The 247,028-nt window shown below is 45.4% G+C and overlaps 5 protein-coding genes and 2 long non-coding RNA genes across 17 annotated transcripts; 5 read left to right on the forward strand and 2 right to left on the reverse strand.

The window, feature by feature from the left end:
- Positions 1 to 14,504: 14,504 nt before the first annotated feature.
- On the reverse strand, positions 14,505 to 40,177 carry URB2 (URB2 ribosome biogenesis homolog). Of its 3 annotated transcripts, none has more exons than XM_014558409.2 (11): positions 40,038 to 40,177; positions 39,606 to 39,711; positions 38,069 to 38,207; positions 36,441 to 36,617; positions 31,348 to 34,657; positions 28,855 to 29,015; positions 26,711 to 26,821; positions 24,893 to 25,135; positions 22,224 to 22,311; positions 19,238 to 19,377; positions 14,505 to 15,820 (listed from the first exon to the last, which is right to left on the reverse strand). In XM_014558409.2, exons 3-11 carry the CDS (start codon positions 38,192 to 38,194, stop codon positions 15,623 to 15,625), a joined length of 4,554 nt encoding a protein of 1,517 aa, XP_014413895.1. In that variant the 5' UTR covers positions 38,195 to 38,207; positions 39,606 to 39,711; positions 40,038 to 40,177; the 3' UTR covers positions 14,505 to 15,622. The 3 variants fall into 3 exon arrangements, with proteins under 3 accessions (XP_014413895.1, XP_006183801.1, XP_032347744.1); XM_006183739.3 differs by having other exon boundaries at positions 39,979 to 40,124; XM_032491853.1 differs by lacking the exon at positions 14,505 to 15,820 and adding an exon at positions 20,745 to 20,977 and having other exon boundaries at positions 19,245 to 19,377; positions 39,979 to 40,124.
- A 210-nt stretch (positions 40,178 to 40,387) lies between these two features.
- TAF5L (TATA-box binding protein associated factor 5 like) lies at positions 40,388 to 72,366 on the forward strand. Of its 2 annotated transcripts, none has more exons than XM_032491854.1 (5): positions 40,388 to 40,552; positions 51,573 to 51,717; positions 54,859 to 54,963; positions 62,007 to 62,731; positions 69,076 to 72,366. In XM_032491854.1, exons 2-5 carry the CDS (start codon positions 51,576 to 51,578, stop codon positions 69,871 to 69,873), a joined length of 1,770 nt encoding a protein of 589 aa, XP_032347745.1. In that variant the 5' UTR covers positions 40,388 to 40,552; positions 51,573 to 51,575; the 3' UTR covers positions 69,874 to 72,366. The 2 variants fall into 2 exon arrangements, with proteins under 2 accessions (XP_032347745.1, XP_032347746.1); XM_032491855.1 differs by lacking the exon at positions 40,388 to 40,552 and adding an exon at positions 40,676 to 40,743.
- Positions 72,367 to 87,061: 14,695 nt separating this feature from the next.
- Positions 87,062 to 89,775, reverse strand: LOC116667273. The gene is made up of 2 exons (XR_004324102.1): positions 89,225 to 89,775; positions 87,062 to 88,811 (listed from the first exon to the last, which is right to left on the reverse strand). It is a non-coding gene; the product is annotated as an uncharacterized LOC116667273 (long non-coding RNA).
- Positions 89,776 to 89,927: 152 nt separating this feature from the next.
- ABCB10 (ATP binding cassette subfamily B member 10) lies at positions 89,928 to 123,871 on the forward strand. Of its 2 annotated transcripts, XM_032491857.1 has the most exons (13): positions 89,928 to 90,524; positions 98,208 to 98,408; positions 99,258 to 99,460; positions 102,736 to 102,870; positions 103,611 to 103,757; positions 104,731 to 104,866; positions 109,745 to 109,840; positions 111,044 to 111,253; positions 112,087 to 112,166; positions 116,753 to 116,933; positions 119,564 to 119,607; positions 121,468 to 121,502; positions 121,953 to 123,871. In XM_032491857.1, exons 1-13 carry the CDS (start codon positions 90,029 to 90,031, stop codon positions 122,182 to 122,184), a joined length of 2,196 nt encoding a protein of 731 aa, XP_032347748.1. In that variant the 5' UTR covers positions 89,928 to 90,028; the 3' UTR covers positions 122,185 to 123,871. The 2 variants fall into 2 exon arrangements, with proteins under 2 accessions (XP_032347748.1, XP_032347749.1); XM_032491858.1 differs by lacking the exons at positions 119,564 to 119,607; positions 121,468 to 121,502; positions 121,953 to 123,871 and adding an exon at positions 117,122 to 119,557.
- A 4,597-nt stretch (positions 123,872 to 128,468) lies between these two features.
- Positions 128,469 to 176,651, forward strand: NUP133 (nucleoporin 133). Its single transcript, XM_032491859.1, has 26 exons — positions 128,469 to 128,756; positions 130,564 to 130,682; positions 133,053 to 133,156; positions 134,689 to 134,796; positions 136,356 to 136,490; positions 137,113 to 137,283; positions 138,888 to 139,043; positions 139,364 to 139,434; positions 141,843 to 141,990; positions 143,272 to 143,419; positions 144,346 to 144,503; positions 146,049 to 146,140; positions 150,415 to 150,578; positions 151,665 to 151,759; positions 155,073 to 155,297; positions 159,137 to 159,259; positions 159,866 to 159,962; positions 160,523 to 160,774; positions 161,416 to 161,549; positions 163,319 to 163,477; positions 164,663 to 164,798; positions 167,860 to 167,978; positions 169,629 to 169,709; positions 170,387 to 170,451; positions 171,761 to 171,849; positions 175,593 to 176,651. The coding sequence occupies exons 1-26, from the start codon at positions 128,575 to 128,577 to the stop codon at positions 175,727 to 175,729; spliced, it is 3,468 nt and encodes a 1,155-aa protein (XP_032347750.1). The 5' UTR covers positions 128,469 to 128,574; the 3' UTR covers positions 175,730 to 176,651.
- Positions 176,652 to 182,297: 5,646 nt separating this feature from the next.
- On the forward strand, positions 182,298 to 185,159 carry ACTA1 (actin alpha 1, skeletal muscle). 2 transcript variants are annotated; one of them, XM_032491862.1, is made up of 7 exons: positions 182,298 to 182,441; positions 183,223 to 183,363; positions 183,468 to 183,792; positions 183,975 to 184,136; positions 184,223 to 184,414; positions 184,504 to 184,685; positions 184,764 to 185,159. In XM_032491862.1, the coding sequence occupies exons 2-7, from the start codon at positions 183,235 to 183,237 to the stop codon at positions 184,905 to 184,907; spliced, it is 1,134 nt and encodes a 377-aa protein (XP_032347753.1). In that variant the 5' UTR covers positions 182,298 to 182,441; positions 183,223 to 183,234; the 3' UTR covers positions 184,908 to 185,159. The 2 variants fall into 2 exon arrangements, with proteins under 2 accessions (XP_032347753.1, XP_032347752.1); XM_032491861.1 differs by having other exon boundaries at positions 182,300 to 182,459.
- Positions 185,160 to 196,864: 11,705 nt separating this feature from the next.
- LOC106729458 lies at positions 196,865 to 224,540 on the forward strand. Of its 6 annotated transcripts, XR_004324107.1 has the most exons (6): positions 196,865 to 199,047; positions 199,397 to 199,511; positions 199,636 to 199,910; positions 202,543 to 202,642; positions 218,288 to 218,503; positions 221,595 to 222,282. It is a non-coding gene; the product is annotated as an uncharacterized LOC106729458 (long non-coding RNA). The 6 variants fall into 6 exon arrangements; XR_004324103.1 differs by lacking the exon at positions 221,595 to 222,282 and adding an exon at positions 222,670 to 224,540 and having other exon boundaries at positions 196,867 to 199,511; XR_004324105.1 differs by lacking the exon at positions 221,595 to 222,282 and adding an exon at positions 224,270 to 224,540 and having other exon boundaries at positions 196,867 to 199,511.
- Positions 224,541 to 247,028: the final 22,488 nt, after the last annotated feature.

Consider the following 247,028-nt stretch of genomic DNA (forward strand, 5'->3'; position numbering starts at 1 on the left):
TGCAGTCAGGATTAGGCAAAAGAACGTGTAGGTTTAAGAAGTTCTATGTGAGGCCAAACCCATGCAGGTCCAATTCACAGTTCTCTGAAGAACTGATTTGAACCAGGGTGCGTTTGAGTGTGTGTGTCTGTGCGTCTGTGTGTGTGTACAGACTGCACTTCCTTCGGGGAAGCCCACATGCATACTTGAATAGGAGTCATACAGGGAGCCTTAGCTGGGATTTCTGGGATGAACTTGTAGCTGTAGACTACGCTGCTGATTAAAAACAGAACCCCGGAGAGAGATGGGGGTTAAAATAAAGGAACTAAGCGGGAGGGAGGGAATAGCTCAAGTGGTAGAGAGCATGCTTAGCATGCATGGCATCCTGCGTTCAATCCCCAGTACCTCCTGTAAAAATAAAGAAATTTAACTACCCCCCACAAAAAAACTAAGGAATTAAGAAAGGCTTACCCAGATGGATGGTCGCCTTATCTTTGACCAGTATCATTTTTAATATTATTTTAATATATCTCATAAATATTATTTTTAAATGTTAATAAGCAAAATTCTATGAAACTCTTATGAAAAGTATTTTAAGAACAATATGTGAAATACAAATTTATATGCCAATGCTATTTTGTGTTGTCTCAATTGTTTTGAAAATAAAACAGTGATTCTTACTGTTTAATTCTAAACAGAGAAGCATTTTAGTAATGTAATAAACAACAACCAGTGTGCGCAACTGGATTATAAATAGGAGCAAATAAGGCCGCTCCCTTTAAAGCATAGCTTTGCTCATGTGACAAAAACTTGTTTTAAAGATTTCCCTCTCTTCTTTATCATGGAAATAAAGTGCCTTATAAATGAAGTTTTTATTAAATATTGAAAGAAAGCAATGAGAGCAAAAGGAAGTTGGAATGAGGTGGAACTGGTGAGGAAGACATATTAGTAGAAAATACATCAAAATATATGAAGATGTCGAAGAAAATATTACTTGGAAGTTAGCAGGTAGTATTCAGCCAAAATACAGCCAAAATTGAAGACAAAATATTCTGATGTATCTATTTAAGCCAGGAATAAAATGCAAAACTAATATGCCTGTTGCCAAGAAGTGAACCATTCACAATTGGGCTCATCAAAAAGTATTCCTGGATTTCAACATAAAAGAAAACTATTAAATTCATTTGCGAATCATCTGCAATAGTTTTTGCTCATGAAATGGTTTTCATTACACAGACTGAATGTAATGGTGGCTAAGATCCAAGGGCTATGCAAAAAATGAATGTATATCTTAATGGGTCAATAAAGTATATATTAAAAAAAAATCTTAATGGGAAAAAAATGGGCTGATGTCTTTATGAAACTAATTGTGGAAACCAGAAAAAATTCACTAAGAAAACTGTGGACTAGAATCAGCCTTTCAAACATCTTTATTGCTATAACATACAATAAAGAAAGTATATAATGATGTTTGAGTTAGGATGCAGGTTTTAGGCAAATTCCTCAGTTATAGCTTTAAGTAGAATTAAAATAATTCGGTCATGATATTTTCTTTCTTGTATAGCATTATTTGCATATGACTTTGCAATCAGAGCTGAATGGTACATCACTGCCCACTGCCCATTACCCCACTGGAGCATAAGCTACGTGAGGGCAGACTTGTCTATGTGCTTCGTTTCTGTACCTCCAGCACCTGGAACAGTACAGTGCATAATTGCTGCTCAAGAAGTATTTGTTAGAAGAATGAATGCATTCTTTTGAAGGAATGAATGTCATTTAGGCACAGAAGTAAATGCCCCCCAAAACCTGGAAATAAGGTTTTGTTCTGGGAAAAAATTAATACTAAGATATACTAAAAGACCACAGCTGTAAAAATCACCCAAAAGGTTGCCTATACATGTAAGGATGAGGAGATTTGAGACTCTTAAGTAGAATCAAGATATGAGGTATATTAATGAAAAAAATATGAGAACAATTATATGTATGTATATGCATGACTGGGACACTGTGCTGTGCACCAGAGATTGACACATTGTAAGTAACGGCACTTCAATTTAAAAAAAAAGATATGGAGGATAGAACTGGGGAGTTGTGATATAATGTAATTGCAACCAAGAAAATAAGAGACTAATTTTTTATATGTTGCTGGAGAAAAACAGTGACAAGATGAGATCTAGGAAATAGAGGATCAATGATTAAGAATTTGGGGAGGAGCTGGGAGGGTAGTGCTCAGTGGTAGAGTGTATGCTTAGCATGCAGGAGGTCCTGGATTCAATCCCCAGTACTTCCATTAAAAAATATTTTATTAAAATTCAAACTTTTTAAAAGTAAATTTTTAAAAATTTAAGAATTGTTCATTTCTCTGACTCCCTTACTAGTGAGAAAGTAAGCTCCATGAGGGCAGAGACCTTTTTGGGGGGTTACATCTCCTTTATTGTCTTTCATTTCAACACAACTCTGAGTTAAGAGCAAGGTCCAGAGCTGCAGCTAACACACCAGGGTAAATGAGCATGGCTTTGGTGGACCCACGGACTTCACAGCAGGGGGAAGAGGAGGGAGAAGCACTCAGAACCACTCTGTAATCAGAGGAAGGAGAGTGCAGAGCCTGGGTTAGAAAGCCACGCGTGAGCACTGCCAGGGATCGGCATTGTCAGCATTGGAAGCTCAGAGGGATGATGTGGAAAGACCCGAGGGGAGCGTCTTCAGGACCTTGCAGCCCCCTTTACACAATCATCCTCACCAAGCAAAACCCCGATGAGAATCAGCTGCTCCAGGACTCTGGGACTGGGCGGGGCTCGGTGCCTTCGTTAACGGGTCAGACACGGAGTCATTGTCAATAGTCTTGTCCCCTGTAAGCCTCTTTCAAGTTTGGGGATCATAACATTGTGAGTTTGTTCTGAGAACTTCGCAGATGCTGGACTCACTGATACGGTGATTATTTCCCAACTAGTACGTGAATGCCGTCACCGGAACACAGGGGCCCTGGGTTAGCCGTCTCCCCCTCCGCGGGAGAGCCCTGCCCATACAGGGAGCCCACTAGGACTCCCGGGCATTTCTATCACCGCAGGTCTCCAGGCAACAGAAGTTAGCCCAACAGCCTCACGGCTTAAACATGCGCGTTTACACCAGAATGACCGCCTGCCAACTAGAGGGCGCAACAAGAGGGCAGAACCTGTCCCCATAGCCATCCAGATGGGACACAGATGCTCTGAGGTCACCAGGAATCACAGAAACTCTCCGGACAAAAAGGCACAGAAATCCTCAAATGCCATTTCCCTAGCACTGAAAAATTAGACCATTCTAGTATTTCTGATTTACCATCACTGATTTGGGATTCATCTATCATGGGAGAAAAAAAGGGGCACATCTCTTGCCAACAGCTACAATGGAAACAAAATAACAAAACTTTACAAAAAAGACAGAGAACACCCCAATCAGAAATACATTGTAAATATAATCTAAAATACACAGCGCCCTGCCTATCAGTTTGCTTAAGCGATCTTTTCATTTTCCGTGAAAATTATAGACATAGCTATTCTCGATAAATGTGTAATTTGGATGAAGAAAAGCCCAGAGCTAGCATAAAATTCATCTCAATCAGTTGGTGTTTAGCTGTTTCTAAAACGAAATAGAGCAGAAACAATTTCAAAGCTCCCAGAAAGTGAATTGGTCCAAAGAGGTAGCAAATGAAATGGCTGTGAAATCCACAACCTCCAGTCACCTCAGACGATATTCTGATTCCAGCAGGATGGTGTCCACATCAGGAACCCAAAATGTCTTTTCTCTTTCTGTGTCAAAATACGTTTCATTGCCTGGAACTAAGGATATCAATTTAAGTCTACGACCCAAGGGCGAGGACCATAAAGAGAATAATGGCTAAGAAGGTCAAGGATTGTTTTAAATTTCATTCTGTATTTTATTTTGCTGCTTCTGTAATAAACCCCAACTTCCATCTGATACTTTCGAGAGCAGTTTCAGCGTCCAAAACGAAACCCCACCAAACCCCAACTTCATGCAAGGTGATCTCTCAACATAAACTTCCTTTTCCTTGGGGCGCTATGTCCGAAAGGATGGAATGGATCTTGTCTGATCACCTAGAGTTTCTTCAACCTCAATCTTAAAATATTAGCACCTCAATCTCCAAAGGAAATCTCCACAAGAACCACATCTAATAAAAAAAAAAAACCCTTTTAAGGGACCTGAATTGTCCTCGCCAAATACAGAGCACGCCCTTCAACGTTTAGGTCTGGCTGATCTTTAATAATGACCATTTCTAAGAATGTCTCATGACTTTTTGTTTGGTGATGGGGGCGGGGCGCTGTTGGGTCACCTATGTTGGGGGATCCAATTCAGATTCAAGAATTCTTGTTTTATCTCCGTAGTGTCCTCACCTAGAACAAGTGATGTTAATGTTAATAACATACTTTATTTAACTCACTGTATCTAAAACTTATCATTTCAATACTTAATGTTTTAGTTATTAATGAAATATTTTATATTACTTCTTCAACCTCAGTCTTCAAAACTTGGAACATATTTTATATTACAGCACATCTCAAGCACTCACCAGCACCTATGACTGGCTAGTGGCTACCATATTGAACACTGCAGGTCTAAAGGCTTGATTAGGCTACAGGTGAGAATTTGGGCAGCTGTATCTCTCAGGTGCTGGTGTATAAGGAGTGTATGGTATATGCTATTATGTTAACAGGGCCAGATGTCTCTATGATAAAGATACCTTCCTCCTTCTTTGCACTTTACTCCTTTGTAATCCTTGGGTTGATAATGTGGCATCATCAAATACTCTTCTTGGGACAAATGGAAAAATTTAGCTATAGACTGGACAATAAAAGACTGTATGGAATTATTCTGAATTTTCTTAGATGTGATAAGGGCATTGTGTTTATGTAGGAGAATGTCATTATTGGAGCAGGATAAAGTTGTTAGCAGTGAAACATCATGATGTCAGCAACTTCCTTTTACACTATATTAGCAAAAATGTATAGTCAGTTTACACTGTTGTGTCAATTTCTGGTGTACAGCACATTGCTTCAGTCGTATGTGAATATACATATATTCATTTTCATATTCTTTTTCACCATAAGCTACGACAAGATATCGAATATAGTTCCCTGTGCTGTATGGTATAAACTTGTTTATCTACTTTGTACATACCAGTCAGTATCTGCAAATCTCAAACTCCCAATTTATCCCTTCTCCCACCCTTCCCCCCGGTTAACCATAAGTTTGTTTTCTATGTCTGTGAGTCTGTTTCTGTTTTATATATAAGTTCATTTGTCTGTTTTTTTAGATCCCACATATGAGTGATATCATATGATATTTTTCTTTCTCCTTCTGGCTTACTTCACTTAGAATGACATTCCTCAGGGCCATTCATGTTACTACAAATGGCATTGTTTTATTCTTTTTTATGGATGAGTAGTATTCCGCTGTATAAATATACCACATCTTCTTTATCCAGTCGTCTGTCGATGGACATTTAGGTTGTTTCCACGTCTTGGCTATTGTAAATAGTGCTACTATGAACATTGGGGTGAATATGTCTTTTTGAATTAAAGTTCCCTCTGGATATATGCCCAGGAGTGGGATTGCTGGATCATATGGTAAATCTATTTTTAGTCTTTTGAGGAATCTCCATGCTGTTTTCCATAATGGCTGCACCAAACTACATTCCCACCAACAGTGTAACAGGGTTCCCTTTTCTCCACACCCTCTCCAGCATTTATTGTTTGTGGACTTTTGAATGATGGCCATTCTGACTGGTGTGAGGTGATACCTCATTGTAGTTTTGATTTGCATTTCTCTGATAATTAGTGATAGCGAACATTTTTCTTATGCTTATTGGCCATTCCTATGGCTTCACTGGAGAATTGCTTGTATAGGCTTTCTGCCCATTTTTGGTTTGGGTTGTTCGTTTTTCTCTTATTAAGTTGTATGAGCTGTTTATATTTTCTGGAGATCAAGATCTTGTCAGTCTCATCTTTTGCAAGCATTTTCTCCCATTCAGTAGGTTGTCATTTTGTTTTGCTTATGGTTTCCTTTGATGTGCAAAAGCTTGTAAGTTTAATTAGGTCCCATTTGTTTATTTTTTATTAGCAAACATTTTATTTGTGTATATATATAGCTATAGATTGATATATTTATATAGAGAGAAAGCAAATATGTCAAAATACTTATACTTTTTTAATCCAGGTGCAGAGTATATGGGTATTCATTGTGCTATATTCTCAATCTTTCTATAATTTAAAAAGTTTTTACAATAAAAAGTCGAGGGCAAATTTTTTGAAATAGTAATAATGGCATTTATTCTCTTCCAGGAACTGTACTAAAATATACTAAAAGTCTTTCCTACATCATCACATTTAATCTCTGAAACAACTATACAAACACCTATGTGTGATCATTAACACACTTTTCTTCACAGAAAAACTATGGAACAGAGAGAGAAGTCAGGTGATGTGCACAAAGTCAAAACATTCAAAACAGGATCAAAGTTCAGAAAAGCCGTTTTATTCTAAAGACCCAGCAGCAGCGGGATATGAACTTAGAGAAACATCCAGAACCTTGATTCAGGACCCTGATGGTGACTGCAGTCAAGGAAGCTGATCTGCTCACAGGACCAGACCTGCTGGGTCCTCTTACAACAACAACAACAAAAATTTTAATGAGTGTTCTTTTTTTTTTTTTCTGAGGGAGGTAATTAGGTTTATTTATTTTTAATGGAGGTACTGGGAATTGAACCCAGGACCTTGTCCATGCTAAGCATGCACTCTACTGCTTGAGCTATACCCTCCCCTCTGAGTGTTCTTTTTTTTAATTGAATTATAGTTGGTTTACAATTTTGTGTTAATTTCTTTTGAGGGGGGAAGGGGAAGTAATTAGGTTTATTTGTTTATTTATTTGATGGAGGGACTGGGGATTGAACCCAGGACCTCATACATGCTAAGCACGCACTCTGCCACTGAGCTATCCCCTTCCCTCCTTGCATTTGCTTTTCTATTGTCTCCCATAACCCCGATGATTTTCTCCAGCCACCCACCAGCAAGGGCCAACACAAGTTATTTCAAAAACTGCTGGCTCTTAATCAAGGTTGGATTTCAACTCACTCCTCTCTCACTGGTCATAGAAGAACAAGGATTATGAGACACCACTGTTTGCACGAACACTGGTTCTGTGCCGGACACTCTTCTAAGTATTCTTCTTATGCGACCTAACTCAGTTCTCCCAACAACTCTGTGAGGTGCGTTCTAGAAGGAAAATGAGGCACAGGAGCCACGGGCAGTAAACAGAGCCTTGGAGCGTCATTCCACTGCAGGGCAGAGACGGAGGCACCATCCCCAGAGAGCTGGTTACATGGGAACAGGGGTGAAGGCAGGACTGGCCGTGAGCACCCTGCTGGGGGCCGCTCCACCATGTTGCCCTCGGGGAAAGAGAGGGAAGACTGGCAGGGGAAGAACGTTCACACCTGCTGAACACCTTCTCCAGCTGGTGCTGGGTGATGTCCTTTAAAATCCATTATCTTATTTAAGGTGCAGGACCACTCTAGGCTAAAAAATTATTATCTCCCTGTCACAGATGAGAAAACGGAACTCGGGAAATTGTCTCTTCCCCAGAAACTCACAACTGGGAAATGGTTCCTGCTGCAGAGTCAAAGTTAACACATATTTGCTGAATGAAAGCACAAATCTACAGTTTTGCAAGTTAGAAATAAAAATACAGAGGCTGTCATAGATTCCATAGGCCAGATGTCTTTGCCAGAGGAAGCCTATGGCCCAGTGCCCCAGGACCCTGACGCCAGGGCACACTGGCACAGCCTGGCGGAAGGAGGGTGTGTGAGCTGAGGGAGCCCACAGGAAGGGGAGGGAAGAAACCAAGGCCAAATCCTCACATGTGAGCAGGCACAGGAGACCCAAGGCAACAACATCTGCCTCCAAGAAACAGGCTCAGGTGGGGAGGGAGGAACCTCGTGAGCAGTGAGAGCAGAGTCTGCTCATGAGGAGGCATCTGCGCTTGGGCGGTGCACAAACTGTACAACCGTACATAGCAGCCCTGAAGTTAGTCAGGCAGTTGAAGAATCTGAATCAGACCCCTTCTTTGCTGCAATGCAGAGCCTCAGAACCCCAGACCCCGCCTGCCTCACGCTCCAGCTCTTTGTGGATTCTGAACTCCGGCCCCACTGCTTCCTTGATGGAGGCCTCCTGCCCATCATCCACCTGAAGCCTAAACAGTGCAGGAGCAGCCCGGGGGGCAGGGGCAGAACACACCCTCCTTTACAGGAGTGCTCTCTCCTCTGCATCACTGCCCCCGTCCCTCATGCCTGCTCCCGGGATCGTACCCCACAGGAAGATCTCACATGTCCTCTGTCTTTCTGGGGAGCCTGACTAAGGAAGAATACAGGGAAGCCCACTCTGCAGAAAAGAGCACATCCAGACATGCTGAGGCACGGAGTCTCCCCGGGTTTGATGCTCCCCCGGAGGCCAGTTTAAGATCCTCAGCCTTACAGAGATAGGTAGGACATTTGGTTTCAAAGTAGACACACCTTTTCTTTTTCTTATCCTGAACACACCCCCGCCACCCCCACCCCCTCCCCCTACCACCTGGGATTTGGGTGGGTTTCTGTAAGGCCCCCCAGATGCCCTTTTGGAGAACTTGAAAGGAAACTAGAAGGTTCTCCCTCGTCTCCTCTAGGGAGGGAAAGAGAGGCCCCCTGACTGCATGCCTGCATCTATGATGAACATGCATTTAAGGGGCTGGAGGAAACCATTAGCCATCGCTGAACACACAGCTAACGCACCGGCCGTGGACAAGCCCACTAATCACTTTGACAGCCCGTCAACTGAAAGCCAGCAGGGGCATCCAAATGCCACTCAGAGAACCCCCGAGAGGCAAGTGGGCATTTAGGTCTGCCGGGTGCCCCTACTCTGCACAAAGGTGCCTCAGACAGACAGACAGATGGGCTGGCTGCTTTTAACCCACTCCAGCTCCTCTGAATATTTTCTTCCCTTTTCACACCCTCATTGCAAAGGGAGCCACCGGTCCCTGCCTTTCCAGCACCGCGAGCCCTCAAGCCAGCCCCAGCAGCAGAACGTGTGGCCAGGAGCCTCATCAGAATTCAAATCCAGCAGAGCTGTCTTCTGCCTGGTCTGAACGGCAACCCAAACTAGGTGCCCGGTGAATGGGTTCCAAAAACGTCAGCCTCTGGGGCTGAAGGCACCCTCCCACCGTGTGCCAGATTAGAGATGATGGATCTGGAAATTGCGACAATCAGGAAGCTAACAGAATACAATGCTCGCTTCCCATTTCCAGCTTTTTCTGAAAGGTAAGCTGTGGGTGTTAAGTGGAAGGAGGCTGTATTTGCACAGTGCTGCAGTGACACACCCCTGCAGTAAATAGCCACTCCCTAGGTTCAGGCCACCGGGCTGCACGCCGGATGGAAAGCGTCACTGGCCCACTCAGTTGCTCTTTCAAATATTTATTCTACAAAGACATATTCACAAGTATGAACTGAGCGCCTACTGTGTGCAGGCGCTCTTCCTGGTGCTGAGACAGCACAACCCCGATTCGCGTGGAGTTTAACTTCTCCTGGGAGAGAGGACACCAAACAAAATTAATAAGTAAAATAAATACATATAAACTGAGAGTAATAAACCCCAAGGAAAAAGTAATAAAGCAGGGAAGAGGAGGGACCATCAGAGCAGGGAGGCTGTCTGGGTCTCTAGGGAAGGCTTCCTGGAGAAAGAAACTTTCAAGTAAAGCTCTGACAGAAAAAGAGACCCTGGTGGTCCAGCAGGGCAGGGAGGGAGGGGGCTGGGGGAAGGAGGCAGAGCTGCAGGAGGAGGGCAGAGACCAGAAGAAGCAGGGATGAGGAAGGGGAGGGAGGGCAGAGCAGGCTGTGACAGGTGACCAGATGTTTCAATTATGGTAGCCCTGTTTTCATCAGTTCTAACTCTTAATGTTCTATGTCAGATTTTGCTTTGGAATATCGTTCACTGTTAAAAGAGGGGGAGAAACACTTGAAAACAGCCAGTGTGGTGTGGAAAGTCAGTCATTCATGGCTTGAGTTTCCTGGAGCTCTGACTTACATCTGACCCCTCTCCACGTGCCCAGCACAAGGAGACTTGGAGAAACAGCATTTGCATAGAGTTTGCAACTTACCAGAGCTCAATGGATGCTTTCCCCATCCCTGCCTTTACCTACAGTGCCAGGATAAGGGGGTTGTTTTTAGAGGGGGAAAACGGGTCTTTGAAGGTTTTTAAAGTGAGGTACAACCATTAGGGCTATTTAGAAACAATATACGGGATGGTTGACCAGAGGCAGCAAGAAAAAGGAAGACAGGGGCTGGTGCAGGGACACAGATCCAGGTGATGGCCAACTGAGAAACCAGTCTTGTCCTCCCCAGGGGTCAACTCAAGAGACAAGGCAATTCAAGAAGAAATTGGGAAGCTTGACAGGGACTTGCTCAGAGGTAGCTGGTGACGTTGGAGGGGTGGAAGGGATGGAGAGGAGGCAGGTCGGGAGAGGACTGTCAGGAACCGACTCCTGGGGGCACTAGGGGCACCAGGGACACCTGGGACCCTGGTGCTAGAAGAGTCAGAAAAGCCAAAGGTACCTAGAGACGAGGAAGACCGTGGACAAACCCAACAGCTGTGAAGCTGGGTGGTCCACACTGACCCCAGGGTCTTTCTGAGGGCAGCTTGTTTGGGGAGGACACCAAGGTAAATGAGTGGCAAGTAGGAACAACGAACGTAGACAATGCCTTATATCTAGCTGGCAGTCAAGAGTCAGGCCTGGGGTAATTCAGGAGAATTACAGGATCAACATGCAAATTTTTTAGATTAACAGTGTTCTGTGTACGTCTGTAAACAGTAAGGGAAGTAATAGACTTGAAAGACAGAGGGATGTGATTTGAAAGTTGGGAAAAGGACTGTCTGTCTCATTTAATCTGGAATAGAGGCTCATAGGGTGGGGAAGACACCAGCACACGCTGCACGGCCAGGGACATCTGAGCCGAGTGCTACGGGCACCCACGTCTGCACACATAGGGGCCATCATCTCAGTCTTGAAAGTGGCCACTGTGGCCGCGTCCTGTGCGTTCACTTGCATGGCCTCCCTCTGTGTTTCCTCCCGGGCTCTTCACCTCTGTGGCATCTGGCCAGGCACTGTCTGCTGGGATCCTCGCGGTTCGGTTTTTTGAATGGGTTTCTCATCCCGGACACCCAGTGAGCCCGGTCCCGCTGCCTCTAGCACGGTCATGGGCTGAGTCACACCCCTTGGTCCTCCTTCGTAATAAGAACCCTTTCCCACTCACATCAGTTGGTACATGATGCAGCATTTTTCAAACCTCTTTTCTCTCATGCATAATCTTTATGTTCTACGATCGACCATAACCTCTCGCTTAAATCATTATAACACTCCAACTGTAACACACCACTAATCCGCTCCGGCTCAGAGCCTCGCTGCCTGCTGCGTGCTCCTTCCTCTGAGTTTCCTCCCAGTGGGTGGACCCAGCTGAGGAGAGAGGACAGGATTCTGTGGAGAATCATCGCCATGATTCTATTACTTTCTCCAGCAACAGAGCTGGCCCCTCCCTGGAGTCGGGGTCGGGGTAGGAGAGCCAAGAGTGTGACAAAGTGACAACAGCCAAAGGAGGGAGATGTTAGTGAGGGCCTGGTGGACGTGGTGGCAACAGGGAACAGGGTGGGTGGAGGGCTGAGGTTAGGCTGAGACCGGGCAGTGCGGAGGGACGGGGACCCTGGCGACAGGCTCCCTGGGGCACGGAGGCTCCGGTGGGAGGGCTAATTGTTAGCGGGTGGTGGCTATAACAGAGACGGAGGTCGCGGGAAGTGGGGCCAGGGCCTCGGGAGGATCCTCAGCGTGGATGCCGAGGGAAGGAACGCGGGCAGGAAACAGGAGAGGAGATGGACCCAGAGCCCAGGCAAGCAAGGCGGCCGGCCTTCGCCCTCGCAATGCCCGCACCTGTGCTCCATGCTTCCCGGCCCTTGCGCCAACCCTCTGGAAGGACCACGCTTCCCTGATGGCGGGCTCATGGTCAGTGTGCCCCGCCGGGAAGCAAACACCACGAGGACCAGCATCAGGCCCCACACGGAGGACACCGATGCCCACTTGTCAAAGGCATGAGCCGCGGGGGGGCTCCAGCACAGCGCGGGTGGGGCCCTGCAGGGGGAAAGGGGTCTCGCTCAGGCTCAGCCTCAGCCTCTCACCGACCGTCCCCTCCGTGAGACCCCACTCCGCCTGGGCCACCTCTCTCCTCGTGAGGTCTACTCTCCTAATAAAAATGCACACAGCCTAGTGTCCGTGATTACCACCAAGAAAGCTGTTTCCTCTTCCCTATTAACCACCAAACTAGAGTGGAAAATCATTCTTTCCTGAGGAAGGTTGAGAGTTCGAATAGAGATGACCGAGGAAACCAGGAGCGGGAACCGGGGAGACCACATCTGCCTGCGCAGAGTCCACAGCCTTCTTCCTAAGCAGACCGGCTCAGAGCAGCGCACGGCCGGGAGCTGCGGCCCTGCAGTGCCCCCGTCAGGACGGCCGAGGAACTGCTCCAGGTCTGCGCTCCGCGAACACTCCGAAAGCAGGCAACTCCGAGAACCCCTACCTTCCAGCCCTCCTGAACTCCTAGCAGAGAAAAAAATAAGTACAACTCCGTGAGGGCCTCCGTGATCAGTGGCCCTCCTGTCAGGACACCTGACCAAAAGGGTAAAGCCAAGAACATGGTTTTAAGTCCAGCTTTGTTTACAGCCTGCATCCTTGAAACGTCACCTGCTTCCTCCAGCACCCCGTCTCCAGATGTGAACAAGAACTAACATTCTCAACCTCTCCTAGAAGATGCCGCAGGGAACTGGGCACCGGGACAGGATTTGGTCACTGCGGAGCATTAAGTCAGGCCACTTGAATCATTCCAGAGTCTTAGGAAGCCTCTACACTCAAAACGTCTAGAAAGAGGGAAGGAAGGAGACGGATAAAACATGGAGTATGCAAAGCAGAACCACCTCCCAGACTCAGTCAAGCCAGTGCAAGGAACACAATCAAATCTGAAGCATGAAAAAATAGGATAGTTCCCTTAGGTAGCAAACAAAAGAAAACCACCCACACTTTATTTTGTCTGCTCCAATCACACTTGTTTAAAAAATAGGGTAAAAATGGGGGTGGGTAGTACGGCTCAGTGGTAGAGCACGTGCTTGGCATGCACGAGGCCCTGGGCTCAATCCCCAGTGCCTCTGTTAAGGGCAAAAAATAAAATTAATTTTTTAAAAAATAGGGGAAAAAAAAACACCTTTCGCTTAGGGATGATCCCTCAAATGATTAAGTCTATATTTTGACCGACTGTAAAAAGGGGTATCAGGAGAATTTCAACGCAGATTCCACAGAGACAATGAGTAAGAAAAAAGGCAAATATCCTGAGAAACAGGCTACTGGCACATAAATATAATTGCATAAACATAATTCATGTAAGAAATAAACTTGGAAATACAAAATATAGAAAATCTCCTAGTAATTAGAGAAATTCAAAACAAAATAACACTTCTCTATCAAAGGAGGGCTAAAACAAAGATCAATAATATTTAAGTCAATTCACTAGAAGGAAAATAAATTATATACTTTCTGGAGGGCAATTTGGCAATATTTACATAAATCCTTAAAAATCGATAGGATTTTTTGACAAATAACACAACTTACAGAAATTCACCTTATAAAAATAATTAAAGATAGAAGGAAAGAGTTGGCTGCAAGCATCATCCGTCAAAGGAAATTTGGAAAGAATCTGATATCTACCATGGGGAATTCATTAAATAAAATAGCTGTATCGATAATAAATGCTGGAGAGGATGTAGAGAAAAAGGAACCCTCCTAACACTGTTGGCAGGAATGTAAATTGGTACAGCTGCTATGGAGAACAGTATGGAGGTTCCTTAAGCAACTAAAAAAGAGACTTACCACGTGATCCAACAATCCCACTCCTGGGCATGTATCCGGAGGAAACTCTAATTCAAAAAGACACATGCACCCCAATATTCATAGCAGTACTATTTACAATAGCCAAGACATGGGAGAAACCTGAACCTCCATCAACAGACGACTGGATAAAGATGTGGTGTGCATATACACAATGGAATACTACTCAGCCATACAAAACAATGAAATAATGCCATTTACAACAACATAGATGAATCTAGAGATTATCATATTAAGTGAGGTAAGTCAGACAAAGACAAATACCATAATATCACTTATACATGGAATCTAAAAAAAAATGATATAAATTTTATTTACAAACCAAAAATAGACATAGAAAACAAACTACAGTTACCAAAGGGGCAAGGGGTTAAGGGAGGGATAAATTAGGAATTTGAGATTAACAGATATGCACTACTATATATAAAATAAGTAAATAACAAGGACCTACTGTAGAGCACAGGAAACTATATTCAACATCTGGAAATAACTTATAATGGAAAAAAATCTGAAAAATACATATATATATAACTGAGTTACTTGCTGTACACCTGAAATTAACACATTGTAAATCAGCCATACTTTAATAAAAATGTTAAAAAAAAAAAAGTTGCATCTACTCAGTGAACTACTATGCAGTCATTAAAAAGTATGTCTGTATAAACCCCAAGATATTATTGAAATATTTCACAGGAAAAAAAGTTTGGGTAAACAAACAAACAAAAATGTACTTATAATCCAATTTGGCAACTATACATTTACTTAAATATACCCATCTATCTATCTATCTGCAAAGGGAGAGAAACAAGGGACTCCCAAGATGACAGTGGCTGTCTGGGTAACAGCCTGGGAGTGTTTCCATTTCTTTCCCTTTTATTTTTATTTTCTGAGGTTGCTACAATGAAATATATTGCTTAGTTAATATGAAAAATATAATTAAGAGTATTTCTTAGACTGAAAAGTAAAACAAAATTCCCAAGGGAACTTCTGAGAGATGAAGCCAGAAGTGCAGGCAGGATCTGGCATCCCGAGCCCGGCACCTTCCCGCAGAGCAGCCCCCTGCACGACAGGGCACCACTCCCGCCCGGAGCAGGCACCTTGGCCAACACCAAGTCCCGACTTTGCCCGGCCCCATCAGGAGGTACACTCAGAGGAAAGACAGTAAACTGGCATGTCAAGGGCATTTCCCATGTTTCTTGAAGAATGTAAAAGGCAAAGATATTTAAATTGGACTTAATTACTTAGCCATGTACCTGGAGTTAAAAAAAAAAAAATCCCAAAACCCAGGTTCTGCATAGTTCCTAGTGGGTAGAGGGGACACCAAACCACTGGACCGAGACAAGAACCACATCTGGAATGGCCACAGGAGACATTCAGCAAGTTTTTATTGCATTCACCTCCTTCCAGAATCTGTTTTCAGGATTCTATTGCAATACTTACTGCATAAAAAGATACCTTAAAAAATATTCAGTGTGAAAAACAAAACTGTAAAATACAATGTATATTATATAATCCCAAAAGGATTTTCCACAAATTTCGACGCTGTGAACTAAAGCACCTGATGAAGTCTTTCATTCTCCGACTCTTTCAGACCCAGGGCCACAGCTGCTCTGTGGTACCAAAGCAGCACTTCTGTGACGCAGAGTCAGACGGTGTATCTTTTCTCGCCTTCGTGTTTCGCCTTGTGGTACTTCACGTAGTCACCATACAGCTCCTTAAAGACATCCTTCACTCCTGGTTGCAGCGAGACCCGCAGGAACTGGATGTCTGGCTCAATGCAGAGGTCCAGGATGAGGTAAATGCCCTCCTGCAGGAGGCCCTTCACCGCCGGGTACAAGGTGACCTGGCCAAGGGGGACAGACAGCTCTGTAAGAGCCAACAGGCAGACACCAAGCCCTCAATGGCCTGACAAGGAATTTCAACCCCCGCCACCAACTTAAGAAAAGACATTGCTTTTAAAATATCATTTTGCACATAACTTAAATAATTGAATATTCATATCTTGAAAGTTTATATTTGGGGAAATGGAGGCCAACTCAAGCCAACAAAAACTTAGAGTAAAACATCACAAAATCTCAGGAGTAGCTTTGCTATTCAGTAAATGATGCCTATGTGTTTACTGGGGGCATTTAAAAACCTGAATCTTTAAGTTTAAAAATCTTATAATAAGAGCCACCTGAACATTGCATCAGATTTCCTCCACATGGCCAATCACGTTGGAAGCTGCATTAATTGGGATAATGGCGGCAATGTATGTTCCAAGACCGGCCCACCTCCCTCCAGAGCAGGGCAGGTGGGCAGCCATCAGAGCACCCAGCATCAGATATGATTTATAATTACCACTTAATAGATATTTGTATTTCTGTCAACAATAGCACAAAAGGCCCTAAGTTCCTAAGTGCCCCAGGATGGATGAGTTGGTCCCTGTGCCCAAAGATGCACTTCTTCCTGAAAATCTGGGTTAACCAAAATCCGAGCACAGCAGGAGGAGCGGGCAGTCCAACTCCAGTTTGGCCGTATCAGCTACTGGGCATGAACTTTCAGATCAGAGATTCAGACTAGTATCTGAACAAAAAGGCCGAGAGAGCAGGATCTACTCGCCCTGGCCAGGGCTGTGCAAGCTTCAGCCGAACTAAGCAGTCTTGCACTGTGGCAGGTGAAACCAGAAAGCAGCAGGAAGGGTCCAGCTAACAGGCCTGGGATGTGGCTGGTTCTTCATTAATGTCCAGCTGACCTAAGAGTTCTTGCCTCTCTGCAAACACGGCTTCTAACGGGCACACATTTTAACCAGGAGAAGGTGTGATTCACCGAAGCAACCACTGAGGGGCATATTCCTAAAGAAGCAATTTGTTTCTGCCACTAAGATGATGCTACTCTTCAAAGTCACAGTTATTTTCACAGAATAGCTCGAAAACTTTTTTGACAGATCATCATCTTGGTTAAATTTGACTGTTTTATAGACAAGAATGCTCAAGGGCCAAAGACAGATGGCCTGTCTGTGACTCCACACTGAGTTATTAGGGACAGAAAGAAAACATAAAATGAAACAGAAAACAGAAGAAGTCCTTAATCTTACTAGCTGGGCGAGGATGTTGTAAATTGACTGCTCCTTCATTCACTGAATCATCACACTAAGCAAATAATTCCACTTCCAAAGGCAAAAAGAGGCTAAGTAATTTCCCCAGTGGCAGAAGTGAGATCTGAACTGGGCAGTCTGAGTCCAGACGTCACCATCCCTTCAGCTGGTCCCCTGAGTGAAGGCACAGCCCAGAGCACAGCGCTCTGGTGGGCAACACAAAGGCCAGGACTTTTAGGACAACATAGCCACTTCGCATCTTTATGTTACAGACCGCTTATTTAGAAAACAAGAAAAAAAAAGTCTATTTCTACAACACTAAGATCACTTAGTGGCCAACAAGTGGAAACACCACTGAGTAACTTAACAGGACCTTAAACAAGATGAGTTGTACAAACTGTTTACTCTAAGCCATCGATACAGAGGGACAGTTATAAATTTCTGGGAAAAAGAGAAGATTAAAGTGACCGTAATTTCCCTGACACATCTCCAGGGTGACACCTTACTGCAAAGTCTGCAGGAGCCGCAGCTTCCCCTGCTTGATGCGGCCCCACCGCCACCCACCCTCACCACCACCAGACCTTCACCAAGGCCGCCTGCCACTGACACACGAGGGGAATGCAAAGCGGTACTTGCTCTCCTGCATTTAATTAAACTTAAAAATGTCTTCCTGGTCTAGAAAGATCTATGGCTCTCTCAGTAGACCTCTAATGCATATGGAATAGTTTCTTCATTACTGATTTTAAAAACAAATTAAAGATAAAACATAGACCGCCCTGCCAATGGATTCTAGGAGGCAACAGCCTGAGAGAATTCCCAAGGCCTTTGGCTTTCAAGATTAAAATGAAAAAATAGCTGATAAGCATAAATTAGACATGCATAATGAGGCTGGAAAAACCTGAGACTTTTCACAAAGTAAATCTCAGAATATTAATCAGTGACTTCAGGGTTCAGATCAAGGCCTCCCCTCTTGGCCCTCAGTGAAGTGATATTGCTGCGTCTCATTTTGCTCTTCAGTGAAACAGAAAATAACGCCACTTCTCGCTCCAGCGCAAGCCTACGTGTTAATGACTTGAGTGCTTGGGAAATATCAGGGTTCTATCAAAATGCTAAACAGCTGCGAGGAAACCAAGCCCACCTCTCATTCAAAGGATGATCTGAAGGCACCCTCTCCTGCCGCCCCAGCTCTCACACTCGGTGCCTTGGGAGGACCCAACACACACCAGCACCCTGGCCAGCTGCCCACCACGTGACGGGCATCTCCACTGGCCAAGGGAGCCATCGTAGATTCACCCCGAAACGGGCTCAGGATGGAAGCTGAGGCCACAGCAGGCTTTCCGAGGAAGCCCGTTCAGACCAATGGAAACTCTCAGGCTTGAGAAACACTGACACCTCTAACATAACACGTTCGCCAGCGGCTCGCCAGAATTCTTGAGAGATTGACAGGGGGCGGGGGGCATTCTGCTGAGGGCAAGATAAATGATATAAATGTATATGGATATCTGCCCAAGTAGACAGATGTACACATGAACACACTGTACTTTCAGCCTCTGACACTCAATTTAAACAAATGAGACATCAAGTCTTGTAATGAACTTACTCCACAGGTCACACAGCGTCTTGGGGAATTTTGAAAATCGCACATTGACCTTCCAAAGTGAGATCACTGTTGAACAATGAATTAATTATCCAGAATATTGAGTCCAAAAGTCAAATTAATCAGGAAAGGAGTATTTAATCCAGGTGAACGCATCTACTGGTATCTCCCCCTGTGTCATCTATTTCGAGTGAGAGGAGCTGAGTCACACGCACCAGGGACTCGTGAACTCCCGCTGCTGAAGGACCCCAGGGCCCCTCTTCCCGGTCTCCATTCAGCCTGGTTCTGCGAGAGCTCCTGTTCTCGGACCTGGGGAACGTTTCATCTCCCTTATTACTCGAAAGACAGACCAGGACAGGCCCCGGGGGTTTGCGCTGGAGCGAGAAGAGAACTAACGGGTGACCGGGGGTCTTTCGTGAACCAACACGGCCAGCCCTCTGCACATGACTGCGCGGCCCCCACGATGACCCTGCAGGAGTGTGTCAACAAGTGTGACAGCCCACCCGCCACAGCGGAGGACGACCACCAGGCACCGAATGCCTCCTGCTGCGCTGGCGGAGAAGCCCTGGGGAGACAGCTCGACCCACCTTCTGCACCTCCGTCACGTACTGGGCCACCATGAAAGGGGAGAACACCCTGAACTCTTCGGCCCGAGCTGCGAGGTGGCTATACATCCTTTCCACAAGTCGGGCGCACTCGAGGACCACCGGCAGGTCATCTGGGCTTCCTACAGGAGCAAAGTGTTTCCAAGCCCGTTAGTTCAAAACTCCTACATTTTAACTCTTCTAATTTTGTACTTTCAACACAGGCCCAAAGTAGTCAAAACTCTCATTTTTTCCCAGACTCTTTAATTGGCTCGTTTTGAAGCCAGAATGAGGGAGACAATATGTCCAAATATTTAACCATCTTACAAAGGGAAGAACACTTAAAATACTCTAGAGTCCATGGTTTTTTTTTTTAAAGAATCTAACTAGAATAACCAAGATTTTTAGGATGAAATCTAGGACTGCAATCACATTAAAAAGGAGATGGATCTGTACAAGGAAAGCTCCAAATGGGGGAAAAAGAAAAATTATCTTTAAAAATGGCTTTTGACAACATATGATTTTGGGGGTTTTTTTTGTTGTTTTTTTTAAATTAAAGTCTAGTCGGTTCACAAGTCTGTGTTAATTTCTGGTGTACAGCATAGTGATTCAGTCACACATACATGTATTATTTTTCATATTCTTTTTCATTATAGGCCATTACAAGGTACTGAATACAGTTCCCTGTGCTACACAGGACCTTGTTGTTTACTTATTTTACATACAGTAGTCTGTATCTGCTAATCCCAAACTCTCAATTTATCCCTTCATCCCCACCCCCTGATTTGAGAGATAAGATGGCCTGATTATGTCTTGGCCCTGTTAAGTTTCAAACATTGTCTAGGATTTTTCTTTAATAGACAGACAGATATAAGACTCAATTATCATTACTGGGTATCCCCCCAGCTTCTCAGATTTATTTCTGATTCCTAGTTTTTCACACTCTGAGGTGCCAGGATCACCTCGGTCTTCTTAACAAATTCCTCCTGAGAATTTTAACAGCCTTGAACGTTCCCACGACCAGCGAGACTCCCGCTCGCCAGGCCTGCAGAGCCGAGCCCGCGGTGGGGACCTGGGTTCAGGCAGAGCAACTTCACTGGCTTTCAATCAGCATAGCAATATGCCCCCTGTTTTTTTTCTCCAAAATTCTAGAAAATGTAAACAGACCGACAGTGATAAAAAGCACATCAGTAGAAGCTGGGGCCAGGAATGGACCGCAAGGGGAGCTTTCGGGGGTGACGCAAATGCTCTGTTTTGACTGCGATGGAATTTACCTATCAAAACTCATCGAAGTACACACTTTAAACAGACGCACGCTGTTACACATAGTCTCAATAAACTTGAGTTTTAGAAGGTACGGTGTCTTTTTTTTAAGATCTTGAATACACAAATATGTTACATATATGAAATTTCTCTAGATCGGTGTTGCTTTGTGGAAGTGTGTAAGTTGTTAACACTCGCTGGACATTTCAACAGGCAACGTTCTTGAGGGAGGCACTTTCAGTCTCACCTACACCACGACTCCTCTCTCTTCCGGCTCCTGAAGACGCGCACGCGGTTCACACACGGACACCCGGCGCTTGCTACTTGAGCCCAGGTTCACCGCGTGGTCATGAAAGAGTACATTAGAGACCAACAAAAAGAGAGCAAATAATTGAAACTCTCCTCGGTTACGTGGCGAACGCATCAGAGAACCAAGGCTCGGCAGACGGGGTGGCTGAGCTCCGCCAGCGGGGACGCGCCCTGCGGTAGAGGATGTGTTTAAACACGCACACGCCACGCCCAGCGCACTGCCGCGCGCGCCAAGGACCCCTGGCAGCTAACTCCCAGCTCCTGCCCAGGCAGACGCCTACCCGGAACTGGGGTCTGGCTTGTCAATTCAGACACGATCCTCGTGGCCTCAGCACAGAGCTGCACGCAGCCGCTGCCACCTGCCCAAGGCCGGCGTGGGGGGACCTGTATCCCAGCTCCCAGCCCCCCGCCCGCCGCTTCACAGCATCACGTGACACCTGGTGTTCCTCCGCACCAGGCTGGTAAAAAGCCAAAGACCGAATTGTGCCACTGGCTGACCCCAAAACTAGGCGGAATGATTTGGGAATTATAGTCCAGTGTTAACTCTAACTTTTCTCTCTTCTCAAAAGTTACCTGGTTGAGTAGCTTAAATCTACACGTCTAAACCTGTTACCCTGATTCACGCCAGTGGGGAGGAGTTCTCGCCGCTCATACATTCCTAGTCAGTCCAGAACCACTGCCTCGGAGTCCTCCCTGACACCCTCCCAGCTGAGCTCTAAGCCCTCCTTTGTAGCCTGACCAGACCCCCTGCCCTCCCGCGGGACACATCAGGTGGCATGTTCCATGCTACACGAATTCGAAATAGCACAGTGTAGACAGTCTCTCTTTATATGCACACTTCTAATTAATGAGACTCTCCCCCAGATTAGACATTTAGCAAGAATCAGCAAACTTCAAGGCTGGAGAACGAGCTGCACACATAGCTTATATGACTGCCATATGGCAGTTTGCTTCACGGGTAAACAAACACAACCCTGCCAAGACGCATGCGGCTGGAATGGGGCGCTGCAGGAACTCCACCGTTTTATAAAACAGAGCGCGCTACAACTGACCGCTCCTTTTCCATCTCCCGGTTAACCACGGACTCCATCAGGGCAAGAATGGGACCCTAGTCGCTCTTATATCCCCTGCATAGGAGAGCAAATGTTTCCTGAATCTAGATTCTTTTTTTCTTCTAGAGAACAACTATTCCAATTAACAGATGTCAAATGCATTGTGTTGTGGATATAGTTTAAAAAAAAAAGTGACAGTTGGAAATTTCTTTAAAATTGTTCTGAGCATTCATTTGATGACCTGAATATTTCTCTTACTTAAACTCAACGGGGTGGTTTTATCTTCAGTAACATATGTGGCCAGAGACATCTGTAAAAATTAACACATTTGAAATTGTGTATCGGGTACCATTACTCTGCATTACCTTTGTCTTTCTGCCGTCCTTCCTGTATCACTGAAAACACCAGTCTATTAAAACAGTTTAGGAAAGAAGGGATGGCTTTCAGCATCACCTGTAATAGTAACAGACAAAAGAATATAAAAACATAGGAAACTGTATTTCAAGTTCTACTTTAAAGGAGCTCACATTTATTTCCTCCTTAATCTTGTCTATCAGGACACTCAAAACAGTTGGGGCAAATTCTTTTTTGCCAGGATCTTCTGGGGAAATTGCTCACCCTGCTTAACTCTTTAACATTCGTTTTAATGGTTTGGGGTAGGGCTTCCATGCTGCATAATGTTAGGAATCTGATAAAGTAATCCTAGCCTAGAATTTGCTGAATCTGTGTCTTTTACTCTAAGCTGTTACTAGTGCATCCTGGAAATGGGTAGAAGTAAATAATAAAAGGCACAATAACCAATGTATTCAAGTATAATTGGAACTAGAAAAAAGATTACATAAAGCAACTCCATTTAAAATGAGAAACAAAACTTCGCATTTTATAGTGATAAAAAGGTCTGCCTAGGGCTTTATCTCAAAAAATGATATGCAAGCTATGAAACATGCCTCTTTTATACTCAACTGTCCTTTGATCAGGACCAAAGCCATGCGCCGTCCAATAAAGCAGCCACGAGCCAATGTGGCTACTGAAGTTTAAATTAATGAAAATTAAATTTCAGTTCCTAGTCATATAATTCCTACACCACATTTCAAGTGGTCAAGACACGTGTGGCCAGCGGTTCCCGCACTGGACAAGGCAGAGAGAGAACACGCGCACCACCGCTGAGCGCTCCTGGACAGCGCTGCTCTGATGCTTAGAACGAACCAACAGCAGGTCAAGCGTGGGGATTCTTTTCTTTGGTGTAATTTATCGAACCAAATTCTGGAGAGCATAATGTCACATTCTTTGTGTCAAACGATCGACTTTAGCAACGTGTTGAGAAAGAGGTCATTTTGGCCAAAGTATCCCAGAGCTTCATCAGAGTTCCCAAGGACCCCTCTCAATTCTCTATCCCAGTGATTAAAAGCACACACACCCAGGGCCAGGCTCTCTGCGTTCACACCCTGGCTTAATGTGCGATCCTGGACGAACACTCAGCCTTTCTGTGCCCATTTGCTCATTTGCAAAATGGGGATGATAATAGGCTGTGCTGAGGATTAAATAAGTTAAAGCATGTAAAGAGCTTAGAGCAGCGCCAACTGCGACAGCTCCACTGTCTACTCTGGCGGGGCTCGTGTTGTGCTTGTCCCTTCAGGTTTACTCAAGCAGACTCCAGCCCGGTGCTTTTAGCAGCTCCCACCTACGATGCACACGGCCCAACACGTGGGGACCCGCTTGCCCCCCCCGCCCCACCCCACAGGCAGTGCGTGTCAGCTGCTATTCTTAGTCACGTCACTCCTCATTGCAATGCTGCGTCACTATCCTTGTCAATCCTCTCCCCTCGTTCAGTGGTCTCATTCTGCTACATGGTCATGTTACTGGTTTTGCAGGAGAGCCACACAGCTTTCCAACATTGCTTTCATCAACCGCATGAAATCCTGCATCTTCTGCAAGATCTGCAGTTTCGGGTTGTAATTGATTAGTATTGCATTTCTACTCTACAGTCAAAATCTCAGAATCAGCAGAGATCCCATAACAAAGATGCTGGCAGGATGGGCAGGGCTGGAGGCGACAGTTAGGAGGGGATGGCACTGGAGGAGCAACGCCGTGAGTATTTAGCTTACCAGAGAATACATTTTTTTAAAACTGCACTGTTGGCAGGTCTCCATCTTTAGAACATGAAAACACTTAAAAATATTTGAATGTGCCTAAGAATGTGTGTATCTATCCCATTTCTGAGTTCCCATGCATCCCACGTATAGCAGTGGCACAATGAAAAGAACACGGGCCAAAGAAATCCACGGTCTTGTTGCTAAGATTCAGACTCAGCTGGCTGACACTGCCGAATCATTTAGCAGCTCTGAGCATCAGTTTCTCTGCCAAGAAAACGGGGTCGCCAACTACTACACAGACTTGCTGCAGGGGTGAAACAGGACACACGGCAAATGTTCAATAAATGTTGGCTGAACCAGAATCTTTTCTACAGGGCACATGTTCCTAGTCTCAGTCTAATCTGGAAAGCAGCACCCCATAAAATGCAAGCTCAGGATGCCTCACTCCTTACATCCAAGTGAATTATAAGCCCAAGAAGAGATCTAAGCGAGTAACTGACATATAAATATATGCTCTGCGAAAGCAGACTGATTTCTTATGGGCTCCTGGAACACCTAGTACACAAGCATGTTCAGAGTGTCAGCTCCAACAAAGATGGACTCACGTAGCCTGATGCAGTCAGACATTTCCATGTCTGAGGAATCACTTTGGCTCTAGAAATCACTGGAAGCAAAAAGTCTGCTTCGTGAGTCATTAGTTTTATTATCCTGCTGCTTCTTTTTTTTTTAAGTTTTTTTGGGCAGTAATTAAGTTCATTTATTTATGATTGCTCCTATTTTTTAAGTGGAGATACCGGGGATTGAACCCAGGACCTTGTGCATGCTAAGCACTGCCCTCTACCGCTGAGCTGTACCCTCCCCACTCCCACTGCTCTTTTCTGAAGGCTGACTTTCCCTGTCCACACAGAGGAGGCTGCCTCACGCCCTGCTCCCCTCCTCACCTTCGGGTGACACTGCAGGACTGAGAAGAGCACGTTGTGCACCCTGGGGAAGATGCTCCGGTACTCAGGGGGCTTCAGGTGGTCCAAGGGGACCGTCAGCAGGACGCCGAAGGCCAGGCTGACGTGGTGCGGGTTGCTGATGGCCTCCTCCCCCTGCCGCAGCAGCGCAGCCAGGACGTCCAGGATGGGCCCAACCAGCGCCAGGGGCACGGGCTGCTCCTGACACGCCTCTCGGTTCTGCAGCTATGGGGCAGGGAACACAGGACAGAAAATGATGGTGATTCTCCAGAGAAACGGCACAGAAGTGGAAGTGACAGAGGTAAGAATGTCCAGCCTCCAGCATGAACTGAGGGGTCACTGGGCAGTTTGAAGAGACAAGGGGACCAGTGTCCAACCCCCGGGGCGGGGCAGGGCGGGGCGGGGTGGAGGGGCCTACTATGGGCTTGGACGTCCTGGTCCACACTTTCTGTGGGGCTCATCTACCACAAAGAGAAGTAATTTCTTATAAAAGAGTTGATTCATCCGATTTCTCAGAACAAGAAAACGTCACATCAGACACATATAACAATATTTTCCTCAAAAGATCATTAGCTTTACACGTCTGTAATTAAACTCCATTTGTTACATTTCTTAAAATTTGGCTCTAGTTAAAGATGTTCAATTATTATTCTAGAGAATAAAGTGACACAAGGTGAGGGGCTGCCTGAAGTCTTACCTAAGTGACCTGGGAGAGCCCACCTGTGACCATCCTCCGCACACGGCAGTTTGTAAACAGCACCGCGGGGAGACCTCCTGGGGCCTGTCTCCCCCAGTGCTCACCTCCTCCTGGGTGCCCTGGCTGTGCTGACTTCAAGCTATCGCCTCTAGAGGAACCTACGTGCTCTCCAGCCTGGTGTTTATATCAGCGTGGACCTAACAGGCACCCCACCCACACTGATCAGGCACCCCCTGGGCCCCCTTCCCTCCTCTACCCCCTCACACCCCTCCCACACACCGAAGTGCAAATGGGATTCGTCCACTAATGCAGGGGCCCAGGGAAACAACAAAGCAAGAAGACAGAAGAGCAGAAGAGAACGTTAATTCTACTCTTCAGGCCCTTTTGCCCTGAGAATATGCTAACCCAGGTGACTCTCTCAGGGAGCATGAGCTAGAATTAGGGCTGATCACGATGGTGAAAGACTGCTCTCTCCAGCCCAAGTGTAAGAACACTGACTGCAGACTCTTTAGAGGGCAGGAAGCAGAAGGCAACAGAAGACAGCCCCAGTCACAACCAGGCTTTTGTGCTAATGAAACAGAAAGTCAAGTGACTCCACCAGGTGCCACAATTTGACACTTGGGTAGAATTAACAAGAATCTACCTGCAACATTACTATCCTATTCTAAAGCCATTTTTTTCCTCACTAAACCATAACTTAAACACACGCACACACACACATGTGCACACACGCGTGCACACACACACACACACACACAGCTACAGATGAATGAATGCACTAAATAGACCACAAAATTCTGTGCGGACCAAGAAAGCCCCAGAACTTCTAGTCTCACCTAATTCAAACAACCCTGTCACCACACTCCTTCCGTTACACTCCTTCCTGGCTAATGCTTCCTGAAGCTCTCCTACTGGTGACATCACGTGTGCAGACAGACAGAAGCACTGCCGGGACACACAGACAGAAAAGTGCCATGCTTACAGCAGTCTCCAGGACACAGCCCCAGGAACACACACTCTGAGCCCAACAGAAGCAAAACCGCTGCCCCTGGTCTGCGGGTGACGAGCAGTGACAGATGGACACACACCCCAGGGGTACTCACAGTCAGGGCGGTGACAATCTGCGGGCACGCCCGCCAGAACAAACGCGCTTTCTCGCCGCCAAACGGGCACTGCAGTAGCAACTTGATCAACGTCACCGCCGCCAGAACAGCCTAGGGGCAAAGGGAGAGAGCTGAGCGGCGGGAAGGGCCGGCCCTCTCAGGAAGTCAGTCCGGGGAAGGAGCCGGTCACCGGCGCTGAGATCCAGCAGAGCCCGAGTCAGGGCCAGAACAGGTCCTGGGTGAGGCCCTTTACATCCCCAAGTGGTCAGGGGAAAACGGAGCAAGACAGCAGCACTGTGGCAAAGGAAGGGCCTTTCCCGTAGCGGCTCCCCAAACCAAACACGTAAACGTGCCAGGACAGTGAAACAGAAGGCCACACACGGGGACAGCGACCTCATCACGGAGCCCCTCTCGTCAAGGGGACCCGCTGTAACTTACCTGTGCGAGAACCACCTGTGCCTGCAGATGAAACGAGGGGCCGAATATGTATGTTCACGTATGACTGAAAAACTGTGCTGTACACCAGAAATTGACACATTGTGAACGGACTGTAACTCAATAAAAATAAATAAATAAATAAATAAAGGAGGGGCTGAGGGAAACACGGACAAGGTGAAATACTTAGATCAGGTGATGGCTTTAAAGGATGAGAAGGAAGGAAATAACTTTGGTGACCACACTGGGCATCTCACACCATCCATTTCAGCCCCACCCCAGCCCCTTCTTCCCCCCCCCCAACCCTGCAGACCCACCACCAAGAAATGCCTTCTGCCCTCTGCTCTCCCTCTCTCCCTCCCTTTGACCAGACACACCCCTCCCCCTCCCCTGCTGAGCTCCGGTCCCCTCTCCCACCCACCTGCAGGATATTTCTACCCCCCTGGCCCCCCCCTCACCATCTGCCTTCTCACACTCAAACACAATTGCTCACCACCCTCCTTCCTGTCTCCATACCAATGCCCCTGCCACAGCCCTATCCAAATCCTCTCCATCACTGAATGCTTAGCTCAGTCTCATGACTCTTCTCTATCTGACTGGTTTAAATAGAAGTTGATGGTTTGGTGGGGAGGGGCGGAGAGGATGTAGCTCAGCAGCAGAGCACATGCTCAGCATGCACAAGGTCCTGGGTTCAATCCCCAGTACCTCCTCTAAAACTAAATAAATAAACCTAATTACACCCCCCAAAAAAATTAAAAAAGAAAAAAGAAGTTGATGGTTTGTTTTTCCCTGGCTTGCTGAAAGGAAAGCCAGATGCCTTCTCAAAGCTGGGGCCTGATTTGCGCTGCAGACAATGAAAACTTCCAGAGAGGGGCGTACGTCACAGGTGATGAGACGGGGGTGGGGGTGGCACAGAGCCGGGCCCCCTGCTCACACACAGGAGATGTGAGTTCTCCCTGCTGCCCCTAATTTACCCTCTCCAGCTCTCCTTCCACCCAAACCAAAACCCATCTCCTGTGCTGATTATAACCAGAAGTCAAGAAGCCACTCGTGAGGCAGAGAAAGCTCAGAACCCAAAGGCCTGGGCTGCAACCCTGCCCCAGACAGCGAGCTCTCCGGCCTTCCTCCTCCTGTGTGAGCAGCGTCAGCATCTGGCCAGGCCAGTGCATGGGGCTGCTCAGAGGACCGGATTCCAGCACACTGGCTCCACGCAGTGGCCCCCAAAAGACACAACGCCAAGTGCAAGTGCAGGGCTTCATCAGCAACTACCAAGCCGCCTAAGATGCAAAGGACCGAAGGGCAGCCTGCCTCCCTGAGAGATTCTAAAGTGGCATCCGGGCTATGTGACCAAGCCAAGTAAAATTTCTTAAAGAGTATGATGCGAGAGATCTCAAGCAATGGATGAGCCGAACTTAACTTTTTTATGTGTCAATTTTATGAGTACGTAACACTTAGTGTTTCACACAATGAGAACACAGTTGTAATTTGAAAGAGGTCCCCTTTGGAAAACAAGGCCTCCATGCACTGAGGCCCCGGGCTTCCCCAGAGGGCATAGCTCCCTCCCAAACTCCTCCTGTGCCTACAGTCTCTAGCGGATGGATTTTGCATGTTTGTTTAGTCTGAGTGCTGACGCCGCATCTCAAATCCCTTGCCCCACGGAAGCCAGTATCACTTCTGCGCCCGCCGCGTGAGGGGGAGGAGCAGCCCACCTGCAGATCTGCTTTCCACACGTTGCTGACGTCGAGTCCCTGGAGAATACACTGCATTGCCATCCTAAAGTCCTCGGTCGCCCCAACCTCTAGCATTTGGGTGAACAAGGCTCCCAAGTGAGGCTCCATGTCCTGAACCACCTGGACTGGAACTGCAGGATCTGTGTGGAAAAGAAAATCTGCTGAAGGATGTGACCGGCAAGGGGCAGGTGAAATAAACCAGAGCGGCCGCACTGTGAAACAGTGTACGGCCCTTAAAAGCCAGCATCTCATGGAAGGGGAAACACTTGTGGTGCAGGCGAAAAAAGCACGGCACGCTCACAGCGTTGACATCAGCCTCTCACACACGTGGCACCTGTGCACTGAGCACAGCTCAGAGGAAAGCCTGAGAGGACAGAGATGTTTCGCGGGGCTTAGCTCTAGACGCCGGGAGACAGATGACTGGCACTTTCTCTAACCTCTTTCTAGTTTCCTTGTATTCTTTTATAAAGTCAGTAGGGGCCCGAGGGCAGAGTGGTCCTTTTAGACAGATGGGAACGTTGATGCAATGGAAAGAACCCCAAACTTTCAGGGACTGCCTGTTGCAGTCATCCAGCTGTTTCTGCTTAATGCAGGAAAGCCTCCTGAAGTCCCGAGTCCCAAGGTTTCATAACAGAGCCCACAGTTAGGACATTCAAGGCCCTTTACAATCTGACCCCAGCCGCATTTCAGCCATCAGACTATCCCACACGGCCGGAGTACCTTCCTGCGTCCCAGACTGCTTACTAGACAGCACTGGGGGTGGGCAGGACCAGGGCTTCGAGAGATAACATCTAGGTTCAAGTTTTCTACAAGCTTTAAGATCCTGGATCCACTACCCCTTTGAGCTTCAATTCCCTCATCTGTGAAATGGGCATAATGGCACCAACTCCCATGGTCAGCAGATAGGAGAGGCCCTGCAGAACCCTGTCACACAGAAGGCTCAGCGTCGGCACTCCCCCCACCCCACCTGCCCTCCCTCCAGCCACCTGCACTGGCGGAGGCTCTGCCTGCACTCACGCAGCCCAGTCCCACAGTTCTGGTTCACTTCACAGCACTTCGTCATCCTGTGACGTGTGTGAATGTCCGATTACTTAATTAGATAGGTCAAAATCAGCACTTCATTCATCTCTGGAGTAGGAGAGAGTTCCACATATATATGAACCTTTTTTTAAAGTAACGGTTTTCTGTATCTGAATTGAGGTGGTCTGTTCTACTGTCAGAAAGCACTCCTTACAAAAGCTCATTTTTCTGGGCTGAAACCTACCTGAATCATCCCTGGGGACACAAGTGGCCACTCTCTGGTTATCTGTAGCCACCTGAACACTCCCTCTCTCAGCCCAAAGCCTCGGGCCCCTCCTCAGCTGGTCTTTCCTCCAGAGCTCTCACCACTCTTGCCCCTTACTTAGACCGAGTCCAGCCGCTCAGGTGAGTGAGGCCTGGACCCGGCGGCAACACTGGGGCCTGTGGCCTGAAGGCACAGTGGGGTGGCTGTCCTTGACCCCAACGGTGGCTCCGCCCCTGAGGTCCAGAGACACACAGTTAGGACTCAGAGGCCACCTCGACTCACGAGGGCTGCAGGGATAAAGGAGGACACTGTATTCTGTTTAACAAAGGGACGAAGGGGCCAGCGCTTCACCACCGGCTGCCATTTTTTTTCGGACATTCATTTAGAATGCCAAAATAGAAGCATTCACAGAAGACTGAATTTTAGCCGCTGTTCAAAGGGTGAACGCCACTCCCTAAGAGAGGTGCTGACAGAGTGAGACAGAACACGTGAGACTAAAGCCCTCCAGTCAATCCACAGTCTAGGCAGACGAGGACCACACGGTAAGGAACACAGCAGAGCATCATTCAGGGCCCAGCACTCAGCCTCACCTTAGCCCTCCCGGACCAGCCGGCCCTTCTCTTACAAAGCCCAGGTTAACACTTCCCTACCTGAGCACGCCCACAGCTCCACGAGGGCTAGTACTGTTCTGAGAACCAGGGGAGGACATCCTGCCCTCCAGGAATTTTATGAGGTTCCCTATAAATTAAGTCACTTGCATTTTTTTTTTAAGTTGGCAGATTTTGTATCTTTCTTAAGTAAATGGGTGGCACTGACGATCTGATACAGAGGAGCCTACGAATAAGGATCAAACTGTCCATGTTGATCTCTGGGGCCAGGACACAAAAAGGCTAAAACAGAGAACGGTTCAAAACTATAAACTAGCACAATCTCCAAAATAAGTCAAAATAAAAGCGAAGTGTGAAGCAACACACCTGGAAAGCTGCTGCTTGTGTCAAAGCGGGGAACCAGCAGCGAGAGGAACTGCTTCCACGTGCAGGGGACACGGGCACCAGAAGTGAGCTCGTGGGAGGGAGTCACGTGCTACTTTTTGAAATGTACACCTGTTCCCACAGGCGGAGAGGCCGGTCGCTTCTCTCCACCCAAAGCTCTACAGTACAGGACCAGCCCAAGAGAAACCATCTTACCCGCAAGAACCTTTCTCACAGAGTGAAACACGGAGGTAAACACAGACTCCTCCTCAGGGTGTAGGTCTGGGGCCAGAAAGAACAGAGTTAAAAATCGCACGGCTGCCTGGAAAGACAGAGTGTCTCTGGCCAGAACCGGCAGCTCTGCCAGGATCTGAGAGTAAACGGTCTGGTAGAGGGCGGTCTGGGAGTGCAGCATTTTGTCCATCATTTGGGAAACCTCTGTCCTGCCTGGCCTGGACTGCCGGCCCACATCGGCTTCCAAGAGCGTGCTGACTGACGAGATGATGGCGGAGGGGAGGCGCTGGCCCTGGGCCCCGCGGGCCACGCAGAGGCGGAGCACGGCGCCTGCGTGGAGGACCGCCTGCTCCAACAGCTCGGGCAGGGCCTCCGGGGCCTCTTGCTGCTGCTTCTGCTCTTTGACTAAAGGCCCCAGGACTTGGCACAACTTGGTTATAGACACGAGAAGGAGCTGCTGGCCCAGAGGATTCCGATTTCCCAACTGCTTGCCTGAAGTCACTGCCGTGTACACTTTGCACCGTGAAAGGAACGTGACGATTTTCCCCAAATTGAGCACCGGGCTGAGCTTTCTCTGGATCAGCATCAGCAGCAGCTGTTCTAAGAATGTCCCCACCACGTGGAGGAATTCCAACCACGAGGGGTCATCCATAGCCGTAAGAAGCCTACTGCTGGCTTTGAACAAGGAGGTCAGTGTGATCTCAAAAATATCGCTAACGTACATGACCCTGAGCACGGAGTGGGCACTCTTCCCTCTTTGTAGGTAACCGAGAAGCTGGTAGCAAGTCATCCAAAACTTGAGGGTCAGTGCAGAAGGGCAAGAGCTCCCCAGCTTGGTGACGGCCACGGACAGTAACAGAAGAAAATAATGAATGTGACAGGGAGCCAGGAGGCTGTCCAGCTGCAGAGAAGAAATAACTTCCAAGAGCCCCAGGAGGCGCTCCAACTGCTCCCCCTTCAGCTGGATGGGGAAGCCACCCTTGACCAAGGATAGTATGTTTTGGGCAATTTCTCCTTTTGGTTCTACACCTTCAGACCCGACTTTGGAAAATCTGTTTTCCCAATGAGCCACAACCACGTGGTCCTTTTCAAAAAGCCAGGGCAGCTGCTGACTAAGAAGGGCCGGGTCCCCCTGGACACCGGAACGCAGAATGCTGCTACAGGAAGCAGTCAGGCTCAGTAAGAACGCACGATAAAGGGGTGGCATTTCTGGGAAGAGGGGGCTGTGAAGGACGGCCTGAGATATCTTTTCAAGTGTCAAGTCTGGCTCTTCCTCTGCCGAGCTTTCCTGGGCTCTGCTCACTGGTAAAGTTCTCAGCAGGACGCTGGCCAGGTACCTCATGTCATCGGGACTAAGATAGGACGTTAGAATTGTCAGGTTGGACACAATCAAGTGCCAGTGGGCAACGGGGTACGTGAGGGCACTCACTGTCCCGACCTGGCCGTCCCAGGAAGCGGTCATCCTCTGAGCCAGGCTGGCTCTCCCCGAGCCCAGGATGTAGGCAGCATCGTGCCTCAGAGCATCGAGGGCTTCTTCAGATTGGAAATTCGTTTGCATTAAAGTCCTTTTCATTTTCTGCAGGTAGAGCTGTTCTAAGCAAAACCTGCCAAGGGAGTCGAACTGAGCCGTAAACTCTTGTATCTGCTTCCAGTGCTGGGCTTCCACACCCGGGAGCAGCGGGGGGAGGCGCGGGGGCTCCGGGGCAGCCCCAGCCCTGGAGCGATACTGGCTGCAGGTCAGAGCCAGCATGGTGTCCACCTGCGCCCAGGTGTGGGAAAGCAGGAGCGCCGCGTCGCTGACCTTCTGTTGCCACGGCTCAGGTGCTGGGCACTGGGGGTCCCGGAGGAGGTCCAGCAGGGGCTTCACAAGGTCCCGCAGCATCTCGTCCATGGTGCGCTGCATCCGCCTAACCACGGGCAGAGGCGTGCCGCTGTCCAGGCTCCGCATGTGGAACATGACGCAGTGCAGCAGTGAGCTCAGGGACAGCGACTTGAGCGCCATGTCCCCGTCGCCCCGCAGATGAGGCAAGACCAGAGACTGGAACTTCTCCAGCATGAGGGCCCAGGCGTCCAAGATCTGGGTCGGGGGCAGCTCCAGGAGGCACTGGCGGAGCACAGCCGCAGGGCCCGCAGCCAGCACGGGCTGTCTCAGCGCCTCGGCGGCTGGACGACAGATCACCCCCAGCACCTCCTCAAACAGCCGAGGCACCTGTCGGAGTTTGGCGTACGTCTGGAAGAGCATGTGAATAAGAGCCTCCTGGGCTTTTTTGGTCCGAGACTCTGTTACTTCTGCATCAATCCAGGCTGAAGCCAACAGGTCGTCCAGGTCTGGTTCCAAAATCAAATGATTCAGAGACATCAAGACTTTGAGGCAGCGGAACCAGGCTGGTACAGGGGCTTGCGCGTGGTTTATCAGCAGCTCGGCCAAACGGCGGTAAAAGTGGAACTGAGCCTCTCCGTGCCGGATCCTGTCGGTGGCAATGTTGTAGATGTTATTACTGGCCACGGAGTTGAGCAGCTGTTCCAGGGCCAGGAGTTCTGTGGTCCAGTCGGATGTGGACAGGGCTTTTATCTGCTCCTCCGGCAGGCGTGAAATCCTTAAACAACCAAACAGCCGGGGGAGCACCTTGAAGCAGAGAAGCTGGTTCCCCTCCTTGAAGTAAGAGTCTATGAAGAGCTTATACAGCAAGGCCACGGAGTTGGCTACAACAGCCGCATGAAGGGAGGCCTCACAGTAGCCAGCATCGACCAGCTTGGCAACCACAGTGCCCAAGGGAGCTAGAAGATTCTTCATGGCCCCCATCTTCGTGTCACCCTGCTGCTGGTCCAAGAGCTCCTCTTTGTAGGAAGAGAGCAGGTCGGGCGGAAAAGCACCGCCTCGGAGCATGGCCTCAATCTGACTCCTGATGTCCCGGCCTAGCGCTGGCCGCAGCTGGCCCTGTGTCCACGTGCCCCCTGAGAGCAGGTGTCTCAGGACCAGGCAGGGCTGGAGCAGGTGCCCGGTCACCTCCCCAAAGGCACGTTTTGGGTTGACCTGCTGCTGCTGAATCGAGAGGTAATGGCCGAGGGCCAGGTGAATGACATCAAATAACTGGGGTATCGCAGCTCCTTCTGGCTGCCGACAGGCCGACCAGCATAGCTGGCCCAGCAGGTCAACTGTCAGCTCCTGTCTGGCTGTGTAGATGGCAGCAAGGGCGGGCGTCGAGAGCACACCCTGGCAGCAGCTCAGCACAGCACTGATGTTCCTCTGGGATCCCGAAAGAGAGAACTCGGCTATTATCTCATTTATGATCTGGGTGTAAAGAAAGAAAGAAAACTCATCACAGACCCTAAACCCACACGTACACACAAAAAAATACAACCGAATCAATGAACTCACTCCTTGCCCTCATCTTAATGAGAAAGAAATGCCCAGATCATCACATCTAAATGAACTTGACATCTGCACACCAAAGGCAGGCGGAGTACCTGTCAATTCCTTCACACACCCATCTCCTACCAATATAAAGTGGGGAAACGGATCAGTGCCTTTGTAAGTCTGGTCCCTCTTTAGAGAGCTGAGTTTTACAAGGCTTAATCTCCAAAGATTTCACTTTTTCTTAGATCCTAAACCTGCAATTCAACTTAGATGCTACAGGTACATGGACAAGTGGCCTTGGGTTATGATCCTGTGGTCCAAAATAAATTTTTTATGATCAGTTATACTATTTCTATTTTAAAAACCAAAGTAAAAAGGCATTCTTAAGAAAGGAAAGCAAATGTTGCCAGTTAACACTTATTATACAGCAAACCCACGGTCTACTGCTTCCAAAACGCTGAAATTCACAAACACCAGACATCATGAGGGCCAGGCAGATTCCAAAATTCACTCATCAGCCAAGTGACTTGCTCCCAGCCTTAGAGCATCCGAGAATCAAATTTATTCTAACTGCTAAGTTATCAGTAGCCCAATGACACAGGTGTGTTTATCTCTGTTCAAGTAACAGCTGGCTCTGGAAAAGCTGAAACAAAAATGTCTTAATGTACTTAAATGCCAGCACCCTGCTCCAGTAATCTCCAAATTCTTCTGATTACACAACTTACCTGTAAAAACTTTTTCCACAGTTATACCTAATCAGGTTATAAATCGCATACATGTACTATAATACTAATACATATAATATATAATTATAATGCATGTATAAAAACTAAAGAGACTTTTCTTTCAACATATAGAGATGTTGTAAGGTTTTCTCCCCACACTGCCAAAGGACCATTCAGAATAACCCACTGTGGTGATCGCTGGCCCATTATTTTTAAAAGTTACACAATTTAGAACGTAATTTCAAAAACCACTGAAGCCTGTGAACCATAAGGCAGCTCAACTATTTCATTCTTTTGTTAGCAGGCTCTACTGGTTTTCTCCGCAGACCTGCACACCCATGTGGGCAAGGTGCTGAGGGGGTGAAGAGCACAGGCTTTGCAACCAGACAGATGGAGGTTCAAATCCCAGCTCTGTCACCTACCAGCTGTGTGACTTTCAGCAAGTTACTTGGCCTCTCTGGGCCTGGCCCACACTGAGTGCTCATTATTAGTGCTTTTTATTGTCACTGGCTATTCGCACAATATTTCAAAATACTCAGTAATGATGATGAAGCTCATGATTCTGATCTGAGACTTCAGAATCACTTCAAGTTAAAAACCTCTGAGGAAATTCTCATCTAGATTTTGGCCTTTGATCTCCCTTCAGTCTAACAGAAAGGTGGAGGATAAAACATCATCAAGTAGCATCATTTGCTGGCTACCTTTTCCAATTGAAAAGGTAATTAACAACCAGTTTATGAAAACATTCTACACTTTTATTGATTGTTAAATAATATAAAGTGCTTAGCAAAATGTAGAGCATACAATATGTCTTTAATACGTATCAGTCATTATTATTACTCTAATAATATTATTTCTTTCTTCTCGCCTACCTTGACATTTCCTACACCTTCATATAATTAACCCCAAAACAAAGGAGCCTCCAGCATTAACAGGAAATCAGCAGAGATGTAGGTAAAACGTGCAGGATAACACAGGAAACTGTTAATTACCTTGATGAGGGAAATCTGAAGGTTAATTGTCTTTCCATTCTTGAGAAGACTCTGCAATTTTCTGCTATGTAGAATGTTATCTATATAGAGCCAAAGCCTTTCAACAACATCTTCCTTCAGTTCAAGTTTTTTCTTATAAAACGCAACCAGTGACTGTCTGGCCCAATCAAGTAATACCTGAATTTGGAAGAAAAATACTTTAAAAATAAATGAACTTCTTTACCAAGAAAAAACGACACTGGACATTTATAGAGACACCCCGTGTGTAACCAAAGACACTTGCCAGGGGGAAAACTCTTCTTTAAAATTTATCTTGGGGAATATTACAATACATAAATGTTTTGGTATCTTAAAATATTTATTAGTAAAGAATCAATTAAAAAAACTAATTTTGTCATCACCTGGAGGCAATAAGAAGTTTCAAGTGGGAGAGTTCCTTCTACTAGCTTCTCTTAAGTTACACTAAATTTTAAAAGTTAAAAGCACAACAATAATTGCTCAGCATTGCTACGAAATGAATCACACACAAAGGCAAAAATGCAGTCAGAAGACCGGGGTTAGTGTCCTGGCTTCCCATGTTACCTGCAGCTTCATCTGTAAGTCTATTTACCGCATTCAGAAGTCAGAGACAGACTTCGGTGAGATAACTCACAAGTGCTGTATTAGAAGGAGGGTTGGCCAAATACAGTTTCCATCACTGTGACATGTTTCCTTATTAGTAAACAGGAGGAAAGGAGGTGTGGCCTCAGCTCACAATACCAAAATTGTCAATAAGAGCATGAACAGTGACAAATGTTAAAAGGAAAACATTCTCCCGGGATAAGGATGGTGGAGACCTTGATCAGTTGCCTGCCAGGACCACCAGGTGACTGTCAATCTGCCAAAAGGAATCTCAGGTGCAGCCAGGTTTAGGAACTACTAGGTATGACGCTGCTCCACACATGGTAGCTCCCCATTTTAATGACATAACCCATCTTTGACACGTCTGTGCTGTCTTAATAGCAGCATACGAGTGTACGTTACCCAGTCTAGTGAGCTCATCATCCTGGTTGTCTCCATTGTATTTAACACTAATTTTTACTCAAATAAGCTTAAGAAATCTTAACAACAGCAATATGTTCCTTGGTTCCTAATCTGTTTCTAATCTGTTGGTTTCTAATCTAATCTAATCTAATCTAATCCCCTCAGCCTACTACAAATGCTAAAGCTTCTCTACTTTCCAACCTTCAGTTCATCAAATTGCAAAGACGTGTAACAAAGCACCAATGAGCAATTGCCTACAGAGTGGCACTTTGCTCTGCAACCAATGAAGATACCAGCAGACTCAGAACCTAACTTCTGTAACCTAAGTCCTAATTTGTTCACTGATGCACATACTTCGATCGGAATATAAGAGATATTCCCAAACAAAAGAAATGCTAACTGAGGTTTGGTAACAGAAAAACTTCTTTAATGAAATACGGGCTTACTGACTTTTTCTTACTGACACTACTTTTAACTTTCCGATCATGTTTCTTTCCCCAACCTTTTCCCTAATCTTTTAAAGTTTTAACTCAATGTCAATATGCAACTTACATACGTGATAATTAGCTTAAGTTGTAAAAATGTAACTTGCACATTAAACTTACTTGTTCTTTATTTGGAAGAACACACTGGTGGGAAATCCAAGCAAAGTGAGCTAGTTTTAGTTTATCTTCCCAAGAAGTTGTCTTGCTTTTAAGCTTCAGGGAAATGCCAGAATAAACAGCAGCCATTGTTGCACTTTATCTACAATTTAAAGCAAAGGAAAAAGTATTTATATTAAGGTCAAACTTAAGAGACATCAGAAAATGAACATCATGTATCTTACTGCCTACATAACACATATTCATTTAAAAAAAATTTTTTTTTAATGAATTAAAACACTGTTGGGCAAAGTCTATACATAAGATGCTCAAGTCCATGACTTTTCTGGGGGATATTCAGACAAAAGCAGGCAAGAGATGGATTACACACACACACACACACGCACAAGCATTCCTGCGGTAATCAAACATCACATCCTCAGAGGTCAGTGCACAGGAATTTAATTTAAAACCCTAAGTGTTCAAGTTACTTGTGAAAAGATTCATTTACACATGGTTCTAGATGGAAAAAGGTAAGTTTTGGCACAACTGTTCTGAAATATATATACTATGTAGTGTGTATTAGCTCTATTAAATAGTTTAAAGAGATAAATAAGCAGTGTTTGGCAATACTAATACTCCTCCAAAGTACAAAAGAAATATTGTATAAGCCCAGTCCCAATAAAAAAGACTTATTTCAGCTGCAACAGTAACTTCCCCACTACAGATTTATCCATTTATGTATAAATTTACAAACACACACTGCTTCTAAAGACACTGCAAAATATAGTTACACAATTAACACTAAGAAAAAAAAACACAGTATCATAAAATCATGAATACAGAAGGAACACAAACACAGCAACCACCTATAATCCTATAAAACTGAAGATTATATGCAGCTTTACATAAAAAGCTCTATATGTAGCTAACTGAGGTAAATGTAACTTCGAGTTTCCTAAAAGTCATAGCAAAAACGGGAAATATATCAAGTTAAGTCATTTCATTATATAAAAGTAAATAAGTCAGTTCCTCAAAGGAGAAAGTTTGTCGTGATACTTAATACTGAAATTACCATAAACAACAACAAAATAGGACCAAGTGGTAGGGGAGGGGGAGGGGAAGAAGGACCAGAAGGAGAAGAAAGAAAGAAAGAAAGAAAAGAAAAGAAAAGAGAATCTCAGTCCTATGATTCTAACTTAAATACTGGTAAACCAAAAGAATTTGCTATACTGAGAAGGATCACCGGATTTTTTAAATCTAAGGGGCCTGAAGTCCTACCTTCATAACTAATTCCCAACAGGTATATATTTACAGGGAATGAGCGAACACCGGATGAGGACACTTACTCAGCACGGTATTCTTCACTCTACAGAGAACAGAAGAGTGGAGTGCTGCCAGTCTTCCTATTTTGTCAAACGTCCAATATCCATTCAACAGCTACTTACTTAATGTCTGAATTCAACGTTAGACAGCCATCGCGACAGCTACAAAGTACTTAAAAAGTGTTTGCAGAACTGGCTACAAACACGCCCGAAACACTCTCCGGGAGTCTACCCACCTTCCGCTCTCGGCGCCCCGCAGTGATCTTTGACAGGCGGTGTGAAAAGCTCGGTGTGGACAGCAAAGCCCGTCAGTACTCAGGCGAAGACCGCTTAGGCACAGCCCTGCGGAACAGCAGGACACCAGGTAGCAAGAAACAGGAGCAGCCAGGAGCGATGCGAGAGACCACCTAAGGGGCGAACCCAGTGGGCTCTTGTCCAGCGCTTGCTGACCGGGGAAAGGCCGGGCCCGGGACGGAAAACCGTCCCCAGGTAAGGAGCTCACCTCGCGGCCGACTCTGGTTAGGGGTCGCGGGCGGGGAAGGAGGGCTGTCCCCAGGGAAGGAGGAGGGACTGGGCAGGGGCAGAGGCCCGGCCCGGGAGCGCGCTCACCTCGACGTCGGCCCCAGGTAAGGAGCCCACCTCTGGGTCTTCTCTGGGTTGGGGCTCACCTGCAGACCGTCCCCAGGTAAGACGCTCACGTCAGGCCCCGCCCGGTAGGGGCGGCGGGCGGGGACGGAGTGCAGTCCCCAGGTGAGGAGCTCTCCGGGAGGCCAGCCCCCGATGGGAACCACGCGGGGGTGCAAGGACGGCGGCGGCGGCTGGACCGGCTCGCGGGCGCCCACCACGTGGGGCCGGCCCCGCGCTCCTTCCGCCCGACGCCGGCGGCGCGGGGGCGGGGCGGCGCGCACGCCAGGCAGCGCCAGCCGAGCGCCGAGGCGCCTCGCCCATTGGCGGAGACGGTTGCGCGTCGGAGGCCGGAGCGGCCCAGCCCGCGGCGGCTCCGCGTCAGTCAGTCATGGGGCGGCCGCCCAGAGCCGCCGCGGGGGCGGCGGGGCGCGGGGCGCGGGGGCCCGGCTGAGCCGGCCGTCGGAGCGAGAGCCTGCCGCGGAGACGACGGAGGAGGAAGCAAGGCGATCCCGGAGGCGGCGGCGGCGGGAGCAGCGGGAGCCGCCTGGGATGTTCAGTGAGTGCGGGCGCGGCGGGGAGGCCGGGCGGGGCCGGGCGGGCGGGCCGGCCGGAGGGCGCGCGGGCGGGCGCGGCGAGGCCTAGGCGGCGGTGGGGGCGGGGCGCGCGCGGGCGGGGCCGGCCGGAGGGCGCGGGCGGCGTGGCCTGCGGTCGGCGGCGGCTGCACCGGGGGGCTCCGCGATCCTCTCGGTGCGTCCTGCGGGGCGGCTGCGGGCACCCGCCGGGGGTGGGGGGGCGGAGCGCGGGTCCTCGTCTCTTTCATTTAAGGAGAAGGGAAATGTCTTTTGGCCGAACTCAAGATTAAACTTCGCACATGGTGGGTGTGGGTGGACGGGGTTGCAGTCGACCTCTGCATGTGACACTGGAAAGCTAGAGTTGGGCGAGCTGTTGCTAGAGGATGCCCACCTGCGAGGTGGCCTCGGAGGTTGCTTAACTCATGACAGCGAGGTAAGGTGCGCGCGCCCCGGCGGCACTCGCGAAGCCCCGGGGCTTCTGAAAACGCCTTAGGTAAGGCGTTGGTCCGGAGGGAGCTGATGGTTAGAAATAGTGGTGTCATTTTAGACTTAGCGGAAGTGGAGTACAGGAAAGCTTCATGCAGTTCACCCATCAGTTGTGAAAGTGTCGTTACAATGCGGATCTCGCAGCTTGTAAGGTTCTGGATCCAAAGGTAAATCGGCCAGTCCCATGCGGCGTTCGTCTTGAATTACCTAAACTCTGACCTTGCAGATTGAAATCTTGGAATGGTAACTCCCGCTAGCAAGAATTGGGCGCCGCGTAGGGAGGAACGGTAAGGGCGGAGCTTGTCTTCTGTTAGGTGATACAAGTGTAGATATACCTGAGTGGTGGGGAGGACTCGGTGGCCGGTCCCCAGCCTTGGTCACAGCCCTGCTTCAAAGTGAGAATAGGAAGAGGAGTCAGTGCCTCATCTTTCAACTCGGAGAAGCTTAATGTAACGGATGGGGGCTTGGTGACTGCATTCATCTTAGGTGGAAACCATGTAACCATCTGTAACCTCTGTGAGCCTTAGTTTCCTCTTCTGTAAAATGAAGTAATGACTGATAACTTTAACGTGAGCCATTTAAAGGACATCAAAAAAAAAAAAAAAAAAGAATACTGTATATGAAAATGCCCGGCATTTAGAGAGCATTCTGGTGTTCTGTAAATACTAGTTATCGGCCATTGTAATTTCTCATTGGCAGAATACCTTCTGGGTCGTAGGCCTAATCTTTTGCATTAAGTGAAGCATGCTAACTTTTGATTTTCTTTATGAACTGTAAATTTTTCTTGTCTTGAAAATCAGTGTTAAATTAGAAAACCAAAATGTGGGCTAGCCTTGAGCATTTTTTGTTTGTCATCAGCAGTTAATCTGATTAGTGTGTTTTGGAGTAGTTTTGTTGCTTCTGCCTCTAAATGTGTAAGGTTTGTGTTTGGTTCTGTCCCTGTGAAGCTCCGTAAAGGCCTCCCTTAACTGTTCATTTGCTGTTTCTCAAATTTTATTTTTGCAAACAGATGTCCTTCCTAACACCTACGAAGGACACCTCTGGAGAGAGGGAAGGGGTTTTGATTTTGTTGGTTCGTTTAAGCTGGAAGGGAGCCCTGAGGGTGCTCTGCTAAGCCAGCATTGCACAGTGAACAGCACTAGAAGTCTCTCTAGAAGTTTCCAGCCTCTCTTCATGTGACAGACAGCTACTCAGGTAGGAACTGTTCTGATTATTCTCTCAGTAAGCGTTTGGTGAGTTTTCACTGCTGTGTTCCCCAAGAGGCTCCTGACCTAATGTAGAACCCACTGAGCAGCAGGACACCACAGAGGGGAAGAGCTCAGACCGGTTAGCCAGGCAGCCCATGTTCTCCTCCCAGTACTGCGGGCCCTTGGACACCTTGTCTGACTTCTTTGGGCCTCAGCTTTCTCGCCTAAAGAACGTTCCTTAGCTCTGAGGGTTGTTGCAAGGCCGTAAAGGAGATCATCGCTGTAAAGCACTGACAGGTGTTAGGTGTTAGTAGTGGTGGTGTAGGAGACAAACAGTATGGTGATTACTGTGCTCCAGGTTTGTTCCTGGGTTTGGTGGGTGGAAGAAATTACACTCGAGGAAAAGACGGCCCAGCTGAACTGTGAAGCCCGAGTGGAATTGAGCTAAATCAGGTTGGAGTGCCAGTGTGGAGGGTTCCTCCAGTTAATGGAGGAGCCTTGACCAAAGCCCCTGAGGTGAAAGGGTAGGGTGGCACCCACCTGTTTTGTACTCAAAGGCAGATCAGAGTAACCTCAAGATGACATGATGGAGATAGAATTTTTTTTATTCTCCACACTGGTGGAGGCAGGAAAAAGTTTTTAAGCTGAGCACAGATGGCATCAGATTAGCTCTGTGGAAAGACTGTGCCTGTGGTGGTGTGGGGTGGAAAGTCGGGAAGAGCCACCGCTTGTCCTGGCAGCTTTGTCAGCCTGTGACTCTGAAAGGAAGATGACTGCTTAGCAGAGACAAACGTTTTAGTCCAAATCTGGACACTTAGAGGCGTTCTGAGAAGAAAGGAGGATACCTGTAGCTCATTCCAGGCAACCTTCCCTCTTAGAAAGGATCTTCAAGGATGTACTGTGTGCGCTTGAGTACAAGGCAAGGTGCCCCCCAGAAGTATCCCTCTGAAAAGAGGGTGTGGCCACACATTTAAGTCTCTGCTGTTCCAGGGGCTGTCTCGGTTACTCTGCTGAACAGCAAGATGCCGTCTGGGAAATACATGTTGGACTGAAACTGTCTCAGCCAGTGCTAGTTTGGGATATTTATACAATCAATATAGTAAGTGATGAGTGAGAAACATTCTGCCACCTGAATGGGTATTGGCGGCTTGTGCTGAGATTTCCAGTGAGAGCAGCACGTGGATTCAAGAAGTGCCCTCTCACGGATGATTTAGTAGATGCGAAGGTGATGTCCTCTGGGAAGTGGAATTTGGTGATCCAGAGTGGCTTAAGTGACCACAGAGACCCTGATGGGTCTTTTTTTTTTTTTAAACTAAAATTTTTTCTTCTTAATTTTCTCATTTCAGAGGTAAGGTTGTCCCAGGTTTGAGCTTGCTTCTTATTTGGGTGTTTTACAGACATTGACTGCTGCTCTGTTTCTCTGCTGAAGCAGATTCCCCTTTCCCTTCTCATTTTTGTAAACTTTAAGAATTGGAGAATGTTGTGTGCTGGCAAATTTCAGGAAACATTGTAGAAAACTTCCACTCATAAATGTTTGTTTAGCAGTCAAATAAGACATCCTTCTGCTAAGATGTATTGAAACGTAGCTGTGTCTTAGTAACCTTACAGCATTGGATAATAATAAAAAAGTTAGCTCTGTTTTTACTAACAAAATGCTAACTTTTGGAGAGTTGGTAATTTAGGAATCAGAAGTGATTTGCAAAGCTTTATGAACTGACATTTTTAAGCCAAGTTGCTGATGCTTTGGCTTCATAAAGTAATACTATGCTCTAGAACTGTGTTGTCCAATACAGTAACCACTGTCCACGTGTGGTTGCTTAAATTTAATTTAAATTAAAAATTCAAGTTGTGGTATATTTATACAATGGACTACTACTCAGCCATGAAAAAGAATAAAATAATGCCATTTGCAGCAACATGGATGGACCTGAAGATCATCATTCTAAGTGAAGTAAGCCAGACAGATGATATCACTCATATATGGAATCTTAAAAAAGAAAAAGACAAATGAACTTACATATAAAACAGAAATAGACTCACAGACATAGAAAACAAACATGGTTATGGGGGGAGCAGGTGGGAGGGGATAGACTGAGAGTTCGAGAATTGCAGATACTGACTGGTATTTGTAAAATAGATAAACAAGTTCATACGGTATAGTGCAGGAAACTATAGTTGATATCTTGTAGTAGCTTATGGTGAAAAAATATGAAAATGAATATATGTATGTTCATTTGTGACTGAAGCACTGTGCTGCGTGCCATAAATTGATACAACAGTGTAAACTGACTGTACTTCAATAAAAAAAATTAAAAATTCAATTCCTCAGGTGCATTAGCCACATTGTAATTGCTGGAGAACCCTTTGTGGCTGGTTGTCACCAGGCTGAATGGTGCAGCCCTGTAATGTGTCCATCACTGCAGGGAGTCCTGTGGACAGAACTGCTGCAGAATGAATAATTGATCATTCCAGTTTGAGACACACACACACAGGGTTGGTGTCATTCAGGAGTCTCTGAGACCTCACTTGCTGCATTAGAATTCAGTTTTAGGGAGAATGATAAATGTAGGCAAACATTCCCCCTTACTCTAAGAGCACGACACCCGGTTTCTTCTGTCTGCAGTGGTTGCGCATGGAGCGTATGTGACAGGTTTTTTTTAATGAAGTCAAACATGGTGAGTGAAGGTCACCATCCTGTAGACTGTGCCATACTCTTCCATGTTAACAAGGTTTTGTACAGAATTAATTTTTCTGAGCCCTGAAATAGTGTTGAAGTGGGAATCAAATACTTGTGGCTTTTTTGGTTCATAAAAATCCAGAGAAATCATGACCCTAAAGTAAACTGTTAAGAGTTGCAAGCAGAAGCTAGACAGCACTCACTTTGTTTTTAATGGGCATTTCAAAGATAAGAAAAGCCCTGTTCTAGAGAACTGTCCACTGGAGGGGAACTAAGGAACAGTGGTGGCAGGAGTGGACAGCCTGCCCCTGGGGTCATTCAGGAGAGAGTCTAAGCACGGGGTAGCATAAGCAGGTTTGTGATCTGCTCTGGCTGCATTCAAAAGGGTGTGTGAGGTAGAGCTCGAGGTGGGAGGGTACTGGAATAGTCCCATTGCGAGGTGAGTTGTGCTGTCAGATAGTGACAGTGAGGATGTGGTAGCAGTAATGGCTCCAAGAGAGAACCCTGTCTAGAACAGAAGGAGCTGATGGCCATTTAGAAGTGAGGAGGGTGGACAGGAAGGGGAGAGACAGAGAAAAGAATCTTAGGATGATGACTAGTTTTTTTGGTTTGGTTTGTTTTTTTCAAGGGGGAGTGTGTTTGATTTCTCTTTTTGTTGTTGTTTTCCATGTTGGCCGGTGGTGGACACCATCAAGCTGGCTAGGAAAGCTAGGAGAAGGAAGAGGTCTTAAAGGAAGATAATTTGAACACGTTGAATTTCAGAGGTTAAGGTCTCTTCGACTTGAGCTCAGGAAGGTGATCTGACCAGAGACCCTGCCAGTCTTGTGTCAGTGGTGGGACAATGTGGGGGATGTGAAGGATGGAAGGGGGAGCCGGGAGCCACACCAGCACAGGGAGGGAGTTTCAAGGGAGGCGCATGTTCAGCATCCTAGAGGTCATGTCAGATAGTGTGGAAGAGGAACTGTCCGATTGGCAGGAGTTGAGGAATCTCAAGTCTTGGTAAATAGCCCCCTGAGGTGGGAAGCAGGGTCAGCTGGCTGGGTAGGGAGACGAGTCTGGAATGGCTCGGGGTGGGAAGCTGTAGGGAAAGAAGGTAGTTGACAAGAAAAGACTGGTGGGACTTCATGGAAGTTCCAGCTGGTGTTGGAGGAAATCAATTTCTGGTGGCCTCTGTCTGCCTGGCTGTATGATTTCTGCTCCACACCCTCCCCACCCCACCAAAAAAAAAAAAAAAAGATGTCCAGATTCTACACTGCATCCTGAGCCCCCAGCTGTGAGCCTTATCCGTGTGCCGTTTGTTCTTAAGACACCACGAGAAAGGGCACAGCTTTTAGTTCAAGTGTATTCATGGAAGTCGGGGTCTGAGCAAAGCCTGAATATGAAAGACATCATGATTTTTCAATTTTATTAGGCATGACGGAGACTGATAGTGGTATGGTTCATTTATTTTTCAGCTATGATTCATATTTTCACAAAGCTAATTGAATACATTTTATCATGACGACTAACGCAAAAGCTTAGGTTTTTAGGTTCTACTTAGAACAACCTTTTGATAGATATTACCAGCACTTAGACTGCTGTACGGGAAGAGAAGGGAACTGGTGTGTGAGTACCTGGTAGGCACTCTACATGACATCTCATTTAAGAAAAAAATACAAAATAATTTTTAATCTGTTTTTAAGCATGAATTTATAATTGGAAGAAAAGGTACTTACTTAAAACAACAATAATAGAAACACATAACTACCTGTCAGGATACTCAGCTGGGGAACTGATTTGAAGTTCGGGGTGTGGGTTTGCCTGGACTTATTCTGAATTAATCCATACTCAGAGATGTCACCTTACATCTGAGGGGCCGGCAGGAGACACACTGTTCGTATACTGCGTTGGCATTTCATGGACTCGGGTAGCCATATACATTTGAATGTATATGGATGGAGTTAGGGCGCAGCCAAGAGCTGAAGAGGGTGGTGGTGTTTCTTCCTACACAGTTATTACTTTGAGACAGGAAGGCGATCCTGTAGTGATTTTGTATAGCAACTTTGTTTAAGTCTTAAACAGTAGGCAGCTATTAATGTATGAGAAATAGATACATATTGTATCAGAATTTTCATTTGAATTTCCAGAAATACTAATAATATGCCATGAAGGGAAAGATATATGATCATCTGTTTTTGGCTTTAAACTTAAACTATTTTACGTCAATTGAAAATTAAGGGAAATCCTGACATTTTTAATAAAGGTGTAATTATGTCGAAACATTATAATTTAAATTTAAAAGATTTTATAATTACAGGAAAAGATAAACAGGTAACTTGGAACTGCAGTGTTAATCTCATGTCTGAGTTTCTCAAAAGACTGGTCTATTTTAAGGAGCTTTTTTTATTTTGTTACTCATGTGTCCATTTATGGATATTAGTACTATGGAAATCATTAAAGGGAAGGGAACTGATTTCTCTGCAGAGCTCCCTTCATTTATTATTTATTTCACTTAAAATATGTGTGCGCTGGAATCAAATGCAGGGAAGTCAGTTGGATCACGTCTGGTATTTCAGTTGAGTGTGGCTGTAAAAGAGACTTCATGCCAGCATTCCGGCCCTGAGATCCTGGGCCCTACAGTTGGTGCACCGCTCACCCTCAGGGAAGGTCCTTGTCATAAATGGTGGTTTGGAGTCACCAAAACTGCTGTTGGAGGCAACTAATCTGGGCAAATTCATTAGACTCAGTAATTTACAAAGCAGTTTCCGGTAATCTCCGAGATGACCACTTTTTCCTGTTGTTCGTTCCCGCTGCTTCCTGTTCGTTCTTTCACGACTTTCATGTCTTTCCCTCGCGTCTGCAGACATGCATATCCATCGTCCCACTGTGAGGACACTGTCGTTGCAGAGTCTGTTCTGTCAGTTTTCCTGTATTTCTACATGCATTTTTTTCCCTTTTATTCCCCCCTTAGAGAGGTGAGCTCTTAACTTCCGTGTTATTTGGAACACTAGGGACACACATTGATACAAGCACACGTTACCTTGGCAACAAGAGATTGGCTGTAGGAAATCTGGAAAAGTTTTAGTCTCAGCTAAAATGCAAGGAATCAGGCTGCTCTGGAAGAGGTAGATTAAAAGCATCTTTAGCAAGCAGTGTGAGGCTGTGTGGCTGCAGTTGGGGCAGGGGGTTGGGGAGAGCCAGGTGGGTTGATTAGTTCTGACTTTGGTCCAAACTGGGAAAGGACTACTGTCACAGAGTGTGCATCTGAATTTTTTTCCCTCTAAATATAACATTGAATCAGAATCTCCAGGGCTGACATGATTTATACACACACAGGAGATTCCTTTGTGCAACCATAGAGAATCACTGATAGAGTCAAGCTGATATGGTAATGCTTCTTAGTAACCACAGAGAAGCAATTATGCATCTTCACTGATGGACAAATGAATGCTTAGAGCAGGGATCCCCACTCAAAGCATCAGAATCCTTGTATGAGCAATAGAAAAAAATCTTCCTTAAAAAATAATCTTAAGTTGTCGATACAGTGAAAAACCCACACATCATAACCAAGTAAGGCAAATTCCATAGTGAAACGTGGTTCAGTGTTAGGAAATTTATTAGTATGTTTCGTTGTATCACTGAATCTGAACCATATCAGACCCAGTGTCCTCCTTTTTAACAAATATTTTATACTGTCTTTGGTAATCCAGAAATGAAATGCATATATAACACAATCATTGTCTACCCGTCATTTAAAACAACACATTTATAATGTCCTAATATTTTATATTTATATGTAAATGTATATGTTTTTGTGTTTGTGTGTCTCCAGCCTTCGCCAAGGGCAGTTATATGACTTAAGCAATTGGAAAGTAGACCTTCATAATATATTTTAAAAGGGTTACCACAAATCAGTTTGGAAGGGTTATTTGCAAATGATTTTGGAACAATCTGTTTGCTACAGTATCTGGGTACAATAATTTGGTTATTTATCACACCTTGTACATTAAAAGAAATTGCAATAGATAAAAATCAGCTACAGATAAACTTTTAAATATTTAAAGAAAAAATAAATAACAGATTTCTGGAATGGGGGGAGGGATTTTCAATCTTAAAGAAAGAAAGGAGGAAATCACAAAGGAGAAGGCCGTTGCATGTAATTGAAACTGAAAACCTAAACACATCCAAATAAATCATTAAAAGCAGGTCTTCCACACACAAAAAATAGAAGCCCTTGATTTAGAGAAAGTTGCTCTGATGGAGATGATCACATGTGTTGCATGCATCCCAAAATGGGCACCGTATTTTGATCATGAAGAGGAAGATAGTTTTTACCTGACAGACGTGAACCTAGAAAGTTCATCCAGCTGTCATTGGTTGTCCAGACTGCAGTGTCCTTTTTTCTTCTTTTTTCCTTCTTTTTTTCTTTTTTTTTTTTCTTTTTTTTTTCTTGACACAAACACATGTATTGGTTATCAACAAATACCAGGTACTATTCAAAGCAGATTGTGTATTATTAATATGAATTTATTTAAACCTCTTAACTATTACCTTCATTTTACAGAGGACACTAAATCTCAAAGACATTAATTAACTTTCTCAAACATAAAAACTACAAAGTAGTATTTAATATTTGGAAAACCAGGTGGTAAGTAGAGCTTCCGAGTTGGAGCATTTAATCCCTATGCTATGAGATCTTTTCTGCTTTCTCTATTGATTATTTTTAAGTGTGCCCTGTCAAGGTCGCTTTCCCGTTCCCACTGAATTCTCCACTGCGCTGCTACCTGCAGCCTAGACCTTTCCCTTAAATCTAGATCCAGATCAAACTTCATACTAGCATCTAACTTTGGCCAGAAAACAGACACTTCGACTCAACCTGTCCCTGTCCCAGGTGGAGCCCACACTGCCCTCCCAGAACGCCCCCTTCCCCTTTCTTCACTCACCTCACCATTTCCACAGGCACTTACGCACCAGGAGCTTTCTCCCCCTCAATCCTGGCATCAGAGCTGCCACCAGGACCTCTTATCCTGTCACCTTAAGGCCTTCCCCTCTGTCACTGCCTCAGTTCAGCCCATCCTCTTCCTTCATCTGATTGGTCCCATTGCATCTGATTGTCTTTTTTTTCTTTTATTTTAGCGCTCATATTTTTTATTGAAGTAGAGTTGATTTACAATATTGTGTTAGTTTCAGGTATACAGCAAAGTGTATTCAAATAGATACATGTATATATTCTTTTTAAAATTTTCTTCTATTATACGTTATTACAAGATATTGAATGCTGTTTCCTATGCTATACAGTAAATCGTTGTTGTTTGTTTTATATATGATAGTGTGTATCTCTTAATCCCATACTCCTGATTTGTCACTCTCCCCCCCTCCCCTTCCCTTCTGGTAACCATAAGTTTGTTTTCGACGTCTGTGAGTCTGTTTCTGGGTTAAGTTCATTTGTATCATTTTTTTAGATTGCACATATAAGTGATACTGTATGGTATTTGTCTTTATCTGTCTGACTTACTTCACTTTGTATTCTTTTTTTATGGCTGAGCAACATTCCACTGTGTGTGCACCTGACTTTCTTTACAACACATTCTCCATCGGTGTGGCCAGAATGTTCCTTCTCAATCTTGGTGGTGATCTATCACCTCCTGCCCAACCCCCTTTAATGCTTGCCGTTGTCCCAAGGACTGAGTATTAATTTGTTAGTAAGACTGACTTTAAGCTCCCCCCTCCAGCCTTTTTTCTTGTGAATTCTCCTGTCACGTGCCACATACTTACTTTGTTGTTAAAGATACTTTAAGTTTTTCAAATAAATCTGGACTGCAGTATTGTTTACTTCAGGCAAAGTAGCGTCTGAGGCCTATGGCAATGTCAGGGGTTCCTGTCATTCTTGGTAATAACTTTAGCAGGCAAGGAAAGGAGTCCTTTTGGGAGGTGGAACCCTCAATTAAGCTTGAGTTATCACGAGTTATTTACCCGTCAAGTGTACTTTCTTTCCTTCCTTATAGGAATTCACGAGACACATTGTAACACATGTACTTAACCTTTTACTGTTTTGATGCTTTTCTGTACTTTGAGTTAAAAATAAAGAGTGAAAGAGGTAAATGATATGCTTGAAATGAAAACACACTGCTCACATTCTCGACTCAGTGCTAGCTGCCTTCTCCTGATTATTAAGAAAAAACATAGCTCTCCTTTTCCCCAGGATTAACTTCTCACTTTCTGAAAATCTATCTCTCTGGTTGCTGGACTTCTCAGGTCTTTGATTTTGTGCTGCCTCCTGCCTGCCTTTTTGGCTGGCGCACTGCTAATTAACACCTCTCTCACCCAGTAGGCGGGAGATACAAGGCCTGGGAGTCCCTGGGTCCTATTTGCTTTTCGTTAGCTTCTCTAATGATAAGTTAGACGGGGCACATTGAAATCACGGTATTAAATGGAGTTTGGGGTGATCTGTGGGGTTTTATTATCTAGGCCGTTCCTGTTTTGCATCATTGAAGTTGGCTGTTGTCACTGGGAACACAGAGACGTGGAAGGCAGGGCCAGGTTGCCCATTAAGGAGCTTAGAATTGCGTCTAAACGTGGCCATGTAACTCGCCGGTTGCTGATGTGTGTGTTGTGACGTCCCGCTTGGGCAGGCGACCCCAGGCCGCTCACAGCGGGTCCCCACGTTCCCCGCAGGTCATGAAACGAGTGCGCACCGAGCAGATTCAGATGGCCGTGTCCTGCTACCTCAAGCGCCGGCAGTACGGGGACGCGGACGGCCCGCTGAAGCAAGGCCTGCGGCTGTCACAGAGCGCCGAGGAGATGGCCACCAACCTCGCAGGTAGTGCGGCCCCGCAGAGCCCTCCCGCTGAGCGCGTCCTCCGTCCTCCCTCGGGGTCCTGGGTGCTTTTAGCTGTACCTGATGTGAGGTGCAGCTTTCTCCTTCCCTGAACTGGGGCGGGGTCTGTGTCCCCCTCCTGCATGTGTCCCCTCTCCCCCAAGCTGGGCCCCGCCCGTGGAAGTCAGGTGTGCCAGGTGGGTGAGTCCTCTGGGATCGGTGGTTGGAAACATTGACATCATGGTTAGGTTCCTGAGATTTTTAAAATGTGTTTTTGTGTTTGTTGTTTGTTTTGAAATTGGATGCTTTTTTAGAAAAATTTGTCTTGAGTCCGTCTTGGGGGGAAAAATTGTTACTTAGCTGTTTTGTGAATTCAGGGTTTTATGTGAGGTAATTTTCTTCAGTTGAATTCATGTACTGGAGACTTGGAACATTTCTTCCTGCAGTGCTTTTTGGGAGCTTGTGAATGTCTTTAAACGGCCGGGTGTGGAGTCCCAGGGTGCGGGGCTCTGTCCAGCCGAGCCCCGCTTCCTCTTACCTGCCCGGACCGGGCCCTCTCTCTGCTTTGTTCCTGTGCTTCCTGCCACTCTTCCGATGTCCGTCGCCACCACTTTATCCCTTAGTGGTTTCAGCTTCCATGCTGGCAGTGGCGGCTCCCTCAGCTTCCTCTTTTCTTACCTTCAAAGTCAAGGACCCAAGCCCTTCACACTCTAAGACTATATTGCTGTCGGAAAGGAGTGATGGGGCAGGAAACACCTGAGGGGCCCCCAGAAGAGTGGCTCCCGACTCCCTCCGAGACAGTAGAGGCCCAGTGAGCATCTGTCTGCCACCTTACACTCCAGCGTCAGGCCCACTCCTCCTTCCTTTCCTTCACACTCCCCTGTGTACCAGGTGATGGGCTTGGAATAGATTCATAAATGCCTTACTGTTTCTAGTAGGGTGGCCAGTTTGCAGGACCAGAGTAATTCCTTCTGAACTTGCCATCACAGCCTTGAATAATCCCCTGATGCCCCATGTTCACTGGAACCTGGAGACATAATTGTGTGCTGTTGTTGGCAGGAAATAGGAGCAAACTTAAATTTGCTCTTCATTGTCTTAGTTTAGATTCAGTGGCGTATTAGGAGAGTCACTCTTGTTCCTGGAAAACCACCAGGAAATGTGAGACGCGTGAAATGTGATTATTGTAAGATTTTGTCCTAGGTCTTTCTGTTAATTGAGTCATCTGAATAATTATGTCTTCGTTCAGCAGTCTTGAACACCTGCTGTAGTCTTGAACAGGTGCTGAAAAGTTCTCGGGGTAGCGAAGATTTGATCATGGCTCCAGAGGGGCTTAACATTATAATCGGGGAATGAGGCGGGTGAATCCGCGATTGCGGTAGCTTGTGATGCGGTGGGTTCCCTGAAGGGGGCTGCCCGGGTTCTCTAGGAACAAAGAAGATAGTCAGCTCAGTGAGGCTGGCAGGTCAGAAGGACTTCCTAAAAGGCCCGTGGTTCCCAGCCTATACTCAGGGGTCAGTAAATCGTAGAAGGAATGAGCTGAGTTTCCAAAGAACCATTAGGAGCTTATCTGGGGTAAGTAAGAGGAGGGTATCCATGTTATCAAATGTGGATTCTGGAAGGGTTGCTCTGGTGGCTGTGTTGACAAGGGAGGGCCTGGTTTAGAACCAGGGAAGCTAGTCACTTATGGTAGCCCCACTGAGAAGTGGGGGCAGCCTGAGCCGAGAGCAGTGCTAGGAATGACAGGGAGAGGGTGTGTGTTAGGAGTCTATGGGATTCTGTACCATCCTCCAGCACATCCTGCTTCCGGCTGTCTCCGAGCTCTAGCAGGGGACACTGACTTTCTTCTCTGTGCCCCCTTTTCCATTTGATGTTGTGGCTTCCCCAGCCCTGCTGCATTAATTACCATCCCCACTTCCACCTTCTGAGGTGTGTCAGTGTTTCATCGAGATTATTGTTGAAGATGGTTCCTCCCAGTCCCCAGCTACCTTTCCCCAGCCATGTGTACCCACCCCCCGCCATGATCCTGCCCCCAGCAGAAAGGGTAGGAGAATTTTGCTCGACTTCTTAGAAAGCATAAACTCACAGAATGGAGTTGAAGTGCGTGTTTACATACTGAACATTGAGACTCCAGCCTTCCTTCTCCTCCCGCTGCCGAGAACACCAGGCACATGCTGTCCAGGAAGGTGATTAAAAGATTTGTTCCTGGTGGATCTACCCTGCCCAACAGGAGAGACCTAAGGACACCAGCATTGGCCATCCAATGGTCCAGTGGTAAATTGCCCATCCAGGTCCTCTTGGGTGATAAACGCGCAGAGTTCTCATCAGCTCTGGGGTGCCTCATTTTCAGATAACCAGGGGCCATCAGACCCTGTGAGAAACTAATCCAGTTAATATGGAAAATGGAAATGGGAAGAAACAGTGAGCAGCAACTTGGAGGAAGCAAACAGCAGAGAGAAGAAAGCTTGAAAAATATAATCGATAGCTTTGAAACAAGAAGAGAGTGCTATTTTAAGAGGAGAAAGGACATTCACATAAATACATGACAGTAAAACTGGAAAATCAGTAGAAAGGTTGAGAGTTGAGGAAGCTTCCCAGAAAGTAGAGCAGAAAGACAAAGAAATGGAACAACGGAGAGAAGATTAAAGGATCCACTCAGGAGATCTCACCTTGATACTGTAGGAGTCCCAGGAAGAGGGAATAGAAGACGGTCTACAAAATGATTCACAAAAGCTCTGTCCGAACTGAAAGACATGAATTTCCAGGTTGAAGGGGCCCACAGAATGCCCGGCCCGGGGGTTGAAAGTAGAGCCATCCTAGGGGTCGGCGTGAGACAGGGTCAGCTCGCGGGCTCAGCCGCGCCCCGGGAGCCCCTCCCCCCCGGTCTTGTGCGCCTCTCCTCTCTGGTCGGCTTGTTTGTCCCGTGCCTCATACCTTTTGCCCCTCCGCTGTCATTTGATTGAGTATCAGGAGGTAGAGGAGATAGATGTGTCTGTCGTCTGTGACCAGAAGCCCCAACGTACTCTGAGAACCTGCTGACGTGTCAGATGCTGTGATACACCGGCAGCACCCTCTTCCATCCGTCCTGCCACGCCGTGGCTAGCGACTGTCTTTCTCACCCCGTCTTGTGTGTCTTTTCCTCCTTAGTCCAATCAGAGTCTGGTTGTGCCAACATAGTGTCTGCGGCCCCCTGCCAGGCAGAGCCCCAGCAGTATGAAGTACAATTCGGACGGCTGCGGAACTTCCTCACCGGTGAGTACGCAGCACTGGGGTCTTTTCTGATGAAGGAAGAGCGATGCAGATTTCCCTCAGAACCCACGATATTTCGGGTACGGTGCTAGGTACTGAGGATTAAAAGGTAGTTTAACACAGACCTCGCATTCAAACTTAGGATCTTTTGGGATTTCTGAGAGTTAAATCACGAGGTGAGAGTGTGTATGGGCTAGGGCTCCGGGTGTGTTGCTCGCAGTTTTATCCGTGGCCTTCAGCACAGTGGCTGTGACTTGGGCTGAATAAGGAAAAGCTCAATCAGCCGTGTTAGGGAAACACCCTTAAATGCAGCATGTTTGATTGAGATGACTGCTGTAACATGGTGTGTCTCAAAGTGGTCTTCGTCCCTTACCTCTGAAAATGCAAGGCAGTCATCCTCCTGAACCAGCAAGACAAAAAAATGAGAAGCTGTCGTTTAGACCAGTTCATCAATGGTATAATGACCACAGAGACATAGAACCGGAAGATACGAGTTCTAATCAGGTCTTCTAATTCACTCTGATTTTTTAATCACTTTTTTTAAGAAATGGAGTCATTTAGCCTCTTGGAGGCCTTTCACTTCTCAGATGTAAAAGTGAAGGAGGCTATTCAAAGGCGAAACCAGGCATTTTCATCTAGTCCTAAGATGACTGATTATAATTTTAATATTAGTAAGATGATTACAATAATCAGACCATGTTGATTCTGGTTATTAATCAAGGTCTTTTCTTGAGTACTTTCTTTATACAAAATCCCTCAAGGTATAAGAAATACAAAACTTTCACTGCCCTCACAGGATGGAGAGTAATCAGCATAGTTAAAATACTTTGAAATTGTTTTCTTTTCTTGCCTTATTTGAACGATCCTCAGGTTAATAATCCCTAACGGTAAAGATTCACTGTAGGTGATCAATACATAAAGCAAAATAACGTACCTTATTTTACACACTTAGAGAGGTCCTAATTTTATTTGGCTCTCACAATGGCTAGTATTCTAGAGGAAAGAATCCACATTTCCTGTATTCTGTAGTTGGGCACCATGGCCCAAATGTTACAGGAAATAAAGTTTACAAAATAAAACCCTAGAGAAAGTTATCAGTCTCACAGATCAGATTCATAAGTACAGGATAGTCTGTTAAATTGTTACAAAACTGATAAAATCGTGAAGATTAAAGGTTTAGTAAAAAGAGTCTATTATGTTTGAACTGGAAAGGAAAAAACTCCATTAAGATCCTCATATCACATGAATGATAAATATCTCAGAACAGTGATCAGCTGCTTTCCACATCTACTAAAGATAAAACAAGAAAAATTGGATTTATAAGAAGCATTTCACTCAGAGGTAAGCAGGAACTTGGAGCTTGTAAGTTACTTTTAAAATATATATATATTTTTATTGAAGTCTAGTCAGTTTACAATGCTGTGTCAATTTCTGCTGTACGCCCCAATACTTCAGTCATACAGGAATGCACATACATAAGTTTTCATATTCTTTTTCACCGTAAGTTACTATGAGACATTGAATATAGTTCCCCGTGCACTAATGAGTTACTTATTGGCATCGGTTTTGAGGCTTTGAGCAATTTTTAAATTTTTTTAAATCAGTTTTTAGAAAGTTATCGTACTCGGTTTTTTAAATGCGATTATGATTTCCCCATGATAGATTTCTCTCATCATTCTAGTGGTGAGGAAGCTGGTTTAGGAGAAAATGCCTGGCCCCTTGCAGCCTTTCTCTTTCATTCATTCTGCCTGCATTTATGTTGCGTTTGATCACTGACTGCACAAAGCACTACCATCTGATGAGGGAAGCAGACAGCGTGAAGCCCCGAAGCTGTCCTTGCACTGGTCGGCCTCGCACTCTGCGTGCTTGTGCTGGGAGATGGCTCTTGTCACGGGCAGGACTGATTTCCATTATGACGTTCAGATGACTGTAGTGACGTTATATCAATTTTTGTTTATATTTTTAAGCGCTGAAGCATAGCTATAGCAAAATAGATTTATTAGAATAACTTTATATAGAACTACATTGACTTTGCAGTGAAGAATTAATACATTTAATTGATCACTGTTGTGATTTATCCTGGTGTAGTTTTTTGTTCAAATGTATCTCTTTGGGCTCTGGATGTTTTTCTTAAATATTTGCCAGAGCTCTTAATGGAGAATAGCTGTTAACACTTTGTATTTTTTCCTAATATGTGTACCTTCTTTATTTTCAATAAATTGTAACAAATCAGCCTTTTCCTTTGCAATTTCTTGTCTTGTTTAAAAACTGAGAAAGTTGTTTGTTACTGTGTCCACAATTTATTTCTTTAATCCATTGGTCACATGTTATTTTGAGGGAGTGAAAATATGTATTTTTCCTTACAGACTGCTTTTCCTGGAACACTTTTCTTTACCCTCAGGTCTCTGAAGAGCAGTCAGCCAAATCAAATGAACAATTATTTCCTAAGCAACAAGATAAACTATAACACATAGTCATTAATCTAAATTGGTATTTAATCCTAACTTGAGGGCTGGAAGTCACAGTTTTCAAATGAACTGTGAATCTGGTTGAAGTGTTTTCACGGACCGGCTCTTGTGCCTGTGGGGTGCGTCTGGATGGAAGGAGAGGGGGATTTATGTAGAGTGGTCAGAGGAGGCCTTACTGAGGGCAGGACTCAAGTTAGCACTGGAGACACGCTGGGTTTCAGTGCCCGGTGGGCGAGGACTAGGAGGATTGGGGTGCGTGTGAAGACCTGGGCGAAGGGGCAGAGATGGTGGTTCTTTGTTCAGGAGCAGTGAAGGAAGCGGCTTTGTCAAGCACAGGCTTTCAGTTTGGAGATAAAGACAGACAAAACTGAGGAGAGATGTGACCCCAGGCCTAGGAGCGTGGACCTCATCCTGTGTGATGGAGACAAGCGGTGGCGTGGAGGTGTGAGTGAAAGCGGTTTAGGGGAGTGTGCGCACGGGGGTGAGTGGAAGGCCAGCTCAAGCCCACTGCAGTGCTCGAGAAGTGAGACGGTGTTGTGAAGGTGGAAAGCACCGTCTCGCTTTCATAGTGAAATGTTCAAAGTGGAATCTCCAGGGCTCAGGAGTAAAGGAGGAAGAAGAGCTGAGAATGACTCCATGAGGCGGGCGGGGCGGGGGAACAGAAATAAGTCAGGTTGTATCTTCCACATCCTTACGACAATGGTCCCCGACTGTGTAGCTCACAGTGTGAAGTTTTAAGGTTGGAATTTAAGAGAAAGATACAAATTTGTGATAAAGAACTCAGCATCAGCTCCACGGAGGTACAAATTAAAGTCTTAGGAGATGATAAATCTCAAAGGAGATAATAAAGACCTAAGGGTTTCTAAGGCTGTAACACCCTAAACATACTTCTCCTCCGGAAGTTATCCGGGGGTGAGGGTCTGTGAGCTCACCTGTGGCTCTAGGCTCTTGTCTTCAGGATGCGGACTGGGAAGAGACTGACTCTGGATTTAAACCTGGGGACAACTGAGTCTTAGACATTGCGTGGATGTAAAGTGCCTGGCTCGTAGGAGGCACACACGGTGTTAATTCTTTAAAGCGAAGTGAGCCCTTCGGAACCACAGGAGGAAGAGGAGCCCCCAGGGCAGGGACGGGAAGAGTCGGGCCGGGTACTGCTGCTTCAGAGCATAGAATGGGTGTGAGGTCGGCGGGCCCAGCCCCGCAGGGACTGGCGGAATGAGGACCGGCAAGCTCGGTTTGGGTCAGCTTGGTGTCCTTTTCACTAATTCCTGCAAACTCCATGAGAAACTCTGTTTTTCTCTTGTTTACCACCAACGGTGTGACACCAAGTAGGCCTTCGTTACACATTCAGTGGATGGAGGGAAGGAGGGAAGGAAGAAGCCCACTTTTCAGAGGATATGTTACTCTGTAATTAGAAAAAAAAATTTTTTTAAGCAAGTACACTTTCAGTAAAATATAAAGGTGTATGTTGTGATCACAGGGAACAAGATTAAAATTGAGACTTGAGACTTAATGTTAGTCTCATCTTTTCCACATATAGAATATGTTGATCAGAATTTTATTTTATATCTAATACACTGTTCTCTTCAGTCAAGAGAGAACAATTAAGCCACTTTGAAACTATGACTGAAACATCATTGAATTTCAGTAAGTTTTAAAGTAGCGCGTCCTTGATGGCAAGTTGTTTTTTGGTTTCTTTTGTTTTTCCTTTGAACTTATTACATTAAGTTCAGAAAAGTTAAGTTAAATGCCTCTCGTTTTGGAAAATAAGCCTGAAACTAAGATTGTAAAGGGTTGAAAACAGCCCTTCATCCCAGTGGAATATATTGGAAGTCTCATTGGTCAGGGTTGAATCTTTGTTTGTTTTTTGTTTTAAGCAGTGTTTGGGGAAAGAGATTTTCCAGTGATCTTCAAAAGAATTGTAGTATTTAAAGAAATACCAAAACCTGTATTAGCCAGGATTCTCCAAAGAAACAGAACCAGCAGAATGTACATACAGAGAGAGATGTATTTTAAGGAATTGGTTCACATCATATGGAGCCTGGCAAGTCCAAAACCTGCAGGGCAGGCCTGCAGACCGGAGACCCAGAAGAGTCAAATCCAAAGGCCGTCTGCTGGCAGAATTCCTCCTCCCCCTCCCAGGGAGTTCAGTCTTTGTCCTAAGACCTTCAACTGATTGGATGAGGCCCACTCACATATGGAGAGTAATCAGCTTTACTTAGTCTGTTGATTTAAATGTTAATCTCATCTAAAAAATACTTTCACAGATACAGCTAGAATAATGTTTGACCAAGTATCTGGGCACTGTGGCCCAGCCAAGATGGCATAAAATTAACCATCACAAGTCCAAACTCTGTGAACTTGGCACCCATACCCATCTCCTTAAACCATACTTAATCTCCAAATAACTGTGATTAACAAGGTCGGAATTGCACCTAACATGGTACAGCCATCCTGAGTACAGCCATCCTGGGTACAGCCGAAAATGCACGAATCCCCTCTGCAGAAGCAGCAGCAGGGTTCGCTAGCCATATCTGCTCTTCTCATGGATATCCTGTAATTTAAATACTATGATGTAAAGTCAGCAATACTTAAATACTGATACAAAGTCAGTATAACTTGTTACATGATCAGGGGATAAGACAGGAAAGAAAACAAAGATACGTGTTTATACAGAGTATATGCATACAACCATTTCCGACAAAATAAGAAGGAATGTGTATTTGATGACAGGTGCAGCCCTCGTCTCTGTACCTGGTCACTTGGTCGTAGCTGGCACTGAACTACCTTCCTCCGCTACCCGTTCTGCATCCCCTTTGCCTTCAGTACGCCCTACAGCGGGTGCTGGTTCTTTTCCCGGCGGGATGACTCAAGTCTTCGTTCCTGCAGGGTCTGGCCATTGGGTTGTTGCAGTCTTGCATTCATCGTGGCCTCAGGCATGGCCACACCAGGAGGAGCTCTAAGTGACTCCTCTGACCCAGACACCCTCTTCCCTGCCTCCACGTGGAGCAGCAGCCCCGGCTCCCCAGGGCCGTCAGGGTCAGTGCCCGCAGCCAGCACAGGAGCTCCCGTTGCCTGCTGATTCCCAGGCAGGACCCAGAGACCCAGAGTGGCTGGGCAGCAGTCCTGACTTCCAGTTCAGCGGGACTGTTACAGTTCCTCTAAGTCTGCATCTGAGCGGGAGCACATTTATTCTCAAATGCACATACTGAGCAACCCGCCTGTGACAAGGTGAAAAGGAGTGTTAAGCAGAGACAGGCTCTGTCATGCTGGTTTCATTCCTCTTCCAATCAGGGAGACAAGATCCCCTAATACAGTGTTTCTGACTCTTGAGCCAGGTATGGATTCCTTTTCATGAAAAAGAGGAAGAAAAAATGCTAGCTGAAGTGCTAAGTGCCGACTAAAAGCATTTTTATGTTAATGTATTTAAGTATGCACAGACATTACACTAGATGGGAGGCCTTTATGTTTACTGTACGAAACCTAAACTCATCTGCAAATAAAGCATAAGCAAAACCACAAAAAGTAAAGTTCAAATTAACAGCAAGTGAACGTAGCGGATGGACTTTGCCAGACTTAACCTGCTGCTCCAGACAGGTCTGCAGGCGGCACCGAGGGCTGTGACACACTCGGGCCTGGGACAGCCTCTCAGTTCGTCTCCATCTAAATGGCTGCAAAACCTTTGCCCCGTCACAGCTCTCTCTGCCCTCCCTACGCAGGTGTCACATACGCCTCTGCACTGTTCTCATTAGCCTGCGACAAAGCAGGCTGCACGCTTTTCTGAACATTCTTTGTCACCTAGTTCCGTGGTGTTAAAGCCTCCGGAAGTGATGTAGTCATAATGGCGTGAAAACGTTCCATTTGTAAGTTATCACTGCAGAAGAGAAGTAGTACTTTTTAACCAACAAAATCAAAATGAATACACCGACAGATGCGGGGCCATTAGGTGTGAACGATGTCGTCTCAGCGTGAGGACAGGCCAGCCGGGGTAGCCAGGCATGCTGAGGAAACCACTGAAGTTAGTATTTTGATGTTACTGCAGGTGATAGGGCCAAAAGCCATCATAAAAACGAAACAGCACTGAAACTTTATGTCAGTACTTAACTTGCTGAAGTCCATCCAGATAATGCCAGGTTTACTTGTGTTCATTGTTTTTTTAATTCTCAAGTTAAAACGTTTCTGTGAAGAGCTCGATCTCCCAATAATACATCTAAGGTCTCCCCAAGGTGTGAGGTACCCAGTTGGAGCAACACTAAAATACTAAATCTTGAAGACTGGGGTACAAGCTACCGAACGGACATGAGAGCTTAGGCAAGTCACTCACCTCTGGGCATCAAGTTCCCGATTTGTCACTGGCTTCGGGCCCGTGTTTGCTGGACTACAGGGTCCATGCTCGTCCTTCCTCGGTCCCTAGGCTTAGATGTCGGGTTTCCAGGATTCTGTGTTGAGCTTGTACTTCAGTTAGTAGCCTCAGAAAATAGGATCCTGGCAAGAAAGGGTCCCCAGGAGAGCACATTGTTCCTCTGAGATGATACTGATTATAAAGCCCTCGCTGTGTTTTTCTTTTTTTCATTGTAGATTCTGACTCCCAGCATAGCCACGAAGTGATGCCTCTCCTCTATCCTCTCTTTGTCTACCTCCACCTCAGCCTGGTCCAGAACAGTCCGAAGAGCACAGTGGAAAGTTTTTACAGCCGCTTCCATGGCATGTTTCTGCAGAACGCGAGCCAGAAGGATGTCATCGAGCAGCTGCAGACCACTCAGACCATCCAGGACATCCTGTCCAACTTCCGGCTGCGGGCGTTCCTGGACCACAAGTACGTGGTCCGCCTCCAGGAAGACAGCTACAACTACCTTCTCCGCTACCTCCAGAGTGACAACAACACCGCCCTGTGCAAAGTCCTCACCTTGCACATCCACCTGGACGTGCAGCCTGCCAAGAGGACAGACTACCAGCTCTACGCCAGCGGCAGCTCCTCCCGAGGCGAGGGCAACGGCCTGGAGCCCGCCGACATGCCCACCCCGATTCTGCAGAACGAGGCCGCCCTGGAGGTCTTGCAGGAGAGCATTAAGCGCGTCAAGGACGGCCCCCCCTCCCTCACCACCATCTGTTTCTATGCCTTCTATAACACGGAGCAGCTGCTGAACACTGCAGAAATCTCCCCGGATAGCAAGCTGCTTGCTGCCGGGTTCGACAACTCCTGTATCAAACTGTGGAGTTTACGATCCAAGAAGTTAAAATCAGAACCCCATCAAGTGGACGTGTCCCGCATCCACTTGGCTTGTGATATTCTGGAGGAGGAGGTACGAGTCTCACCTTTCCTTCCCTACACCTGCCTCACTTCTGTGCTTAGACTGCTCTTACCGAGCGTGGCAGGTCTGGCGGAGAGCTGCCTTCATTATCTCCCTCTCTGTGTAGCTAACACCAGACGCGTGCCGTGCAGCCTGCAGCCAGCGAGTTCCTGCTCAGGCCTAACCTGAGCAGAGATGAAAACCGTGTTTAACAGTAACTGAACATGATCAGTGAAGGGGCAGGTATGTTACTACCTGAAGTGTGGGTAACGCTGCTGGGCCTGATGAAGGACCTTCATCAGCTAATGTTGCGATGTAAGTGCGTGCGTGCGTTTGTGCGTGTACATGTGTGCAAGTGTAAACATTAGAAGTGGATCCCTGGGTCGAAGGGCCTGCCTTCTTGTGACTTGGCGGTTTCCCAGTCTCATCGACACTAAACCAAGGGAAAGGGTGTAGCTCCAGTGGCAGAGCGCATGCTTAGCATGCGAGGTCCTGGGTTCAGTCCCCGGTACCTCCTCCAAAAATAAATAAATAAACCTAATCCACCCCGCCTCCGCTAAAATTAAATAATACAAGAATAAATAAACTAAAAAAAAAAAAAAAACAGTAAACAAGAACCAGTTTCTCTCCGAAGGGCCAGTGCACAGCCTCTGGCTTCACCCAGGGAGCCCCCAGCCCCCGTGTGGGAAGGCACAGAGGAAGCCTCCTTGGCACTTCATCCCGCAGTTGGTGTCATGATCCCGTGTGCTTTGTCTGGGGGTGGTCGTTGGAAAGGGTAGGCCGAGTGGCCTGCGTTCAGGGCACTGAGGGTCACTGCCTCAGAAAAACACAGGCCAGGAGAGCTAGAAACCGGACCTCACGGAGCTGACCTGTCCTGGGAGTGGCACCGCCGGAGTTGTGGGCTAGAGGACCTTGGTCCTACTGCCACAGAAATTCAGATGGCTCGGCCTCAGGTTACTTTGGATGGAAAATTCTTTGCACCTAGTTGAAAAATTAATGAGTTAAAAAAAATCACTCGAGCTAATTACCAGCTGCTGATAGGGGTATCAAGAATATTAGATGTAATTAAAAAATAGAAAACAGAAAAAGAAAAGAATATTAGGTGTGCCAGTTAAGCCCTTTCTTACCTCCTCCTGTTTGCTGAGTCACCTTCCAGTTAGTATGGCCTTTGAGTCTTTGTTTCTTACAGCTAAGACGGTATAATTAGAGGATTTTGTTATGATGCATAAAGAGTCTACATTCCAGTCTGCAAACATTGATTTCTAGAGTTCTGTAGTGCCTTCCAAAATGTATTTCATTGCATGTGTATTTGAATTATCAGATTTCTCTTCTCCTTGAGACAGTGCAAGCCCCTTGGGGTTTCTTCACACACAACTGACAGATACTGCCCTCGTCTACTTTTAGTTTTCTGTAAACACAAAAAAAAAATTATTCCTACTGGACCTTATTAGCTTTGATGGTACTGAGTCTGGGGGTTTATTCAAGGCATTAAAAAGTAATATAAAGGAAGATAGCAAAGATAGATGGAAAGAACATTAGGCCAAAATAAAAAACGTTAAGGCTCTATCTACCCTGGTTTCCACTGAAGACCAGCTCTGTGCCTTGTTCTGTGAAGGTTCCCAGGTCATCAGAAGGCATGTATCTGAGGACCCAGAAGTGAAGAGTAATGGGGTGAATTCCAGGAACTAAGAGAAATTAAATCTGGCTAGAGTCGGGCAGGGTAAAACAGGAAGCCATAGGGCGCCGCTGTCTGGGTCAGAGATGGTGGTGGGCCGGGCTCAGTGCTGGCCGGGGAGGGAGCACGGTGCTTGGACCGGTGGATGGACCAGATGAGAGCGCGGGGCCTGGGCCGCTGGAGGGGAGAGGGGGCTGAGGGCAGCACGTGTGTCGCAGGCTGGACATCCACCTCAGCCAAAACAGGATGCCAGGGGAGTGGTTGTTCGGTTTAACTATCTTTCTGGTTTATTTCTCATTATCCATATTGGAAGTCCGTAGTTTCTAGCCTCTGCTTTCCTCAAGAACAGTGTGATTTTGGTTTTGTTTTTTTATTTGTCTGTTTTTAATTTTAGACTAAAGTTGAGATCCTCCTAGTCTGGTTGAGGGGTTTCCATAGCCTCACCCCGACCCCCACCCATTTTGTCATGGCCGTTTGGGGCAGGTTTCTTTTTGGTTTCTGACAAGGAGCATTTGGAGGGGAAGGCAAGATATACATTAGTTGTAGTAGTTGGTTTTTAATGTTTCTTCAGTGAGAATTTGGGGTTTCTGTTTTCCTTGTAGACATCACGATTAAAATCGAGCCTGTTAAATAAAGCAGAGATCCCAAACCCAGATGCCTTAGAAGCCAAGCAGGTGAATGGTGAGGTCACCTGGCTCAGAGATGGAAGGAACTAGGAAAGCACTGAGGAAACCAAATTAGGAAGTCAGGTTTCTGTCTCTGCTTTAATCTTTGTGAAGCAATAACTGTTGCATAACTTAGTGGATAAAACATTTTAACGGTAAATATTTAAAACAGCGGTCATACCCTGCAGTTCCATTCCTACGTGTATAACCAAGAGAGCTGAAGCCCTGCATCCACACATAGACTGGTACATGCATGTTCATGGCAACATTATTCATAATAGCCAAACAGTAGAAACAGCCCAGAGGTCCTTCTGCTGATTAATGGACAAGCAAAATGTGGTGTATCCATACACTGGAATGTTCTTCACCATATAAAGGAATGAAGCTATGTGATACATGAAATATGCCGTAACGTGGATGCACCTTGTAAACGCTGTGCTAAGCCAGAGAAGCCGGTCACAGAGAACCGCGTGTGGTATTTATAGGAAATGTATAGGAAATACTCAGAATAGGCATAACACAGGGACAGAAGGTAGGTGAATGGGGTTGGGGGCCGGGGAGTGGGAAGTGAATGCTACAGGAACAGGCTTTCTTTTTGAGGTGCTGAAAATCTCCTGCACTACCTAGTGGTGAAGATGGCACAAGCCTGTGGATACACTAAAAACCATTGAATTGTACACTTTAAAAAGAGTGAATTTTATCATATGTGAATTGTATTTAAAAAAAAAAACAGTCAAAACCAGTAACCAAAAGCTCTGATGTAAGCATAAAATTTTCTCTATTAATTATGCCACATACAACTGGATATTCAGCCCCTGCCCACAGTGCCTGTGGTCCCCACGGGAAGATGACCGAGATTAGCCTTTGAAATCTGCTCGCTGGCCCCACCGGGGCGCCCCCCGGTGCCAGCAGCCCCTCCCGCTGCTGGAGGCGCTCAGCGTGGAGAGCGAGGCCTGCGATCCCTCCTTTGTTCCACCGGGAATGGAGATAGAAGTGAGGTCCAGCTTTCCCGCTTGTTGACTGGTAACTCTGTGGCTTTTCCATATTCGAGCAGCGTGGCGAAGCCCCGGGTGCCAGACGGAGGATCCGCTCCTCTTCCCAGTTATGTGGGCGGGCGGGCCCACCCCACCCTCATCACTGCCACCCTGCATTCAGCCCCCGTCAGGCCGAGTCCTCCTTCCTCCAGCCTGGTCATCTCTCAGTGTGAATTGCGAAGCCAGTGTTGTCCCTAGTGCTCATTTCTGTCATTGGTGTATAAATCTGCCAGTCACATCTGTGCTGGCCAAGAAGAGTATAACATGAGCCATATATGTAATTTAAATTTTTCTAGTAGTCACATTAAAAGAGTAAAAAGAAATAGGCAGAATGCATTTTAATAATGTGTTTGATGCAATGCCATATGGCCAAAATGTTATTTCAATATATAGGCAATATAAAAAAAGAAATCAATGAAATCTGTTACATTCTCCCTTTTTGTCCCAAGTCTTAGAACCCAGCGTGCCTCTTATACTCACAGCACACGCGTCCCTCCACGCTAACCCGTAGCCCCCTTTTCCATCCTAGTGTGGGCTGCCATCTCCCACAGATAGCAGTGTCTTCGCTTGCTTCCCACCCACCCCCCAAGCCTAGCCATATTTAATTTTTTTCATTTCCACTGGCAGCTAACTGGAGAATAGCCCAGGGCTAAATTTCAGGCCCCCAAAAGTACCCCTGATCTAGCACTGACTGCATTGTGAGCGGGGGCACCTGGAACACCCCATTCCAGAAGCAGATGTCCGCAGCAAGTCAGAGATTTCAGGGATTCCATGGTCTAACGCAGGGTCAGCAGCCTGTAGCACAGAAGACGGTATTTGAAGATCTGTTTATACTTATTTTTGATTCTTTTTAAATTTTTGTTTTCAGCATATTTTATAATGTATAGAACGTCATTATTACATGAATATGCTTTATAAATTAAACATTCCTATTTGGGGTGCATGTGGGGTGCATCCCAAATAGGAACTTCCTGTGGGGTGTTCAGACACTTGTAGGGAGTTTGGGGTGTTGGCCTGGGAGGGAGGAGAGAGAATCTGGGGCTGGGCCTGTGTTCACGTTCAGCTGCTTGCTTGGGGTTTCTGCTCGGCTGTGCAGAGGCCCTTGTGGGACCAGCTTGAGCCACAGAAGAAAACGTGGCCGGGTTATTTTAAGCTGTGGTCCTGGCAAGGGGCTGCTGATGATAGCCAGCAGGAACGTTCTGGTTTCCCCATTTCTTGGTTTATGGAGTCAACCAGGCTCTTTTCCAAAGGCTTCGGACACTCACAGGGACCCCTGGGAAGTGCCAGCCTGACTCATGGCCGCCCCCCTCCCTCCATCTCTGAGCACGCAGTGGTGGTCCCCACTAAGGAGGTGAGGTCCACTCCCACAACGAGTTGCTCCAAACTGAGACTGCTTAAGCCTCAGAGATAGTACTGTGTCCTTCAACCCGCTGGTAACTTTCAAAGGACCTTTGTGTCATCTAGGGTCGTCTTTTGCTCCCACAGTTCTTACATAAACTTTCTGGTGTAGAGCAATGAGTCATTCTTGAAATTTTAAAGTGTTGTTGTAACCTCTTTGGAAGGGAAAATCACTAATATTCTTGGTAACGCTCAGTAGAACCTTAAGCTCCCAAATGCTTATGTATTTTTAATGCTGAGTATCTGGAATAGCCATTTTGAATATTCATGGACATCAGTGTTTATTTTCTCTTAACTTGTCTCAAATATGTGCACTTTGGAGGCATTTGTTTTATTTTGAATTTAATGGTTTTCAAGTAGAAGTTGAAAGGGTGCCCTTTCCCTGTACAGAGGCTCACAGAGATATTTATTTCTAAGCCAGCAAAGCCAGTTCGTTCAAGAAGCTTTATCTTACTCCTTATTCTTCTCGTGTGTAATTAAAACTTTTTCAATGTGTGAATTTCAGGATTGAGACCGCTGTAGTTTTAAGGAGCTTGCCTGTGAGAGAATGAAGGGCAAATGGATTCTGAACACAGAGTGTCCTTGTGGGGACGAGGATGAGGAAGGGGGACTCTCCCCCCACCACCCCCCATACCATGAGGCTTCTTTCCTGTCCCCACACATAGGAATTTACTTCCAAGAATCACAGGAACCACTTGCCTTTGTTTAAAGCAATTCAGAATCCATGCCTTGTTTGTTACTTTGAGAAATATTTGAGGCCCTCCAGAGAATCATGGTTTCGAAACTTTTATTTCTTTTTGGACACCAGGAGTTTATGCCTGGTCATAAGGTGTGAGGCTGACTCATTGATAAGTGTACCTTTCTGGCATAGTGTTAACTCTGTTTAGAATTGAATCTAGGCCCCATTTTTTACCTAATGTGCAATTTGGGGAAAGTTATTTAACTTCTATAGATGTCAGTTTCCTTATCTATAAAATAGTGATAATAATAGAATCTACCTACCTAATAATAGAATCTACCTGCTTCACTCGAGAGAATCAGGAGCATTGATTTTTTTTTTCCCTCTTTGTCGCAACGGACTGGGGCGGTAATTATAGAATCTACCTCACTGTTCTATACACAGTGGAACCTTGAACAACTCTGGGGTTAGGGCCACTGACTGACTACACAGTCGAAATCCGCATATTGACTAAATCTTTTCACATGACATTATCAGAACAAACAGTGAAAGTTACCATAAACTACCTTCTACCTTTTGATCGACTTTTGCAAGTCTTAGGTCATCCTCAACCTAAGAGTAAGGTCCAGTCTTTGCGCTGTAGTAGTAGACTTGCATTTCTGTGTCTTTTGACTTGATAAAGCCTTAGCTGCAGGTGAATTTAAGGGACATGATTTGTTTTTTATTCAATTCTGAACTGTCTTCCTGGGGTCACCCTCAAGGGCAGGGGTGGTTTACTGGGTAGGCGCTCTCTCCCAAGCAGTGTTGGTTCCCCCCCCCCGCCCCCGGACTTCTTGTTTTCCCTGGCAGAGCACTGAACACTCTTTTCTTGTGTGTCTCCTTTTCCCCCTGCCCTCCCCACCCAGGACGATGAGGACGACAGCGCGGGCACAGAGATGAAGGTCCTGCGGGGCCACTGCGGGCCAGTGTACAGCACCAGGTTCCTCGCAGACAGCTCAGGGTTGCTCTCTTGCTCTGAAGACATGTCCATCAGGTACTGGGACCTCGGGAGCTTCACAAACACTGTGCTGTACCGGGGCCACGCCTACCCTGTGTGGGACCTGGACATCAGCCCGCACAGCCTGTACTTCGCCAGCGGGTCCCACGACCGCACGGCCAGGCTCTGGTCGTTTGATCGGACGTACCCGCTGAGAATCTATGCCGGACACCTGGCCGACGTGGACTGTGTCAAGTTCCACCCTAACTCCAACTACTTAGCCACGGGCTCGACCGACAAGACGGTCCGGCTGTGGAGCGCCCAGCAGGGGAACTCGGTGAGGCTCTTCACGGGCCACCGCGGCCCCGTGCTGTCTCTGGCCTTCTCTCCCAACGGTAAGTACCTGGCGTCGGCCGGCGAGGACCAGCGGTTGAAGCTGTGGGACTTGGCCTCGGGGACCCTGTACAAAGAGCTGCGAGGCCACACGGACAACATCACCAGCCTCACCTTCAGCCCGGACAGCAGTCTGATCGCCTCGGCATCCATGGACAACTCGGTGCGCATCTGGGACATCAGGAGCGCCCACTGCAGCGCGCCCGCCGACGGCTCGTCCAGCGAGCTGGTGGGCGTCTACACCGGCCAGACGAGCAACGTGCTCAGCGTGCAGTTCATGGCCTGCAACCTCCTTCTGGTGACTGGAATCACGCAAGAGAATCAGGAGCATTGATTTTTTTTTTCCCTCTTTGTCGCAACAGACTGGGGCGTGCGTAGGGGCTCCAGGTGGCAAGTCTGAGGACAGACTGCAATGGAATCACTGACTGTGAAAGACTCCCCCGCTCCCCCCCCCCGCTCCCCTCACTGACACCCCGCCCTCACTCGTCAGCCTTCACTCAGCCCCGCAGGGTCCAGGGACTTGGGGCGAGGAAGGGCTGCGACGGGGAACCTGAGATCAAGAATCACAAAGATCCCACTGTGTCCCTGCGCGAGCCCCTCCCTGTCTCTGCTCGTCTTCCGAGGAGCCAGGATGCTGCTTGCCTCCCCACCTCCCCGCGTCCCCGGCGCTGCATTTGGTCCAAGGATGTTTGCTCCCACTGGGAGCAGTGCTGCGGGGCCACCGGGTGAAAGGGACTTTATCCGGGAGGAAGGCGTGGGTGGGCACTAGGAAAGGGGGCAGGGTAATCCTGGCAACACGTCTTTCCTTTCCCGTAATTACAGAGAACCAGGATTTTTTTATTATTGTTATTATAATTATAATAATTATTATTATTGAGAAGAGGAAACCTAGCACTGGCAGAGGGGGCCTTCTCTGCTCTCATCTTTCAGGTTTTACTCCTGGCACTGGCTGTGATACTTGGAATTTTGAGGTTCAGGGAATTCAGAGAATTTGGTAGCACAGTGTATGGGAGAAAGGGAACATTTCTGGGTGACAGATCGATCACTCTGGCTGACACGTTTCTCGAAGTGGGTGGGTGGATCTGATTGAGAAAGTCTTGGGCTCTCGCAGTGATGGTGGGAAAGACTCTTTTCATGACTGCATTTCTCTTTAACAGTTCTCTCCCCTGGAAGGACAGATTGTGGTAAAGAAATGAAAATAATTTGAAGTGAAAAGTCAAAAGGTAGAATTAAAAAATGTTGAATTTTCAAATGATTCAGAGGTGTGGCTTTTCCAGTGTTGCTCTCCTGAGATCGTCCCTCCCACCTCCTGCTTCGCAATAGCAGTTTAATGAACACTCTGTGAAACGAATCTTAAGTACGTACACGCGCAGACAGACTATGCTCTGAGGATAAAGCAACTTCTAATTTGTGGGAAAAGGATTAAATATTTCTGTTTTCTGAAAAGAGTTATTTTGTATTTTGTTTTCTATTAAAATGTATTTAGTTTCCAAAAAAAAAAAAAAGTGTTTTGGCATCTCTTTTAAACTGAGGACAGGCGGGTGTGTGGGCTGCTCTAGGGTGACACGCGGCTCCCCGCTCTTCAGGATGACAGCCGGTTATGTAGGCCGGACACGCCCAGGGAGGGCCTCCCGTCTCTTGTACTCTGCTCAGCTGCTTCGAATCGTGATTCCTCGTGACATTCATGTGGAGTCCCAATAGCACCGAATACTTTTTATACCTCCAGGATCGCCAGTTGCTGACCAGAGACGACATGTATTTCCCTATCTGGAGTTATTTAGTGAGATTCTATTTCCAGCTTTTCTTTGAAGACCCCCTTATGAAATCTCCCATGGGCATAAAAACAGTGCTGTTTAATTAACTCAGACTATTTATTGAACAATTCCAGGTAAAGGCCTCATTTCAAAGATTTAAATGATGTAAGAATTTTTTAAATGTACTTTCAAACATAATTTTCAGGGAAGGACACCAAGAAGTATCAGGAAACTAAATAGGAAGACTAGAGTTCTATGCCAAATTTTTTTTTTTTTTTGCGCCTAAGGTACTAATTAACCGGAAATGTTTCTTATTCATAAAAATCCATGTATTTGAGACATTGTAAGGACTCTGGCAGTTTAGTCAGACAACATCACCTTTTGCATGGTCTGCAGGTGAAGCATGAAAGTGTGTTCTCACCTGTAATAAGTGAACTCTTAGGTTTCATTTTGTGGAATATTGCCAGAAACAATCTCTAAATTGGGCTGAATCTTTCTCAAGTGAAAATATCACTGATTTGGGGTGATTTGGGGAAGTTTTTATGTTTGTCTTTTAACGCAGAATTTCTTTGATTAAACACAAAAATGTATTAAGTTGGTCAATCTTCATACTACCAGTGAAATATAATATATACGCTTTGTGATTTCAGTTCAGGCTCTTAATAATCTGCATATTTGACCTTTTTCTTCTGTGAACTAATTTTGATCTGGGGTAACTTAACTTTTTAGAATGCCCCTCACAGCTTCCCGAAAGTCTTAGAAGCGTTTTAAGGGGCATGTATGTCTGTGTCCACAAGGGTGCGGAAGAACACGGTCACAGTCTCCAGTGTGCTTTCTTGCATCGTTTTACTTTACCTCCAGGGCAGTCCTGTGAGGCAGGACTAGGGCTATTACCATTTTGTAGATGAAATAACTAAAACACCCAGAAAAGCCATGTTATCGGTCTGTACCCACCATGGACTAGTCTCAAGTCTTGAATGTGTTACATAAAGGGCGTATATTCAGTATCCTCAAGTTCCAGCTGGAGGGTATAACCCTAAAGATAGAAAAACTTGAAAGAAAAAAAAAAACAATTCCAAAAAGGAAAGATGAATATAAAGTTATTTAACAGGAGTATAGATAGTGCTTAATTCTCTGCCAGAAACCACCCCAAGAGCTTAATGAAAACTAACTCATTTTGTCTCCATTGACAACCCTATGAGTCGTCTCTTTTCTTTCAATTTAATTTTATTTTTTGTTTTGGGGGGAGGTAACTAGGTTTATTTATTTACTTACTTATTTTAATGGAGGGACTGGGAATAGAACCCAGGACCTCGTGTATGCTAAGCACGCACTCTACCACTGAGCTCTACCCTCCCCCTGAGTTAAGTCTCATTTTTATCCCCATTTTACAGATGAGGAATCTGAGGCACTGATGGATGAAGCTGAAGGGTCATCAGTGATAGGTAGTGACTGACGAAGCCAGAATTTGACCTGGAGTAGTCTGGGTCCAGGGTCCACACTCTTACCCAGGCCAATGCCTTCCTCCTTTCCCACAGAGCCAGGTAAAGAGTGACTGAGGTTAGCAATAACGAGATGCCCCTGGCAACAGCTACAAGACTCATGCTTCCCTTTGCCAAATAAATCAGCAGCAACTGCAGGATCAGGAACTGGCAGTGAGAACAAACTTAAAACAATACACGGCTGAAAGAAACTTCAGAATATTCAGTAATTTCAAAGCATGATGATCTGTTTCTGTAATGTGTATAAAGTGGGGGTGCGGGGAACCCAGCTGAAATCTCTTAGACTGGCAGGCTTAGAAAATCTGTAATTTTATTTTATTTTTTAAGGTTTTTTTTTTTAATTGAAGTATAGTTGATTAACAATGTTGTGTTAATTTCTGGTGTACAGCACAGTGATTCATTTATACATATATATATTCCTTTTCATATTCTTTTTCATTTTAAGTCATTATAAGGTATTGAATATATATACTTTGGGGGGCGTGGGGGGCTGGGGGAGGTAATTAGGCTTACTTATTTTTAGAGGAGTTACTGGGGCCTGAACCCAGGACCTCCTGCATGCTAAGCATGCACTCTACTGCTTGAGTTATCCCCTCCCCCTGAAAATCTGTAATTTTAATTTAGCAATAGATTGGCCAAAAGAGAGAGAAAATTAGAATAAAGGAAAGTAATGAATAGAGATAAAACAGGAAATAATTTAAAGCTTTTATATTCAAGAGCCAGCTTTTAAGGATAGCCATGACTAGTAGCTTTTCATTTGTTTTATTTGTGTATTAAAAACGTCTCGGTTGTATAAGAGAAAATCTGCTTCGTATGTAGGCTTCTAAGTTTGACGTTGCCCCGACTGATATTAAGTGTATGGATTAAAATATTAGTCTGTACTTCAACTTGTCTTTCAGTTGCATGTTTTAGAAAAGTGCCCATTATATCCCTGCCCAGCCCACAATAAAAATTCTTCTTATTGACCCCTGGAAATCAGCCAAATGACTCAAACTGCTTTGTGGTCAACAGAAAATCCTCACCGTGGGAATCAGAGGAATGCAAATGTCCCTTGTCAGTTTCACCCATGGAGAGGCAACCACGATGCTCTCCTAGGATTGACTGCGGTTCCTAAAAGAAGTATTTTCATATGAAACATGTGTCTGTTATAATCAGACACTGTGTTAGTCGGGAAGGTGAGCAAACTGATGTAGTCCTGGCTTGAGTTTATAGTTTAGAGACGGAGGCAGGTATCAATTAAATAATGCTCACACACACATATCATTTCAGTCTGTAGTGAGTGCTCTAGTGGGTGCTACGGAAGAGTACCTAGGGATCTAATTTAGGTCAAACATTCAAGGAAGGGCTGCCTGAAGAAGCAATTAAGCCGAGACCTGTAGGGTAAGTAGGAGTTAGCCAGGCAGAGTTCAGGAAAAAATGGTCCAGACCCCCAAATAGGAAAGAACCTGGAACACTCCAGGTCCAGAGGGGCTGAGGCAATGCAAGTGAGAAATGTAACAGCCTGACGTGAGTTTGGGCACCGTCAGGAGTTTGGCTTTGATCCCAGGTGGGAAGGAAGCCACCGAAGGGTGTAGAACAGGGAAGGGACGCAGTCAGTCCAGTTTCCACCCCAGCGTCACCGGCAACAGGAGGGCGTACAGACACCATACTTACAACTGGAATTCACTTCAACATCAGGACAACCAAGCAACATTTACTGAACTCAGGCTACCACACACTGCCAGGCACAGCTGGATGAGCTGCCCTGCAGAGTGGCCCCCAGGGCAGTGAACTCAGAGTGACTTCCAACTAACAGCCAGTAGGACCCGAATCCTGCCAACAGCCACACAAGTGAGCTTGGGTGCAGATCCTGATCTTGCTGGGCAAGCCTTCCACAGGACTGCTCCAGACCGACCTGGGGGTAGAGGCACTCAGCTAAGTGCCAGGGTTCCCAGCTCACACTAGGGTTTGGGCTGGTTTCTTGTGTAGTAATGGATAGCCAGCCCATCTGTCTTACTCCACAGTCTATTCTTTTAGCTGCTGCACTATAGAAAATGAAATAATTACTAATTTAAAAAATTCAGTGGCATCTCTCTGAAACATAGATTGGGAGTATGCGAGGGAGAGCCGGGGGTCAGTTAGCATCACTGCTGTTGCACAGGGGAGAGGTGACGGCGACACGGACCAGAGGGCCACAGGGCAAATGGAGAGAAGTGGACAAATCCAGTGAGTACCTTAGAGGGGGTTTGGCTGGACTTTGTCCTGGGTGGGATGGGGAGAAAAGAAAGGAATTGTGGTGGACCCACATTTCTGGCACAAGAAATTTGGTAGATTGGGTTGTCATCTATCGTGATGGACGTACTAGAGGAAGAGGACGTTTGGGGGAAAAGAGTTCAGCTGAGGACCTCTAAAGTTTGAGTGCTTAAGAGAGAACCACGTGAAGATGTCAGACAGGGCTCAGGAGACGGATAGACAAGTCTCTCTCAGGAGAGAGCTCAGGCCTCGACACGCTGATTCGGGAGCTGTAATTCATTATAGAGCTTTCAGCCACCAGGGACAGAAATACGACTCCAAGTGGTTTTAAAAATTAGGAATTTCATTGGTCCACAGGAAGTCTAGTGGTCAGGCGGGTGTCACGTGCAACTCGCTAAGGGCCTCTGCTCTGCTCTGTAAGCCCACTGCTGCCTGTGGCTGGCTTCATCACAGGCGAGCTTTCCCAAGGCTGCTGGAGCTGTGCCGGCAGCAAGAGCCAGACACCCCCTCGTTCATATCTAGTGGGAATGTGGCCTTAGCTTTGCTCTTACGAGCAAGGGGAAAAAAATTCTAGAAGCCCCATCAAAACTCTTCAATTTGGGTTAGGCTTGCTCACCATTGAACCAGTCTCTGACAAGAGCGAGACCCATTGGCACATCGTTGGAGTGGAAGCCTTGCAAAGAGTTGTGATTGCCAAGGATACAGTGAGAGGAGGTGGGGGCTTAAGCCTATACCTTGAAGTTTTCTGACTTTTATAGGTCAGGAGGGTGAACAGCCAACAAAGCAAGAAAAACAGGGAAGCGCACCGTTCAGAAGCCAAGAGCAGAAAGGACTTCAAAATAGAAGTGATCGGCTGTGCTACAGAGATTTCAGATATGATAAGAATTTGAGAATATCCATTAGATTTGGTGGGGAGATGGCTGGCAATCTTAGCACTAGAAGTCATGGCTGAGTAATAGAAATGGGAAAGAGCATTGAAATTGATTGAAAGTGGAAAGGTAACAGGAAACATGAACACTGCGAAAGTGACACAAACAGCAATGGAGGAAGGACAGAGTTTTTACTACAGTCGATTGGCTATCCATAGGAAAAAATAAAATTAGACCCCTACCTTGCTCTGCACAAAAATCAATTCCAGGTAAGTTAAAGATCTAAATGTGAAAAGCATTTAAAAGAACATTCTCATGACTTTGAGACAGAAATTTCTAAAGAAACAAAAGGCTCTAACCAAAAAAAAAAAAAAAAAAAGTTGATTAAATTTGAAAATACCCAATCATCAAAGGAACTCATGAACAGGCTATGAATGTGAGCAGGTACCTGTAACATGTGAGGGACAGACACACGTGTCTGGAGCCACGCCGTTCAGGAGAATCAGCTGTGTGATGGAAATGTTCTTCAGTCTGTCCTGTCCTATAGAACATTCTGGGAAAATGAAAATATTCTCTAGTTCTGTCCTATAGAATGTTCCTCAAAGACAAAAATGTTTTGCAGCTCTCTGCTGTCCAGTGAGGTAGCTAGTAGCCACCACGTAACTCCTGAGCATTTGAAATATGGTGAGTGTAACGGAGGGGCTAATTTTTTTTTAATTTTATTAATTTCATTGTAACTAACCACGTGAGACTATTGGCTAACATATTAGTCTACAGAATTCTAAAACACATGAAAAAGTCTTACAAATCAGTGAGGAAAAATGCATATAGTCAATGAGGAAGAAACGCAAAAGTCTGAAACACTTCACAAAAGAACCTCAAGTAGCCAAAAAACAAATTAAAAATTACTCATCCTTGTATTCCTCAGGGAAATGCAAATTTAAAACAATCAGATTCCATTCTATACACATCAGACTGAGCACATTGTAAAAGCCTGGCAATGCTAAGTGTCGGTGTGCCGGGACCCTCCTAACACAGATGAAAATGCAGATGAGTGATCTCTTTGGGAAACAACACGGAATTACACAGCAAAATTGGAGAAAGGCCAGCTCTGTTGTCACCAGCAATCCCACCCCGGGTCGAGGATGCACGCTTACATCCTCCAGGATACAGACATGGAACTGCCCATGGCAACAGTGTTCATCATTTCCCAAAGCTGGAGACAAGCGAAATGCCCATGTATAGGAAGGATAAATACGCTGTTGAAGAAGAGTCACAGACGGATAAACCACAGCCAGTCAAATGGACAGATCAGAGCCTCAAGCAATGACGGGGAAGAACTCCACCTTACAGCCGGCACCGAAGAGACAGAAAGACAAATTATTCCTACAGAATGACTCCATTTACACAGCTCAAACACACAAAACAACTGTAGATTTTGGAGTATGTGTTCAAAGACAACCGAACTGTCAAGGGGGCCAGGGCCCTGCTCAGGAGGGGCCGCGAGCCTGCCAGGGATGACTTCGTCACCATGGTGTGCGCTTGAGGACTGTCTGTTACACGGTCCGAGAAGTTTTATTTCGTTATGTTTAAAATGTCTCCAAAGGAGCAAATAGTTGATGAGGGGGTGGGGAGTGGAGCTAGCGTGCAGACGTCTCCTGAGACAGACACTCAAAGGCGGCAGAGACTGACCCATGTAGAAGCAGAATTGTTTGCCTGCTGGTTTGTTCTGGGGTGTTTTAATGAAAGTTCCTAAAGCAAGGGCTTTCAAACCTTTAGACCTCAGCCAACAGTAAAGAATATATTTTATACTGAGACCTCAGATGCATATATATAGGGTTTCATTGAAACTAAGGGTCCATTGATCGTAAGAGGCATTTTTTAAGCTATCATCAAACGATGAAGAATGCTTTCCTATCACTTGTAAGATCTGTTTTATTTTGGGTTTATTTAAAGCACTTTTAGACTTACATCGTTTTATAGCATAAGTGAAATACACGGGTGTGGGTGTTCCTAAGACGTCCTCACCCTGAGCCCAGCTCTTTGAACGAGTCATCAGTACCGACGTTTTCCCCCCTGCCCGCAAATACGCGTTCGGGGATGCTTCTTGGATGAGCACCACCACGGCCCCCAGGAGATCCCTCCAGGCCACTCACAGCCCTTCTGCAGGACTCGATGCTGACACTTTCTTTATCTTGCTCTCAACAGAAGCTTTCAGAAACCAGCCAGGCTCCTTATTCCTCCCTAAATGGTCCTTATATATTTTCCAGGGAGAAAATGATGAGTGGTTGCCATCCTGCAGTCCTAGCACCTGGATGAACAAGCCCCTCCACACATCACAGCTGCCACCTGGCCGAGGGCGGGGAAGGTGCCATCCAGTTGTGAGACCCATTCTCCCCAGGTCTGATTCCAGAAATGTCCAAAAATGGTTTCTTTTTTAAATTACATCATGACTCAATAGAGTATATTTTAAAAATAAATTTCCATGTGTGATATACTGGGAGACCTAATTTTTATTTGTATTTTGTTTTATTTTTTAACTTATTTTATATATATATTTTTTTTGAGATCTAATTTTTAATACTGGTCACAACCGACTAATTAAGCTCATGGCCCACGAGTGAGGCCAGTGCAGGCAGTTTGGACCCAGCTGCTGTGGGGCCCACCTGAACGCTGGTGGCAGGAGCCCAGAGTGGGGAGGGCTGGGGAAGGAGGTCTTGCCGGTGGAGAGGGGGAGGTGGGAAGGTTGGGGTCGTGAGCCGGAGAGGCTGGCCCTTCCTTGGAGAACACAGGTGGGAAGAAGGAAAGGAGAGGGAGTTTGAGGGAAGTTGTAAAGAAAACAAGGAGCTTCTGAACCCATACGATGTCATTTGGTTCCCTGGGATTAATATTTCTGCCTTAGGTCTTGTTGACATCACTCAGCTTTGACAACAGACATGCTGCAGGGAGCCAGTGGCTTAGCCTCTCTGAACTTGAGGTTGTTTTTTCAAAACATGAAGGAAAAAAACAAAGCAAACAAAACCCCAGAGAGGTACACTAATGCTGGCCATTCTGTCTGGATCCAGTCCCAGTGATTCTGATGCCTTCAGCCTGAACTTGAGCCTCCCGGAGCCAAGCGACTTGCTCTCATCTGGTTTCGGTTTCCAAGAGAAGCAATAGGATGCAAAGTCCACTCCCTGCAGCAGTGCAGGTGCAGAATTCTGGGACTTTGAAACACATGTACCTGTAAGAAAGAAATCTGGACTTCAGGGGCTGGGGGGCGAGAAAGGTTATTTCAGTTGGCTTGTTTATTTTGGGCTGGTGCAGGGGTGGAGCCCAGGGTCTGTTTGCAGAATGGAAGGCCAAGACCTTAGAGATAAGTGTGCTGATGAATCCCAGCACCACGGCCAGGGGTACGTTACTTGACTTCTCTGACCCTGCTGGCTCATCCATGAATGTGGACCAAAGGAACTGACGTAGGTAGCGTTTAAGGCAGTTAAGTTTTAATAGTCAAAGGATGCCAGAATATGCACTTAAAAATCGTAAGTGAAAATCTGATATATCTCTTACCAATATCTGGAAAAGCCTAAAAGTTTGCCTAGAGAAGTCAAACTGAAAATCAAAAGGTAACACGAGGTGATGATGATTGTGCTGACAGCTGCAGGGCCCTGTGAATATACGAAACATGACTGGGTTGTGCACTTGAAATGGGTGAATTAAATCTCAATAAAGCTGTTACCAAAAAAACTCAAAAGACAGATTCTGCCTCCAAATGATGTAACTGGCCTGAAATTGGTCCTCAAAGGCCACCTGAATGAGTGAGTAAATGACTGCACAGCAAAGGACAGCAACACAGACACGGGGAAGCCAATGGGCAGGGCCTTGTGTCTTTGAGAAGATTTCAGCTCAACTTCCGGCAGGACATTGAAGGCTGACTACTTCAGTAGAGGGTGGTATTAACAAAAGGCGCCAAGTCCTGTCTGTGGAATTGTTCGTTTCTTTTGCTATTTTTTTTTTATTGAGTTATAGTCAGTTTACAATGTTGTGTCAATTTCTGGTGTACAGCACAATTCTTCAGTCATACATAAATAGACATATATTCATGTTCATGTTCTTTTTCACCGTGAGCTACTACAAGATCTTGTATACATTTCCCTGTGCTATAGGGTATAATTTTGTTTATCTGTTCTATATATAACCTGTCAGTATCTACAAATTTCGAACTCCCAGTCTATCCCTTCCCACCCATCTCCCCACCGGCAACCACAAGTTTGTTTTCTATGTGAATCTGTTTCTGTTTTATATTTAAGTTCATTTGTCTTCTTCTCTTTTTTTTTTTAGATTCCACATATGAGTGATATCATATGGTATTTGTCTTTTTCTTTCTGTCTTACTTCACTTAGAATGAAAATCTCCAGGTCTATCCATGTTGCTGCAAATGGCATTATTTTATTCTTTTTTATGATTGAGTAGTATTCCATTGTATAAATATACCACAACTTCTTTATCCAGTCATCTGTTGATGGAATTTAGGTTGTTCCCATGTCTTGGCTATTGTAAATAATGCTGCTATGAACATTGGGGTGCAAATGCAAAAAGACACCTGCACCCCATTGTTCTTTCACTATTTTTAAATATGGGATTTATGCTTCCTAAAACTGTCTCTTGGTTTTTTCTTTGAAAGGTAATTCTTGATAAACCAATATTCTTGAGTTTATCAATGTTTCTAAGCTTCCCTTTCTTCATAAAATAAAGTTCAAATCCAAATTAACCCACAAATTGATCTGATGGCTCATTGAGTCTGTTGGTAAAATCCTTTGGCCTCTCAGAACAAAACCACAGGCATGTACAACAAAGGGACAGGATACTGCAGTTCCTGCTTAAGCCAAGAAGTAAATAAAACGATCGGGAGAGAGATCAAGCTATAAGTCAGTGCCCAGAAATGCCCTATAGTGAGCTGTACACTTAGTCTATTTCACAACTGTCATCTTTTTAAAAAATATTTTGGGGGACTTTTTCGTCTTTTTATTTGTTCATTTTTTATCATTCCATTTATTTTTAGATTTTTTCGGGGGGTGGGGGTGCTAATTATGTTTATTTGCTTATTGATTTTTAATGGAGGGACTGGGGATTGAGCCCAGGACCTCATGCATGCTAAGCATATGCTCTACCACTGAGCTAGACCCTCCCACCTTCCCAACTGTCATCTTTGTTAAGGGCTAGTTGTGGAAAACAGAGAAGTCAAAATCTGACCGCTTAAATGACAGAAAACTAAAGTCTCCTTAATGAGAAATATTTCTCTGTAATGTTAAACTCTTTCATCCTAAAAAAAAGAATGAGATGACACAACATTGTAAAATGACTATAACTCAATAAAAAAAAGTTAAAAAAAATAAAAGGAACAAATAAAAAAAAAAAACAAAAAGAATGAGAGCCCTAATTCCAGTTTGAGAACGGAATTGAGAATTTACCATCCCCAAAGTTTAGCCCACTCTTTGGAGAGCCAGCTTCACTTCTTATCTTCCTCTCTCTTTTCTCAGCCAGGTCCACCTTGTTTTCAATGCCTTTCCTCTCCTTGCGAAGAGGTCCAAAAACTTGATCAGGCTTGGCGTCTGACTTGAGACTGGGTGAAGATGGGTGGGATCCGCCTGCCTGCGTGCAGAGCCCGGGCTCTGAGAACAGCTCTTCCCCGCGTCCTGAACGATGAAGGCGGGGCCGCCACGGGCTCCCTTCCAGCTGCAGCCAAAGCGCACAGAGGGCCCGCTGACTGCAGCTGGGGATCCTGAAATGGCCTTCTGTTGGGTGCAGAGCCCATCCCAGCCATGATCCAAAGCAGCGCTGTTAAAAGGACCCCTGAGATTTTTCTCGTCAGCTCCTGCCTGGGTCCCCTCTGGCTCTGCTGAGCCCTGAGCAACACAAATAAATTGGAGACAGGCCAGGAGTTAATGTCCCTTCTCCTTTTCTCTATTTTTGGACCTATTCTCTCAGGGCCTTATGCTCTAATGACACAGGTCTTCCAGCCAGTAGTTAGTGCCTTCCTTTTTGAAGGGCCTAGACGGTTTCCCTCGCTCCCCTGTCCTTCCACCTTCTTGTGAGCCACGCAGAGGGTGACTCCCTCGAGGAGAAAAGTAGCTTCCCCCTCTCTCCGCCAGGCATCTCTTCTCTGTGGGCTCCCACAGTGCAGCCGCAGGACCGGCACTTAGGTTACAATCAACGCTAAACCAAAACCAAGCTGACTTTTGGGGGCAAGGTTCTTCTTTTGGTAACTGAGACATTGGGGGTGGGGAAGAGATAAAAGAAGGGAGTAGGTGCTAATAATGAAAGCTACCCCTTATAGAATATTTACTGTGTGCCAGGCCTTGCACTAGGTGCCAGAAACTCCATTCTTTTAACTGGATAGTGACGGTGCACAAAGGGTACCTTCACTGTTCCATTATCAGAGAGGCCTTGGTCACAGCAGGTACTCCATCACTGAACTGAAATGTTTGCTTTCAGGGTGAAGGTCAGCATCGTGTGCTTAAGATCTACCTGCTTCTCGTCAGTACGCGCAACAGCTCAGGAAATCCCTATGAGCAGTAATACCATGGAGCTAATCTATTAACTAAAAGCAAATACCCAAAATACTTGCAGCCGGTCAGCCTGGTGGTGCAGCATAGGGCCCCATCACCGGATGTGGGATCCTGCAGGTTCAAAGAGGATGATGTTAAGTGTGTTCAGGAATTTTAAGACAATGTGAAATATTTCATTACACTCAGCACTATGTTAACTAAGCCCTTTAAATATCCGTAGACGGCACAACCTGGAAGTTATAAAGACTGATATAGGGTGAATATTTTGCACACCCAGATTTGCTCAACTGGTACCTCCATTTTTCAGTTACCCGAGAGGTCAGTCTTGTAACTTGCAGGTACTCAGACACCTGAAATGTTTGCATGTCAGTTGAATTCTAACAAGGTTTGCTAAGCCTGCCCAGTAAGTGGTTTTGTTTTGTTTTTCTTGATAAATGTGTCCAACTGTTCAAGAAATTTCTATGAACATTAATGCCCTGGATCTAGCCTATCAGAGAAAAACAAATTTCCTTTCTCAAACTCAGTGGATTTAAAACAATGCTCAAAATCAAGTTTTATGGCAAATTCCAAAACTTACCTCTTATTTTTGTCACATTAATCATTATCTGACCTGATGACTTGGTCCCACACAAAAGCAGTTTCCTTAATAATTCTTCTACTGCTTGAAAAGCACGTATGTTTATATTGGAAATGTCTGCCACATGTTTCTACCACTTCATATGCCTGGCCCAACCCATGAGGAGATGCCTGACCTCTCCAGGTAAATACAATATGCAGGGCTGACGTATTGCTGGAGGTAAGACCCAGAGATAATTCACGAAAAGATTCAAAGGCCCCATCAGCCCAGTGCCAGGGGTATGGGATACTCACTCAAAGTAAAAGACACGCTGCAACATCACTGCTAAGAGAGACGCCTCCTTGGATCCTGGAGGGACACGTTTCACCCTCAGGACTACCCCTCCAGGCCGTATGCCAGGTGACACAGACGGTCCCCCTTCAAATAGAACCTGGAGCAGAAAGGGGCTCTTCGGCAAGCCCAGGCTCAGGCAAGGCAGTTCTGCTGGGGTCACACGATCCAGCAGATCTGAAGCTAATGGAGGTGATGCCGCGAGTTGGTGGTGGCAAGCACGGGGGAGAGGCAGCTCTGGAACAGGGCCGTCGTCTCCGCGTCTTGAAAAATCACTCCTGATTATGTTACAGGGCTCCGGAAAGGATCGAATGTTGACCGTGGACAGCAAGTGGTCAGGCCTCCAGGACTGCCCATCGTGACTTGCGTTTAGACCCATCAACTCGTAGGATCAGGTGAGCCCAGAGATAACTTAACACAAGATGGTACATCCAGATTGAGCCCCAGCAGGACAGGAGGGGACAGGTGAGCCACGTGAGCAGGTAGCCAGACCCTTTGCCCCCCACCATGGTTGCATCAGTACCCCTCCCGCAACTTACATGAATGGCCATGTGTGGGGGAAGGAGGTGTCCCATACAACCAGCTGAAGCAAGAAGAAAGCACCCAAAGTTGATTAAGGATGGGCTGGCTCAGTGAGAAAATTCAAGCTCAAAAAATGGATGGCAGCTCCGTTGTAACCACAATCAGGCATGACCTTGAAAGAGAGCGGAAAGGGGAAATCTTCCTGATAGGCAGTGTGCCTGGTTATGTTCATCGTGGGAAAGGAAAAGTGGCCTAAGATAAAAATACATATGGACTCATATATATTGAATGATCTGGCTGGCTATTTCAGGGACCTGGATGACCAAGGAGGAGGAGGTCTGGGACGGAGGACCCTTATACGAATGGACATCAGGGTGTGGGCACAGGGTAGGAAGACCTCTGAATGCTGTGCTTAGCAGAAAGCATCCCCCTCAGAAGAGATGCCAGTCAGCCACATAGATAGAATGTCCACAGAGAGAACGACCTCATTCTTCCTGAAGATTGCATGGTCATCTATTGCCTGAATGTACCCCAATTTATTTAACTATGCCATAATGATGAACTGCAATTTCCAGTCTTGCTATTATAAACAATACTGCAGTAAATATCTTTGTATGCAATGATCATTCCACAGATGTAAGAGTATATATGTAGCTTAAATTCCTAGAAGTGACACATCTATTAGAATGGCTAAAATCAAAACATCGACACCACCAAATGCTGACAAGGACGTGCAGCAACAGGAACTCTCATTCATTGCTGGTGTAAATGCAAAATGGTACAGCCACTTTGGAAGGCAGTTTGGCAGTTTCTTACAAAACTAAACAAACTCTTACCATATGATCCAGCAATCTTGCTCTTTTGTGTTTACCCAAAGGAACTGAAAACTATGTGTGCACAAAAACCTGCATATGGATGTTTATAGCAGCTTTATTCATAATTGCGAAAATTTGGAAGCAACTAAGATGTCCTTCACTAGGTGAGTGGATAAATAAACTGCAGTACACCTAGACAATGGAACATGAGTCAATAAGAAAAATAGATGAACTAGGGAGCCATGAAAAGACACAAGGAAACTTAAATGCATTATAAGTGAAATAAGCTTATCTAAAAGGCTATATACCATATGATTCCAACAGTGTTATGTGGAATTCTGGAAAAGGCAAAACTATAGAGACAGTAAAAAGATCAGTGGTTGTCAGGGGTTGGTGGGGAGGGATAACAAAGCACAGGGGATTTTTAAGGCACTGAAAATACTCTCTATGATACTATGATGCTGGATATAGATCATTACGGATTCGTTAAAGCTCACAGAATATACACCAAGAGTGAAACCTAATGTAAACTATGGACTTGGGGTGATAATGATGTGTCAATGTAGGCTCATCTATTGTAACAAATGTGCCACTCTGGTGAGGGATGTTGGGGCATACTGTGCATGTGTGGGAAAGACAGGTATATGGGAAATCTCTGTACTTCCCACTCAGTTTTGCTGTGAACCTAAAACTGCTCTAGAAAAATAAAGTCTATTTTTTAAAATCCTAGAGGTTATACTGCAGGACCAAAGGATATATGCATTTAAAATTTTAATACCTACAACAAGAGCTTTTCAGAAGCAATTCACATCAGCATCAGGTTTACTACATCGTGTCAGTTTCCAGTGTACAGCATACCAGTTCAGTCACACGTGAACATACATATATTCCTTTTCATATTCTTTTTCATTATGGGTTACTACAAGATATTGACTATAGTTCCCTGTGTTATATACAGTATAAACTTGTTGTTTATCTATTTTATAGATTAGTATTTAGTATCTGCAAACCTCAAACTCCCAACTTACCCTTCCCATCCCCTTCTCCCTCTGGTAACCATAAGTTTGTTTTCTATGTCTGTGCATTTGTTTTGTAAATATTCATTAGTGTTTTTTTTTTTATTTTAGATATATATATGATATCATATGGTATTTTTCTTTCTCTTTCTGGCTTATTTCACTTAGAATGGTGATCTCCAGGTTCATCCATATTGCTGCAAATGGCATTATTTTATTCTTTTTTATGGCTGAGTAGTATTCTATTATATAAATACACCACAGCTTCTTTATCCAGTCATCTGTTGATGGACGTTTAGGTTGTTTCCATGTCTTGGCTGTTGTAAATAGTGATGCTATGAATATTGGGGTGCATATATTTTTTGAATTAAGGTTCCCACTGGATATATGCCCAAGAGTGGAATTGCTGGATCATATAGTAAGTCTATTTTCAGTCTTTTGAGGAATCTCTATCCTGTTTTTCATAATGGCTACAACAAACTATATTTCCACCAACAGTGTAGGAGGGTTTCCTCTCCAACATGTATCACTTGTGGACTTTTGAATGATGGCCATTCTGACTGGTGTGAGGTGATACCTCATTGTAGTTTTGATTTGCATTTCTCTGACAACTAGTGCTATTGAGCATTTTTTTTCATGTGCCTGTGGGCCTTTTGTATGTCTTCATTGGAGAATTGCTTGTTTAGGTCTTCTGCCCATTTTTAGATTGGGTTGTTTGTTTTTTTCTTATTAAGTTGTATGAGCTGTTTACATATTCTGGAAATTAAGCCCTTGTCAGTCTCATCTTTTGCAAATTTTTTCTTCCATTCCGTAGGTTGTCTTTTTGTTTTGCTTATGGTTTCCTTTGCTATGCAAAAGCTTATAAGTTTAATTAGGCCCCATTTGTTTATTTTTGCTTTTATTTCCATTGCCTGGGTAGACTGCTCTAGGAGAACACTGCTAAGATTTATGTCAGAGAATATTTTGCCTGTGTCTCCTAAGTAGGTTTATTTATTTACTCATTGAGGAGGTACTGGGGATTGAACCTAGGACTTTATGCATGCTAAGCATGCACTCTACCACTTGAGCTACACCCTCGCCCCGCTCTGAGCTACATTTCATTAGAACATGCATGGTTCTTTGTGTAGCCTGAAATCCTGACAGCTGCTGAATAAACTTCTGGTAAAATAAAGTTAAGCACTGTAGCAGAAATGATATGCAAAGTGACTGTTTAGAGTAGCCTGAATAACTCAGTTGCTTTTTTGGTCAAACATGGGTAAGTGGACAAACACTGGGCAACTACTGCAGAATTACACAAGACACTGTTGTTAAGCCTGGGGATTCCTTTCCAATAGCTACCTTAGTAAAGTACCACAAATCAGGGGGGTTAAAATAAATTTATTGTCTCATGGTTCTGGAGGCTAGAAGCCTGAGATCAAGGTTTTGAGGGCCACAGTCCCTCTGAAACTTGTAGGAGAATCCTTTCCTCGCCCTTGGCAGCATCTGGTGATTTGTGGACGATCTCTGGCATTCCTTGGCTTGCAGCTGTAGAACTGCCATCTCTGCCTTTGACATCACATGGCGTTTTCCCCGTGTGTCTCTGTCTCCACGTGGCCAACTTATCAGGACAACCTGTTCCTACTCCAATATGACCTCATCTTAACTACACCTGCAAAAACTCTACTTCCAAGTAAGATCCCATTCTGAAGGACTAGGGTTTAGGATTTCAGCATACCTTTTTGGGAGGGACACAACTTAACCCATATCAAACTTCCTCTAGAATTTTTGGGAGAAGGTAAGGGAGAGAGCAGGTAAAAGCCAAAGATGCTGACATCTTCTACATACATTGCATTCAGCCTGCCTAAGCCTACAGAGTTACAGCCTCGGCATTCTCTGTTAAGCATGGTTACCAAAAGCTTAAATCCAGACTTCAGAGGAATTTACAAAGCACTTCTGCCCCTTTCTTGCTTTGTGCTCCACTGAACTGCATGTTCCACCTTTAGCCATCACCCTGCCACGCTACCCCTGACAGGACGAGTTGCAAAGTTTGAGTTAAGAAAAAGGAACTAAGAAGGGTTGAATGATTCCCCCATCAGATCACAGATTGCTCCATGGGACCCGTCCGTGGTCTCCCTTTGGGAGAGGCTAGAACCCACAGGTGGAACTGTCCTTGAAGTAACCTCAACTGTTCTCAGATTTCGCTCAAAAGACGTCCTTTTTGAATTCAACACCTGTTTGGCCACCCAATCTAGTAAGTCTATTCACTGAGGGCCAGATTTTACTCCTTGGTTCAGTCACACCCCCACCAAAGCCCTTTCCATCTTTCTGTGGGTAGGAATTGAACTTCTGCTTGTTGTCTCAGAGTTAATATACAGCCTTTCCTTGCTTTCCTGAGGTATTTTGTACTATTAATCCACTCACATCTAAGTGGTTGGTTTTCTTCTTTCCCAAATACACCTTTGAGCATTTCTTGGTTCTTCCAGTGGCCAAGGAATTTTATCCTAATTTCTAAAAAGGCAGTGAGAAATTATCCTTATTTTAAAATGGGAAAAAATATATATAATTGCCTTGCATTTACTATGACCTCTCTTCCTATTGAATATATATATATATATATATATATATATATATATATATATATATATACATATATATATGTAAAATAAATATAAATATATATTTAGAGTAGGCCATGCTTTTTAAATTTTTTTTTTTTGGTGTGATGACTATGGGAGTCCAGATGATCCCCCAGCCAATATTTATTCCCTATGCCGTTCCCCAATTTTATTTTTTTTAAGCACCATGGATATTTCCTTTAGATTCGATGCTAGTAAATAATTCTTGTCTTGTATATTATATGACAGTTGGGCGGGATTTTTTTTAAGCATGACAGTTTTGTCAGGGATAATTATTTTCACATTATCATCTGACTGATTCTTAGAAACGTAAGCAACACAGAGAGGGTTTTTTGTTTGTTTGTTTTTAAATCAGCTACACTTGAGCTATTTATCTTTTGACTCTAGGCCCCAGAGAGTGCTGGCTGAAACAGCCTGGTGGACTTCATTCTGGGGAAGGCAGAACGCAAAGGCTAGTCCTGCCTTCCCCAGCTTTGCAGCAGCAAGAGTTTTCTGGAAAGTAGAAAAGAGAAAAGAAGGGGAAGGTTAGATCTGAGTTAAAATTGTCACGTTCTCTCCAACTGGGAGGTCATTCTTTGACGTGGGGTATGAGGTCCTGTATCTCTCTTGCTTTCATTAGTCACCTAACAAATCTTTCCCAGTATCAAATGCCTACTCATAAATCAGTAGAGTCAGCTTCAACGGACATCTTGCATCATGAATTTTTTTTCATTAACTTTGATTTTTTTTAAAATTTGCTCTGAAATATATCTTGATTATAGACCTCCCCCCAACCAGACTCCATAAATACTGCAGTTGAGGCAACTGCCTCACCCTAGTCCCAGCCTGTAAAAATACCGACAAGTCAACCAAGTTATCCATCTTTCTCAACCACTCTTAGATAAGAACCAGACTGGTGCCCTCACCATCCCCCAGCGTGCAGATGCCCCACCATTAAGTCTCTGTGTCCTAGTGGGTTTTAAGATCCTCTCCTCTGGCTTTCCCTGCACGTGGATTAAAATACATTGCGTTCTGACCAGTCTTCTCCCTCTGGAGCAGCCGGAGTGCCTCGACCAGGTCCGCTTCTGCACTTCTGTTCACCGTATATTTCTTTCTCTTCTCAGAGCTATCCAAGTTTCACTCTTCGCCAACCCTGTCCTGCACAACCCCTTCCAGAACCGCGCTGACCCGCAGCGGCGTCGGGTCCGGCAGCGCTCCAGCGCCCGAGCCGAGTGCTCGGCACGAGACGTGGGGTGACAGGCGCCGCCCCTGCCTGGACCGCCCGGGGAGCTCGCCGTCCACCCGCATCCAGGAGCCGGGCATCGTGTGATCGCGTCTGCGCGCTCCGCCTTGTGCACCGGCGTGAGAAAGGGCTCCCGCCGCTCCCAGGTTCTTCCCGAGGCGCCGGGAGAGCGCGAAAATGCTCCCCGCGCGGCGGTGCGCAGGCGCAGCGGCGCGCGTCGCTTTTCTCGTTTTTCCCAGCCTCGTCCGCGGCGGCTCGGGCAGCGCGCCCGTCGCTTGGCCGCCCGGTAGGGGGCGCTGCGGGAGGGCGCCCGAGGCCGGCGCGGGCTCCTGGGGGGTGGTCTGGACCCGGCTCGCCGCCCTGGGGGCGGGGCCGGCGCGGGCGGGGATGGGGCGGGCGCGGGGGCGTCGGCCCGGTGCGGCGAGCGGCGGCGGCGGCGACCGCGGGCGGGGCGGCGGTCTGAGGCGCTCGGGTCCGACGCGGCGCCATGCGCGGCCCCCCTGGCTGGCCGCTGCGGCTGCTCGTGAGACGGGGCCCGGCGGCCCGCGTCCCCGGAGTCCGGCCGCCGCCGACGCGCCTGGGGCCTGCGCGGCCTTGGGGCGCGGGGCCGGCGCTCCTCGCAGGTGAAGGAGCCGCGCGAGCCCCTCGCCGCTGGGCTGGCAGCTGCCCGGGCGGGGGTCCCGGCGGCCCCGCGGGCGGAGCGGGCCTCGCGCGGCTCCTGGGGCTGTGGGCGCGGCCCCCGGGCCCCTACAGGTGCGGGGCGCTCGCCGGGCTCGGTGCCCCCCGGCTCCCGCGCGCGGGGCTCCCTGGCGGCCCGGCCTTGGTCGCGCGGACGGGGGGCGAGGCCTGGCGGCGCGGGCCGGCGGTGCCTGCAGCCGCCGCGACCCCCGGCCGCGACCCGCTGCTGCGGCCCGCGGCGGCCCGGCGCTCGGAGGCCCGGAAGCTCTTAAGGCTGGCGCACCCCGAGCGCTGGAGACTGACAGGTGGGTGCTCCCCTCTTCCCTCTGTCGCCGGCACGCCTTACCGAGCGCGAGGGCCCGGGGCCACCGGGAGGGGACATTGCGGGGGTGGCAGAGGCCCTGGGCCACTGGAAACGGTGAGGAGGGACGGGATGGCTTCCCCCCGGCGTTCTCCCGGCAAGTGCCGGACGGAGCGCGTCTCACAGTAGCATTGCCAAGGCTTTCGGGTCAGCTGGGAATCCGTTCACAGAACTGTCTTAATGTTTGTTTTCTTAGCTTGACATATTATACCAGTGAAGCAGTACCTCCTTCTTAAAATCTTTGCGTCTGTTCTACTTTCGCTTTGCCAGCATTCTCAAAATGACCTGAGTCATTCTTTGTAAAATTAATTCTAGCCCCAAATAGACTTATTTTGTAATATGCACTTGCACTTACACTTACCTAAAAAACATTATTTGCTTTAGGTAAGTTTATTAAGCAGTCAACGGTAGTTTTAATGTGACACAAAACAATCTATATCTTTCAGATTTGTCTCATGCCTTTGCCTTCCTGGGTGGCAGGCAGGAAGTTACTAAACTCTTTTCAGGACAGTCAACACTGACCAAGATCAGTGATCTGCACACTGTAGAAGCTTTGAGAAACTAGCTCATAACCCAACTGAATCTTAATTGAGTAACTTTTTAAAGAAATCTAAATATTTTTAGAAACAAAATCCAGATAAACAGGTTTTCATTTTTAGCCATGAATGGAGAAATGTTTAATGCAAGGGCCTTGTAAGATCTAAAAGGTTTTGAGATTTTTCCAAGTGTTTGTTTCTTTAATATTTATTGTGCCTCATTGTGTGCTAGTCGGTTGGTTTACATTGGTGAGCGGAAGGACACATGGTTCTGCTCCTGTTGGGGCTTGCAGTTTAGTCGGGGAGAAACATTAATGAACAGATCGTGTATGACCAGAGATAAAACTGTAGCTGTGATGAGGGCTTGGAAAGAGGACTTGTGAGGTTATCAGGTGCAACCGTTGAAACAGGGGTGAATCCCACGGTCTTTACTACAAATCCATTGCTTTAGACAGGATAGTCCTAGCGAGTGATTTGTGATTTAGGGCAGGTTGGTGCCATGGAGGAGGCACTTAAAGTGGGAACATTTTACCCCTCACTGACTTAGGGGGATTCTTGGTGTCACTGAGGCATTAAGGGAATCATCTCGTTGCTTAGTAAGTTGTGTGCATATTTTCAAGGATCTTTCAAAGATCTTTTCCTCTTTTAAAAGAAAAATTTGAGACTAGGAGCTCTCACTGGATTGTGAGCTCTTGTGAAAGGGACTGTGTCTGATTCAACTTTTTGTGTCTAGTTCTCAGCATGTGTGTGGCACAGAGCAGGGTGCCTTAGAAGAAGGAATAAATGACAGTACAGCCAAGTCCAGATTGTGGCCTGAATTTAGAGACCCTGAGCACCGTGGGGTATTGCCATCATTCCCATATGTAAGTCAAAGTCAGCGTATGGAAATCCACTTTGTTTCTGAAGGTGTTTTTAGTGTCAGGCTTTCCTGGTGCCCACATGTGCTCAGCCACATTGAGTAGCCCAGCCCAGCCCTGTACCCTCCTAGCCCGTTCCCACATGTCTTGCCATGTTAGTGTGCTGTGCTAGCATTAAACAAGGCATAGGCTGTACCTCCTTTTATTTTAAGGAGGGGAGCTATTTATATCTGCTGTATTGAATAACTAGGTACATATAATTTGAGGAAATAAATCTGGGGTTGGTTCACTAATTTTTTTTCCAGTTTTTAAACAGATAATAAATATATATGGTATATAATAAGGAAATCTGATGAAAGCTCCTTATTAGGATATATGATTTCCTCAAAAGTCATTAATATATTGAAGGCACTCTGGATGTTGGCATTTGTAAGATTGGGAGGAAGTGGTGGGGGGGTCATCATTCATTTGTAACGTATCATTGTAAGAGCAGCCGCAGATGTTGACACACCTCTGTAAACTGATGGAAATAAAAAGCACGATGTGTGTGTGTATTTTTTAATCAAGAGACCAAAAAAGCTGAGTTAAAGAGAAGGAATTCCAATGTTAATTTTTAGAAACATGAATACAGAAATCCTTTTTCAAAAATTCAGCTATACATTTGAATAAAAATACGTTCATCGGTGTTCAGCAGTTTGCTGAGTATGTCATCTGAACTGTGTGACCAGGAAACTTTGCTTAAGTGATTTGTATCAGAAACTTTGAAAACATGGTCTACCATTTAAAATGCTTATAGATACCTGCTGAGGACAGTTTTGGTAGTATTTCTATTTCTCTTCTAAAGGAACTGCAGTCCTCGAAGCCCCCCCCCCCTCCCGCCTTCCCTGTCTCATTTTGTGTAGTTTGCAGATATCTTCCTCCAGCTCTGGCCTGCAGAGTTGCTCTCCAGCCTTTTTTTTTTTTTACTGATAATTCTTCATCTTATCACCTTAGTCACAGAGTCTTAAAAGATGGAGGAGCTCACTGAGGAGCCCCCTGTGGCCTGAAGGGATAAGAAGTAATTGGTGAGAGCCATCTTGCTGCGCCTGGCAGATGGAAGGGGCTGCTGAGGACCCCAAGCACCCCAGTAAGTCAGAGGCAGGGAGCCCTGTGCACGAAGTTGGGTCTCAGGCGTGAGTTCTTTGTGTGGTGGCCTCGGTGCAGAGGAGCTTGCTTTGTGCACTTGACCAGGGGCCCCCCCAGGCGGGCTCCTGGTCAGATGCGGAAGGTGCACATCCTCCCCGCTGTGTTCAGTTAGGGCCTCAGTGGAGGACTTGGGAGGGCGCCTTTCACTTAAGGACTGATAAGGGCTTATGTGGTTTGAGATTAGGATTGTTCTCAGAACCTGATGCCCGCCAGGAGCCTTTGCTGAGTTTGTAGTTACATTTTATGAAGATAGACCGTGAAGTGACCCAACCGAGTAGCGAGATAAAACCAGTGGAGGCGGGAAGCAAGGAGAGGGCTTAGAATGGCTGCTTTTTGAAGCCCAAGTCAGGACAGAGCCTCTGACAAGAAAAGGACTGGTGGGACAGTGAGGCTGAACCTTCGCGACTGTTCCAGAAAGCCAGGGATGTTGTGTGCTATGGAGATACCATATTGCAGAGAAAACGTTAATGTTCTGTAGCTGTGCTGTGAAATATGCTAGTCAGAGTTAACTGAAGTGTAAAATATATACCAGAATTTGAAAGGATTTAGTATGAAAAAAAAGTTAAACTGTTACTATTTTTTTAATGTTCATTACATGTTAATTAACATTTTGGATATCTTGGGTCAAATAAAATATGTTACTGAAATCAATTTACCTGTTTCTTTTTGTTCTTTTTAATGTGGCAACTGGAAAATTTTAAGTTCCATGGGTGGCTCCCATGGTGTGTCTGCTGGACAGCGAGCACTGAGTCAAAGGCAGGCCTCGCTGTTGACAATATGGCACAGGTCAGACTCTGTAGCACACGCAGACATTCTGGCCTTGCTCAGATCTTTGTTCTACAGATGACTCCACAAACCTGGAAAGTTTCCTAAGCTCTCCACTTCCTGCTCATCTGTCAGCCCCTCTTCACTTCCTGCCCCATCCAGCTTAGATGCCGGGTTCCTTCACCTTGGCCGCTGACCTGCATGTACCCTCTACCTCGTTGTCCCCTGTAGACACCTGAAAACTCAGCATGTCTAAAATACAGAGTTACCTTCCTCTCCAAAGCTGCCTTTCCTCCTCCATCCCTTCTCTCAGAGAGTGGAACTGCTGTATGGACCCCGTGGCTAAAACCAGACACAGATCATTTTTGACTCCTTGCAGCAGAAACACAGATAATAACTGATACTTACTGTTCACTAGACACTGGACACTGTGCCAGACACTTTACGTATGCATATTTCATGTACACCTCAAACATTTCCATGAGGGAGGTGTTATTTTTATTTCCATTTTACAGATGAAGAAACTGAGATAGAGAGGTTGAGTGACTCATTCAAGTTCAAACAGCTAGATGGCAGAGCTAGTGTACTGATCCTGTCAGTCCCAACTTCAGAACTGAGCTTTCCAACATGCTCCCCAAATCCAAAAGTCATCAGGTCCTATAGTCTAGTTCTCCAAAATATCTGCAATCCTCGTCACCCTCCTTATCCTCTCTGCCCTACCCTGGTTCACCTGGGGGCCCCTCTCACCTGGAAGCTATGGCCACTGGCCTCCAGTGCTTTCTTTTCACTCTGCAGCCAGAGAGGATCATTTAAAAAGCAAATCTGACTGGCTTCCCAGCCTGAAGCTCTTTTAAGCCCGCCTTGCGCAGGCAGCAGCCCCTGTTCTACTTTAGCACCTAGGACCTGGAACTTCTCCACTTCCTTTCTCAGTCCTTCTTCCTCTGCACCTCTGGTGCCTGCTCCAGCTTTATCCTGTAGCCTTTCTCCTCCTTGCCCTGTCCTGACCCCCAGGCTGGCCGTGCTGTTTCCTCTGCCTGGAATGTGGGAAGACGAGGAAAACAGTCTTTGTCTTGGAACATGGTTCTTCATTATTTGAATTGGGTGACCTTGGCCAAGCTCCCTCACCTCTCTGTGCTTGAGTTTTCTCTCTGAAAAGAATGAGGACCATCAGAGCGTTGTTGGAAGAGACAGTGCATGTCCAGTGCCTCAGACAGTGGTGAGTGCAGCATCTGTAGTCCTTGAATGGCAGTTGGGATAGCGGTACCTGCCTCCTGTAGTCATCAAATGAATCATTGAAAGGTCTGTCCCATGTCCAGCTGGTGGTAGCCACGCGTTATTGCCTCTTCCACCCACCCAAACCTGCCCTTCCGGGAGCTGTGTACATTTTAGATTTTCTTTCCTCTTTCTTTTGAAGGAGATTCCTTTCGTTCTTTGAATGCCAGGATTCAATAGAATGAAGGTAACAGAAGGATACTTAAAGGTATGTCAGGAGACAGATAACAGTTGCAGGGGGCCCATCCAGCAAGGACGGGGGCCAGCGAGATGCTTAAGTACAGAGAAGAGGTGGAGGAGAATTTCAGAAGGACTGTGGTATCCTTGGCTTGTTGGGTTTAGGGAGGAATCTGAAATGATAGTTGTGGGGCAAGGCTAAAGTATTATTAATGTCAAAGACAGTGCTGTGCAGTAAAACCTTAATGAACACAAACCCAGGTAACCAAAGACTGAAAAACATTTTTTTTTTTACTTTTGTATTCATTGAACTTGTAGAAGAAAGGCAAATGGCAATAAAACAAGCCGTTAATCACTTTTTTAATTATAAGGAAAAAGAGGGGATCCTAAAACGAATTTGGATTCAGCTAAATTCTTTCCACTTTGTAATCATTATCATTACTGTGTAAGAACCAGCACGTATTCACGATATGCAGGTTCTTATTTTAGAAACATAACTTTGAATTCGAAGACTAGAGGAGGGAGAGAGAGGTCTTTATAGTACTTCACATACATTACACTTCTGGAAGTATTCGCCGAAGGGAGAGAACAGACTAGAGAAACTAGCTACGGATGAAAGGTGAAACAGACACTTCTGGGCTGAGCCCTGGCTCCCCAGGTCGCTGGTTTGCGAGCGAGCGAGTTCATGCTTCGGTCCCTCTTGGCACTGTCGTCAGGAACACGGCGTTTTGAAACAAGACCCCGGGTCTTACATTGAAATGAAATGGCCCTTGGCCAGGTTCACGTTATTCAGTGAAATTATGATTGTGGGACTTTAAGCCAGGCACATGGACTTTCTGGCACTGTGCGGAGGAGTCATTTCCACGTGGAGTTCCTGAGCTGCCAGATCTTAGGTTTCTATTTAGGCTGTCATCGAACTTTGATCTAACACACTTCTATGCCTCTTCTGCCAACGCTCAGTTTATTTGTTCATTCATCCAACAACTATTTATTGACCTTTTATTGTGTGCGTGTCCCTGTAGGTAGTGGGGATACAACAGTGAACAAAACAAAAATTTTTTATCCTGATGGAGTGATACAGTAAACAAGTGAAACACTTGGAATGCCGGAGGTGGGAGGTGCTGGGAGACAAATGGGAAGGGAGGGAGACAGGCACTGCTGGGAATCTGTATTTCAAATCAGGTTGTCTGAGCAGGCCTCAAGAAGGGGGTGTTAGAGGACCCCAGGGAGGGGAGGGAGGGGTTGGGTGAAACATTCCCTGACAGGCTCCCGTTTCTCCTACGGCTCTGTTTGTCAACCAGTTGGCACTGAGTTTGCTGTGTACTTTTATTAAGGTTATGTAGAAGTAAAGACTTTAATTGGAGGCTTGGCGTTAGGCAGGACACAGATAGAGAAGCAACTGCTGTTTGCCGGGTGTTGGGAGCTCCCATCTCTTGGGCTCAGTCCATGCTGTGTCCACCCGGGAGCCTTGCCACTGACTCCAGTGATGGCGCTAGCTGGGTTCCTAACAGGACCAAACTCAAAAGGTACTCATTGGATGCAGCATGCCCCCAGCCATCCAGTGCCACGCTTCAGAAGGAACCTCTGTTACCTGTTTCTTTTTACCCTCCTGGAGGTATTCTGTGCATAGATGAACTTGAAAACCAACAAGCAAAAAAGCCCCCAAATGTTAACATTTGTGTTCTGGGCTTTTTTCACAAACAGTGTATCTGGGTGGATTGTTTCATATGCATTGCTCTACAGTCACCTCATTCTTTTTAGTGACTGCATAATATTTATAAAATAAGTGCTCCATAATTGATTTAATTTGTTCTCTATTGATGAATGTTTAGGAATGTTGAATCTTTTGCTGGTATAAGCAATGCGGTAATGAACATCCTTGAATGCATGACTTTTACGTACATGTATGTAGTGTATCTGTAAGTTAAAATCTTAGAGAACTGGTGGATGAAAGGGAGTGTGCATATACATTCTGACTGATAAGATCACACTCTCTGCACTGTAGATGTACAGCTTGCACACCCACTAACAGTGTAAATGTTTCTTGTACCACAGCTTTGCCAACACGGTGTGATCAAACTCTCTGATCTTTGCCAGTCCAGTAGATACAAAGACAAATCTTTGTCGTATAAATTTGCATTCCTTTATTATGAATGCAGTTATCTGGGATACATGTTTTTTCCTAATTGGGTTTTCTCACTGTTTTCTTTCCTGGTAAGACTCTGTCCCCTCTGTCTGTTTTTTAGATGTGTGAACAGTTGTGTTCTCGTCTGTTTTTATATCATGCTGATATTCTGGTGCTTTGTTCTCCAGAGTCATAATAGTAAGAAGGAACACATCACATGTGTAATGGATGCCCATAACTATTTTCCAAAGGCTATTTAAAGTGCTTTGAAGTTTTAGATATAATTGAGAGCTTTACTTGCATAGTTTGACCTTCAAGATAAGATACAGTTAGATGCCAAGGAATAACAACATACAGCATGAATGTAAGAAAAATATCGTCTGAGTTGAACCCCCAGATCAAGAGGCAGGGAGGGAGGCCAGAGCGGGATTTTGCGGCTAGTGCTCAGTTACTCCCGCCAGAGAAGAGCTGAGCGGACCAGGGCAAAGCAGAGGTGTCTTGCTGGGGTACTTGGGTGTGGCCAGCCCCCCCGCAGTCGTCCCACATGGTCTGGCCCTAAGGAGGCCCTAAGGGTCCAGGAGCTAAAGGGAGGAAACCCCCAGCTCTGAGCGCACCACATGCTCTGCAAAGTTCATTGGGAAAAGAGGCGTGATGAACTCCGCCCCTTGATCGGAGCACCGCTGAACCTGAGAGTTGCTTGTGTTTTCCAGCTGCGGTTGGGTTTCTGGCGGTGTCCAGTGTCATCACCATGTCCGCTCCCTTCTTCCTGGGGAAGGTCATCGACGTCATTTACACAAACCCCACTGTGGACTACAGCTATAACCTGACCCACCTCTGCCTTGTGCTCAGCGGCGTGTTCCTGTGTGGGGCTGCTGCAAATGCTGTTCGTGTCTACCTCATGCAGACTTCAGGTAAAATGTCCCTCCTTGGGCGGCGCGTCATCTCAGAAGCCTTGGAGGGGGATCTCGTGGGTTAGTGGCTCTCTGGCTCATGTGCTCCTGCCCCAAGCCTTTCCTCCGTTCCTAGCGCCACCTGGGCCCGAGCGCAGGGTCTGGCCCGGTGCCGGGGCCGTGCGTTGCGTTACAGCGGCCGCTCTCATCTCAGCTCTTTCACGTGAGCCGGAGTCGAGCCCCGAGGGAAACAGCCTGTGTGTCTTCGGGGAGGTTAGAGTTCTGGGCCTTCTTGAAGCTTCTGCAGAGGCCACTCACCTGCCCCATGCTGTGTCTCCCCTTCAGGAGGAGCTGGGATGGTAGTTTGCACTGTGCTTCTGTGAGGCCTGCTTGTTAATAAGCATTGACCACATGTGACGACAGAGCCGGCGATACCCAACTCTGAGGTTGGTTGCTGGCCATTTGGCTGATAAAATACTCCAGATAATTAACCAGTTCTTGCCATTTGAACATGCAATCCAGGAAAGGAACAAAATCAATCCAAGGAGGAACAAAATTAGCTCTTGAGAAGTTAATATAGGAAAACTTTTTGTAAATGATCCTTAAAAAAGTATCTCTTGATCATACTATATCCGTCACTGTATCTTCTCCGCAGTCTGTAGTTACTACAGAAGATGAGTGCTTGTTACCAGTGAGAGCCGGGGCTCGGGTGCACGCGGGCCCACCAGACCCATGCCCCTCCGCCACCCTTCAGGCAGGGGCGCCAGTCATGCCGCAGAGGCTGCAGCTCTGAGGACGTGATGCCGTCAGGCCAGGCGCAGTGTGTGAGGTGGCTGTGCCCACACTGATGCTTTCCTGTTTGCCTTGCAGGTCAGCGCATTGTGAATAGGTTGAGAGCGTCTCTCTTTTCCTCTGTTCTGAGGCAGGAGGTTGCTTTCTTTGACAAGACTCGCACGGGGGAACTGATTAACCGCCTCTCCTCAGACACTGCACTCCTGGGGCGCTCGGTGACTGAAAACCTCTCAGATGGGCTCAGGGCTGGAGCCCAGGCTTCTGTTGGCATTGGCATGATGGTATGTCGGCCCGGCTTCCGTTGGTACCTTCTGGTCGGGGCGTGGCCTGCACCGGCCCTCTCAGGCCTGAGATGAGCTCAGGTGAGCTGTTCTGATGACTCTATAAGCCACTTGGCCAAGAGGGCTGTCACCGAGGCTGCGGGACGAGGCTGCGGGACGTGGCGCTCGCCTCTTCCTTGGTGGCCTCCTGCACCTTCATTTCTCCAGAATGATTTGTTATCTGGAGAATGGACTGTTGCATTTAAAAGAGATTACCTTATTGCCTGAGTTTTCTGAGAACGTGTGCCTGAAGGCAGGAAAGAGCAACAGGAAGGAGGCCTCCAGGTGCCGAGCTGTGGGTTAGAGAGAAGCCTGTCCGTCACACCCCCTCTGGAGGCAGGGGGCTGCCGCTGCGCTCTTGACGAGCCCAAGGGCTGATTTCCTCTCCTCCTCTCGGAAGGAGGAGCCCCTCCTGCACACACAGGTCGATCTGCACCCCTTTGAGGTGAGCCCTCTCACCCCATGGCCTGTGCTCCTTCCTTCCCTGCCTGGGGGCCTGGGCAGTCACATCTGCGTGCCTCATGTCTTCCAACCAGGCTTCTCTTCAGCCCTGCGCTGCTGGCCAGTAGAAGTGTAATGCAGGCCACATAGGCAGATTTAAATTTTCTAGCAGGAAAAAGAAAGGTGAGATTAATCTTAATAATGTATTTTACTTAACTCAATATGAAAAAATATTATCAGTTTTACATGTATTTAATATAAAATTATTTTTCATATAGAGATTTTAAAATACAGTGTGCATTTTATACTTATGGAGCATCTAAATCTGGATGCTAAATTTTCATTGGAAATATTTGATGTATATGTAGATTTCATAAAATTTGTGGTTAAAAAAATGTATTGACATACCAGATTTTCCAGACATATTTAAAACTTCACCAATAACTGAAAAGAAATGAGGTGTCAGTTTTTAAATTTATATTTTAATTAATTAAAAACTAAATAAAATTAAAAATTTAGTTTCCTGGTCACACTAGCCACTTTTCAAGTGCCCAGCAGCCATGTGAGGCTGTCACCGTGGATGGTGCAGTTCTAGACCCCTAGACGGAGGACTGTAACTCATCTGTTCTCACTGGTGGGAAAGCTTAGATGCTTGTCCTGTGTCCTGCATAGCATTCGGTCAAGAGCAGAAGGATGTGCCAGAGTAAGCCTGTGAGATTGGACTTAGGGAATGGAAGACAGCTTTGAAATCTCACGTATTCCCAGCCAAGAGAGAAGCAGAGCTCTGGGAGAAGACCCCTTCTGCACTACAGCACCACTTCCAGATACTAATAGTCTGGGCTCAGGAGGAGCTGGGAACCTCCTTTCATAACAGCAGGTCACCTCGGGCTGTGTAACAAAGGGCCACAGCCAGGGGCTCAAATAACAGACGTTTACTTCCCAAGGACTGGAGTGTAGAAATCCAAGACCAAGATGCCGACGCAGGTTCATGCTGAGGCCTCTTTCTTTGGCTTGTGTGCAGCCGCCGTCTCGCCAGGTGCTCACAGGGCCTTTCCTCCGTGCTCACGTGGAGAGAACTAGTTCTCTGGTGTCTCTTCTAACAAGGACACTAATGCTGTCTGATCAGGGCCCCACCCCTGTAACCTCATTTTAGCTTAATTACTTCCTCAGAGGCTCCATTTCCAAATCCAGCTACACGGGGGTTAAGGCTTCAGCACATGAATTCCGGAGGGACACAAGCAATCAGCTCACAACAAGGTCTCATGTCGGGGCGTCACCTGGGGCCCTGGTCTTCAGCTCTGGAGGGACAGACGTGTTCTTTGTTTCTCACGAGCTCCTTGGACCTGTATTATGGTAACCCCACTCCCAAGAACCCAGTGTTTATACCGTATTGCCAGTTTAGTGATTTGCATTATGGGATCTTCCTCCCCACCTTAAGATGTGTGTTCCTCATGTTCCAGCCCTCCTTTCTGGTGACAGGACCCTGCATTATTCTTCAGGTTCTCTCTAAGCATGGAACCGGAGCACCGGGAGGCGGGTGGTTCTGAGACCATCTGCCAGGGCCTGGGGAACATCAGTGGATGTTCCTGACCCACCGCAGAGGACACCCGTGCGGGGGTTTGCTTGAGCTGTGTTGTGTTCAGGCCTGCCTGACGGCCTCAGTGCCCCTGCGCGTGTCCTGCCCACCATCACCCTTTGCCTGCTGGGCCGCGTGGCTTGTCTGCTTAGGTGGATCCTTCCATAAATTGAAGGTGCCACGCTCGTTGCTGCCTCAGGGGGTCTGTACGCTTGCTCTTGCAAGACCATGTTACACTCAGGTGATTCTCTTTCTCTCTTTCCACTGTCTAACTCCCACCTCTCCTCTCCCCTTGGATGAAACCCCGTGAGGTTCAGCTTTCTCCCAGGTGCCTACAATAGTGTTTGCTGCATGTAGGCATTCAGTAACAAGTTGCTGAATGAGTGAGTAAATAAATGATTGCCTCATCCATCCATTACTGTGCATTTCAGTCTGCAGCTTTTTCTCAGCTTTTAGGAGAGCCTGGTACTGATTATACTGTTTTAATAATTTATTGAAGAGATGCTAGTACCATTTAAAACACAACCACCCGATTTCAGGGCTGACGATGGGAAAAGCCCACTGTGTTACTTCCTCTTTGAGCAACTCCAGTTGTCAGCAAGCTGCTCGTGCTGAGTCCAGATCTGTCCAGCTGAGATTTCAGTCCTCTGAGGCGTGGAAATGGCTCCAACCCTTCTTCCACTTGTTTGTTACACCCCCTACCAAGTTCTCTTTCAAGTCTTTGTCATGGGATGTGTAGGGTATTTTGGTCTCACTGCCTTCTTAGTCATTTCAGTCGAGACACATTGTTCAGTGCCCATGATCCAGACTTGAATACAGAATTCCTGGTGTTTTCTGGCCAGTGTGGAGCTGAAGAGGCCTCCTTCCTTCGCTCCCTTCCTGCCTCTTGCTTCTCTGTTGTTGAACAACACGCTTTAATTCCCAAGCAGTGGCACAGCACTGCCCCAGTATGGTCCGATATTGGAGGGTAAGATAGCCCCACCCTCTCTTCAGCAGCGCCCTGTCATGTTACTCCTGTGTGGCACGCCGAGTATTCCCGGCGTTTCACACGAAGATTGAAGACGTCCGAAAAGTTCCACCAAAATAGGATGTATGATTTTGAGACAGCTCCTTAATTTCAGCTTGCCTATTAATTTAAACACACACACACTTACAGTAGGCGATGAGAATGTCTTGCTACACTGTGTAACAAAATACCTGTGGCTTTTGTTTTTGACAGTGTTTTGTCTCACCTAATCTGGCCACTTTCGTTTTGAGTGTGGTGCCTCCAATATCCATCCTTGCTGTGATTTATGGGCGGTATCTACGCAAGCTGACCAAAGTGACTCAGGACTCCCTGGCACAAGCCACTCAGGTAGAGGCCCCTCTCCGGCGTGGTGTCCGCTAGAGTGAACTCGGAGCCAAGGTCCTGGCGGGCAGACTCTAAGGAGTGTGCTCGAGCTTTTCAAAAAAAGTACTTAATTTTCCTTACCTTGGCCCCCCCACCCCGATCCCAGAAACGTAAAATACTGTGCCTTCTAGGCTAGGTTACTACCTGTACCTCAGCGTGGATCCCACTTGACCGCACCCTGTGGACTTCATACCACCACTGTTTCTTGTAGGATGAAACAGCTAATCGCACCCGGAAAATCGTTTCTGGATGATACTCTGTCCTTCATTAACTAATGAAGGTAGTTTTGTGGTGCTACCCAATACGTGTATTTTTTAAATTAAAAATAATGTATTTTCATGCTGCAAAAGCCATGCATGTTTATTAAACTAGAAATTTGGGAATAAATGAGAAAAAATAACATGCAGAATCCTTCTTTGACTTCTATCCTTTTTTATCTTTCTCACCACATAAAAATATATTTCTGAATCTACCTTCCCTCCCATTTATCTTTCTGTCTACCTATATATGATGTGTGCATATAAATATTTTTTCCAAAAATAGGATTGTTCATATACTCTGCTTTGTAATCTGTTTTGACTTAGTCATGTATCATGAGCAGCTTTCTATTGATAGCATCTTAAAGATGAGACATTTGAATTTTGCCTCCAGAAATCATGACATGTGACCTTCCTCCCCCTGAAATGTATGTATTATTCTCCTAGCTAGCTGAGGAACGTATCGGAAATATAAGGACTGTTCGAGCTTTTGGGAAAGAAATCACTGAAATAGAGAAATACACCAGCAACGTGGACCACGTGATGCAGTTAGCAAGGAAAGAGGCGTTTGCTCGCGCCGGCTTCTTCGGGGCAGTAAGTCGATCGCCTTGGAAAGAGCGAGTCTGGTAGATGTTATGATCCGGACTCTTGCCATGCATAGAGAATCCTTCTACCTCAAGACTGAGAATTACCTTCCTTAAAATATTTTTGTTAAGGAGGAGGAAAATAAGTACATGCAGTTAGAGAGAAGGCAGGGGGTGGGTGGTGAGACCAGAACAGTGTGGGATCAGGCAGTGACTTCAGCGCGTGGTCCGGACCAGCCACGTCAGCTTCGCCGGGGAACTGGTCGGATGTGCGCGGTCTCAGCTCTACTCCGGACCTGCGGAATTGGAAACTCTAGGGGTGGGGCGAGCAGTCTGTGTTTTAGCTCCAGCGCATTCTGATGCAGGCAGTTTGAGACCCACTGAGAATTAACCGAAATAACATCAGTGTATTTCAAGAGAGAACTATCAAAAAATTGATCACATTGATCACAGTGAACTCAAGTAGGACACTGAACTAGAAAATCACCGTGTTGGCAACTTCATATGTTCACACTGGAGAGAGCTTTAGAGGTGATTCAATGATGGCCGTGACTTAACAGATAAGGAAGCCCAGAGGAGGCAGCGCTTCCCAGAGACCACATATCTAACGAGAGTCAGGACAGGTCAATGTGACTCAGGGCTCCAGTGTCTCAGGGCACTCTGCCCAGCCCACCACAGTAGAAGGTATTTATTTCCTCCAGTGAGGGAAGGAATCTTAAATTTCATTTTTTTCATTTACAAATTGAGTAGGTTGAGTAAAATCGGAATCTGATGGGTGACTTAGCTTCTAGATTTTCATGTTAAGACTATTTCCTTTAATACTGTGGTATTTCAAAAATATTTTAAAATTCAGATTAAAACAATATTTTAGAAAAACCTTGCTTGATGGTTAAATGCAAAAAGAGACTCACAGACCACGTGATTGCTTTTTATGTTGGGGTCTTCGGTTCTCATCTGACTCCTGTGTTTTCTTCCCCCGACAGACTGGACTCTCCGGGAACCTGATCGTGCTTTCTGTCCTGTACAAAGGAGGCCTGCTGATGGGCAGTGCCCACATGACCGTGGGTGAACTCTCTTCCTTCCTAATGTATGCTTTCTGGGTTGGATTAAGCGTTGGAGGTATGTAATTTAAATCGGCTTGGGGAATTACACATGAAAAATCAGGTTATAGTTTTCTGAAATAAAAACATAACTTTCCCATTACTCCACTTCACATCAATTAACTCCAACTGCAAAAGCATTTCCTAGAATGTTATTTCAACCTGACTTTGAAAGAAAGAATAAAGATAAATAAAGGGGTATGGTCCTCCCTGGGTTGGGAAGTTTGGAGCTCACAGTCACACTGGTGCTGTTGTCCAGCCTGCTTGTTAAGGCAGCGTGCTCCCTTTCATCACAGAATGAACGGTGGGAGGGGGAAGGACGGTGCTGAAAAGGTGTGTGCGGGACACCCACAGTCCTGCGGTAGGGATAGTCCCAAGGTGAGAAAATCACTGGGGAGTGAAATTCCTTTTGTACAATATCATTCATTTTCAAAACTAGCAAAGAATCAAAATACATAAGTTATAAAGTGTGTGAAACAGTTGCTTGCTCTTGTCGAGAATTTCTGAGAGTTCAGCTTTCACTGTCCGTTTCTGAGTGAAGGGAAGCAAGATCCCTGGAGGCGAAGCTGCGTGCCGTCTGCGAGGTTTTCCTTTCTGTAACTTTCCTGAGCCCCAGCCGCCGGGGGCAGGTGCTTTCCTGCTTTTTGTTTTCCTTCCTCTCTTTGAAAACCGAGATGAAAGTTTAGATAAACAGCTTGCGGTCTGGTCAGTGGAGCTCAGGTGTCGCACAGTGTCGCCTCAGCTGGAAATTTTAATTTTCTGGGTTTTATGTCTATTGGTTACAGGTAGAGGCTTTTCCTTAGACCTGCAGGTAAGTGAGGATGTTGTCTGGACTGAGATTTCCAGAGACTCCGAAAACAGCATTTTAGTTCTGCTGGCCGGTCTTGAAGAAAAGCCTGATGAAGATGTTTCCAGGTGCTGAGTGACTTGGGAGCAAGTTCAGGGGGACAGAGCCATGAGGGTGCTGCTCTTCTCTCTCCGGACCCTGGGCTGAGCCTGTTGGGCTGCAGGGTCCCACACCCGCGTGGTCGGGTTCCTTTAAGTCTTCTGTCCCACCTCAGGGCGGCCCTCTCTCTTTTTTCTGTTTGTTTTGTTTCTTGTTTTTGGTATGGGGAGGTGATTAAGTTGTTTATTATTCATTTATTCTTAGAGGAGGTACTAGGGATTGAACCCAGGACCTCATGTCTGCTACACATGTGCTCTACCACATGAGCTATACCCTCCCGCCCTCGCTTTCCCTCTCTGTGGCCTTTCTGTGCACATGCCACACTTGACCACAGTCAGCTTTCCTCCCTGGCCTCCCTAATCTTCTGTGGTCTGCCACATTTGATTCTATTTCTCCTGGTCCCTCTTCTAACACCTTTTTCCCATACTGCTTAGCCTGACAGAAGCTACCTCTGTTTTTGGGTGTTCTACTGCCCTGCCTTTTGTCCCGACAGGTTCATAACTGTGTCTTGCACCGGAATAGTTGGAAACACAGTTCCAGTGTACCGGGAGTCAGTTATCTCCCCTGGTTTCAGAAAGTGCCCCCGAGGCTTTGTCTGTGTTTTGAGACTTCTGGGGAACTTGGCTTTCCGAGGCACAGGCCCTCCCACAGCTCTGGTCAGCTCCTTGGTACAGTGCCTGCCATCTGGTGACGGAGGGGAGAGTAAACGTGTGGGTGGATCTGTGGGGAACTATTACCACCAGTCTCCCCACATGCACAACCCAGACAGATACCTAAGGCTATGGGAATTTAATCCAGCAAGCTGAGTTGGATTTTAAAAGTTTTTGTGTGGATGGCCCTGGACAATGGCATTTTAAGTGAAGTAAGCCAGAAAAAAAAAGAAAAATACCGTATGATATCACTCATATGTGGTATCTAAAAAAAAAAAAAAAAAAAGAAAAAGAAAAGACAAATGAACTTAAATGTAAAACAGAAACAGACTCACAGACATAGAACACAAACTTGTGGTTGCCGGGGGGAGGCAGGTGGGAAGGGATAGACTGGGAGTTCGAGATTTGTAGAAACTGACTGGTATATGTAAAACAGATAAACAAGTTTATACTGTACAGCACAGGGAACTATATTCAATATTTTGTAGTAGCTCATGGTGAAAAAGAATATGAAAATGAATGTACGTATATTCATGTGTGACTGAAAAGAAAAATTGTGCTGTACACCAGAAATTGACAGAACATTGTAAACTGACTATAACTCAATTTAAAAAAGTTTTTGTGAAGTTTACTGCTTAGAGTAATTCTGTAATGAATCCGCAAGCAAGAAATCCCATTTTATTTATTAAATAAGTGAGAATTTTAAAATAAATAAGCAGAAATGTTGGTTTCCGCTTAGAGCAGATTCTACTGAAGAAAAAAAGCTAGATTCTATGTTCTCTGTTGAGAGAGGGTCAGAAGTGCTGTTTGAAGAAAAACGTGCTTGTTTATTTTATACCAGAGAATGCTCTTACGTCTTCTATTGAACTCCACTTTCTTTTTTCTTACTTTTTTTTTTTTAGTGAAGTGAAATTCACAAAACATAAAATTAATCTTTTTAAAATTTACAACTCAGTGCTGTGTGGTACATTCACAGTGTTGTGCAACCACTACCTCTGTTTAGTTCCAAGGTATCTTCATCACCTCAGAGAACACCCCTGCTCACTTAGCAGTCTGCCTCTATACCCCAGCCCCAGCAACCGCAGTTTGTTTTTTATCTCTATGTATTTCCTTATTCCAGATATTTCATATAAATAGAATTATATAATCCGTGGCCTTATATGTTTGGCTTCTTCCACTTAGCGTGTTTTCGGAGTTCACCCACATTGTAGCATGGATTGGTACTTCATTCCTTTTTATTGTTGAGTAATATTCTACTGTATGAATAGACCACGTTTGTTTATCTAGGGCCATTTTGTTTTTGTTTTTGTTTGCCAGAGTCTGAACTCCTTAACTGTTTTAAACTACTTCTGATTCCTTTGTCTTCTGTTTCTTCCCCCCTCCCTCTTCCACTCCCTCCCTCCCTTCCTTCTTTCCTCCTTCCTTCCTTTTTCCTTTCTATTAATAGACTTTTTTAAAGAGCAGTTATAGGTTCACAACAAAATTGAGCAGAAATATCAGAGAGCTCCCGTACACCTCTTGCCCCTTCATAAGTACAACTTCCCTCATCGTCAATATCCTTGTTGTAATTAACAAACACACACTGACATTATCACCCAAAGTCAGAGTTTACCTTAGGGTTCGCCCTTGGTATTGTACATTCTGTGGGTCTGGACAAATGAATAATGACATGCATCCACCACTGTGGTATCACAGAGTAGTTTCACTGCCCTAAAAAAACCTCTGTGCTCTGTTCAACCCTCTCTCCCCTCAACCCCTGGCAGCCACTGACTTTTTATTGTCTCCGTAGCTTTGCCTTTTCTAGATGTCCTGTTGTTGGAATCATATAGTATGTAGCTTTTTCAGATTAGCTTCTTTCATGTAGTATATGCATTGACGGTCCCTCCATGTCTTTTCATGGCTTGATAGCTCATTTCTTTTTAATGCTGAATAATATTCCATTGTCTGGATGTACTGCAGTTTACTTATCCATTCAAAGAATGTCTTGGTTGCTACCAGATTTTGGCAATTATGAATAAAGCTGCTTTGAACATTCGTGTGCAGGTTTTTGGGTGCACATACTTTTTCAACTCCTCTGGGTAAACACAAAGGAGCATGATTGCTACACTGTATGGTGAGAGCATGTTTAGTGTTGTAAGAAACTGCCGAACATTCTTTCAAAATGGCTTTACCACTTTGCATTCCCACCAGCCATGAATGAGAGTTCCCGTTGTTCCACATCGTCACCAGCATTTGATGTCAGAGTTTTGGATTTTAGCTCTTCTGATAGGTTTGTGGTGGCAGCTCATGGTTGTAATTTACTTTTGTCCAGTAATATGATGTGGAGCATCCTTTTATATACTTACTTGCCATCTGTGTATCTTTTGTGAGATGTCTGTCCATTTTTTAATTGGTTGTTTTGTTGTTGAGTTTTAAGAATTATTTTTTTGATGTGATTTTAAAAGGGATTGTTCCTTACTTTCCTTTTCTGGTATTTCATTGTTACTGTAAAGCCACTGATTTCTGGCTGTTAATCTTGCTGAATCTCCTGCTACCCTGCTGAATTCTTTTATCAGCTCTAGTAGTTTTTGTGTGGAGCCTTTGAGGTTTAAGAATTCTTTGTATGCAATGGTCTCCCCTTATCCACATCTTGCACAAATATTCACACACCTTAGAGTATTTAAATTCCATTTTTTCCAGCATTCTTACTGAGGGAAAGTGTTACACAAGTATATATTCTGGCAGTTGACATGAGCCAAGGTGCTTGATGCTTAAGTCATTAAGTCATAATTCAAAGGTGACTTTAAAAAGAGACTGTTGGACTATTTAACATCACCAAGTTTCTTCTCAGTTTCAGCCTAGTGAAGGTTGTGTTTGCTGAGTGTTTGAGAGGAGGGTTTGATTTTGTAGATGTCTTTAAAATGAACATGGGGCTTCACTATATCCATTTTGAGTATGGGATAAGTGTTGTATTTTATTTATATTGCTCTGTTTTTGACTAGGTAGACTTTCTGTGTAACACTATGATTTTAATTCAGTGGTTGATTGGTATGACTATATGTAGTTGTAAATTCCCTGATCAAACATTAAATCCTTATTAGAAATAGTGAAATTGGAGGAGGAAAAGCTGAAGGAAGACAAGGGGATAAGGCAGAGGGAATTCTGATGGATTCGCAGGTGGCTGCTGCAAACCCTTTTTTGAAAGTAACAGATTTTATATTAAAAGCAAGTTATTGTCACTGTTCCCAGAGGGATGGGAGTAGCAGATGGCCGTTTCCTGGTACAGGTGATGGATGTGTGTGGCTTTGCTTCTCATTCTCAGGTCTGAGCTCTTTCTATTCAGAGCTGATGAAAGGACTGGGTGCCGGGGGACGCCTCTGGGAGCTGCTGGAGCGAGAACCTGCGCTTCCTTTCAATGGTGGGTCTGAAATGGGTTTGTTTTTATTCGCTAGGATTAATCAGGTGTGGTTTTAGACAGATCAGCTTCCTGCACTACCTGTGAAAGATGAGCATGACCAGGACGTTGTCCCTTCCACATGACAGGGACAGAGTCCTCAGAGGGGTGGGCAGTGAGGAAGGACGGTTGCTGGGGTGCTGCTCTGGGGCCTGAGGGTGTCCCTGGAAGCCAAGGGACTGACCACACAGTGTGCAGCCACTGTCTGCCTCCTTGCAGGTAATTTGTTTACCACAAACAGCAGGATAGAAGTGAGGGCAGCTTGGGTGCACAGAGGAAGGCCCTGGGCCAGTCCACCAGATCTGTCTTCCTTAGTGATTTTGATGTTTGTGTGGAGGACAGAAGGAAAGGAAGAGGGATTACACATACAAAAGCCTCTAAGTTGCTTGGCTTTTGGAGGTGGGGTGGAGGATGCTGGTACCAATCGGCTAGAACCCTCTCATCAGCTGCTTCCCTGGAAGCTAGTACTCAGGAGAGCCGTGTGGCCTGGGCCAACTAGCGAGGGCACAGGAGGATGGCCGTGAGCAGTAACCAGTCCCAACCACTCACTGATGCCTGGGACATTGTTGGGTAGCCCCGGCCAGTAAGGGAATAGCCAGGACTCTCCTGTAGGATTGGCTGGAAGAGAGAAGCCCAATTGTGAGAGATTGAGCAGCCTCTCCCAAGTCAGTAGCAAGGTAGGACCAGGACAGAATCGGCCTCTGACCCCTTCGAGCTCCCTGGCTGTTGTGCAGCACCACCTGTGCATCGTCATTCTCTCAAGACCTTTATTTAGAGGAGGTGAGAGAAACCCTAGGCCAGGGGGACTGCAGAGGCAGCGGCACAGGGAGAGGGCAGCTGGTTGGAGACCGGACTGCTGGTCAGCATGGGCAGGTGGTTGTCTCTGAGCCTCAGTGTCCTGTCAGCAAAACTGGGACAGTGACTTGTACTTCTCAGGGCTGAGGGAATCAAACAGGATGCAGATGTGTAGTGCCTTGTACCTGGTGGTGCAGAGCAGCTCAGGTGAGCATTAGACGGAGGCTTCTTCCTGACGGGCCCAGTGGGAGCTCGTGCTCCAGGACCAGCTGCGCCGGGCCGCCATCTGTGGCCAGTTAGGTGGGAGAGCCGAGTTCAGCTTCTGAGTGTGATCTCTGCACTGAGTAATTAGGATTCTATTTTATGTTTCAGAGGGGGTCGTTTTAAATGAGAAAAGCTTCCAGGGTGCTTTGGAGTTCAAGAATGTGCATTTCGCCTACCCAGCTCGGCCAGAAGTGCCCATATTCCAGGATTTCAGCCTTTCCATCCCGTCAGGGTCAGTCACGGCGCTGGTTGGCCCAAGTGGCTCTGGCAAATCGACAGCTATTTCCCTCCTCCTGAGGCTGTATGACCCCGTTTCTGGTGAGTGGCTCACCTCGTTGTAGGATCGGGGGGGGGGCTCTCCGGAGCCCTTCTTCTCCTGCGCCCTTGGAGAGGGTCAGATTATGCAGAAACCTGGTAGTGTGAGAGTTCTGAATGCCAGGGGGTTTGTTCTCAGGAAAGGAATCTCTTAAACAAAGGTTTCACTTTTCAGGCTGTGACAGCTCATACAGAAAGCCTGTCAGGCATGTTGCATATCTACGAGTCCAGAGTGACTTCCTGAATTCCACCTCCTCATCGTCCATGCTGGTGTCCCCTTCTGATGGGAGGCCCTTACTGGGAGAAGGGCTCCGAGCAGGCGCCTCACGAGCTGCTGAGCACCGGCGCCCGCGGCAGCGCCCTGGGGTCAATGTCTCTCCGCACCAGCTCCCATTTTGGATTATGTTGGCCGCTGCCATCACTATCATGAAGGACGATTGAGTTCCCTCAAGGTGTACAGTTAATTTTGTTGGCTAAGGTCACAGAGATACATCTGATTATTTGAAAGCTCTGCCACGATGTCAGTCAGATTTTAGTTGCAGATAACAGAGTCCCCTCCAGCTATGTTCATGCAGGAAGGTGAGCTGGATGGATGAACTAGGTGGGCTAGCCATGTAACCACTGCAGGGAGACAGGAGGCATGGGAGACCCAGAAGGTCCCTTTTGGCTCCGAAGTTCCCTAGAATATGTTGGTTTTAGATTCTGTTTGGAGATTCTGAGTGTACTTTTCATCTTTAAAAAACTAAGTCTGGAATTTTCCCACCAGATCCTTTCTGTGTTTACGTCCTTCATTGACCCCAGGACACTCAGTGACTCTTTCCTTTCCTCTCTGCAAGGAACTATCAGTCTTGATGGCCGTGATATTCGTCAGCTAAATCCAGTCTGGCTGAGATCCAAGATTGGGACTGTGAGTCAGGTAAGAGGAGGGGGTTCCATTTTTATTATATTTTCATTTAAAACTGCTTTTGTCGTTTGTTTTTTCCTTGGTCTTGAACCTCTCAAAAGGGAAGTTTTCCAGATGTACTAATGTAATCTCACAGGGCAAGTTGTTTAGAGTTGTAAATAGTGCTGTTTCCTGAAGACCTTAGGCACTAACCACTTGAAGCACTGGCGTTTCATCAGTAGCTGGGGACTGACATCACTTTGTAATGCAGATAGTCTAGGAAACTGGGGGAGAAAATGACACAACCTTTTAGCTTCTACTGACTCTTCCCCAATTCCCATTTTCACTACTAGCCAGTCTGCTGTTTTACATAAAGGGTTTCAGAGATAAGCAAGCAAAGACTATGGCAAGAGCCGGGGGCCCCTTGCAAAGAGGTTGCAGATTTCAAGAGTGTTAATGTAATATGGTCTTTTTGATGAGACTGTTTTCACAGGATCACTTGGTGCAGGGAAATTTGACACAGCTATTTGTATTTTTATTACCAGGCTATGTGCACAGCAGACAGACCCAAGCTTTCCCCCAGTTCTGGGCCTCTCCCTCTAACGAGCACCCCCTCAGACCTTATCGTCAGCCCCACTCCGCTGTGTGAGGGGCAGGTGGGGCAGTGACGGGGCTGGCTTGGTAGTTTAAGGATCACAGCAATGCAGTATCTTCATTAGGGATGGAGAAAAGAAACTGGAAATGTATCTGCTTTTCAGGACTATTCCACAGAATGGTTTTGTTCACTACATAATGATCAAAGGGTCAATCCAACAAGAAGAGGATATAGCAATTATAAATACATGTGCACCCAACGTAGGAGCAGCTCAGTATATAAGGCAACTGTTAACAGACATGAAAGGCGGAATCGACAGTAGCACAATCACAGTGGGGACCTGAACACCCCGCTTACGTCAGTGGACAGATTATCCAGACAAAAAAATCAGTAAGGAAATACAGGCCCTAGATGACACATTAGACCAGATGGACTTAGTTGATATTTCCAGAGCATTCCATCCGAAAGCAGAGAACACACAGACTTCTCAGGTGCACGTGGAACATCCTCCATGATAGAGCACATGTTGGCCTACAAAGTGAGCCTCCTAAATTTAAGAAAATTGAAACCATGTCATATCTTTCCTGACCACAATGCTGTGAGATTAGACATCAACGACAAGAAAAATACCGCAAAAAACCACTAACGTGGAGGCTTAACAGTGTGCTACTGGGCAGCCGACGGATCGCTGGAGAAATCAAAGCGGAAATAAAAAAATATTTAGAGACAAATGAAATCAAAGCGGACATAAGAAAATACTTAGAGACAAATGAAAACAAATGGCAGTCCAAAACCTCTGGGACACAGCAAAGGCAGTTCTCAGAGGGAAGTTGATAGCAATACAGGCCTACCTCAGGAAACAAGAAAAATACCTAGTGAACAACCTAACCTTACACCTCAAGCAATTAAGAAAGAAGAACAAATAAAACTTTCCATGTTAGAAGGAAAGAAACCATAAAGATTGGAGCAGAAATAATTGAAATAGAGACAAAAAAAAAAAAAAACAATAGAAAAGATCAGTGAAACAAAAAGCTGGTTCTTTGAAAAGATAAACATCACTGATAAACCGGTAGCCAGGCTCATCAAGGAAAAAGGGAGACGGCCCCAGTTAATCAAATCAGAAAGGAAAAAGAAGCTACAGCTGACACCAGAGGAATGCAAGGGCTCATAGGAGGCTACCGTGGCAACTCTATGTCAACAAAAAGGACAACCTAGAAGAAATGGACAATTTCTTAGCAAGGTACAATTTGCCAAGACTGAGTCAGGAAGAAATGGACATATGAACAGACCAGTTACCAGCACTGATACTGAGTCAGTCATTGAAGAACTCCCCACAAGCAAAAGTCAGGACCAGATGGTTTCACAGAGGAATTCTACCAAACATTTAGTGAAGAGTTAACACCTATCTTTCTGAAACTGTTCCCAAAAAGTGCAGAGGAAGGGACACTTCTGAACTCATTCTGTGAGGCCACCATCACCCTGATACCAAAACCAGACAAAGATATCACAAAATAAGAAAATTACACACTAATATCACTTATGAATATCGATGCAAAAATCTTCAACAAAATACCAGCAAATCGACTCCAACAACGCGTTAAAAGGGTCGTACGCCCTGAGCAAGTGGGGTGAACCCATGGATGCAGGGGTTTCTCAGTGTCTGCAAACCAGTGTGATGCCCCACATCGACAAAATGAAGAATAAAAACCACATGATCATCTCAATAGTTGCAGAAGAAGCTTGTGATAAAATTCAACATCCAGTTATAAAAACTCTCCAGAAAGTGGGCACAGACAGAACATACCTCAACGTAATAAAGGCCATGTGTGACAAGCCCACGGCTAACATCACAGTCAGCGGGGAAAAGCTGAGAGCATTTCCTCTAAGTTCAGGAACAAGATAAGGATGCCCACTCTTGCCACCTTTATTCAACATAGTTTTGGAAGTCCTAGCCACAGCAATCCAAGAAGAAAAAGAAATAAAAGGAACCCGAATTGGAAAAGAAGTAAAACTGGCACTGTTTGTGGATGACATGATACTACACATAGAAAACCCTAAAAACGCTACCAGAAAAACACTAGAGCTCATCAATGAATTTGGTAAAGTTGCAGGGTACAAAATTAATATACAGAAATCAGTTGCATTTCTATATACTATATAAAATATAAAATGTAAAAATATAAAAAGAAATTAAGGAAATAATCCCACTTACCATCGCATCAAAAAGAATAAAATATCTAGGAATAAACTTACTGTAAAACTCCTAAAGGAAACCATGGGCAGAACACTCTTTGAATAAATCACAGCAATGTTTTTATTTTTTTGAACCAGCTCCTAGAGTAATGGAAATAAAAGCAAAAATAAACAAAGGGGACCTAATTAAACTTAAAAGCTTTTGCACAGCTAAGGATACCATAAACAAAATGAAAACACAACCTACAGAATGGGAGAAAATATTTGCAAATGATGTGACTGACAAGAGACTAAAATATACAAATAGTTCATACAGCTTAATACCAACAAAAGCAAGCAACCCAGTCAAAAAATGGGCAGAAGACCTGAATAGACATTTCTCCGAAGAAGACATCCAGATGGCCAACGGGCACATGAGAAGATGCTCAGTATTGCTCATTATTAGAGAAATGCAAATCAAAACTACAATGAGGTACCACCTCACACGAGTCAGAAAGGCCGTCATTAAAAAGTCTACAAATAATAAATGCTGGAGAGGGTGTGGAGAAAAGGGAGCCCTCCTACACTGCTGGTGGGAATGTAAATTGGTGCAGCCACTATTATCTCCTTAAAAAACTAAACACAGATTTACCATATGATCCAGTAACCCCCCCACTTCTGGGCATATATCCAAAGATAACTATAATTTGAAAAGATACATGCACCCAATGTTCACAGCAGCACTATTTACAGTAGCCAAGACATGGAAGCAACCTAAATGTCCATCGACAGATGACTGGATAAAGAAGATGTGGTCTCTATATACAATGAAATATTACCCTTTCATAAAAAAGAATGAAATTATGCCATTTGTAGCAACATGGATGGACCTAAAGATTATCATATTAAGTAAGTCAGACAAAGATAAATATCATATGATGTCTCTCACATGTGGAATCCAAAAAAAAAATACAAATTTTATTTGCAAACCAGAAATAGACTCATGGACACAGAAAACAAACTGTGGTTACTGGGTGAGGGCGGAGGGATAGATTAGGAGTTTGGGATTAATAGACACACATTACTGTATATAAAATAGATAAACAACAAGGACCTAGAGTATAGCACAGGGAACTAAATTCATTTTCTTGTAATGAGCTGTAATGGAAGAAAATCTGAAAAAAAAATGCATGTATGTGTATAACTGAATCACTTTGCTGTATACATGAAACTAACATTGTAAATCAACTACATTTCAATAAAAAATAAGAATTAAAGTGGGGAGGATATAGCTCAGTGGTAGAGTGCATGCCTAGCATGCATAAGTTCCTGGGTTCAATCCCCAGTACCTCCATTAAAAAAAACAAGTGAATAAACTTGATTACTTCCTACCGCAAAAAAAGAAAGACAGAAAACGAATTAAAAAAAAGAATAGTTCTGTCCAAATGCCCCGTTCCTGTCTGCTTTGTTTATGTTTCAAAAAGTAGTAGATACAGATGGATTCTCCCTTAGTGGAAGGCAGGCAGCTGGGAAATGCAGACCAGCTCGGTCTTCCTCCTGAAGGAGAACTTGCATTTGTGGAGGGCCTACTGCGTGCCAGTCGTATGGGTCATAGGGGAATCCCATTTCCTGCAGCGTGGGGAAACTTTAGATGATACAGTCAGTCCTGCTCATGGTAATACATGAATTTTTAAATCATCCAGTGGGTGAATTTATGGAGCATGAGGAAGTAGAACCAGGAAAACAGTATATACTCTTTGGGAGCAGTTTAATCAGATATAAGTGCTTACTAAGCTCCCCTGTGTTTCCTAGACAGTTGAAATTTGCAATGCATTGTATTTCCAATTCGTAGGAACCAATTTTGTTTTCCTGCTCAATTGCGGAGAACATTGCTTATGGTGCCGACGACCCTTCCCTGGTGACTGCCGCGCAGGTGGAGAAAGTGGCCTGCGCAGCCAACGCAGCTGCTTTCATCCGAAACTTCCCTCAAGGATTCAACACCGTGGTTGGAGAAAAGGGCGTGCTCCTTTCAGGTACCTTTTTGTTATTACTGCTTTGTAGCAAAACTCTGCTCCAAAAACTCTCCAGACATTTCGTACCGCAGTGTAATTTTCTAATTAGGCTTTTGTCCTTAGAATTGATGAAATTCATCTTTTTCACTTTCTGAAATCTCTCTTGTTTGTGGACAGCAACCCGGTTTCCTCCACTTTCTACCCCAAAGGTATTTCCAGATTCTCACGGGGTGTCCCACTGAGGAGTACTCAGCCACAGCCGCTTTTTCTCGTCTGAGGAGAGATGTGTTTTGCAACTCGAGATCCTTGAAAATTGTAGAAAATGAGACAGATACCAGGTGGCAACATGACTTGCTGAAGGAGGCAGAGCCCGAGTCAGGAGCAGAAGTGCAACGAAGGAGCCCGTTACTCCCTACTTTGCAGGTTCTGTGTTGGACCCAGAGCCGGCAAACTTCTTCTATAAAGGGCCAGAGAATAAATATGTTAGGGTTTTGGTTTTTTAAAAATATTTCAAGTTTTATGGGCCACATGTGATCTCTGTCACACAGTCTTTGTTTCTTTTTTAAACAATCCTTTTAAAATGTAAAAACCATTCTTAGCTTGAGGCTGTGCACAGACAGGCCCTGAGTCAGACTGGCCCACGTGCAGTCCTCGGTTCCCCATCCTGGCGAATGAGGGACTCTCAGGCGTGCGCTGCTCTCTGCTCCCTGTGACGTCGTTGGGGCTCACCCAGCAGGTCAGATCGCGTCCCGGGGCCATGTTTCCCGGAGGGAAGGAGAAATGGTTCTGATGCTTTAGAGTGCAGAAGGGGGACCAATAATAGGGAAATAAAATTTTGGTTAAACACATTGTTTTTTATTACAAATATTGAAATGTGCTTCCTCTCACGATGTGAGCCCTCTGTCACTGCAAGTGTTGAAGCAGAGGGTGGACACCGTGTCAGTGCAGAGGCTGCCAGGCTGGATTGGAGCAGCAGTGCTTTCCAACTCTTTTTGCTTGAACTTAAACGACAGAAAATTTAACACAAATGTTTTCAGTTAATGGTGTGTGATTTTTTCAAACTATAGGCAGTAGATAAAAAATGTTTTTGCTAGATCGGGAAGTTCCAGGAGTAGAATTACATATTGTTGTGCACGCGTGAAGTGCTGCTCCATCTCTGAAACATGTCCTCGGGCAGGACACCGGTTTCGGCTGCTCATGGTGAAATGATCAGGCAGGGGCGTGTGGGGTTGGGAGCCACCTGCACGCTGGCCCGCAAGCACATCACCTTCTCCCTTGGAGCGGCTTCTGCAGGTCCCTTCCGCTACCGGGACTCTCCAGCTCTGTTCCGCAGTGGAAGTACCCGAGGTTTCGGTGCGCCGTCACTCTCTGGGCGGGAGAAAGGCCAGCCGGCGGTAGGTGGGCGGTGCGCTGGGTGGAACCGGGGATTCCGCAGAGCTGGCCCCCGCCCTCGCCGGCGGCTCTGCCGACCCACACAGAGCGCTGAGCCCCCCAGGCAGAGGGCTTCGGAAAGACCGTGCCCTTCTTCCTGCCCTCGTCGGGAGCGTGGGCTTGCCTGTCTGCGGGCGGCTTCTAGCGGCACCACACAGTTCAGTCTAAATGATTAACTTCTTTTAAGTGAAATTGTGTGTATCAAGTACTATTAATAAGTATGTTCAGCCAATACAATCAAGCAAAAAGGAATGCTTTCGTCACCAAAAATGGAATTGAGTTTTCTAAAATGAAGTAAGTTGGGAGGGGTGAGTTCTGAGTACTGCTCTCTGAGGCTTTACTGGTGGTAACTTAGTGTCCCCTGGGAGGAAGGAGAGAGGGTGGTGTGAAAGAGAAACGAGGAAGGGAAGTCAGCAGCTGTCTGACCTTTTATGTTTCCCCTACTCACCGACCCCCCCAAGTCTGCTCCTTGGTTTAGTAGAATTTGAGTTTTAGAAAAGGGGGCATTAGAGTGGCTGACTCCATTTGTTGCCTCCAGCTTCATACAAACACACACACCTAAACACACACTCCCTCTCTCTCTCTCTCTCACTGCTCCATGTGCCAGCTGTCCCGCGGGGCAGGGAAAGGAAGAGAATAAGGTGAGGGCGGAAGAACCGAGCAGCGCGCTGAGGCAGAACAGCAGGCTGACAGAGCCCATCTCACTGATGTCCTTTGCGCCCATGCAGCTCACGTGCCCTTCAGAAACCTCTGAATACCTTGAGTTCCCCGCTCCCCTGTCCCTGGGGTGTTCTGTTGCGGGGGCAGCACTTGTGTGGTTGAGAGCACAGCCTCCTGTGCAGCTGAGGCCTTGGCTCTGCTGCTGACCGACCGGGCAGGTTCTTTGTGCCAGTTCCTCATCTGTGAAAAGGGAGTTGCTGTGGGACGTGCTTGATGGGCTTGTTTTTGAGACTGAATGAGATAATACATGTAGTGCCTTTAGAACATGCCTGGTGCAGAAGGGTTCCACAACGTTCGCTCTGATAGCAACTTGTTATTACTAGCCTTTAGACTGATGAGGAAACAGTGTGTTTAAAACATAGGTTTCTGCTCTCCCATCTGTCTCAGCTATGACTGGCTGGGAGAAGCTACCTTCAGATTGCCACACAGCTTAGAAAAGCCTGTTACCAAGAATTTTTGTTAAGGCTTTCAGTTAAAAAAAATAAAATGGTCATTTTCAGGTGGGCAGAAACAGCGGATTGCAATCGCCCGTGCTCTGCTTAAGGTAAGCCTGAAGCCCCTTGGCTGGGGTTTTTTGTGTTGCTTTTAATTAGGGACCTTGTAATTTGTAATATGCTATTTTTCTTCTTCTTCCTTTTTTTGGGGGGGAGGGTAGGTATGTGGCTGGCAGTTCTGGTGAAAGGGGAGTTGGGTGTTCCACCGAGTACTTGTCCAAATGTAACAAGTATTTCATGAGTATTAGGAGCACAGTACTGTGCGAGCGTTGCCAGATGGAGAGGAGTTTAACACATGGATCTTCCACGAAGAAGTGTACAGTGTGGGAGGTATAGCTCAGGGGTAGAGCGTGTGCCTAGCATGCACGAGGTCCTGGGTTCAATCCCCAGTCCCTCCATTGAAAATAAATACATAAATAAATAGAAACCTAATTATCTCCTTTCCCCAAAATAAGTCAAAAAATAAAAAGATAATCAATTAGAAAGATTTTTAAAAAGACGCATATGGTCTAACTGGTGAAAGTGATTATATCAAAATAACAAAACAATGCAAGTATAGCCTCTTATATGATCAACAACCACCTGCCAAACTCAACAGTAAAGACTTGAAATACTTAAACGCAAGACTCCTGAGAGGAGAGGGGAAAGCTGAGAGTCATGGACATTGTTTTTTTTTTTTTTTTTTCAAGAAATAACAGCCTTCCCTTTGTTATATAATTGCTCTGCTCAGATTTATTGGTGATTTTTTAAACGGCTTTTTTAAACCTAATTTACATATAAAATTCACCAGTTTTAAATGTACTTTTCAGTGACTTTTAGTAAATTTGCAGTTGTGCAGCCATCACACAGTCCAATTTTAGAACATTTCCGTCACCCTGAAAAGATCCCTTGTACCCATTTGCAACCTTCCCCCAACCTTTCCCAGCACTCTGCTTTCTGTCTGTCTAGATTTGCCTTTTCTGGACATTTCAGATACAAGGAGTCAGACAGGATGTGGTCCTCTGCAGCTAGCCTCTCGTACTCGGATAGCATCGGCACTTTATTCCTTTCTGTCGCTGAGTTACATTCCTTTGTGTGGATAGACCACAGTTTGTCCATTCACTGGGTGATGAGCATTTGGGTTGTTTCCAGTTTAGGGCTGTTGTGAATAGCACGACTCTGTGCGCATGTATTTGTTTGGGTGTGTTTCCATGTCTTATGGGTAGGTTCCTAGGCAGAGCTGGAATTTAACATGTTACATACCTTGGCTTGCTCTTATTTTCCCTCAGTGTTGTGTGTCCTAGTCCTAACTAGACTATGAGCACGACCTTGACAATCTAGACTCTGTCTAAGTAACCTTACGTCCCCACCTCACACTGACTGGCCAGCAGGGCAAAACTGCATTAGAAAGACTGTCCAGCTCAGTGATGACTGTGATCATGGTTTCAAGTCATCTCTAACTCTTCTATTTATGAGCTTGTCTCACTTAAGAGTTTGTGTTCTTTTTTTGTAGTAGCTTAATGTGATATAAGGCACATGCTATAAATTCACCCATTTAAAGTACAGCTCAGTGTTAGTGTATTCAGAGTTGGGCATCCATCACCACAACCAATTTTAGAACATTTTCATCACCCCCAAAGGAGACCCCTCTACCCTTCAGCAGTCTCACACACCCCACTGCCTTCTCTCTCCACGGACCCCAGCCCCAGGTAACCACTAGTTTACTTTCTGCTTCACAGATGTGCCTATTCTGGACATTTCATACAAACGGACTCATACATTCTGTGACATACTGTGTCTTGCTCTTTGCGCTCAGCATAATGTTTTCGAAGCTCATCCATGTTGCATCTTGTATCAGTACTTTCTTTTATTCCTAAGAGTTTGTGTTTTTCTAATAAAGTTATGTTTTCTTTTTAATGTTTTTCCTTCAGAATCCCAAAATTCTTCTCCTGGATGAAGCAACCAGGTGAGGATATCTTAATGTGCAATTGTATTAAACCAAATTCTTCCTGTACCACAAACTTATTACTTTCAAGTGAAACAGCTGAGAAATGTCTCAGACTTTAGAGGGACAGCGTCTGACTCAATAACGCCAGCTGGGAGGCAGCTAACAGGCTGAGTCATGAGCTGAGGGCTCTAGTTCCAGTTCAGACACTTGTGATGAATCTCTGATCACTTTAGTGGGCAATGCTGCCAAATTACTAGTTCTATGGAAATCAAGGGTCCAGAGCTTCTTTTTTTTTAATAGTAACTTTATAATATAAAATATATATAGTTGACCCAGGAAGTTGCAGTGTTGATCATAGTGAAAATTCACTGCTCGTGAAGGGCCACTGTACATGTAACAGGAAGTACATGACTTACCAGTGTGCATGGCACTGACATCTTCGCTTTCCTGTGGGTTGTCTGGTTTCAGTGCACTGGATGCTGAAAATGAGTACCTGGTACAGCAAGCTCTCGATCGACTAATGGAAGGAAGAACGGTGTTAATCATTGCCCATCGTCTATCCACCATTAAGAATGCTAACATGGTGGCAGTTCTTGACCAAGGGAAAATTACCGAATACGGGAAGCATGAAGAGCTGCTCTCAAAACCAGATGGGATATACAGAAAACTAATGAACAAACAAAGTTTTATTTCAGCATAAAGCAGCAATTACTGGTACACTGAATATGAGAGACTTTAAAGCAAACCAGCATTACAGGAAAAAAGAAGAAATTCAGACTGTATGAAATCTTTAAATCATACTTCAAGTTATTTGAAATCTGCCTATTTTCCCCAAAGTTCATAAAATATTGTTTTGAGATGTCCTTGTTCTCAAGACCTTTTTATTCAGAGTTTTAGTAACTATAACTTTCTAAATGTCTATAGCACTGAAGTTATTTTCAGGTTTTATATTTTTATCTTGGAATATTTTAATTAATATAGCATGGCACCTCATTTTCTTTCATCTGCTGTTTTAAATTGAACCTATTGTCAGATGACAACTTTTAAGAGGGAATTATAAATAAAGAGCCTAATTATTGTAGGCCAGTTTACCAGGCACTGTGTAATCTCTTAGTGTTCTACTTTGGGTCTCATTTTACCAGGTAGCAGAATAGAAGGTGAAAATGTAACCCTTTAGTTTAACCTGGTAGTCTCATAGAGGAAACCTAATATATATACAGAAATAGCTAACATCACATGGCGAGAAGGGAACATTAAACTCCTCATCTCTTCTGTCTCCAAAGGTGTGAAAGCTTAGGAATATGTGTTCCTCTGGGATGATACTGTGTTTGGATGTGGGTAGTTTTCAACATCTTTGGCACATGAGAGCCTGGTGAGTTTTAAAAAGGGAATAAGCCCCGTCCTTTGAATATGAAAACTTCTGTTTTCATTGTTCACATATTTATTTCTATGAATACTTTGGGAACTGAGACATGAACTGGCAGATGTCAAGAAAGATGTAAAAATGACTTCTACATTTATGTTGTCTGAAGGCCTGTACCTTGAAAATTATCTTTTAAAAGCTTATAATTCCTAGCCAAATTTTACAGCTGTTTTTATCAGTTATTTAAATAGTTTTGAAATTTCACTCAGTGAGGCTAACATCTGAAATTATTACTATAACTGTAATTTTCAACCTTAAAACATTTGAAGAAAGTTTAGTTCTTGCCATTCTACAGAGTATCAAGAAACCCTAAGAACTTGTCACTCTTCTTCTGAAAAGAGGAAGTAATTAACCATTTTTCTTTTATATATGGGTATATTTTTATTCACCTAAATGTCTCAAAATTCCTAAAGTAATGCTGACAGCCTTTGCATTTGCCGTATTTCATATCAGTGCTATTAATTTGCTGTTGCCTCAAGAAAAAGTACTTTTTCTACATTAATAATGCCAGAACCTAAGAAGTAACTATGTTGATATAATTAAAATGAATGTTTTCTCATAGACTGAGTATTCGTTAGTTTCCTGATTATGCTGGAAGAAGAAACCACTATTTCATGGTCAGCATGGAATATTACATTTCATTCTACGTAAGGGAATCTGTTAATGACTAAAGTGAATTCAGTGGATGAATAAACTCAGTGTTCTTTGAATCAGTAAACCAGACATCTGTGACAATCATTTTAACAAGATTTATGTATATTTTTCATGGTTTACTATTATGGTGTAGTTCTCAGAAAGCGGGTAAAACACAATTACAAGGTTGGGTCTGAGGGAAATCTCTGTGCCATAGAAGTATTTACAAAATTGAATTTGATTGTTATATTTTATTTTCTAAAACAACATGTTCAGCTGTGTCCTTAAAGTAACATTTTATATCATGAATTAAAATTTATAGTGAACATGATCTGTGTCTGTCACTTACTGTAAAACCTTTATTACATTCAGCTTCTTATTAGAATTTAGCTATGAAGATTCAGGAATAAAGAAAAAACTAACATTACAAATACAGAAAAGTGAGTAGTAATTACAAGTTCCTTTCCTTTCCTCCTAATCTAAGATTTTTAATGTCCTCATTTGCTTGTTACTTCTAAACATTCTGTTCAGTTGCTTCAGTACATAAGTAGGCACCCCTGTCACCACAATGGACAAGGGACTGTGCTGTGGAGCCGGTGGCAGGTGAGTAAGGCGCAGTATCTGCCCTCCGGAAGCTTCTAGTCTAGGAGTCGGGGGTATAAAAATTAATCACAAGAAATTAGCTAGATGTCAGAGGTGTTGTAACTAACACTGTTTGGTGCCCCTTTTTTGTTTCCAGCGTGTTTGCACATGTTACCACATTTGATCCTTTGACAACCCTGTAATTTAAAGAAACACCTGGGACGGGCGGAGGGTAGAGCTCAGTGGTAGAGCGCGTACTTAGCATGCACAGGGTCCTGGGTTCAATCCCCAGCGCCTCCATTAAAAATAAATAAATAAAACAGATAAATAAACAAATACCTATTATCCCCACTCCCACACGAGGAAAGAAGCACGAGCGAGTTGCCAGGTAGCTCACACTGATGCTGTGCACAAGGAGAGAGAGACAGGCAGGGCTGGGTCTTGGGCCATCAGTGCTGTGAGGGAACCCTTTAGCTTTCATCCTGCGTGCATGGAGAGCCAGCGAAGGACATGTATGTTTATGTAAGCAATTTAGAAGCAGACGAGAAGAAGCAAAAAGAAAATTTAAATCGCCTGAAAGCCTACCTGTGAAGATAAAATGCCACGTTAATGAGCTTCGTGGTTTTTGTTGTCCACTCCCCAGGCTCCTCTGCGTGCAAGGTCTCTGGCCTTGGACCCGACTGGTTCCCAGGAAGTAATCTCAAGGTAACCCATTACAAGCCATACCCTTGAACATGCCGTTTTACAAAGTAGGGCTCCATTTTGGGAAACCACTGTATTCCAGGAAAGTGCCAAAGCTGTTAGAAGTAAGTGACAATGAATGTAACTGTTACAAAACATTAAGTATATTTATGAAAAAGGTATGTGGAAACTACACAGTAAATGTTCATTTGGGGGTGTTTTTCTACATGTTTTTATGTCAGGCATCGTGGAGTTTAGCTGGTAATCACCACTCAACTCATTCAGTAAACATTCACTGAGCACATTCTATTTTGTTAGGTCCTGTGCTAGGTGCTGGCTGGGCCTCCCTCCTGAAGCCAGCACAGAGGCACACCAGCTGTGACCTGCTACCTGTTTTGTATGGCCTGCAAGCCAAGGATGGTTTTTATAGTTTTAAATGGTTTAAAAAAATTTTTTGCCACATGAAAGTTATATGAAATTCAAATTTCAGTGCCCATAAGTAGAGTTTCATTGGAACAGAGCCACACTCAGAGCAAGAGAGACTATGGCCTGCAAGCCAGAGAGTCTTCCTCTCTGGCCCTTGATAGAAAAAGTTTGCAGACCCCAGAACCAGTGAAAACACATCAAGTGTTCCTCACTGCTTGAAGGATGTTTAAATTGCACTGAAATTTAGAGTTAACTCACAAAGTTCCACTGCCACTAGATAAGAACAAATGGATGCTTTGCTTAGACTTGAGAGCTACTGCCCTACACTACCCTTTCTTCTGGATTTCTAGTTTAAATGGCCACACTGGATAAAATAAGGTAAAAAGGTCGATAAGGAAATGGTAGCCACCAGGAAAAGGTGGAACACTAGGGGGGGAGGGGGTGGATAAAGAGGCTCTTACGCTGCCCCAGGGCGTTTGTCGTCCATATATCTTCTCTTCCACTTGCCTCCATCATACATTCCAGGAGGTGGGCTGCCAGGGACTGTACTCTTGTCCTCTTCCCTCACACTCTGGCCTCCACAGATGGCTGGAGGCCAGGAGAAGAGTGAGGTCACCATACTTACAGCCCCAGTCCCCTTCTGGGTAGCCATGAGTTGGCTGCATCTCCTGACCCAAGGCCACAACTCTGGCAGGTGGCCCTTTATCACAGGTTCTGGTGACGCCTTCCTTTCTTGGCCCATCTGTTGTTAGAAGTCTCAGGGCTCTATGCAATCTCTGGCAGTCCTTTATTAAACTCTCTTTACCCAGCTGGAGGGTGCTGTTTCCTCTGGATCTTGTTTGATAGTCTGACAAAGCCCATCATGGGCCTTATTTCCCCAGTTTCCCCTTCTTTTAGTCACTTGAGGTTAGTTGGCTTGTTTAAAGTCCTTGGAATGAACCAAGCTCTTTGCTGCTTCAGGACCTTTGCCTGAGGATCTGCTTCAAACACTCTTCCTCCTGTTCTTAGCCTGGCTGACTACATGTCTTGGTGAAGATGTTCTTTCCTCTCAGAGGCCTTCATCAGTCTTCTCCAAAATTAGGTACCCCAGTCATTCTCTGTCAGACCCTCTGCTCTTTTCTTCCATAGTACACATTCATACTACATTTGAAGTTGTGTACTTAAATTTGTGTTCATTTGTTCAGTACCTGTCTTTCTCATTGGCCTGTGATCTCCAAGACAGCAGGGCCCATGTCTGATTTGTTTACAGTTAATAAACCTCAGCACTTAGCACATAGCCTGGCACATGATAGGGACTCAATAAGTCCAGAATGAATGAGTGACTCATCGTGTTGTGTATTCACCAGCCTTCAGTAGTCATACTCAATAGTCAGACTAAAGGGAAGTTCCTTTGAACACAAAGGTGCTGGCGAGTTGCTCCAGCTCCTGCAAATAGCAACTTTTATAACTGGATGGTGGGCAAACTACTAACCAGTCCATCAAAGCCCAAGAACAGATTTACTCCACAAATACCCTCTTAGACACAACTACTCTCATACCCCATTCCCTGGGTAAGAATGAGACAAGGAGGAAATGCACTGGGCTATAAAAGCTATGACTCAAAGATGAGGTGCAACTTTGGGTTATAAACCCAAGGGGAAGGAGCAAAGCGGCTTCCCTGTGTGACTTTGATGAGCTAACTGCCCAGATGCTGCTAATGTGCACAAAAGAATGGCTTTCCTGGGTAAACGCCAACAACTGACAGCCACATTGTGGTCTCCCACATATGCACACGACAGTGTTTACTTAAGGATTCTTTATTTCAACAAATATTTAATGAAAGTCTATGCACCTGTTACAGTGTGCACAAAGGTAACAGCTGTTAAGACCTTCAAAAGGAGCTATGTGAGAGACAATTACGGAAACAACTATCATGCAGAATAAAAATATTATAAATAGCCCACAGGTAGGGGCACAGGGGGCAAAGGATAAAGGGATACCTTCCTGTGGAGGGCTTCACTGAGAGGGCAGCACTGAAGGAAGATTTGATGTACGAGGCAGATGCTTGCGGGCAATGTGGGAGGGACGGCACTCCAGGCAAAAGAAATAAGTGCAAGGGCACTGGAAAGGGATGCGGGTTTTTCATTCTTGGAATGTCAAGTTCAAGTGAGAAGTGGTGCAAGTAGAGGAAGGACAGAAAAGCCAGCCAGAGTTAAATCGCGAAGACCTTCTGTGGGAGCTTAGCAAATTACATATGGGCAACGGTCACCTACCAGAGCAGTTAGAAGCCCAAGAGCAGCTTCTGGTTTGCCTTAATTCTGGATGTTGGCAGTGTTGTAAGACTAGATAGAGGCAAGGAGACCAAAGAGGCTGAAAGTTGGGGGGGGGGGGGGCGAAGGGAAAAGGTAAGCACCTGAATCAGGGAAGAGACAGTGCAAATGTAGTTTCTACTAGAAATACTCAGGAGAACAATGTACCAGGACGCTACAGTGGACGTTAAGTGTGAAGAATGACTCTAGGAAAGAGCTCTTCTTTTTGCCTTGGGCAATTGGCCAGTTTTACCATTGTCAGCTTTACCAAATGGGGCAGGCGTCCTATAGGAAAACAGGAGTTCAGCTTTTAACGAGTGAACCGTGAAGAGTCTGCAGGACATCCCGGTGAAAGCATCCACTACGGAGCTGTCAGAAGCCTGTGGGTTTTGAGTAGGATCTGAGTTAAAGATACGGACTTGTGGCGTCACTTGCATGGATGAGGCTGTGCAGAGTTGAGTGGGAAAATGAAATACCTAGACAATGATATATATAACACCGAGTATGAAAACCGCTGTCAGCTTTACAGTTTTTCTCCCGCCTCAGCTTGGACCAGGGAACGAAAACTTCATTTCCCAAGAGGCTCAGGAAAGAGCAGCGTACACAGGCTTTGCGTTCAAGCTACTGGAGGGCCAGCCCCGCCCGCCGGATTGGAGATGGGGGCGTGGTTTTTCTGGTTTCACTTCCCTAGGAACTCCGGACTCCTGCCGCTTCAGACTGGGGTCCACCTGCCACAGTCCTCTGGGCCCCTCCAGGGACCAGCGTCTCGACCACGCCCCACGGCCAGGCGCCACGCTTTGACGTCATCACAGCGCACCCTCCCCCTCTACGCTGCCGCCCGACCACGCCCCACGGCCCGGCGCTACACTTTGACGTCATCACAAACCGCCACCACTTCCCTGTAGCCTACCGCTCCGACCACGCCCTGCGGCTCGGCGCTGCGCTTTGACATCATCACCGCGCGTCCTCCCGCCCCTTGGGTGTTCAAGCGGCGGGCGCCGGCCGCGCTGCATCCCGGAGTCGGAGCGTGCGTTCCTTTTCTTCTCTCCCTTCCGTCATGTTCCCGGCCGTCTCCTCTCCGCGGACCCCGGGACACGGGGCCCGAAGGGGCCCGCTGGGCGGAGCCGGGCCCGGCTCCACGCCCCGGTCGACAAGCAGGAAGGGCCTGGCCCTGGGGTCTGTAGTCAGCTCCCCGGCGCTCTTCTCGCCGGTCGGCCGTCGTAGCTCGCTGAGCTCGCGGTAAGTGCTCGTCCCAGGTTGGGTCACGGGCCTCCGGAAGCCGCCGGAACGCGGGACGGCGCCGAGAATTCCAGGGTGTTAGTGAAATAGACCTCCGCCACCCTCGCGTGTTGTTATTTCATCCTGATTAGTTGAATCTTCGCGTTCTACTTTTCATGAGATTACCTTTGTGTAGGGCTGAAGAACAAATTGGGTTTGGATTAGTGGTTACTTGCCTCACTGTTAGTACCCCTGTGATCTTGAGTAGGTCACTCATGACTCTTCATCTGCGAAATGGCGATGATACCTGACAGAAGCCTGCCAAAGGAGTCAACGTGAAATGCCTTGATGCAGATGTAAAGCGATGATGGGAAAGAGGACCTCAAACCCTGCAAAGTCACGTATACCTAACATACTAACTGCCATTCTGCCATTAATACCTGCTGATTGATAAGGAAAGAGATTTTAGCTACGGAAGTTAACTTTGGAGCTAAATTAATACTGAAAAGTCTTTCTATAATCAGTGAGATAAGGGTAGTAGTTTTGTTACAAATAAAAGCGTGGCCCAACCAGTCTACATCATTCGGGAAACCATGCTTGTCCTCTACTGTTTAATAATTAATCTAGGTATTAGAAGAAGCTAACATGTTTCTTGAGTGGTTTCCTTTGAATTCGTCTATCAAAAATGAATTCTCCACAAGGAACTATATTCAATATCTTGTAGTAACTTATGGTGAAAAAGAATATGAAAACAAAATGTATGTTCATGTATGACTGACGCATTATGCTGTACACCACAACACAATGACACAACATTGTAAACTGAGTCTACTTCAATTAAAGAATACTGATATATATACACAAAGGAAAAATGAATTCTCTTCTGCAAGAAAATGGTAATGCTGGGTTTTGAACTTATAATTAAAGTGTATATAGACGTTAGCAATACTTTAAAGGAGAAACGATTTTTTAAAGAAATACATTGTATCCTTGGCTTTTGCATTTTGTAACGTGCTCTTCAAATGGTGATCCTGTCATTGTTTTCTACTTGTTTTGAGAAAAGTCAGTGGATAAAAGGCATACTTTAAAAACTTCTTACTTTTTGATAATTTAAAGAAAAACCTTTGTTACAATACTGTCAGGAAACTGCTCTCATCCACTCTGTATGTGCATCTCATTTAAAAGATAGGATAATTTTTATACTGATAAATTTACATTGTTTCTCTGAATGTTAAGAAGAAAGTGAGAAGGAAACGTAATTTCTACTGCTATATCTGTTATTGAAGACCAGGTCATAGCAGGTACTCATAATTCTATTTAATTTCTTTTTTGATTGTATAATCTACTAGATTCTTGTAATTCTACATCTGATGAGAGCTTAGAGGTAATCTAACCCAATGCTTATAAAACTTTTCTGACCACAGTGTATGTATGATAGACTATATTCTGTTTTATTTTTCCAAAATTTTGATTGAGACCCTCAAAATGACCCATAATTTGAAGAACACTGATCTATTCCAGTCTTCTTATTTCACAGCTAAGGAAGCAGAGTTGTAAAGAGCCTAACTGAACAGATCATGCGTCTAATTACTAGAGCATAAGAGTTTGAAGCCAAGTTTTCCTGAATCCTATCAGTCTTTTTTTAATGAAAAATAAATTTAATTACACAATATACAAGAGGCAGAGGTTTTTTTTCACTGTTATACTTTATCTTTCTTCTTGTTTATCAAAGACCTTTTCTTTATTGTGAAAATATATACATAAAAATTATAATGGATAATGGAAAATTTTAAGTTCCAGGCGAGATAACGTGATCTCATTTCTTTAGAGGAACACCTACACGGATCTTCCCACACCACTCCATAACTGAGTCTGTGAACTATGATGTGAAAACGTTTGGCTCTTCTCTCCCTGTTAAAATCATGGAAGCCCTAACATTGACTGAAGGTGGGTGTCATTTTCCATTTGCCTCTATTAGCAATTAAAAACGGAGCCTAGGTCTGGCATCAAGATTGAAATTTGTGCCTTCTCTGGTATATCCTCACTTAAATGGGGTAGAAATAGGTAGCCTATTTGGTTTTCACTGTAATTAATTGAGAAATATTATACATTGAGAAGCAGAATGAGTTCATTTTAGCACAATCCATATAAGTATTTGTGGTTGTAAATACTTTATATGCAAAACTCAGTCCAGTTTCAAAAGTTGATTGAGTTTATGATGTTTAGCTTTTTAAAAAAATCCAAAAAACTATTGCCTTACAATATTTGGTTTAATAATACAGTAAAGTCAAGTCTTTCCTCCGTTTCTGGATCCTGTGTAGTGTCCCAGAGGCTGTATGCATGAGTATATGTTATCAATTTGGTGTGCCATTAGAAGATTCTCTTGGCAGAGAATTAGAGTGGAAGCTTGGAAGGTGCAGTCAACACAGGCTTCAGAAAGGTGACATTAAGGATGAGTTGGGGTGACTAGAAAAGCAGAGTTCAGAGCAGCCTGTGATCTTCTGGAATAGTGTTTTTCAAACTGCAGACAGTGATTGAAGTCAGTTTAGTGGTTCATGAACAGCATTTTAAAAAAAATGAAATAAAATAGGTTGCAAAATTTCAAAGTGCTTCTCATTGTGTTTGTTTTATTTAAATTGCATGTGAATGCATCATGACGTAAAATGTCTTTCATACTATGAGTGACAGTCAGAAAAGTTTAAAGTGCTACATTCTACAAGAAGGAATATTTCTCATCAATCTGAACTAGCACATCTTGCCTATAAGAGTAGGAGCTTCAGGTACAGTTGTTTCCAGACACCTGAACTTCCGCTAACCTCTGTCATCCATTGTTCCTGCTTTACATACATATTGTATTTTATTATCCTCTAACAATTTCAGCTTAGATTGCATTTGAACCTTTTGACATACTCCTGGTTCATGCCACCAGATCATGTTAGCAACAAATAGTACACAGCGTCAGGAGAGAGCATCTAGAGATCAGGATGTGTAAACTGAAGAGGTGTGTAAACTTGAGAATTGTTCCCCACATGGAGTCGAGCTGGGGTCCTCAAGGATTTACCAGTAGAGGATTTGGAGCAGCTGTAGTGCTTTCAGGAAAAGCAAATGCTGAGCAGGTATTCCGGTTCAGCAGAAAGCCCGCACTTAGCCTATGTGTGGGTTTGATGTTTTAGCTTGTACATTGTCGATGCCTTCCATTTTGCCCCTCTAGCCTACCCTTAAGCGAAGAGCAAAGCTCAAGTTAATTAAATTTTAGGACTGTTAACACATTTATGCAGGTTTACCACCAACACTTACAACAACCGTAGAGTAGTCTTCTTTTATCCATGGGGATCCCTTCCAAGACCCCCAAAACCAAGGTTCGCATCAAACCCTGTGTATACTGTGATTTTTCCCGCACATACTCATGGAAAGTTTAATTTATAAAAATTAAACTTATAAAATCTGCTCAATAAGAGAATATTTATAAATTTATAAAATCTGCACACTAGGAGAATATCCAAATTGCCAGCATCACTTCTCTGTGCTTTATGGCCATTTTTAAGTAAAGTGAGTGTTACTTGAACACAAGCACTGTGATACTGTGCCAGTGAATCTCATCACCTAGACTGCTACTCAGTGACTAATGGGAGGGTGGTGGGCATGGTGTGGATACCCTCCCCATCAGAATGCAGCAGGGCAGTGCAAGGTTTCATCACAGACTTATGAATTGTTTACTTCTGGAATTTTCCATTTAACATTTTGGACCACAGTTGACTGTGGGTAACTGAAACCATGAAAAGTGTAACCACAGATGAGGAGGGACTGCTGTATACTTACTTAGTTTTATCATTTTGTGCGGAATGTAACCCTTTATGTTGCCATATAATGAAGTAATTTATCATACTTTCAAAGGGCTCTTATTTGAAAATCTTGTTCTTTTAAAGGAACATGATTTTTTCCTTGAAATATTTTCTTTATTTAATGAGAGGGTTTATTATTTGTGTTGCTTTATCAAAATAAGATTACAAATGTTACTAAATATTACTAAAAAGTAAGATACCTGTTTACAACAAAAGTAAGAAATATTAAACCTAGGCTCAAAATATACTCTTTGCGTTAGATATATTTCTATAAGTGGTTATCAAAGTTAAATAAATCTCTCGCTTTGGATATTAGTTAACTGTTGAACTATTCAAGAGTATTTTTTGTTGTGAATTAATCTCTTGCATGTCTGGTGATTACTTTTTTTTTGGTGAGGAATCTGGCAATAAAGAAGATTTTAGTATGAGGAATTTTAACAGTTTTTCTTACCTGTGCCTCACTTGTTTTCTTTAGTTGATGATCAGCTTACTGTTCACATAGAAGAAGGTGGATGGGCCTGTCTGGTCTGCAAAGAGAAACTCATTATTTGGAAGATTGCTCTGTCACCTATTACAAAGGTAATGGTTCTTTAGAGAGCTGGAAGGAGATAGAGGATTGTTAACTGGCTGTTAATTTTCACCCTAAATTTTTAGAGTGGATGGAGGACAGTAATTTGAATCTACTGAAGCATTGTGGATTTGCATGTTTATAGTAAGATGAAATACTGAGCCTGCATACACATTTGTGTGTTGGGGAAAAAAAGTTTCTCCCTTTATAATAATTTTAAACAAGATCCATTTTATTTACATTTGATAAAATTAGAGATATTGACATCTTTAATGAATGCATGCTAATCAGTCTGCTTAATGAAGTCTAAGACTAAATGAGCTGAGTTTATTTCTAAGAAGATAGGAATGTCTTTCACTGAATCTTTTTTTTTAATTGGGATCATATCTGGTATATTATTTTATATCCTGTTTTTCTCACTGTATATATTGTGAACTTTTTCCATGCATTAAATATTTCTACAGCAACATTCTACATAGTTGCATGGTATTTCACTGTGTGAATTGTTTTTTTTTTTTGTCTTTTTTTTTTTAATTGAAGTGTAGTCAGTTTATAATGTTGTGTCACTGAATCTCTTGGATGATGCTTAATAAAATAGGAAAAAAATGGTACCAATTTTACAAGTGCTAGTTTAACTTTCAGTTGTCAGCTTCTCACCCAGGGCTTGTCATTTGTGTGTCTACATACCCTTGGCATCCTCTTTTCGTGTCTGCTCCAGATCAGGCATTGTCTCTTGCACTGCCTGTTCCACTGGGATTTGGGCTCCTGCTTAGCTAAATCCTTCGTGTCTGCTGGCCTCTGCACTGCTGCCGCAGAGAGCAGTGTCTGTGGTCAGGAGCACAGGTGAGGGAGGAGTCCTGGCGGGGGCATCCGGAGTTAGCAGAGGAGGCCTGATGTGTGACTGAATCTAAGAAATGTTTTCTGGGCAGCTTGGTACACTTCGTCTGTAGTGGTGCTGACTTTAAATGTCAAGTAAACAGATCAGGATTAAACTGGGAAGATTCCTTTGGAAGCCAACACACTTCTTTCAGCCAGTAGGCTTTTTTGGTCCAGGAAGAGATGGGCTAGTTGATATTTAAGGTCTCGTTTAGCTGTTGTTTTCCTGATTCTATATCCTCAACATTTTTTTTCAGTTTTTTTTTTTTTTTTTTTTTTTGGTGGTGGAGGAGGTAATCAGGTTTTTATGTGTTTATTTATTTGTTTATTATTTTCTTTAATGGAGGTGCTGGGGATTGAACCCAGGACCTCGTGCATGCTAGGCATGCACTCTACCACTGTGCTACACACCCTCCCCCAAAATATTTTGTTTTGAATTCACTGAAAATGATGATGCAAGCCTGATCAAAAAGATGTGAGAAGAAAGAATATCTGTAGAATGGTATTTCCAAGAATGAATTAGAATCTAAAGTATGCAGAGAAAGGAAATAGTGAAGTCAGATGCATATTCAAAAAATTGGATTTGAAAAGAAAAAATAAAATAAAAAACTAAAAAGAAAAAATAGATTTGCTATGAAAGATTGTTTTGTTTGGCTCTGTTCTGTAGTTATCTGTTTGCAAAGAACTTCGGCTGCCGCCTAGTGATTCCCACTGGAGTGCCGACTTGGTGGCTCTCTCTTACTCTGCTACCTCAGGTGAAACACTTTCCACTCAGGTAGGTGACTTACATGCTTACTGAAATACATTTTTTTTTTAAAATAAGGGAGTTCTAAAGTTGGAGGAATCATCCAACCCGATTCTGAGATATAACTAAAGCTGCAGGAATCAAGACAGTAGTAATAGCAAAGAGATGGACACATAGGACAAACGGAGTAGAGAGGACAGATACAGACCCACACGGAGAGGCCCTGTGTCTTTGACAGAGGTGCAGACGCAGTTCAGTGGAGGAAGGATGCTCTTTTCAGTAAATGGTATTGAAATCATTGGCCATCCTTATGCAAAAAGGAAAAAATCCTTCTAAACCTCATATGTTACATAACGATTAACCCAAAATGGATCGTAGAGCTAAATGTAAAATGTAAAACTATAAAGTTTATAGAAGAAAACAGGAAAAAATCATCGTGACCTGGGGTTAGGTTATGAGTCCTTAGAAATCACCAAAAGCATGATTCATATTGGACTTCGTCGTAATTTAAAATTTGGCTCTGCCAAAGACACTGATAAGAAAATGAAGAGAGAACTACGGACGGGTAGAAAATATTGTAAGTCATGCATCCAGCAAAGGGCTTGTATCCAGAGCGTGAAAAGAACTCTCAGAGCGTATTAAAACTAACCACCCAATTTGAAAATAGGTCATAGGACTGGAACAGACACTTTACCAAAGAGGATATAAGGATGTCAGACAAGCACATGAGGAGATGTTCGCATCATTAGCCATGAGGGAAATGCAGATTAAAACAAGTGAGGTCCCACTACACACCCATCACAGTGGCTAACATGAAAAATACTGACACTACCAAGTGCTGACAAGGATGTGCAGCAACTGGAACCCCATACAGTGCTGATGAGAATGCAGGATGGGACACTACTTGATGTTCTCTTCCTTATAAAATTAAAATACACTTGCCGTGTGACCCAGCAATTCCATTCCTGGCTATTTAGAGAAATGAAGGCTTATGTTTGCACAAAAACCAATACACTTATGTCATAGCAGCTTTATTTGTGACAGCCAATGGTGGAACCAATCCAGATATCCTTTAACAAGTGAGTGCACAAACTGGGTCATCCGTAGAATGGAATATTACTCAGCAGTGAAAAGATGTGCACTACTGGTATATGCAACAGCCTGGATGAATTTTAAAGACATTATGTTAAGTGAGATAAGCCAGTGTCAGAAGATTATATTTTATATGATTTCATTTGTTTGGCATTCTTGGAAAGACAGAACCATAATGATAGAAATAATGGTTGACTATAAAGGGAAAGCATGAGGGAGTTTTGGGTGTTGTTGTGACTGTTCTGTATCCTTATTGTGGCAGTAGTTACATGAGTCTGTGCGTGTGTTAAAATTCATAGAACTGTACAACAGTTGGGGGGGAAAGGTCGATTTTGCTGTATGGTACTTTTTTGAATATGAGAGGAAGGACTTTTTATTTCTGATTTCTGTTAATCAATAGTAAATTGCCCTGGTCTCTTTGTATCAGTGTCATCAGACTCCCCATTTTGGGGTCCTTCTTTTCTTGTGATTGCTGAGCATCGTGATCTTGTTTCCAGGCTGTTGCTGTCATGATTGCCACCAGAGAAGGATCCATCCGCTACTGGCCGAGCCTTGCCAGTGAAGACACCTACACAGAGACTTCGCTCGATTTGGGAGGTGATAAGACTTACAGCTTCCTAACAGCAGTGCAGGTACACGATGGGTTTATAGTTCATTCTTTTATATTAGAAAGCTGTGATTTGGCTTGAAAGTGGGATTTGAATGACTGAAAATTCAGGATTTTGAACAGAACATACAGGCCGAAGGGGATGAAAGAAAGTAAGAAAATGGAAGGATCTAGGATTCAAACACACAGAGGGAAGCCCTTCTCCTGGGACTCTGAAATATCTGTGGTGCAAGGAGCCAGTGGTGTGCATTTCTTTCAGAACCATCTTGTGAGAGTGACTTAACAAACTCAGACACTATGTGGAATGGTTTGCCAGTACATACTCTGCAGATTTAGCAAAGATCTAAAATCTGATACTTGATTTGTTGATCCTGCAATATGGTGAACCTACAACTTGAACATCAGAATTTTAAAAAAAATGTAATTAAAAAAAACTGCAACAAAGTTTTTCTATGTAGAATTAGTAATATTAAGTGAATATATTCATAAGTAAAGTGTTCTACTAATGTTAACAGTTCTTTTTTTATTCTCTTAGATTTGTTTTAAGGTACAGATGATGTCCCTCTGTATCAAAACAGTTTGTGTTAATTTTCTTTTCTTATTCTTAACATGCTTAACTGAACTAATTTCACAACATTTGTTCACAGGGAGGAAGTTTTATTTTGTCCTCATCAGGAGGCCAGCTGATTCGGCTGATACCTGAAAGTTTAGGAAAAATTCATCAGCATGTCTTGCCTCAGGGGCAAGGCATGCTTTCAGGAATTGGACGGAAGGTTTCTTCTCTTCTGGGAATTCTATCTCCTAGTAGTGATCTCATGGTAAGTGGATAAAATGACTTTGTTTTATACGCTTCTTTCTTAGTGAAATCAGGTTGGAAGTTCCCTATGAAGCTGTTACTGCCTCTGTGTGAACGGCAGTGTACATGACGTGAAACCTTTGATCTTTTCAGTGAAGGATTTTTATTGTGATGATAAATGAGTTCATACTAACCCTCTGGCATACCCTGTAACATGAATATTCTTAAATCACACAGATTATCTTATGAGTACATGTTTTGAATTAAAACTGTGATGTAAGTGATGAATGTGTTGAAGGATTGATTTTGCTTTCTGGACTTAACCAGAAGTGTGTTCTCCACTCCCACGACTCCAGCTGTCTGAGTGGGTGACTCAGATCTGTTCTGGCTGGGCTTCTGCCTCCGTCTCCGGAGCACATGTGGAACTTCTGCTCTCTGCTGGGTGCCCCTGTTTGTTACCTCATGGAATTATTAGATGGCCTGTAACGTAGAGAGCTTTCTCTCCAATTCGTAGGTGAAGAGATGGCCTCAGTGAGGCTGCTTAAACTGCCCAAGTTCACAGAACTCCTCAGCGGCACATTCCCGCCCAGGCCTGTTTGAATCAAAAGCGTGTCCTTTTCTTTACTGTGCCGTTTCCCTCCAGTTTCAGGTTGCTCTCTGCTTCCTTAAATGGTCTTCGAACCTAAAACTTACCATGTCTGAAATGAATTGCTCATGTTCTCTTCTCTCCTACTGACCACATGTTATACTACAAAACTTGTTTCTTTTTTGACCTGTCTGTTACTAATGGCATTGTCACTTTTTTTCAGAAACCCAGGCATAAAACTCTGATTTTTTTTTTTTTTTGGTGTTTTCTTCTGTAGCAAATTATTTACCAGGTACTGTAGATTTGCCTTCTGTCATCATGTCTCACTGCCATCCCCATCTTTCTGCTTCCATTGTTATGCCCTAATCTACACTCTTAGTAAATTTCCCCTAAACACTTGATGCCTGTTGACTTTACTCACTTTTGGCCCCTCCTATCCCATTAGTGGCCAGAGTCATGGGGACAGGAGAAATGGAGACAGTTAGGGTTTGAACTTGATACAGTCATGTATATCCAACTTAAACACATCTGTACTTCAGAAACAAGTCTGTGCTTAAAAGACGAAAAAATGTACCCATGTGTAACTACACACATCCCTGCCAGATTCCTTTTCCTGTAGCACAGCCCTTGTGTTCGAAAGCCAGTGAGAATATCTCCCTGGCTTACTAGGTTTCTAAACTCAGATTCTAGACTCTGTGTCCCTCATTTTTCATTTGAATCTTACGTTTGCTGCTTTTCTTGTTATAATCTCATTCCCAGTAAAGCAGGACTGCTGCTTGTTCTCTGAACACCTTATGACCTCCCCACCTCCCAACCTGCTCTTTGTGGACCCTCTGCCCTTATATTTCTGCCTTTTGAAATCCTCCTGACTTTCAAGGTCTGTTTCAGGGTCACTCCTTCCCTTGAATCCTAAATGAAGATGGCTGCTAGGATTACCAATCAAACAGTTGTAAAATAAACACGAATTTTGAACTTCAGAAACATAGTTCATTAACATTAGAATTTAATAACCTGTAAGCTTTTTTCTCCTCTTCATACAGCTTTCAGGTGTCCTCTGGGATAGAGAAAGATCAAGCTTTTATAGCCTGACAAGTTCAAGCATCAGTAAATGGGAATTAGATGATTCTTCAGAAAAACAGGCACATACTTGGGATGTAAATAGAATCCTGAAGGAGAACGTCACTGATGCCATCTGGGTAAGGAGCAGTACCATTCATCTCTGCAACCGGCGCTCATGGCTATATGAGGTTGCTAGTTCCTTTCGTTGCTTTGTTTAGAACACATTTGAATGCAATATGCAAACAGAAAGCTTTAGCCATCAGACAAGCAGAAATGGAGTGTTCAGTATTTGGAAATACTGGAACTCACTGCTTTAGTCAGTGTTTCAGAGGCATAGATTGTTCGTTCAGTAGCTGAGCTGCTGGGGATGATGCACTTCAGAAGGTGCTGGGATATAAAGGTGGAAAGAAATGATTCCTGTGCTCAAGGCACTTACATCATTCATGTTTTCATGCAGGGATCTGAAAGTAACTATGAAGCTATTAAAGAAGGGGTCAACATTCGGTACTTGGATTTGAAGCAGAACTGGTAAGCAATTAATTTGTCATAAAGAATAAGGGTAGTTTGGAAAAATAAATTGATGTTTATTATACAGCGATGAGCAAACTTGCTATCTGTTCTTCTTATGCTAATCTCAGACTAGTACGCCTTACTAAGTGGTTTTGTGTTATCCAGTGATGCTAATTCATTTGAGAAATACAGGCAGTTCCCAGCCTTCGGCTGTGTATCACGTTAGTTTCTGCCCAGTTAGGTATTCCTCTCTCCTGCTGTCACAGCTGGAGCCACTCTTTCCTCACTGCTAACAGATGCCTTCCCTGCTGCTGTGCGGGCCCCGTGCCGTCATCTCCCTCATCTCAGTGGAGATCCCAGGCTCTCTTCTCCAGTGCTTTTTCTGTTGCTGACAGAGCTTTAGTAAACCTGTGTTTGTGGCTCTATTGACTAGACGGGGGGTGGAGTGAGGCTTTGTCTTGGCAGCACAAGGTAGAACTCAGTCGTGGCTTGTACATAGAATTTCCTCCTAGAGACAGCGCTCTAAGTGACACTTAACGTTCCCAGGTTGGGGGGAGGGTAGAGCTCAGTGGTAGAGCTCGTGTTTAGTGTGCACGAGGTCCTGGGTTCAATCCCCAGTACCTCCCCTAAAAATGAATAAACCTTATTACTTCCTCCCTGCCAAAATTAAAAAAAAAATTAAACAGTACAATAATAAATAAATAAAAAATTTTTAAAAAGGATCCCAGGTTAGTCTGATGAAGCTAACTTACCCCATGTTATTATTTAGCTTTGATACCAAAGGTCATATGGAGCTTAAAAACCATTTGTAACATGGCTTCTATGACAGAATTCATAATGAGTACAAATGCATGACTTGTAACTCTTTCAAACACAACTTATCCGAAGTCAAGGATGACTTTTATGTGCTCTAGAGTAATTTAGTAGAACAAGTTCTGTGTCTTTCTTGGAAGGACACTGCAGTTCTGCTGTGTGATTTTTCTCTTGGGCTGTTGAGATTATCAGGATCTTCCCTTACAGTTTCTGAAAACCTTATAAAAGCTATCAAAGAGGTAAAAATAATAGTATATATTTTAATTTCCAAAAACAGTTTAACTAAGTACAGTTTATCTTGTTTTCATTTACCTTTATCAGAGTTTCATGAATTTAGAGCTGCTGCCGGGACACTGTGGGCATGTGACATGGACATTTTTTCCACATTCAGTTTTCAGAATGGAGACATGGGTTGAGAACAGAGAAGAGAAACATGCTTAGGAATTGCTAAACCTAGGTTTTTTTTAAACATAAATATTTTTTTATGAGGGTGTCAAATGAAGCTGGTCCAAGCATCACTCCGTAAAGAACCCTGTCTTCCAGCTGTGTCTCCGCGACTCAGTGGGCACCTCTTGTCACACAGTGATTCAGTCTTCAGAGTAATTTCAACACAGCCTTATAGGTGTGACTGACCTTGCTCAGTTCCTTCTTACGTGTCATCTGTTAGCGCTTTAGGTCACTGCCCATATGTTCCAGGCTTGGGCCCGTGTCCTTGAGTTCTCAGGAGTTCAGGTTGGGGAGCTGGGGGAAGAGAACAGTGAAGGAAAGTGAGAGCCACGTTGGGACTGCTTGATTTGAAGTGGCAGGTCGTTTAGTCACTAGCTTGGTTTACTATTTTTAATTATCAGTAGAGTTTATTGTTTTTAGCATGCCACCCTGTTAATATGTCTGAGACTTGAATGAAAGCTGCTGAAAATGCTGCTGAATGTTTTGGAAGGGTTGAAATTAGGCACCGTTTAATTCTATGTTGGGGACAACAACGTTGATAGACTTAAGAGGAGCATACAGACTTGAAGGTGGAGAAGGGTTTGTTTTCACATAAACAGCAGCAGTTCTAGAACTGGTTGTTAAGATTAAAAATAAAATGTTTTTCCTCTGGACAAAAGTAAGCTTTATTTTTGTTTGAGGAGGGTGGCAATTAGGTTTATTTATTTTTGGAGGAGGTACTGGGGATTGAACCCAGGCCCTTGTGCATGCTAAGCATGTGCTCTACCACTGAGCTATACTCTACGCCCCGCCCCCCACCCCCAGGTTAGTCTGATGAAGCTAACTTATCCCATGAGTCTGGCTTCTCTCAGTTAACATGATGCATTTGACATTCACTCAGTGGCTTCTTCCTTTTTACTGCTGAGCAGTGGCCTGTTGTATAGGTTTACCAGGGGTTTGTTTATCTGTTCAGCAGCTGAAAGGTTCCTGTTGCCAGTTGAGGCGATTGTGAGTAAAGCCACTTTAAATGTTCACACACGGGTGTTCGTGGGCACACAAGTTTTTCTTTCTCTTGGGTAAATATCTGGGAGTGGGATTGCTAGGTCATATGGTAAGTACGTGTTTAACTCTAAAAGAAATGGCCAGGCTGTTTTCTAAAGAGGCATCGTGTCTTTTTTATTGGTTAGTGACGGGCTGCTGATTTTGGCAGCAGCGTGGCACCCCGCAGACAGCCCGTGTCTCATCTATTACTCTCTGGTAACAGTAGAAAACAATGGCCACCAAGTGTCAGACGCAGTCACCGTAGAAGTCACTCAGTATAATCCACCTTTTCAGGTAAGATTCCTGTTGCCAAGTTAAATTACAAAGTGACAGTAACTTACTGAGTCTTTTCCTCTGACCATCGCAGGGTCAGGTTCTTTGCAAGACTCATCTATGGGGCTTGGAAACACGCTTCTAATAGCTAGTTTTTAGGTGTTGTGTTCTGTTTGTCATCTCAGACTCCTTCGTTTGCTCAGCCTTAGCTGAAGAGAGCTGAGAGTGACAGCAGTGAGAGCTGGTTTCTCCTACTGCAGTAACTCTGTAAAGGGAATTTTTCTTTCTCTATCATTGAGCAGGAGGGAAATATTGATGATGAACTGCATAGTGAAAAATAAGGAAGACCCTTGATGGGAATTGGGCTTTGGTTCTGAGCGCTGTTTATTAGAGAAAAATCCCCTTTTTGCTTAAAGGAGGATTACCTGTGTAGGCAGCCACATTATCTGCTCAGCAGAGTTCCTGTAAACGATTGAAAGATCTACTTTTAAGCTTCCTAGTAGCAATTAAACATTTTTAATAACTATGATGTTTATGAGGAAAGGCCTTAACTGCTGTTAATTGTTTCATTTAATCTTGTACAGTACCTAATTCTGTTAAACTCTTACTCTTAACACAACTCACGTAGCTGAATGCTGTAAGGAAATCTTGTAATTTGGTCTTTTATTTGTGATTACACAAGAAAAACATGGTTAGTTCTAAAATTTTTCAGGCAACATGAAACGGTATAAAGAAAACTGTAAGAATTAAAACCTCATGGGATTCCACTTTTAATGTTGTGTTAGTAAAATTCTTTTTAATAATGAACAGTCTATCCTTTTAGCTTTTGCTGATTTTGTCATTTAATTAGGTCTTATTTCTGTCTCTCTTTCTCATTTCATGTATGAACAGATTAACTCAGTTTTCTTGTGCTTGATGTCTGGACAGTAAAGTAGAAACTAAATGTTTATCAGGAATCATTTATAAAGTATTTGCCAATTCTAAATTAAATCATGAATTAATTATTTTATTTTCTTTCTCACATTTGTTATAGGCTTTTAGTTAAAATCTTGTGACCATGGAAATGTTTTCAAAATTTGCTAATTATTTGCAATGCAGCAAATGATTTCTATAATTGATGTTTATAAGCTTATTCTGTCATGTTTTATAAATCATCTCATGTTTAGGTTTTCACAAGGACAATCAGTGAATTATTTTTTTGTTTTTATGAGACAGTATTGTATAAAAGTGTGCAGTATAAAATCATACAAATAAGTATTTCTGTTTCAATTATCATTTATTGTAATCTTAAAATTAATTTAGTCTGAAGACTTGATTATGTGTCGGTTGCTGGTCCCAAACTTTTCAAACCAGACTGCCTATCTGTATACTGAGAGTGCTGTCTACGTGTGCTCCACTGGAACTGGAAAGTTTTCTCTTCCTCGGGAGAAAATCGTCTTTAATTCACAAGGTATGGCACCAGTTTTAGAAACCAGGATTAGTGAACTCATTAGTCATTCGTAGCGGTTTTTGTTCTCTTTCTGTAAGTGTTGCTTCGAGCATGATACCTACCTGCAAGGGTTACCGCAACACCCAGTATCACACCGACGGTAACTGAAGTCACAACTCTGCTGGAAACTGGAAGGGAGATAGAGCTCCCAAGCTGTTATATTTATGAGCAAAAAATAGTGATGATTTTCCAAGAGGGAAAGAACCAATGCTAAGAGAAGTGATTGATTATTCTTAGTAAGAGTGACTTGTTCTAAGCTGATGTTCTTGAAGCAAGATTGTCCAGATCCCTGGGTAAGAAGCACCCCAGGTGCTGGACTCCTGCATGGGGGCTGGGGGGCAGGGGAGATGGGGCAGGCAGCCAGGAGTGGAAAAAAACCAAGTAGGCAGCCTCATCAGGATATTATTTTAAGGGATTGGGCAAAGGGCAAAATCCAGGTGAGGCAATAGGATGGAACCTAGATTTTCTAGTCCCAGCACAAGAGCCTTGACTGGGTGGGTAGGATGCTATTAAGGCACCGAGCAAGCTTAAACTTTTTCCTTCCCCACTGGCTTACACTGTAAGTGAAGCTAGAATTGGGTAAGAGGACTCCGTCAGATTAAAAAGCTGTTATTCTGAGTTTTGCAGAATGAAAAATGTTCATTTTTGGTTCACGATACTCAACTGCTCTTGCAAAGACTAGTTTTATTGTCCTAAAGCTGAAGGGTACAGCCTGCTACTCGAAACAGTGACGAGCTCTAGACCTCTGATCTGGGATTACAAAACTGAGTTCATAGTAGGGGTGATACGGTAAAGGGGTATCAGGGGGATTTTCTGCTTAAGGAGGTGGATTTTGAAAAGTCCTTTTTTGTTATGTGTATTTGATTGTGCATTTCCCTTTCTCTTAGGAGACAGTATTTTAGGAGCCGGATCCTGTGGTGGCGTTCCTATCCTTTTTTCTAGGAACAGTGGATTGGTGTCTATTACTTCAAGAGAAAATGTGTCCATGTTAGCTGAAGACCTTGAAGATTCCCTAGCATCTTCAGTTGCTGGACGAAGCAATGAGGTAACACAGTTCCATAAAATTTAAACATTTTTAGCAGAGTATTTCCCGCAAATGTTTAAAAGTCAGACAGTTCTGAGAGTTGCAGTGAAGGCATTAGTTCTTTTATCTCCCTCATCTCCTTTGTCCTCTTGTTCAGAAGCAGTTGCTTTTGGGGGAGGGTATAGCTCAGTGGCAGAGCGTGTGCTTAGCATGCATGAGGTCCTGGGTTCAATCCCCAGTCCCTCCGTTAAAAAACAAATAAATAAACGTAATTCCCCCCTCCGCAAAAACAAAACGAAAACAGAAGCAATTACGTGTAAGTCCTTTAGTTGTTTCTTTTGGTATTGTCCTTCATGTTTCTAAGTAATATGTATACGTTGTTACCTCTAATTCACCAGTTTTAAACATTTTTTGATTTCCTGTTAAAGAAGATGAGGACTGGGGTATCTTACACTCTTTCTCTGCCTTTATCATCCAATATAAATTTTTCCCTTTTTAGTGACAACGCGAGGACTGTTTACAGTCCAGAGTCAGGCGGCGCGCCGATCATGTTTCCCTTAGTGCACAGCTCCGTGTGATTCTTGGAGTGTGTGATGGACTGACTTTGCGTTTGCTGCTTTAATGCCTGGCTTAGTCTTCCCACCCCCTCCAGCAGCTCTGTAGATGCTTTTCAGTGTAGCCTTCCCCACAGTCAGACCTCTAGAAACCCTACACCGACTCCCATCCTGGAACTTCCCCTCTCATTGTCCTCAGAGCCTCATCAGGACCTGTCCCTGCACCACACAGAGGTTTGCCTGGTCTGCTCCCTGCTCTGTCGCTCGTCACTCCTGGTTTCCATCTTGGTGTGTTGTAGTTGGAACAACTGCAGGTGTTTGGGTGGTTGTGTTGCTTTTTCTGGTTGTTCTGGAACAAGTTTTGAGGGGAAAGTTGGATAAAAATCATCAATTTTTTTTTTCTGTCCTCTTGAAACCCAAAAGCCTCTGATCCATAAGATTTCTATCATTCTTTTATAGGAGACTAAAAATTAATACTGTTTGGGGGTAATTTTTTATTTGAATAGTGTGTGAAATACATAGACTGCAATTCTAAAATGATTTGGTACAGTTTCAAGAGAAAGTGACTTTTTTTACTTTTCTTTTGTAATCATGTGGTTTTTGTAATACCGCTGTATGTTCTGGAGCTATCTGACAGTATTCCATTTCTTTTAAATTTTAAATTTTTCTTTAAGCTTGAAATCAATTGTTACACTTAGAAATATACATTATCATAAGTTGCGTAAGAGCAAACCTATAAAAAGGTTGTGTTGGTCATGATAAAATCCCCAAATGACTGTGCTCACGATACAATCCCAGAATTACATGTGTGTTTTCTGTGGTGCTTCATTTGTCCTTTGGGGTGTTTTATCTTGTTTTAATAAACGTCTTAAGTGCATAGACTGCCGGTGTGGAATATGGTAAACAGCGTGTGTCTGTGTTGTTGCCCCTGTGGGTGAGCCCAGTTTTTTAGTCCAATAATTAGAAGTTTTCTTACACCTTCGCCTCTAAATTATAGTTTGTTATTTTACAGAGTGTGGTTTCTGAGACCTCTGCAAAGAACGAAACCATTGCCCAGGAAGACAAAACAAAGTTGCTAAAAGCTGCTTTTCTGCAGTACTGCAGGTATAACAGATTTTTTTAAATTACGGCTTATTTGATGTCCTGAGGGCACATTTTACTGACGTGTGCTCCTCCGTGTTGGCCAGTGGGAGCGAGCCGGAGGGGTGGGGCCAGCCAGGAGGAAATGTTTTCCTGAGCTTTAGCACTTGAACCAACTTGTTCTGAACTTGGTGGCTGCAGGACGGGTCCAGCTAGGCTCGGGTAACAAGGTACTGTAACATACCCTCTCCACTTAATGGAAACAATGTCCCGCTGGAAATGGTGATCATGAGCATAGCTTGCAAGCCTCTTTTCTGTATAACATGAAGGCAGTTAAGTTACATACAAAGTGTTATCATCAGGCGTTTTAAAGGAATTAGACTTAGCCTGTTAGTTGAGTTTTGATGCATAGGAGTCACCATGGAACTTAGTGGCTTATTTCGTGTAGCTCCTGGATCTGCAGGCTGGCTCTCTGGGGTTGGGTTTGGGCGATGGCTTTCCCGGTTCCCACTGGGCTCCCTCATTGTCTGTGGTCAGCTGCCGGGTCTCTGGCTAGACTTGCTCCCGTACTGGGGGTTCCATTTGCTTCAGGGGGCTCCCTTCATCTAGCAGGCCGCCCTGCCCCTTTCCACAAATCTCAGGGTTTCAGAGGTGACAAGACGGTAAACCTCGCTGCACAAGTGCTCTTCAGGCCTCTACTGGGGTCATGTTTGCTCATGTCCCGCTGGCCAGAGCGAGTCACAGGGGTGAGCCCCCGGGGATGGGTGCTCCTGGGGAGAGTGTGTATGGGGTGGGGGGAAGAACTGTACTCAGTGTGTCACACTTGTGGACCTGTTACTTCTGGTTTTAAGGCAAATTCAGTCATTTCAGTTTGTCCTACACATATATTCAGCATATTATGCATCTGGTACCTTCCTTAAAAAGTGCAGTAAATTTATATTTGAATGAACACTCAGGAAGATTGTGATCCAGCCCTTTGCTCTGCCCCTAATTAACTGTGTGAGACTTTAGACTTGCTCACCACTTCTGGAATTCTCAGTTTTCCTCCGTGAAGTGTTGAGGGGGCTGGCAGTTGGAGAGCATGAAGACTCATGAGTTTATCTAGCAGATCTTCGTTTTGAAGAAATATTCAGACTTTACTGCCTCCGTTTCCCCTAGTCCTCAGCTCACAAGCCTGCAGTTCCACGCACAGTGTGTCTGATGCGGAGCAGCTCGCTCTCACGGAAAGGGCAGCAGGCTCCGCAGTGCTTTACTGTTTTAAAGCTCTCTGCCGTCGTAAGCATCCACTGAGCTTAGCTGCTTGTCCAGGAGAGGGCACCGTTCGATAAGTGTTTCAATTTCTGTTTTTAAATAGTAGCCTTTAAATCTTGTTCTGTTGCCTGGTGTTCAGTCTGGCTGCCGAGATTCGGGTTAATACCGTGATTGTATCTTGTATAAGTTTATCCTTTGATGAACAATTCTGTCAGATTTGTGGTACCTCAAAGGTTTAAGTGATAGTGGGAGTCATTGTGTCAGTTTCCTGGGCTGCTGTAACAAATTCACAAGCTGGGTGGCTTAAAACAGTAGAGAGGTGTTCTGTCACAGCTCTGGAGGCCGAATGTCTGGAATCAAGGTGCCAGCAGGGCTACGCCCCCTCCAAAGGCTCTCGGGGCGGATCCTCGCTTGCCTCCCTCCTAGCTGCTGGGGTCGCTGGCACTCACTGGCGTTCCTTAGCTTGGATATGCATCAGTCCAGATGTCTCCATTGCCACCTGTCTGTCTGTCTTCACATGTCCTTCTGATGACGATGCCAGTCAGTGGGTTTAAGGCCCACCCTAATCCAGTGTAGCTCCCCCTCGTAACTTAACTGATCATATCCTTAAAAACCTATTTCCAGGTGAAGTTGCATCCTGAGGCTCTGGGTGGTACATGGAATTTGAGGGAACATTACTCAACCCAGCGTGGTCGTTTCTAAACGTTTTACTGGGGAAGGTTATGAAGGGATCCCCGACCTTAATGCTGAGTGTAGTAATCTCTTAGGAGCAGTGTCGCTGGGCCTCTAACATGACTCTGCCTTCTCCTTACCCCCTGTATCATGGTTGAAGGACCATGAGGTTAACAAGTAATCATTTCTGGGGGCCTGTCAGCCAGCAATCTTAAAGAATTAGACTCTTCACAAATGGAACTGTAGTACCTTTAAAAGCAGCATTTCTCAGCCTTACCACTGTTGACATTTGAGGCCAGCTAATTCTCCGTGGTGGGGCCGTCCTGTGGTTTATAGAGTGTCTAGCAGCATCTCTGGCCTCTTCCCATTTGATGCCAGTAGCATCCTTGCCCCCAGCCTGTGACAACCAGAATTATTTTCAGGCATTGCCAGATGCTCCCTGGGGGTCAGTATTGGTAGATAGCCCTCTAAAGTGTTACCCGTTTAGTTTTTGGCTAAGGTAATGTTACCATTTTTATAGCATGGTTTCTTTGAAATTAATTTCTGTATTTTTATATTCATTTTACTTAACTCAGTATAAATATAAAATTCATTGTTCATGAGAGTTTTAAGAAACGTGTTCTTTTGATTGAAATGATTCATTATTGACTGATCTTGCCGTAGTCCACTTTGTATTCCCATAACTGGTAGTGCAGCGAAGAGTCCAGCTTCACCTTGGTCTTTAACACTTTCCGGCAGGTTTTCTGTGTCTCTCTGGTCAGCCCTGTCTCCTGTTCTGGAGACCGTGTCAGCCCGCCTCTCAGCTCCTCCACCCTCCCATTTCTCTCTTCCTCTCCCGCACTGAGCAGATCACTCAGCCTGTTTAACAGAGATAACAGAAGCCATCAGATGACAGGTCCCTGCACTGCCCACCTGCAGACTTGCTCGCATCCCAGCTCCTTTTCCTCTTTCCCTCCCTGCAGAGTAGGAAGAAGTGCTCCTCCTCCTGAGACCGGTCTCTCTGTCTGTGTTCTGAGTGCCGCCGTCTCCCGTTTCCTTGGTGACTGTACTCTCAGTTACTCCTCTCCTTTGTCTCTGGCCTTCCTTGAGCTGGCTCCTTCTCATCAGCCGTTAATCACATTTAATTTGCCATTTAAAAAAATACCCGTCTTTGGCTTTGTGACCCCTTTTGAGCTAGCAGCCCTTCTGTTTGTTCTGTTTATAGCTAAACTGCTGGAAAAGCTGTCTATATTTGCTCTTGTCTGCCATGTTTTTCTCTCTCCGCTCCCTGCACAGTCTCTTCTCCTTCCTTGGCTTCATTTGTTGAAGAAACACAGCTCTTCCATACTCTGGGCCGTTATATACAAATGAAGAACTTTCGAAAGCAGTTGTACATTCCAGAAGCACCTCAGTTTTAACCTGTCCGAAACTGCGCCTGTCTCCTCCAAGGCTTTTCTTTCTTTTCTACCTCCATTCCCGTGACAGGTCCTACAGTCCATATTCATTTGTTCAGAGCAGAAACGTGGGAGTCGTGCCTCTATATTAGATCCAGTCAACTGCCAAAACTTCCCTCTTGGATCTTTCTCAGACTTGTCTTCTCCACTGCAGCTGTTGCTAGTGGAGACTGCCGCCACCCCCACGTGCCTGCATTTCTGCAGTCACTTCCTAACTGGATTTTTCTCCCTCCTGTCTGATCCCCGATCTTTGTAGCATTCTTAGAAGGAGCATTAAAAATAGAACAGATCATGACATTTCCTTCTCGGTGTCTTTCCACCGTCCTTAGGATTAAGTTCAAACTTCATCACATGGCTGACCAGACTTCTTATACTCTCCCCTTTAGCTGGTGGTGTTTCTAAGCGGTCTGCCCTGGACCCTTTCTTTCCTCTCCTCCCTGGGTGTTCTCCTCCCCCCAGGGCTTCAGTTCTCTCCTGAGATGCGGGCATCCTTGCTTACAGGTGTGACAGGTGCTCTCTGTGCCGCTGTGTGCCCCTCCCCGTCCTCCCCGCACCTCTTCCTCCAGGAGGTGTTCCCTGCCCCCCGATGGCTTTGGTTTCCCTTCTGTGTGCTCTGTGGCCCTTTTATTCCCCTGTCATAGTGTGTGAGTAACTGCTTGTTCAGTTGCCTGACCCCTCAGGCCACTGTATGCTCTGTGAAGTCTTGGGACTGTCTTCTGATTTTTTGTTTATTGTTCTGTCTCCAGTGCCTGCATATTGTAAGTATTCAGCATAGATTTGTTGAATTACTGAATGCATAATGGTCATCTCCCTTTTAAATAAATGTTACTAAAAATGATCAACTTGGGGCTAATATATGGCACTTTAATTTCACAGTCAATTTCTTCATGGTGAGTTTAATATTTTTACTTCTAATACTTTAGTTTTCCCATTTGATTTCAGAAAAGACTTAGGTCACGCGCAGTTGATAGTTGATGAGCTGTTTTCTTCTCACTCTGATTCGGATTCCGATTGTGAACTAGACAGAGCTGTTACCCAGATCAGTGTGGACCTGGTGGACGACTACCCAGCTTCTGACCCACGATGGGCTGAGTCTGTGCCCGAGGGTAGGGACATCCTCATTTTAATATTATGGAATTACGGGGAGGGTGTAGCTCAAGTGGTTGAGCGCATGCTTAGCACGCATGAGGTCCTGGGTTCAATGCCCAGTCCCTCCTCTAAAAGTAAGTAAATAAATGTAATTACCTCTTCTCCTCCCCCTCGGAAAAAATAATAAGTTTTATATTATGGAGTGATCTGTCTTGAGAAGAATGTTCTGATTCTTTTCTTAAGGCATTTCTCAGTGCATATTTTTTGTTTTCTGAAACAATTTTATATTAATCCAGTACTTTTTAAAGGTTGTAACTTTCCTTGTAGTAGATTTTTTTAAAGGGCTCAGAACAGATCTACACAGTAGAATAGAAACTGGCGGAACTTTGGAACAAACCCTGCTTGTTCTCTCTGAAGCAGATTGATCAGCCCTGCTGAGCTTTCTCAGCATTTTACCTCTGCAGGGAAATTGGTGGCGTAGGTAGGCATTTGGCACTTATTAGACCCGTATTAAATGCTAATTTTCACATAATTACTATATTTGGCTAATAGAAATTATACATTTCTGTAAGAGCAGCAGCAATCACGTCTCAGCACGTAGAAGCGGGCACACCATGTTTTCCCGCCTGCCCTGGGTGACTGTCCCTCTTACCCGTCCACGCAGCAGCATCCGGGCGCCCTGGGGACTCCCACGTACCACTGTACCAGGGAACTGTCTCCAACATTCGTCTCTGTCCCTAACATTCGTCTCTGTCCCTGATTTCCTACCTGGCAAGTAAGCCTCGTTAGAAATTCAGGAAGAAATCATCAGTGCTTACCTTCTTTCTTTGACTGATTCTTTTGAGCTGTCAAGCTTAGAATGATGAAAATGATTAAGGTGATAATAACACATTTGTGTTTTGAGTAAATGGGATATGAATTGTATGGAATCCCCCAAATTTTCCTCTAAATTTTAAACTCTTGGGTAACGTTATTAATAACGGCATTGAAAGGTTGGTACTTCCCTTTTGTATAGATTTTTCTTAACTTTTTGTCTTAATAGCAATAATTATTGTAAAGCCAGCATGTTACTATGTTTACATTTTGTTACCGTGTTTCAACAGAAGCCCCCGGGTTCAGCAACACGTCACTGATTATTCTTCACCAGCTGGAAGACAAGATGAAAGCGCACTCTTTCCTCATGGACTTTATTCACCAAGTAAGCATCCCAGTCGCTGTGAACAGGGCTGGTCAGGACATTGGCTTTGCTCTGCCTTTTTTCTATCTCTCCAGGCCAGTGGGAGGTCCTTTCTCTCTTACTCTGAGGTGTTTTGTTGCATGGGACCTGACTAGTGTTGTCCATTTTCTTTGCTGACTTAAGGTAAGTAATTCCAGGCCTGTGTGAAGGCCAGTCACTGTAAGAATCAAAGCTGCATTGAAAATAAGATAAAAAGAAGAAAATAGTATATTTCAGCAGAGATGTTATTTTAACTTTTCTTGTTACATGCTATGACACCCTGCTTTTCATTTGGATTTCTGGTGTGCTTCTATGTAAAACCTGGATTTTCATGAGCTGATTTTGTATTATTTAAGCAGGACAGTGAAGAGTCTGAAGGTGATAACAGGGTTTTGTTTGTGGGTTTTTAATTTTGAGGTGCCATTAGGATCAGATAAAAGTGTTCTTTTTCATTAAGGGGTGGGGGAATCCCCATTTATATTAAGCCTAAAATTAGAAAATGTTTCTGCTGCTCGACAGAATTGTTACACAAAATCACCCATCCTTGCCTTGTCGATCAGTTGTTGGCTCCCAGGCGTAATTCAAATGAATTTAATTCCGTTTTTGCGTATTTTTTCCAAACTCAGTAGCACCTTCGCGTTGCACGGATTCTGGCCGGCGCTGCCTCACGGGAGGTTCTGTGGCGGTGGGGAGGCTCTGTGTCTGTGCCGCCTGGGATGGTGGCCCCTGGGCCCGTGTGGCTGCAGAGCCCTGGAGATGTGCTGGTGCAGCTGAGGAACTGAATTTTTTTTTTTTTAATTTAAATTTAATTAGCTTACATCACCATTTTGTTGGATAGTGGCTGCCTTATTGGATAGGGTAGTTCTAGGTGATTCCAGAAATATCTTGATTGTTTCCAGTCCTGAGTTCTGCTTCCATTGTAATGCATGACTTGCCTCCTGTCTATTCCTGTTGTCTTGGTAGGAGAACTTCATTCGTTCACTGAGTCTGCCCTTTTTTAGTGTTTTAAGGAGGCTACAGATTAATAGGGGAAAAACACAGCATTTTCTCCTGATGTAACTGTTTAATCAGTCAAGTGTATCAGTTACCTGTTAACAAACCACCCCAAAACGTGGTGGGTTAAAACAACTCTGTGGGTCAGCTGGGCAGTTCTTTGCCGATTTCACCTGGGACCACGCCTTGAACTGCACTTACGGTGGGCTGAGCTGGAAGGTGCCCAGCTTCTGTCGTCTGGCTGGCAGTCGGTGCTGGCTGTCCACTGGGCCTCTTGGTTCTCCTGTTAGTCTCTCATCCTCCATTAGGCTGGGCTGGCTTCCTGTGGTCTCAGGGCAGCCCTCCAAGGGAGCAAACTTAGAAGCTGTAGTCTTTTTAAGGTCTCACCTCAGACATCCCATAATGTCACTTCCACCAAAGTGCCATTGGTCAAAGCAAGTCACAAGGCCAGCCCAGATGAAAGGAATGGAGAAATAGATTCTGCCTCCTGGGGGAGGAGTGGCAAAGCCACGTCGCAGATGGGTGTGCATGCTGGGACGGGGGCGTTCGTGGCTCCGGTCTGCCCCAGGGAGGGGATGCTGATTTATTGGAGGAGAGAGGGTCTCGGAGCTTGAGCAGTCACAGCATGTCTCAGCACAGCCTCCCTGGGCCTTGGGGACCCGCGTGGAGTCACCCAGCTGTTGGCAGCAGTGTCCACTGCAGGGTAATGTCTAGCTAGACCTGAAAATCTCCTCTCTTCCTGTGCCTTCCTATTTCCTTTAATATTTACAGCTGATTTCATTGAATAAGTTGCATTAATAATCAGGGAAAATGTTAAACTAGTTACTGGTATCTAAAGAAACAATTCTGCATAGAAGGCTCTCCTCCTCAAGCCCAGCTCAGCCTCAGCAAGGCCATGGCTTCATTCCGAAGCGGATGGGAAGTAACATCAGTGCCTCAGGGCAGCATCTTTGCCTCTGGTTTCCTAGTCTCAAGGAAGGCCCGTGTCCTCACCCGTAGCATAGAGACGCGGAAGCAGGGTGTGCATGTGGTCCTCTTCATTGTGTGTCTAGAGTGATCGTAATGTCATTACCGCTTCACGGCAGTGCCACCATGCAGAGGTGAATAAAAGCAGGCGGTCCTCACATAAAACTACGCTCGACAGTGTTTGCGAGGGATCCAGGAAGCGAATTCAAATCATGGAAGCCTGTGCAGCTCTTATTTTTAAATAACCAGGTGAACAGGTTGAATAAATTAAGAGAGACTGATTCAGGGAAATATTCCATGATCATTTAAAATCTAATTAGAGGAATATCTAAATGCGTGGTGAAAAAATGAGATGCTATCAAAACAAGGAGCAGAACAATATAGATAGTATGACTCCTTTGTGTTTTAAAAAAAGGTATCTCCTAGCACATAAATACCATAGAAACATAAAGATACGAGGGAAACTTAACTGCAGCTGTAGTAGGGAGAGTAACGGGCTGCGGCCTGGGGACTGTCACAAAACCCCCTACTATTACGTTTCTAACCATGTGCATTTTTTACTCATATCAGTAGGAATTCTCTGGGGATTTGAATTACTATTCATTTTTGTTTTCTGTGTCCTTTTCTATATTTAAAATAAACCTTAATATATAAAAATCAGGTCATTTATTAATGAATTATACTTAAAATGTGGAAGAATACTCATTATTTATGCTTGTCTATTGGCTTCTTCCTAGTTCAGGTTATTGTAATGTTTTATCAAGTGAGAAGGCTTAGGGAAACTTCTAGAACCTAGCAACACACCAGAAATGGGCATCAGGCAAATCAGAGGATCAAATCAGAGGACCAGAGACTCTCCCACCCTCCCTGTGGCTTTAGGTTCTGGAAATCAGTCCTTGAGGACGGAGACTGCTGAGTTTCTAGTTCCCAAAGGTCCGGAATCTAGGGGAGTTGATTGTTGTGATAGAAAAGAACAATTTTACAATTTTGAGAACCATAAACAATAATTTGAGAAATAAAATAGGGACTGCAGTAGCTGAACCTCTGGGATGACCCTAATCTCAGAACAGGAACTTCTGTTCTTTCTAGAAGCTGTCAGTGACCCTGGGTGAATTGTGTGTGTGTGTGTGTGTGTGCGCGCGTGTGCACATGCACGCGTGCATATTTGTGTGTGTATGTTTAAAAACAGCCCGAAAGAGAGACAGGGGAGGTCTGTCTTGGGTAGAGTGAGGGCCAGTGGCTCTGTACCCAGTGTGCTTCGGGTGGCAACGTGACTGCACTCTCCCGTATGTTGCTGGAAGTGTTTTCCAAGAACGTGTGTTTGTCTTTTCACAAGGTTGGCTTATTTGGACGTCTCGGCACTTTCCCAGTGAGAGGGATGCCAATGGCAACGCGACTGTTGCTCTGCGAGCACGCCGAGAAGTTGTCAGCTGCGATCGTGCTCAAGAACCACCACTCGCGGCTGTCTGAGCTGGTGAACACGGCGATACTGATTGCCCTAAACAAGAGGGACTGTGAGGTCCCGTCCAACCTGACCCCCGCAGACGTCTTTTTCAGAGAGGTAAGATGAGTCCTCTTCCTGCCCTTAGACGTGGCTCTGTGGAGCTGTGCCGTTTATTGAACAGGCCCCAAGGAGGAAGGGATTGAGGATGAAAGACTTCACTGAAATTTTAAATCAGACTCCTTGTTTTCTGGGTGAAAGTGTGACTCATCTGTTACTTTCCCTGTAAATGAGGGCTGGGGAGGCTAGGAAGCCTCCCTGTCGCGTTCTGGGTATTTCTTTTTGTTTCTCCACACCGCTGGTATTTTGGGGGGTTTTCGGGTTTTTTTTTTTTCACTGTAATCCTAGATTTAGTCAACATAATCCTTTTACTCTACCCAACAAAGTACAAACACAACATTATCTAATATGCTACAAAGTGAACTCAAAACAGAAAGTTTATAGTACTGACTGCACAAGAAAAGCAACGTACGTGTGGCGCGGGGCCCTGCAGGACCACCATGAGTGCCAGCACAACAGAGGGTCCCGTGATGGCCCTGCAGGGCTGGCTCTCAAGCTGCTCACCGATTCCAGGGAGAAAGGGAGGTGTGGGGCGGGGGGTGTGTGCACGCACATGACCACGTGTAAAAAGAACCACTTTGGGCAAGTAATGGAGTGTTTGATCCTCAAGGTCAGAAAAGGACTCAAGCAGAGGAGCAGGACTAGGCTAACAGGAGCAGCAGCTGCAAAAAGGCACAGCCTGTCCTGGGGAAGCCTGCAGGCCAGCGAGTTAGAGCGTCACCAGGCCACCACGTTGTCCCCAGGATGTGCTCCACACCACTCTTGACTCTGTCCCGGGAGGACAGCCTTGCAGTGAGCTCCCTGGATCTCTGGCTTCCTGCCGGTTTTGACAAAGGGGAGGCACTGTGAGGTCAGAGTTTGGTGCCTACTTCCACCAGTTTGTTGTGCCCTCTGTCAGGGACCTTGGCTCCTCTCTGACTGCCCTCTCCACTTTCCCAGTAACTTCTCCCTCCTGGTACCTCTTCAGGCCTGGACTTAATTGTGGCTCCCCTTGTGGCTGAGGGCTAGTGGCCCCGGGGGCTGCAGCGTCCCTCATTGGTCCCCATACTCCTGCTCACATCTTTGTAAACAGTCCCTTCACCAGACTCTCCTCAGCTGGACTCCTGCTCTACACCTCACCTTTAAAGTCAGATTTATTTTCAGAGAAAAAGAAAAACCTGCAGTAAACTTGGGAGGGAAGAAAAGGTAAGGTGCTGGCCCGCTGGTGGCAGCTGGCCACTAGTAATAGTGCACAGCTCTTGTGCCTGTGCGATGCCTCGTTACCTCGGGAAATGGCAGGGCAGGCTTCCCTGCCTCCCTTTGCAGGCGCTGAAGCTGGTAAGACTGAGGCTGATTGTCCGAGGCGAGCTGACGGCCTCTGGCTCTGAGCCGGTGCTAAGCGCTCTATTTCAGGGCATGCCGGCAGCTCGCTTCCGAGTTCATAGTCCTTAACTAGGACTGTCCTCCCTCTGTGGCACTGTCGCGGTTTGGGGACAGTGCTGGCTCTACTCCTGGCTTCGTGGGGTTTAGAATTGTTTTTGGCGTTTGGGAAACTTCTATTTGGTGCCTCTAGTTTTATTTCCTTCCTCCTGCAGTCCGGCTGTTAGCTAGCGTCGGATAGCCTGCGCCAAGAGTCTCTTTTTTCCTTCATATTTTATGTACTGTAACCTGAGAGCAATTTAAGACAGGAACTGTTTCCAGTTCTGTTGGCTCCATAAATATATGCAGTTTGAAGAAGGCCTCATTTTTATACATTTGAGGTTTTTTCTAGGGAATGTAAGGCAAAGCACTTTTTTGTTTTATTTTGTTTTTTAATCTAGGAAATATGCCTGAAATCTGAATGAAAAAAAGAAAGTTCACCTCAAATTTCATGATCTAACCAAACTTGTAATTGTTCTTTTTTGTCTTTTTTTATACATAACCTTACATGATAAAAAAATTTTTTTTTAATTTTTTTTTTAAATTGTCAATGACAAATTGAACTGAGCAAGAGCCTGGTTCCTTTTTCTGCGTTTGGCTCAAAGTGCAAAGCATACTAGTTAATTAAGTATATGTACATTTTCTAATAACTGAAAAAAAAAGAAGGGTCTGGACATTATCAGTTGGATACATAATTCATGAGTAGTGCCTCAGGAATATGATAGGAAAAGAAACTGAAAATGTGATTGGTTCCTCAGAAGAATGCTTCATATGGAAAATGGTAATCTTTAAGACTGTTCATATGATAACGAATATGTGTATGTTCCTGGATGACTGAAGCACTATGCTGTACACCAGAAACTGACACAATGTTGTAAACTGACTATGTTTCCATAAAAAATATATATGTACAATTAAAAAAAACTGTTTACTTCACCATTTATCGTAATTTCTCATTACATTTACTGATCTTAAGCTTCCTTTGGGTCTAGTTCTAAAGGCCCTGCCACATGGCGTAACCTAAAGAGGGGGCTGAAGAGGGAATGCGTGAGTATGATGAGAAAATATATATCAATATATATGTATATATACACACATATTTTTTACCTGTCTATCCACTGGAGAGTGACAAATTATGTTACCGAACAGGCATTAGCATTTTACGAGAAGAGCTGTTTAACCCAAATCAGCCTCTCATTGGTGGGCTGTGGGGGAGGATGTGATCTGGCAGCCCTGATAGAGGTAAAATAATACATACTCTTGACAGACCCCCCCCCCCCCCACCACCTTGTCTCCAGTCTGGGGAGGAGCCGCGCCCCTCCTGGAGCTCTGTAAAGCGAGTGAACTGCTTCAGGAACAGGCCTTGATCTGTGCTGGGTCAGCTTATGAGCAGTGTTTGAAACCACTGAACACATAACTCACATGGTAAGGGTGTGTAGCAAGTGTTTTGGCATTTTATTTGCTTTTATGTTTTCTGCCTTTCAAAATAGCAAAATATGCTTCAGTTATCTTTTCACATTACCAGCATAAACAATTCTTCCACATTAAATGTGCCAGAGGTTTCTTGCTAGGGCTGTTAGGATGCCTTTGATTGGCATCAGAAATACAAAAGGAAGAACCAGTTTTGCGAGACAGAAGGATTTTGTCTGGGCTACATTGTGCATGTGTTTACGTCCTATTCCTTCTTCTAGTTTGTAAGCTCCTTGAGGGCAGCAAATCTGATTTCTCTTTCCTCTCATCTTTGAGGGCCCAGTGCTATGCAGACTCTGAATACTAAGTCAATATCCACTTGAGAAATAAAGGGGAAAGGCTTAACTGTGAGCTGAAGCTGGAAACAAATATTTCAGTGCTTAACATTTTTGCACAGTTACCATCGTGTTAATTAATGACAAAAAACCAAAACAGCAGTTAGAAGTTACGTGTTTAGTTGAGTTTGTATGTAGCGACTGCTATTCTCTGGACATTTCTGCTATGTGTGAAGAAGAGGGGCTCCTCAAAGAAAGAAGTGAGCAAGTTCATTAGTTTGGGTATTATTTTAATCCACTAGTTCGTTAGTTTAATTCATTCCTTTGAGGTCTTACGTTGTGATGGGACACCGTTTGTAACTTAGTACTATTTAAAGGGGACATTGAACACTAATAGCAATAATAAACAAATATTTCAGTCACTTGATATTTAAATAAAAAATCTGCCAGCTAACAATCCAGAATTTGCTTGTTTATCAGGCTTAGTTATTTGGAGTCTTTCCCTTTTAAAAGTTAGGAGATTCTAACATTTTTTGATTGTTAAATTTATTTTCACCACCAACTATTCCTCTGACTCAGGAGCAGAGAATATGACTTCCTGAGAAAAGCCCCCTGAGTTGAGTCTAGGGAGTTGTAACTGTCACCCATCCCCATGATTTCTGTTACACAGTGGTTGTCGTCTCTCTGCTCCCTTAGGTGTCCCAGGTAGATACCATCTGTGAGTGTTTACTGGAGCACGAGGAGCAAGTCTTAAAGGACGTATCATTGGAATCGGTTGAATGGGCTGAGGTGGTGATCAACGTGAACAGTATTCTCAAGGTACAAAAATACGGCGAAGATTTCAGCAAGTCAAAGGCCAGACTGTGGACATAGGGGACGGTAGTGTCCGTATTGCAACCTTGTATCACCAGTAATTGGTAATGGTTTGACCATTTGTTAATTCCAAAGCGTTAGGAAAATGTCAGTCATTTTATCAATCAGCTAAACATTTTGAGTGTTTGCCTTGGGCATGTTAATAATTTCTATAATCCTGAATTCTGTTTGGTAGAATAAACCTTTTATTTGGGGAAGGATATTTATATCACTGCAAATGTATTAATGTTAGTGTAACTGTCTAAATGACTCTCTATTTTTTATTGCTCAGAAGCTCACTACTTACATATTATTGATTAAAATGTTTTATTTGATTTTAGCTAATGGGCTTTATAGTAATGGTTTTTGTACTTCTGGTTACTATAGTTTTCTACAGTTGAAGGTAAATGATGGAGTCAAACAAAGCTCACATGCAGAAAGAACACGAAAGTAATCCTACAGGCCTGTGCTGAGTAATTTTTTGTAATAATAGACTTTGATGTTTCAAATTATGTTAGAAATCCCGGGATTCACCACTTTCTGCATGGGATAACATATTTCCTTTTTCCCCAGGACATGCTGCAAGCTGCTACTCATTATCGACAAAATAGAAGCTCCTTGTACAGAAGAGAACCATTAGACAAAGAACCTGAGTATGTTCCCTGGACAGGTGAGATTGCAAGCACTGAGCCCAAATATACTGATTTGTTAGCAGTTGTTCAAAATATATTTCTAATCATCTATTATTTTTGGAAGCCGTCTTATTCCCCTAATGCAGGTTTGTAAGTGAAGTCAAAAATAACTTAAGTGCCACCTCCCTAATGAGCAGTTCTTGTGAAATTCATGTTATTCCCTTGGAATACTTTGTAGATCTCTCTATAATTTATTTTTTTAACCGGTACCTGTGCATCAAGTAGGTTTTAGTACATACAGTTACTCACAGAAGCAGGCCCTGGGGGTATTGACTGTATTTTATGTTGACTTAATACAAGAAATGACGTGGAGTAGCATTAAAGGAATTTAGAAACAGAAAGAATTATGTTTCCCTTTCTTTGCCGGGGACGTCTCCATAGGGAAGATGCGTCCTTTGCGCAGGACGTGGCGAAGTATCTGCTGAACCGCTACTTGCTTTCTTTTTCCAACAACAGTGCAGTGATAAGATTTTTAGGCAGTTGGTTTTTCCTGTAGCCATTATGGAACCCTTATTTACCGTATTACATGATTTCACAGCGACGAGTGGCCCTGCTGGCATCCGAACTGCAATCATGCGCCAGCATGGCGTTGTCCTGAAAGGGGTTTATCCCCAGGCAGACAGCAACCTCCGAAACGTTCTGACAGAGCAGCTGGTGGCACTGATAGATTGCTTCCTGGATGGCTATATTTGCCAGCTGCGGTCTGTGGACAAATCCAGTGATGAAGAAAGATACACCAGTCTGGAAGTGGAATACCTACAGAAAAGATCGGACCTCTTGTCTCCGCTTCGTAAGTGCGTGGTATTTAGCAAGGGCTGTGGTTTTTTGAACTCGTGGAACGGATAAAGGAGCCAGATCATTCATGCAGTATGTCACTCAGTGTAATGTCACTAACCCGCTGTAGCTCAGGACTTAAAGCAGAGCTCTGGTCTGTGCAGCTTTCTGTGTTCGTTCATTCAGCCTCGTTGTCATCACTTACCAGGTACAAGTGTCCTAGACGATGCTAAAGATGATTTAAAAGTGAATAAATTAATAACATGTGGAGACTGCGCTCAAAGAGCTTATCAGGACCTTCACAGGAGTAACTGGACTGCAAAGTAGAGCAGATAAGGGCCGTTAGATTGACCGCGTGGCTGTCCCGCAAAGGGCATGTGACTCTCACAGCCAGGATTAAGACAAGTAGCTTGTCTTGCTGGTACGTGATGGAAGGGAAATAGCATCTGAGGTAGGCAGTGATGGATAAGGGGCCGCATTTGCATCTGTAATGAGTTTATGTAGGTTATGAAGCTAAATGCCAGTAAACTGGAAAGGTTTCCATTAATTATTTTTAGGGTACAATATGAATAAAGGTAAAATTTCGAGTAATATTTTTTATTACATATTAAATTTTCACCAACAGCATTTTTTTCCTGTCTGTTCTTATCTCTACAGTCACACTAGGCCAGTATTCATGGGCTGCTTCGTTAGCAGAAAAATACTGTGACTTTGACATCTTAGTACAGTTGTGTGAGCAGACTGACAACCAGACCAGACTCCAGCGCTACATGACCCAGTTTGCTGATCAGGTAACGAGCATTGGGATGTAGGCAGTAAGTCCTTTACCATTTCAAATCTTACTTGGGGTTTTTGCAGTTAACTCGATCCTAATTTGTACATTATGTTTCTTTGTAAGTTGACAGAGAAGTCTTTATATAAACTTAATATAAACATTACTGAAAGATTCTTTGATTTGTGAAAAACATATTAAGGCTTTTCATTTCTATTCATGTATTTTCAGATATAATTAAAAGTAATATATGATAGAAAAGTAATACATAAATGTGGGTCGAGAGTTCTAAAGTTTGAATGACCATCTTGGGAGCACAGGATGCTACTTTCAGAGAGCTCAGATTTTGATGCACCCGAGATTCATGTTTTCCTTGTTTGACATGCTTCCTTTTTTTTTTTTAATGCTTATTAATTTTTTAAAAAGTACCCATTATGACACTAGGTGAATTTATAGTTGTTCCTTAAAGCCAGTTTTATTCAATCATTTGATCTTTATGTAAAAGCTGATTTTTTTTCTTACTATAAAAGTAACATTGCATAAAATCAGGAAACCACTGTAAACAAAAAAGATTAAAAAAATCATTCATAATTCCATCACCCCAAAAGAACCCTTTTAAACATTTGGTTTACATTCTTGTCTTTTTACTCTACATTATTATAGATGAACATGTTTTGTTGACTGCTTATTTCACTTAATACATCACAGGCGTTTGTCCATGTCATTAAATATCACACAACTGTGTTTTTCATGGTGTTTTGCTGTTTCATGGACTGGCTACCTACCTGATTTGATCAGTCCCTGATTGTTGGACTTGGCTTATCTAGTATTTCACAGTAGCGCTAAACTAAATACTTTGTGCTAGGCTTTTTTACTCTTTTTGAGGATTCTTGTTCTCTATATATTTTTCCACCCATTTTTGCATTTAAAAATTTTTCTCTAATATATTTAGTAGAACCGTAAAGATGGAAATCAATGCTCTTATTCCTCCTTGGAGGCAGATGAGAGGCAGATAACTCAGCTCATCAAGAGCAGAGGTGGGCCAGGGCTTGGTTGCAACTTCTGTTACATTCATTTCATTCCTGGTTTCAGAAATCTTGTGGGACTGATGTGTTCCTGGCAGAATCTCCTATTAGTGGGAATACCTCTGAAGTACCAGACTGCAGGACACTTCTGTCTTCCTTTCCAGCCCAGCCTCTCACGCCACCCCAGCATCCAGCAAACTGTGGGGAAAACTGGCTGGATGTTTGTGTCCTCTCTAGATTCCGATTTATCATGCCAGCCCATGTAGCCACCTGGCACACAGTTCTTGCCCTGAGATCTCTCATTCTTGAATGACAGAGTCTCAGTACTGTCCAGTAGAACGTTCTGTGATAATGGAAATCTTGTGCATACGTGCTCTCCCAAACAAGAGCCTCTGGCCACATGCAGATGATCACTGAGTGCTTGAAACGTGACTGGTGTGCCTGAGGGACTGAATTTTAGATTTTAAATTAAGTGTGAACAGCTGCATGTGACCAGTGACTCCCATATTGGACAGTGCTAGATTCTGCGTGAGCTTGAACCTTGAGCAGGATCCCTTTTCTGAATCTGAATATCCTTGTTTGTCAAATAAGCTGATTGAATTAAGTGATTTGAGGACTGTACAACACAGGGAGTTAGTGCTTAAAATAGGATTTCTTTTCTGGAGTCTAAGATCTTTGCAAGAAATTTAGTACTTTATTATCAGAAATGTATTTTTTAAACTATTACTGAATATTATTGGATTCTTGGCTGTGTTCTCTGTAGAATTTTTCAGACTTTCTCTTCCGTTGGTATCTGGAGAAAGGAAAGCGAGGCAAATTGTTGTCTCAGCCCATTTCTCAGCATGGACAGTTGGCAAATTTTTTGCAAGCTCATGAGCATCTCAGCTGGTTACATGAAATTAACAGCCAAGAATTAGAAAAGGTAAGAAGAATTTCAGTTATGTGGAGCAGATTTAGGCTATTTTTTTTTATTGAAGTAGAGTCGATTTATAATGTGTTAATTTCTAGCGTACAGTATAGTGATTCAGTTACACGTGTGTGTGTATATACCTTTCCGTATTTTTTTCGTTAGGCTGTTACAAGGTATTGAATATAGTTGCCTGTGCTGTACAGTAGGACTTTGTTGTTTATCTGTTTTATATATAGTAGTTGGTATCTGCAAATCCTGAACTCCCAATTTATCCTTGCCGACCCTCTCTCCCCACTAGTAACCATAAGTCTGTTTTCTATGTCTGTGAGTCTGTCTCTGTTTTGTAAATAAATTCATTTGTGTTCTTTTTTAAAAATTCCGTATATAAGTGATATCATGGTATTTTTCTCTTTCTGGCCTACTTCACTTAGTATGATGATCTCCAGGTCCATCCATATTGCTGTAAATGGCATCTCATTCTTTTTTATGGATGAGTAGTATTCCATTGTGTTTATGTGTATATATATATACATATATATGTATATACACACATACATATGTACACACACACACACCCCATATCTTCTTTATCCAGTCATCTGTCGATGGACATCTAGGTTGTTTCCCTGTCATGGCTGTTGTAGTGCTGCTATGAACATTGGGGTACATGTGTCTTTTTGAATTAGAGTTTCCTCCAGATATATGCCCAGGAGTGGGTCTGCTGGATCATAGGGTAAATACTTTTGATAAACATACTTTTTATTTATGATGTTATTGCCATTATTTGTTATATCTCAGTTTTTAAAAAAAATGGAGGCTGTTGCATTTTGACTATTACTACACTAAAATAAAGCACAAAAACTTTAATGTGTAAATAACTGTTGGCCTTTTTTTCATAATAAAAATGTTCAAATTTCCAGTAAAAACAGTACATGAATTAAAGTTTGTCCTGGACAGGATGTTGAAGTGCTCATGTTTGTTATAGAGCAAATGTTTTATACATATCTTTTCCCAGTAGTTACTGTGGGTGGCTGATATTTTATTGTGTAATTACTTACAAAGTATGGTACTGATCAGTTTTTTGCTAATGATGAATTGATCTTTCATTGGTGTAAGTTTGGGTTGTACTTAACCTTTATTTCAGTTTGAATCAGTACCCAGGATCTTACCCCAGTTTTCGTATTTTGTTTATTGTAGGCTCATGCAACACTTCTGGGTTTGGCAAATATGGAGACTTGTTACTTTGCAAAGAAAAAAACCCTTCTTGGCTTGAGTAAATTGGCTGCTTTAGCTTCAGACTTTTCAGAAGATATACTGCAAGAAAAAATTGAAGGTGAGAGATGGTATTTGCTGTGATGTGCCTTAGGGAATTTTCTGTCATCATTTTGATGCCCTGTAATTTGACGGGGGTCTGTTACACTAGTGTCCACATTTATCTAAACTCACAGAAAGAAATGCTTAATACTTGTGTATGTCACTGTATATAAATTGTACTTAAAGTGTAAACAAATACTAAACTCGATAATGATTTTTAAAAAGAAGTATCTGAACAAGAAGGCATACAAATCAGTTGTGCTGTCAGTGCACTCTCAGCATGCGTTCCCATTATCCGTCACGGGATCTGTCAGAAACTGGAGCATCTCTCCTTTAAGAGGAGTGCTTTCTATTTGGTGTTCTTAAACAATCACTCAGTTGTATAATTAGGGTTCTCTTTGTATAGTAAAGTAATCTGTGCTTTAAATAAGAATTCGTAAAGAATAAATTCAAATGATTTGAACGGAGTACTCTGATTACACCCTTAGTGACTCATATGCTAAGAACAAGAAGAGTTGCAAAGAAATCTTGACGTTCATTTGGTGGGTTTGCTGTAGGTGGTGGTAATTCTGAAACTGTTGATTTTAGGATTCAAAACTTTCTGATGTCGTAATAGTGAAACTATTTTGTGTATATTGTAGATTGGGAAAATGATAGACTACGTTGTTACTTTTGAGAACCAAGGAGAAAGGAGATACAAATATAGAAAGATGATGAGGAAGAGCCCTGTATTATTGCATGTGAACTAAAGATATCAGATGTAATCATGATTGTTTAAAAAATGTGTTTCTTGGCTCTGTCCCCTGGAAAGACCTAAAAGCAGTGACACTCTGGTAGCATAAGTATACCTAATCCTGTATTTTGGTTTCAAGCTACCATCTCTTAGCAAGAGGAAATGAGGGCTTACCGAAGAAATTATCTTGTGGAGTCTTGTTGGGTCAGAAAGCAAGGTTAATGTCGAGATGTCAAACTGCACAACTGTTTCCACTGTCCAAATTTACGAATAATTTGAACACCAAAAAGAATGATGTTGGAGGATTTTATTTCACAGATTCAAAAAGAAAAATCCATAAATCCACAGTGATACCCAAAAGGGAAGGGGTCAGTGAAATGTTTCTTTACAAAAGAGGAACCCCAGCGATTAACTGTAGAAAGAGTGATTGATTTGGGAAGTCAGCATTTTGCAATCATGGTGAATAACTGGTCATCAAAGGGCTCAAAAGCCATTGAGCTTACAGGCTGGGGAAGAGGATATCATTACACAGATCTAGCAGATCCCATCGCCAACAGTAAGATAAACTCATGTTACATACTTCCTGGAGCGATGTCATGTGCCAGATACATAATAACCACTTGTGTTGTATTCCTGCCAAAGACGTTCAACTTGAATCTAATCACAACGGAACAATTAGATATATCCTGATTGTGGGGCGTTTTACAATACATGTAATCAGCCCAGTCTCTTCAAAATTTAGCAATGTGAAAAGCAAACAAAAAAGACGGGAGCTGTTTTAGATTAAAGGAGCCCAAGAGCCATGACAGCAAACTGCAGTGTGAATTTATTGATAGGCTCCTCAACCATCCCCCAAATAACCAAAACAACTATCACAAACCTTTTGAGGATGGCTGGGGAAATTTTACCATTTGATGTTAAGTTCTTTGGGCCCATTAATGATATTTTGGTTAAATGTTCTTCTTAGGAGATACAGGCTGAAGCATTTAGAAGTGAAGTGTCATGATGTCAGCAACTTTTGTATGGTTTAGGAGGGAGTAGGCAGATAGAACAGAAGTGACAGATATTAACAGTAGGTGACCAGTATACAGTGCTGCACATTGTATTCTGCACAACTTTTTGTGGGTTTGGAATTTTCCAAAATAAAAATGAGAGGGGAACCTCGGCCATGTTGTCAGAGGTGAAGTGTGTGTAAATATGGACATTTGGCTGTAAGGCTTAGCCACAGAGTCCAGCCTTGTCTTATACATATTAAGTACTCAAAGCATGGGATTAGCATTTAACATTTATTATTAAAATTATTTTCCACTGTTTAGGAAGTCTCTTCCTTCAGTCCTTTATTTTTAAACACTAATAGTGCCTGTTGTTCTAGAGAAGTGTGTGTATATTCTGCAAGGCTGCCTGGTGATCTGAAAGGGGAGCCATATTTTAACTTGGCCACCAAAGATAGATCACATTAATCAAAATATTTTAACATAAGGTTTATTATTTCTGGATTCCCCTACTTCAGATCATCATTTTGCATTTGATCACTTCTTAGCTTTTGCTTTCTTAACACAATGGGAGTATTTTCAGGTCTCAGTAATTTCCTACAGACTATTATTATAGTATAAATAATTGAAGGGAGTAGGTTTTTAAAAAGTAACTTTCTATTGGTTATATAAATAATTCCTTATGGAAATTTGTAAAGTATAGAAACAATAAACAAAAAAGTAAGTTGTCTATAATCCCACTGCCCCAGAGATAACTACTATTACTTTTTTGTGTATCCTCCCAGTCTGTTTTCCGAGGTATGGAAATTGCACAGAAACATTTTATTTAATTTTTACAAGATTGGGATCATGTGAAATGACGCTAGTATTTGAATGAGCATATCTGTGCTGTGGTCACTCCGTTTTTCTGTGACTACTGTGTTTTTGAAGCTGCATGGTAGTTCTCAGCCCTCTTCCCCTGCAACTCACCTCACTCTCATAGGCAAAGCCAGGTAATGACCTGCAGCCTGGATCGTTCATGCAGCTCAGGAGCCTCTGTCACCTCATCCGATGGAGACCATCATTGCTAGTAATCGGTTTGGTGCACGATGGTCTGGGTTTCGTTTTTCCTGGAATGTATTCATGGTGGCTTTTAAGTAGATCATTTCCCTTAGTAAATGAAATTAAACTAGAAACTCTTATTTATTTGTCTTTTGATTGAAGTATCCTTGATGTACAATGTTGTGCTGGTCTCTGATTCAGTTACACGCACGCATATATGTCTGTATATACAGAGAGAGTTCCTTTTTAAATTCAGATTTGTTTTATGACAGAGCAAAAGTGAAAGTCTCCCTCTCCCCCATGTTGCCTTCTAGAAATGGCCGAGCAGGAGCGCTTCCTGCTGCACCAGGAGACGCTGCCTGAGCAGCTGCTGGCGGAGAAGCAGCTGAGCCTGAGCGCCATGCCCGTGCTCAGCGCGCCGGAGCTCATCAGCGTACGTGCTCTTCAGATCCTTGTGCCATTTCCCGGTCGCACAACAGCCACAGTGTTTCTTGGGCCACGTGGTACAGCTCCTAAGAGTAGTCATCTTTCCATTTCCTCTTCTCCTATGACTTTCCCCTAGAATGAGTTGTTAGAAGCCGCTTGAGGGCAGGATGCCAGGTAGCAGAGAGCAGTGGATCAGCCGCTGCTACCCCGTAAGTCCCCGCCTGCTCCTGACGGTGCTTATCCCGGTGACCCACCCTAGGAACCTACCTGTGCTTTACATACATAGGACGGATGCATACCGTGAGACATATTTCAAGTTCTTCTAAAAGAAAATGATCTTAAGAACTGGGTTTACAGAGCCTGTAAGTGCCATCCTCACCATTTTCCTCTGCAGATTCCTAAGGACATAGCTAGATTATGGTGATTCAGTTATACACGTGCATATATGTATGGAAATAGAGCTTTCCTTTTTAAATTCAGACTCATTTATCTGCAGCCCAGATAAGATGATTTTGTTGTTATGCATACTTATAGCCTTAACTCTATTTCTCTCTTTTCCTTTCAAGAAAGCATTTCAAATGCAAGGGTGAGGTCATAGGATCAGCTTGAATTTACTCCAACTGTATTAATGAGAAAGCAAACAAAAATAAATAAAATAGTAAAAATTAAAAAAGAAAAAAGAAAGCAAACAATTCAAAAACTTCAGTATTTTAGCCATTGTTTGTGACAGATTTCCTATAATGATCTCACAGCAGCCTCTCCTGATTTAGGATATTTAATTAAAAAATCTAAGAGGCTTGTAAGACTCACCACTACTGGTGAGAAAAAGAAATAGTGCCAGTTTTACTGGTACACCATCAATTTTAATACCACATTCCAGTTTCAGGGATGTTAACGTTGTGGAGAAAAAAGGATGTTCAGAAACAATGAAATAAAGTATTGTTGTTAAGTGTTATTAAACAAGGACATGCAGACAGTGCTTTTTTTTTTCTGAAATGGTTTGAGTAGTGTTTTTGATGTTAAAGGATTATATACAGTGTTTACAAATGAAATTTGTTATGCTATAAATAGTTTTTGGGAAAAGAAAATAGGAAAATTCAAATTGGTATTTTTAATAAGGTAAACATTTTTCTGATTATAAAACTACTAGAAATTTATGATTATATAGTCAGCTATGATCTAACCAACCACCAGTAACTGTCGGTAACTTATTGGTGTCTGTTTTCTTACCTTTTAATTAAACTATAGACCAACTGCAGGCTTTATAATAGGTCTCAATTTTTTAATTGCCTTTCAGGGCAACATTTCAAAAGCATTATATCCAGCTTAAAAATGCAAGGGCAGCAGTTTATTGCAGAGGATGCTCAAAAGAACACTGAAATGTGTGTTGTCTTGAACTTAAGAATATAAATTTACTGACGTTTAAGAAGTATATACACAGAGTTATACAAATGAATTACTGACTGAACATAGGCACGTTTTAAAAGACAGTTTATTGTGAGGTAGACAGAGTGTAATTTCCAAATGTGACACTGTTCTTTACTATAAAAATATCTACCACTTACTTGAAAGACATAATGACTTCTCTGTAAATCTCTCTAGTCTGGGTTATTTGATTACTTGAAATGATCCTCGACCTTATTTTAACTTGCCATAGCTATACATCTGTGAAGAAAACAGAAGAGCTAATGAATATGATTTTAAGAAAGCTTTGGACTTGCTGGAGTATATTGGTGAGGTAAGTAAAATCACTTGATTGCAGGCAGGTAACACAATTTGTGTGTGGTTTTCTATAGAACCGAATACAGTTTGAAAATGTGTTAGTTATAAAAGACTCTCTGGTTCAGCTGCCCATACTCTTGGAGTACCTACAGCTCTTTACAAAAGCTGCAAGGAGATCTCACTTCCTGATAACTCTCACACATTTCCGGATGCCTTTTTCCCTGCACAAATAAAAAAATGCTGCTTTTCAAAGTCCTGTCATTTTTTTCTCTTTTGTTTATTGAGTCATTGTTAGTTCCTCAGACTGATATGTCGCTCTGTGGATTTATTCTTCATAGTACTCGCCCCAAGAGAAACTATTTCTCAGCCTTCTTTAAAAAAAAAAGATTGTAATGATAATTCTGTAGGGCAAGTAGTCAGCCTGCAATTGAAAGCAGTTTGATGGATTATAAAAACATAACGTGTTGGCTTTTATGTTACTCTGTTTCAAATCTTGAGTCTCTGAAGCTTCCTGATAAAATCAGATCATCTTAGAATAATCAGAAATAAATTTCCACAAAGTTATTAATAGTCTTACTCTTATGAATAGTATTAACATCTTAGGCAGAATTAGGAATTGACGTAACTCAAATTAAAACATGTATTTTTTAAAATCAGAATTTAATGAGGATTTTGTTTTGTTTTGCTGTGAAGGAGGAAGATGTAAATATAAATGACCTAAAACTGGAAATCCTTTGCAAAGCTCTTCAGAGAGATAAGTACGTTCTCATAGCATGAATCTAAGATGCAGTCTTGGAAAGGACTCTTTAGGAAGACTATGATATCCTGCATCAATTGGTTTTGTAACCTAATTAATTGTATTGTCACGTATGTTACAAGAATGTTATTGGTTGCACTGGTAATCCTAATTTTTATTCAGTAATTAAGGAATTGCTTAAGGATTTAGGACCACTGGTATAATAAGTCTTTACTTTTGATCTTAAAATGTAGACTGTCAGTCTGCACGGAAGTAAAATGTTCCTTATTTTTGCAGAACTTAGGCCACTTCTGCCAAGCAAGACTTTTGAGGCTAGATTTCTTTTTAAATAAAAAGTGGTTATAATTTGAGAATCACTGCCCTCTTCAAAGTTGTTGCTTCCTCTTTTTCGCTGTAACCTCCCTGCAGGGGAGGATTTCTGTCCACTGAAATGATGCTGTCAGATTCAGTGGCAAAGGAAGACTGCGAATAATCAGTGGTAGGGATGGACTTCCCTGGGAAGATAGTTTTAAAGAGAGCAAGACTTGAGTGCTAAAGGCCTTCTCTACTCACACTTTTTCTTTTCCTATAATGTTGAGAAATTACAGTAGAAACTATTTTTACTAAAATATTTCCTTCTCTGATCACTCCCAAATAGTTAAAATTGTTGTGAAATCTGGTCTTGGAAGTCGTCCTCTGAAGCATCTCAGCTCTGCCTGTTTGATTCACCTTCCCGGTCATAAAAAATGTGTTAGGTCACTAGACTGGAATTCCTTGTTTTGGCTTCTTGTTTAAAAACTTCAGAGTTCCATGTGGGATATAGCCATTTATTCCTGCAAAGCAGTGGTTCTGTGTGTGTGTGTATTTCAATAGTACATAATCTCAACTAGATAAAGAAAACATCTAAACGTTACATCAGACACTAGTTGCCATTTTACTTTTATGAAAAACAGAATATAACATACTCTACCTACTGCCTGTGCTCTGGAAAATCATACTTTAGGCTCTTTACTAGGTTTGTTAACTTACTTACAGAATTTTCTTGGGAAAGATACCTCACTTCTTGGTTTTGACATCCCATACATGCTGGTTATATTGGGTGAAGAGCTACCTGAGTGTAGCATCTTATATCTGATATAAGACTCTGGATGTGCCCAACATTTAAAGTTCCTTTATTTAAATAATTTGCAACAGTATTACAAAACTCAAGATTCTTCCCCCTTCCCGCCAAACATCAAACAAATCCACATTAGCCACATTAGCAAACCAGTTGTTTATTTCAGATTCTGTCCATGATTTCGTTTTATCCTCACAGTGATTTTGTTTTCTAGCTGGTCCAGTTCAGATGGTAAAGATGATCCAATTGAGGTATCGAAAGACAGTATATTTGTGAAAATCTTACAGAAGCTTTTAAAGGACGGTAAGTGGTTTGTTAATATTGGAAATTACAGTATCAGTCCTCAGTTTTAGAGTCTCAGAATAATGGGGATTTGCCCGGTGTCGAATGCCGGGGGGCTTAGGGTTAAACGATGTGGCAGTTAGAGAGATTTGTGTAAAGTAAAGGAAGGGCTTTTTCTTCCCTCTCCAACCCAGGGAGCTTTTATCATGGTGGTGTCCCGTCCACTAGGGTCCTGGGTGACTGTAGTGAGCAAAGTCTCCATGCTAATTCAGGATGGACGAGGAACAGTTACAAATGTTGGCGTGACTCCAAAAATCTGTACTGGAGAGAAGTAATCATTTCCTTTCGTTTTTCAATTTGTGAAGATTTGAAACTTACGAAACTCTCGTGAAGATTTGAAAACTTGAAATGAGATACAGACTTTTTTTTCTTGATATATTATCGTGCGCTAAACTTGACCATACTGTGCTTAAGAACAAATTACAAAGTGTTTTTACCAATCCATTTTGGACGTTAACACTCTAAGGTTAGTTTTAAGAACAAAATAAAAGGAAACAAGAAGGGAATATGTTTCATATGTTTTGTACCTAAGACAGTGAGCAAAATTCCATTTGCTGATCAAGATGCAAACAGGTAAAAGAAACTTATGGTTAAATGTATGCTATGAAAGTAAAGGGTGAATTAGAGGATACTTAACTTTGACTTCCTTTCATATTATTGGAGCTTAATACATGGAGAATGATAGACTAGAGATGAGAGATTTTGTACATTTTATACATAAAGACAAGTGTGACTCATATTTATTGTAGTTATTAAATCAAAATATATGATGCTAAATCCAGGCAGTGTGCAAAATAAGCTAACTTAGTTTTTATCAATCTTTTCAAATATAAGGACAATCTCTTTAATAACAACTGGAAAAAAACACATAATGACAAAAAACTTATAAATTCAGCAGCCTTTCTAGATGGATGTGAAATTTATTCATAATGCTGACATTGACACACATTTGGAAATTTTCTATAATGTATCTGCAAGATATATCATTTAATCTACATAAAACATGCCCAACCCAGCGCCTGGCACATAGCAGTCCCTCAGTAAACATTTGTTCTTTGAATGCCTAGAATTATTTTACAGATTCATAGCCCCAGGTCTTCTGTACCAGATTCCACCCTGCAGTCCTCCATTTGAGGGTCACTGACTTAACTGAGTGAAACGAAGGGGGACCTCTGAGCTGGACTGGAACTAACTGCATCGACCAACGTTGTGAGGCGAAAGGGATGCAGACCCTCTCGGTGTTTCTGCGCCAGAAGCTGTCACTTTAGATGGAGCCTGTCTGCCTTGACCTCCTAGCATTACTTCTCAGATTTTCTGTCTCCTTTTGTAACTGATCAAATGTAAATGCAATTCTGTAACTTGGAACTTCCTCAGAATTGACCTGGTTTTTTATTTATGAAGAATGCATACTTGATTACCTCACACTGTCAGCAGGTTTAGTGGAGTGCTTTTATTTTCAGAGATGAACAGATAACACAAAGGCCTTTTCATTGTCAAAAAATAAATAAAAATTAAATAATGGAGGAAGGGATGTAGCTAAGAAAATATCTTTTGCTTGAAATGCTTGAAATTCAGAAGGAGTTAAGATGTATCTACGAGGCTTTCTCTTTTCTATATTTGGAATTGAAGAAATAACTGGATATGGTCAGTTTCTCTGTGTAGTTGGAGAGATTCTCCGGTTACGCCTACTAGGTTATTAGAAAACATTTGGACCCAAATCTGATGCTTTCCATGAAGTGAGTTCTTGTGAAAGTGCTCCTGAACTGAACTGTGGCTGATCAGGTATTTGGTGCTGTTTAAAGTTGGCTTTGCAGCTTTGGCTATTTTTAGATCATAAATCATAGATAGAAAACAGAAATAGAAAGCTGTAATCTTACAAAAAGAATTATTAAATTTTGACCAAAGGACAAAAACAAGTGGAAACTATTATTAAAGTTATGTATAGTAATATGATATTTTACAGTATGTATAATAATATTTTATATATAAGAACAAGCCAAAGACATTTATTTTTGGAAGCTTTTAATAATATATGGCTTTCATGTACAATAGTAAATGTTTTTAAAGGACAGATTCCGAAGGAAGATATAGAGAGCCTCACATTGTATTTCATAGACTTGGACAGCCCAGCAATTACTCCAGCCTGTGGAATGGATTCAGCCTGCAGATATATTTAAATTACCCACCTGGAGCTTTTCAGTTTTTGCACATTACTGAATTACATTATACATACAAGAAAAAAAGCACATGTCATCTCATAGAGTTTAAACTTTTTCCTAATTAGTTGCTGGCATTTAATAGTTGAGAAGAGTTCTTAACAAAAGTCTTCTTTTCTTTTTTCTTTTTCCTTTTTAAAACTTTTTTTTTTGAGGTACAGTTGATTTATGATGTGTTTCTGGTGTACAGCATAGTGATTCAGTTTTACACACACACACACATTCTTTTTCATTATAGTTTATTAAAAGATATTGGTTTTAGTTCCCTTTGCCATAATGTAGGACCTTGTTCTTTATAAAAGTCTTATTTTCTGACTTCTCAGAAAATCAAAAGATTTGCCCACACGAGACTAAAATACCCGGCAGCTGTCAGCCAGAGCTGATGAGCACTGCCCAATTTGAATGAGGCGCTGGTTCTGTTTACCAAAATCCGTAGGCCACCTTTCTCGGGGGACCTGCCAAACCTTTGCAGGCACTCGAGTTACCACCCCTGCTCTAAGAAGAAGAAATAAACCATCAAATATTAGGTCTAAATAGTAGGCATTCACTGTAAAAATAGAAGACGAATAAAATGATTTGTTTTGTTTTGTTTTAGAGAATTGATCTTTAGGAAATTAATGTGGTATTTGCAGAAGTGTAATACTGTTTTACAGAGACAAAGTCTTTACTGAAAGTATGTTAATTGTAACAAATATTGCAGACTTAGGCTCATAACATTTATTAACCCAGATTTTTATTATAGAACAATTAAGTACCAAAAATGGTGCTGGGCACTTTGAAGGTATTGAAAAAAATAAAACAAAACAGTATTTGATTTTGAGAACCTTACAGTAAAGTAATAAATTATAAAATGTTGCCATAATTTGATTTTGAGAACCTTATAGTAAAGTAACAAATTATAAAATGTTGCCATATTAATTTCAAATTTTTCCTCCAGTTTTATTTATCAAATGAGATTGTACATACTGTTCTGTAACCACACAGATGCTCATTGGCTTTCCAGCTCAGTGGAGACTGAAGACATGCTCCTTCCAGCTATGTAATTAGAGTTAAACTGTAACACATTTGGAGGTCCCGTAGCCAGCTTCCATGACAGTATTCCTACTAAGTTATTTCCCAAATAGGTGAATATGTAATTGTTTGAAATACTTGTTTTCAAGTTATGATTTCAGTTCTGCACTGAAGGAATGACTTAAGCTGTGGAGAAAAATGAAAATATTTCAGATCTTATTAAAGAATTTAAGCAGATTGACTATTTTGACCACTAGAGAGAAAAACACTCAGGCAACCTCTTCTAAGTGAAGAATGTCATATTGTCAGACCTGCAAGTGTGTCTGACAGGTGGGAGGAATTTAGAACAGAGCATTTCCCAACAGCGGAGTGACATTATAGTTTAAATAGAAGCACAGGTGTTTTTATCATCAGTCATCTGTAATTCATTTCAGTTATGTCAAAATAAAAAATACCTTTCTGTGTCTCTGTTTGTAGGCATTCAGCTCAGCGAGTACCTGCCAGAGGTGAAGGACCTGCTACAGGCCGACCAGCTGGGGAGCTTAAAGGCCAACCCTTACTTTGAGTTTGTGTTGAAAGCCAATTACGAATATTATGTCCAAGGGCAAATGTAACTGTTTCTAAAAGTGGTCATTGTTCCCAAAAATTTGCATAAGCATGTCTCCTTACAAAACATTTTAGACCTGAAACGTCTGGAAGTTTGTACAGTTTTATAACGTATTACTGAGGGTTTCTTATACTTTATTTGGAAGCTACTACAAAATAGTTATGTGACTATAGTTTTGGTTTTCAGTCACATGATTTTTTTTTCTTCCCTTTTTCCATCTGAAATTTATCAGTTGTCTGCATACTTGCTACCCTTCCTTTTTTATCTCCCTTCGTCCGGGGCCCTGGAGCTCTTGTCCTGGCTCTGGCCACTTCGTCCGTACAGCTTACTGCTAGGCTTCAGCTTCTGTAACTCTGAAAATGACAAGATTGCACTAAATTGTCTGTGGAGTTGCTGCGTCTCTGGATATTATGCATCGGAGAGTCCGTGGAATATTTGGTATCCTGGTTAGGGCTAGTGGGAAATGCCTAGTGAGATAAGTGTCAAATTTTGCGAACTTGCGGAACGGAGAGACAGAGCGGCCTGATTCACTGTGAGCTTGATAACTGGTTAGTCCGTTGGGGAAAATGTCAAAACTTTTCTACGTAAATAATGGAATATTAAAGTATTTTGGTGAATAAAACATATTTACGTGGCTTTCTAACCTGTCTATAAGTTACCATACAGTAGGTTATAATCTTTCAGTGTTCAGTGTGGGGATTCAGTCAGCTTCATGGATTCTCCGGATGGTTGACACTGAATTCCCACCTTACCACAGTCTGTCTAGCTAATCTAAGGTGTGTGTAATGCTAGAAACCGTTGTAGGGTTGTTTTTTTTTTAATAAGGCAGCTGATTTAATTGAAAACCAGTGGTTCTCAACTCTTCTGTGTCCGGACCTATGTCGTCCTCAGTTTTTATCTGGCTTTAAATAAAGACGGGGTTGCTGGCATGTTCAGACTTTGGCCCAGTTGAATGCTCACTAAACAGCTTGCTCCGACAGCTGAAAAGGTCAGAAGTTAAATATGGTGAAGAGAGTCCGGTTCCTGGCTTCACGAAGTACAGCCATCATGCCTTCTCCCCTCAGGCTTCACGTCCTGCTTCTGAGCAGGTTTGGAGCTGTCTGCATCACTGTCCGAAGGAAGGAAAGGGGCAACCTGGTCTTCCTGTGTCTGCAGCGTGTGCTGTCAGGACAGCGTCAGGGTCCCGGTTAGTAACACACTGAAGGGCACTGAGGGAAGTTAGGAAGAACTTGTCAGATGGGGTACGAAATTGTTGGATTCTTGGTAGAAGATGAGGCTTTGGTTTTACAGAGACATCAGGTCTCACCTGTGAGATCCTGCAGAGGACAATGCGCTCTGGGGACAGGATCCTGCCACCGTCACTTGCCACAAACGCGGTTACCCCTGGTGCGACCAAGGCCAGTCCCATACAACCCTGGCCACAGAGCACGTGGATGTAAAACAGCTGCTCTCACACCACGACAGCACTGTCTCGTTTTGAGGGAGAAAAAGGCCCTCTGTCCTGCCTCTGTCCCTCAGAGGTGGTAGCCATGGTACCAAAAGGGTTGGGTTTTTCAAAAATTAGTTTAACAGTAATTGTGAAATTAAGGCCTAAGATTTTGAATAATATTTTTCTTCTGAAGTTTAAAATTTTGCTCCACAACATAGTCTATCAAAGAATTGCTGATTTTTATATAAATTGAGTCGTTGATAATGTGTTAAAAAGGTGCTATAAAGGCGAGCATGTTTTCTAAGGAAAGAGAAACTTCACTGACGTGGAAAAGGTTTTCTTCACTCCTGTCTGAATGCTGGTGGGAAGTCCCAGCTTGTGTCAACCATTAAATCGAACAGCAAGGTGGTGGTTTTGACCTTGAGGGGGCGGGCTCTGTGATTTGGTATGTTTCAGGAGTTTGTGAGAAGTGTCAAGGATTAAGACAGAAGTTGGGAAACACAGCGAGACTTGCTGAAATCCTTGGTGAGGAGAGGGCAGCTGGCACCCTCTGTTTCAGAGATTTTGTTTTTAAAGAAAACTTTAAACCTTGGGTTGTGCTGCTTTTCTCGCTTTGGGGTCTGAGTCATGGTTTTCTTAAAGCATCACCCACCAAGCGTCCGGTCTGTGGGAACCCGTGTGTGGCACGGCCCTCCTGCGAGGTAACTTGAGCCGAAGGAGAGCCCCTCTGGGGTGCCGTCCGCCTCAATTCCCGCACGCTTGCATGTTTTGAGGCTGATCACTACAGAAATACTAGTGTAGCCCCACCTCCCTGTTCCTGGACATTTTACTCAAGGAATGCCTCTAGAGAAAACAGCTTTATATATTTCTATATAAAACCCACTCGTTAAATTCCAAAGTACATTTTTAAATATATAATCTTGTGTAATTCCAAAATTTTAAAAATATTGTAGGAAGTGTGAAAACTAATTTTTAAAAAAGTATATAAACGAAAATAAACCCTTGTAATCCATTAGCCAGAAATAATTTCAGTTACCATTTTGAAACACATCCTAGAATGTTTCAGACTGTGCATACTGGTATATTTTGTAACCTACTTCCTTTGATGTGAGATATTGTGAGCACGTCTGTGTATCTTTAATCCACTATTTCTCAACCTTTTTCATTATCACTCCTAAGGAGACTTTCTAGACAGCTTAAAAAAAATCACTCTGCTCCCTTCACGCCGCCGTGGAAGTTTAATACCACAGATAAATACTGCATATCTCGATTTACCACAGCCTCTGGAGGCCACAAATCATCATAATATCTAAGGGCTTTTTAACCCCCAAAGAACCAAATTTCCCCCAGAGAAGGCATGTCTTCAGTATTCTTCAGGATAAAAAATTTTAATTACTGCATGACACTTTCCCAAATGGCTATATCATCATTTATTTAACAGGTGTCTGTCTATCTCTCTTTCTCTCTGCCTCTCTCTCTCTTCTTAACAATCTTAAAACACTTGGGTTAGTAGTTTTGGGTTGTGTTATGTTTTTTTTATCATTTTAAATAATACTGGAATAAATCTTTGTACAAAAATCTGTGTGTGTTCCAGACACGTGTAAAATTGCATCGCTCTTCCTGTTCAGTTAGCGATGACGTTGGTAAGTGCTCAGTGAACAGGGCTAATGATTTCTCGTGTCCTTTCCTCACCTCTCCCACCCCCTCATCCCTCCCACCTCCTCCAAACACTCAGAAGAAATACAGTACCTCTTACTGAGTGTGTAAGACACACCCACTTAGTTTCAGCCTTCGAATCAGTCATTCGGAGTCGGTGGTGTCCTCAGCGGAGAAGGCTGCGTCTCAGGAGGTGAGCTGCCCAGCGTCCCGTGGCCAGGCAGAGGGGCAGGCACTCCAGGTGCGCTCTCCTCCCAAGTGCATGCTTATCACTAGTTCATTGTACCAGGCGTGCAGAGGTGGCGGGAGGAGAAGGGAGCGGCTCTGGTGGAATCATTAGGCCCTTAGAGATGCCCAGAGCCGAGCGAGCCCCAGGGGGAGGAGAGCGAAGCCCTCTGCCTGACCGCCGTGTTCCACTGGACGTTTTCAGACGTGTGGCTTGTGAGGAAAGTGAGTTTGGTTTTTTCATTTACCCACCTGGTCACTGGTATGTTTCTGACTTTGTTGCCACTCAGCCGCCCTCACTGTTCTTTTTGAGACAACAGTGACAGTGGCGAATGAAGTCATGACTTCATTTAAGATGTCTTTGGCCCTTTTTTGGAAAAGATCCTTTGAGGATCTGTTATATTCCAGAACATACCAAGTGTTGGGAAAGATTAAAGGGAGATAGCAGTCCTCGCCCCTCCCCAGGTGGCCCTGGGGAAGGAAGGGTCCCCAAGCCCCTGCGTGTCCCCCAGCTGCTGTGGGACCTGGGACGTGCTGCCTGGCTCATTGAGTCTTGGTTTTCTTACTCTTAAAGCTGGAATGAATAGTACTCAGCTCATCTACCCCAAGGCATTACAGGATTAATGGGAACAACACAAAAGCATAGAAGGTGTTTTCCAAATTCACGTCTAAACAGGCAGGGTACATGAGAGAAGGCTTAGCCTGCGAGACTGGGGTACACAGATATGCGAGGAGCAGAGGGGGCAAGGCTGAGGAGGTGGGTGTGAGCCCGATGGCTGGCTTGTAGCAGAAGGAAGGCCCTGTCAGTACCCGGAGCTGAGGCCGCACCTGAAAACTTAGAAGCAGGAGCTGTCTGCCGCGCGTACCCTACAAGGCTGGACCTTTGCTCTGGTAGTTCTCAAAAGGCCGTGCAGGCAGTGGCCCGCTTACTCGGCGTACATGTATGGACACGGCTTCCCACCTGCTCCTGAGGTCTGCTCCCAAGCCAATGAGAGCTCAACAGGACCACAGAGGGACTGGGAGGCGCCCCCAGCGACCCATCAGGGCCTAGTTTAAACCAGCCGGACCAGGGCAGAGAGCGGCCCGGCGCTCCCAGGCGGGGCCCACCTGTACCAGCAGGTCTCCGCCAGCCTGCAAGTGTTTTAGTCATAGTTTTTAACGTATGTTTGAATCTAATAGACTCAGAGCTTAGAAAAGCTTGCTGTAGGAGAGAGAAGAGTGGCCCTGAGCAAGAGTTTTGGAAAACACTGATAACCTCATTCTCTAAAATGTCAGTAAATGCTTAAGTGCTCAGCAAATGACAGCATCCCGTGTCCTGCCTTCAAGACCCAGATGTAGGCTGCTCCTCTTGTACATATTGTGCGCTTGCCAGGTTATTTTCCCCTAGTGTCTCACTCCCCACTGACACAGCAGGACACAAGGCCTTGAAAATGAAATGTAGGTCTGTCAGGTATTCTCTCATTCTCTAACTGAAAACGCTGAGCATGAAGCCACAGTAGCTTTACACTCACCACACAGGCCCTGTGCTAACCAAGCTCCTTATTTTGTAATTGACTTACGAATTTTAGGAAGGGTGGTGTTGATGTGGGCTCTTCGGAAGAGGGTTCCATATCCTTTTTTTTTTTTCTATTTTTTTTGGGGGGGGGCGGGGTTAGGTTTGTTTGTTTAAATGGAAGGACCGGGGGTTGGACTCAGGACTTGTGCCTGCTAGGCACACTGCCACTGAGCTGTACCCTCCCCCCATTTCATATACTCTTATATCCTTCCTCAGAGGACCCGCACCTGTCCGGGTTGCTGAGTCCCCCCACCAAATGTGAATGGGAATTATTTTGGGAACACTTAAGCACATCAGAAAAATGAGTGGTTCGATTCTGGCTCTCACCACATCACTGATGTACCCCCTTCAAGCATGTCGCTGAGTTCATCACAGAAAATTTTCTCCTTGTGTCTTCCACAGCAAGGTTAGGACTCTTCTTGTCCCGAGGGGTAAAAAAAAAAAAAAAAAAGTCTGAGGCACCAACTGGATAACCTCTTTTGACCCCCGCTCAACCTTACCATAAGTAGTTGCAGTCCTTCTAGAAAATTAGAAAGGCATGGCCCATATATCAGCGGTATAAATAGAACCGCTTCAGCGGTGCCTGCGGCCGGTGACTCTCCAAGGTGGACTGGGAAGCAGCCTGGCCTTGGCTGGGCATCATCCTCTAAATATAAAGATGAGTCTGTTCAGCCCTTGCAGAAGGAAAAATGCTACCCATCCTACAGTGCGACGTCCCGTCCCTTCGTCGGGAGGAAAGACGAACGCGGCTCCATCTAGTCAAAGCACCTCACCCGTCCCCACCTCCCTGTCCGAGGGTGTGCCCCTTACCTTGCAGCCCCCGCAGAGGGACACCAAGCCCCACCAAGGATGTGGGGGCTAGGGCGCTCACCTCGGCCCCCGCGCCCCGGAGCCGGCCGGTCACCCCCCGAAATTCACGCCCTTCACGATCCCCCGAGCGCACTGCGCGTCCCCATGCGGACAGCTCCGGGTGCCTGGCTTTGTGCCCGGCGCTGCCAGAGCCGTCGCCTCGGCCTGTCCCCGGGAGCCCCGCGCCTCCTCCCCGCCGCTCCGCCCTCGCCTCCCGCCGCCAGTTGTCTGCCCCGCGACAGCTGCGCGCCCTCCCGCCGCCGGCGGCCCTCTCGTGGGGGGGGGGGGGGGACCGGCGGTGTCAGCCCTCTGGATTCGGGGAGCTCGGGGCTGGGAGGGAGAAATGAGGTTCGCTGGGGAGCTAGGGGAGGGGTCGCCTCCCTTCCCTTCCCGGGAGGCCGAGCGTGAGCGCCCCTCCTGTCCTCTGGGGCCCACCATTTGGACCTTTTCCCTTCTCCCTGTAGCCGGCACTTGAGGGTTTGGGGGTCTGAGTAAAGGACTCAGAGAAGGGGTGAGACGTGGGAGCGCCTTCAGGAGGCCGGGTGCGCGCGGGGCAGACGCGGGCGGGGCGGCCGCGGACAGGTGCGGCCCCGGGGGCGCAGGCGCACACGCGCACCGCCAGCTCGCGGTGACCCTCGCCCCACGCCAGCCCGTCCGCGGGGCCACTGGGCCGGGTCGGGCGGGGCCGCCCGGCCGGGGAGACACTCCATATACGGCCCGGCCCGCGTTACCTGGGCTGGGGCCAGGCCGCTCCTTCTTTGGTCAGCGCAGGGGACCAGGGCGGGGGCCCAGGCTGCGAACCGGCCAGCGGGGAGGGGGCTCTAGTGCCCAACACCCAAATATGGCTCGAGAAGGGGAGCGACATTCCTGCGGGGCGGCGCGGGGGGAGCGCCTGCGGGCTATATAAAACCTGAGCGGGGGGACCCGCGGCCACCACAGCGGACAGCGCCCAGAGAAGCCTCGCTTCCCTCCCGCGGCGACCAGGGCCCAGCCGGAGAGCAGCAGGTGTAGCCACCCGCCCAGGTAGGGCGGGGGTGGGATGGGGACAGGGGAACAGGGCCCCACCGAGGGGAGCCCGGACAGCTCCGGTAGATCCCAGTCGTCACACTCTATCTTAAGCCTTTAAAGAGGGGACAGAAACAACAACAACAAAAAAGTTTCCAAATTTACTCCCAGCCCCTTTGGGCTGCTCTACCTGACGCTTAGTATGTGCCAAGGTAGATGAAAGCTTTTGCTTTAGCCGTCCTAAGGGCTATTCCCTCCCAAAAGAGCCAAAGGAAAGGAAGGGCCACTACTTCATGGGCTCTCCATCAGGCGAAAGGGTCCCTGGTTGTGTCTGGAATTCGTGGGGGTCCGGAATAGGCCATTCCTTCCTGGATGGAGCGCCAAAGCCCTTCCCACGGGCCGCCTCTCCCATCCTCACAGTCCCAAGGAGCAGGATTCGTGAGCCTTAACCCCCTACGTGAGGCCACCGAAGCGCAGCGAGGGCAGGCGCTAGCGCCTGACGCTTGCAGCAGGTGGCCTGCAGTGAAGGCAGAGAACTCGCAGGGACAATGTGTTCTGGGCTCATTGGTGGACAAATTCTCATTGTGTTCTCTCCCCAGCGCACCACAGCCCCAAGCCCCGAACGAAGTTCGGGCCAGTGGCTTTGATTGCTCCCTTGGCTGGATGCGTGAAGGGCTTGGGGAGGGGGAATCCGTAGATCCCGGGGGAGGGAAGGCGCTCGGGCCGGCGGGGCCTCCTGCCTGACACGCCATGTGTCTGCACGGCCTTCCTGTCCTTGCAGAAACTAGACACCATGTGTGACGAAGACGAGACCACCGCCCTCGTGTGCGACAATGGCTCCGGCCTGGTGAAAGCTGGCTTCGCCGGCGATGACGCTCCTAGGGCCGTGTTCCCGTCCATTGTGGGCCGCCCTCGCCACCAGGTCAGGCTGCCACTCGACAGAGTGTTGGGCCGGGGAGCCCGCGCAGCCCAGCCCCGCGCCTCTCTGAGCCGCGGTAACGTGTGCGTTGTGTCTCCGCTCCGCAGGGTGTCATGGTGGGTATGGGTCAGAAAGATTCCTACGTGGGCGACGAGGCGCAGAGCAAGAGAGGTATCCTGACCCTGAAGTACCCCATTGAGCACGGCATCATTACCAACTGGGACGACATGGAGAAGATCTGGCACCACACCTTCTACAACGAGCTGCGTGTGGCCCCCGAGGAGCATCCAACCCTGCTCACCGAGGCCCCCCTCAACCCCAAGGCCAACCGCGAGAAGATGACCCAGATCATGTTTGAGACTTTCAACGTGCCCGCCATGTACGTGGCCATCCAGGCGGTGCTGTCCCTCTACGCCTCCGGCCGTACCACCGGTGAGTGTCCCGGGGCCCCACAGCCCGGGCCGCTGCGGATCCCCCGCCCGCCCGGCGCGCCCCCGCCCACCTCCCAGAGCTCCTGGCCTGCCTCCCCCGCCGCCGCCTAGGCCTCCGTCCCCTGCGGTCCGCGGGGCCGCGGCTCACCCCCTGCCCCGCCTCCGGCTCTGCCCCACGCGCAGGCATCGTGCTCGACTCCGGCGATGGTGTCACCCACAACGTGCCCATCTATGAGGGCTACGCGTTGCCGCACGCCATCATGCGTCTGGACCTGGCCGGCCGCGATCTCACCGACTACCTGATGAAGATCCTCACTGAGCGTGGCTACTCCTTCGTGACCACAGGTGCGCGGCGCCCCGGGCTCTCCCGGCGGGCGGGCGGCCCCCGGGCCCTGCGCTGAGGGGTCCTCTCCCGTCCCGGCCTCCCACAGCTGAGCGCGAGATTGTGCGCGACATCAAGGAGAAGCTGTGCTATGTGGCCCTGGACTTCGAGAACGAGATGGCGACGGCCGCCTCCTCCTCCTCCCTGGAGAAGAGCTACGAGCTGCCTGATGGACAGGTCATCACCATCGGCAACGAGCGCTTCCGCTGCCCGGAGACGCTCTTCCAGCCCTCCTTCATCGGTTAGCCCGGCTCGCCCGCCCCCTCCGCACCCCCTCCCGCTCCCCGGGGCCTCGCGTCCGCCCTCTCACGCTCCTCCCCCCGCCCCCAGGCATGGAGTCGGCGGGCATCCATGAGACCACCTACAACAGCATCATGAAGTGCGACATCGACATCCGGAAGGATCTGTACGCCAACAACGTCATGTCGGGGGGCACCACCATGTACCCCGGGATCGCTGACCGCATGCAGAAGGAGATCACCGCGCTGGCCCCCAGCACCATGAAGATCAAGGTGGGCAGAGGCCCGCGCCCCCCGCCCGCAAGTGGGCCCAGGGGCGCGGCTTCCCCCACCTGACGCGCTGTCTTACAGATCATCGCCCCGCCTGAGCGCAAGTACTCCGTGTGGATCGGCGGCTCCATCCTGGCCTCGCTGTCCACCTTCCAGCAGATGTGGATCACCAAGCAGGAGTACGACGAGGCCGGCCCCTCCATCGTCCACCGCAAATGCTTCTAGACCCCTCTCCAACAGCTGCGACTTCTCCTCAGGACGACAAATCTGCTCAAGGTGCAGGTGGCTGACCTCGAGCCACCGCGCAGCAACTTCTCACCAACCACTGGCGTTGCTGCCGCCGCAAACCGACACAATGTTTATAACGTGTACATACATTAACTTATTTACCTCATTTTGTTATTTTTAAAGCAAAGCCCTGTGGAAAGAAATGGAAAACTTGAAGCATTAAACTCAGCCATTCTATTATGCTGCAAATGTTGTTTGTTGTCTTTAATTGCGGGTGGTGGGGGGGACGGGGAGCGGCGGGGATCAGGGGAGGAAGAGGGACCCCATCGTCCTACGTCACTTTTCGCAATATGAGTGCACTCCTTGCAAGACCATGAGTGAAGTCTTCCCATACTCACGGCTTTCCCCTCTGGATGGGGTCCATTCCCCAAAACGGCAGGCCCGCCGCGGCCCGGCTTGACCCTCGGGTGTGTCCCCGCCCTGCGCAGCGCTCGGGTCGGCAGCGGGCGCAGGGGCGGCCGCGCGCCGGAGTCCGGGGCGGAGTCTGAGTCAGCGGCGGCGGGCGCTGGCCGTGGTGCTGGGGCCCGAGGGCCGCCCCGCGGGGCGCCTTCCCGCTCCACCTACGGCGGGCGTGTCCTTCCCGAATCAGAGGTCCCTACCGAACCTCGAGGTCTGATTGAAAGCGCTGTGTTCTGCATTTAAGGAGCCAGTTTTCCTTCGTAAGCGAAGCTAACCACTTCTCTTCCCGATTGGGAAGTACTATGCTTGGTGCCGGGTGATGGTGGTATAAAGAAGCTCCTTTTCCGGGGCGGGGACTGGGAAGGAGAGCGGCTCCCAGAGGTGGGAGGAGGGCGAGGAAGAACCAAATGAACACTGCAAAAGAAAGACAGCGCATGCAAGGCGGGAACGGGGCTGAGGGCAGGCCGGCAAGGAAATGTCCGCCGGGGAGGGAGCCGAGGCTGGTACCGGGCGTAAGCAGGGGGCGAAGGAACAACTCTATCCCACCCCCGCAGTGTTTTAAAAGCACAAAACATAGTAACAGTTCGGATTTCTATGAGAGAGCACTGTATCTCTCTTTACGTATTTTAAAGTAGTCTAATGTTTCTCTCCAGTCAAGACTCCCAGGAAACGTGGTCCTTAGATGAAATAGATTCTGACTCAGAGAAGGTAGTAGACTCATTTGGAAATAAGTTTTTAAGTAGGGTTACCAGTATAACTATGTTATATGCCAACTTTTCATATGTTTACTCCCTCATTTTATGACCTATTGAGAAGCTTCTGAAATCACCGAAGCCTCCAGGATAGGAATACTGCCAAACCCAGATATCAAGAGAATCAATCATTCAGTAGAACTTAAAATTTTAATAAAACAAGTATATGATACTGTGTCCACTGAAAGCCATGTATTTCTCCACCTACGGTGGATTAAGGTTAAAAGTGGGCTAAATTCTAGTCTTTCAGGGGAATCCTGCTTTTACTGATAATAATAAATTTACACAAGCATTTCAGAGCAAACAACACACACACACACAGCCTGAATAATTCATGTAGCCAGCAGCCAGGGGGAAAAAAAATCAAAATTACATGAGTCAGCTTACTGGCATGTTAATCCTTTTCTAACCAAAACCCAAGATCACTTAATCAGGATTTAAGTAAGTATGTAAGGAGGAAATGACCCATTTCTGCTGTGATCTTAATCATCCAGTGACTTACGATATTTTAGAACCAACAGAAATTTTTGATGTAATCTTGTAGCATTTCCTTCTGCACCATCTTTAACATGGCTCTTCTACTGAAAACATGTGCAAAAATGATAAATTGTGTGGTTTCACTGGAAATGTGCCAAACCTAAAAATTACCTTTTCTTTTCTGATACTTCTCTAAAAAGACACAAGCATCACACATTTCATTAGTGCTCTGTACCTTTCTTTCTGTTAGGTTTCTTTCTATTAGCTTGTGATTATAAGTATTTGGTAAAGTGTGTTACTCATAGTAGGCTTGGAAGTATATTTTTTGGTGTGGTATAGTAAAGAATGAGTTTTAAATATATATTTAAAGTCTATGTATTTAAAGTGTGTGTGTATGTGTGTGTATATATATATATATATATATATATACACACACGGGGGGGGGGAGGGAGAACACATACATGTATTTGTGCTGAGTGAGGAGAGAGATATCTGTTTCCAGCAGCTCTAAGTGTGTCTACAATAGTAAGAAGCAAAAAAGCCCTGTGTGGCAGCAGTGCACTTGGCATGAGAGGGAATAATGTTACGGCTGATTTCCCATTGAAAAGCCATCTCAGAGAATCCATTTTTGGAGCTGTGAGAGGATTGAAAACAACAAAAAAATTTCCCTATGATCTGGGGTTGTGGTATACCCTAGGCTCTATGATATAAACCCCTGGGAGTTAGAATTTGACCATGGAATATCAGGGTACCTCCTGGCTGCATTAGTCCCCTGACCTGTCACCCCCAGATGCAGCAGAACCCAAAGGGTCAATGGAATATTTTATTGCCCATCTACTATGTGTAAGGGGTACAGAGATGGCTAAGTTGTGGTCCCATCCTCGGGAGTTTGCTGTCACGACTCCACCATCACCAGGTCCTTATGCCTTGGCTCTGATCACCACAAAGGCTGTGGGAGCTGCTGGCTGGGAGGGAGGCAGGGTCCACCCTGGACCATGAACTATTGGATACTGTGGACATCCTGGTGGCTTTGCATTCACCACTATGGGGCTGGCTTCCCTCCTGTGCAGTATTGTTTTCTGACAAGGCTTGATGGTCCCAGATATGGGTCCTTACAGGGAAATACATTCCTCATCGCCTTCCCCAGCCTTGAGGACACAGAGCAGCCCTGCTGTCACCCGGCAGTGTCTCAGCCCCAAGACTGGAGGCGGAAAAGGGGTGAGGCCACAGACCAGCCCTGCCCCTGTGGGCGCCTGTGTGGCCAGTCTACCTGCCTGCCTTCCTCCCTTTCCTTTTTGCCCCATTTCTGTCACTTCCATTTCCTCTCTGCTCTGCACTGTCCTTCAAAGTCACCCCCTTCAGCTTTGTTGATGTCACAGTCCTTTTGAGGAGCTCCCACAAGCTGACGCAGCTCTTAGAGAGCAGCCGAGAGGGTCGACGTTGATGGCACTCAGCACAGTGGGTTCCAGTGTCTTGGCCCACCTGCATCCTGGTCACTACAACCAGAGCTACTCTCCCCAGCAGGTCATGGCTGCAACTTCCAAAAGTGGCACGGCCAGTAAAGGCAGCTGGAGGTTAGCTGACTTGGAGGAGGAACAGGGGACGCCTCACCAAGGCTGGCCCTGTCACTTGAAGAAGGTGCCCTCAGCCTTCTGAGCGACCCCGCCCCTGCTTCTCAGCTTCTAAATGGCTTCTCCTGATCTTGAAGAGATTCTGGGGATGGTGAGTGAGCGAAAGAAAGATTGTGAAATGTGCGCAAGTGATGTTGGTGGTTCTCATAGGGGTCTGTAGAATCAGGGTTGCCTTTTGCCTGACAGTTGCTGGGGTTTCCTACAACTCATCACTAGGCAGAGAGTTCTGGTCCCTGGAGCTGGCCTCAGGAATAGCGGTCTCTGTACATCATGTGCCATGGGTGGGATCCTTGTCCACCCCATCTATCTTAATTTCCTTCATGGGACCTGTATTAGGCTCCTGTAATAAATTACCACACATTGGGTGGCTTAAAACAACAGAAAATTTTCCCCCCCACAGTTCTGGAGGCTTTAAACCCCAAATCAAGACAGGATGGGATGGATTCTTTTGAGGGCTCCTTCCCTGGCTTGTAGACGGCCGTCTTTCCCCGTGTCTTCCCTTCATCTTCCCTGTCTCCGTGCCTGTGTCCAAATTTCCTCCTTCTGGAACACCAGTCACATGGAATTAGGCCCCACCCAGAGACTTCTTAACCTAATGATTTCTTCAAAGACCTTATCTCCAAATACAGTCGTATTCTGAGGTACTGGGGGTTAAGGCTTCAACATATGAATTTGGAGTGATGGTGGCACAAATGAGTCCATAACGGGGCAACAGTTCAGCCCAGTGTAGCACTGAAGAGGCCCCCCCAGCAACGCATTTTAATAGTCCATGCATCTCGTGTGTTAATACTGTGTCTTATACTATGTGAAGAACTGTCATGTACATTAGCTCATTTTATCTAAAAAGGTAGCCAGCACAGGGATTACTATTCTGCCTTTATAAGTGATAAAAATGAGGCTTCAAGACTGAGTGATTTGCCTAAATTTGTAAACTAGGAAGAGTGACAGAGCAAAGACAGTGGTGAACTTGTATCTCTTGACTCTATTCTTTTATTTTCAATTTTGATGTATCCTTATATTATACACACACACACATATTTCTTGTAAACAGTATAAGGCTAAATAGTTTTTCCAGCCTGAAAATTTTATCTTTTAATTGAGACACTTGGTCCATTTATATTTAATATAATTACTGACATAAATTTTTAGTGAAGATTTATTTATTTTTGGTGTGTTTTTAAAAATTGTATTATTTAACTATTTTATTTTGGCATTTGGGGAGGTAATTTATTTTTAGAGGAGGCACTGGGGATTGAACACAGGACCTAGTGCTCGCTAAGCATGTGCTCCACCACTTGAGCTGTACCCTCCCCCATTACTGGCATATTTGGGTTTAAATCTTTTTTTTTTTTTATCTTGTGCTATTAGTCCAGCCCAATCAAAGTCTAAAATTAATCAATACTTTTATCCTCCTTGGACAACACAAGACCCTTTGAGAACTGCTAACTCATCCATTTACCTTCCTCCCAACTTGTCACACATTTTCATTCTATCTTTATAAACCCCTAGATATTATTATTTGTTGTACTCAGTCATGGTTTTAAACCCATCAAGATACTATAATTGTTTTATACAGTTTAGATTTTCCTGTATAATAACAATTTTCTATGCTCATTTTTTTCTTTCCTGTGGGTCCTTTCCAAGTGGGGTCATTTCGCTTCTGCCTGAAGCACAGCCTTTAGGATTTCCTTTCCTGATGAACTGTTGGTTGCAAAATCTTTCCGTTTTTGTTTGTTTATGTATGTTTTTATTTTTTCCTCATTCGTGAAAGACATTTTTTTCTAACATAGAATTCCTGGTTGGCAGGTGTTTCTTTTGGCATATTGAAGATGACATTTCTCTGCCTTCTGTGTGCCACTGTTGCTGTTGAGAAGTCAAAGTCAGCCTATTCCTTCTTTGAAGCCATCTGCATTTCCTTCTCCCCACTTTTCAGCTTTTCTAAAAAAATATTTCCCTTTGTCTTTGATATTCTGCAGCTTCTCTATGTCGCACTTAATTGTAAGTTTCTTTCTACTTATCTGGTTTGGGATTTACAAGCTTTTTGAATATGTGGATCAGTATCTTTCAGCAGGTTTGGGAAATTATCAGCCATTGTTTTTTCAAGTTGCCTGCAATCCCATGTTTTCTCTCTTTCCATTCTGAACAATTGATGAATTGGGCTTCAGCAAATTTAAAGTAGTTGCTCATCAAAGAACACAATTAAGAAAATGAATAGTCAAGCCACATACTGGGAGAAAACATTTGCCACACATATATCTGACAAAGGGTTGGTATCCAAGCTATCTTAAAAAACCTCTAAAATTCAATAAAAACAGACAAAAATGCAATAAAATGGGCATATTTTTATTAAACAGACACTTCACAAAGAATATACAAATGGCCAATAAAATAAGCATATAGTCACCCTCATTACAATGGTTATTGACAAAACAAACAAACAAGTACAACAGAATAACAAGTATTGGCAAGAATATGGAGAAACTGGAACTCCTGTGCATTGCTGGTGATAATTTAAAGTGGTATAGCCAGTCTGAAAAATGTTATGGCAATTCCTGAAAAAATTAAAAATAAAATTACCATGTGAGCCAGTAATTTTACTTCTGAGTATATACACCGAGGAAATAAAAACAGCACTCAAAGAGGTATTTGCACATCCATGTTCACAGCAGAATTATTCACAATAGACAGAAGGTGGAAACAGTGCAAATGTCCATTCATGGAGGAATAGATAAACAAAAATGTGGTATATACATACAATGGAATATTGTTCACCCTTAAAAAGGAAGGAGATTCTGACATATGGTACCACATGGATGAACCTGAGGACATTACATTAAGTGAAATAAGCCAGTCACTAAAGGACAAATATGATATGATCCCCCTTATGGGAGGTACCTAGAGGAGTCAAATTCATGGAGATGGAAAGTCAGCTGGCAGTTGCCAGGGGCAGGGGGAGGAGGAGGAAATGGGGAGTTAGTGCTTAATGGGAAAAGAATTTCAGTTTGGGGAGATGAGAAGTTTCTGTGGATGGCTGGTGGTGATGCTCGCACAAGCATGTGAATATACTTAACACCTCAGAACTGTACACTTACAGATGTTTAAAATGCTAAATTTGGGGGAGGTGGGTGTAGCTCAGTGGTACAGTATGTGCATGCATGAGGTTCTAGGGTTGAATCCTCAGTACCGCAATTAAAAAAAATTTAAAAAATAAAATGCTAAATTTAATGTTATGTGGGTTTTTTTTTTTTTAACCACAGTTGAAGAAAAAAGATAAGCACATGAAAAAGTGCTCAATGTTTTTAATCATCAAAGAGATGCAAAACAAAAGATCAGTCAGATGCTACTACATCGCCACTATTACGGCTAAAATGAAAAGGATTGACACTAAATATTGGCAAGTATGTGGAGCAACTGGAACTTTCATACCCTGAGTGGGAATGTAAAATGGTACAACCACTTTGGAAAACATCTGGCAGTTGCTTATAAAATGCTCTAATACCTGATAAGGTTATTCCTAGGAATTTGCCCACTAAGATTAAAAGACATAATCACAAAAGGACTTATATAAGAATGCTAATAGCACCTTCATTCATAGCAGTAAAAACTAGAAGCCACTGAGGCGTCCATCAATAGAAAAATGGAATACCATTTGTTGGAATACCATTCCTCAATAAGGAGGGACAAACTGCAGATGCACATAACAACATAAATGGATCTCAAAACCATCCTGTGTGAATGAAAATTTGCACAAAAGCATATATACTGTATGACTTCTTGTACACAATTTTCTAGAAAAGGCAAAACTAGTCTATGGTATAGAAAAAGTCAGAACAATCATTGTCCCTGGGAGTGGGAGTGGAGACTGAGAAATGGCATGAGGGAACTTTCTGGAGTCCTATATTTTCTCTATTTTGCAAATGTTCTACATTTTGATAAAGGGTTGGGTTACACAGGTCAGGTTCAGTGACTATACAATTAAAGATTTGTGCATTTCACTGTACGTACATTTTAACCAAAAGAAAAAAATTTCAAGCAAAGAATAGAATGTCAGAACTTCCTATATCCTCTGCCTTTAAGAAGGTTTTTGTTTTGTTTTTGTATTTTTCATTTTAGAGGGTTTATCTGAATGGCACTGGGGGGTAATTTCCTCTAGCTGGTCTTCCAATTTACTAATTCTCCCTGTAACTTACTTAACCTACTGGTAAACCCTTTTGTTCAGTTCTGAATTTCTGTTATTGAATTTTTAATTTTCAGAAAATTTTAGAAATTATTTTATTACTTTTCAGATGAACTGGGTCATATTTTTATAGTTCTCTGCTTCTTGTGGGTATTTGTTATCTTGTGTCTTACTCCTTTAACAGAGCAAGCAGAATTGTGGAATAATATGAATCTATTTGTGGGACACTTGGAAACCCAGAATAAAGGTGACTCTCTCCAGAAAGGACCTGCATTTGCTTCTGCCAGGGGTGTCCTAGGATGCAACTCATCTGAGACGATGTTAAATTAAGTTCACAGCCTGAAGTCTCTTGGTCCCCCCAGGTGGTAAGAATGTGGGCTGCAAATACATGTGAGAACTCAGCTTGTGCTTACAATTTCCCAGAAATCTGCACCCCACGCCACGGCCACATGCTCAGTGCCAAGGCAACTGGCCTTGCTGATCCTTGATTGTCCATGTGGGGCAGGGCTCACCCCGTGGTGGAACACTTCAGGGTCCCAACCCCATGACGGAAGCACCCCGCTTTGCAAAGCCATTAACGCCCATGCACAAGGTGACTGAGATAAGCGAACGCTCTCAGCTGTTTCTAGATCACTGCGTGGCTGGCTCCCTTTAGACTCTGGCCTAGTAATTCGTTACCATCTTGTCAACCCTTCAGTGCTTGTAAGATGTTCAAAGTACTTTATCTGGCTTTTTAGTTGTTTCCAAAGGGAGTGTTGTTCCAAGACCTCAGCCTGTTCGTATTCCCTAAAAATAGAACACAGCCTCTCTCACTGCTCAGGTCTGGCTTTAGCCATCCCTGAAAAACAGCTCAAATCTCACACACAGGCTTAAAGAATTTTGCCCCAAATTCTATTGCCTTACTTTAAAGCTGTTATGTTTTCCCTGGGCTGAAATATGCACTGGGTCTGAAAATTCCCCAGGATGAGCGGGCACCAGCTGGGCGGCAGAGCTGCCTGGAGCCCTTCAGCTCGTCGCTAATGTGCCACGTGTCAGCAGGGATCTGCTGAACCAGGGGGAAAAAAAATTAAGGGCAAAAGAGACGAAGCAAGTAGGTCAAAGTGATAAATCACCACGAGGGTTTCTTGAGGGGGGTGACAGGTAATTTTTTTCTGCCTTTCTTATATGTCAAAATTTTTCAACGTTTCTTAGGAAATATGTTATGTTAATATTAAAAATATTTAAGTGAAAAATGAAAAAAAAAAAAAAACCCAGAAGAAAAGACCCCAGGAACCTGAATGGTATTTCCAGCCGTGGAGACAGATCCATTCACACCCACACCAGTGACAGTGACGGGAGGCGGGGGTCCTGAGGCAGACAGAGCTTAGGGCTTCCGGCTGGGCAGGCAGGCAGAGGACCACTGCATCCAAGGAGGCACCTGCTGAGAGGACTAAATCTGCTCCTTTCATTTCTCCTCCCTGAGACTCAGAGGCGTCCTGAGTGAACCCGGTGGACAGCACTGGCTCTGAGGATGATGGTGGGTTCCCATCTCTAACAGGAGGCAGAAGCCTGGCTCCAGGCGGTCCCTGTCCCTCTGACAGTCTGTGATCCTGCCCTCCCCACTCCTCCTGGTGGGGTCCCCGGGGAGAGGGAGGAGAGGCTGTTCTGAAGCCCCGCAGGAGGCAGGACGAGAGGAAGAATGAGGAGAAGGGGACACTCAAGTACCATCAATATTCCTCCACGTCCAAGTTCTGAAAAGGCTCCATTTACACTCTGCCCTTCCTAAGGCAGAGTGCTTACAATTCTGCCCCCGTCCCTCCCCCGGCCGTGTTCATTCATCAGCACGTAGTTCATGATTAGCCTTTTTATTGCAGGCACTGGGAGGCACTAGTGAGTGGAATAATTCGACTGCAATTAAACTTCTCCAATAAATGCTTACAAAAGATGCCTAATGCGCTTTGCATCTGTCTCTGGAAGGTTCTCTGGAACCCAGGTTTTCCTCTGATGTTTATTTCAGGCCTCTAGGGCTGGATGCAGGGGCCACAGCCGGCAGGCATGCTAGCATCTCCAGGGATGCCCAGGCAGGACCTGCATCCCTTGGGAGGAACCGTGAGTTTATTTCTTCCTACGCAGCGCTGGAAATGGAGGCCTGGAATTTGAAAGCTGGGGATCTCAGCAGCTCTGAAATTACAGGGAGTCTCTCGCGGACGTGGGAGGAGCACGGGGGTCTGCAGTGACAGGGTGGCCACCCACAGGTGGGCGCTTCCTCAAGTCTCTCCTCCCTGGGCACTTCACTTGCTACACCCCAATCCCAGCCCTGCACTGGGTGGTCATTTTTTCCCAAAAGGGCAATCCAAACACGGTGAGGCAAACAGATTTGTTACCTGACCACAGCAGAACATAGGGTCGTGGTTCACAGCCAGGCAAGTGTCCTTTTTCTCCACCCGTCTTCCTGGTTATCCAAGGACCCAGGTGTGGGGCTGTCCTTCCCTCAGGTGGAGGGGTCAAGACATCCAAAATCTAGTCTGGGTTCTTCTCTAGCTCAGTTTCTAAAAGCATCCGGAGCTCTGTCACTCCACTCTTGCCCTGCTTGTTGGCACACCCTGCAGCCGTCCAACAATTTGCTAAAACAAAAGGTGAACCAGAGAGTACAGGTCTCAGCCATCAGGGAGCCTACAGTGCAGGGCGGGAGACAGAATTCATCCAATAACCATGCGAATCAATGTTAGTCTGTACGCTTAGCGCGCGTTACAGGAGAGGTGTGGGGTGTGATGGCGATACAGAGGAAGCCAAGGGTCAGGAGAGGAGTTCCGTGAGCAAGCACATTGAGGAGTGAGCAGGTGAAGTGGGGAGGGAGCCACCCCTGCCAGGCCAGGTGGGCTGGAGGTTCACACCCTGCAGAAAGGTGGGTGGGACTAGGGGGTGTGGGGGTGGGGTAGGGCGGTGGCGAGTGAGGATGCAGGGGGAGGCAGACCAGCCTGAAGACCCTCCACAGCTGAGCCTACGTTTTCCCTTTATTCTAAGAGTGATGGGAAGCCACCAGCCTGAAGACCCTCCACAGCTGAGCCTACGTTTTCCCTTTATTCTAAGAGTGATGGGAAGCCACCAGCCTGAAGACCCTCCACAGCTGAGCCTACGTTTTCCCTTTATTCTAAGAGTGATGGGAAGCCATGGGACTGTTTTAAGCAGAGAAACCGAGAACCAGCATCGCTGGGGCAGAAGGGAGGACTCCAGGGTCTCTGGCTCACCTTCAGATGCTCCCTGAAACAAGGGCGCCCAGAGCTTGTGAGCTGTGGCCGGTGTGGGGACAGGCAGACCGGTGGTCCCAGGCAGGGGGAGCGCAAAGCAGTCCAGGCTCTGGGAGGGGCACAGCCTGGGCCCTGCAGTGGGAGCGAGATGTGGGCTGCAGCCCTTTCGCCTCCTCTCGGCCCAGCCCGTTCCCGCCGTGAGCTGGCAGGGAGCTAGAGTGCTCTCTGCAGAAAGTCCATAACGATCACAGGGGAATGAGAGTTTGTGCTGTTTTCCTCCCAGCTCAGGCCCTAAAGCAGGGAGATCGTAAATGATAAATGAGCCTTGAAGAAACCTGCCTCAAATAGTACTGCTTTATCCAGTGTCTGCTCTGAGGGGACTGGTGGGGGCAGAGGAGGGGGAGGGGGAGGGATGGAGGAGGGGGAGGGGAAAGGATGAGGAGGGAGGGGGAGGGATGGAAGGGAGGAGGGGAAGGGACAGAAGAGGGGGAGAGGAGGGATGGGGGAGGGGGAGAGGAGGAGGCCGCAGCTGTCTGCCCAGCCCTGCCGCCTGCCACACGGTGAGTCAGGTGCCAGCTCCCACCGCCTGCCTCTATTTTTATATCAGCGCCTGCTCATATCTGGCGAGTTAAATAAGCGTCCCAGTGGTGGAGGGGAATCTGGCGGCAGGATGAGGACCAGGGGAATGATGTCGTGGTCTAAGCAGGAATTATGAAGCGATCCCTCTCTCTTATGAGGAGATCTTCGCCTTTTTCATAAGCAGGAGCTTTAAGTGGCTGCTGCACAGGGTGTGAAGCGTTGCCAGCCCCCGAACAAGAGTAGACTCAACCAGAACAACAGCCTGGCTTTGGCACCGAGCGGTGGCAGCTGCAGGAGGAGCTGGAAGCTGTGCTAATAGGCACTTCACTGTGACACCGGCATAGTGAGCCCCCAGCAGACATTGGGAAGGCTGCTGCAACCACGGAGGGGGCGGGTAACAGATGATCAGAAACCAGTTCAGGAGCCTGGGACGGGCCGTCAGGTGGCGGAGCTGCCTCCCCGCGAGCCCAGACACCTTGCCTTCTGCAAACTGTTTGTCTTTTCGCCTCCTCCTTCAGTGAGAGGGGAGAGGGGTCCAGCCCTGCAGGGCTGGAGGGTTTCAGCCACCTGAGCAGACACTAGCTGTGCTGAGACGGGGGCTGTAGGCTCAGTTCTTCCTCTTGCTGTATGTTGAGAAGAGCTCTGCCCCGCCCCCCTCCCCAGTGCCTCCTGGAGAGTTACAGTTGCTCTTTCCTTGGTCTGTGAGGGGTACACAGGCCTTTCTGATCATGGGCAGGGATCAAAGGCCATGTGCCTTTGGGCCCCTCTGGGGCTGAGCCCGCACCTAGGAAAAGAAAACATCTTGGCTCATACCCCGGGTGACTTGCTCCTCTGAGCTTCCGCACTTGCAACCACTTGGGTATTTGGTGCGTCTGAATCAGAGCTGCTGTTTGAGACCCGGCTCCTGAAATTGACTTGTTTGCATCAAATCACAGACTGTCGCTGTGTCAATCCTGGTGATTTACAGGCCCTCAGAAGAGGGGGTGGGGTTTTCTCCTGCTGGGAGGACCTGGGTGGGCTGGGAGCAGCGACCCTAGTCACCATGCCGAGGGGTGGACACTAGAGCCACTGTGCCTGGGGGCGGACGCTGGTCCTGCCGTCCTCCCCCGGCTCCTGGGCCTGGCGGAGGGGAAGCATGCGTCTCTCCTCCGATGTTCAGAGCAGGAGCTCGGTGGCCGTGCCCGGGCCTGCCCGCGCATGGAGGCTGCGCCTGGACAGACTGACCCTGACCCCGAGCAGCTCTGAGTGCCCCGAGGGTCACGCCCGCGGGAGCAGGCGCCCGGCCACTGGCACAGCCTCGTGTTCCTGGGGACTCCAGGGCAGGCAGCTGTCCTCGCCTTCACACGCTCCGCCTGACCCTAGAAGGAAACAGAGGGACACGGACCAGTGGCCGGCGTGGTTTTTCCCTTTCCTCCTTGGGCAAGCAAGCATGGCTTGAAACCCAAACTTTAAAGCCAAGAGCGGCTGCGGTGGGCCCTGAGGGAGGAAAAAGGGCACCCAGAGCCTGCCAGGGACGCGCATGGGGCCAGCCAGGCTCAGAGCACAGGCATCCTCTCAGCCCTGCCCCCCCCCCCGTGGCCCCCGCCTCTCCGAGCACTGTAGCCGGAGCCTAGCCCCATCCTCCTGGGGGCCTCTCAGTGCCTGGGGCCCCTGGCTCCGCACTGTGCCCCGCCCCTCCTGCCTTCCTTGCCTCTCAGGGGCCCAGCTCCTGGAAGCCTGCGGGCGCCTTCCACGGCCCCGGCAGCCGGCCAGGTGCGGCCCCAGGGGAGAGGCGGCCTGGCCTGAGACTGCTGGGACACTCTCCCAGGGCCCGCAGGGCCTGGCCTGGGTCTCGTTCACCTCAGGCGCTCCTTGAGAGTGGCGGCCAAGCCTCACCTCACCCACCCCCATGGGGACCCCAGAGCCGCGTCGTTCCTCCCCCAGGGCTGGCTCGCTGGGAGCTGCTGGCCCAGCAGTGAGTCTCTGCCCACTGAGCTGGGGCCAGACGGCCTTCCTTCCCCTGAGGAGTAGCCGGCTCCAGGAAAAAAGCTAGTTTTCCTATTTTGGAGGTTTGAAAAACAAGGCTGAGACGTGCATGCGATGTCCCAGGCTGCTGCTGCGTTAAGAAGCCTGCATGTCTAGCGTATCATTTCTCCGGAGGGGCTGCCCCCGGCCGGGTGTGGCAGTGCCGACGGCGGGCCAGCCTGGAAACACGGGGCTCAGGCTCCTTCCTGGGCGAAAGGCCAAGGGGGCACGGCCAGCCCAGGTCCCCCCCAGGCAGTCAGCTCAAAAGCCACCACCTCCCTTAGCAGGTTTTCACTTTTCCCTCTTCTAAGTGGCCTCCCTGTGGCTCTGTGCACCTGGTTTTCCATTTCACGGGTACCATCTAGGCTGCGAGCCCCAGGAGCTGGGTCTGGACCGCAGCCTGCGGGCAGGAAGGGGGGTGTGCGGACAGAGTGGCCTTCCTGGGCCGGGCTCACAGTGACAGCTGGGCCTGCATGCCTGCCATTCCCCCCAGCGCGCTCATTCTCTCGATATAGGGTGCCGCTGGCACAGCGGAGGGGGGCGGCCTCGCTCCAAGGCCGGGCGCCCTGCTGCTTTAGGGCAAGGCCGGTGGGGACAGGCCGGGCTGGCGTCAGCTTTCCCCTTCTCCTTGCATGGCCAGGGCCTGCAGCCCGCATTCTGATTTGTGTGTATTATTAGGTCCCGGGACTCCTGCAGCCGAGGGGGAGCCTCAGAGGGAGGGGCCCAGTCCAGTCTGTGAAGGGAATTTGTCCCTGAACTTGAACTCTGTTGGGGGTCCTCCAGCCTGGCCGGGAGGGCAGGCCCCCCACCTCCTCCAGGCCTTGGATGAAGGTACCTTTTCTTACTGTCCCCTGACTGTCCCTGAGCCCACCTTGCTCGGCTGCCCCCCCCGAGCCCCCCACCCAGTGGCTGGTTTCTATTCCATGAATTAACCAAGTTCATGGCTGATGGGGGCTTCACTGCTTCCTCTTCCTGGTAACATGTAGGCTTGTTTACTGGGGCGGTAATGCCACAGCTCTACGGGGGAGTCAGTTTTGGAAACTGGGACCATGCTGCCCCGGAGGCGAGGGTTGGGGGCCCTGTCCAGGGAACAGAGCCCCCTGGCTTCCAGGCAAGGCCCTGGGTGGCCGAGCTTCAGGGAGGGGAGGATGCACATTCTTCTGGTCCTGCCCCTGCTCAGACACTATTTGACAATGACTGTCGAAGGGGAAAAGCTGTGCAGCGTTGCTGCTGAGGTGCCCAGGAGTGACGGGCACTTTCAGGACGAGGCCCCCGCACCCACTGCCTTCATCCAGGTGAGCAAGCCTGCCCTCTGCCTCTCCGGGGCTCGGAGCCAAGGCCCGGGCCAGATGATGATGATGATGATGATGGTTATTTACAAAGTACTTCTTTAAACTTTGTTTCAAACTTTATTTCCAGGCTTCTTCGGCTTCAATAGCTGCAAAGAATGAATTGTGTATAAGCCAAGGCTGACAAGAGCTGCAGTGTCCAAGGGGAAATTCAGATTTTTCCTGATCAAAGAGCAAACATTTAAAAGCAGTCCTGATGTAGGACAGCAGCTCCCAGCAACGTCTTTAAGTTGCATCTTCAGAAGCTGACTCAGTGCAGCTTGCCTCGTTCTTGGAAGCCTGCACAGAGTTCTGCATGAGCTCTGCAGCGCCCCCATCGCTCCTGACCTTGGCAGGAACACGCAGGTGAGGACCTGGTCCCCGGAGGCCTGAAGCAGGAGCCGCAGGAGCAGCTGTGCCATGCCCAGGCTATCCCGCCCTGACCCCTAACCTGACCCCTTGGTGAGACCCCCTCCGTCCGGGGTGGCACAGGGTGAGGGCTCCAGACTTTCTTCACAGCAAGCGTCCCCCAAAGCGGGCAGCCTGGCTGCCAATCTCATTTGCGCTCTCACAGCCCTGGGTGGCCCCACCTCCTGGGGACAGAGATCCCATCTCCCATGGGGGAGACACAGATGAGGGCACAGCCCCCAGGGAGCGACAGGGCTGGGCATCTCGTCTCTCCTCCCTCGCTCCCGGGGACAGTCCCTTGTGACTCGGTCCTCCCCACCAACCCTGGTCTTATCTTTAGCATCTGTAAAACAAAGGGCAGCAAGTCACCTCCAGGGGCCCTCTGCCCCGTCTCTGGAGTCCTGCCTGCCCTTCTGTTCCCAGCTCCGGACACACTGGGCTCCTGAATGCCCCCGTGGCCTGTGGTCAGTGCTGGCAGATTTCCCCCACATCCCCCCGCCCCAGAGAAACTGTCCTCCCTGGCTTGTGGTGCCCAGATCTCTGACCTTTTAGTGTAGGGGCTGTCCTTTGTCCTCTCTCCTGGCCGGCTGGGACCAGACGTGGCCACAACAGTGTCAGAGGGATGAGTTGATGCTCGTGCGATGCTTAGAATAGTGTCTCGAATGGAGCAGCTGCAATATATGTGTTTGCTGACTGAGTGAAGGAGCTGTTATTTAAAATCTCAGAGATTTTTCAAAAGTAAATTTATTTCGGAAAAATTTTAGATTTGCAGAAGAGTTGCCAGGGGAGTACATAGACCCCCATCCATCGGCCCCCCCCAGGTCCCCCACTGTCCCACCTTCCATCACCTGGGACATCTGTCGCTCTGAGGAACCAGCCTGGGTGTGTTTCTATGAACTACGCTCCAGGCTGAATTTGGGTTTCGCCTGTTTTCTCGTCGGTGTCCTCCTCCTGTTCCAGGATCCCATGGACCCCACGTTGCATTTAGTTTCATGTTAATCATCTCTGGTCTGTGACAGTTTCTTAGTCTTGTTTTTTGTGACCTTGACAGCTTTTTTTTCTTTTTAAAAATTTTCTTTAAATTAAAAAATAACATTTTTTTAAACTTTTTTGGGGGGGAGGAAGTAATTAACTTTATTTACTTTTTTAAAAAATAGAAGTACTGGAGATTGAACCTAGGACCTCGTGCACGCTAAGCACGCCTCTGCCACTGATCTGTCCCCTCCCGATCTTGACATTTGGAGGAGTACCGGTCAGGTAGTTGGGAGAAGGTCCCTCAGTCTGTGTTTCTCTGGTGTTTTTCTCATGATCAGATTGGGGTTATGGGTTTTCAGAAAGAATACTAAAGAGGCAAAGTGCCCTTTGCCTCGCATCACACAGGGGGGCACACGAGACCCGTGTGGCACCCTGGTGACCTTAACCCTCACCACGTGGCTGAGGGGGTCTCTGTCAGGTTTCTCCACTCTGAGTTACTATATTCACTTTCCCTGCAATATTCTTCAGAGTCTGGGCTTAGAGCTTAAAGGAAGGGGGAATTAAGCACCACCCCCTGGAGTGCGAAGCATGTCCATGTGGCGTTTGGAATCCTTTGTAAGGAGAAGCTGCCTCTTCTCACCCGCTTATTTACTTCTTCAATCATCATTTACATCAGTGTGGATTCACATATGCCTTGTTACACCTTGGGTCATAATCCAATGCTGTCTTATTTATTCTGTTGCTCAAATCGTTCTGGAGTTGGCAATAAAAGCTCTTTTGGGTTGCGTGAGGTAATAGAAAATGTATGTATTGGTCTCTGCCCCGGGTTCCTGGCACAGAGCTCCTAAAACCCTTGGAATTTCGCAAGTGACAAGAGCACGAGGAGCATGTCTTGTTATAATAGTGGCCTTTGACCTCTGTTCCGGACACTCCTGACACCCTAGGGATTTCCTGGGTGATTGGAGTGTCTGTTGTTCCAACGAGGTGATTTCTGGTTGGGCTTCTGGATGGCTCCTGGATGTGGGCCGGTCACTAGCAAGACCAAGCCATGATCAGAAGCTTGGAATTTTCAGCACCCTCACCCCCCCCTTTCATCTATAAACAGAGTTAATGATCGATCATGCCTACATGATGAAGCCTCCGTAAATCCCAGCAGGCTGGGCTATTTGAGCCACGGAGAAGGGCGCACGAGGCGCTGCCTTGGCCACAGGACCGTGAGAAACCTGGTCTTGGCTCCTGCAGGAGAGGCCAGTCTAGGCGATGCTGGATTCCTGGCCCCCTGTCAGTCTGAAGGTGGCCGGCTTTGCCGTCCTGGCTGAGCTCCGCCTTCACCTTTGGGGAGGTCAGTGGTGACTGGCCGCCAGCTGCACCTGCTTGTCACCAGCCCCCTCCTCTGTGGGCACAAAAGGGCTGTACCACCTGGGCTTGAGGTCTCCCTCTTGAAATCAGGACAGAAGGCACATCTGAAGGACACGTGCAGTGCATGGGTTCCAGAAGCTTCTGTATTAAAGGGAAAGGAATCTTGGCTCAAAGCACCAAGAGTCTTAAGAGACAAGACTGTTGTGAAACAGAGGAAGGTATCCTAACTCTGCCTTCTGCTTTGGACCTTTTACAGGTGTGGCCCTGCAGAGGACACGCCAGGCTGGTGCTTCATGAGTGCTGACCCCTACAGGGAACTGTGTGCTCTCGGGAGAGACATGGGATTTACATCAGAGGTAGGTAAGGCAAGGTGACAGACACTTATTGGGCACTTACTGTGTACCTAGCACTCCGCTGGCCACTAGGGAAGACAGCAAAGGAAGAGGAGACATCTCCCCTGCCCTAAAGAAAGTAAGATGCACAAGAAACCACCCTGGGAGCAGTGGTCCTGGCCCGTGACACCTCCGTGGTCCCGCCAGTCACGACCTGGCTTCCTGGGCCTTTGGGAGCAGACTCATAGTCTGATGGTCATGAATCCTAGAGGTCACTCCCCAGGATGTGTGACCTTGGGAGATTCACATCACCCCTCCAGGTCTCCACTACCTTGTCACTAAACCAAGACTGAATAATTGCGAGAACATTGTGAGGACTGATGCTCTGACGTCTGCCTGGTCTCAGCTGGGGCGAGGTGGGACTGCAGATGTTACTGGGAGGACCTGTCATGCTTCTTTAAGACGAAGGTCCAGGTCCAAGGCCACCAGCCTGCCGCTCTCTTCTGAGTGCTTTCAGGGCAACTTCAAGGAGGCACGTCCAGGCAGGAAGGGAGGGTTGCATGCCCCAAGGCACTCAAATCTTGATTTGAGACCCACTTCAGACTTCTGACCTCCACTGATGTCAAACGGTAGGTTTTGTATTGTTGAAACCGCTAAGTTTCGGGTAATTTGTTACAGCAGCAATGGGAAACCAATCCAGGTGTCTTATGAACATGACCCTCTCTAGGGCTGGCTTTCCTCTTGACATTGACCGAACATTGTGCAGAAGCCGCAGAGATCACAGTCACAAAGGCGGGTGTTTTCTTTAGAGTCTGTACTCCCAGCATGCTGCCCCAGAGTAATTCACACTGACGTTTATGTTGGGTGCAGGTTTATTGTCTGCATCCACCTGACTTGGTTGGAAGCAAACTTGCTTTGCATTCTTTGCAAGTTCCTGCTGCCTTCTCTTTCGGAAGGCAGTAATTACCCCCCTGTGCTATTTTAGAGCATCTTCAGTTCCTGAATATCAGGATGGCAGCAATATCCTGCAGACAGATCCTCTGCGCCTGAAGGTTTATTTCCACGCGTTGCTTTTCCCTTCTAAATAGCAAAGTGTCTCGAGGGCAAGGCATCTTCCCGGAGCTGGGCACGCAGGACCGTGGCATTTCTGTGCGCACATGTCTGTGAGGGTGTGGGTTCCTGTGCTCTAAACCTCTCCAGAAATAGATGGACTAAACCTTCCATGGGACTGAGGAAGCCTCAACAGCAGCAAACCTACTTTACTCTCTCAGCCTTGTTGCTGATTTAAGATTGAACCAGAAATCTGTTCTTTCGGGTAAGGCTTCTCCGCCAACAGAAACTTCCACAAATGGACGTCCTCCATCACATCACAGACGGCTCGGCGGATCAGCTCGTTGGAGCCCATAAAGCAGCACGTGCATATGTGTCATCTTAGATCTATTCTCATTTTATAACCAATGGGTTCTTTTTTGTCCTTTTGAGAACTCAAGACATGGCAGGGGAAAAGTTTCTTCTGTAGAGCACAGGGAACTATGTTCAATATCTTGTAATAACCTTAAATGAAAAAAATGTGAAACAAATATATGTATGTATATGAACAGCTGGGACATCGTGCAGTACACCAGAAATTGACACATTGTAACTACTGTACTTCAAATGAAAAAAAAAAAAAAAGATACGGCAGGGACAGTGTTAGGCTCTATACCTAGTGTGGTGGTTGGGAGCTCAGACCTGGGAGCCAAACTGTTGGGCTCAATTCCTGGCTCCCCTCTGACCAGCTGAATGGCTTTGCCCAAACTCTTAACATCTCTGTGCCTCAGTTTCCTCCTCTGTAGGAGAGGGTAACAGTATTTGCCTTCGGGAGTGTGCTCTGAGGATGACGTGAAATGATGTTCGTAAGGTTCTCAGGTGCCCAGCATTTTAGAGGCCCTCCCAGCATCTCTTTAAGGCAGGGATTTGTCAGACATGTCCCATGTCTCACCCTGGGGACTATAATTCTACTCGGAGTAGCTTGTGCCGAGTGGACTCCTTGATTGATTGATGGTCCATTGATTTTCAACAAAAGTGCCAAGACTTTTGCAGAGCCACATGCAAAAGAATGAAGTTGGACCCCTACCTTACACCAACACAAAATTAGCTCAGAATCAGTCGTAAATCTAAATGCAAAATTTTACATTATAAAGATCTTAGAAGAAATACAACAGTAAATCTTTGTGCCCTTGGAATAGGTGATAGTTTCTTGTATCTTATTTCTTATTATATCTTATTTCTTACATCTAAGAAACTATACACCAAAGGAAGGCACAAGCCACAGAGAAATAGGTAAATTAGTCTTTCTCAAAATTAAAACCCTTTTTTCCAAGTTCTATATCTTCTTTTTATTTTTTAAAAAAATTTTAAATTATTTTTTTAACATTTTTTATTGAGTTATAGTCATTTTACAATGTTGTGTCATATCTTCTTTTTATTTTTAATTGAGATATAGTTGACATATTATATTCATTTCCTGTGTACCACACACAGATTCGATATTATATATATTACAAAATGATCACCACAAAAGTCTTGTTAACATTCATCACCACACATTTACAGTTTTTTTTTCTTGTAATGAGAACTTTTAAGATCTGCTCTCCTAACAAATAGACAATACAGTGTTATTAACTATAGTCACCACGCTGTACATTGCATGCCCAGGACTCACTTATTTCATAACTGGAAGTTTTTACCTTTTGACCACTCTCATCCATTTCACCCACCTCCCCACCCTTCCTCTGACAACCACTAATCTGTATTCTGTATCTGTGAGTTTGTTTTTGGTTTTGTTTTTTTAGATTCCATGTATAAGTGAGATCATATGGTATTTATCTTTATCTGACTTATTTAGTTTAGCATAAGCCCTCAACAGTTCGAACTATGTTGTCATAAATGGCAAGATTTCCTTCTTTCTTATGAATAATGTACCATTATATATACATTACAAATATAATATATTTCTTTATCCATTTATCCATTGATGGACACCAAGGCTGATTCCATGCCTACTGTAAAGAAGGCTGCAATGAACAAGGGGGCACATATATCTTTCTGAGTTATTCTTTTTGATTTCTTTTGGATAAATATCCCAAAGAGGAGTTGCTGGATCATATGGCAGTTCTATTTATAATTTTTTTGAGAAACCTCCATACTGTTTTCCGTAGGGGCTGCACCAACTTACATTCCCACCAACAGTACACAGGAGTTCCTTTTCTCCACATCCTTGCCAACACTTGTTACTTCTTATCTTTTTGATAATAGCCATTCTAACAGGTGTAAGATATCTCACTGTGGTTTTGATTTGCATTTTTCTGGTGAATAGTGATGTTGGGCACCTTTTCATGTACCTGTTGCTCATCCATATATCTTCTTTGGAAAAATGTCCATTCAGATCCTCTGCTCATTTTTAAACTGATTTTTTTTTTTTTTACTATTGAATTGTGTGAGTTCTTTATGTATTTTGGGTATTAACCGCTCAAAGTGCAGGAGCTTCTGTCCCTGAAGTTAGGGTGCATCACGCTCCAAGTGTGGGTGTCTTGCCAACCAGAAAGCTTTCCAAATCCTGTACTGCTAGGATTTTATGGAAGCTTCCTGACAGACATGGTTAATTATTGACTCTGTTTCTAGACTTTCTCCCTTCTCTGGAAAATGAGGGGTAAGGCTGACATTTGCAAGCTTCTAGTCATTGCTCAGTTTCTCTGGTGACGAGCACCCATGCAGACATCCAGAGTCATCTCAGTGGAATGAAAGATGCTCCTAGTGCTCTTACCACTTAGGAATTTACGGGGGGTTTGGAGCCCTGTGTCAGGGAAGAAGTCAAAGAGAAATAATAGAACAAGAGATGATCTTAGATGATCTTCTCATCACTTAGGAATTTATGGAGCTCTGCGCTGGGAGCTTATTATTTCATATATATATAAATGCAACAAATTTTTGTATAGTGATTTTGTATCCTGGAACTTTACTGAATTCATTTTTTAGAGCTACCATTTTCTGATGAAGTTTTTAGGGTTTCTATATATAATGTCATGTCATCGGCAAATACTGACAGTTTTACTTCTTTCTCTCTGATTCAGATGACTTTTATTTCTTTTTTCCTGTCTAATTGCTATGGCTAGGACTTCCAATACTATGCTGAATAAAACTGGCAAGAGTGGGCATCATTGTCTTGTTCCTGATCTTAGAAGAAAAGCTTTCAGCTTTTCACTGTTACGTATGATGTTAGCTGTGGGTATGTCATATATAGCTTTTATTATGTTGAGGTACATTCCTTCTATACCCACTTTGTTGAAAGTTTTTTTAAAATCATAGATACTAAACTTTGTCAAGTACTTTTTCTGCATCTATGGAGATGATCATGTGATTTTATCCTTCATTTTGCTAATGTGGTGTATCACATTGATTTGTGGATGTTGAACCATCCTTGCATCCTAGGAATAAGTCCTACCTATTTATGGTTTATAGACCTTTTAATGTATTGTTGAATTCAGTTTGTTAATATTTTGTTGAAGATTTTTGCATTTATGTTCATCAGGGATATTTGCCTGTGGTTTTCTTTTCTTGTAATATCCTTGTTTGGTTTTGGTAGGAGGGTTAAAGCTAGTCTCACAAAATAAGTTTGGCAGAATTCCTTCCTCTTCTACTTTTTTTGGAAGAGTTTGAGAAGGGTTGCTATAAATTCTTCTTTGAATGTTTGGCAGAATTCACCAGTGAAGCCATCTGTCCTAGACTTTTGGGCTTGGGGAAGTTTTTGATTACTGATTCAATCTTCATAGGAATTTATCCATTTCTTCTAAGTTGTCTAATTTTTTTGGTGTATAGTAGTTGTTTATGATCTTTTGTATTTCTGTGGTATCAGTTGTAATGTCTCTTCTTTTCTTTCTGATTTTATTTGAGTCATCTCTTTTTCCTTGATGAATCTAGCTGAAGTTTTGTCAATTTTGTTTATCTTAAAAAAAAAAAAACAACCCAGCTCTTAGTGTCATTGATCTTTTCTATTGTCTTTTTAGTCTTTATTTCCACTCTGATTTTGTTATTTCCTTCCTCTTACTAACTTTGGGCTTCATTTGGTCTTCTTTTCCTAGTTCCTTGAATTGTAAAATTAGGTTGCTTATTTGAGATTTTTCTTGTTTCTTGATGCAGACATCTATTGCTAAGTACTTTCCTCTTAGAACTGCTTTTGCTGCATCCCATACATTTCAGTGTGTTATATTTCCATTTTCATTTGTCTTGAGAAATTTTTTATTTCTTTTTTTATTTCTTTTTTGATGCATTCATTGTTCAGTATTGTGCTGTTTAATCTCCATATATTTGTGAATTTTTCAGTTTTTTAAATTGTAATCATAATTACACACAGTTTTATATCATTACTGTAGTCTAAAAAGATTCTTGATATGATTTCAACCTCCTTAAATTTATTAAGACTTGTTTTATGATAATTTATCATGGAGACCATTCCATGTGTGACTGAGAAGAATGTGCATTCTGTTGCTTTTGGATGGAATATTTTGTAAATGTCTGATAAGTCTATCTGGTCTAATATGTTTAAGGCCAATGTTTCCATATTGATTTTCTGTCTAGATGATCTATTTATTGTTGAAAGTGGAATTTTAAAGTCCTCTACTATTGTATTGCTGTCTACTTCTCCCTTAGGGCTGTTAATATTTGCCTTATATATTTAGGTGCTTCTATGCTGGGTGCATAAATATTTACAAGTGTTATATCCTCTTGTTGGATTGACTCCCTTGTAATTATATAATCTCCTTCTTTGTTTCTTATTACAGTCTTTTTCTTAAACTATATTCTGCCTGATAAAAGTATAGCTACCCCAGCTTTCTTTTGGTTTCTTTTTTCCATGGAATATATTTTCCCATCTTTTCACTTGCAGTCTGTGTGTGTCCTTATATCTGAAGTGAGTCTCTTGTAGGCAGCATATCAATTTTTTTTTCCATTCAGCCACTCTATGTCTTTTGACTGGAGAATTTAGTCCATTAACATTTAAAGTCATTATTGATATATATGAACTTGTTTCCATTTTGTTCATTGTTTTCTGGCTATTTTCTAAGTCCTTGGTTCCCTTCTTCTCTTGCTCTCTTCTTTTGTGATTTAATAATTTTCTGTAACAGTATGCTTCTATTCCTTTCTCTTTAACTTTTGTCTATCTACTGTAGGGCTTTGCTTTGAGGTTACTATGAGGCTTACATAAAACAAATGTAATGGTTTAAGTTGATAATAACTTAAGTTTAAGTGTATTCTTAAAATCTACACTTTTACTTCCCCACCATGTTTTATGCTTTTGGTGTCACAATTTACATCTTTTTATCTTGTATATCCATTAACAAATCATTGTAGTTGTAGTTATTATTATTATTACTCACTATTTTTATCTTTTAACCTTTATACTAGCTTTATAAGTGACTAACCCACCATGTTTACAGCATTAGATTATTAGGAATCTTACCGGTGAGATTTATACTTTTATATGTTTTCCTGTTACTGATTAGTGCCCTTTTGTTTCAGCTTAAAGAAGTCCTGTTCACATTTCTTGTAAGGCAGGTTTAATGGTGATGACCTCCTTTAGCTTTTGCTTGTGTAGAAAACTCTTTCTCTCTCCTTCAATTCTGAAGGACAACTTTGTTGGGTAGAGTATTCTTGGTTGCAATTTTTTTCTTTCATCCCTTTGAATATATGGTGCCACTCCCATAAGTCCCTTATACCATCTTCATCCTTCTTCATTCTTTTTTCTTTCTGCTGCTCTGATTAAGTGAGTTGCAACTGCCATGTATTAGAGTTCACCGAGTCTTTCTTCTGCTTTATATCGCCTGCTGTTGAACCTCTCTAGTGTATTTTTCAGTGCAGTTATTGTATTCTTCAGCTCTGTGATTTCTTTTGGTACTATCTTAAATTTTCCACCTCTGTTGATATTCTCACTTTGTTCATTCATTCTTTTCCTAAGGGTTATTAGCATCTTTATGACCATTATTTTGAACTCTTATCAGATAAATCACTTATTTCCATATCATTAAGGTCTTTTTCTGAGGTTTTATCTTGTGAGTTTTTTTTTTTTTTCATTTGGAACATATTCCTTATTTTTTCATTTCCCTTGACTCTCTGTATTGGTTTCTATGCATGGGATAAAATGGCCACCTCTCCCAGTCTTGAAGGAGTGGCTTCATGTAGGAGATGAACCTTGTTGCTCAACCCTGTCCTAGCTCTTGGTTGTCTCTCAAACCTTTGTGATTGTCCAGACAGTCTACTTTAGTCTTAGTAGCTCCCAGGAGGTGAGAGTGTGTCAAAACCCATCAGTGTCCCAAAAGGGAGAATCTTAGCATCTAGATGCAGGCTGATTGGAAGCCAGATCCTGACAGCAGCTTCTAAAGTATGTAAATGTACTTCCTTCACAGGGAAGCCTGGGAGATGGGCATTTTTGTCTACTCCCACTTCGCTGAGGCCTGGGTAGTAGCCAGTTAAGAACTGTTTCTTTGTTTGCTTCCATCCTGTTGAACCCTGTGAGTACAACCCCACTGGCTACCAGAGCCAGGCTATCAAGGAATGTGTCTTCTGGGCAGCAGACACAAAAACCAGATGTGTACACAATCTTCTCTCTTGGAGACACTAATGACCTCGGCAGGGCAGAGGGAGAGTGTGAAGAGAGCACCAGCCAGCCTCCCTGGTCTCTAGAGAGGATTGCAATCATCCTCTAGATACACATTTAATTAGAAGCCTGCCCTTCAGAACAGAGTTGTGAAGATAAGCTAATAGGCCCCCTTTGCAGAAATACGGGGTGAGTTTCAGTCTGCTGTGTCTGTGCTGTGCCCCAGGGGGCAGCTGGCCAAGAACTGTCTCTCTGTTTGTTCCAGTCCCATGGGACCTACAAATGCAAGCTCCGCTGGCCACTAAAGCCAGGGGACACAGGGGCACCTCCTGGGCAGCAGCCACAAAGACCAGGGCACTGCATGTACAAACTAGGAAGCCAGATGTGAAAACTGGGGCACCGGATGTGGACAGCTCCTCTCTGGGGGACACATGCACTCTGGAGTGTGGCAGAGGAGAGTGTGAAGTCAGTGCCTGCCCTCCAGGTCTCTGGAAAGAATTAGTCGATCCTTAGATATGTGTTAATAAAGAGTCTGCCCCTCAGGCTGCAGCTCTGAAGATGACCTGGTAGACCTGCCTCCTTCACAGACTGGCTGGGCCCTCAGTCCATTTACCTCTGCTGTGCTTTGGGTACTGGCTGTTTAAAACCCTTTCTCCATTTGTTATAGTCCTGTGGGACCCACAAGCATCAGCCCCACTGGTCAGCAGAGCCAGGCAATCGGTGTCCCCTGGGTGGCAGCTGAAAAAGTTGGGTGTCAGATGAGGGTACAAGCTCCCCTCTGGGAGGTACTGGCAACCTGAAGCGAGGCAGAGAGAGTGCCAAGGTGGCACCTACCAGCCTCCAAGCCCCTGGATGTGAGTTAAATCAGAACTCTGCCCCTCAGGCTGATGCTTTAAGATAAACCTATTGGCCTCTTTCACAGAAAGTGTGGGGGAAGCCCTGGAAGGAACCGCTTCTCAGGTCACTACAGCCACGTGGGTCTTGTGGGCACAAGCCCAGTCAGTTTTCAAATCTGGAAGTTTGGGCGGCTCATCTCTCAGGTGCAAGCCTCAAAACTAGGGGGCCAGGTGTGGGGTTCAGATCTTTCCCTCCTCAGGGAGAAACTCGGGGATGTGAGTTTGTGGGTCACCAGGTTGGGGGTGGGGTTTATGGTGAGACTGAGTCTCAGCCTCTCCCTACACATTTTTTTTTTTAATTAAAGTGTAGTCGGCTTACCATGTTGTGTTGGTCTCTGGTATACAGCATAGTGATTCAGTTATACACACACACACACACACACACACACACTCATTCTTTTTTATTATAGGTTACTACAAGATATTATAGTTCCCTGTGCTCTACAGTAGGACCTGTTTTTTGTCTGTTTTATATATAGTAATTTGTACCTGCAAATCCCAAACTCCCAGTTTATCTCTCCCCACAATAAGGTTGCTTTCTATGCCTGCGAATCTGTCTTTTTATTATAAATAAGTTCCTTTGTGTCCTTTTTTTAGAGTCCACATGTAAGTGATATCATGTGGTATTTTTCTTTTTCTTTCTGGCTTCCTGCACTTAGTATACCAATCTCCAGGTCCATCCATGTTGCTGCGAATGGCGTTATTTTATTCTTTTTTATGGCTGAGTGGTATTCTATTGTCTCTATATATACCACAACTTCTTTATCCAGTCATCTGTTGATGGACATTTAGGTTGCTTCCATGTCTCAGCTATTGTAAATAGTGCTGCTATGAACTATTTAGTACGTTTCTTTTTGAATTAGATATACCTTCAGATATTTGTCCAGAAGTGGGATTGCTGGATCATAGGGTACATTTTTTTTTCAGTTTCTTAAGGAATCTCCCTACTGTTTTCCATAGTGGTTGCACCAAATTACATTCCCACCAACAGTGTAGGATGGTTCCCTTTTCTCCACACCCTCTCAAGCATTTATCATTTGTAGAATTTTTAATGATGCCCATTTTGACATTCTGATGTGAGGTGATATCTCATTTCCTCCTACCTACTTAGATGTGGGCTTTTTCTCATTTGTTCAATGTGTAGGAGATATTCAGCTGGTTTGGGTTTTTTTTTTTTCCAGAGGAAATTGTTCTGCATGTAGCTATAGATTATGTGCCCATGGGAGGAGCTGAGTTCAGGATCCTCCTATGTCATCATCTTGAACTGGAACTTCAACATTAAAAATGTTGTGCTTCAAAGGACACCATCAAGAAGATGGAAAGGGGGGAGAGTGTATATAGCTCAGTAGTATAGCATGTGCTTAGCATGTGTGAGGTTCTCGAGTTCAATCCCTTGTACCTCTATTTACAGAAATGAAGAAATAAAATGATTACCTCCCTCCCCAAAATAAAAAAATTTTCAAAAGATGAAAAGACAACCCACAAAATGGAAGAAAATATTTTCCAATCATATAGCTGATATAGCTGATAGGAGACTTGTATCCAGAATGGGTAAATGATTCCTGAAATTCAACAATAAAAAATAAATAACATAAAAAGAAAAAAAGAGGACGCTAATGAACTCATCTACAAAACAGAAACAGACTCTCAGGCATAGTAAACAATCTTGTGGTTACCGGGGGAAAAGGGGATGGGAAGGAATAAATTTGAGTGTTTGAGATTTGCAAATGTTAACCACTATATATAAAAATAGATAAAAAATAAATTTCTTTGGTATAGTAGAGGGACCTATATTCAATATCTTATAATAACCTTTAATGAAAAGGAAAATGCAAATGAATATATGTATGTATATGCGTGACTGAGACATTCTGCTGTATACCAGAAATTGACACAGTGTGACTATACTGCAATTAAAATGAAAAAAAAAAATAGGCAAAGGATTTAAATAGACTATTCTCCAGGAAAAAAGATAAAATGGCTAATAAGTGCATGATGTTCCACATCACTAGTCATCCTGGAAATACAAATAAGGACTGCAATGAGATGTCACTTCATCTCCAGTAAGATGTGAAAAGAGACCAGAAAAACTATTAACAAGTATACGGAGAAATCAAAATGCTCATACATGGCTGGCAGGGAATGTTAAGTGGTGTAGCCACTTTGGAAGACATTTTTGCAGTTCCTCAAAAAGTTAAATATAGAATTACCATATGGCTTAGAAATTATACTCCTCTGTATATACCCAAAAGATTGGAAAGCAGGTACTCAAATACTGGTATATGAATATTCATAGCAACACTCTTTGATAATAGCCAAAAAGTGACCATAACCTGTCGACATATGAATGTATAAACAGAATGTAGTCTATCCATACAGTGGGCTATTATTCAGCCATGAAAAAGAATGAAGCACTGATACATCCTGTAATGTGGATGAATCTGGAAAATCTTATACTAAGTGAAAGAGGCCAGGCACAGAAGGTCACATATTGTATGATTCCAACTTATGTGAAATATCCAGCATGGTTAAATCTGTAGAAACAGAAAGCAGATAAGTAGTCACCAGGAACTGAGGGTAGAGGGGTCACAGGGAATATCTGCTTACTGGGTATGCGGTTTTACTATAAAGTGATGGCTTGGGACTAAGTAGAGATGCTGGTTGCACAACACTGTGAATGCACTAAAAGCCATTGAATTGTTTGTTTTAAAATCATTAATATTATATCGATTTCTTTTAAAAAATATTTTGTTTACTTACTGTATTATTTAATTTTGGTGAGGGAGGAGGTAATTAGGTTTTATTTATTTGTAGAGGAGGCACTGGGGATTGAACCCAGGACCTCACGCACTGCTAAGCACAGTGCTCTACCACTTGAGCTGTAGCCTTCCCCTTGTCAATTTCACTTCAGTAAGAAAACTTAGGATAGTGATCACGTACACTGGGTATAGTGACCAAAGGAAGATTCTGAGGGGCTTCTGGGTCACTGGTAACGCTGTTTCTTAATCAGGGTGTGGAATATACAAGTGCACTCAGTATGTGAAAATTCCTTGAGCTGTACACTTAGGATCTGACACTTTGCTGGATTTATATTATACATTTATAAAAAGTAAAAATGAAAAAAAATTGCCCAGGACAGTGCCTGGCACTATACACCAACCACTGCTCAGTCCTCAAAGATGGCTCAATTGCCAAATCCTCAGGCAACAGATTTTTTTTTTTTTAATGAGAAAACTGCTGGAAAATGGGCATGGGTGTTTAATATTTGAAAGAGTCTTTCTGCTTTATTTATTAAATGCCATGCTAACTGGTAAAATATCCTGTTAAATCCTTTTTATGGCAATTCTAAAAGTATTTTCGCCTGTCAGGTAGTTTGTGGTGTTAACTCAGGCAATGTCCTGTCTAGAGGCACAGACCCACCCCTCTCACTGTGGTTGTGGGAGGACCTCCCGGGGGCGCCTGGAACCCATGAGGATATTCTGTATGGATTTGTACCACAGCTCCTCACCTTAAGGACTCCAAGAAGGAGTTCCGGGTACCACAGGCTTCCCAGATCTCAGTACAGAATGTGCACATGGAGGACGCACTGCCTGCTGGCCATGTTCTGGCCCCAAATGACTCTTCCAGGCCCTCAGATAAGCCAGTCTCTCTCCCACCTTAAGGCCTTTCTTTGCTCATGTTGTCCCCACTGCCCACTGGTCCAGCCTCCCCACCTCCGGACATGTTGGCTCCTTCACTCTTCAGAAAGCAGGTAAAGCTCCACGTGGCAGAGGGGACCCAGGACCTGCTTTAATCAGATGTGATAAGACACTCAGACATGGAACTGACTATCATGAAGAAAGAAGTTTTTATACAAAAGTTCCCAAGAAACAGGAGGCAGGCCAAGCTATGCAGAGCCACTGGGGGAAGTACCAATTTCGTCAGGAGGCAGAGGAAGCAAGGGGAAAATGTAGGCGTGGGTCTTTATTAAGGTTTCTGTGGGAAGGAGAGGGCAAGGCAGGGCAAGCAGGCTCCAAATGTGCTAGTTTGCATTCTTCTTCTTCTTCTTCTTCTTTTGTTTTTTTAAATTTGATGGAGGGAGTGGGGATTGAACCCAGGACCTCGTGCATACTAAGCATGTGCTCTACCACTGAGCTGTTACCCTCCTCACCTCCAGATGTGCTAGTTTGGATCATTCAGTGGACTCTAGGTGTGGGGGTGTCCCTAGCTGTCTGGCTGTGGATTAGAGCAGGTAACAGTGATCCTGAGTGGGGGGGGGGGCGGTGGGCTCTGGGGAGGCTGGTTTGCATTTGAAAAGGCGAGGTAATTTTCTCTCTAGGAATTGGCTAGTCCCGGGAAGAGCAGTCGCTCCAGGTGTTATCCAGATGTCAAAGCACCAGAATACAGAAAATAGGAGACATTTTACTACAGAAGCCTTCCTAGAACAATAATGTTTATTGTATTTTCTTTTCTTCCCCTTTTTTCTTTTCTTTTTTATTGAAGCACGTTTACAATGTTGTGTTAGTCTCAAGTGTACAGCAAAGCGATTCGGTTCTACATATATCTATATATTCTTTTTCATTGTAGGTTATTACAAGGTACTGAACAGAGTTCCCTGTGTTTCTGTTTCCTTCGCTAGAATGCGAGCTCTGGGAAGGGGCCGTGTCTGTCCTTTTCACTGGCGTATTTCTAGTGTCTAGAACTTAGTAGATGCCCAATAGTGAATGAATAAGTGAATGAAATTATGTTTGCTTTGGCAAACTCTGAAATGTTAAGATCTCCTCTACTAACGCCCTAATTGTGCATGTGTGTGTGTGTGTGTTTAAGTTGGACATACCAGTCTCAGTTGCAGACAGGTCTGCAACACAGTGTGTTCTTCCCTGGCTGGTCTGCCCTCTCAGGTCTCCCAAATGTTTGGACAGATGTTCCCACCCATGACTCAGCAATAAAGTGCCGCCTGGAGGGGAAACGGGGGATGAGGGAGGCTGCTGCACCTGTAGCGTACGTGCTATTTTCTTACCAACTCCTTTTTTGGGAGGAAGAGGGCATTTTTGCTTTGAAAGCATCAAGAGAGTGGGAAGGTTGTACTTTTGCTAAAAGGATGTGGTGTCTCCAGCTGACCTCTTTTCTAGACCAGATCTCTACTGGGATGTAATGCTTGTGCTAATTCCTGTAGAATTAACTCCCTTAGCGTGTAACTCTCCAAACTGGCCTAATGTGCAGCTGGCATTTCCCCAAACGTGGACGAATTCCCTTTGGCTGTGGAGCCAAGTAAGTGACTTCTATAACTGGAAGAAAATGAGGTCGGTAGGCTGCTAACTCCCAGCTGCAGGAAAAAAAAAAATGAAGAAATGAAAAAAAAGTGAAGGGAAGGAGAGAAGGAGATGCGTGGAGACAGCAGGGGGCTGGGTGGGTGGGCCCTCCCCACACTGGCATTGTCATTTTTTTCCCTTAGAAATTTGATGGGTGGAAAAGGGCATTGGTTGTTGACTTCAGTGCTTTTCTTTGTTCACTAGTGAACAGAACTTTGTTTTTTGTGGGACGTGTGTGGAATAAGCTTACTGGGCAAACTTTGCCTCTTGTGATGGGCTGCCGCATCCTCTGGTGATCATTAAATCCACTTCTCTTGGGGGGAGGGTATAGATCAGTGGTGGAGTGCACGCCTAGCATGCACAAGGTTCTGGGTTCAATCCCCAGTGCCTCTGTTTAAAAAAATAGACAAATAAATAAACCTGCAATTGCCTATCCCTGCTTAAGAACAAAAAAGGGGGAACATTTTTTTAAAGAATCCGCTTCTCTTATTGGTTTGTAAGCCCTCTTCACACTCCAGTTTCTGGGTGCGTTAATCTCTCGCGCTCATTTTTTGCGCCTCCTCATTTCGAGAAGTTGCGGCGGCTTTGCGGGTATTTGCACATTATCAGTTAGCGCGGGCGCACACATCTGTGGCTGGAGTCTAGTTTTGAGTTTCACGCTGGCGAGGAAAACTCTTGTCGCTGGGATGATAAATTTGCTTCCGTCAAGAGTCTTTGGTTGAGCAGGGCTGAGATCGCTTTACGAGCTTGGGTGGCTCTGTGACACCTTTGCCGTTGGGTGAAGGGACAGCAGGCAGCCGACAAAGCCCAGGGTGACAGGGAGAATAGCGATGGGGACTCAGACCCAGGGACAGGAGCCTCCTAACTTGCAGTGAGGTCTTGGCAAGAACTGGAATGTCTCTGGGGCTCGGGGACTGATCTGTTCTAAAAAAGTGAAGGGATGATGTTTAAGGGGTTACGCTACACATTTACAGAGGTTGCCTGTGGGGAGGGAAGGCAGAGCGGAGGTTAGACGCCAAGGGAACTTGTACTTTTCCTTCTATCTACTTCTGCACCACGTGGGCTATCAGAATCTCTGTGTATTTGTGAATTTCCCCAATATTTTATTATGAAAAACCTCAAGCATAAAGAATGTCCGAGAATTATGAAAAAATTAAAAATTTAAAAAAAATTAAATAAAAATTAAAAATTAATTAATTAAAATAATAAAAAATTAAAAACAAATTATACATGAACACCTATCCACCTGCCACCTAGAGTCCCCCAGCACTAACATTACTATACCTGCTTTGTCACTGATCCACCCACCTGTCCATCCCTTGACCTACCCTCCAATTCAGCTGATGTTTTAAAATTTATTTTTTATTTTATTTATTTCTGCTACTTTTAGAGAGAGAGGTAATTAGGTTTGTTTGTTTGTTTGTTTATTTTAGTGGAAGTCCTGGGGATTGAACCCAGGACCTCATGCATGTTAAGCAAGTGCTCTAACACTGAGCCATACCCTCCCCCACCTTCCGATTTTTTGATGCATTTCAACGTTGCAGATCTATATTCACAAAATATGTATATAATTAGCGTTTCAGTCTTTTCATAAGGAGAAATGTTTAAGTTAAACGATCCTTAAGTTTACATCCAACTTCAAAGGTTACAGTATGGCACTCTTTCCAAAACGTCTCTAACAAAAAGATTTCTGGCCCTTCACTGAGGAAGGTATTTTCCCTCAATTCCTTTGATATAAGTAAAATGTAGTTTTGGTTCAAAAATGAGAAAATAGAGACAAAAAGATAAAAACGTTCAACCCACCCAAAGAGCTGATTTTGCCATGTTTAGATCTGGATTATTTTTTTTCCAGTGCAAATATATGTAAGTAGTTAAACAAATGGCGTCACACTCTGTCACCTGAACAAAGACCAGTGGTGAGACTGTGGATGGGTACACGCTGCCACACCGTTTGTGAAGCGAGTTTCTCCCAGCGACCCGTCCACGTGATGCTGTCACTACCTGAGTGTGATGGATGAGGAGACCAAGGCTGAGAGAGACAAGGAACTTGCACAACATCGCACGGCAGGTAAGCGGCAGAGCTGGAACTGGGACTCCAGTCTCGTTAATACAAAGAACATACACATAGCTCATACTATTTTTATTCCAACCAAGAGGAAATTAGCATTCTTGCACCTGATCAAAGAAATGGATACACGATTTTGGATCATGAAGGTTGTTTTCAGGTACAAAATTCGTGTTTAGAGATATTTGGCTACATTAAGAGAAGGAGGTATGTTAGAGATGTGGCTGTGAGTACGGGGACTGCAGCCCGACCAGCTCCAGCCAAGGCGAGAAGGGGAGCCCAGTGTCCAGCGTGAGAGACGCAGCTGGCCCTCAGGGAGGGACTGAACGAGGGCCCAAGGGCACAGGGACCGCCCCCCGCTGCTCGCCGCCCTCCTTCCCGAATGTCTGCTTTGCTCTTGCCTTTGTGGGATGGTTTTCTCCGCTTGTGTAGCCTGCTTTAGAGAATAGATCCCTTCAGCTCCAAATCTAAACTTCTCAGTCCAGCCTTAGGCAGCAGCTCCGACTCCCTCTCAGCTCTAACTGGCAATGCTAGGAGTGAGAAAATCGGGTTGGCCTAGCTTGAGTCAAGGCTCTGTCCCCGCTCTTGTAAGCGACAGCCAGGTGAAGGGGCGCCCCAGCAGTAACCTGGCCGATGGGAGGTCGTGGTCCCCGATGGGGGAGGGGAAAGAGAGGAAACGTCCTGCAGAAGCGGGTGACCGGCTCGGGGGGTGGGGCAGGCACCCTAACAGACACCCCTCGAAAGAACAGCTGGAGCAGAAAGGCCAGCAATCCAAAAGCCATCCGGCCTTGCGTCCTGCCTGCCCCGCGCGCCGCTGGAGCCAGGTCACCTGCGGGCAGGGCGGGCAGGGCAGGCGGAGTCCTTAGGGGAAGCAGGGACAGTACGAGCACGGCTTTCGGCGGGCTCTGGGGACATCTGCGCGTGCCGTGTGTCGTGAGATGAAGGGCTGAGGGGCTCAGGTTGGTCCCTGAATTAGTCTGCCCTGGGCTGCCACAACACGGGACCACAGATGGGCGCGCTGGGGGCTGGGGTGGGCTTAAACACCACCATCGAGTGTCTCATGGTTCAGGAGGCTGGAGGTTCAAGATCAGGGCGTCCGCAGAGTTGTTCCCTCACAGTCCTGTGAGGTAGACTCTCTCCTCGGCTTGCAGACGGCGGTCTTCTTCACGTGGCATCCTCCACACAGATCTGTTTCCCCTTTTTATAAGGACACCAGCAATATTGGATTAGAGCTCACCCTAATGATCTCACTTTAACTTTTTAAAAATTTTTTATTAAAAAATTTTTTTTAATTTTATTAAAAAACTTAAAATTGAAGCATAGTCAGTTTACAGTGTGTCAGTTTCTGGTGTACAGCATGATGTTTCAGTCATCCATATGCAGACATATATTCCTTTTCATATTCTTTGTCATTATAGGTTACTACAAGGTACTGAATACAGTTCCCTGTGGTCTACAGTAGAAACTTGTTGTTTATCTATTTCATAGGTAGTACTTAGTATCTGCAAATCTCAAACTCCCAATCTATCCCTTCTCATCTCCTCCCCCACCCCAGTAACCGTAAGTTTGTTTCCTATGTCTGTGAGTTTGTTTCTGTCTTGTAAACAAGTTCATTGGTGTCTTTTTTTAGATTCCACATATAAATGATATCATATGGTATTTTTCTTTCTCTTTCTGGCTTACTTCATTTGAATGATGATCTCCAGGTCAATCCATGTTGCTACAAATGGCATTATTTTATTCTTTTTTAATGGTGGAGTAGTATTCCATTTATAAATATACCACAGCTTCTTTATCCAGTCATTTATTGATGCACATTTAGGTTGTTTCAATGTCTTGTCTATTGTAAATAGTGCTACTATGAAGGTTGAGGTGCATGTATCTTTTTAAATTTAGGTTCCCTCTGGATATATGCCCAGGAGTGGGACTGCTGGATCACAGGATAAGTCTATTTTTAATTTTCCATACTGTTTTCCATAGTCTCTGCACCAAACTACATTCCCACCAACATCGTAGGTGGGTTTCCTGTTCTCCATACCCTCCCCGTCATTTATCCTTTGGACTTTTGAATGATGGCCATTCTGGTTGGTGTGAAGTGATACCTTGTATATTGATCTGCATTTCTCTGCTAATTAGTGATATTGAGCATCTTTTCATGTGCCTATTGGCCATTCCTATGTCTTCATTGGAGAATTGCTTGTTTATGTCTTCTGCCCATTTTTGGATTGGGTTGTTTGTTTTTTTCTTATTAAGTTTTATGAGTTGTTTACATATTCTGGAAATTAAGCCCTTGTCAGTCTCATCTTTTGCAAATATTTCCTCCCATTCCGTAAGTTGTCTTTTTGTTTTGCTTATGGTTTCCTTTGTTGTGCAAAAGCTTATGAGTTTAATTAGGCCCCATGTGTTTATTTTTGCTTTTATTTCTATTGCCTGGGTAGACTGCCCCAGGAGAACCTTGCTAAGATTTCTGTCAGAAAATGTTTTGCCTATGTTTTCTTCTAGGAGGTTTATCATGTCTTGTCTTATGTTTAAGTCTTTAAGCCAAGGGCCTCCATTTTGCAAAGTTCAATAACCACTTGTTCAGTGAAGGACTAGGAGAGGCCAGGGCCTTCTCAGAGGTTCCAGGAGAAGGGCGGGAGCTTGAATCAAAGGTGGGTCTTCTTGGCAAAACAGGCCCAAGTATCCAGCCCAGAAAGCTCTTCTCTCCTCTTGGAGAGGTGAACGAATGGGTTAAACACGAGCTCTTCCTGTGTGTGTGTTGAGGGGGACGGGGCGGGTACAAATACGCATGCGTGTCTGCGCACAAGCCCACCTGTGCGTGTGTGTGTTTGGTCCTTTCACTCTGAGTCCTTTATGAGGCGCCAATACTCTTATTATTCTTACTCAGAGAGTCAGGTGCTTGTAAATAAAAGCCTTGACTTTGGGGTCTTCCGTATTTCCGGTGAGGGTTTCAAGACCCTAGGTTACTCATCAAAGCCAAGGATACTCGCCTCTCCTGAGACAACAGAATATGGCCTCTTTAATGGTGAGATAGTCACAGGGTGGAGAGGAAGTGCCGAGAATAGTGATGTTTCAAGGTATTCTGCCTCATCAGGATCAACAGATGTAATGATTCATGTGTCTCAGCGCGTGTTCAGAGAAAAGGAAAAAGCTGAAAGAGGCAGAATCGAGCAGCGCTGGCACGACTTGATCTCCTCTCTTCCCTGTGAAACGACACGTGTCATTTTTGTTTAAGCCACTCTTCCTCACGGCGCTGGTGACTTCCTGATCTGAGCAGAAGGAAAAAGTGTCCTCTTCGGAGTGATTCTGATTTTGATTACGTCTTTGAGTGTCCTGGATGATACTGTAATAAGCAGAGGAACGGATCAGAATGTAAACAAATGATTCACCCCCTGGAGAACGGCAGTTGGCCCAGCCCCCACGACCACTGTGGGTGCAGATCGTTTTCCACCGTCAGGGAGGGGAAAGCACTCTGTACCTTCATACAAAATAAAAAGCAGACAGTCATGCTGTCTGGTTTCAGTCTCTAAAGAACAAAATCTTGAGCATTTCCTGTAAGCCTGGACTCCCAGCAGGAACCCCCTCATCCCGGGCTTTTGGGTTAATGTCTGAGATATGAGGAGCTGGTCTTTTCCCATCATAAAGAGAGAGATGTCAACATGGTGATCCTGGGGGTTTTTGTCACGTTAGCTATGTATTGGATCTTTCCTTGGATGAGCTAGTCTTATTGAAGGGCTCCCTTGCCTTTTTGCAAATAAAAATCGTTTGTTTTTTTTGGAATACTTTTTGCCTCTGAACCTTGCCTTGACAGATCTAATGAATGAATTTGATTTCACAGTTTTGAAAAGCATACATGTTGCTTTTGGTAGAACCACATGGAGCATTTAAGGGGCCCAGAGCCCCAGTGTTTGTTTTGCCACCGTTCCATCCCAGTGCCAGCACTCTCCTGCCCCATAAACCTGGCATCAAGGCCCTGTCTGCCCAGGCGCAAGGGACAGGAACAGCCTCACTGGAAGCATGGGAACACCAGGGTCTGCCTCATTTGTGTACTCCATGCAACTGACAGTGCTCAGCTTCACCTCCTTACAGGAGTGTCTCGTCCTGGGGTTGCAGGTGGGCAAGGTCCTGGAGGACTCTGGTGACCTTCAAACCAAGTCTCCATCCCCTAGGGCCATTTGGAGTGGATCCATGTAGTGTGGAAGGTGATCCAGAGATGCGTAGCCAGATCCCTGGACCAGCCATAGCCTATTTGAAAGCACCTCTGCACTGCAAATCCAGGGCTGCGCGTGTCACTGCTGTGTGACATCCCTCGGGGCTCCTGAACCCGGGAGGCTGCCTTCACTGGAGGAGGCTGTACAGGCGTCCTTTCCTCTCTGAAGGATTGCCCTCTTGTCGGTGTATCTCTGGTTCCAAGTCGCGGCGACCGCGTTTGTGGGGGCCCCTCCCCACGCCCATGGTCTCAAGGCATCATGCCTGCATTCCACCGTAATTGAAGCCTTTTCCCAGCGGCAGGGGTTTGCCAGCAGAGCACCTGCCGCGTGCCTGCTGTTCACCTCCAATGTGAGGACCTGAGTGCGGACACTCCCCACGTGGACACTTCAGTCCCGGCGAGAAGAAGAACTGCGCAGCAGCCCGGGGGAAGGCTCTTCATGCCCCACTCCTTCCTTCCCACTCTCTCATCCTCCTTAGCCGCCCAGCCCACTGTCCACCCCTCCAGCACTCGCCTGCCTGCCATTCTAACCCATCCCTGGGTGCCGGGGAAGGGGGCGGAACGTCCCTGCCCTCAGACCAGGTCAGCGCGTCCTCAGTAGGCGGGTTGCGTGTAATTTGTCGTCCTAAGAGTAAACCGTCTGGTTGTAAGCTATTGAGTGTGTGTATACAGAGTTAAAATGATCCCTTTACTAATGTCATTCCTGCTTGCTGGTCAGTGAGACGGAGGGAAGGGCTGAATTTACGGGGTCGGGTTGTGGGACCGGGGATTAGCTGGGCCCTGGCACACCTGCGGAGGCTGAATCAGAGGTGCTCCTGGCGTCTCCCCTGAGCCCTTGCCCTGGTCACGCAGCCTCCAGCCTTCGATCGCGTCCCGTGGGGGCCCCCGCCCGGCCGAGGCGCGGACCCGCCGGGACCTGCAGGGACGGGGCATGCCGGCTGGGCGGCGATGGAAGCAGCCGCTGTCCTGTGCTCCGCCTCCTGAGCGCAGCCCGCCGCTCCCTCCCGCGCCCTTCCTGGCGGCTTCCCGGGCCTCCCGCGGGGTGCCCGCCAGGTGGTTCCTGCAGCCTCTCCACCGCCCCCAGCGCAGGAACCACGGACACTCCTTTGAGCTCTCGGGGCACTGGGGCCACCGGGGTGGCCAGAGTTCTCTCGTCTGGTGCGTGAGAAAACCAGAGGTACAGACGGGATAGCGGGACAGGTCGGGATAGAAAAAGGCTAAGGGAACACCTCGAGCCGAAGGATGCAAGACGAACCGCCCTCTTCCCGCCCCAACAGATCAGGGAACTGATCATCAAATAAACGTCCCCTTGATCCGGATTCATCTGATTCAACATCCCAACTGCTTGGCACATGGAAGGGGTCGTTCAGGGCTGTCAATACCTGTTTCTGAACCATCCTTTAATGCATGGGGTGGGGGCGAGGACAGGGGCATGGATGTTGATGGATGTTGGGGGAAGGGCTGTGTCTGTTCTGTTCCACAAGGAGACAGAGAAAGTGCTGCTTGTGACGCAGCTCTGTTTTTCACATGCTCTGCTGTTCCGGTGTGCGTGCCTCTAGTGCATTTCAGACCTCCCCAAGGAGAATCTAACTGGACAAGAAAAAGCAAATATTCGAGCCTGAAAAAGAAAGATGCTTCCCGGAAGTTATGACGTCATCCCATTGCACGCGTGGGGGACCTGTCCTTATGTGGTGAAGAAAATGGAGGGTTATAATTGGATACGGACTGTGGGTGGCCTATTTCCTTGCAAGTCACCCTAAGTGGAAGGCCTAATTGCTTCTCTATCAAGCGATTTTCCTCGAATTTATTTGCCAAAAAAAAAAAAAAAAAGAAACCCTCTCAGAGTTTCCCTGCAAAGAAAGGACACATCATATTATTTCATAGGAGGGCAAACACGAATCGAGAATTCCTAGTCCCCTAAGCCTTGTCTGCCGCAGCCTTCCACATCCCTGGCGCACGCCTGCACCTGCTCTGTGCTCGCCATCGCAGGGAGGCTGGGGCCGGGGAGGCTCCCTTTCCAGCCTCCATGCTCACTCTTTTAGGGCACAGATCGGGGAGGGGTGAAGTGTACTCCCAGGTCTTCCTCCTCAACACAAAGGTCCTAGTCTAGTGCATTTTGGATGTGACTACCAGTGACATAACTATGTCTACAAAAATGGCCCCTGGTCACAATAGACTGAGCCCAGGAAGGCACTAGGGCCAGAGATCCATTTGGCTACCATGAGATGTATCCTTAAGGCCACAGAACAGCCTCAGCTGGCGTCCCACTGAGTTTCTTCTTCTTCTGGCCCAGATTCCCCATCAGAAATCTAGTGTTTAAGGTGGGAGGAGGGACTTGCCAAGGAGGAGTTAGGCTTGGCTAGTGTATCTTCAATGCAGCCTAAGGAATAAGTGAGATCAGTTTTGGTTCATCCTGTCTGACCTGCAGCCTTAACAGGAACTGGCCACCCTACTGCCACAGGTGGAGGAGCTGTTACTTATAGGAAGTTCTCCGAGGGGAAGCACAGGTATTTATTTGGAAGCACATGACCATAAGCTGCTTGACCCACAGATGGGAAAAGGGCCAGTGAGGGGGAAAAAAGACCCCTCTGTACTGGCCCTAATCTTCAATAAAATACACTTTTAGAAATTCACCAAATGCTCCAGGTGAGTGAATTTCTGGTTGGGCAGCTGCAGAGGCTCAGTTTTGCCAGGGGGCCAGCACACACCGCATGCACTAATGATAGGAATCGGAGGTGGGGTGGTGGGGTGGGGGTGGGGGTCAAGGATGTCAGGATGGGCCCCAAGATTGACAGTGGGGTTGGAGGTGGGTCTCAGCCAAACTTAGACCTATGGTGTAAGAGGGCACCAGTGGACATCTGTGATCTATCACAAATAAACAAGTGAATTTGGAATGAAAAGCAAAACCAGCCTGCAGTTTCCTTTTTGTGCTCCTTGAGAATGTCACCCATTTCAGAGCCCTGGACTTTGGTCTTTGAGTGTGTTCATGCTTGAAGATGTGTCCAGCATTCCAGAGAGAACACCATCCCCTGCTCACCCACGTTGATCATGTAACACCTCCCTGTCCATGGCAGATGGAGTACAGCCTGCCTCCCTGCCTGAGAAGTCACACCCTGGGAGAGAACACACTGTACCTCCAAACATCTCCAACTTTCCCCAGGGTGACTTGTGTTTCCTTATGAATCTTGTAGGACCCTGCTTTGCCTTTTTCTCAATTTTCCCTCCCCCACAGTTGGGTCGGTGTGTCTCAAATTTTGGGGGTGCATAGTATCACCTATTGAAATGCAGATTCTAATTCAGTAGATCTGGGGGTCTGAGATTGTACCTTTTAACATGCTCCAGGTGAGGCAATGCTGCCAGTCTGTGGACCACGGTTTAAGCCTGACCCTCTAACTCCCAATTCAATCTGCTCAACCCAGTGTGGTCCTCAGGCTGTCTGCATCGGAGTCCCCTGAGGTGTGTGGGCTCCAACCAGTCAGAATTGAGGGAAGGATGTGACATCTGCAGTTGAATAAAGTCCCAGATGACGCTCATGCAGACAGACTTTGGTGAGCAGCTGCTCCAGGAACAGGAAGACTTACAGCCCCTGGGGAGAGCTGAGGTCTCCATGGCCCATGGACTTGTGCTGCTGCTGTGTGCACAGCCTCCTTCCTTTGGGTCCCCAGGGTTTTAGCTTGCCAACTCCTGGAAGTAGGAGATGGTCTTTGTGGAATGGTTTTGATAAGTAGCGCTTCAGATCTTGGCATAATGAAGCCCTTGAGGGAACTGACGTCCAAAAGAAAAATCATCCAGGAGAGCATTGGATTGGGGCAGGGTGCGGAGGGACCCTCACCCGACTTTTGTTTCCTGGAACATCACTTGCGCCTCCAGCACGTGGCACAGAGGAATCACCCAAGCCACTGATGAGGCCAGGAGGCTGGTGAACTGTGCAGAGCCGGCAGGCAGGACCCTGGCTGCTAACTCAGGATGCTGCCTTCGGGCAGCACCCAGGCTCCCGGTGAAGGATCGCAGAGTCTCCCAGCAGATCCACCATCCCGCAGGGCCGACAAATGGGGTTTAGCACAGCAGACGCTGCTCCTGCCCCAGCCCCCAGCAGGCGGTGCACTGGCTTCTATGCCTGAAAGCCGTAGGGGACAAATCACGGACAGATCTAAGTACACGAGCAGATGGTGTGGTCCGCTCGACACTCACACCTGGTGGTAGCTGAAACCCTAGCGAGAGAGCGTAAGTAGGCTGTAATTACACCACCTTGGCTTCATATATTCATTTCTCTTGTCAAGTGAGAAGTCTCACCCTTAACCAATGGCTTTATCTTCCACGAAGGTCGTCTGCCTGCTCAGTGTGGAAATGCGGATGACTTCCACTTCCATTTTAATACAGATGGAACAACGACCCTAATATTACCACCTCTGACAGCAAGGATGGCGTCCCTCCTGTGCGGGAGGAGCTGCCCTTCGGAAGCTGGAAGCTCGTTCCGCAGCGCCAGCTCTGCAGAGGCCCGGAGCCGCCGGCCTCTCCCGGACTTTCTCCCCGCGGAACACACCGGCCTCGCTCCGGGCGCGGGGCAGTGCGGAGGGAAGCGGCAGCTCCTGACGTCAGAGTGGGCACAGAGTGGTGGCAGAGACGGGCCCCTGGAGCCGCGGAGATGAGCCCGGTGAGGGTGGGGCGGCGGCAGGGAGGCTTCTGGAAGCGGCGATGCGTGCAGCGAGCCCTGGCGACCGAGCCCGAGTTTGCTAGGGAAACACACCAAGGCGGGAAGGTGTCTGCACGCAGGGACCTGGACGCAGCACGCGTTGCATGGGCTCGGGAGGGGAGGCTGGAAAGGCCGGCAGGCGCCAGACCGGGAAAGGTTTTCTATGTCCTGCCCAGAGAAGACTGGCTTCCTGCCCCCCATCACCCCTCACCCCCCCACGCAGGAGCCCCCTTGGCAGAGGAGACTTTAGGCCTGGGCGCTGGAGGACGCATGCGCAGCTGCCGGCCTGGCAGGGAAGGGCCCCGGGAGAGCCAGCTCTGCGCTTGCGCTAAGAGATGGTTGCCGGCTTAAGTGCTCATCTCCTCGCAGGTCAGTTCTCACGCTACCCTTCACGCCCTAGTTGGTGCCCTGAATACATCTATTCAATGAAGACAGAGTCTATCGTATGTCTGGGATGCAGGCGGTAGGACTGATGGAACCCAGCCACCAAATTCATGTTCAGACAACGGATGGGGAGACTACGGCCCGGATTAGGGCAATGGTCCATGCAGTCCCGCCGAAGACAACAGAAAACTGACCTTAAGAAAAACCCAATAGAAAAACAGGAGAAGGACGTGTATAAACAACTACTTTAAGACGGGAGAAGGGGTATAGCTCAGTGGTAGAGCACATGCTTAGCGCGTACAAGGTCCTGGGTTCAATCCTCAGTACCTCCATTAAAAAAATAAATAATATATAGAAACACAAGGAACATAAATGCATAAACCAGTACACAAAAAAATATTTAACACTATTTGAGATCAAAGTCATGACCCTTTAAACAAGGAGTTGCCACTGTTTCTGTAGCAAATTGGCTCTATTTAAGAAGCGAATGCCCAAGTACTGGGGAGACTGGTAAGGTGGGCCCCCCCAACACTGCTGGGGACAGGGGAATCGGAAACTTTCCTGAAGGCCATTTGGGAGATTAAAACCCAAAGCCACAACCATCGCTTGTTCCGTGATTTTACTTTCAGGAACTTATCTTAAGGGAACAATAAACGAGGCGGCAGGTGCGTCCTCAAGAACACCGCAATGTTAAGTGGTGAGGCTTGGAGCATAGACGTTGAGCGTTTGAAAGAAAACAAAACAAGAAATACAAAAAGTCACCTATGCGGAAGCATTTCAGGCCAGGGGACAGGCCAAGGGGGTGTGCAGGTCATGGGCCACTAGCTCGTGCCTGGACGGAGGCCTTTCTCAGCCTGTGTGCCCGGCAGAGGCAGAGGCAGCTGATGCCAGCCTGGACCCACGACCCTGAAGGGTTGGGGGCTGGTTCTGAAGACCTGTCCCAGGGCCCCTGGGTGTGGTTGGGATCAGCCCTGGGCCTCCCTAAGGAGCTGACTCCTTCCAGGGTGCAGTTGGGTTTAGGTGATGTTCATTAGTTTTGCTGAGTGCTGGCACTGTCCTGGGCCCTGGGCAAACCCACGGGGCAGGGGGCTTGTCTGTTTTGCTCCCTGCCACATCTTGGGGGCCCAGAAGAGTGTCTGCCAGTGCAAGCCCACAGTCAGCGCCAGGGCCAGCTCCTAGGGGCCTGACGCTTATATGGTTTTGGAGGCCCTCTCCGAGAAAAGGAATTCAAATTTTTTTTTTAAAAAATTGGTTCCAAATAAATTATTTCTTTAGAATGAGAGAACATAACAAATGATAAGATTTTAAAAGCCTTCAAGTATAAAATGAGAAAGACTTAAAAAGCCAACAAATATACAAGGTACAGGAAGACAGTAGAATCCTGTTAACTAGCTGACTGACCCATCTCTAACACCTTGATTCCCTGGGAGGAGACGGGCTGGAGACTGACTCAGTCACCAATGGCCAATGACTTTACCAACCACTTCCATGTGATGAAGCCTCCATAAAAACCCAAAAAGATGGGGTTTGGAGAGCTTCCTGGTGGTGGGGGAGAGTGACACGTCTGGAGAGAGCATGGAAGCTCCACACCCTTGCCCTGCAGCCTTGCCCTCTGTCTCCTGCATCTGGCTGTTCCTGACTTATATCCTTTTTGCTAAACTGGTGATCTAGTAAGTAAAGTGTTTCTCTACTTCTGTGAGCTGCTGAAGCAAGTTAGTCAAACCCGAGGAGGGGGTCTGTGGAACCTCCAAATTATAGCCAGTTGGTCAGAAGCACAGGTGACAACCTGAATGTGTTACTGGTGTCTGAAGTGAGGGCCAGTCTTCTGTAGCTGAGCCCTTAACCTGTGGGATCTGACATCATCTCAGGAAGACAATGTCAGAACTGAGTTGAATTGTAGGACACCCAGCCAGTTGTCCCACCAGAGCTGTCCCACTGTCCCACCAAAGTACTGCTGGTTGGAATTGGTACCAGAATCATCAGACATGCACCCAGCCCTTGAGAAGCTCAGGTTCCAGTGAAGAGACCCAAACCTGTGGGATCCAGGGCAAGTATCTTGTCCACGTTGGATTCCTGAGTCTTCCCGGGCATCGCCTGGGCCCCAGGGGCCCCGGAGCTGACCCCAGAGCCAGCAAAGGCCTGGAGCACTCTGAATACAGAACACCATTCACAAGAGGTACTTGGGGTCACTCACTGCCTTGAGTCTTGCTCCCGGGCGAGCCTTCACGTTTACATCTGGGAACTCAGCCAGAAGGCCTGAGGCTGGGGGCTCCTGTTCCTTCCAACTTCTCCGACTTGTGTGGCAGGTGGGAGGGGAGATGGGGGAGGTGGCATGTTTGTTTAAAGGAACTTGTCAAATCTGAAGGCTCAGATTCCTGGGCTCTGAGTGGAAACCGGAGCCCTATTGGGCCCTTGGGTTAAGAAGGACAGACCCGGGAAGGTATTCTCATGGGCTTCTGGGTGAGTTTGGGAACCAAGATCATCATGATATAACTGTAGTGGGCGCAGAGGGCCCGGGGGTCAGGGCCAGGGAGAGGAAAGCCGTGTGGTTTGCTTCCAACCATGATTTGGCTGGTATCTGCCGGCACCCCTGGAGCAGGAGGCTTCACCTAGCATACCAGTTGTCTGGCCTGCCGGCAGGAGAGCAATTTCAGGTGCTCTTCCTCCAGCCTCCAAGAGGGAGATGGCCCCGAAGGTCCTCAGAGGTTGGGTGCTGTTCTCTGGGGACCACAAACCCTGGGTCATATGAGTGTAGGTACCGCCCTCCCCCCAGCCTCGTGCTCACCCTGACCAGTGCCCGCATCACTGCTCGTTCAGGGAGAGGGACGGGACACGGATCACAACACGGTGGCTGCGTCCTCCCTGGGGCCTTCAGTGGACAGCCCCGGCCCCTCCCCACGTTGCCCTGGCCCAGGTGTGCCCTTACTTCTCGCAGGACTGAGGGATGGGCTAGGACCTGGTCAGCTGCTCACTGCAGTTGGGTCTTGGTGCTAGCCTCACGCTCTGGTTGACACCTGTGGGGCTGCAGACAGTGGTAAACAGTGATGGGGACACAAGGTGGCAGTGTTCTGTGGGCCGAGACTCACACTGAAAGCAGCCCCCTGCTGAGCGGCGGGCCGTACAGGCGCTCAGTGGACAGCGGGTCAGCATCTTTTAGGCCTCAGATCTTCTCCGTGGGCGATGGGTTTCTGTCTCAGACCACGGTCCTGGGTGCTTTACGAGCTGCCTGGGTTTATGCAGAATACCATCAGGCAAGGATTATTGCTGTTAGAATAAATTCTACTGGCCACTTTTCAGATACATCCCCCAGTCAAGTACCCACGCCGGTCTCTCCGGGGAAGCCAGGTCCAGACTTCAGCCCCTGTCAGTGAGAAGGTGCTGAGTTGGCACTCTTGGTTGGCCAAGGTGTCCAGAGGGGACCAGGTTGAAGGCAGGTGTCAAATCAGAAAGCTGAAAATGGGGTTCCAGATTCTCAAAAACATCGAAGCCATCAGTCTCTTCAGGAACTAAGTCTTTTTTTCAGCATCTCAGTCCTTTACACATCCCCCAAACTTAGTTCCCTAACCTCTAAGAAAATTCTGGTCATGTGTTGACCATTGTTGTCAAAACCCCCAAATCTAACTCCAAAAGGGAGCAGATTAATCTGAACATCTTCAGTCCTTCTTGGGCTTGGTCCAATGCTTTTATTTCATGCAAAGCAACCACTGAAGGACTTTAAAAACTCTCCCGTTTCTCATCTTAGCCACACCTTTCATGTCTAGGGGCCCTGAGCCCCTCCAGAGATGTTTGGAGCTATTTATCAACGTGACACCTGAGGATACCCGCCTTGACCAGTGGGTCACAGAGAACTTGAAGTTTTGAGAGGATGGAACAGTCTGAATCTGATATATCTCATGATATCACTTGCATTCTAATTTGAGGTGGCCTGCTGTCCAGGGAACGCCCTCTGAGCCCTTGTGGGAGCCAGGGCCCCACGGGAAAGTTCAGTCCCTGAGGACCCCAGCTGGTAGATCTGGAAACGTCGGGACCAGCCACATGCACTGGGATGGGGAAGGCTCCAGTACTTGGTTTTGTCCATTTCTGCACCTGGAGAAGCTCTCACATGTTATAATGGAAATTAGAATTTCTCTTGGCCGCACCATCCTCGGCCTCGTCCTCTTAGGCGCCAGCATCACCTAAGGCAGAGCGAGATGCATTCACTGCCCAGACTCCAGACCCAGATGATCTACCGCTGGGCCCTCTGAAGATCTCCCTGGATTTAATTTGGAACACTTTTTGGGGGTGATATTTAAGGAACCATAGAGGAATGTAGGAATATCAAAAAGATTAGAATCAGACACACATTTTTTTTTTAAAGAACATATAATAGATCCTAAGAAACTGTAGGTGTGCTGACAGTGCTTCCCAGAGAACTCTGGGTGTTGACCGTTGAACATACGATTTGTGACCATTACAGAAAGGATACAGAGATGGCTGGGCGTCCACTAGTGCAGGTCATGCCAAACTCTCCCCACTCCTTGTTCGGATCCTGGTGCTCAGTGAACACCTCAGAGAAGGCCCATAGAGAACATTTTTGTAATTTCATAAAATCTCGTGTGTGCAGTAGGGAAATATATGGCTTGAGTATTAGCACTATTAGGTCCATGGTGAGTTGGTTGAACAATTACATTAAAAACTGGACGGATGTCATAGGGAGAGTGGAATGCTCTGCTCTTGCTTCTCAGTGTCTGGAAGTGGAAAATGTGCTTGCTACATCTGGACATACGGGATCCAGAACTGATAGGGAAGCTGGTATGTAGATCAAACTCAGCACATCAGTATGGCAGCCTGGAAAGGTGGGCTCAGGTCGATGAGGAAGATGCCAGCCAGGTGAATGTCAAGTTTGGGTTAAAATGTTTAAATATGAGAAAAGCATCTTGGCCATTCATGTGAAAAACAATTGGGGCGTTAAATAGATCACAGTGTGATGTGATTAAAAAAGAACATACACTAACCTGCACCGCCTGCCTGGAGCAGCTGTGTCGGGATCAAGTCTAAGTCGTTATATATGAAGATTCGTTTCCACCCAGTTTCTGTGAAGCCACATCTCGGTTCAGTTCTGGGATTTACAATCAGGGACAGTGACAATCCAGAGAACATGGAGGTGACCAGAAAAAGGAGGCATCCAGGAGCAGTCATTTTCAAACAGAGGATGAGGCTGCGGGAGAGAGGAATCCAAGCAGGGTGCGGCTTCTGAGGTGCAGTTTCCCCATCGCTGAAACTGAAAGGCTTGGCTCCACGTCCAGTGTTACGAATCACTTACTGATGGGACATGACTGTTTCCAAATAGCTGAAAGGCTGCGAGGAAACCCAAGGGAGTAGACTGATCAACGCAGTTCCAGACTCCAGAAGATGAGACTAGAATCAGGGGGTGGAGTGACAGGTAAACTGAGAAAACTTCACAGGTGATTAGAACCACCCCCAAATAGGGTATTCCATGAGCCCCAGCCCCTAGAGAGCCTCACTAATCCAGACTCCCATTTATTAAGAAATTGCATTTCTTGAGAAAGGAAATCCTAAAGTGTTAGAAGTGTTGAAATAATTTCTTCCTCTGCATTAAGAATCTTAAACACATAGAAGGAAAAAGTTCTCAAATTCCAAGTCCTTTCTGAAGGGAAAGCCCAAAGAATTGGAGATCTTTCCCACCCACCTTCAAGTTTCTGATCAAGCTACACATGTGTCAATATAGAAGGTTTTCCATTTTTTTTAATAGCAATTCTAACTATGAATGTGTGGTAATGTTCCTAAATCTTATGCTTAGCTGTGTCAGATGCATTTTAATTTGCATTATATGTTGCATCAACATCCAGAAAAGAATAGCTCTTTCAAAACTCTAGTTCAAAATTGTTCACAAAAACTTCTCCCTCCTACTGTCCTCCTTCCTTTTTTTCTTTTTTTTTTTAAATTGAAGCATAGTCCGTTACAATGTGTCAATATCTAGTGCACAGCATGATGTTTCAGTCATCCATATACATACATATATTCATTTTCATATTCTTTTTCAAACAGGTTATTACAAAATATTGAATTTGATTCTGCCCTCCTTCCCACTCTTTCCTTTCTGCTTTTAACTGTTCAGGGAAGAGTGATTTAGTATATTTTGAAACCCATTGTGAATTACACTGAGATCACTGGCAGGGTTGGAAATTCAGGGCTGGTCAGTGATGTCTGGGAGAGTAACTGCCCCAGATGGCAATGCCTGGTCCCTGGTCTCACCGCCATCACAGGCGGGCTGCTGGGAGGCAGGGAGCCCTTTAGAGCCCCCGCCTGGCCCTCCCTGCATGTCCCCAGCCCTCTGTGGCCTTTCCTCCCTCCACCTTTCCCCATTGCCTCTGCCTGGGGCAAGTGTCCTCAAAATGTTTGCGCAGCTTCGGCTTCCTCCCAAATGTCCCTTCTTCAGAGAAGTCTCCCTTCCAGTTCACGTTCTCTTCCACACTGGGAGTTACCCAGGCCACCTGGCTGCTGGTTTCTTCTGTGTCCCTCCTTGAGGGCGAGTTTTTTTTTTCACGTTGTCACATCTGTTCCTACACCAGTGCCAGGCACACACAGGGGGCTCAGCTGCTTCTGCTGAGTGAATGTTTCTGGTTCCTGCCTCAGACCTGGTGGGCTGGAGGGAGAGGAGGCAGCCCTGACCCTACAAGGGAGATCTGACCGCCAGGCACCAGCCAACGTGGCTGGGGTGGGGAGAGCGCTCAGGGTCTCCTATGAGAAGCAGTGCAGGGGCTGGAGGACCAAAGGCCTGGATGGAGTTTAGGGACAAGTCGGGGCTCACCCAGTGACAACAGTAGGAAGGGCTCCAGGTGGAGCAGTGCGGAAGGACTGTGAGTGCAGGTCCAGGTGATCAGACGCAGTGCTTAGCCCACACCCACGTGCTCTCCTGCATTTTCCTCTGTGGTCGGTTGAGGTCATGTGACCAGATCTAAAAAGGATGTATGTCACTTCACGGCCATGGATGTTTAGAGCTGGTATGTCTCCTCCATCTCTGTGAAATAATAGAATATCTGTCTATCTGTCTGTCTGTCTGTCTGTCTATCTATCATCTCTGTCCCTGGTTCCAGTCACAGAACTCCTAAAAATCCATGTAATTTTCTAAGTGAAAAGAACACTAGGAGCATCTTTTGTTCTAATATTTGCTCTTTGACCTTGGTTCCTGACACAGAGCCCCTAAATCTTATGGAATTTTGCGGGTGAAAGGATTGTCTATTGTTCTAATGGGGCGACTCTTGGTGGGTCCCTGGGTGGCTCCCGATGAGGGCTGGTCACCAGAAGGACCAAGCCATTCTAGTCATACTCAGAACTTGCACCCTACGCTCACATCCCCTGGGAGGAAAGCGAGGTTGAGAGTGATTAGTGATCTCTCGTGACTCTGTGATAAAACCTGTATTAAAATGTGTGGGGTTCTGAGAGCTTCCAGGCCGATGAACACATCTACGCGCAAGAAGGGTGGTGCCCTCCAGCTCCACGGGGACAGAAACACCTGTGCTTCGGATTCCTCTGGCCCTTACCTTATGTGTCTTCATATGCTCTACTATATCCTTTTAATTTTTATTATTATTTAAAAAAAATTTTAAATCTTTTTATATTTTATATATATATATATTTTACTGAGGTATACAGTTATATTTTATATATATATATATATTTTACTGAAGTATAATCAGTTTACAATGTTGTGTCAATGTCTGGTGTACAGCATAAAGCTTCAGTCACACATGAACATACATATATTCATTTTCATATTCTTTTTCACCATAAGTTACTACAAGATATTGACTATAGTTCCCTGTGTTCTACAGTATGATCTTCTTGTTTATCTATTTTATGTATATTAGTTAGTATCTGCAAATCTCAAACTCCCAATTTATCCTCCCCCCCCCAGTAACCATAATTATTGTTTTTTAAAATGGAGGTACTGGGAATTGAACCCAGGACCTCGTGCAGGCTAAGCACATACTCTACTACTGAGCTATTCTACCCACCCCCAATTATATCCTTTTTAATAAACCAGTTAATATAAGTGTTTTGCTGAGTTCTGTGAGTCATTCTAGCAAATGACCAAATCCAAGGAGGAAGGTCACGAGAACCTCCAATTTGTAGCCAAGTCGGACAGGAAGTTGTAGGTAACCTGGGGACCTGCTACTTGCTATTGGCATCTGAAGGAGGGGCAGGCTTATGGCACGGAACTCTTAGCCTGTAGGATCCGGGTCAGAACTGAACCGAACTGTAGGACACCCAGCTGGTGTTGCACAATTGCTTGATGTACAGAAAACCTACATGTCTGCTGTCAGAAGTGTTGTGAGTCTGGTGTATTGTGAGAGTAAAGGGGAAACACACAGGGAGTGCTTTTTGCCAACGAAATCCTCCCCCTTCCCTTCTCCTTGTGACCTGGAAGCTCCATTTTAGGGTGGCTGTGTCACAGAGTGAACGGATCTTGTATCTCTAACTGATTGTGGGGAGAACAGCCCCTCTTTGTCTGAGTGAGAAATAGACTTCTATTGTTTTCAGATACTGAGATTTTTGCATTTATCTCCTGTGAAGGCTGGTGGTTACTTGTCCCATCTAATACACTGACCAAGTGGGAAGTGTTCATGGGGACTATTATCCTCATCCAGATGAGATGGATGGGCAATAACCACCTTATCAGATTTCCCTACTTTTCTAGGGAGTGAGGATTGTCACCTTGGTTTCATTGATCTGTTTCACTTGTTTAAGCTCCCTTGATCAGATTTTTTTTTTTTTTTAGTGAAATGATTCTGCTGTTTTTTTAAAAGGCATAAAATAAACAAAAACTTCTAGCATTTATGGGAGACTTGTGAGTCTGTCGTGTGCATCTTGTCCACAACAACTCTCCGACGTATGTGTTGTTACCATGAGCATCCTTCAGGTTGGGAAGCTAAGGTTAGCAGAGGCAGATGGCTACCCTGGGAAACCCTGGAGGGAGGTGGGGAAGCTGGGTTTTCAGCCCAGGTCTGTCTGAGTGCAGAGCCCCCGCTCCTAATGGCTAAGTGACTCCACCGATCTAATTCAGTCCTCCACTAACACTTGAGTCCCCAACAAGGGCCTTCCATAGTCTAGCTGGTGGAGCAGCCAATCACATTATCAGTGCATTTTAATTTGTAAGAGAGTTCTTTACCCTGATATGAAATCTGAGTCCCAAGCCTCCAATAAATGCTTCATGAGTCAAGTCATCATGGTCCTTCTACACTACATTATGTATGCCTCTTTCCATTTTAAGAAGACAAAGGGTCTGTACAGGAAAAGGAAAGAGCTAAAGAAGAGTTTCCAACCAGTCTTCCACTGCAGACAGAGGTATCACACCAAAGAACGGAGGATTACTACATAGTGCGTCTCAGCATCATGGTGAGGAGTGAAGGACGATGTTGGCCATTTTGCTTTCAGAATCTGCAGCTCCCCTCGTGTTGCATTTTTGTTGCTATTTTAACATTCTGTAAATCTAAATTATATATCTGAAAACATCTTCATTGTGAATCATAGACAGTATTCTTCTGAATCATCTTTGGGGTGAGGGCAGGTAGGCTCTCACAGAATGTAATCTGTTTTCCTCCATGTGAATGAGCAAAATGAAGGAGTAAATTCTGCAGCTCTGTCAATAAGGGTGTGATCTTGGGAGACTCACTGACTTTTGCTAGGACCTTATATGTGTGTTCTCAGCTTTTAAGACTATAAGGATGTGGAGTAACCAATATCTGAGCAGCCTCTGAATTTCTGGGGACCCATAAAGGATGATTTGCTATATCTAATTTCACTCTCACCGTCCCCTACTCCCACCAGTAGAGATTCTAATTTAACTTTTCAGCCCTGATCGGAAGGCTGAGATACTTTTCCTCTACTTTCTATGCTTTTTAATTGAAATTTCTTGATGGCCTGTGGACTTGTGTTTAATCTCAAGTAGTGAGAAGTTAGGGAGCACAGTCTACAAGACCACCTTCCCTTTGGACACCAATTGCAAATTTGAGACTCCCCAAAGTCTACCCTTGGGTTTGATAATTCTCTAGATGGGTTCATAGAGCTCATTGAAAGCTGCCATACTCATGGTGACAGATTATAACAGCCAAAAGATGTAGGTTAAAATAAGTGGAGAAATGCGTGAGTGGAGTCCAGGAGGGCTCCCAGCTCAGGTCTTCCAGCCGTCCTCTCCCCACGGAGTCATGGACAGTGTTAACTCCTCCCAGCAGTGATGCGTGACAGCACTTGGGGAATATTGCCAGCCAGGAAGTTCACCAAACCTTGGTGTCCAGAATCTTCACTGGGCCTCCACGGTCACCTGTCCACATGGCTGACCTCAGTCTCTAGACCTTCTGGAGTCTAAGCTGATACTGCGTGACTCAAAAGCCCCCACAATCAATCATATCGTTAGACATCCTGGTGAGAGCCAAAACTCCCAGGGAAACCACGACACTCATTGGGTAGGACATTCCAAGGGCTTAGAAATTATCCACCAGGGGATGAGGGCAAAGGCCAGACCTCCTCCTGGTCAATGTTAAAATCCTTCCTACATATGTAGAAAAGTTTCCTTTTAGATAAGATTGCAAACAACAGTCTTTTTTTTTTTTTTTTCAATTGAAGTACAGTCAACTACAATGTGTCAATTTCTGGTGTGCAGCACAATGTCCCAGTCTTGCATACACATATGTATATTCATTTTCATATTTTTTAAAATCTTGTTTTCTATTTGAGACAAAACAGAGTCAACTGCATCATCCACAGTAAATGTATTTTGAACATCTACTATTGTGCTTGGAAACTCCTGCGATAATTGTTGACATTTTATCTTACAAGGTCTTAGCCATGTCTTACCTATTGGCAGAAGGCACTGTCTTATCTATGGCGTGTGACATGCTTATCCAGAGGGTCGAGGTTTAGCCTGGCTTCTGGCTAGTACTGTTATTTGGGGCATGGCTGCCAGTTCCCAGGGTTCTGAAAAGAAGGCACGATGGGATGTGGGACGACGTCAGCGGCTTGCAGATCTGCAGCTGATTTGTCACTGCCACTCAGTTGCCTTTCACATCCTCACTTTCTCCTTCTCTCCAGGCTCAGAAAACGGGCAGCCCTCTGGCTCCCAAGGCTGAGACGTCTGACTGTGTGTGAAGTCTCACTTACCGCATTTTCAGCCCCCTTCTCTCCTCGGTTTTTCCCTCTTCACCGAATATGAACAGATTACTCCTGTCTTTGATAAACACTTAATTTTGACCTAATTATATCCCTGGAACCCTGGAACTTTAAATGAGCTTGGAGGTTGAGACTTGAGTCCTTCACATGTCCTGCCCTCAGCCCAGCTGGGCCACTGCAGGACCTGGGTCTTTTAGGTTTCCTTCCTTGAGCACAGCGCTGGGCACGCAGTAAGCTCTCAGTAACGTGCATGGGATTGAATTCCACTGGAATTTAGCAGCTCTGTCACGGCCTGGGATGCTGAGGTCCCTGTCATTACCAGCCTGTCTTCATTCCATTCAAAGATGTCAACTGTTGAAAGATTTCTCAAATCACGTCTTTTGTCCAATAACGATATTTCAAAGCTGAGTATCCCGAATCCTGCATTGGAAAATGATGCTGATTATATCAATCAAACTGCCCTATGATGTTACTGCTAGCTGACGACCACACAGGTGGAAGGGATGACTGTTTATGTGACAACCCTGCCTTCACTTGAACACTTTAAAATAACAGCAGCTTGGGGGATGGGAGGGTAGTACGGCTCAGTGGTACAGTGCATGCCTAGCATGCACAAAGTCCTGGGTTCAGTCCCCAGTCCCTCCATCCAAAAAAGAACCCCCAATTATGTCTCCCAAAATAAAAAATAAAATTTTAAAAAATATAATGAAGGGAAAAAATTAAAAAGATCCAATAAACAAAAATAATGTCACCTATCATGCAAAGAATGGAGACACAAACTATTTCTGTAAAACCCTTCTATTTGTGGTTTATTAACACCCATCCCCAACTGAAAAAGAATTTATGCATATTTAGATACTGATTTCTAATTAAGGTATTTAAAATCTCTTCTGTATCTTATATGTCTATGTAAGATCTGTGTAGTTTTACATTACATATTCCTGCAAGTCTCATGGAATTAAAAAGTCCTCATTTTACATGAATTCTGGAGAATTAAAAACAATTTTCAAACACTTAGAAAAGGATTTAAGTGGGCTTCCAGAATGCACATAACAGAAGAGGATCAAGTCACTCAAAGAGGAAATCAGAGCAAGGACAAGAATATAAAATAGAATAAAGCTGTGAAATGATAATACACAAAAGTAGGCCACACATTTGGCTCTGTGCTTTATAGCAGCTGAAGAAGCAAGAAAAAAAGAAAAAAACAGCAACACAGAATCTTCACTGTCCAAAATATAAAAAGCAAGACAAGTTGTTAATTAAAGACTGAGACAGATTTCTCCCATGGTCTTTCACAAGGGGATAATGGGTGAAGTGTGGACCAGGGCACCTCCCTTCACAGATTTAACCAAGTTAGGCTGTTGCTTGCAGAGAGCCTCAGCAAAGCCACCGCTCTGACACCCGAGTGCAATTCAGAAAAAGCAACTCTGTGAGGGGCTGGAGCAATACTCTTGAAGTTAGCTGTTTTCTAATAAAATTGGCTAGAATGCAAAGAAAAAAAAAAGAATTTGGAATCCTAGAGCGATGGAGCGAGTGCATAATCATTAGGCAGTCCTCCATGAAGGAGATTTTCTGGTTCCCCAGCCTGGCAGAATTGGAGGCTCTGTTCTCTAGGGGCCAAACCTGAAGTGTGCATAGTTTATGCTGCTCAGCTAAGTGCATGGTAGATTGTCCATCCTCTCATGAAAATGACAAAGCCTCAGAAAAAGATGGGTATCCTGATGTGGTGGCCATGGGCTGATGGAATGTACGCAGCCTGGCCAAGAATTTCTTCAGACATGCCCACGACTAGGCAGCCCGGGGCTCAGCATTCAACCTCGCGGAGCAAGGCATCCAGAATGAGAGTCTGGGCGCGCTCTCAAAGCAGGCGTTCCTGAGGCTGCCAGATGAGACCACGGAGAGAATTCCATGTTCTGACAAATTGCCATGGTAATCACACTGTCTTTCTGGATTTGATGGCTTATTATCTAGTAGTCAAGGTAATTGGGGATATTTTTGCTTCTTTGTTAGATGGCACCAAGAGTGGGAACACCAGGGGAGGGGGATTGTTCTGGAGGGAGACAGAGGCATTCTGCTAGGAGTGGGGGGAAGGCGGGGGTGGGAGGGTGGTAGGGAGAGCTTGCGGGCTGTTCAGGAAAGGCACTGGGAGATAAAACGCAGCGGTGGTGGAGAAAGGGCAGACGATGTAGGCTGCTATGGTCTGAATGTTCATATCCCCCTGAAATTCACCTGTTGAAACCAACCCCCCAAGGTGGTGGTACTGAGGTGAAGACTTCGGGTGGTGATTCTGTCCTCAGGGTGGAACGCTCATGAACGCGATTCAAGCTCTTATAAAAGAGGCTTCAGAGAGCTCCGTCCTGCCTTCCACCACGTGAGGATGCAGTTTATGAAGGACGAAGGTGATTCTCTGCAGAACGCAACCATCCTGGCACCTTGATAGCAGCGCTGTCAGAAATAAATGTCTGTCATTTACAAGCTGCCCAGTGGGCGGTACTTCGTTATAGTGGAATATGGTGATATGCAGTTATATCAGTCTGAGTTGGGGGCTTCACCTGAGAGCCAGTCCCGGGGCTGAGTAGTCTCTCAGGGAGGAGCTCAACTGGGGGTCAAGGTCATGATCTGTGGTCCGTGGGTCCTGGCACAGAACCTCTCTTTGCCTCTTGTCAGGAAGTAAAGAACCGAAGCTAGTTTCCCTGCTGGGACTCCGGAATCTCCCCAGGCAAGCAGGAGTCGGGCAACGTGACTCGGCATAGAGACCGTTCTGCACAGAGGCTGGGGTTCGCTGCTCGAGAACCCTCTTTCCATTAACAGGGCTCCAGGTGACCAGACATCCCCAGGCTTCCGGGTGGGAACTCTAGCTAAATACATTATTGTTTTCAGTGCATATTCTTGATTCTCCTATGGCTGGTATGGCCTTGAGACATAAGGTGATGACCATGGGACTAACTCAGTGAAACAAATAGCTCGCCCAGATCCTGTCATGTAAAAGGAACTGTCCATATGTATTTTTCTATATGACAGTCCCTGGTTACATCTATTGTAGACAAGAAGAGAAAGAGGGCAGGTAACAGTACTGAGCTGTACTTGGGGTTTTTTTTTTTTTTTGGAGGTACTGGATATTGAATCCAGGACCTTGTGCATGCTAAGCACACACTCTACCCCTGAGTTATACTATCCCCCCACCCCTGCAAGAATTTTTTTTTTAATGTTATTTTTCTTTGCCCTCATTCAGCAGTCTCGATCAGTCCGATCAGCCCGTAGCTCTGACAGTCCCCCCAGGGCCAGGGGAGTGGCTTCCCTTGCACTCGTGCATGGGGGCAGTGCTGGGGTGTAGTAACTCAGCCAAGCCTGCCCTGGCTGCAGACCTGTTATTTGGATCAGGTGCTTGCTCTCTGCAGGGCCATGAAGGGGGCTTGATGCTTGTGGGTGTGCCCCCATCCCCGATGAAGGTGATAAGGGCAGGGGATGGATACGATCTCCCTACCAAGTGATTGCATGTGTGAACCCAGGCTGAAAGATGACTCTGACATTGTGACCTTGCAACTGAGAGGATGAAAATGCCATTAATAGGTACGGGGAGCGGGGACCAAGGGTTTGCTGGGGAGAGTAAGATGGTAAATATGAACACCAAATATGCGCTGTTGGCAAGCTATGCACAGGGGAGAATGGCCAGTAAGCTAGAAGGTGGCCTGGCCCCTGCAGGCGGATGGAGCACAGAGATTAATGCCACTAAAGAAAGAGGAGTAACCATTGCTATGTCGTCCCATGTGCAGAAATGGTGGGTGGAGAAGGAAAGAATGGGGAATCCTTAGTTTAAAAAAGAGGAGGAGGAGCACTGGGAAACTGCCAAGGAAACAGGAAGCTGATCAGAGAGGGGGAAGGAATCGAGACAGTCCAGGGTTTGAAACACAGCACTTGATTGCTCTCAGAGAAATCAACTCTGCTAATTTTAGGAGAAAAGACACAGATTCAAAAGTTGCTTGGGGGGCTTCTAGAATCTCTGGAACAGGTTTGGAACTCTGAGAGGAAGAACATTACTGAGACCAGTGTGTCCTGCATCCCTGACACCACTGGCTCTGGAAACTGGCATTTCTTACGCATTGGGGACACTGCTGCTCCAAGAACTCGGTCCTGAAATTGGCGTTTCAGCCAAAGACAGATCCTCCTGGTCTTTGCTTCTGTGCACCAGTAGATCCTGATTCTAAGCTTGGGGGCAGCAGTATCTGATTAACAGAGCTTAGGTCTCATGATTGCCTTCTAGCTGCCAGGGAGGCTGGGGGAAATATCTAGCACCTGTAGCTCCTACCCTGGGAGGTGGGCTTATAAAAAGGGCAGAGTGGAGAGGGGACTCCTGAGTATGTTTGTGTTTGGAGAGAGGGAGAAAGGGAAAGGAAGAGGGTGGGGAAGAGCACAGTCCGGAGACAAATGGGCAGATGGTGGCTGACGCCTATAGGACCAGTGGGGGGAGGGAGGTGATCAGGACAGGCAGGAGGGGAGCCCACAACATGGAAAGAACATATTCTCTGAAGGAAGGAAGGAAGAGTGAAGTCGGGGAAGCTCTTGGAAGACGGCTTCCCTAGGCTCAGAAGGATAGTTTTTGACAAAGGATAGGACAGCGCCTTGAGGTGAGGGAGAGACAGTGCCACAGGCCTCTGATGGCAGGGCTCTGGAAGCAGAGGTGCAGCAAGTTCAGGCCAGCACCCCTGACAGCCTGCAGAGCTCATCTCTTGTGAGGCTGCCATTCCAGTGCTGCCGGACTTAGCTGCTAGCAGGCTTTCTTATATGGAATCTGTAAGCCTATGAACTAAATCTCTATTATTTTTCTATGATCTTTCAGGAGTCCAGCACCAGACCTTCCTTTTTATTGGCTCCCCAATATCCCTCCCAGAGGCCCTGCCTCTCACTGAAGGCTCCCTCTACCAAAGTCAAGGGGCAGCTCCTTCCTCTCTCGTCCATGCTGGGACCCTGCTGCCAGGCCTCTAGGGTCCCCTGAGTGCCTGCCCATTTCCTATCCTCCTCATTTCTCCTGTGAGCTTCTTAGGCCATTCCTAAAACTTCCCTCTTGCTTAAGAAACCAGTTGCAGGGGGGTAGATGAGGGTAAAGATCAGTGGTAGAGCACGTGCTTAGCATGCATGAGGTCCTGGGTTCAGTCCCCAGCACCTCCATTAAAAAAGAAGAAGAAGGAGGAAAGGGAGGGAGAGGAGGAGGAGAAGAAGAAGAAACCAGCTGCAACTTTACAATATTTGCCACAGTTATATCTTGTAATCTCTGCTCATTGGTCCTGATTCCCCCTGTAGAACAAATCGACACCCACTGGCACTCCTTCAGTGCTGTATGAACAGAGGATTCTTTACAGGAAAGGTTTGCCTCTCCTGATATAGAAATATGGTTTTGTAGATACTGCTCACAATTGCATTCAATTTCTTAACAGCTGTACCTTACTTATGGTCAATGACATTCCAGAAGGTTCCCCCTACAAGTGCTGTCAAATTAGATCTTTCTCATCCTGTTCTTTTAAACACACACAAAAAAATGAATATATAGATGGGCATATGTTGTTTTGTCTGCCTACTGCTCCTTCCTCTGGGAAGCCACTTCCTTGTTCCATGTGGTTCTCCTGAGGCTGTCAATCTCAGCCTATCCCCATCTGCAGGGATGGGCACGTGACCTACACTTGGCCAATCATATCACCTTCAGCCTCTGGCAACAGCTAAGCATGTAACGGAAGAATCTTTCTCTATAAACGGAACACCGAGAAGTTCTCTTTTGCTGATAGTTCTCAGCTGAGACAACATAAGGTTGGGGCTACAAGTGGCACTTTGTCTAGCTGTGTGGAGGGAATTGCTGCAGGGAGAGAAGCAGCCAGCCCCCAGGAGGAAAGCAGAGCTCAGACAGAGAGAAAGAAGGAGTCTTGATGACACTGATTGGATCCCTGGGTCTAGCTCTGCCACAGCCAATACATTTCAATTCAAAGATAGCTGACTTGGATTTTTGTCACTTCCAAGTGGATGAGCCCTGACTAATAACACTTCAAAAAATTAGAATGAATGTAATACACTTAGTTGTGCAAAACAAGGAAAAGAAACCATTTCTAGCCCTATCTTTCAGTTAAACAAAAAAGTGGTGTCATACCTTATATACTGTGTATGTGTGTTTGTGTGACTATAAAATATGACCACAAATCCCTCTACCCAGTCTGCACGCGCCCCTTTGTAATGTAAGTGTCCTGCTGCTCCTCTTAAGCAGAGGTGGAGTATGTTTCTCTCCCCTGAATCTGGGCTGGCCTGTGACTTACCTGAGCGTTAGAATGAAGCAAAAGAGATGTACATGACCTTCAGAGGCCTTCCAACTTCTACTATTAACCTCTTGGAAGAGAGGGCCAGGTGAAGAAGCCAAGCTAACCTCCTGGAGGATAAGACCACAGGGAGGAGATTAAGCCAGCCCCACTGCCAAGCATGTGAGTGAGGCCATCTCGAACCTTCCAGCCCAGCTCTGCCTCCAACGGAATGCAACTGAATAAGTGAGTCTAAACCAGCGGAGGGACAGCAGCAGTGGAGCTGCCCAGCTAACCTGCAGAGCTGTGAGAAATAATAAATCTTTGTTCTTTTAAACTGCAAGTTTTGGGATGGTTAATTATGCAGCCAAGGCTAATGGAAACAGATTGTGTTCTGAACTTTCCACATAACTGCACAGCATCATTGCCATGCTATTAATATATTTATTAAACTTCTTTAGTCTGCAACCATGGAAAATCAGTTTAAAGAAAAGGGAGAGGCATTAGAAAGTTCCTGGGGTACTTTAAGCTACGGAAGGTAAAGCTGGGGAGAGAAGTGAGGGCCACTGTGAGCGTCTCTCCAGAAAACTGCCATTAACAATCAGTGCTAATGACTTCTGGACTGCTAACTTCAAGTTCTCAGGGACCCTGAGGACTCCTCCACCTTGGGCAGCACCTACTTCCGGAACACTCAGCTATGATGGGGGAGGGGCAGGACACGGAGACAGGAGACAGGAGACAGAAGGGAAACCAGCTGTAAATTGGTGGAAGTCTAGTGTGGAAGCCAGAACCGGGTAACTCATCATGGCCTAGGCCTGCTTTTCCACTGCTAACTATGTTTTGATTTCCCCAAACTTCTTTTCCTTCAAATCTTTTTGTAACTAATGTACCAAGTCTCCTTTTAATAAAGGGGACAATCTGCGTGGGGCCACTTTGGAAACTGTTAACAAATAGAGCAACGTTGTATATTTGGCACAACGCAACTGAGTCTGTCCAGGTTTTCTGTGCCAACGGGTCTCTGAGAGGGCGGCTTGGCAGTTTTAATCAATGGCTTAAAAAATGTTTGGGGTGTAGACAAGAAAGGAGTTGTACTAAAACGTGAAAAGGGGTTAAAGCCAGAGTAACAGGTGTTGTGAACAGAGGGAAGGAAGCAAGAGCCAACGTGTGGACTTGCGACTGTTTCTGGGAACCGCGACCAGCGCAGGTGTCAGGAAGAGAACACAGAATGTCGCTGGCTGGAGGGCTGCATCGTTCACTGGCCGCCCCCTGCAGTGGCCGGTGCCCGGGGCAGAGCATACTAGGACGCGGTGAGCTGGCGCCCCGGGCGGGTGGGCCAGGGACCTGGCTGGGGGCCCCCGGGCCCCGCGCGCTGCACTGAAGCGGCCGCCCCCGCCGAGCCGGGGACCGGAAGCGCGCGCGGGAGGCGTCTGCTCCGGGGACTGAGGCGGCGCCTTCGCCTCCCGGCTGCCGCAAGAACGCGGGCCGCCGAGCCGTCGGCGACATCTTGCTCGGCAGGAAAGCGCGCGGAGAGCGGGCGGCTTCTGGCTGCTGCGCCACGCGCGCTGAAGACCCGCCGGGCGCCGCGGGGTCGGGGGCGCAGGGCCAGGCCGACGCCGCACGAAGGAGGTAAGTCGGGGCCGCCCCTCCAGACTGTCCCGACTGCATGCCGCGCTCGGAGGGCGATCCCAGGACCCCGAGGCCGCCCCGCTCCCCGCGCCGACATCTCCTTCGCCTCCCTCCTCCACCGCCCATCTCCCGGCTCCCGCTGCCTCTGGCTTCGGACATCGGGAGCTGCTC

The sequence above is a fragment of the Camelus ferus genome, chromosome 11, assembly GCF_009834535.1.
Source record: "Camelus ferus isolate YT-003-E chromosome 11, BCGSAC_Cfer_1.0, whole genome shotgun sequence".
Taxonomy (NCBI): domain Eukaryota; kingdom Metazoa; phylum Chordata; class Mammalia; order Artiodactyla; family Camelidae; genus Camelus; species Camelus ferus.

What these genes read in the sequence shown, in the direction of transcription:
- NUP133 (XM_032491859.1), top strand. Translation starts at nt 128,575, where the DNA reads ATGTTCCCGGCCGTCTCCTCTCCGCGGACCCCGGGACACGGGGCCCGA. An exon ending in GGACCTCTTGTCTCCGCTTC is followed by an intron (nt 160,775 to 161,415) that starts GTAAGTGCGTGG and finishes TTATCTCTACAG; the next exon opens with TCACACTAGGCCAGTATTCA. An exon ending in GCGCGCCGGAGCTCATCAGC is followed by an intron (nt 167,979 to 169,628) that starts GTACGTGCTCTT and finishes AACTTGCCATAG; the next exon opens with CTATACATCTGTGAAGAAAA.
- ACTA1 (XM_032491862.1), top strand. Translation starts at nt 183,235, where the DNA reads ATGTGTGACGAAGACGAGACCACCGCCCTCGTGTGCGACAATGGCTCC. An exon ending in CTACTCCTTCGTGACCACAG is followed by an intron (nt 184,137 to 184,222) that starts GTGCGCGGCGCC and finishes GGCCTCCCACAG; the next exon opens with CTGAGCGCGAGATTGTGCGC. An exon ending in CCAGCACCATGAAGATCAAG is followed by an intron (nt 184,686 to 184,763) that starts GTGGGCAGAGGC and finishes GCTGTCTTACAG; the next exon opens with ATCATCGCCCCGCCTGAGCG.
- ABCB10 (XM_032491857.1), top strand. Translation starts at nt 90,029, where the DNA reads ATGCGCGGCCCCCCTGGCTGGCCGCTGCGGCTGCTCGTGAGACGGGGC. An exon ending in CTACCTCATGCAGACTTCAG is followed by an intron (nt 98,409 to 99,257) that starts GTAAAATGTCCC and finishes TTTGCCTTGCAG; the next exon opens with GTCAGCGCATTGTGAATAGG. An exon ending in AAAGGGCGTGCTCCTTTCAG is followed by an intron (nt 116,934 to 119,563) that starts GTACCTTTTTGT and finishes GGTCATTTTCAG; the next exon opens with GTGGGCAGAAACAGCGGATT.
- TAF5L (XM_032491854.1), top strand. Translation starts at nt 51,576, where the DNA reads ATGAAACGAGTGCGCACCGAGCAGATTCAGATGGCCGTGTCCTGCTAC. An exon ending in GATGGCCACCAACCTCGCAG is followed by an intron (nt 51,718 to 54,858) that starts GTAGTGCGGCCC and finishes TTTCCTCCTTAG; the next exon opens with TCCAATCAGAGTCTGGTTGT. An exon ending in GTGATATTCTGGAGGAGGAG is followed by an intron (nt 62,732 to 69,075) that starts GTACGAGTCTCA and finishes CTCCCCACCCAG; the next exon opens with GACGATGAGGACGACAGCGC.
- URB2 (XM_014558409.2), bottom strand. Translation starts at nt 38,194, where the DNA reads ATGGCTGCTGTTTATTCTGGCATTTCCCTGAAGCTTAAAAGCAAGACA. An exon ending in TTCTTCCAAATAAAGAACAA is followed by an intron (nt 36,618 to 38,068) that starts GTAAGTTTAATG and finishes TTCCAAATTCAG; the next exon opens with GTATTACTTGATTGGGCCAG. An exon ending in AGGACGGCAGAAAGACAAAG is followed by an intron (nt 19,378 to 22,223) that starts GTAATGCAGAGT and finishes TTGCTCCTGTAG; the next exon opens with GAAGCCCAGATGACCTGCCG.